Raw genomic sequence first — 288358 nt, 5'->3', positions numbered from 1 at the left:
TATAACCACTGTCTTTTTTAAGTAAATTTTAATTTTAATTTAATTCTCAGTGAAAAATTTTATGATTTTTTTAAATGCTGATAATAATTACATTTTATAAAATAAAACGCGTTTAAAAATATTTTTTAATTTAAAATTCAATAAAAATTACATTACAGTTTGGAAAGTTTGGAACCACATTAAATAACATGATTTTTGATATTTACTCTTAATAAAAAAATTCTAATTTATAAATACTTCAGACCTTTCTTAACATATGCCTGCCGGTCGTAAACAAATACCCTTAATACTATTTTTTCTAAATTGCAAGTCATTTAAAATAAATCTTTAAAAAAATATATGTCATCCTTTTTTACTAATCTTAAAACACTTCAAATTTCAACAATTAAAGAGCACTGATATTTTCATACTAGAAAATATTATTAAAATATTTCGCATAACCAAACTAACCCACTAATCTCGTGTATTGATAACTACTATAAAAACCACCTTATATTTAAATACATGTTGCTTTAAAGACTAGAGATAACATATCAATGGTTCCAGATCTTTAGAAAATTTAATTAAATCGTCACCTAATATATTGGTGTTTTTCTCCTCTATATTTTTTATTTCGCTTAAATGCAAAAGATTTATTTTTTACCTAAATATAGCAATAACGTTATTTGAAGCCAAAATAACATTAATTTTATTCGGTAAAATATATGAAGTAAGTTTTTAATTACACAAATGTCCGTATGAGCTCGGAGACTAATGCTCCTTTTACAGTCTCAAAAAAAATCTAATCTCTTAACAACGGCGGTTCGCTCACTTTTTTACACTCTATATTAAATACGGGTAAAAATCTGGCTGAATTTTACGAGAAAAAAATCGACGTTTGAATAATTAACTCGTTTCCTGTTTTTTGTATATATGTATCTACTCAGTTCAGGCAGTAAGCGCTTTCGGCGTTTTAGATAATGAATAATCTGCTTTGGGTTATCGTTTCAAATTTCGTGTTTGTGCCGAATTAAGTCTGTAATCCAACGGTTAAATACTCACTTTTTAATGAAAGAGGTTTATATTAAAAAAATGTTAATGTAAATTAGGGATATATCTAAACTTATTTATTTAATTAATTACACCCTTAATTTCAAATTCAAAACTAACAACTTTTTGGTTTATATATGAGTTAAATATAAAGTCATACTGTAACATCATACTCAATTACTCGGGATGATAGAATAAATTAAATAAATTTGAAGTATAATATTTTATAAAGTTTATTTATTACATAAAGTTATTTTATTACCTATATTTGTTAAATGTGTACGTTTCGAAAATATTCCATGTGTACGTTTCTCAGAATTTGTATAATATTTCGTTACATTTTTAACCTAATTTATAATGACTAAAATTAAATTAAATTTCGATGGTATAATAAGAATTTAAAGCATTATCAGAATATTTTATTATAAAATTACGTTTTTAAAGATCCCTATTGTCTATAAATCATAATAAAGCAAAGCACATCCTAATCTAGACTGCCTTTTTTACCTTCAAAATAATGCACCAATACAATTAAAATAGTTGGTTAGCTATATTTGATTTTTATTTATATCTTTAGTGGACTTTGCCAAAATATTAAAAAAAAAACTTGAGATAACTACAAGTCATAGAAACAACCCAACTATGTGTATAAAGCAAAGACAGATCACGTTAAGAAACGCCTGAAAATAATGTAATAATAGTAATGTTTTATTATAGACACATACACAACTATAAAATATTTTTCGTCATTAAAATATACACAAATTTTATCTTTATTTTAACTCTACATCACGAACAAATGTTCAAGTCGTTCTCTCCGCAAACCCAAAGCTTTCACAAATTGTTGTGGCTTTCATACACTAGTACGTTGTATTCTCGGTACTATTATATTATACTTTCACTACTTCAATAGCATAAAGTCTGATTACAAATGTAACTATGCATTATACTAAAAATTTTGTGCACCATATTTTTAAAATAAGTATAACTTTGTTGTAATAATGTGAAAGACGGAGAAAGCTTACAAATGGCTACATTTAAAAAAAAATATGGTTTCTGTAATTTAGAAACATGGCAATTGCACTTTTATTTTTTAACATATCAGTAATTGTTTACGAATAGTTTTTTTTCTCTAATTATTTTTTGAGGAGAAATATTCTTTATAAATATACTATATGTATATTATTGTAATATTTATTATTCTACGTTTAAAATAAACATATACTTGAAAACTTATAATATAATGATAATAAATAGTATTTATCATAACATAAATATGTAAATATAGAATACTACTCTTATTTTAAATATATATTACATATGAACAGATGCGAAATATAATTTAGGAAACAATAACAATTGTTAAGAAGAAGTACTTCAACATTATTTTGTGAAAAATGGTGTATTAGAAAAATGATTGAATTTTAACAAAATAAGTTCATTCGAAAAAGCACAGATGTTAAGTTAAATCACAAATTAGGATATCAAGAATATTTATATATTAGGTAAAATCAAAAATTTGCGACATTAAAGTATATAAAAATACTTTTAAAAAATCGATACTAACTGCAAAAGAAGTGTTTAAAAATATAGAAAAGATTGTGAGATAGAAATAGTTTAAATTTTTTTTCCCATTATAATATATACTAACTTCTAGGATTTAAAAGCATTGGTTATCAAAATAGCGAAAGAGATATTAAGCAGATCTAATAGTTTTGCCTTCATCAAAGATAAAAACATTGTTCATTTGATTTTACTATAAATAAAATAAATAATTTTGTATTTGACACAAAATAAAATAATCTATGTATAAAATTTGATATATAAATAATGAGAGTAAATGTATATGTAAATATTTCAAATATTTTAAACTTATACGTTGTATAAGTAAGCAGTAAATACAACCAAATAAAAAAATGCTAATGTTTTTTTTATTAGATTTTTCATGCTTTTGAGGATAAATACCAAAATAAACTGCTTTATTATTTTTTGAAAAAATCTAAGCCAAACCGTGTACTGTGGTAATATGTTAGCTTATAATAAAATTAAAATAACATTTGCCACACAATACACAGCAGTGAAATCAACAGTAAATATTTTTAGCGCTACTTATATACACTTTGCGAAATGACTCTTTAATTTTTTTAACCTTTTTAAAATGCAATGATACTGTGGTGAACTAAAGCCAAACATGTTTTATTTAAAATAAACATGATACAAACATATTTTCTGGAAATATATAGCAACATTATTATCAAGACTTACTATGCAAATATCAAATTTGTCAATTTTGCCAACATTTATCCAAAATTAACATTACTAAAAAAATCTTGCATTAACACATAAATATGTTATCTCTATTTAGATCGCTATAAAATCGATTATGTTTAAGATTTATTATGTTCTAGTATTACTCCAATATTATAAGAGTGTTGTGTGCTACTTATTTCATAACACTGACTAATAAAATATTCAAGTTTAAAGTAAAGCGTTTATATATGCTCATCTGGTATGGAAATATAAAACGCGTTAACGCGCTTATGGCATATACATTGTTAAGACAATAATCGCTTTTTATATATAATACATAGCGTGCAAAAAACGCATCACTGAAAGATATATATTTGTATCCTTGGATGGATCACTCATGTATTTATATTTATATCCTAATTGTTTTTAAGTAGTTTTCTAACTAATTTACCGTAAACTTTCATAGTATCAATATTTATAAGAATTATAATGGCAAATTAATCATCAATTTACTGTGAGTAAAAAATCATCTTATTGTGTTTTCACCAATTAGACAAAATTTATTTATTTATTTTTACCCTTAACCCGATATTGTTTAATCGTTTTAAGGGTAAAAATAACTACTAGTAAGTGAACGAATTTTATCACGTAACAAAAAATAAATGCGTCTAGCATGCATGAAATTAACCAATCGACTCAAAAGATAAATAATTTTGAATTAAAAAAATAACACTCCCAGATGAGAGTAAAATAAATGTGTAAAATAAATATGTCAAATAGAGTACACTACAATCGTCGTCAAATAGGCAAAAGTTACAGCGAAAAATGACACCGGGAAACTGTGCGAAATCCAGAGATTAAAATGATCTAGGAGGGGTGCTTCTTATATTGCGGAATGGTAGGTATCCACTTTATCAATGCGATAGTGAAGGCGGTGGATTAAAAAACTGTTCTGAAATATTTTCATATATCTTTCATTCAACTACATGGATTTCTGCATTATGTCATCGAGTGAATATAATCAATAATATTTTTTTTGTCAAGTTGATCAATGGATGAGAAAATACATACATAAAAATCATACTTTATATGAGGAAAAATGTGGTAAAATTTAAAAAATAGCTCTGAATTAGCTTAATATTAAACCGAAAGAGTATTTTTGTGTCATAATGAAAAATAAATTTATTTTGCACAACTCAAAAAGCAAGATGAACCATGAATATGTTGAATCTGAAGGCTTAAAGGGGGGACAACAAAAAACAATAATTTACATAAATACTAATTAAATACAATTTTAAAGTAATTTTTTACCACATGATATATATAAAAAAAAATGTAATTATTGCCAAATTTTACTGTCTCTTTTTTTTATTTTATTATGTCTAATACTTTAATAAGCATTGAAAGATTTTTTAAAAATATTACATATCTTGAGTTGTAATGAAATATTATTTTATTGAAGGTGTTTTTTGTACGTATCAGTAACTAGTAGTGTTTCAAATATTTTTTTATGTTTAGTTTGAGTTATATTTAATAACAAGTCTCTTTCTTTAAATATAGAAAATAATATATACTGATTAATGTATAAATTACACTATGAATACTGTATCATCTAGTGTTGTCTGGTATATTTAAACTAAAGGTCGAATCATAAAATAGTCTTCAAATGTAATTACTAATACTAATATCGAAATAAAGACGCTATTCTTAAGGCATCTAGAGGTCAATTTTGACCCACATTTGATACTAGAATTTTGTACATATTTTCGTAGAAACGACCCGAATTGATTGCGTTTGTTCGTCGTTTATCATTAATACATTAAATATTGACAGTGGGGGGTCGGACGAGGCGCAGCGTTAACGAGCAAACGCGGGAATAAGTGCGTTCAGAAGCGGCGAAGGTCAATCCGAAAGTTGGTAAAGTAATTTGACAAGTTTTATTGTTTGGCTTGGTGGGTGCGTTCGCGGCAAATGAGCGAAACTCGGCTACTAAGTAGATTACCATCAGTAGTCGATAGAAAGTCGGTGGCTTTAGTGGATATTTTACATCACATCCGAGCCGTTCAAATTAGCACGATGCACAGTGTGGCATAACACAACTTTAAACTCTTAGTTATGATAGTATACATATATACTTCATAAATTAGGAAAGATGGATTAACGAAATACAAGTCAAACTTTAGAATAAGTCGACTAAAGATTCTGCACAGAAAAAAATCTATCTGGTATTTAAATATCATTTGACATTAACTTTACTAATTGTTAATTAAAATTGTGAGAACATGTATTTTAAAGGACAGATACAAAAAGACCTATCGAGAAGAGGGGGAGAGAGGGGCCCAACTCTAGAAAAAATAGATTGCAAGAATATATTCATAAAACTAGTAAAAACCGACCTCAAATAATCACCCACAATCCTCGTTAGTTGAACAAATGACGATGAAAGAGCAATAACAAAAAGATTGACATTCGATCCGAATATTAAAAATAACACTAACCTTATGTCCGTAATAAGAAAAAAATGATCTTATTTGAAAATGGCGTTTCACGTGGTCATCACCTCGATCATCATGACAATACCTCCAACGAGTGAGGAGACTGAGCAGGCTTTTTCAGCAGCAGGCTGCCGGGAATCAAACTTAGATTCAGACTATCCAGACGAAGAGACACTCGATAACTAACAGCATAATATTCAAAATAATATTTGAATTGCTTATTGTATTTTTTCAATAATACCTGCACTTGTTTAGTGTTTTATTTTAATTATACTTCCTTTTGTTTTTTTAAATACAATTATAATAAACAGATATAAATAAAATACAATTATTTATTTTATCTTTATGAATCATAGAGATAAATTTAATTCAATAAATAATAGACATAGTCATTTTTTATCAATTTTGTTAATTTTATTTATATATTTAATTTACTTTAAAAAATCATATCATGGGATCACAAACTTGTAATTCCAAAATGTTGCTCCGACAAGTGACAATTTGATATAGCAGTTCTAGTACACGTCCTATGTAAAGTCTGGTGGTGATTTCTGCTTCTGGTGTTGCTCATGTCATGTTTGTTGAACTGCCGATTAATGTATTATATTTAACTCTCTCAAACAATTGTATAATAAGAACGTTAAAATTTGTTTAATTTGCCCTATTAAAACATGGATTTGGCTCTACTGTGCGACGGTCCGCTTTGATGCTGCCATACGGGAAATTAACACTAGACTAGAACGAGGAGCTGCGTTTACTGGCACGTGACTGCTAACGAAAGCCGATATCGCCGAAGACGGATTCGAGAAAATTGTTTAATTAATTTTGCACACGGTAAAAATTATTCCCGACACACACACGTGGCCCTAAATTCGGTTAGGCTAAATTACCGCAGACTTTGGGCCCGAGCCCCTTTGGCCCCGAATTCGTGCCGAGAACTTGTAATTTTTACGAGTGTTCCCGGCGATAACTTATTAATTAGACACGTTTTCGGGATTAGAATACTCTTGTGTTTCAAGGCCGGTAGATGCAGACGCGTGCGTGCCGCCCCCAGCGCGCGTCGTGCGAATAAACAAAATTTGCCATATAGTAGTCACACATGTACGCGCCGATATAATTTAGTTAGTAATTAATATACGTCTAATTAGAAATATATAGTTATCGGGGGCGTATGTTCCACAAGCACTGTAGTTATAAGACTGTGAACTTTCTTAAATGCATAAAGATCCCTTACATACTTTCCGAATAGTAAGCCATCAAACTTATGAACTATTATTACGTCACGGATCACAGCGAGCAAGTATTAAATTTGAGACGGAGATTTTGGAACTAAGTTGCCAACTTAGACTTAGAACTTAGTTGGCCACATAAAGTTGGTCGCTCCGACTTTGTACAAAAATAAATCATCCGATGAATACTACTTGCTTGTCCTTAACATAACCTAAGCTAGCTTTTTAACCAGCTGCTTCTTTTCAAATAGAGAGCTTTAAATTCGTCTGATTAAGTTATTAATTTACTAATAAAAAACTTTGTGTTTAGCAGCAATTTTATATTATTTTATTAATATAGCAATATTTTCCTAATAAAACAAGTTTATACAGGTGTCAGTATCGGGCGGCGGTGTCAATGGCAGAAGAGTCAAAGTGAGTTAAATTAAAATGGTTGTAGCAGACAAATTTTATTTGATATAGAACAGTGAACATCACAATTTATACTTTTTATCCAAAACACACGCACGCTGAAATAACACAATCATACCATAGGAGGTAAACATCAGTTTCTGTGATATTATATATTTATTTTTTATTTATTTTGTGCAAATTGGGCTGAAATATTTATTTCTATAGCTGAATGTGACACAGACAAAAACTTTTAAATAAGCATTGCCGCTTCAACAAGAACAAGCAAGACAATGTACATTATTACGCGCGTGTATCGCTTTTCCCTCGCATACATCTGTATACGTAAACAATGTATTCATAAAAAGAATGCTGATGCAATTTTCTTAATATATTATCTTATTTAACGACGCGTTAAAACTCATTTCGTTCATTTGACATTGAAAGTCAATTAATCGATATATTAAAAGCAAGTGATTATTTGCCCTTCAAATTATACTTAGGATAGACGAACTAGTTATTAATGATGATATTGATTGATTCTGTACAAAATAAGTTAATTGTGTATGCATCTGCATCAGACACGAATATGAGTTCCCGCATAGATTTTTGATGTTCGTGTTTTTTGTTGTTCCTAGCTTTTTTGACTGTTTGATTATTGTTGTAATTGGTAGTTGGCGCATTAGGATAGCTTGTGGGCGATTATGAGAGATGGTTTTTGGGTATAGGTCCTTTAAGTGTTGTAAGTAAGGTCACCTTCGACCTCGGACTAACGCCTCGCTTCTTGTACGAGCAATTATCTCCAAGACAAGCACTGACGCCTTCCAGAAGGAGATATTCATGAGGGTCACTTTGTATAGTTCGCTGTACAAATGTCCTTCACAAATCATTAACCAATACAACCGAAAACATTGAAGCTACTACCCACGACCAGAACGCTTCAATTGTTTGTTTAATACTTTTTTTAGATTTTCATAAAAAAATAGTATTTTTAATTCCAATTTTTTTATTTTTTAAATGTAATTAATTGTATTTTAAAATATGTAAATTTTCTGTAAATATATTTTGTATATATGTAAATTTAAATATTTTATATGTATGTAATTTGTATCACTATATATTTTTTTTTTTTATTAAATTTTGAAATATTTTTAATTGCATTTTTCAAATAATATAATATATCTTACGTGTAACATTGTTATCGACCTCTGCTACATTTGCCAAAGTATGCTGATGCGCTGCAGTTTCCCGATAATAACCGTTATTGCAGCTCAGGTAGAAACAAAAACAACACACAATCGTATTTTCGTGCGACTTATATGATGTTCTTCTTGTGACTCGGCTCTAGCACTAAAATTCAACTCTAGATAGAGTTGAATTTTAATTAATTATTAGTTAATTTGACTGTCCTTCAAAATGCATGTAAACGTGTCAAAGTGAGTCAATATCTTTTTCTTAGTTAGCAAGTATCAATCATTTTAGATCAGTGTTTCTCAAACATTTTTGGTCACACCGCACCAAAGCATCTCCAAAATCTTAATGTTTCTCCTGTGAAAAAAAAAACATGCAAAATAAAAATAAAAGAAGGAAAAGACAGTTGAAATACTGATGAAGAAATCGTTAAGAAATTGTTAAATTATAATAATTTATATAAAGTTCAAAATTACCCGAAAATAAGAGAACTGAAGTGCATAAATTAATATTAAATAATTTTAATCGGAGCTTTTCATTAAGTTCTAGATTTCTGCATTTCTGTTTTTTATTTATTTTATAGGTGAACCCTCACTTCAACGCTTTAAACATGTGCCCTATCATACTTTTATAGTTAAAATATTCTAAAATAAACTGATGGCTGCTTCAAATAAGAAATGCACATAGCTAAAACTATTTTTATTTGACTTTCGTGAGTAAATATTATATGTATAAAAATAAAAATGTAGTTCTTAATAACGTAATATTTAATAATTGTTTTATTACAAGCAACCTGAATTTTTAAGCTCTTAAGTACTTAATTTAAGTTATTACTTTAATATAAACATGTTAATTTTAATTATTTATTCGCGCTATTTAGTAATGTAGTTAAGATGTTTACTTATAAAGGAAAATAAAAAAAAGCAAAAACCTGTTTGCGAGTACTTAAATTTTATATTTATAATATTAATTAAGATGTGATTATATATTTATTTTTATACTATTTCGGCGATTCATCAGGTAAAAACAAAAAAAAATGATGAGCTCCTCCGAGATGGTTTATTACGTGTATGTTATTACGGATCCACGACAAAAGCTCCACGGACTTTTGGTCCAACCACTAAACGTCCTCAAAGCTTCAGCTGACAAAAGCTCCACGCAACAAATGGTCCACACGCCATTTAGTTCTACGACATAACGTCCACAAACAAAATATTCAAAATGTTTTTTTACTGTATTGATAAAACGAAGGGTGAGGGAAATTTGCATATTACTAAACATAAATAAGCCAATCAAATCAAATCCGATTGCCTAATACAAAGTTTATCAAATGTCGAACACTTTAAATTTAAAAAGTACGTTACAATTATACACAAAAATATTCATCTATTTATTAAAAAATCATTTTTATTATTTTGTTTGTGGACGTTTTTTCTTTGGGCCAAATGGCGTGTGGGCTAGTTATTGTGTGAAGTGTCGGTCGCGTGGAGTTTTTGTCGTGGACGTTTAATCGTTGGACCAAAAAGTCTGTGGTGCTTTTGTCGTGACACGTGTACAACTTGTGATTCATGTGCCTGATGTGTGCAGCAGAGAATTTCTATTCGAGGTACTAATTTAAACAATTTTAATCTTAATTTTTTACGATTTGTGATATCCAGACGATTTTTTTTTAATATCCGCATTCAATAAATATGACGATGGTAATTTTCTTACCAAACTTATCATACATAAATTGTTTATGTGATAAATTGCTAGAGAATAATTGCGGTGAACTTAGGGCAACCCCCAAAATTTTAGCTGACTTACTTTCAAAAAAAAAAATTCAGGACTGTAATCCTCCACTTTTTTTATTCCAATTTTCGGTTAATAAATAGATCGTAGATACCTTCCCGTCTGCAATAAAAGAAGCATCCCCAGATTATTTCCCTAGAGATATTTTTCGCTGTATCTTTCATCACCTTAACTATGAACGTAGTGCACCCCGTCTTACCTGTATAAATCTATTTTACTCTCATCAATCGAATTTAGTGCAGTTTTGTCTCAAATGGTCCATTTCTTACACGTTTAGCGCAGTTCTTTGTAAACCGTTTTACAACGATTTTTGCCATATTTGCGACTGCATGCGTATCAAATTAATTTTTTTATTAAACAGTTTGCAAATACTTCCTAATAAAATCAACAACATTCGTAGTATCACTCGATCTTTGCCAAGGCTAAATATGTTTACCTTTAACCCGAATGATTGCACATATTGTCATATTTTTTTTTAAATGCTTCTGAACTGATATTTGCTTACAACCTACAATTTTATTTTCTTGCATCTGAACTAATTAACAAATATACAACAATATCGCATTTTTTAGTTTAACTTAAAAATTGCCGATTTAGTATTGTAATTTTTACTATAATTTTTTCTGATAATCTGCGATAAGATTTGAATGTATTTTTTGTGGAATAGGCAAATTATAAACTATTTTAGTATTTTTAGTACAATATTTATTACGATATAGTATAATATAAAATATACATAACCAACGAATATTTATTAGAAAGATTTTAAATACATTTCTTCCGGAAAAATAAAATAATTTCCGTGTGACTATTTGTCAAACTCATTCGATTTTTATGTTTTATTATTTAAGAAAATTTTTTTTAATCTGCGTAGATTAAAAACATAAATTCAATTATTCACAGTATCTTTTTAAATTTTGGATTTTTCGTTACAAATTTATTTGCAAAAATATTTGTTTAAAGACCTGGCTTTTAAAGAAATATGACATTGCAAAGTATTAATTTAACAGTTCTGCAGATATATTTGCATCTGATTAAATATCCACACCATACTTGAAAGGATTGATAATAAATTCAATCAGATTCTGGGTTAAAATAATAGCAAGTATTGAAATGATAGTAAGATTTTCTTCGTAAATATAAACTAATGTTTGGATTCTGTCAAAACGTTTATTCTTGAGATTTTAGATCAAGTAAAGCTTAGCCTTTAAATGCAAAAATTCTATTAATTATTTTATTAATATATATTTTTTTAATACTTAATATTAGCTCATTATAAGAGAATTTTCAATATCAAATATGTACTACCTAGCTCGATTTTAATTAATCATCATAATATTCATCCGTGAGATTAGAAAAATCTATATAATCTCTAATTCCGATCTCACAGACACGATAAAATTTTTAATCCGTATGGGATTTGAACCCATGGATCCATAAAGCGCTTTTGCCTTATTGACGCCTAATAATAGGGACATATTTAGAATCCATCACCGAATTGGTGTATATTGAGAATAGTCTATCTGTGCAGCCAAATTATTCATTAGCGTAGAGTAATCACTACAAACTGTAGCTAGTAAATTTAAATAAATAAAAAGTAATGCCACATATTTAAAGCCTATTTCTGAAAACCATACAATAAACAAAAAACAACAACCCAAATTACAAAGTTAAGTCTCAAACACACGAAATTAAAAAGTTTTTAAACTACTGGAACGATATTGGAGAGAAATAACAGACGTTCATTTAAAAAAAATGTTTTTATTATAAAAACATATCTAAGCTTATACAACAAACTATTACATAACAAGAGTATTTGTTTTACAACAGTTTTCAAACTTTAAAAGAGAAGGAACTAATCGTATTTTTTAAAACTTTGAAGTGGTACATATGTTTGTATAGCAACAAATTACTACATTTTAAAATTATTTAACTTACATCAATAATTCACTACGTTTGAAATCGTTAGCGCTGAAATGGTTCAGCTTAATTAAGATGTATTTCCCAACTGTCAAGTCTAGTACGTGTGCAAACAGTCTACGTCTATACAGAAAGCTAAGCTCCCTGTCACAACGTAACAGGTTAGTTTGGAATTTGTTGCTTAAAATTTGTATAATTCGCTTATCAAAGCGAAACTTTCTACTGTAGTGGCTATCAACCCTCTCGGATAATACAATATGTGTACATATTACACACGCCTAGGTGTACGGAATTTGTACAAAAGAGACAGGTAAATGTCATAATCAAAATATGATTCATACGTATTGTCTCACGTACCCTTATAAATTTTATTAAATTAAAACAACATATTACGTACATATTAGTTCGTGAAGGTCATAACGAACGTAGTATTACATTTTCAATATAATATCAAACTGCTCCATTAAAATTATTTTCAAGCGTTATCAGATTTTTAATAAATACAAACAATCGATTATTCACAAAAGACCGTCTTAAAAACAGTTTTACGCATAATTATACAAAACACTGAAGGGTGTGTTAATGCTTTATTTACAAAAAAATAACAGCTATTACACAAAACGCTTTAATGAAATACATAATTAGCATTGAAACGCGGGGAGTTTATAAACACTATAACAACTATTAAAAGAACGAGCCAATATAATAGCTTTATTTTTTTATAAACTTTCAATTGAAAAATCGATTGAAATTATTATTGCTATATTTTTTTATATGCTATTAGATTTAACCACACAATATGTTTATTAAAAAACAATGAACTAACAAACTTAATTTGTTTGTTTATTCGTTAATCTAAGCTAAAAAATACTACTCGATTCTTTTTTCCATCCATTTTCTATATTTAATATGGAATTTGATATAAATATTATACTGGAAAAAATACCAAATGCATATACATATATATTAATGTGAGTGAACATATTATTCATATCAATATTTAAAAACAATTATATATCCCCCATAATAAATATTATAATTAATATAAAAGCGTAATTTTGAAACGTGATAGCTTCCCAAAGGAATTAAACCGAGGACGATAAAAGTCACAATGCATGACATTGTAACCTTGATACGTATTGTGTTTGAATTCGCATTGTAGAATTTGTATTTTAGTTGTGTGTATATAGATTCAATAATTGTTATATATATTATATATACATATATAAAAAAAATAGTTTATTTCATGTTAATTTTTTACCAGTGCCAATTTTCTGATTCGAAATCAACATGGATTCTTTAAAAAATTATAGTCATCAGTAAGAATATGTATATAAATTTTATCAAATTTAGTTTTAAGTGTATTAATTTAAAACCCTACTCGTATTATTAGTAGAATTCAATAAACTCATATACTTAAGGACGGAATAGCGTAATTTGTAACGTCTCAGACTAATAACTCTCAGGTTGTGGGTTCAAACCCAGGCAGCGTCACTCACAAAATGCGCTATAAATAAAAAAAAATCAGCCCGAGCTACAGTGATATCTATTGTTTATAAATTATATTACACATAATAATTTTAATTAATAATATAGATGTCACCGATTCTCAGACTCTCAGTCTGGTGGTTAATACTCACTTGTAGATGTTATATATATCTGATTGACTTACTCAGTTGGTATAGATATACCCAGTTGCAACGCATTGGGCTTACGCCTGTCATATTAGGTTAAGTTTTACAGATTCACACCGTTGTAACGCATTTGGCTTACACTTGTCAAGTTACAACGGAAGGTTTAATAATAATTTAAAAAATATCTATCAGTGCGATATTGAACATTGATTAAGCATCTCTTTGTACTACTATTAAAGTTGCAGAATTATTTAAATAATTATTTTCAAAACATAGTTGCGGACCCAACATCACAACATCAGGGATATTTAGCAACTAACAAAAATAGTATGGCAAACACCCGCCCATGTATAAACATTTATTGAAATTAACGCATTGTGTGTCAAAAAAGGACTTATCGCATATACGCGTTAAAAGCGCAATAAACAAAAATGATATTAGTCTGTACGACTCGCAAACAAATGCAACGATTGTGTTCTCATAGATTTTTCTAATATCATGAATGAATATTGTAATGGATAATTAAAATAAAATCAAGCTCGATCATGTATTGATTGCTTATTATTATTAAAATATATGTCGCTGATTTACAGACTACGTTTAATTTGATGTCTCACCTTTTCGTTGTTTTAACGGAAGATTTACATTAAATAAAAATATTAAAATATATTAGTACTTATGTAACATGTTTTTCATCGAACATTAATATAATGTTAATTGATTTTAGATATTATTTATTTATATTAAATCTACAGTATATTTGCCAACTTGTAATCTTATTTTTTTAATTCAACTCTAGACTATATAGATATTTTTGTATTCAAAACAAAAAATCTTAAGTTAAAGTTGTTTTTCTCAATGGTTGCTATCTATTTACCTAGTATTTCAGTTGTCTTATTAAAATGTTCGATTACTGCAGCTATGATTGTATAATATTTGGTTTCGGTCTGTTGGAATGGTTTATATTTGACCAATTTCATTAAACTTCTGCTCGTGATGAAATTGCATCTAAATTCCTTTTGCCCCTGTCGAACTCACTGAATTTAATGTTTGACTAATAAATAATTTCACAGCTATGCGGTTGCAGATCGCAGTATTCCTAAGTGTAAAAGCAAAGTCAAAAGGATACGCGCACACAAAGGACTCGCGATATTTACGCGCCATAGCAAATTGAATATATGTATACATATACAGCATGCGCGTATTTGTCGCCGGAGTACCTTTTATATACATAATTGATTAATGTAGTCGAGCTGTAGATCAAAAGGGATGATAAAATGGAAGAGTTGGGCGCCGTGTAAAATACGGGGCGAAAAGTGTGTTAAGAATTTTCGCCAGTAAACAAAAACGTAATCACTCAGGGTCCCGGGCGAGGGTCTAGGGGACCTCCTTTATGGTTTCATCCTCGTTTGTAGCGTTTTGGTAAACAAATTTCGACGTATCACAAATTTAATGAAAATGTATTACGGCCGGGGTGATGCGGAAGAGGTTGAATAATTCACCGCGTGTCCGGCGCGGTTAAAGAGCAACAAATTAATTATTTGCATTTTTTCGACATATATACGCACATGTGTGTAAAAATATTGTTCATCCATATTTATTTACAAAATTCACATCAAGAAAATATATGTTAGCTAATTAAACACCTCTAGATTTAAGTAAGGTGACGGGAGTATCGAATGAAGAATTTGATATCTTGTCTAAAACGTCGCACTTCGAGGTGAATGCGTTATATGGTTTAAATTTGCCTTAATTTTCTCTACAAATAGCCAATTAGATTCAGTTCTTATGATTGATTGTTAAAAAAAAATTATCGAGCTTAAATATCGTAAATTGTGGGGGCTTCAACCACCTGTACTATTTATTTAGAGGCGACTGTTTTAACAAACGAAAATAGATCCAACCGTCTTGAAAGTCGGGTCACATACAGTATATTCATAACTTGCTAATTACCACAAAACAAATTATTGATGATCCCAAAGCATTGTGAAATTGCATTAACACTTTTTGGTGGTTCACAAAATATTTCTGTCGGTTTATCGCCGTTCTGTTTTCGAGGAATCTCTTTCGTCTTCCATTCAGTCGCTTCCTATGTTTTGTACTTATCAAAGAAACTAAACGCTCAAATATTATATGCAGTTTTGATAACTTGAAGATGAGGCGTTCCTTTGGGCTTGATTTGGTTCCCGATTTAATTTTGAAGAGTTGCAAAGTTAGTCTTGCTGCTACCTAGATATAAGAGTAACAATTGTTGCAAAAATATACTTATTAATCGAAAGTGTATGATATTTATTAATTATTGAAAATAATTGTCAGCGTTTTTATAGACTAATCAATGGGGTACGATTACAGGTATTTAAAAATATCAATAGCAACTCGTTTAAAGCTTAAAACATATAAAAAAACTAGCTTAACTAATTAAAAATAAATAACGCATAATAAAATAAATCAAATAAATAAATATAATATTGAGGCATTATTAACTTAATTATATACATAATATTAAGGAGTTATTTACTTAAGTATAATTTATATTTATATGTATCACAAAATACCATAAATTCTTATTATTTTCTAACTAGCGAGTACGGTCCCTTTCCATGGCAGTTTATGTTACAAGCTTACAGAATAATATGTGTATGTATAAAAGAGATATTAACTAATATCGTAAACGAAGAAAATTCACTGAAAAATAAATATTATTTTCATTAGCCTTCGACTATATTACATGTATTAATCCATAATTACCATAATTATGAACTTCTCTTACCACTTAAAATTTGCCAATATTTAGAGAATACCGACGTTTTTTTGATGACGTCGAAAGGTTTACATTGTCGTATTTTAGTGAAAAGTGCTTATTTGTGTGTATCATGTGTCAAAACAATTGTTGTTTTAAAAATCACTGACTTATTTTAGTTAAATTTAATTAGAATTTATATAAATATAGTGGTTTACAAATATTTACGATTACTATTTATTTAACTTTTAATTTTAAAAGTATAAATATTTTATAATTAATATTTCAATATGAATATAATATTATATAACAAAAATAAGGTAATCTACATTTAATATTTATTATAAATTTGTTGTCGAGTTCAAATAAACTCCGTGTTTTTTCACTGTTTTTCTTTATACGGGAAGCAATAAAAAGTTTGTAAAATGGACGTTTATTTACAAAATATATATTTATTTTACAATATATTCCACTTTAATTCAAGACACATATCAAAACTTTTGATTAAAAAAAAATAGCTTAATAAAAATAATCTTTGTGACATAATGAATATTTTGCTGTTAGGTTAGTGGGCAAATATTGGTACCTCAGCTACAATTGCTTTCTGGCTTTTGTAAAGTGATGCATTATCTGTGAAACCAAAACACATTTCTAATTTTAGATAACTTGTTTTATTCCGCAATATTTTTTAGCCGATAAGTGTGATTTAATATCTTAAAAGAAAAATGCTATGATTTTTTCTGCTGATTTTAAAAAATTGTGCCTTTTCTTGGTGCAAATTTTTTTACATATTGTAACGAATATATTATGATTTATCGATAATAATTAACATTAAAATACTGTCCTAATATGTTTGACACAGTGTTACATCTGTAACATTAGTATAACAGCACTGTGAGCAGTAGATTTAACATTCAGCTTAATTCTACCAATCTAAAATATACATATATAATAAATTTTCAATATGATAATTTCTGATAAGTTGCTAATTTTTTATTTTGCCATCTTTTTGTATCAAGTTTTGTGTGGTGATGATATCAGTAGGTTATCTAGAGCGACGATAATTTACGATTGAAAAGTCAATGTTACATGTGATTTTAGTATATCATTTTAATAATCATAGTAGCATTAGATTAGAGAAATTTTTTTGAAGAGCTAATATTATTGCTTCCCGAAATGAGTGTGTGTGTTGACTTCTGGATTGGGGTGTTTTTCATTTTTTATATGGAGTCAGGCTTCTTTTTTTTACGCTTATGCATTATGCTGTTTTCAGATTTATATATCACAATACATACAATGTGGTGCAGGTCATTAGAAATATCTGTATGGGATTTGACGAGGGTACTGTTTGTCAGAACACAGTATTAGCTGGTTCTTATATTGTTTATATTGAAAATTGAATACCTACATAGAAAAATATTTAAAAACACTGTTGCTAATCCAAAACCAAGTGTTCAAACATTTGCAGCAGAATTCCTGCAATTATTTCACGACCTGGATGTACGAACCATTGGTACCGTACAAACTAATCGAAAACGTTAAAAACTCCATTGTTCGTTATTTTTCAGGAACAATTAAAAAGCAATATTTTATATAATCATTGTCAATGAATATAAATAGATTCTTTACGTTAACCAGAAGAGATCATGATAACGGTTAGACGGAAAATTAGTTTCAAAACAAAAAAACTATGATCATAGTTTGGTGGTATTCTTAGAGAATTATTTATCGCTGGTTTTTTTAATCGAGCAAGACTATCACAGAAGAATCATATTGTAGAAAAGTTTTAATTATGCTAAGAAAAAAACATAAATATTCGATGTTGGCAAACTTAGCAAACTTAGAACGATGTTCCTCTTAATCATGCAAAATCTTTCTGCTTATTATCTTATTATGATTTATTAACCATATTTACCTAATCGTTCCTTAGCAGATTATCACCTTTTTTAAATATTTAGACAAATTTCAATAATCAGGGTGATATTATAAAATAGACGACTTAGCAACCTCTAAAAATTAAGATTATATTTATAAGCAAGGTATCCATTAATTGTTAAATCGTTGGTTTTTTTGACCATTTCTGTAAATGCAGCTTAATTAGATCGTGTTTTTAAATTTTACTTTCTAAGGATCTCGTTGTATTTTTATTAGCACACTAACTCTGATTTTCCTGTAATGGTATTACTTAAAACACTATGTAGCAATAGCGCTACTATTTTGCCCACTGGGCAAAAGCGGCAGTTGTAAATTTCGTTAATGGGTTTTTTTCAGACTTTTATGGCACGCGGCCGCACTCCTTTTTAGATTTGCCGATCCGACCGCGATTATTCAAATTTTACATCTAAAAATAATTCAGTTATACACCATAAAACGATGTACATTTCCATCGCGGCCCATAAAATTGAAAGCGCTGGCAATAAATTCGCGACGAAAAGCTAGCGATGAAGACATGAGACAATATTTCGAAAATTGCCAGACCTTAATAATGACAAGTTTTAATGAAATACCGGTTCGAAACGTCGAATTAACTTTTAGTGAAGAACAATACCAATCAGCTGTTGTTGTTTATTGCTAACTGACTTTCGAACTATTAGCATACACTGGCGTTTCCCAAAGTTTTCTACAAAGCCTGGCGTTTTTTGTATTGTTTTTTTTTTCACGATATTTATAAACAGTGTCGTATATAAATGGTTTAGTGTCTAAGGATTTATTTAAAACTGTAATATAATTTAGACCACGCATATACTGCAATAATCATATAATACATAACACATGAATACTAAATGTTACATTATTCTCCATTACACTCTCACAAACATAACTAAAAAGTACATTCATAAATTTTAAAAGAGCCCCTTTTCAGACGCAATGCTCTCGTGAATGCAGTGTTCATTTACTAATTGAAGTGTCCTTTAACTGTAAAGTTTCAAAAAGTCTAAAATTTACTTCGCTCGCAAACGAAGTTTGTGTACAAAACTACAAAACACTTTATTTTCTATACACAGTATTTTATAATTAAATATAAATTTATAAAGTGCATCACTTTTACACATATGAACGTATGTTTTATAAGTATAAAATTTAAGCGCTATTCTTTGCCAGTATTCCCAAAACGGTGTTTCGCAGTCATTCCCCAAAGTGCAAATGAAGGTTTCAAATGAAAATTACATGACTTTCAACGCTCTAAAAAAATTAGTAAAATATTAATGAATTTAATATTTTTTTCGCATTTAATAATTACATTATTTATTTTACAACTTTTAATATGCAAATAATAATTTTATTAATTAGAGCAATGCAGTATAAATACAATTACAAATGTTATAAACACACCTCATTTCAATTAGTTTAATAAAACCTGCAGAAATACTTTTACATTATATTTTAAAGTCAATAATACAATTATTAAATTCCCATAATACGAGTAGTTTATCGTATCACGAGCTAACTGTAAAGATTAGTAACCTATTATGTCACAAAATGATAATATCATTCATATCACTCCTGTTTATATTTAGACAAATTTTTATAAATTAAAATCATTACTATATTTTTTATATTTATCAAACAATCGGAGTAATGATAAGTATATTGAACGTATATCCGTATCGTGTGCTTTAGAGTTAATAGTAGAGGCGTAAACCCAAACTTTCCATATCTTTATCATACATGAATAATGATGAAACGGATAGCTCTCAAACTGACTGTGTTAACGCAAATAAGTTTAGCTGTAATGCCATTTAACTCAACAATGCACGTTTCTAGAGTATTAACAACAAAGTGACTCTAATCACAACCCATCAAAATATAGCAAATTACGCATTTTGAATTGAGTTTGCCATTTTTTGTATTAGGCTATTTTTAATTGCTAGTACATTTTATATTCGCTTTGTGTTTTTCATGACAATAAAGAAGTCACTAAAAATAGTAACAAAATATAATTTAAAAAAACTTGATGAATGCTTCATATTCATACAAATGTGCTGATATATGAAAATATTTTAATAGGCAACATCAATTACCAACTTTTTATTGATGCAATAAAATAATAAACAAACTGTAGTTAGCAAAGCTGGGACTTCTATACTATAGATAATATTGAAATTAAGAAGCGATGTCTTAAAATATCAATTAAATACGTATCATGAAAATTTTATTCCATTTAAAGTACAGATTTTTTTGTAATTTAATAATAATTATTAGTATCAAATCTTGCGTTCATATTCTCAAATATGTCTCCAAAAATCTGGTTAAATTCTTGAATTTAGAATTTCATATTTAAGCCGGGCTTAATGTGAAATGGGAAGCAGCTGCTTTTCAATCTTGGTTAATATTTGAGAAGTATTATGGTATTTTAGACAATTTCAGTATTATGTATATCATGTCGAAAGTTTGATATAAAATATCCTGATAAAAGTGTATTCCAAATAGAAGTGACCGGAGTGAGAGAGGTGTTTATTTTGTAAAGACAAATATTAATTGTTTGTTGTGCAACATTCGAGATGAGTTGTTTTTGTGTGCATTCGTGGGGTGCAAGGCATTTCTGAAGTGGATCGCTTCGGATTCCAGACGTTGAGCGGTGGATAAGGCGAGTGAAACGGCAGTTTCTGCGATCTTTACTGGTACAAAGTTAAATCAGCCTCCTCGCGGTTGCAGTCCAAATTGAATGTCAGTGCCTTAAGACTCCAATATGGATATTCAACTTTATGTTAGACGAAGTGTCGAAAAGGAAGTCATCAGACGAAATGTTCGAATGGAAGTGATTTATACTTCTAGTCCTTCCGTGTAATCTGCCTCTTTTTGGCGGAACGAATAATCAGAGAAAAGTGGCGAATTTATACGAAAAAATATGTCGTTGGACGATAAGACAGATTGGAAATAGTTACACGCGTTATCTACTCTCAAGGCGATTAGTCTTAATTATTTGTGATTTATGCCGTTTAATATTTGCCGTATTTAATCCGTTAAATAGTCTCCCAACTGTGTTTCTTTTTAAACGCAGAAACCCATTTTTTCTTCAACGATAAAAATGATTTTATCACGAGTCGAACTGACTCTTTTTGTCATGATATCCATTAATCCTTCTAATTATATATAGAGGAGTGGTTCTGTTGATGAACTCGACAAAAACGTTTTGAATATGCTTAAGCTATTTTTAAATGTATAAAAAATAGAAATGTTCTTGTTCATATGCGTAAACATATTTTTATATTATAATCCACTATATTTTAATAAGAACTTGATTTTGTATCGACTATTTGACAATTTTGCAAAATTAATACTGGGTGATCTTTTATATTTCGCATAGACACTGACTGACCTTTGTTTAAATGAATTTTCAAGTATATCTAATCCTTTCAAATTAGCATTAGTCACGTGCGCTGGTATACCACTGACGAGAATAATAAACTTGTTTAAAAAATCGCAAAATTTATTATAATAGTAATTTTTTTTATTGCGCTTTTAGCAAGTACTTTTGACAAGTTTGTCTTATATTTAAGATATGGTCATAACAGTAATATAACATGCTAATTAAATAAAACAATTATTTCTTATAAATAAATTAGTTTAACTAAATACAATTATTAAGATCTAGCTAAACTATTTTTATGACAATATAAATATTTAAAAATAAAATTTTAATTTTAAATAATTTTATCAGTTTAAAATTAAAATTATAAAAGTAAAAAAAAAATTGGAGGTGCTGTGATATGATGATTTTTGTCAATGAAGTAATGCCAAAAAATAAATTAATTACCTGATTTATTATTTATATTTTATACTCGTTGTAAACATATTTTTACGTTGCAAAATTAAGCGCCAAACCCTTAACCGGTGACCGCGTCTAATTAAAACAGTGACGTTGGTGTCGCACACACATTTTACGGTGTTTATAATTGCCGAACAAGTTTACCGGCAGACGTTTTACGGCCGCAAGTTTAGACCAGTTACAACAGGTGCTCGCTTACAACGACGACAACAGGCGCTTTTGAGGCTATCGTTTTTGTTTGTCGCGTCAAAAAATAATAATAATATCCACAAGCCTCAGTCAAAGACTGACCACTCCCGTTTGTAAGCGATAAGGCACTGACCTAACCTTAACTGCTACTCTAAACTAACTGAAATCGATAATGAAACTTTAGATCAATTGTTTTTGTCTAAGAGTAAATGATAACGTATATTCTGAAATAGTTCTTTACTGATAAATATCAAAAATATTTAGTCGTAACGAGTGCTCTTGTGATCCCACTATTGTCTAGTTTATCCTTATTGTCAGAGTAATTAACGCGAGTCTTAAGAATAAGATCCCCCACAAATGAGAGCCTTTGTGTGGTCAGTCATAATGTTCATCATGACGCAATAGAGAAACCTGTCAAGTTTGACTGTCAGATTTATATTAAAAAAAAAATTTTTAGTGTGTTGATATTCTTTAAAGGCTTAACAAACTAAGGAAAAAGCTGCGGGTCAGGCCTGAGATATGCTGTTAAGCCCTTACTTCGAAAACGACTAACTGTTCCGGTGGCTTGAATCCGCTATCTTCTCAAAAACTAGAGCTTCTTAGATTTGGTTAACTTACGACCATTTTATTTTTTCTGAAAAAACATTTCTTATATGTATCTTAAAATAGACGCTCACATCCTGAGAGGGATCCACCATAGGAGCAACAGAGAAGGAGCAGTCTCCACAATACTGTCGTTGCCACACCAACTAGAACTTTAAGAATCTTTCACGGACAACATCCCTGCGCCAGCTCCTCCACCACTGTCTGTCGCAATATGTAATATAATCTAATAAAATTCTCATTAGTTTCCACCTGCGAAGTCACACCCTTTAGTGTTATCAAACCTTATAATACAAAAAAAAAATTTTTAACAACTTTATCAAACCATGGGTTTTAAATTTATATTTGTAACAAAAAATATAAAATTTTTAAGAATAATATATTTTAGTATTTTTTTTACTGCTTTAATCCAGTTTTTTTGTTACGTAGTAAGATCAAATTGGGTGCAAATTCATTTTCAGCATAACTTTGAAAGTTTGTTAATAATGCAGAAAATGATAGATGATATTAAAATAATATCTTCACAATTTTATTTTTTTAAAGATCGATCGTTCTTTACAACAAATACTAAATTACTGGTATTTAAAATAAGCTCTGGTACATACCTTGATTTGAACCGATTTATTATTGAGTTTATTTATGACTACGTTATGGTATTCGTTCTATTATATTATATACATTAAATAATTGTATTTTAATGCCGCATTATTAAATGACAAATATGGACCACAAGGCACTAATGTTAATTTATTTTTAAGTATGATTATTTTTTTCAATATGGAATATGATTTTTGAGCTTCTCAATCGATATATCACATATCGATTCGGTACTTTGCCCAGCCGAACGAAACGGTTTCGTCTCGCTTTGAGCGTGACCTCTCTCCCGACCCACCCTCCAACCCACCTTCACTTTACAGAGCCTCTTCACTTACTCCACTCACCCACTATGACCCTCATCCCTTCGGGCCCTCCCTGTTTGCGCCCGAGCCTCCTTCACTTCCTACCACCTTCGTTGAAGTGACGCCAAACCATCAAACGTTGCAAAATCGGATGGGAAACGCCATAAAAGTTTTCACTAGATGGAAATAAATATTTACCCAATGTCTGCAATATACTGTATAGTAACATTATCAATTAGACAATTGTTGTTATTAATCACTTATGTAATATTTTTAAATTATTTTATTGGATTTATGTTGTAAGCTAAATATAAAAAGACAATTTTACGTGGGAGTTGGGTACTTTTGGTTCTTTGGATCTAATATAAATTCTTAAGATTTTATCATGCATGTAAATAGATACTTATATTCAAAGCTATAATCAAGGAGTACAAAAATATACACACAATCTGGTGTACTTCATTTAAAACACCATATAAAATAATATTTTTGTAATAAAAATATATTGTGAAACATTATTACTACAGAAAATTAGTATGCCAAAGCTCGAAAATTTAATGAAATGGATTAATTCATGAACAGTCATTCATGAAGTCCTAAATTAAAAAATACTTCGAGCAGATTATACCAGAGAAATATCTACGGAATATAATAAATGTCTATGATAAGCAATGGACTAAGTTGAGTTCAACCGATTATGATGTTGATAAGCATCTTTTGAGTATCGTTTATAATATCTTTAAATATATGAAAAAACATATTTTCTAAATTATATCAGTAGCGATAATGCATTCAGAGCACGCGGGGCTTATTTGAACCACAGTTTGCCACCCCTGAACGCGAATCCACTGCATATAGCCACTCGTACGAGGGACGTTTACGTTGGCCACTTCAAACTGGAGCGGCCTTTGGGTCTGCATCCATTCTGTGCCAATACTGTCTGCTAGCCATAATTTATGTTTCCTTATTATATTTACGTATGGCATATTTCTTTCCGGTCCGATATAAATATGCATATCACATTTACACACAAGAGCTAGAATATTATTTACGGCTAGTCTAGACAACGGGTCAACACACCGAAATCGATTGACGGACCAAACTGAGTGCCTAGGTGCAACTGGTGGCGATGGATACCGTACTATTTCGTATAGTACAATTGCTCATTCGCTCCAATGGTCGCACATGTGCACTGTTTAATATAAGTGAGATTTTAAATTCTATATGTAGCCAAATAAACTAATAATATCGTGCAATACAAAATATTCTTCTTATCTGATAATCATCGAATATATAAAAATTCACACGCCAAAATCAGTCGAGAATAAAAAATAATAAATGTTTAAAACAAATCATATCGTCTGAATAATCAAATATTGCTTAAAACAATTCAAGTAGGGCGAGAGTCAATAAAAAATAATGAGCTGTTCTATTATACGTAAAAAAACTAATTCTCATTGACGAACGTTTGTAGAAGTATAATATCACAAATAGAGCTAGACATTTATAAATGACTGTCTTGAGAGTTACTAAGCAAAGTCAGTTCAAGATGGGTTTTAATAAGTCTTACTTTGTTATATGGAAACAATTGTTTTAACGCGTAAACTAACATAATCGAATTAATTGTTACTGTTGATAAAACTTTGGCTTACTATTGGGATGCTGTTTCAAATAAATAGTCAAAGAAATAAAAGCTTAAGTATTCATTGACATGAGTCATCCCTTATCTCGCTGCGAGTATTATTATGAATATTTTGATTCACGGTTATTTACCGTATTCGCTTACATTTTATCGTACGGCCTTTTTACTGTGTGGTAATTTTACCGTTTGGGGAATATTTAATGTAATTAATGAAATCATAACCAGTTGTATGCAATACACGAAATTGCATAAGATTCCGTCAATATTCGCTTTACTTTATATAAAAACATATATTTAAAAATTTTAAGAAAATTAAAAAATCTGGAGCCAAATTTGGCTCCAGAATATGTACTGACAGATTTTAAAATTGGGGCGTTTCAAACAGCCTTTCCGGTAGTAAACCAGAAGGGCTGCTATTTTTATTCCGCCTAATGCGTGTATAAAAATATTCAAGCTAATGGTCACAAATAAAATGTTCCCTAATGTTTTTATAATTATTTTTTCTCTGCTGTTTTCTATTTTTAAACAAAATAAATTAATGAAAGAAAAGTTGTTTATTTTTTTTTTTTTTATTATTATTGATATTTCATAATTGTTTTGTTAAAATGTTTTTAAACCCTTTGACCGCGAATGACATTCATAGAAGTCATCAAGAAAATCGACAGTATGCATTGGGCACCTAAAGGTGTCATGAACCTTTGAGCTTTGTAATATTTTAGTTGGAAAATATTTAAATAACTTATGGAATATTAGCAAATTTCAAAATGGTACGCAAAAATATCAGCTGGGGTGATATGGTTAATGTTTTCTCTAATTATTTTTTCCCTGTTGTTTCTTTATTTCTTAAATAAGAGAAATATTAAATTTGTAGTAACCTATTTTTATTTCTGGTAATATTTACGTTTTAATATATTATTATTATTTTTTATATTAGAATTGTTTGGAATTTGGCTGATGACTGCTGCACTTTATCCTGTACATCCTTCTGCCAATAGCTGATGACTCAGTGTATTTTACCAAATAAACAGTAAGTCATTTATACTATACTATTAGTCGCACCTGTCGCAACTAAAACTCGCATTATCACAAACGTCGTGATTTTTTACAAAACGTTATACTATTATCTCTGGTCAATAACTTTTAAGCAATATGTTTTGTAATATAATCTAATAACTAGATTTCAATTATTTTGCAATAAATAAAAAATAAACGTCAGTTATAAAATTATTTAAATGTAGAAAAACAACCAAGTATTGCGCAAATTAATGTAAAAGTCTATGGTATAATGTTCTGGGTTCAAAAGTTACTGCTTATTGCAGTACATTTATTTAATTCAATATTTACCAATAATAATATATCTTTCATTTAGTTTAGTTCCCTAATAACACGCATTCAATTGAATTACTACAACACAAACTAACCCCCAATATTATATTAATAGCTATATTAATCTGCTAAGGATCTAAAACTAAGCAATAGAACGCGGTTGGTTATGAAGGCATTGAAAACATATTATAATGTGGTTATTCTCAAACTCATTTCAGTTAATTGCTTTTTTTAATTCACCTTGCATTAGTCATCTTTAATATCAGTTGCTCTAAAATATCATATAATATGAAGCTGTAGAAATTTTTTGTTGATTTTTAAAAATTAGTGTAATAAAAATAAGTATTAATAGAATTTTTTTAGCTCACTGACTTTTGACAATGAATGATTTTTATTTTTCTCTTAGTTAATAAAAATGAGGTAGAACGAATTACCGGTTAGAAGATAGCCAGTAGAATCGTGCATTACTTGTGCTATTCATTTTTGATATATTTTTGGTTTAGTTTTGTTAGTAATCAGGCGCGTATGGTGAGATATATTCCCTTTCGCTCGCTCGCGTGTTAAGTGACGAAAGTAGGCGCGTGGATCGCACGTAATGCACGCTGTTATCTCTCACTCACTCTCATCACTTAACATGCGAGCGAGCGAAAGGGAATGTATCTCACCGTACGAATCTGTTAGAAATATGCTACATCATGCTTACATGCTACATCTTAAATATACATTATATATGTATATACATATAATTTTATTAGTTAATTAGTAAAATTTATTACAATATTTTTACACGCTTAATTGTACGTTTTTGCGTTTATTTACACTTATTAGTTCCTTAACTAATTTATTAGGGTGTACTTTTAGTCTTTTTATATAGTTTACGCAGAGATTTTTTATCACAGTTTAAACACTTTCGCAGTTGTAGTCACTGCCAATGTACTTGTTTGCAATAAACCAAGGAAAAAATAGTATACGAAGCACTTTGCTTTGGAACCATTATTACTTTGTATTTCAGTATTTTATTTTCTAATAATATATTTTATTAAGTCCCAGTTGCTAAGTTTTCCAAGTCATTTTTCCTAGATATTTTGCAATTTTTGTAGCACACTTGAAATAATCGGGTTCAAGTCCGTGATGAAGTCTCCAAGCTCAGATATGATTTTAGTATTAAAAATAAATTATGAGAATGTAGTCACTTGATTTTACAGAGTAGCCTTGTATGTCACATTTTGCCAAATTTTTGTGTCTGTGTTGATGAATTTTGCAAGTATATGTACTTGTTTTATTGTGGGGTGTTGATACCTATAAATCCGAATTAGTGTTTATGAATGATTTTTCTATTATTTTTAATATTAACCTTTCTAATATTCATGACATTATCGGTAGAAAGCTTATTAGTCTGTACAGTGTGACATTCTCTGGCTCTTATCCAGGTTTTAGTAGTAGAATTATTTAAGCCACCTTCCATTGCGCCATTAGGAATGGAAGGTGGGCCTGATTGTTGCATTATATAAAATGATATTCAATAGATAGATAGATTTTTATTGGCAGTTCATTCATAATTATTTTATTTATTAAGTCACATCCCGGTGTCATTTTATTGCTCAGTTTAATAATAATAATAATAATATATTGAATCTCTTTAAGAATCAAGTTCCTTATCTTTAAGTCCAATTGAAGAGGTGAAGAGTCTTTTATTTTTTTCCATATCAGTTAAGTCGTTGTACTGAGAAAAATGTTTGAAGGTTTCTTCTTGATCCTTAATGAATGCTTTACCTTGATGCTTATTTTCTCTAGTCCATTTTCCGTTAACTAGCGTAATCTGTGTTATGAATTTTTGAGGCCTTTTACTCAATGTGTAACTTTTTATAAAAAATAGTTAGTAACTTCTGTTGGCGTTAAACTTTTTAAATATTCCTGGATTATTGCATTTTTCTGTTTTTATTGGCTTTTATTGCGTAATCTTGAATATTGCCATTTTTCTAAAATTCCTTTTCTCATTTATTTTTGCACAAACTTTTTTAAGCTTATGCAATCGAATCTCTTAAAATTAAGTTTCAAATGTGTAACAATGTTACTATTTAACTGTATTACAAAAAAAAATGAAATAAACATAATCTAACTTTGTAGTATTAAAGCCCAGCTGGGATAAGTTGTTAAATTTGTATTTACGTGACTGTAAAACGATAAATAGTTTATTTAGAGTAGCTTTTACACGTATTGAATGCTGCAAAGCAATTCGGAACGTTTGAACGCCTCTGGTACGTTCGCTTTGAAATTTCGCCGCGAATCGGGACAACAACGTCGAAATGATTTTCCGTAGTACAAACAGCATATGAATTTTAATACGTTTATTTTTCCATCCTGTCGCGTGCAGTGCCTAGTAGTACACTGTGTGTAGAGGATATACAGCGTGATACATTTATCAGTACACTGCATAAAAAATCAATAGTAAAAAAATGACTCTTAATCATTAAAGCTCTAATTATTTATTTTTCAGCATTTTCTATGTCATTGTTTGCTGTTTTTTTAAACATTTTTAATTAGTAGCATATCTGGCGTTGCTTTATATATCGTTTTTCTATTAACTTTATTTTCTAGTTTCAAATATTAAAAAAAATAATTACGGATCAGATTTGCACTCGTTTATATATTTCGACAAAACTGAATACGTGCATTTCAATATTGATTTTTAAGCGTTATTTTTATAATGGATCAACCCGTATATACTATAAAAAAATCCTTTGCGATTTAACATCCATGCGCGATCGGCGTGTAACTTTAACGCTAAATATTTACTTATGCCAGATTGAAAGAGCTGCGAAGTATCGAAAACGTATGGAAGACGTGGAAGGCTCGAATATCTCGAATAAACGAAGTGCATTAATCTTTCACAGATATAGAACCGAATCGGAAATGACACATTGAATAAGTTATGGGAATTAAAAGCGTCACTAACGATAATGTGATGTCTATTTCCAAAAGCATGGATCGATAAGTAACTTGTATATAGAGTTAGAGGAAACCTGAGGAAATAGAAAATGTGACAATAACAGCCCGAAAATCCATTTTTAGTGTACACAAATTAAATAAACTAAGCATCTCTACCTTGTATTTCGCTCTTCGGTCGCTCGCCAAGTTTTGTTGAGATTGATCGTATTGAATTTATAAAAATATGACCATACAGATAGAAACCTAAATATTTTACTTTAGCCATAATATTATATTTTTTATTAAAAATCATCTGTTGAAGTTTCTAAGCTAAATAAACACAAAAATCAATCTGTAAATTAGTGACATATATTTTATTAATTATAAACTATTATTACAACTTTCAATCAATAAATGTCACTATGCACAATCTTACTCGATTTTATTTTACTTATTCATTACAGTATTCCTCCTCAAACTTAAAAAAATCTGTGATGATCGATCCTAAATTATATAATTATCACTAACTCCGTTCCTTCAGATACGATAGAAATTTAGAAACACTAGGGTTCATATGATATTCTAATTCAAGTCTTTTATGTATTGATCACCCACTAAACTACTGTTTTATCGTTCTAGATAATTGCTTAGAATTTTCTTTTCTTTACAACGGATTAAATAGAAATATTGAAGACGACAATAATGTTGTCATTCATGATAAATTCAAATCTCACGCGAATGATAATAAGTGGCTTTAAAGAAGCACAATAATATATTTAGAAATCATGTAAGACACCCAATATTGCATAATAACCACAAACTATTAAAAATCAATAATAATCGTCGATTATCAAATAGACACGCACTGGAAACAATTCATTAGACTTTGCATTTTTTGTATCTCCTGGTCACATCTGAAGCCACTTTCTTTGGCGTCAAGTATTTTTTTGCCACGGGTCAGGATAAGATTGAGATGTTAGCTGACGCTTTTTCTAAAAACGAAGTAAATAGATTAATAAGAAAAATAAAAGCATCCGCTGTAGATTTAATTCGCAAAGTCAGCTCACGGAAAATATATATGTTATTTAAAAACATAAAAAATAAAAAAGTCCTGGAATTGATAGATTAGATTACACGTTTATTAAACACCTTCCTGGAATTTGTATACATTACGTAACATACATATTTAACGCTTGCCTATATTTTGGGTATTTTCCAACCGCTTGGAAAACCGCAAAAATTCATCTAATAAAAAGTCCGTAAGAATCCAATAAATCCGATTAGTTATCGTCCCGTCAGTTTATTACCGTAATTTAGTAAAATATTTGAAAAAATAATCCTTGTGCGTTTCTTTAGGAAATAAAAATATTAATGAACAGTGAAAATCACTCGATAGCACATCATCTTAAACAAAGCACATATGCGCTAATTTTAATATGAAAAATCGTACGAAACTATATGGAAAAAGCTTTCGACACAGTATGGCGTAACGGTTTAATTCATAAACTATACAAAAACACAACCCTTGGCTATCTGCTACGCTTAAAATGCTCATACCTGAAAGTTAGAAGCTATGTTGAATCCGCGTAAAATTTCATCTGGAGTTCTTCAGGGAAGTTTTCTCGGGCCGTTCCTTTTTATCTTGTATACGAACGATATCCCAAAAATATGCGTTTATACGCTGACGACACAGCTATTTTAACTAATGCTTACGGTCTTAAACCAATCGTGAATCGATTACAAATGTCTTTTGAAAGGTGGAAAAATAAAATTAACCAAATATTTTGGAACTTTACTCTTGCCGCCATTGCGGTCCTTAGATAGCTATATAATAGAAAAAAGTGTGCTAACTATAAAAAATAAAATTTAAATCAATAAACAATTAATTAGTCTCATTTTAACATATGCCTGTTCGGTGTGAAGTAATAGTGATTTTTTTTTAATTTCAAGTCATTCAAAACAAAGCTATAAAATAAAATATAAAACACCTTTTTATACTAGAAATTGCATATCAACAAATAAACACTGTTATTTTTACACCAAAAAATATAAAAATATCTCGCGAAAACACACTAATCTCATATAAGCGTCAGACGTTTTTGCTTTATATAATTTTGGAACTATATATGTTAGTTTAGTTTTCTTGCACTTATCCATCTAAAAATATAAAATTTAGTATATGTTATGTTATAAAATTTGATAAGTAAAGATTCTAATTATAGAGAATGACTGACACATAACACCAAGAACCTCAATGCATTTGGTGTACCTGTTATCAATTTCCTTAATTCTGACGGCATAAGAGTCTCTTGCATTTTATTTCTTGACATTGACAACAAATATGTTCCTTTTCTTCCTTATCATGAAAGCCACTCTTCCCTGTTTAAAATGCATGACAGTATTTAGACACATTTTGTCTGATCATAACATAATACTTCGGCAGTTTCAGTAAAGTTTCTTTTTTTAATCAAAGGAAACAGATACAGCATTGCGGCGACTTCTTGATTTTGCGTCGAGTAAAATATTCTTAGTGTATAATTTATAACTGATAACTCAGAATAAATTAGTAGTTGCATATATGTTTTAGCAAAAGTTATTATAATCACGTTCACTTTTACTAACTCACAACAAAGTGCACAACGAGCCACACGTCTAAACAATAATTAATGTACCCCGCGGGAATTAAGCAGTAACTAGTTCATTAGATTTTGTGGGACGATGCCGAACTAAGTTAAATCAAACATAAATTTGCTTGTTTACAAATACACATAATACATGTATGATTATTTGATGTACGAACGTGGCGCAGTGTTTAGATAATATGATAATTCAACGTTCGCGGATACGATGTATGCGATAATTAAAAACGAATTATTAATTCGATTCGCGGTTTACCCGTGGAATTAATGCTGTGAGCGAACATGCCGAATTAAAATTATGTTTGAAAATGCGTTGCTGTAATTGGAAAATTATTATGCTTATGAGATGCGTAGATTAGTATTAAATTTAATATTTTTTCAAAATAAAAAAAAACATTGTTTTCCATATGTTTTTCATACATATAAAAAATATTTTTTAATTCAAAAGAAAATGTTGATTGTCACTGGCAGGATTTATATCAAAAGTTTTTTAAGTATAAGTTAGATTTTTATGAAACTTAATAAAAAGTTTCTTTGATATTGGTCTAATAGTTTTTTTTTATTAAAATGCGGTTTTGGTTTAACTTCACCATTGCTATATTCTATAAGTGCACTTTGATTTAGGTATTGCATTAAAGTTTTTACAAAGTACAATAAATCAAATTCATGCAAATATGAATATAAATTATTAGAATAAAACATAAAAATTTAAATAAAATTTTTTGTATATAACTAATTCGTTATTTTATAATAACTGTTTTCATATTTGAATACAAATAAAATTTATGACTTCGATTATTTATCTTAGCTTAGTATAAAAATTATGTTTGATAGATAAATATAATTTAAGCAAATACTTGTTAGTAAAAAAATGTATAAATGTATGCTTTAGAGCTAAAAATAGGCGTAAACCCAACTTGCCATCTCTTTCTCAATACTATAAATAATGATTAAATGACTCAAGTATAGCATGATTTTATTTTAATTATTTATTACAATATTTTTTCGTGAGATTAGGAAAAGCTAAGAAAACATAATCCGTATAGATCGATCGAAATTACAATTATATAATAATCAGTCTAGGGGCCCAACCTACTACACCGTTAACTCTGAAATCATTCTATTATTATAAAAAAAAATAACCAACTCGTTAAAGTAAAATCCTAAAAGTAGCAGAGTATTCATAGTAGTAATGATTTTATGGGCCACCTACCTGCTAGCACATACTTCCCGTGAATCGCTCGTAAGCACCAGAAAACTATTTTTTTGTGCGACAATGTGTCTATCCTGCATAACAACCGCCATTGTCATCTACCCCTTGTGTTAACGAACTTCAAAAATTTCACCTTGCACTTTCACTTGTCAAGGCGTTATCAAATTTCATTGAGCGAATCATTAAGTGATGCAATATAGCCTACCAATCTGAAAAAAAAACACCTAAGAAAGAATGTTTTTCTCTATCCTTGTAAATAGTTTATAGTTAATTGTTCAGTATTGTAATTTATACAAAACCAATATATTTTTAAATGGAATTTATTATTGTTTTTTTATCACTTTGATATTTTAAACACTAAATATATTAATACTTGCTGTTTGATTATATTTGTCGATTTATGATATTTCTCGAAGCAATATTTCATATTAAAATATGATTTTAAAATATGTTTTTAAACATCTTTTTTGTTTTTCTTGGCAGAACTGTAAATCAGACAGCTGTCAATAATCACGCGTGTTCAAAATGTCAAATGTAGGGTCGTCTTTAAACTTATTCCAAGGGGGACAAAGATTTCGATTTCATTAAGATCCATAGTATTTTTCATTAAATGACAGTTCAAATTCAGTCCCTGCTTAGAATCTACGTTAAAAGCAATAAAATCATATTGTCGCAGAGGTTAATCAGCATAGACATTAAGACTTTTATAATAATATTACGAATTACAATGAATGAGAATCGAATCACTAAACCGAATTTTACCTAATAGGAGAGCGCAAAAAGCAATTATCATATTTCAGAAGTCAAAAATCCACGTCAAACGCAATAAAATCGTGCCGTAAAACCTTACGAAAGTTCTCCGAGAATCTAATGAAATAAAATACTCGAAATTTTATCATCAAATCATTTAAAATCTCTTCAGAAAATATATTGCGCATAACATAGATGCCTATGGACTTCTAAAGGTTAAAATATATAAATAGGCAGTGCGTATCTATGTTGAATTGAGAAAATTTGATGTATTGTTGAATTTCTTGTTCTAAATCCATATTGGTATTTCTCTACAATTTTTTCTCCATAGGATTGCATGCAGATCGTTCTTGGTGTTTTTTCTATAGTGGCAAAAAAATGCAAAACTGTATATAGGAAAAATATATGCGAGTACAAATTTAGTGCATGGTTAAGAAAAAGAGATGTATAAAAGGCAAAAAATAATACATTATGTTCACTAAGGTCAGATATTTATATAGTATGAGGATCTACTTACTATATTTTATTATTTCCTTAAAGTGATTCGACTTTGAATTATTTGTTTATTATACTAAATATTATTAACTAAATTTATAACCTGACATTGCGATAAGTGCTTACATTATTGTTTTTTCTTTAACAAAACGTCGCACACAATAATGCAATACCGTTACATATCCAGCATAAATTTTCTTCAACCAAAGCTTCATCATCCTATAGCGTTTACAGCAACGCAAGCTTTTTTCCACACCTCCACACACATACACATTTCATAATATCGCCCTTTCGTTTAATGGCGTCGGCAATTTCACAATATAATGAAAACACATTACGACGCAAAGTGGCGACGAAAATAAAATAAAAAAATGAAGAAAACCTCTTGTAAAATTGTGTATGCGTTTTTTTTTTCTTTCACCCCCCGTCGACAATTATTCTAAAATATAGTGTAGTAACGCCAATGTGGCCAAGACAGCGTGTAACTAGAGCCACCTAGGCGACCACCTTTAGGTATGGGGACGAGGGTCGGGTGTCGGCCAAAGGTGGTACTCCTTTCACTCATGCGCTCAGCACACGACCCGGTGAAGGTGACCACGACCCATATTCGACGATAAAAATTTTCCAACGACTCCGAATCAATTTATTTCTACCAATGCTACCGGCCGCAAAAAAATAAAACCGACATGGTGTATGCAATACAGATTTAGTATATGCCCAATCTGATTCAATATTTTTAAAATATCGTTACAGATTTATATTATATTAAATATTAGTTAGTCTTAAGTTATATAGCATGTGAAACAATCAAAGCCTTTCAATTTAAGAAATCTGTTCCTATAAAAAGTAAATTAGTAGAGTAGCTGTTACAAATTATTACGAATCATGTGTTACAAATTATTACTAAAAGATTAAAAATATATAAAATTAAATTGAGACTTAATAGTATTATTTTTGAAATAAGACAACATGTGCTTATAAATACAAACGTGATTTGATTTTCAAGGGACAATTTCTTAGTAATTTGTAAAAATAGTTTATAATTATTAAAATAGATTCAGTTACTGATTTACAGACCTTGCTTTCTGCCTGGTAACGCATAGAGCTTTCACTGGTCATTTATCAAAGGAAGATTTATGATAAATAAATAATTAAATTATTTTACTTTAAAAATTCAGAAACATAAATCTACTTTCTCGTAGACTTGACAATACATTATTTACTAGTTTTATGCTATTATTTTCTACTGATTAAAAAATTTTTTTTTTTATTTTTTCGGAATTCTAGGAATCATATAAGGTCTGTAAAATCCGGCGATTTAATATATTTTATGTAATGTCATTACAAATTTAATTTTATATTTTTTTTTTTTGTAAATAAGTAAACGAAAAATATATTATTTTTTTAAATTTATTTATCTAAAACGCAATTTCTTTTTTTATTTTACAACATATATGTTGTTAAATAAAATAATACATTATATGTTTATAATATGTTTCTCCGAGATAATAAATACTGTATATTTTCTATAATTTTTTTCATCCTAGTTTTTATCAGTTTTTTATCTAATAAAAATACTCGTAGCACCAATCCCATACTTATTATTTTTATGGTATTTTTAAATCATAAAAAATGATTATGCAGTGTGAATCAAACATATTACATTTAGTTATAAAATAGTTAGGGATTAACACTAAATATCAATTATTATTAATTTATTTCGAATAATGCTGGCATTTCTTAAATATGAAGCAGATATTTTATTATTAATAATCAATATTTCAATAAGACATTGGAATAGCAATCTAGGTCTACAAATCTGTGAATCAGTGATATATGGTATAAATTTTATTTAAATTTGTTTTAACAATGATTTAAAATAACAGTACAAGAAATCAAACTAATTATTTTTTACACATTGTTTTTCTTAAAAATAATTCATGCAAATTCAAAAACAAAACTTAAAAAAAAATTTTTTTAGGAACTCTTTGTTATTTCAATTTTATTGAGTAACAATTTATCACATATCAGAACTATCGTCAATATATGAAATTGCTTGGCTTGATTTATGAACTGGTTACAAATTACTTTCATCACTATAAGGGTATGTGTATTAAATCTAGATATTGTAGTCAATGTTTCTTTACAAACAGAATTAGCATTAACTTCACCATTGTTGATTTTGTCTTTTTTGCCATGTAATCCGTGTTGTTAAATCATCATCGCAATGTAAACTTTGCAATAATGATATAACAATTCTTAAGCTCATATTATCCGTGATACACAAACGCATTTTTTTTGTATTTGTGTTACATATAGGAGGGAAGAGAAGATACTAAACATATGTCCTTTTTATTTATTATAAAAAATTGGTCGTAACTTTAACCATAATTTTAATATGACACGGATCATTTTTAATCCCTTAGAATATTCTAGTTTGTGCTAGTGACTGGCGTGTGTGCTGTTGTGCTTTAGTCCGCAACACATTTTTAACAAATATTTGGAGCCGTATAAAAATAGATGGTGTATTATACTTATGTATGTATATGGTTAGAAAAAATAAAAATAGAGAAAATAATATGTAATTTATAAAAAATATTTATTTTAATTAATTACACCTATTTCTCATTTTACATATCTACTGATTATATATCTTATGTGCAAAATCTGAATTTTAGAAATAATTTTTAATAATGGTATTACAACAATTTATGTGTTTAACATAACAGTAAAAAAAATATATTTCTAATTGCTATATTTCGAATGAATTATATGTTCTAATATGATCGCTAGATAACCGTGCGTTTGCAGTGTGACGGTGACGGCACGATTTTATTGCTTTTGACGAGGATTTTTCACTTCTGAGAAGGGACAATTGTTTTTTGCGCTCTCCAATTGGTCAAAATTCGATTTTGATATGTTACTTTTGATGTGCATTCTAAACCGGAACGTCATCTGGGGAAGCAGGTGTGGGCATTTGCCCTCCCCCCCCCCCCCAGAAAAATATAATTTATTGAAATACTATAAATCTTAATGAAATCGAAATATTACAGAAACGGGCAATGGCAAGCAAATTTCTGTCCCCCCCCCCCTGGATAAAGTTGAAATGGCAAAAAAGCCCCGTGCATTACTTTAAAGTATATTATAAAAAAACTTGTATAGTTTTAAATAAGATAACACTAAAAGTAATATTTTTTGTTCTTGTGACTTTTTATTAATAAATCAGTTAAAAAAATATTTTTTGCAATATTTTATTGCCATAAATACATTATCACAGTTATATTTTCTCCCAATTGTATAATATTCTAGTCTTATTTTTACCATAAAACTTTTGTTACTCAGTTTTTTGCTTTCAATATGTTTTTTTATTATTTATAAACATTATATATTAATTATAATTTATATGCTCTTTAACAACGAGATAAATATAATATTTAAAAAGTTAATTAAATATAATATTTACAACGCTATAACTTGTGATAAGGTGTCGAGAATGCTCGGCTTGGTTATGCGGAGCGCGTGTCTCTTTAACAATTTACTCGCTTTAATTACGATACGCAATTAATTCGCGTTACGTACGATACGCTAATTCGCAACGTACTTGAATATGCCTTCATTGTTTGAAATTCAAGTACTACTTGCTGTTGGAATGGATTAAAAAAATCAGATATATTCACAAGAGGGAGTATCGGTGTTATCCGAATTTGTATCGTTATGCTAATTTATTATAAGTGTTACAGTTCATTGCATTTTTGACATCGCATCTATTCAATAAAGCACTCTATGAAATTGCACCACTTAACGAGTCGCGATTGCGTCCCTTATGCTTCTTCATCGCGGCCAGGAAGTTGGCTCTTGAGAACGCTTCTCTTACACGAGCTATCCAGCTTATTTTCGGAGATAGCTGTAGTGGTATGATACTTATTTATTTTAAATAAGACAACAAGTTTTTTTAATGTTTAGTGCTATAATTTAAAATTTTGTGTGAATTTTAATAATCTATTAAAGAGTGTGTATGTATATATATGTTTAAATAGATGTATGGTATATATTAAAAATGTTTTTTATAATGACCATCATTACCATCGGGAAAGCTTGTTAAATGATGATGGTCAGATGTGCAATTAAAAATATATGACCCTGCCAAAGAAAATATTATTATATTTTTTTGTGATACTAGTTATTTTTTAGTCTTTTAGTATCCATATAATAAATTTTAGTATACTATTATATTTGTAGTAAAATCTGGTTTAAAAAATTATAAATAATTCTGGCCAATATCTTTTTACTTTTCAACATATATCCTATAAATCCTTTAATTTGTTTAATACTTGTCAAGAAGTCTAATTAAAAGTCGTGCTAGATTGTAACGTATATTGTATGAAATGATCTAATGCAATAATCAAATGTAGTGCAACTTCCTATTTACATATACATACCAGGCATGCGGACCGCAAGCCCTTATCTCTCACTCACTCTCGTCACTTAACACGCGAGCGATCGAGAGGGAAAGTATCTCACCGCCCGCGCCTGATACATACATATATATAATATATATATTACTTATAATATTTTAATATTATATCTTAATTGAAAATTAAAAATCGGGATTTTCGCTTTGGACAATTTGTAAAAGTTCAATATCCCAATCTTGTCGTTGTAATAAAAAAGGCATTTAAACCAGCAAATTGAATTATAAAACCAAACATTTATATGCGACGAGTCAAAATTGCGACACTAACTCGATTTTCTCGACTGTGCCGCCACTAAACGGAATCGATGTTGATTATTTATATATAACGTTTAATATAGGTGAATGTATACAATACATGGATCTCATCAATATTCGCGGATCGTAGGCGCGAAAGTTTTCACTATAAATTTCAATACCAAACAACACGAAAGCCATTTGCATTTTCATTTGGCAAAATAAAATTTTGAATTATCGCAAATAAACATACACATTATTAAATTGCCTTTGCGTGGTTTTGACCGCAAAAGGAAAGCTGTCGCTTCGACTAATAGCCTATTTTACCTCGGTCAACCCGAAATTGTACAATTTAATTCGAATAATCCAATTAGGCTGTTTAAACTTGTAGTGTTCCACAAATCAAGCAATATAATTTCTATTATAAGAATTCATCTTATTAAGTTGAAATTAAAATAATATATTAATGCAGATAAATTACAGCGTTTATATTGTTCTGATAACACAGACTTTTTGTTTGACATAATTTTTGGCTATCGAATTGGAATTTTATATATGTATGTATAAATACGTAATAAATTGGAACTAGAACAAATTATATTCTACAGTCTATTGTGTAGAATCTACACATTAGATTCATATTCATTTCACTTGATGTTTTATTATATTCCCAGCATTGAATCCGAATCAACACAAAGTAAACCAAATTGACAATATTGTTATGTATATGTAGTAATATAAATCATAAATTTTAAAGAAAAAAACTCGGTAGAACACAGTTGCTATTACAAATGTCAATGTTTATATGTTCGTTCAAAAATACATAGATATTTGTTGATCACTCGAATGACTCAAATGTATTTAAATTTAGTATTTTCTTACTAATACAAAACACTGTTAATTAATTTAAAAATATTATCAGATTAGAACTGTTTGGTCACCCCATCAAGCCACTCGTCTCACATCTCTGTTCTCGTCGTGTTCCATCTCGTACTCTCGTCCAGATCTTCCCCCAGGTGCATCTTGAAGGTGTGTGTATTCGAAAAAGTATCACCTGATCCCGGCTCCGCCAACTTTTATTAACATTTCTTTATGGGACATTAAATCTGCGATTTCGAGAAAATATGAGCGTTATGGGACAGTTGTAACTCATGCTCTTCACGACGAATTTGAGGCGCACCGATCGAATGATGTTAAAACGTAAAAAACTTTACTGGCACTTTACCTTCACCAGTACCTGAGCTTTTCCCTTTTTCTTTTGTGTATAGTGCGTCGAGAAATAAATGTCTGACATAATTTTAAAACCGTTTTTAATATACTAAAAAATAGCACAAATATATACATAAGTCATTTGAAAAGTTCACGACGTTTTTCTTTTCGAAATTACTTTTCTTTCTCAACATAATCTCCCTAAAATTCAGTACTTACTACACAGCTTAATCCCACTAAGCTATTATATAAAAAAAAACTCGCTGTTGTCGCTCATTTTAAAATGCCTATGCCAAAAGTTAAAAGCAAATGGACAACAAAGTTTAGTTTTCACATTGCGGTTTTTTTCTTAAAATATGTATACCATAAATCCATGGCGTGTAGTCTCTAAATATTTATAATTTTAAATATTTGAATATAGAATAGAAATCGACAAATTGAATAATAAAAAAATCCTTTTTAATAATAAATCTGCGGCTCAGTCCTAAAAGGCCCAATGTTAAAAATTCACAAAAGTGTGTTGATGCTACTCTCTTTGAGTTTTCACGTTTTAGGACACAATAATACACAGAATTTTGGTTAATTTATTCATATTTACGGATAATGTGACTATATCAATAACAAATGTGTCTCTCCAAAACAATTCTGAAAGATGCAACAGCAGATTTCGCACTAATTTTAAAAATTAAATACTACATAAATAATAGTTTTTATTCCTGCGTCACGCAGGCGTAAAAATGGTTTGGAAACGCTGCTTTAGATCACTTTTAAATCATAAAACAGTATCACGATATTTGAATCTTAATCACTATTAAGCCAAACAGTATTTAAAAATAGTTAGATTTTAAAAAGCTTCCAATTTCTTCTTCTTTTTGTTTTGGGTTCTTACCTTAGCTACCACATGTACACACTCTAAATATAACTTTAATAAATTATTCAACAATCATACAGAAAATCTGTATCGGTTATATATCAACAAATCCGGTGTAAATGCCAACAAGGAACCACTACATATATTTTCTGGAAAAGTACTTCGATATTCGAGCCACCTGCTCGTGTGCATGAGGTAAAGGATTATAAAGATAAAATATAAGAACAGTCATACGCTTTTAAACTACTTAACAACCTGACTATCTGATAGTGTTATATTTTTATTCTGATACTAGTTATCTACTTGATCTATTATAAATTTACTGCCTAAACTATCAGCTATTTTTTTATTGGTACACTGTACATATTTTTTATTAAAATCTACGCTAGACATTTGATTTAAAGCCTCGCTTTATAACTCCACTACATACATTTTTAATCTTTGCCCTTATAAAGTATGATCAAAACTTATATGTAAATATTTTTTATAGCGCAGTATCGCGAAAGCCACGATTTGTCAGAACGATTAAGTTAACGTTGCATGATCTTGTTCTAATGTCGTAGCCCATAAACATCACCGTATAACGTCAGGCAGAACGTGCTATTTTCTCGTTTGCTTTTATGTACATGCGGGGTTTTCTATGATTAAATATTTATTTATTCCAGTGCGAAAATATTGTCTAATAAATGTCACAGGGCCGTAAGCAATCAGAACGATTAAAGCACTTAAGCTAATCGAGCGATTAACCTCTAGCAATTGTGTCGCGTTTGATTCGTCATCTGTTTACGTAATTGGATAAAATTATATGATTATGTCAGAAACGATGTGTTTATTTCCTAATAATTAAAGTCGACAATAACAACTGTTACGACTTTTGATATGTTTTAATTATCGTAATATTGTAGAGTGGCGCAAACATATGAGCTATGTGGGAGTAAATACTAACTTAAACCCTTAATTTTTGTCAAAAAAATATTTAATTGATAAGCAATAAAAAAGACATTAAAATAAAATAAATGTATTGTTAATAAAACATACTATAAATTAAAATATGTATTTGCTTGATATATTTATTGTTATATAATATTAAAATAAATTATAAAAAATCTTGTATACAAATAAGTTTAAAACTTATGATTTTATTCATAATTCAAAATATTATATATATTTTTTAATAATATTTTCTTTAATTATATTTATGTATATATAAACATTTTAACAAGCTCATTAAAATTTACTTTGCTATCGGATATTTCAATGTTCGTAAAATGTCATTGTAATATCCCTTATCATTATCGAGGCTTAAAACTTTGATGTGAAGCTACATTATTAAAATATACATGTCGATAATAAATGTTTATATAAGTTTTGGCATAATATAACAAATATTTTTAATAAGAAAATGAAAAAACCTATCAAACTCATCCCTCGATTCACGCGGTAAATACTAAATTTTGCATTAATCGAAGTATAGAATAAAATTTGTAATAAAACGATCGAATATTAAACAATATTATTGTGTACTTTTTATCGTTTCTTTAAATTATAAAGTAAACGAGAAAAATCTGCAGCGACACACGTGCACTACACAAATAAACTCAGGACATTCTGCAAGGGCAAGTGGGAGAGGTTGCAGATGTAGGTCAAGTGCAAGAATTGGGATTAAACCATTAATTGCGTATAATTATTTTTGCAATCTCGGGATTCATCGCGATTTATGCTTACTTGTATTCTATATTTCGGTCGTGATTTTCCGGCCATGATCACAAATTGTTTGCGACTGCCGCTCTTGTCCTTGACCTTGTCATATATACTCTTTCCGGTGGGGCATTATTAATTATATTAATTAATTGTCCATTTGTCTTGGATGAGTGTCTTTGTTAATGTTTTTGTCTAATGGTGTGGCAATTAGGCCGGTGACATTTTTTTGTGATTTTATTTTTCGTAATGACTAAAACCGGAAGCCAAGATTTTGATAATATGCTACTATCATCTCTTTTGTTCATAGCGATTTATTTGTGGATTTCTATTTCGAGTGCTTCTCGTTTTGTACGAACAAAAGGGTTTTTTATATTAGCTATGGTTTTTGTGTTGCTAAAATCAATTTTATGGTCTTCTGTGAAACTGTGTTCGGCTAAAGTAGAATTGCTCTTGAATTTTTTTATATCATTTTTATGTTCGTTTTCTTTGTGTGCGATGCGTCTGTTAGATTGTCAAATGTAGATTTTTTCGCAATCTGCACATAAGATTTTATATACCCCTTGGGATTCATTTTTTAGATGATCTTTCCCGTTTGGAAGCATTGAACCAATTTTGTTTTTGGACTAAAAAATAGTTCTGATATTGTGCTTCGTTAGGGTTCTTCCGATCTTTTCTGTTACCCCTTGGATGTATGGAAGACGTGCATGTCCTATGTAATTTTTTTCAATTTTCTTTGTTTTCTTCTTTGTTTCTTTCAAGTTTTCTTTTATAAAACCATTTGATTGTAGTGCTATTTTCACGGTTTTGAGTTCATCGTCGATATGTTCTAAATGATATGAGCTAAAATATTAGCCGACAAAGAACAGATTTCAAATATATATATATATATATATATATATATATATATATATATATATATATATATATATATATATATATATATATATATATATATATATATATATATATATATATATTATTTTTGTTTTTTATGTATAGCTTCTCTTACATATGTGAAAAAACGGCGTTTTAGCAGCTGCCTAAAAGTAACAAAAAATAATATAACACCAACAATATCGAAAGCAATTTATTGTGAATGACATAAATATTTCTTACTGGATTTATGCAACCCATTACAAATTTTAGTTATTTAAAAAATAAAAACAGATTTTCTAGTTTTACGCCAAACTATCCAGGGCCAAGAAGTAGAGAAATATAGTAAGACCGTTGACCTTCTTCATTTTCTACGATCGTATATAAGCCAGAGCGCTGTCGTAGAAAAGTCACTTCCATTCGTAATTTTTAATGGAAGTTCTTACGCTGCTTCCAACTTTTAACCTGTACTTCAATACAGCCGAACTTTTACCGAATCGACACAGATGCTACCAGCAAAGCCTAGAGAAAAACAGGCGCTTCTACTTAAATTGTCAAATATGATCCAACCAAACAGTCATTCATCTAACGATGCAACACCACGGCAAGAATCAACCCATACTTAATGCATATAAGATAAAAAAAACTGAGCACTGTTTTAGGAAACAGATGTAATAAAAACATGGGAAGAGTACAAACTGTTTAGTCCAAACAAGCATTAATAGAAGTGTATATGTCTAGATCAGAAACAAATACACCATATCACAAAAGAACAAATACAAGAACCTTAATAATCTTAAGGCATCCGGAACATACACAATAAAGTAATAAATTAAAACATGCGGACAAAGAATACGAGAGCACAAACATATATTTAGTATGAAAAGTATGGAATCAAGAGTATAAAAATAAAATGTGAAAACTAAAGCTGAATTTACCTAATACAGCATACAAAGTTTTTCAAATATCATTCGTACTATTATTAACCATACGTTGAAGAAGTAATAAAAAAATATAAAACGTTGAAAATTAGAGGTTCAGCTAATAAAGCGAACTTTTTTATGTGGGTTCGATTTGTATAACGTATTCATTGTGTGATTTTTTATTGCCCGCTGAACGTGCGAATTGTACGCATTGTATTTCTAGCAGACGGAGTGCAACTATACGAGAACAACACATATTGTAGCCTATCTGAAAAGTAAAAAAATAACAACACGAGTGTTCAGCTGCTATATAACAGTGAAAAAAAAGCAAAGCTTTTCAAATAGTAATAACAATAAATAAGACAAGCGCCCCCGACGCGAGCAAAAGTTTTTCCAGCTTTTTCTTTTTACGCTCCTCCACCTCGGGCTCGCTCCAATAGTTTGCGCGAAGTTGTCTCGAGGATGTGGAGGAATTTTCTTCAAAGCCATCTACATAGCCAAGGAAGTTAGTGTTTGCGGAATACTTAATGGCGTCGGGTGTCTGTGTCGAGAAGTGGGTCACCGGTATGTTTGTTTGCCGCCGTTACACGATTCCGCACACGTGCTTTTCCGCATAATACTACCGCGGGATTTTTGGACAGCATCGACATGTCGTAGAAAGGATCAGTTTTATAAACACATCAAGGATCACCGCAAGGACGACACGTGCCGGCTACCAACGACACTGAGCTATCAATCTAAGAGAAGCTTTAAAGATACGGTTTATCACTGTACGAAATCTTTCCGACTATATGTAACACTAGCTGTAACAATTCCAACATTTTGAATCAACCTCCGTTAGTTTTAGAGTGCGGTCATATTTTAAATTATTAATTATTTAAATATTTACTGAATATTAAACAACCTGGCAACATTGATTGTGATACTGTTAGTTCATATTATGCAGCTGTGAACTTTCTCAATAGTTAGTAATGAATTTTTTATTCCTTTAAATCAATATGAATAATGTATAATTTTAGCTATGTTTAAATAATTTGTTCTAGTAATATTGTTAACAATTCAGCACATATCAACACAATTATATGAGTATTTTCGGCAGCAATAACAATTAAAATCAGAACTTATTTACAGTTTGAAACATTTAATGCTTTATTGTTTTATTAACTAAAATAAATAGTCTCAAATAAAAAATAATATGAATCTGTATCCATTATCTAAACTGTATTTATTGATTTAATATAGATTTACTAATATATTTTAATAGTATATTATCACATTATTTAGTATTTGATATTCGCATAATTTAAAAAATCTAATGTCAACCACATGTGCCATGCCAAACGGTTTTAGGGTAAAAATATAAGGGGTGACATGTCGATGCACATTTTGATGAGTCATTAAAATCTATGAAAATTGAGTTTTGAAAACTTTTTAAATATAATAAAACAAATGTTTTCTAAATTTTATAATTATGATTCTTTTTTCAACATGGTAAATTATTATAAATAATTTATGAAGTCCATTTTTTCTGGTACAAATAAAATATATATTTATCTGAACTTTTAAATGTGTGCTTTTTTATTTAATCTTCCATTGAACTAGTTTAGTCAATCAAACATTAAGCCTATTAAGTCTGGGAATCAGTGACATCTATATAATTAATTATTAATGACAATATGTTGTATAATTTATAATTAATTGATGTCCAATTTTTAATAATAGCTCATTTTAATAAATAAAAATTCGAATGCTGCCGTAGCTCGAACCCGTAACCTCTGAATTATCAGTCTGGGAGCTTACGGAGTACGCTAATCTGAACTTAAAGTTAACAATATATGTGTATGTTTTCACTGGTATAAATATATGTTCACTACCTGTTTTAGTGAAATCATATATATATAAGCTCACATTGACCTTAACTATATTGCAAGTCTTATGAGCGTATGTATGGTGGGTCGATCAACTCATAACACTAAACGTGTTTTGGAAAAAAAAACTTTTTTTTTAATTTTTAATTTTTTTAAACGGTATCATAAGTATATTCGAAAGCTCTATTTCGTATCAAAAATTCAAGTCCATATCTTAAGAAGGAACCAAATACAAGCGTTAACTGTATGCCAAGTCGCATAAAAGCTCGTACGGGGGCCCGGTCAATTTACCGTAAGACTCGTTTTCTTTTAAAAAAAATAATTAAAAAATGTTTTTAATGCGAATTAAGCTTTTAAACACTTTTTGCATACGACATTTTTCAGTAGGATTTCATTTTGCAAAGTTATGACACTTTTAATTTTTACATTGGCCGCCATTTTGTAAAAAAAAATATATATTTTTTTCATACAGAACGTATAAGGGTTTCTCCGTAGTTCTATATGATACTAAAAATTTAATTTTTAATCTTTAAAACCAAGCAGTTAAGAGCGTTAACTTATCTGAATAACTTGTCTCAAAATAACTCGTATGGGGGTCCGATCGAACTGATACATCGCTTGTTTTTAAGTAAAAAACTATTTGATTTATATTTTATTTGGATGTAGTTTAGGCTTTTAAACGTTTCATGTATAGCAATCTTTTCGTTAAAATTTATACCTACTGAGTTACGAGTGTTTAAATTTTTATACTTGTCGCCATTTTTCAAAAAATTGACACATTGGATTTTGCTAACAAACATATACAGGGGGTCAAGAATTCTATACTGTAACAAAAATTCAACTTTAAATATGTATAAATAAGCTCACATTTTAATCATATGCTGCTCAAAAATGTCTATAAAACTCAAGAAAGTTCAAAATCTTTTTATTGTGTCAAGTTGGGTTGGGTTAATTCGTTAAAGTTATGAATGGGTTTGAACAACAAATAGACGTGTCACAATTATTATAGTAAATGTGTATTTTTCAGTGAAGTTACCTATGTTTATTAATTTAAATATAATTTCACTATCTAGGTCAATTAAAATATATCAAACACCTGATTTATAATTTCACACTTTATACGCAAAATTACAATATTAATATACACATATTACGAATAAATCTGTTAGAGACTGTCTTAAATAAATATTTAATTTTATATTAGCAATTTTAGCTCATGTGCAATTAATAATCCAGACACAAACTATCATTTCAATAAGCTGAAATCACATTTTTATCTCTTGCTCCATTTTATTTAATAACATCAAAATTTATTTAACGATTAAAACACCTCAGATTTTAACAGCACACAATTAAAATGTAAGCGTTTCTTTATAAAAAATATATTATATTAAATTTTACTCGGCATTTTCAGAGATTAGCCCGGATTTCGGTTTTATGGATTCCGCTTCCAATCTTGGATAATCGAACGTCTAGCGAGCTTTATGCGGGTAGAGTATAAAATCAATTACATTGAATCTGCGATATAATGTGTTATGATATTGGAAAATACATAATAATGTAAAGAAAATCCTTAGAGTGATTTATATTTACGATATAATGATTTTAGTTAAATTGATACTATCTTAACAATATCGAATATTTTCACGTGGGGTAAATTCGTTCGGAATTTATCTGGGGCCGTCCATCAAATCACGGTTGAAGCTATACGATGTTATCTGATGACCTTCCATAGGCTACTTCATAATGGCGCATCGGAGAGATAACCCTCGCAGATGAGTATTTCCAATCATCAATATTGATTTTGTACAAAGGCCACCCGATGCCTTCGGGTCATCGTACTAGATATCACTACGACGAATCGGCAAACTGGTCAATTTTCGTCAAACGATAACGGCAAAGGTATACATACTCAAATGTAATATACACACAATAGACTAGTTAGTCGAATGAGATATATAAAAATAGAACGTGCGCTCTTCGTCGATAGAAGTCGCCTAGTTGAATTTATCGGAAACGAATTGAGATGAACGAGTCTGCATTGAGTTCAAATTGAATGTATATATTATTTGTATCTTTATTATGACTGATAAACCGTGAAAAACTGCGCAAACTGAATTGAGTTATTTAATATGAAAATACGCTTTTAATAGTATTTTTTTATTAGGACTTATTTTTATTTTTTCAGCAAATATATTCGAAAACTAATTATACGCGTCTATTTATATGATAGCGATTTTTAGGTTTACGTAATGATAGAGTTGCAACAAACATATTTTTAAACTCTTTAAAATATAAAAAAACAACATGAAACCAATAACAATAGAAAAGCCTACATATGGCCTTCGGACCGCAGAAAAATGATTTATCTAATTTAATTGATTAAAAACCAAATAACGCAATAAAGTACTACTAATAAAAACAGGAAAAATGAAGCAATCCATGAAGAACAAAAAGGCATAAAAAATTCCTACCACCGATCAGGCTAGATAAAACAAGGAAAAGCTAAAACATTTGCTGAACATCTAGAAGAAACCTTCAAGCCCTCAGTTCAATGACTTAACTGATATGGAAAAATAAATTAAGGACTACTTTTACTCACCTCTTTAACTAGACTTGCAAATTATGAATTTCACTCTTAGAGATTTTTAATCTATTATTAATAATAAGCTGAGCACTATAATGACACCTGGGTATGATTATGAAAAAAAAAACAATCAATAAAAGCCATAAGATTTATGGTCATTTAAAAGAATGTAACAATCAGGCTCAACTACTTCCCAACCTAATGTAAGGTGGCTCAAATAATTATACTACTAAAACCTATAAAAAATCCAGAGGATGTCCCATCAGATAAGCCAATAAGTTTGCTGTTGTGAGGTCTTATTCTTAAGACTCGTGTTAATTTACTGTGACCAAAATGATCAACCATCAACAAGGAATCAAGACAATAGCGTAAAGGATAGGATCACACACAAAAGCCTTCGTTACGACCTGAACTAAAAACATAACACGCAAGGATTCTCCGGTGCATTGACTGAATATTTCTTTGTTATGAAACGGGCACAGAAAACAATGTAGCACCGTAAGGCCACAAAAAATCCCGTTCCACATACGCAATTCACCTCGGAGATATCCATCAAGCAAATGTCACTTTTTAAAGGCTTACATTTATTAAGACGCAAATGCATCGATTGGCTGAATGATCGCTGCATAGTTGCGATTGGTTAAGCAAGCTTTGTAGCCCTGCATACTTAAGCCTGGGCTCCGATGAGGAGAGAGCAGTCACAAGCAGTCACTCGCAGACTCCGGCAGATACTCGAAGAGACTAGCCAGCTCCCGATGCTCTCGAACAACATTCGATCATGGACGCACACATCCTGCCGCCAGCTTCTCCACCACCGCTCGGAGAAAAAATCTCACCATTGATCGTCCGTCGCAACATATGTAAATATAATCTAATAAAACTCTAACTAGATTCCACCTGCATCTGACTGGCTACAAAGTCACACCCCTTAAGGTTACCAAACCTTAAACTATCAATAATGTCAAAAATATTAATAAAAGGCTATTAATAAAAATAATGCAGCCTAAAATTGTGAATAAAAAAATCAATTTCAAATACCAATTTAGGTTTAGGAATCAATATTACACAGTGGAAAAAATTCATAGGCTTACGAAATCTAGTAACACGGACATGGATTAAAAATACTGCAGTCGCCCGATGGCGTATTGTTTGCGCGACCGTTATGCAGCAAAATAAATATTTTTTTCTGTATTTTGAGGGTAATTACAATTTATTGTTAACTTGTTCCTGTATGTCCAAGGGAACATTTTTTCATCTGGATATTACGAGGTCTATTGTGGTGGTCCGTTCTGTTACAGTGTTTGTTTATATTATATTATGTTGATTTACTGCGCGAGTATCAAAACGTCTAAAATAAATATTAACCCTGTAATTATATAATTATATTTTATTAAAATATATATTTAGAAAGAGCTAATGATGACACAAAAGTGTTATTATTAGCTTTTCTATCACATTTTAATATCTCAATGAAATATAATATACAAAAAAAATCTTTTATAACTTTAATATCATTATAATAGTATTACAACTATAGTATAATTATTTAAAAATATTGTAAGCAGAATATAAAGTATGAGTATAGTCAAACTTGTGATACGGCTTAATGTTACCGAAGTAGTGAAAGCATAATATAATAGCACTGAAAACACACAACGTACAAGTGTATGAAAGCCACAACAAATTGTAGAAGTTTGGAGCTCGAGAGAATGACAACAACCAAATATTTGGCGTTGTTCAAATAAATATATAATAGATTGTAATATCTTATATTATATGCAAAAATACATATCCTAAATTTAATTTAAAGTCGACACCAAAAAACCTATATTTAATCACGTGATTAAGCATACCTAAATGTACTTTTATCGTTACTTTATAATTTTATATCTTTGTTTTGTTGAAATATGAAAAGACCAATTAATATAATTTTATTCTTAAATATATACATCAAACGATTTAATTCAATTTGTTCATTAAATATTTTATTGACATACAATTTTAATAACACACTTCAAAACTCAATGTTTTCGAAAATCATTTATAGCTCGCAAAGTGCACTTTAGTCTACACTTTTTTTTATTAAACTCGTGTTCAATCTTCGATGATGAATTGTTTCATACAAACATTTGAGATATATCTACTAGTTTCCAATTATATTTTAAACCGCGTGTCTGCAATATCGTTTATGTAACGTAGCGCAAGACTGTTATGCAATGGGTAAATATGTAATATATAAATTTGATTTAAATTTTTTTTTAAATTAGTTATCATAGTTAGCTTGTGGCGACCGTTACCACGTCCAATGAGAAAACGATGATTATTGGACCCAGATTTAAACTCTTTTGTAACGATTTTTTTTAAACAAAAAAAGTGGGGATTACTGAAATAAACGGTACTCCGCTACAACCCCTTGAAGATGACTCAATATTGTTGATTTATTAAAAAGATATACATACATACTGTACTGCATATTTTAACTTTACTTAATTTATATAATCCATCACTCTGGACAATATAGTATTATTGAAATTATTACGAATTTATAATACATACCGTTTAGATCTAGCGACGTTTAATATGGCAAATTTGCTGTATGTCAACGCGTGTTTGTCATAATTAGCGGTGTGGTAGTTTCGACGACCCTGTCCATATACACACAGGGTCGTATTGGAGTGCGGCCAATTGGCAAGTAGGACAGGTCTATATACCGACCGACCAAGAGATTTTATCGCGATTCCAGCTGTAATTATGGCAGATCCGAGTTTCAGCTATCTGAAAGCAATGATTACATGGACGGAGTTAACAATTAACTCGCCGTGGGCGGAAGCGGGAATGTAAGCAAACTACCGGCGGTCTTTTTCGGACGATCGTTACATATACACACACATATAATATATACAGTCAAAGTAATAAATATGTCTGTTCAGATGCTATCTACTGTTTGTCTATATCGCCTTGAGACTAAGAAATTATGTTCTGAAAACGAGGGAGGGCGTTTTATGTGCGTACGAGAAACTCTATACGGTTTATGTGTATTGATATATTATTATTTATATACCCATATATTTGTACGTGGTGTATGCAATATAATATATTATTACGATATGTATGATTTTCGTGAATTATAAATCACATGAAATATTGGATGAAAATACATATATGTACTATTTTTCATATAATTATGATTGTATCAAATTATTATTGTTACTCCATGTTTTTAAATATTTTTATTATAAATTTAGTATTATATCTAACAGTTATCTATATACCTTAAATACTTAAATATTTTTTATGCCGTCAAATTGTAGATTTATTGGATGCTTCACCCGTGACATAAGCTTCACTGGTAGCGAGTTTAGGGTGTATTTATAATTCGGTAGTGATATGCTAAATATGTAGTGGGACGTTATGAGTAATTAATAATATATTAAATGTAAGTAGCTTTAAATGTAAGTCGGAGAAATGTGCGATCAATAATTCTCTCATGATGATTTGGATGACATCATTAGTAAGATATAAAACGCTATTTTACCTTTAAAAATATGCTCCATTAACAGAAATAGACTTTTGCCAACGATTTAACAATGAACTAATCTGTTGTTTATAAAAATCTTATTGTCAATGTTAATATCGCCAGTATATTTTTTTTGAACTAACGCCTTACAATTTTCTGACTAACAGTACCCTCGCCAAATCCCACATATATATTTACTGTGGCCTGCACCTGGTTCCCTCATACATATTTTTTTAATGACCATAATAGCCTATAAAATCTTTATATAGCTTTACTTATTATGGGTGTACTCCGTCCAAATATTTACGTCTTATCAACGTGCTAGCAGTGGCGTATATAGGATATGTGCCGCCCAGGGCGATCCTTAAAACTGCCGTCCCCCTCCCATACATTTTTTGCAGGCTCATAAAAGCAACATTTCTTAAAATAATAAATTAGTTATTATTAAGCTCTTGTTATTCGTGGATTTATATATGTTTTAGTGCATTCAGGGTTAAGAACCATCGCGAACATGCCGCCCCCAAGCAAGTGCCGCACGGGGCGGACTGCCCTCTCCGCCCCCCCCCCCCATAGCTACGCCACTACTTAAAAAGCGTTAATAAAAAAATATAAAGATTAGTAATTTAGATCTCAAAAGTACAACTTCTGATTAAACTTATTAAAATTAAGATATGATTGACACATCTTCGATGTAATTAGATAGTAAAACGCAAAATACGCTTTTTTCCACTTATTTTTTTATTTTTACTTTAGATTTTTGGACCACCTTATAGAAAACCGAAGGTAATAGTGACTTTTTACAAGAAATAATTTTCTTAAATTTTAATATGAAATTTTTGGTTCTTTATTATACTATCAATTTATTTTATGTTTTAATTATATTTATAAATCTCGTTTACCAGATGGCTTTTATAAATTGTAATTAATTCTACATAATAAAAAGCAAATTTTAACAACTGCCGGATTATATTTAATACGAGGAAAGAAGAAAACTTCACACAAGAAACTTTTTTAATAAATTATATAATCTTCCTTCATATTTTTTTATATTTAATATTTGCGTAGTTTAATAATTAGTATATTAAATCAACAATTTTGATATTATATAGTAATATATTTTTCTAGCTAATACAATAATATTTGTTTTTCTATAAATCGTTTCCGAATGGAGAGTTTGACAAATGATCTGCGTCAAAATCCCTACTCCTAAAAGCGCTCTCTTCGTCGAAATCGGTAGCAGAACTAAAACAATCAACCAAAGTATTTTCATTTCCAAATTCGACCGTAGGTAGTACATGATCGCCCCTTTCGAAGCTGACGCCCAAATCGTGCGATTCAAAATTATTCCTCATGTGATCCTCGCCATCGAACACGTTATCCCTCAAACTGATATCGTTCACAAAACCGGACGAAAATCTGTTTATCTCGCTGTCGAAATCTGATGTGTTCAAATGGTTGTCGTCGTCAAAGTCACACTTGGGCAAATGGTCCTCGTCGAAATCGGAAGACGGTTGAAATACGTTGTTCATGTTCAACTCGCAAATTTTATTCTGAGTCGACTGACCGTTGAGCATCGCTGTTGATCCGTCTGAATAAAACATGCTTTCAGTTTTCAAAGGGTAATTCTGCTCCCACCCGGGACTGGATGACTGGACCCTGACCGCTTCGTTCGGTATTGCCACGACGTCTAGCTGAAATCCTTCCCCGTCCAGATTTCGCCTGATGCTTCCCAGAGTGTACTGGAACGGTGTGGAGAAGTTGGACAGATCCAGGGAAGATCCGGGCTTAGACGAAGGTGAACAAACTTCGGACGTCGGAGAAGGAGACCTTGATGCGCAATTTCCCGGAGACACTTCCGAGCAGCTCGTCAACGGAATATCTCGTAAATTCACTAGCTGCGCCGAAGAAGCTGAAAATAAATGCATCGAAAATCGTGTATTATTCCTTACAATAGTTAGAATACGAAAATAAGAGAGAATTGTTTGTCAAGTCGCGACAAAGCAGCAAAAAGAGCTTTTGACCAATGGTTATATTAAAGCGGCGGAACTTCATAAATCTTCTCAATTTGCACTTTGGTATAAAGTCGCTGTCTCTAGATAGGATCTCATATATTAAAACAACTTTGCGCTGTATAGTGTTTTGTATAAAAAAACTTAATGTTGTGCTTACTAAAATGTTTAATTCAATTTTAAAATTTAATAAAAACGCTAAAAAAAATTAATAAGCATTTAAAAATATTTATAGTAAATTCGTATTTCTTAGAACTGTTAGAAATTTATAAAATATTAACGTTTTTATATTAAGAAACTGTATGGACGTGGATGTTTACATATAAATTAGGAGATGTATATACATATATTAATATGCAATAAATCTAGCTACAATAGTTTTATTGATTTTTTTGACAGTTTTCTCTAAAAAATATATAAACGTTGTGTTATAAAACTTCTCACTGATTACAATGTAAATACATATGTATGTATCGATCGTGTCAATATTTGTATAACAACCTGAAAACTTTTTTCACATGGTTATATTTTTCTTTATTATAAAATGAGTACGAACATGAACTCATTAAATTTGTGCTAGAACCTTTGAATCGTAAAAAGCTCAAGTACATTGTCTAAAGTTAAATCTGATTTTATAAAATACTAACATTAGCTTAACCTTATTGAGAAAAAAACGTTTGATTTAAAATAAACAATACATCGTCTGTGAAAAAAAATTAGAAAGATCTGAGATCGAATCCTATATGGACTCTAGTGTTTTTCAATTTCTATAGTGTCTGGATGATTGGAATTAGTGATCATATATATATATATATATATATATATATATATATATATATATATATATATATATATATATATATATATATATATATATATATCATTGATTTACAGACTTGTATTTCAGTGAGGTTACTCACTACTTAGTGGTTGTTAATAGTTTACTTCATTGGGCTAAGACCTGGCATTTTGCAACGAAAGATTTACAATAAATAAATATTATTTAAGGATGAACTTACTTAAACTCCAATCAAAGTACTTCATTGACAACAAATACACCTTTAAATTCACGATTCTATCTTGCAAAATGTATAATTCACAATATCATTGCCATAAACAAAAAACGTTAAATTTCAGCAGCAGTAAAAACGATCATTAAAAAAACTTCGTACTTGGTAGAATTAAAAATTAAAACACCCATTATTCGATTCTTAAACACCATTTTTTATTTAATATAATGAATGAGTTTATCGGTGATACTAGGGATCTTCTCGAATACTTTTACTAACTTCTTTCTGCTTTTAATTCAAACTATTTTGATCATTTATGTTGCCATAGACTGAATCAAGCTAACAGATAATTTCAGCAGCAGCTTCTTTTTTCACAATGGATTTTTGCAGACAAATTTAATTACATACTACAAACATAAGCTGCGGCTCATTCTTTGTAAACTATGTTACGTCACGCGGACTTTATCTAAAACGGCAGTATTTATATTTGTATATTTAATTTCTGAATATATCTCGTGTAAAAGTTATTTAATTATATCAACTATGTTGTTTAATTGTTATTATATTGTGCGTGAAATATAATTTGATTGTGTAATATGATAATTGTGAAATATTAATATAAAACAAACATTTATAATTATAATCTAATTCAGACCAATTAGTATTCTTAAGAAGATTGAAACATAGGCATGTTCATTTAATGCAAATTTTAGTTCATATTTTCTTACACATAATATTTTCATTAATTGTCCAATTTAAATTACAATTATTCTTAAGTCTCTCAAAATTTATATCATAATCATATGCGATTTAACAGAAAATTAATTTAAGAGATATGCAACATAAAAAATGTATTTTGCTCCATAAAACACATTGTTTGTGCATTACAATAATAAAAATAGGCATTAAATAAATATATTTATGTATAATAAAAAATATTAGATTGAGCAACGAATTTGTGCATTCAAATAAATAGACTGTACATTAGTGTTAAGTACCGAAGCTAAACAGGATTGGGCGTAGTCAGTACTTGGATGGGTGACCGTTTGATGATACATCGTTGGCCATAATGGAACTGCTTACTAATTTATTTAATCCTCCTTTTAAATATATTCGTTACATATAGTTATTCATGTGGTGTTCACTGTTCCGACCAACGCTCGCTAGTTAAATAAATTGCTTGTTATAGTTATCTAATGGCTTGTTACATTATGACCAACAACACCATTATTTATTTGTATGCTCAAATCATTCGTATTACAAATAAAATGTTGCTCAATGTAATATTTTTTATTGAACATATATTAATGCTCATTTTACAAACAATATATCGCTCACTTAAATTGTCCTCTTTATTAACGCGACCATATCGATTTTATAGTCCCTGATGTAGTTTAATCGCTATCAATTATATATAACAACGTTCGACATATTCCCAACGAATAATTTGATCGATTTACCTTGCAAGCTACCATACTGACAATGCCTATCATTCAATTAAACTATATTAGTAATTTATTCCAAACCATCGGAACTCAATGAAATATGACTAATATTTATGAAATAATCACCTGGTATTGTAATCAAATCGGACATATGTCCTGGCAACGATAAGGATAATGAATGCGTTTGTTGTCCACTGCTAACGAACTGGTCGCCCCCGGCCGCAGCCCTCTGTTGTTTCCTCCATTTTGCACGTCTGTTTTGAAACCACACCTGTAATTATTATTTGACGGTTAATAAAAATGGATTGTGTTTTATAAAAATAATAAAACGTATTGTAATGAAACCAAATAACCATGAAACGAATAGTGCTCGTTCGAGCGAAAAAATCAAGAGATGTTTCCGTTTCGATTTATTTCTCTTTCCCCTTTAAAAATCGGTTCAAAATATTATTTTTTTCATTATACACATTTATACGTTTCTTCAATCGTGCCTATATAAATTAAAGAAAATTTACGGTCGAAGTACGCCCAAAGAAAATGCGTAACCCACTTTTAACATAATTAATTTAATAAAAAAATACCGAACAGGAAATTAATTAATAGGATGTTATAGTTGAAAGCACCTGAACTCTCGCTTCGGTCAATTCTATCCTAAGGGCTAATTCCTCTCTGAAAAATACGTCCGGATAATGAGTCTTGTCAAAAGCGGCCTCTAACTCCTCCAGTTGTATGTTTGAAAACGTAGTTCTGAAAATTGATTTAATAAAATTATTATTTTAATACTAATGAAATATGTATAATACATACGAGTATATAGTATATATAATACATACCTATATCTCCTTTGCTTTCTTTTAGGCAAATCTCCTGAATTTTTGCTGCCTTGAAATTTAATATATTTTTTTAATATTTATAGACAGGCTTTCATATTAATATTGCTAATGGATAAACTAATAAAATGATTTTAAATTAAGCACTCATATAATATTAGGCAAAACAAGAATCATAAAAAATCTTCAATTTGCAGTTATAGAATTTTATGCACACATTTAACTAGGCTTGCCATTCGTCTTTATTTTCTCGGACGTGTCCTTTTTTTAGGGCGTCCGGGGAGTTACGGAAGAGGGAGGGGTAATTGATGTATGTCCTGTGTCCTGGATTTATGCTTTACTTTTTTAAGATAAAATATTTTGTAATTGTATTTTAATTTTAAAGCTTAAGCTGCATAAAATTATTTTTAAATACTTTCATGGATTATGTATTTTTAATTGCATTATAATATTATTATATTTGTGGCAACCTTAAAATTTTAGTATTTAAAAAATACCTGATTTTGGTGAATCATCATAATTTTCTTGATAAATGTTATTAGAATCCAAAATAGAATCGAAGTCGCCCAAAATCTCTGGCTGTTCGTCTTCTTGGTGAATTGATTCATCACCATCCATTCTTGAATCCATACCTCCATAGCATCGCTTAAAATTAAAAATATATTTATTTAGTTGGTATTATAATAAACCTAAGATATCGAATCTTTTATGTCATATAAATATATATTTACTTGGTCGGAGAACAAAGTTTGTTTTTTACAAAATTTATTGAACCTTTTTTAATGTGATGTACACCGAGTGTACATATATTATTATTTTGTAAATATGTCGAATTTTTAGTTTCGTATTTTAACAAAATTTAATGCTTGAGAATAAAATACATATTCATTACTTTTACAAAAAATTAGATTTATTACAATCAAATTAACAAATATATTAATGTTATTAAAATATTTTTTAATATCTAGGCCCCTTACTCTAAGCCTATTTTAAGCAACTTCAACCCCTCTTTACTGTACCTTAATGGTACTTGTCATTTATGTGTGAAAATATTTTTCATAGCTTTCTAAACGAAAAGTTTTCGCAATAATAACGTAATATAATAAATATTTAACTGATATATACACAAAATAATACAACTGATAACTCTTTTATCATTTAATATATTTATTTATATATTATACACAATACAATAAACATGATAACTCTCTTCGCTGTCTTACAAATTTACTTGGCATTTATGTGCAACAATACTAATACATGAAAATATTTTTAACAACTTATTTTTTAACTAGGTTTTTGCAAAAATAAGGTGAACTAGTTAATATTTAACTTTAATCAAATTTTTGTTTGTTAAAATAATTTATTGTTATTATTCTTTCAAAACGACTCTATGCATCAAGGCCTAAGAAATATTTGCTGAATCAAAGTTTTGGATCACCTAAAACACTAGATGATCAAAAAATGACAAATGGATCACACGCACTGGATGAAAAGCAAAAAATATTTTTTTGAGCTTTTTCACACAATCAAATTGATCTATTTCTCAATCGTATTGTTAGACTTGACAACAAATTAATCCTTTTCAACAGAACGCGCTTTACAGCTTAACTAAAAGCAAAACCTAAATTATACTATAATGCGCAATCGTGAAGAATAAGGGATGCAATCGCGACTCTCTAAGACAGTCTAGAACCTGCAATAGAAAATCGTCGAACATTGACGGATTTTTAAAACCACTTTTCAGCAACCTCAGAATATGCTTAATTTAATACACGCTGCATCGAAAATATCATCAAGTCACTAGGAAATAAAATATTCCTCTGAATCTTCTTTTACAATAATGAGTACTTTGCTTTGCTGGTATTCCAGAAAATAGAGACATATTTGAGAACTCTGTTAACGAACGTATCATACAGAACCCGAATTGCCAATAAATTATTAAAGTGACACGCGCTCCGCATTACAAAGTCGAGTATCTTTCGCGCTTTTTGCAAACTTTGCCGATGTTCATATCAAATCTCTATCACTACTCGACCAGCAATCACAAATCTGCCTTAACTGTAAGGATATTCCACTGTGAAATGAGTGCTGAAATCGACAACTTCTATAGCTTTTTGTAAAAACAAAAAATCGTTATTTGTCCGAATACTCTAAAACAATTTCTGTTCATCAGCATATAAAAAATATTCTATTCTCAATTTCAGAGCGTATATCTGTGATATGGAGAAGAAAGAGTAGATAACCCAAATTGGATCCTTGCAGTACCCTTACCATATGTCACATGCTGTAAATTAAGTATGTACATATATATATATTTGAAAAACTGAATTTACTTAACGTTCGAAGAAGTAGCGCATGACAAATTTGTTGAATTACTTTTGAAAGTCTGTATATACTACATCAACCTGAATTTTAGAATCGTGGAATTCTGCCACCGCCTTCTAAAGGCACAACAGGTTAATGGCCATGAAACGACGCGGTCGAAAACCGCGTTTTTGGTTCACAAGCGCCTGCCGGCAGTGATTGTAAATATATTTGTAAATAATTATATTAAACAACTTAACAGGTGCCGAAGGAACGGCGACCGATATACGACTTATTACCCTTTTTATGGATCGGGGTAACTGTCATACATCTCCATTAGTGACAAATTGAAAATATATATAAAATTAAGAATGAAATCAATATGAATTAAATTAAAGTAAAAGTACCCAATGAAAAAATATTAAGCGAAACATACAATTATCTAAAATCATTTTTGCAGCAAATTAAGTGTAAATAAAGCTTGCAGATGTGGCCAATTTAACTTAAGCTAATACATAGATACATAAATAAATTAACGCATTACATTCTCCATCTATTCAATAATACGCGTGTTTTTTCCCGTCTCTTTCTCGATACAAATTGAATTAAGATGAAGGAAACGAAGAGGGACAATAAAACTGTTAATTCAATTTGGAGCAACGACCCGCCTGTAATTGGACAATTCAATTAAGGCCCATAATGCCATTTATTTATTATACACATTAGGTGTGCACAACATGCTGAGAAAATCATCAGTCCACATGGGCACGCCGTTCAAGCTAGACCGGGGGTAATTCGATAACGATATCCCGCAGGAAAACAAATCCTGTCCTGGGGGTGGGACTACTGATTTGCCGCCACTTTTGCCCCTTTTCGTTTGACTTTTCCTCCCTCACGACCGTGGAACTTGTTTGGGAATAGCCGAAAACCACCGCAGTCTTGTGAGATTTATCGATAATGGTGAAACTGTTTAAGCGGAATGTTTCAGATTGTTATCTCACTCTCTCTATCTACGAAAGTTATACGTATGGAGAAATTTATACACGCACATTTAAACCTGCATACTTTTATCTCAATACTAACTAAAGCTAATTATTTTTATAATCAAATTGAGATGGTGAACTATTTTGTGTAATATTATTGTAATAATCCTTTTAAAAAGTTTGTTTTTTATTGTAATATATATAAAATACAATATGCTTATTTTAACCATATCAGTATTTTATAATATAATGTATTGTTTTTTTAAGACAATATCTACAATTTTTAATTATAAAAATAGATTTTTATATACAAAATTATCAGTTATATATAATATCTAATATATTGCTTTCATTACAATTTAGCTGATTTTTTTTTGTAGTTATTATCTAATATTTTTTATTACTTGTGACACATAGTTGTATTCATTAATTAACAATTTTAATCACGCCGTAAAAAATTATAAAAACGACTATAACAAAAAATACTTATTTTAGCAGAAAACAAATTATGTCAACATATATAAAAATACAAAGCGATATTTAGTAAAAGATTTATGCAAAAATTTATAATTTTACTTACAAAAATAATTGTGTGCATATGATGTGAATAAAATATATTTGATATTATAAACAATCATTTAAAATAGTGCAGTTTAACAAATATATACGTGTAATACTACATATTAATCGTGTTATATTATATTATTGAAAATAAATTGTGGTACAGTGTAATAGTAATCAAAAATAAAAATTTGAGCCTTTTGGGAACACATAAGTCAAAGTTATGTTTTGCTGTAGTTACAAAATTTTATTGATTAAATAAATGGTAATCTATAGAGCGATTTAAACATCACATTATTAAGGTTTCTCAAGAATTAAATAAAACATAGCTACTTTGCCCTGTGTTATTGCTCTCTTCTGTAACATAAATAACTATGAACTAAAATACTATTTAATACTCAAAATCAAATTATAATTTAGCGTTGAAAATATTTTTGTGATACGTATTATTATAATAGTTATATAAAATGGAACAATACCTGCTGCACACACACGGTATGCTTTTCGAATGACTTCTAATCGTTTGGCTTAGAAGCCTTAAAAGCATGGAATTCATTGACGCGCAATGTTCTAAATCTACATGAATCGCATGTTTTATTATTTATTTTTCTGTGGATATTTATTTTTAAAAATTAATGTAAAATAGTTTTTTAAAATATTACAATAATTTTAAAATAAATATGCTAACTCGAAACTAAACATACTGTGCAACATATTATATCATATATCTAAATGAATTTATTTTATTTTAATTATTTATAAATTATGGAGATATTAAATTTAATTTAAAATCATTCTGCTACATTCAGTTTCTCAGCACAGATGAAAGGAATCACTGAATCACCTTAAACTTAGCAGGATTAACAATTGGCATGACCATGATAACAATGTTACTGCGCCAAATGCTTTGTATCTTTATCATACAATATATGTATTATCTAACTAGCGATTCATATATTTTTTTGACATTAAACATTACCTAAAATTGTAACAATAGACTTAAATGTATCTGATCTCACATTACAGATTTTTTCAATCTAATGAGAAAGATTTATGTCAGATTTAGTAAATGGGCAATTTAATATATTTATATTATTACCAATGTATTAAAAACAAATGACACTAAATTTTAATTTATAAGCTATAAAAGTTTAAATTTTTTTAACAAAATTTTGAATACGTTTGTTTTATTGTATATATTTATTGTAAATCTTTCGTAGTAACAGTGTATTACAGCGGGGTGGACACAATCAAAATCTATTTATTAAGACATAAGACTGAAAGCAAAATCTGTAAATCAATTACATCTAATTTATTAATTATGTATAATCAAAAGATAATTTTGCATGATATAGCTCGATCTTTATCTTTTATGTTTAGATTCCGATCTTTCAGACACTAAGGAAATTAAAAAATCCTAGGATCCATATGAGATTTGAACTCAGGTTTTTCGGGTATTAATTCACCGACTTAATCATTATCTGTAACTAATAAACATACTATAAATAAGAACGAAAAAAATAAAGTAAATTATGTAATTCACTAAGTGCAGCAGATATGTAATCTGTGATTGTTTCGATTACTTTGAGAGATTCAAAAGGTAAGTTAAAGAAAGGAATACAATAGTTTCAATCCAATTTGGTAATTGCGTTGCTTTAAAATCGTTTAAAAATTGCAAATAATTATTATTTAATAAAATAAGCAATAAATATATTTTTTAGTTTTTTTATTTTCAATTTATTGTACTAAGATAATGTAATAAAATATTTTATATATTGGCAATATCACTTAAGCGGTATTTTTAAAATATTTATTATAATCCAATATAATGAAAAATTATATAAGTACCAACAATTGGTAAAATTAATATAGATTTCCACCTTTCCTGACGTATGTCACACGGAAAAAAGTATTAATGATACTTTGGTCAAATAGTCACATGACACATCATTAATATTGTGCCTTTCTATGGTCTAACGCGTGTACCGGGTGTTTCGAAATATTTTCCCGGATGAAAATTTTCAAAACTTTTCTATTATTTCGTACGCATGTTTTAATAAAAAATGTACAAAAACCCTAACTTTTCACAAACTACGTTATTTATTCAGAGTTGACCACAGCGTTATTATTAATGAAATTTCCAAACTGTCTGTAATTTTTTTGCCAACTGTTTAAAAGTAATTTATATTTTCACGAAACAACGCTAACCTTTTATCATTAATGGAATACTTTGATCTCGATATTAATAATTCAACCACATAAAATCCAAGCGATCGAAATCAAATTATAATTTTTATTTAATAACTTTTCCATAATTAAGTACAATATAAAAAAATAAGTTTTAAGTAGGTACTGTGTATTTATTTTTAATTAAAAATAATGTTTTTTTTAATAAAACATATTTTTTATTTATTAAAAGAACTTTTACATTTAAAAGTTATGCGTTACTGCAAATGCAAACGTGTGCCACAAAAAGTTTGCTTGACCGAGCAATTATTCGGTTTTAGTTTTGACCAAAAAGTTTTAGTGGAAATATACGGTTGAAACCGAAAATAACCGAAATTTCATTGTGTGCGATATTTTATACTTGACAGTAGATCTACTACGGAAAATCAATACAAAAAAATCCAGCAACTACCATTACTTTATATTAACATCATTTGCCTTTTATCACTGTGTATGACCTAACTCGATCGTCAAAGTCAGAAATGCTATTTATTTTCTAGAGGAATTCACATCCCAATTTGAGACAATGCCATCACGTAGTGCTGCACGCATTGCTGACTTCACCGCTATAGACTGCGTGGCATAAATCCTTTAGCTTTTGATACAGAACTCTCTATCAGAAAATATTTTTTTACGAGATGAAATAAAATAAATATTTTAAGAAGATATAGTTATTAAGTTTTTATTTTTGATATACTTACTGCTTTCTGTGGTGGTCCAACTGCAATTACACAAGTATCTTAATATTTATTAAATTTCTGATATTCGAACAATACATTTTATTTTGCTTTGACAGTATTTGAAGAAAACAATCGTGAAAACTTTATTTTAGTTTACAATTGTATATTGAAATAATACACACAATCAAAACACAATAATGTGACAGTGATTACGAAACATTTAGTAATTTTCCTCTCACGCCAAAGTACGCTGGCTGTCAAAATGTAATAAAATGTATGCGGCGTTTTATTGAGATTATTAATTGTGTTAGAGAATTCCTTTTTGCCATTTACTAACCAATGCTAACACATATAATTTAATTTAAGAAGTATATCAAATAAAAAATCACAATTGCGATGATAATTATATTCGAATTACATTCTAAAATTAATTTTTTATATTATATAACTGCATTAAATTAAAGTGACATTTTTTTATTTTGATTAACTATCTATTTATACTAAAGATATATTATACTATGCCAAGGCTATATCCGTTTATCGCTACTAAACAATATATCGTACTCGAACGTTAAGCATTGTTTCGCTTAACAAATGTGGTAACCGTAAAGACGCCATAATGAGTTCGTTTATAAAGAGTCACCCGGGAGGAAAACTCATATGGCAATAGAGGATACCTACATTAGAAAGGCAGAGTCTTTCAATACATCTTAATATGGCTAAAATCACATTTATCCTATCAATCCAAGCTTTTGTAAGAAAATGTATAAAAGGTTTATGAGAAACATACTTTGACAGTTTTCGAGAGGTACCAACAACTCTGTCACTGCAATGACTATGCTACTTTTACGACTATTCTTCCGCATCAAGAACTACTCTCTCTATATTGGAATTTTGCCTTACCTGGACTCTTCCGCATTTGAGACTATTGCTTGATATTCACACCTGAATTAAATAATGAATTGTGCAATAAAATATATATTAACAGGCTGATCAAGTCATGCCACTAAAAACTACATAAAAAATAGGAAAAACTATTATTTTGCCGAAAAATTTGCAAAGCTTATACAGATATTTTGAACAGGAACATCTCGTGAGTATAGGTAAGTAAGCGGTTACCTAGAAAATGAAAAGCCGGTAGAGCGGAAAATATTTTTCAAAATAGTAAAATATTTTCCATGTAGGAATTTGGTTGAGGATATCTTCCTATGTTTATAAAAAATGTGGTAAAGTACATTTTCAATGACAGTAATATCAAAGTCATGAAATAATTAAAGTTTCTGCAAAAAAAATATCTCAAAAAGCAGCAATCCAGTGGTGTAGCTGGATTTTGTGCCGCCTAGGGCGATTCTTCTCTCGTACAATTATTTAATATAAAATCTAACCTTCCTAAAACTATGTAATTTAATGCATGACAGGCGGGCCCTTTTGCTCTCCTCTCCCCCCCTCATATATTGACTCTTCTATTGACCTTCGCATATTGACTCCCCGTGCTATACAATAGATATGGAGCGTGCTAAATGGGAACGTGTACTCGGAGATTATATAATTTTGCAATTCTTACGTACGAATTCATATGTATGACAGGCGTGAGTGGTAAGATAATTTTCCTCTCGCTCGCTCGCGTGCTAAGTGAGAATAGTGAGAGAGATAAGAGTGTGCAGCCGCACGCTCTAAACAGGGGAGCAAAACTCAACAACTCTTATATTTACGTATAAATACTTATATTACCTTGAAATAAAATGGATATTAAGCAATTAATTATATTTATTTTACTTTTAAACAAAAATTTTGTTAAAAGGCTATTTCAGATTTTTTTGATGAGAAGAAATGGCTACAAGAGCGCAAAAAATGTATTTTTGGAATTTTTTATTCAAAGAGGAAATATTAAAAATATTTTTTTGTAAAAAAATTTGCAACAAATTAGCAATTTTATTTTTAAATATGAGTGTACTTATTATTTTTATGTTAAATATAATAATAATATCGATATTATATCGCATTGTATTAGGACCTTTTGTTGGATATTTTTTACACTGGCAACACTGTCGAGTTTTGACAAGTACGGTGTCAGTGAGGTATGGCCGGTGTCGTAATAAATTCGCTCTGTTTCACACATGAAAACGCTCAATGTTATTCGTATAGTTCATTTCTACAAGAATAAGCGCAGTAACAATTTCCACGACCATAACCTGGTTATAACATAGTTTGTGAGTATTGTTATTTTTTTAATTATTAATTGAATCCACCCAATACAATAAATTATGTACAATAATCAATAATTTATGACCTTAACTTTTAGATTTTTTGCATATAATATGTGCACGACGCATATTATTTTATGTTTATTTCACTTGTCAAGTTGCAAGGACTAATTAAGCATATAATATGCTTAATTACTTTTTTATTGTGATTAAACTGAGTCTTACAAATGTATAACCAATTGATATTTTTAATACAAAAACCAATATCTTGAATATAAATTAAGATTAAATATGTTACCTGATTATTTCGATAACTTTTCAGTGTATTATTATTTTGGATAATAATAAGATAATTTACAATTAATCAAAGAACATAACCTCCTCAAAAACATCTATTTTTAAATATAATACATAGATTTTTCCTTTTAAGTCAGTCCAAAATAACGTCATTTAATGTGTCATCATCACACGCTCTTAAATTTTTGTCCCGTGATTGGTCGGTTGCACTGAGAAACGGTAACGGTATGTGGAAGTACACCGGGTGGTATTGGTTTGTTGTCCAGATTAATATCTTATCGCCCATTCCACTATTGTGCTATTTACAATAATTCTTACGTTGCTCTATATGTATTTTTAATCTTATGTATTTATAAAACAAATTCTATTTTATTTGTTCTAATTCAGCCCTGTTCTTAACGACCATGTAAACCCTGCATATATTTGTTCTTGTTCACTGACTTGAGTAAAAATAGAGTAGTTTTATAATACACTCCTTAAATATGTGGGGGGTGGTTTAATTTGAAGCCTTGTTTTGAAATTGTTTATGTATCCCTCCCACATTAGTGACACTCACAAGATTAACTGCTATGCGTTGTGTGGCACACCCTTCAGCTAGTGAGTCAAGTAAAAAAACCTACAAGTATAAATCTCAAAACACCGCACTATTGTCCTATAAAGTAGCAGCAGTGCTACTAATTAAATTTATCGGCGTAACATCTACTAGGTAAATACAGCTATCTGGGTAGACCGCTCAGATAGCTGTAAGGTAAATTTGAATTGAATAATATTTTTTGTTAATGATATGCCCCATTTGAAAATTGTTGATATTTAAATGTGTATAAAAGCTTATGGCATATTATCTACATGTACTTTAAAAAAAATGCATACATCGATAACCGCTGTTTTCATCTTATTTCAAATTCGTTTTCTTTCAAAAAGCTATTAAATTCAGAGCAGTTCGCACTTTAATATCTATTGATAACATTATCAATTAAAAAATTAAAACATGTATGATTATTTTTCTTATTTAAAATAAATAAATAAATTCGCAATAAGTATTTTCTCATATTTATCAATGACATTCTGAATAAATAAAATTTAACATTAAAATATGTAACATGATATATTATTTTATGTACATATATTTTTATTGTTTTAATTATTGTCAATAACAATAACCGTAATCACTTGAAAGTCAATTTAAATTATTTTCTGATTCAACGTGTCAAACTTTCGTGTACTTATTAAAATCTAATATAATTGAATCTAATTTAATTACTTTCAACCTTTAACCTTAAAATGTGTATTACGAATAATCATACATATGGATTGCGATTCCTCTTTGTTTGTGTATATAAAAAAATAATATTATAATTATATCACATAAATTTTAATAACCTCATTTATGTAAATAATCTGCCATTATACATAGGTGTATTAAATTTATATACTAACCGGTTTTGTGGTTAGTAATATTATACGGATATAAATAAACCTGACGTAACATGCAACTATCCTTATCTAATATATACATATAAGTTTTAAATTTTCCTGTAACACAACTGGTATTCCGCTTAAAGATTAAAATGATTACAGAATTGCTATCAACCATGGCTAAATCAGGAACAAAAGAATCTTCAGATTATACTACTGGAGTAGGATATGAAATCAAAAAATACCATTACTACAGAAAGCATCTGTTTCGAATACTCGGCGATACACAAAAAGCTCTCAGAGACGTAACACACTTAAATTTATTTCCTCTCGGTATATTGAAATGAAATATAATTATATATAATAATTGTAATAATAAATCACTATTGATTAGAATCTTCCATTGCTGAAGCCGTACGAATGTCGCGAGAAAATGTACTCCGTCCTCCTGCTATAGTTGTCCTTGGCAACGCTAGAGCCAGGCTTATTAATTTTCTTCTCGGCGAAGAGTTGCTACCGCCGCATTCAAATTCGTCATCGTCGAATGGATGGAGATGGGTATTGAAATTTATCATCATTTCAATACTTGAAATGTTGTTTATGATTATATTATAATTGAATCTTAGCTGAGGCTGCAACACGGAGTAAAACGACACGTTAGATTGAGCTTTGGCACCGACTTCGAAATAATAGAACCAAATTTATCTGCAAACTTCAACTGGGATCAAATAACCTCTCAAGTACATAAATTAATAATGTTTCAAGAAAGAAAATGTCTGGCATAATTCAAATTCTCTCCGCCATTTATCATTACTTGAGGATCTTCTCGGATAAAAATTATGCCAGTTGCCTTTTTTCTTGATGCTTGTATATAAAACATTTATTGAAACGTAATTTTTAACATCAAATGTTTCATTTGCAGAATTTAAAAAGAACCGACAATCTCGACCTATCGACGATCATAGATATTGAACTTTGCCATCCGTTCTTAGAAAATGGTGTTCAAGTTTTAGTTCCCCCCGATCTCGGTAATCTCGCCTTGAATGGAAAATCTTCATATACGTTTACACAAGAGTCATGTTTAAAAAACTATGAAACTTTCTTCTCCAAGCGTGGATCATTTTTGAAGCAAGTTTCGCCCATCGTTTTATACGCTCTGGATGATATTGAGTATATAGAAAATATAACTGACAAATCGCTGAAAGAACACCGTCCTAAAAATAAATTAGAAAGGAGCAACTCAGATAATGCGTGTAGCATGTTTCGTAAACCGAACAAGAATCCTAATGTAGAAAGAATAGGCAAAGGTGGTTCGAGTAAATTTTACGTAGATGTCGATGTTAGAAGGAGCTGTGCAAATGAATTTTGCGAATCTAACAACTTAAACGAATCCACCAGAAGTGATCCTGATAAGAGTGGTAATAGTCTCGAATACAATCTACAGAATCCCGCTGGATTGAGTGAAGAAGTATAAATTTTATATTATAATTAATATTTCATTCGATTACTAATTCATTATTTATTAACAGAACTTACTGGATTTACGGCAAATATATGATTTACATCCAAACGTACAAGTTCTCTTCATCCTTTTCTCCGATGTTTTAAAAGAAGAAAAAGATGAATCATATTTGCTTGATCATAATGAAAATTGTTCTTTTATGGATGAAAGCAGTCCTGAATTGCTGCTTCTGAGCAAACAAAAAAGATATTTGAGAACACTCGTTCAACAGCTTCAGTTAATATGTACGTTTTGACTATTAAATTCATCCGAAAATATTACTATGATAATGATATGTTTTACAGCCAACCCTTTGACGAAAACTTCATTCACCAGTCATTGGTTAATCGTGAACGATACTGAAATAAAAAAACAGAAATCGTACAAGAATCTTAATAAACTTGTACTAGACAAAGATACGACATTCAGAAATAAGTTGAATACTGATATTGTACAACATCCCGTAGAATTTATATTGAGTTTAAAAAAGTTTTTTAAAGACAGTCTGAAAAAATATATGTTATACGACTGTAATAAATTGAGTGAGGTAATTAATATATTTTTTAATCAAGATTCTGATGTGTTATTATATGATTATGCTTCGTTAAAGATTCACCATGCTTTGCTGCAACAATTCATTTTATCAACATTCGACATGGCTAGGGAGATGCAAATAATTCCAAGAAAAATTCAATACGTAGCTGAAACTGAAAAGCACCTCTATAATGTAAGTATCATAAACAAGCATGTTTTGAATAAAATTAAAATATAATTAATCATATGCTTTTAGACTCTTAATGATACGTTTACGGATGGAGAAAAACGAGAAGAATTACTGCAAATATTGCAAAAAGTACTGCATGAAATGAAGAATAACATCGATAATATAAACTTCTTTTCAAATGGTAATTTGCATTAAATCTACCGCTAATTATAAACCTAATATTTTTGCGTCTCATAGTGATACATATTTACAGATTCTCCGTGCAACGGTAGCAGCGAATGCATCAACATGAATCGTTCTACTTCAATATTTTATTCAGAAATTCGAACCGGAAGCGTGGCGTTTCAAGATCAAATACCGTGCACATATTTCGAAAACAACTCTTTCAATCTCAGCGAAGCGACGCCCGAAGAATTAAATCTAATCGATCAAAACATAGCCGATAATATCAACTTGAGCGAGTATTGCATCGTCAATGTGCCTCAAAACGAATTGGAATCAGCGATGAGCATTGAAATGGACGCTACCGAAGCGACCAATGAAATTTTGCACTCGCTTCAGACTGATCAGTCGACTACCATTGGCTTTGATCAAACTGGTTCCATGTCAGATAACAGCGTTATTAACTTCAACCGATTTCATATAGACACGCCTATCTGTAATCAATCGAGGAGCACTCAAACGTCGTTTAAGCATGTATCACTAGAAGTCCAGAGGATCGTGCTCGGAATACTGAGTAGGAATATCAGTATTCAACTGGTGAAGTTTGTAGATTGTTTACGTGATAGCTATTTCGGAACATTGCAGAGGTTAACTTTTTTTATTTTAATCTGTATTAGTAATATATGAAAATGATTAACAACAACCCTAAACAGTGCTAATGGATAATAGAGTGGAGCAAAAACTAATCTTACTACGACATTTTGCCGATTAACTCAATGTTCCTAACTTATTCTTCATGAAAATAAATTGTTGTTGATTGAATCTCAAGAATAAACTATTTTTTATATACATTTCACTGAAAGTTTGAAACGTTAGCTGTGTTTTATTTCTATTTTAGATGTTTAGAATCACTTGAAGAAGGTCATCGGCATCGAACAGCATCTGAAGCAATCCGACAGATTTTGCTTGTGATCCGAACAGTAGATCTACAACAATATGCCTCATTTTCATTCCTCAATGCGTTCGTTGATCAATTAAAAAGATTTTTTCAAAGGTACATATTTTATAATAATCAAATCGTCAATGTATACTATAATGAAGCTCATATTTTTAGGCTCTCTTTATCTACGGTGGGCAACAAATCCTGTTGCGCCCAAAGTGCTCGTTGGAGAAGACAAATCGCTATAGACACCATAGATTCTTTAAATCCCATAAAGCTCACAAAATTAATATCATCACAGTTGAAAGATAGGATACGACAATCACATGAACAGTTTCAATCAGCTCTCAATTCGCTGAGTGATCATCATGCGATTAGACTCCAACAAACGGATGATCTCAAAAGAACCATTCGAAAATATCACGCTCCTCGATTTGCTCGGCTATGTCTCGAGAGTACGTCATTAGTCGATTTGACCATTCATGGAGTGCCGAGATTGGGAAAGGAAATAGGTCGTGGTCAATACGGCGTAGTGTTTTCGGTCAAAGAGGCGTGGGGAGGATTCGAGCCCTGTGCCGTTAAAAGTGTGGTTCCTCCCGATGAGAGACATTTCAACGAGTTGGCGATGGAATTTTTTCATACTAGGTATTGCACCAGTTGTTCAAATACAATGATTCATAAACTAATCGCATTACTTTTTTTATAGAAATTTACCAGTGCATGACAGAATTGTACAATTGCGAGGATCGGTTATCGATTATTCGTATGAAAGCGGCAGTCCAGCTGTGTATCTAATATCGGAACGCCTACGTTGGGACCTTCATTGTGCCTTACTATTCTCTAAAATGTCATTTGTTCAAAGAATGCAAATAGCGGTCGATATTGTCGAAGGTAAGTAACATATAAAAAATTCCGTGTTGTAAAGGCCGCAAGGTAGATTTCTGTATTTAAAAGTGTGTAAAAATATTTTTTTATTTTAATTATCTATTATTATTGACCTCTACTTTTTCCTCTAAGATTTTTTAAACGGAATTATGAGTTAGTTTGAATTTTTATATACCATTTTTATTTAATGTATTTTATATTTTATTTTAATATCTATTTTTGAAAAAGGTTACCTTTTACTTTATTTTTCTAATAATGAAGATTTTTATTTTTTAATAGCAGCTGTTTTTAATTAAGATAAGGTTGACTAACAATTTTAGCCGAGATATTTACAAGAACTATTTTTGGAACAATTTTTTTGATTTTACAAAAAATTTAAAAAATCAATTACTTAGAAAATGATTTTTAATTTAACGCTAGATTTACGAAACCCATCAAATTGCCGGGTTTCTTATTTGTATTATAATTTAATTTATATCAGACAGTATTGTTTCTGGGTTTTTTTCACTACTTTTTATATTTGAACAATGCAAATATATTAGCACTATTTTTATTTTTGAAAATCTATATACCTATTTTTAACGACACGCATCAAATTGACGGATTTATACCCGTAAATCTAGTGTTAAATACAAAATTTAATTTACGGCCATGAAACTTTTGCCCGATCTTCGTGTGTCTGTCTCGGTGTTGCTAAACCCAATTCAACCTATTTTTATTCTGTAAAAAAAATTAAATAACAGTAACACGCAATAGAACTCACTTTCTTCGGGCAAAAGAATTCTACTGTTCCATTATTATGGCTACGGCTGTTTATATACATAAATAATCTTCAAACTATCAAAAAGTTATATATATATAGTATTTATATAAAAGTACTTGATATGGGTTTCAATAAAATTAATCAAAAGCATGTGTGTATATGATTCATTACTTCAATTAGTAACGCTACTGGTTGTACTCTCATTTCCTTTATATGATATTTTAGGGAGCGTAACCCTAGGGGTGGTTGACCTCGCGGCCAATGAGACTCCTCGGTGAATCCTATTAGACTGTTTATTATTTTATATTTACAAGTTTGTTAATGGACGAATACGGCGTGACGTTTCTCGTGATGTCGGAGTTCGTGCAGTTGATGATGCTCAGGATGGCTCAAGCTGCATGCGACAGGTGTCAGGAGTGTCAGGTGGGGGCGCGTAGCTGGTTCCTCAGGAAGGCTGCTGGTCGTCGTTTGCCGCTGATTCCGCACTCTGGCGTCTGGTCTCTGTCTCTCGCTTGACTGCCTCGGGCTCTCTGCCAAGGTCTTGTGTCCACTGCGGATCAACTGCCGTCTCCTCGTCGGAGTCCGGGCTTATATTCTTTTGGGGGATGCACCATTGCTGGCCAATCACGCTTGTGCGTCGATCTCCTAGCCAATCGCTGGAGTCGCTTCGTAGAATTATAGAAATCGGATGTTGCATATTTGGAAGCGAGTTTTTGCTTGCTCCGACTTTCGAATTCTACGGAAAGGGTTTGCTGTTGTGATGATTAATTGCATCCGCACCCGTTTAGTCACAAAAGGGATACTCTTAACGACCCGTGTTGTGTGGTCAAAAGAAATCCCTCTTGTGCCATGATGTTTGTCTCATTATTAACAGTGAACATTCTTGGTTACGGGTATTAACAATGAGACAATTGCCCTTTTTTTTGTCCGTTACTATTCATGGTGGTCGACAGTCGCCACAATATTTTGCTTTTATCTGAATAGTCCAGTACTGACATCTATAATACATAGATTAACCATCAAACAATGACAATTCAAATATAAATCATTACATAAATAATGATAATAGTGCAATTTTACTCAAGATTGATTCTAGCCGTCACAAATAGATATCTAAGTTTTTTTTAATTATTAGGTATACGGTATTTACACTCTCAAGGCTTAGTACATAGAGACATTAAGATGAAAAACGTACTGCTGGATGAAGAAAACCGAGCCAAATTAACCGATCTCGGCTTTTGTATACCGGAAGCGATGATATCAGGTTCAGTCGTCGGCACTCCAGTTCACATGGCTCCTGAGTTATTTTCAGGCATTTATGACAATTCTGTTGATGTATACGCCTTCGGAATATTATTCTGGTTAGTACATCAATAACAATAATAATATTAATAACCATAAAATAAAATTATTATGGTTTTCAGGTATATTTGCTCTGGTCATGTTAGTCTACCTTCTGCTTTCGAAAGCTTTCTAAACAAAGAACAGCTTTGGATTTACGTCAAAAAAGGTATGTGTTATTATGATTTAATCTTGTGAGATCGTTTCGTATAAAACATCACTATAATTTAGGTCTTCGGCCCGAACGATTACCGGAGTTCTCCGACACTTGTTGGACACTTATGAAAAATTGCTGGTCTGCCGATTCTAATGAAAGACCTCCACTCGGCGACGTTCAACCGATTCTCGAAGCATTAAGAGACAATCCGCAATTTAACGCTGATCTTTGACAATCCAATGAGCTTGCTGAAATTGAGTCTTTTTATTCTATGTATTGATTTATTGTATTCTCAATCTCGATCGGTGGATAAAAATGTGCCAATATAATAAATATCATCATGATCTTATGCATGCAACTGTAAAACCAAATTTATGTCAAATGAAACGGTTAAAATGTATTGTTTCAAAAAAATCTTGCATTTTTTAATATTTCAAAAAATAAACGTTAAATATTATTATTTAATTTGTAATGCAAATCTCAAATATCTAATATATTATTTTTTTATTTTTCACATTGTAAGTTACTTTTGAATTAACGTCATTAATTTCATTATTTTTAGATGTAATTACATATACATAAAAAATTGTGATTGGCTATTAAATGTAAATATAAAAAGAATATTTTTATAGTATTTTTAAAATATTGTATATTATTAAACATAGGTGATATTTTGTAAAGAATCAAATTATGTTTTAATTAATTATTTTAATCAGTAATACTTTGTGTATTAAATTTGCAATTTTAGTTATTGAATAAAATTGAAATAAAAGTGTTCTACAAAAAAATACTTGAAATAATAGATTATGACACAGAATTAATATTTTTTAAATTGATAATTAGGTTTTGTGTTTTATATCATAATTATGAATTTTTAAGTAGAAATTATAATTCAGTTTAAAAATTATGCTTATAGTAACTTTTTACAAAATTTTTAATTATTGTGATCATTGAAATAGAGAAACCAATACAGTAATTATTTTTTCTCTATATTTGTTTTTATCGCAAAAAATAGGTGTAGAAGACATATGTATGTGAATATGATACAACTGTAATTTTACATAATAATTAATAGTGTTATTATTACTATACATATTTGAATTCAAAAATAAATGTCTTCCGACTTCTTCTAATATGATTTAACAATGTATTCTGTATATTTATCTAATATACAAATAATAATTAAAAATGATTGTGGCATCCCTAGTCAAACGATATTTTACAATGAATTTTCCAAATTAATTTCAATGAAATACATACAAGAATGTAATGCAATAAATTATGGCGTGTGTAATGATTAGTGCCTGATATTTAATAAATTTGTAAATAATTCCAAAATATACACGTATATTATTTATTATTAATAGCAAGAATGTGAATATAGTTTTGGGTGTATTTCAATAAAATAAAACACTAAATATTATTTAAAATACTTTTTTTATTTTTTAATATTTGTATAAATTTTTAATCTTCTTATATACACATTATCAATACAATGCTTTTAATAATTGGTCGTTCTATTTTTGTGCATTTTTTCCAATTCCAGTGATAAAACGTGATATAAAGTGATATTTTTATTTTCAATTGATCATCTCGACTTTTGTAATATTGAACATTGTAATCGTATATAAAATAATAAAATTACTATTTATTTACAACTCTGTTTTCTTCTTTGTCACAAAAAACTTAGGAACGGCTTTCCAAATATCGTCGGCGAACATTTTCGGTTCTTCGAAAGCAGCAAAATGACCGCCAGTTGGAAAATCAGAAATTTGGACAATGTTCGGATACTTGTCTTGCAACTGCCATTCGGTTTGAAACATAACCTCATATTCGAATCTTGCTACTGCAGTTGGGACTTTGATTGGAATACTGAAAAAATCATTGTATACTTGTAAAGTGTTTGCTGTTTGACAATAAAAATAAAAAGTATAAGGTTGTTTCACTTCAAGTGGCCAAAATTTACTCGGAAGCATACTGTAATTGGAACAAAACTTTCGTAGTAAATAACTATGTATTTTATTTATTTTTACGACTTTACAACCTGTAAAAGTGAAGATTTTTATAAAGAGATTCATTAAATGTTAAAGTGGTTAGCAAAATAACATTTATATAAATTTAATATATTTTAAGTAGTATAGTTTCTTTATATGAAACAACATATCTGTAAAATTATTCAACTTTTTAGTTAAACAGGTAGACAATCTTCAAAGAATATTGCTAATATTATTACTCAAAGGTATAAAATACCAATACTAGCCAGAATGACCAAAGTTGTAATTAAATTAATTAAAAATACTTACTAATCCAGCTCCAAACTCATCTCAGCCTTACTGAAGAACTCTGAATAAATCCTCATCGATGTTGTTATTGAACCACTAGCCCAATATATCATAATGTTATCCAACAAGTTAGTGAAATTGAACTTATTATCAAGCCCGCCGTTGGGTTGCGTTATATAGTTAGGATTCGTCCATCCTGCAAACTTCTCAAGGATGTAAGCTGCTAGACCGATCGGAGACGTTTTCAAACCCACGCCGACAGTATCTGGCTTTGTAGCCTGTATATGCATGTAACCTCCTTCGACAATCATAAAATCGAAAGTGTTATACAGTGGATATATCTTATGTTCATGTCTTTTCTCAACGACAAACGGCGGATAAATTGCTCCCAAAAACAATTTCAAGAAGCTCATACTAGACATGCTGCCGGCTGCGGTTGTATGGTATCCTAGAACACGCTCCGGATACATTGTAGCCATATGGCTAGTTATAATCGAGCCCCAGTCTCCACCGTGAATTAAATATTTATCGTAGCCTAGCCTCTCCATTAAATTTCTCATTATGACTGCAATTTGTGCTGGACCCAAACCGGTTTTTGATGCGCCCTAAAATGATTTATTGATTATTAAAGTTATAAACATAAAGAGTTGTACATATATACCATTACAAATATAAATATGAATATTTCTGTTATTTTTCAATTCAGAATCTTAAAAAAAATAGTTTTTATTAGAGATTTGCAAATCTCTTGCTTTCTTTAAGCAAACTTACAGTAAAACTTGAATCAAATTAGTACATATTCAGGATTTATATTACTTATAAGTTGAATATTGTAAATAAACAAACTAAAATTCTAAAATTTAATTTAATTATGCAAAATCATAGAATTCTAGAAATCCTAAAATAAATAGCCCATAGATTTTCTAAAGAAAACATCAAAGAGAGTAATATTCTGTTAACTTAACCAACTTAAATACACCATTCGCTTTCTTTAGTTCTCACGCGTGTAACTTACTCATCCCTCTTTTTTATTATATCAGTCGCAGGCACATAGATTACATGTTATAATACATATGGGTATTTGGACATAAGCATTATTACAGATTTCATGTTCTGCGTACAAATTACACAGTATAATTATTTGACTGGCAGTTCTTTTTTACATGTTTTAATGTCTTATTTAAAAAATATATGTATCGCTAATTTCACAGTACTATAAAAAAATACTAGAAAGATAATAACAGGATTGGGCAAAATATCTTACGTATTTAGAAGGGGCCCTGTGTGTGCTGTGATGGTGGCAGGGATGTGGGATGGGTTTTATTTGCTAGGTGAAACCTTGCTTTTTTCAGTGGCTATCATGAATTGGACCGATGAAGATTGGAGCTTTGCTGTTTAGGCGTATTATGAGAGCAACCGTTCTGTGATAACGATGCAGAGTGTTCCGTATACACTTCACGCTCAGTCGAAATGTATCTGTACTAGATGTAGATAGGAAAACTTTTTTTATGGTTTTCTAATCTTCGGGCAACTAGAACCACACTGAAAAGTAAATCACCAGGCATATTTAGGACCGTTAGAATGCCAGAGAATGTGAAAGCAGTAAGAGAAAAGCAAAACTACCAAAAACTCAGTTGGCTGAAAACATCAACCAAAATGAGATTGACCTCAGGATTTAACAGAGCCGTATGTAATATGCCTGCTACCGAGACCATTAATAATTTTTACGATCGGTACATGCATTTCAAATCAAATAAATCAGAAATCGGTTATTCAAGTACGGACCTCCGAGGATATTTACAACTGACCAATCGACAGATGGGTGCAATCACTTATAGACCGACCCAAATAGCCAGCCGACATATGGCTCTCCTCCTACCTGAACTGTCAAACTTTGCATAACCATAATTTGAATTTTCCCAACATATCTGACCTGGCAGGATTTTCACTACATATCTACTCGGCAGGAGAAAGGCGTAATTGTATACTTTTGAAAAGGATAATTTATTATCGCACTCTATAACTATATTTTATTTTATTTTGCAATCAAACGAAAAATGTCATTAAAAATACCATATCTTAATAGGAAAAACAATATTTTTGTGGCAAAAAATACAAAAGTATAGTTGTGTTCCAGTAAAAAATAATAAATTAGAAAATAACATGTTTTTATAGTACTTTTTCCCTCACTAATTTCAAAATAAAATAAATTACCTGTGAGAATCCAAATCCAGGTAAACTGGGTATTATCAGTTCAAATACATAATCATGTCCTGTTCTCGGCTTTGTGAAGAGTGGAATAACATCATAAAACTCTCTAACGCTCCCTGGCCATCCATGCAACAGTAACAAAGGAAAAACTTTCTTACTAGCATCGACTTTAGGCTTTACGTGTAAATAATGAATGTCCAAGCCTTGAATGTTCGTCTTAAACTGTGGGTATTGATTCAAATACGCCTCTCTTTCGGCAAAGTTGTAAGAGCTCCTCCAAAACGATATGACGTCCTTCAAATATTTATTGTTGAATCCATATTGGAATCCTACACCCTCAAGAGGCTCCGTGTAAAAGTCATCACTTTTCAATTTGCTTATTAGATTGGTAAGCATCTGTAAAACATTTGCTAATTATTTTATTTTTTTAATTTGCGCAACATATGTATGTATATTCTTACCTCCGGTTTAAATTCAACTTTGAAACTTGTGATAGATTTGTCCAATGTTTTCGGTACTTCGCCGGGACCCCAATACCGATCGAGCGGCAAGTCTGGTAAGGGCGCCACGTAATACAGATTCTTATATACATTGTATCCTATCCATGCAGAAAGAGCCAGAATGACTAATGAACCAAATTTACAGCATGTCCCCATCTGTAATTTTAATGTGGAATGCTTTAAAAAAGAAAATAAGAACGGAGCCAAAATTTTCAATCTATAAATATGATATGAACATGAATAATACATTCATGCATGTATATCTATATGTAATGTTTATAATGAATATAAGTCAATTAATTATTTATAAATGCAGAATCATATGTCATATACTATAACTGATTATTTGTGAATTGAGTGCAAATGTAATATTTTTACCCAATTTTTCCTATTGGTAATGCCTTTATATAATATTTTAAGAACGGAGGGTACAAAATACATTTACAATTTTTACTTAAATTAGTGGATTTGCTAATTGCAAAATAGTATTTGTCAGCACGCCTAACAAACATTAAATCCATCAGCAGGGACGCTATCATTACCAATATTACTATGGACTTCTAATATAAGAGCGTTGATCAAAGTATATTTAAACCGAATTTTGTTTGTGAATCAAAATTCGGCTTAGATATGCTTCATTCGATACTCACATATTGTAAACAGTAATATTGTTAAGAAAAGTTTTAATATGAATACTAAATAACCAAGCGTTTCCACTGCGACTGTGACAGCACATTTGAATTTGGCCAGAAAAATGCATGTCATTTAATGAAATAATATGAACCTTAATGAAATGGTAATATTAAAAAACGACCACTTAATGACCAACTTTTGCCCCCCCCCCTCCCCTGAAAAAAACTAAAATGCCGTCCCTGATTCTAAACCAGAAATTCTTAGGTTATACCTCAAAGAAAACAGTCTCGAATCCAACCCGAAAATATTTTTTTAAATATGGTATTTCGTTTAAATTATATCAGAATACATTTTTACTCTATTTGCGTTAACACAGTCAGTTTGAGAGCTATCCATTTCATAATTATTCATAATTGAGAAAGAAATGACAAGTTTGGGTTCGAGTTTTGGGTTTGGACAAAAGTTCGCTAGTCAGTGGTCGTTTTTTTAATATTTCGATTTCATTAAGATTCATAGTATTTAATTGACATGAATTTCTTGGCCAAATTCAAGAGGGGGCAAATGCCCCCTCCAATGGCGTCCCTTGCTCGTACCCTAAAAACAAAACAGCCAATCCCAAATATCGTCATGAGCAGGTAACGAGCACGAGCACTCTCGTTGAATTACAAACATTCCAGAACATAACAATAATTATCAGAATTTCGAATGAAATCCAACTATTCCACTATAGCAACAGCATCTAATAATATATGTATATACACAATATACTTAATATTTATACTTGACATCACAAGTAACAATGAGAAAATTAGAAATTATACATTATAACAATGCCCTGCATAAATAAATGTTAACAATAATTGACGATTGTAATAATAATGGATAATGATAATTGCTTTACTCTATTTTATCATGAATAATGCTATATATTTTTTATTGAACAAAAGTTACATGGTTACAGGTTCATTAAATTGTTAGGGTTAATGGACATTCTTTTAAAATTGGTATATAATACATAAACATAATTTTTTAAATCCATTTTATTTTAGTAATATCATTAATTAACTAAAAAAAAAGTATTTCTTTCTTGTTCTAAATTATAATATATGAAAATATTTTAATATTAAACTGCTATTTTCTTTAAAATCCCATTTTTTTTATAAATTGCTTTTTTCTAAAATCATAGAAGTTTATTTAGGTGTGTATAGATAAAAAAATCTTAATTTTGGCGTCGTTAAAAACTGGCAATTTTTGACACATTTATTTGTTAATACCTATAACTTTTTTTAACTAGTAGCACAGGGAAAAAATACAAATGTTTTCTAGAGACCGGTTCTGTATATTGAAAGACAATGTAGATAATTAGAACAATTATATATAAGATTAAAGTTCAATAATATTATTTTTAATTTAAATTTAGAATTTTAACATAAAAATGTTTAATACTGTGTTACATAATCTTGTATCAAATGTTTTGAGTACGTGCATGATAAAATTACACCAAATTGAAACTTTGACCTTGACCTTGTACTATGGATCGAACAAGACCTCTGCGTTTGAACGATCAAGACGAACTGGAATGCCAAGACATTCGACTTGGTTTTATGTTACCACTTTATGACAATATTTAATCGTTGTTATGGCGAATTGATAACATTTTTGTTATGTACATATTAAAAGTGATAGTCGAACCACCTTTATAAAATGCTTCAACAAATAAATTTAAAAGATTTTTATAATATTAATTTGTGTAAGAAAATCTTTTTTTTATTAAATAATTGCTAACATGGGTGATAATTACAACGTTTGGTCTCCTTTTATAATAATGTTATTAACTTTGAAAACATTTAGCCCTGCAGCATAAAATTCAGCATGCCATTCTTACTGGTTAATATTTAATAGGTAGCAAATATTTAGAATATATTCATACATAAATTACTATTTTCTTGAATAAATTTAAATTCAATAAAATGGATAGAAGACCAATGCCGCCGCCGAAGAAAACCCAGATCGAATGACATTACGCATGGATATTGCCAGTCGCTGGATCCGTGCATGCCACATGTGTAGCATCTGATCTGATATACTCAATTCACCCGTGGGAGAAATAAATGAACTGCATTATTGGGGGGAGCGATTTTATTTAGCCACAAAACTACGCGGCATTCTAATAAAAGTGACGTGACGGCGGTGAGGGCAACATTCTTTGACGAACCACGTATTATATACTCTGATTTATAATATATGTATTCCTAACATTATATAATTTGATATGATTGAGACGGAATTGCTTTGCTGCGACATAATTTGTTAATCGCCAGAATCAGGTTATAGGAGCGTTTGCTTATAGTGAAGCAATCAGAGCAATAAGGGATTGATTTTTATATTATTCGTTTGAACGAAGCGACTAATCGATAATGTACTCAATACCGAAACAATACTGTACTGTTAACTTGTTGTTGTCCATTGGGACTCGTCATAGGGACATGCGTCACAGATTGAGTAATGCTTGTTACCTTATGGAAGGTGTCACAGGTTGAATGTGTGTAAATATAGGAAGAAAATAAAGAAACAGCATTTGATCTTGAATTCGGAGAGAGAGAGTGACAGTCAGAGTCAATACAAAAGTCTACTCATTTAACAAATCGTTCGTCCAGCCGATTCCTCCTCTCGGTCCTTTACTATTGATTCGACACTCTCGGTCATTTTTGAGTTTATTTTTCTTCGCTTCTCACCTACCATGCCAATGGTGGGTTACCTTGGAATTTGTGTCACTATTTATCTTAGCGACCACGAAAAACAATGGATTCTACACCAATATCGTTTTTCATGTCACTTCCTTCCCACCCCACCCCTATGGGCCTAGGCAACCTTTTGAGACGGAAGAGCCAAAAGTTACAATTTACAAAATTTTCCAGTTTTTAAAGAGCCACTAACATTTTTATTTTAATATTATGGTATTTGATTAGGATTATGTATATAAATTTGATTTCTGATTTAAAATAATAGCTTTAAATATGAAATAATATTTATTCGTATAACACCATTCATATGCACCAATAACTAAACAAACAGAACAGTGTTGCCACATTTCAAAAATGTCAGCTGTCCGTATCTCTCTACTTCACCTATTCTCACTGTTCTCTGTTGAGTGTGTTTATCCTGTTTAAAGTTTTTTTTGCAGAGTTTTGAAAATAAAATAATTATTAATATTTGCGCATGAAACTGGATAGCCGCATCTTGACGTCAAAAGAGCCGCATGCGGCTCGCAAGCCGCAGGTTGCCGACCCCTGGCCTAGGGTGTTTAACCACAGAGTATATTTTTCTATACAGTAAGTCATATGTGTACTAAATTTGGTTGAAATTGCTCTAGGCGTTCTATAGTTATGCCAGAAAATATATATTATACATCCATTTTTTTTAAATAATCTTTGCAATAAGTTATCTTTCATTTATAGTTGGGAATTAAATATACAAATGAAACATTTCCAGCACAAGGCATATATTTTAAATTCTTTATTTAAAAACATTATCCATACAATACAATCAAAAATATTTTCCGTTGTTAATTATTCTAAAATTTGAACATTTTCGGTTGCACACTAGCATGCTTAACTACAATATATTTTAGTTTATTATCAATTAAAAATTTTAACTTCGAAATAATTGACTAAATTATAATGACGAATAAACTTCATTACAATTATACAAATTTACAGAACAAACTATATTGCAATACCTGATTTATACGCTATTAATATTTCTCTGACTATATCTATATATTTTTTTTATATAAATTTACAATAAATATTTTACATCAAATTAAAATTATTTTTTCAAACCATCAAAAGTTATAAACGCACACATAAATATTTGTCAAAACACTATACAGTACGATACCACTAAAATATTTTTTATCGATCGATTGATAATCATTCTTAAAGATAAAAATCTCGAAAACGAAAATACATTTAAAAAATTTTGCACTTATATTGTAAATAAATTTCAATTATTAAAAAATAATATTTGCACAAAATAAAACTTGGGTAACAATTCACAAAATGACATGTGACATTAAATGCTAGAAAAAAAATATTGCAAAATTCTTATCTGACTCAAACATATGAAATAATGTAAAGATTTAAATAAATTCACACGAAGACGATGGAATAAAAGTAATTACATACATCTAAAATATAATTGTCCTAATCAGGATGTGCAAGTCCCGTCAGCCGGCCGCATCGGTATCTATTGTGTTTGTATACGTTTTATTGTTAATCTTGGCTCATTTTTCAAACGACTTGCGACTTATTGGATCTAGACGAAATGAACGACCAATCAAAAAATAGTAATTAAATCCAGTTTTAATACAAATGCCATAAATGTAATCATATCTCTCATTGTTTGTACCAAAGTAATCATACATTTGTATTACTTTTAAGAATTGCTTTTAATTGGAGTGTTTACCTATAAATGCTAAATTCACTGCAGGAAAAATGTCACCTCGACATTTTTGTTTGAAGAGGACAAATAAGGACTAAAATTTTGAGGAGGACGTCTGGACACCTTACTTTGAGTAGTACTGTATAAGATATATCTACGATTTGACAGTAGTGTTTATAAATTCTCCGCGCGCGGTAAGTCCCGGTTGGTAAAAACTTTATTTTATCGATACAAACTGTAAAATGTTCACATTGAACTTTTAAAAATTAAAATACTTTACAAAAAATGCATATATGTTAAAAATAAAAAAATATGAAATATATCATATAACATATCTAAAAATATATATGGCCCGTTTGACCACACAGCGAAAATTTTTAAAGGTAATATTATATTTTAGTATAGTATGCTTCGCAACGAATTAAATGTCTTCAAAAAATTCAAAATGATAATATTTTCTAGTAAAAAGAGAGAAATAGCCTCAAAACTATATCACATCTTGTCCTTGTTCGCAAGTTTTGTTTGCAGAGATATTTATTTTTAAGATAAGATTTTTTTATTACACAAAAACAAAAGATTTTTAAAATAAGTAAATATTAACAATAACCACTTTTTAAATATCCCCATTTAACATATAAAACGCAATTCTTAAATGATATTTTTTTAATATTTATAGTCACTTTTGGCGTTCTTTACAAAGTATTGGGATAGGCGGACTGGTTATAAAAACTTAGATCTGAATTCAAACATTTATTTTACCTGTTTTGATTCGGCGCACCAATTGGTTCATTGTGATGGTGACCGACTAGGGAAAACCCACCAAAACCTCAGTTTTCACTAGCGAAATTTGCGAACATTTATGGCTTATGCGAAGCTGACTTCAACGCACATTATGATATTGTTTCGAATATCAACATTTTTACCTTAGGCTTTGTTCGGTTATTTTTTATTAGACAAGTACTATTTTTATGAAAATTGTGTATCAAATATTTAACTAACGAATGCGCCTGATACAACAGTCAATGTGCAGAAACTGACTATATTAAAGTAAATATTAAAGGAGTCAGTCAAGAAATCAGCATCATATTTTTGACAAAAATGTGCAACGTGGGTTTTAGCTAACGTGCATACCTATATTTGATATTTAATAATAGTTCTGAAACGAAAATACTACATAGTTTCTCATAAAATGCCAGTATTTTGACTAATGTTAAAACGCAGAAATGCGAAAATGGTCATTTGCGTTATAAAACAGCATGCTTCTTTGGTCTGGTGACAAATAATGCAATCAACTCACTTTTAATGGAAAATGCTTGAAAAACATTTATCAGATACCGGTACATGAGAGAATATAAATATTATCTATTTTTATTTTCCACAGAATTATTACATAGTACGCGGGGATATGATTCCCTAGAATGGCATCGGTAAGTGTAATTGTGAAAGCGCTTCTTCAAATTGCTCCGTAGGGTATATACACAATCTGGAGATTCTGTAAGAACTTCCTTTTTGTAAATTAGCTAATTACCAATTATTGAATTTGCATGTATTGTTTGAAGTACAGCATGAAAGATCAGGAGTAAAGGTACTTTAGATGTTCCCACCCGCTTTTTACGATTGAGCATAGGCCCTTACCCACTGGCCTATTAGCGACTCAAAGCTGCAACAGCTGTAGGCTTCGCATAGTTAGCTGTGCGCCAACAAATTCCTCCATCTCCGTTCTTGACCAAAGGTGTCAAGATCGACGACTGTGGCTAAATTCCCAGTCACAATTAGAGTTGATGGTTTCCCAGCATCACTATCTATGTTGGAGATGGAGCAAGACCAATAATGTTGGACAACTCAACAACAATCAATATAATTATATACAATTGTTTTTATTTTCTCATTTTTAATTCACCATATATTTATAGTAACTACAAAATAGATTAAATATCTAATATCAACAATAAAATACTAAAAATATATTTTTTTAAATCAGAACAAATCAAAAATAAAATTTAAAACCCAAAATGTTGATGGTCAGGTATTTACACATACTCACTAGCTGCGGTACATTACGATAGTGAGGGACCGACAGCTAGTTTCATATAATTTTAAATCACAATAAAAATTCCATTCAAATAATTTATTATAAAACGCAGTTTTATAATTATAACTCATAGAAATTACCAAAAGTATATATTGAGTTCAAAAAATAAAACAAGTCATTTTCATGTAAAAAAGACATAATCCATTTCTTGTCAGATTTTAAAAAATTTTCACAACGATTTTTAAATAAAATTAACTTTAGGTACATTTGGACAAGAGGATATACTCTTTATTTTAAGTGCACTTCAAAAATATTTATTTAATGAAACACACCCTTAAATATATAATTATGTACTTATTTGCCAAAATTAAATATTTCATTTTAGGCGATTTAATTTGATTCATAAATATAAAATTTACTCTCCTGATTGTGAAAGTAAGTATCATATCGAGTTTTGGCGAATAAGCACTCAATTATTACTATTATATTATATAAAAATTGAAATAAATATAAAATGACAAAATATATAATAGGACAAATTGTTAATTAAATCATAAATAAAATTATTAAACACCACATAACATATATTTGTGAAATACAAAAAAATCACAATTCTCTATTATCAATAATAATTGCAACACGGCAATTTCACAAGAAATTGAGTGAGCGAGGTTTAAGTGTTGTTTTTCTCATGTAGTGATACGCCTGTGCCGTTAAATCTAACTGATCTTTCGTCCTTCCGCAGAGGACTTGCTGCCACTTATCATCTAACTGTAATGATAAATACATACATTATATATAACAATAAACTAATAGATGATTGTGAGAAAAACATGGAACAAAAAAAGACTTGCCTCTTCGCTTTTTTCATGTTCGGGCATATCACCAAATTTTATGGATCTTACAGCGGATGAACGGATTACGGGAGAATCGTAAGCATTATACTGTGAATACAACACAAAGCTCAACAACACAATAAGCAAAATATAAACCAATGCAAAGCAATAACATTTTATATATTTATATAACCTGTTATTGAAACATTGTTAACACGATTTGGTTATGGTTAAAAAAATGGAATAATAAATAAAAACTTCATGAAAAATATTTATTTGTGAAAACGAAATCGGAACAATGTGGACATGGAGAACATGGAGCAATACATTATTGACAGAAACATTGGTTATAGCATCATAACTATGAAATAAAGTTATATGACTGACTTTATATAAATCAAACAGAAATAAACAAAATAAATAATAATATCGAAAAAAACATCAAGACTAAAATAAATAAATAATAAAACACTACAAAACAACATAATGAAATAATAGAAATTCTGAATAGTTTAAAATAATAATAATAATAAAACATATCACACAACATTTACTGTTATACAAAACAATAATTGCCAACACCGGAATCTGTCAATATTGATGGGTGACAAGTGAGAGGAATGGATAGCGGGAAAAAGATTTAAAAATACGAGCCGCAGTCAAACTACGATGACCGTGAATTTCAATACAGTTAAACTGTATCGCACATTCGCAAAATAAAAAATTAAATTAAATCATTGTTATATTTATGTTATGAAGAAATATTGTTTGGTATCGAAATTAGTATTGATTAGTCATGCCATTTATTATAAGAGTAAAATAAAGGTATGTTAAGAGAGTTTAGTAGTTTAAAAATAAATATAAAAAAGATGACTGGAAAAATATTTGTACTCTAGATTTGGTTGAAACAATGCGCATAATATTAACAATGAAAAATAAAAACAAATAAAAAAATGACTTAGTTCTTTGGTTTTCTTTATATGTAAGTACTTAATAAAAAAAATGAGGCACCTTGGGTTTAATCATAGTTAATAAATAGGGGGGTTAGAGAAGAATCGACTTTAGCGAGGACAAAATTAGATTTTGCCACTTTGATTTAACTGTTAAAAATAGATACACGTTTGAATAATAAATCCCGACATCCACGATTGATTAGATTTAATTTAATGATTAAATAAAAATGATTAATGATATATTTACACACGAAACCGATGCGAGTTGCCATTATATACACGAGTGATGTGAAAAATGTCTAGAATAACTAAAATTAAAACTAATCTATCATTTACAAAATACACGCGCGTTAAGTACAGATACAACCTGATTGTATAAATATTTTATAGAATAAGAACAACCGATATAAACGTAATAAATAATCTTTCATCATATATATTTTATTAACACGTAGAATATTTTAAATTATAACAAAACACTATATTCAAGTATAGTAATTATCTGTGCATATATTATTATTTATATTTAAACGTGAAATACTAAAACACAAAAATATATACAACTACAAAATGGCAGAAAATTCTGACCAAAATTCGTCCGGATCGTTTTTGTCAACGGGCGATTCACGTTTGACGCTGCTATGGACCCACGTGTTAATATTCTCATTTTTATGCATACTCTGAGCCTGAGAAAACTTTTGCGACAAGACACTGTCGATCGTAGTGATGGACGGTTTTTGATTTGTCACTTTGTGGATGTGATTCGCAAAAGCGTCTACCAAAGTAGCTCTGGGAACTAACATATTGTTCACTTTATTAGTGATGTTTCTCAAGCAGTTGGGGTTTACTGTAGGAGGTTTAGCTTCATAGTTTCCATAAATAGCTTTAAAACGATCGGCATTCAACCTAGAAAAGCTTTGTCCCGTCTGTGAGTTACCGTCGTCTAAAATAGAAAACGTTTCGCTCGGTTCTATTTTGATTAGACTTCTACAAAATATTGGGCCTTCAGAGCTACCGTACCTATGCGGATTAGTATCTATATGTTCCTCTTTAATATTGCTAATCGAGTTAGAGTGGTATGCGTCATCTAATTTATGGGTTAGATTCGGATACAAGCCGAAATCATAATGGAGAAAGTTATCAGGGTGGGATAAAGACTCAAAGGAAGGTTCCTCGTGTTGTACCTTGAAAGAATTGTTGGCTGACGAAATAGTTCTTTTCTCAGCTTTAACAAGGCCCGAATCCGGCGTATCGTCCAAGCTTAATATACTGTGTAAACTTGTCGACTCGTCTCCGATGTGCTTCGAGATAGACGCCGGTGAAAACATTCCAGTAGAATCCAAAAGAGTTTTGCTCTACATATGAAAATAAAATTATTATAGAAAATATTCTAAAAAATTTAACTGATATCCACAAAACAAACAACTAACCGGTGTTTCAATTGCAAATAAACTCGTAACTTTTTGATCATTGTGCGAAAATGACGCCAAAGTGTCTGAAGAATGAGGAGTGCTTGTCCACACATGCGCCAGAGCTTTTCTGGCACGCTTATGAGAGATGCTCGGGATAGCGTTTTCTTTTCCGTCTCCTGTCGACGTTTGATTCGTAGAGTTTCGAGCGGCTTCAGATGATATCCGCTTGAGAGAAGCAATTCCAGAGTCGTATTGCATCTACAATTTCAAATAACATGTTATAAATAACTAATAATAACTGAACCACTTTGTAGAAAAATTATCATTTAGTACTTTTTTGATTAAAAATTATTTAATCGTCCTTCTATAAATAATTTCTTATAAATAAATCAAAGTACCTGATCGTTTTGAGCAGTCGAATTTCCATCTAGTAACGTTATCTCGCTCTCGGTAACATATGTAGTATCATTCATCTGCGAACTACAAGTGCTCTCCTCGCGTTTTATCATTTCAGTTATATCCGCAACTAGATTACCCGGAGAGGAAAACGCCAAGTTTATTTGTCCAGATTTTTTCTCCATTTCGGCCATGGCGTTCTTGAAAGGCGTCGGAGTTCTGAAACGTTAAAAAAAACATTCAAATAAACACTAATCTTTCGATAAATATTACCACCATAATATGAAAAGTAAACTACCTCGGAGAATAATGTAGCATTTTTCTCGGAACAGGTGTGATGTGACTGGAACTGTTGGTGGACCCAACGCTCAAGTTCGGTGTCGGCGTATGCAACGGACTCACTCCACATTCCCTCATTGATTTCGGTGAATTTTTCTTCTCGGGAGTCATTGTCAATGGAACGTCGTACAGAGATAATCCGAAATTGTTTGGGCTGTTGAAAAATTGCGACGGACTAAACGGTAACTGTTTTATCGGCGTGATCAGTTTGGGCATTGTGACCGGTTCTTCCGGTAACGATATTTCAGGCTGTGTGGTGCTGACGTTGGACTGTAACGATGCATTTTTACGCATTCTCGCCCTGCGTAAAATTGGAGGAGGTGACGAACTTCTGACTGAAGTGTTTATATTAGGCGATATACTGCCCGGAAATATATCCACATGATTGGTAAACGTGCTTTTAACTATAAAACAAAATAAATACGACAATCAAAAATATGTTAATATACACATATTTAATTTAAATAAAAAAAAACATACCAGGTGAACTTTTTCTACTATCGCAAGCAATTAATTTTTTAGCAATATTCAGCATCTGCGGTGACATGTTGCTCTCCAAGGCGTCGATTCCGACGATCTTAAACGGCGATTCGTTCAAGATGTCGTGATTAGATTTTGACCTAAGGGGAGTTTCCGTTACGTTTTCAGCCTCGTTTTTATTTGCACTGTTGACTTTGTTCTTAAAGATCTGCTTGAATTCTCCGTACTGCTTGTTTAATCGTTCTCGTTGCTCACTCTTCACCGTCGAAGATTCTTCGGCATTGGACGAATAGCTGTGGCAGCTATTGGACATTTCAAAAAACTCAGTGCTCCACTCCTATATTAAAATTAAAAACTTTGTTATTATGAATAATATTGAATAAAAAAACACATTTTGCAAATATGTACATACCTCATAAACAGCTTTGACGTCCGTGATAGGTACAATATGAGGCGTAGCTGATCTATTTTCAATGTTCGGTTGTGCTTGATTGTAATATAAAGATTTGTTTTCGTTCATCGTTTGTCGAGTGTAGCAGTTGTGATCGTTTGCGAAAGTATTAACTGAAGTAATCACAGGTGATAGTGTACCGTCATCCATAGCGACGTCGGGAACCATAACATCCATCGAGGGTGACTTTTTCATCCGAAGGTGTTTTTTACGCATAGAATATGTAGGTTCTTCTGTGTCGAACTTTCGGCGCATCGTTGAATTCCAATGGTTCTTTATGGCATTGTCGGTCCTACAATATCAAAACAAAAACGATTAATTAAGCTTTAGATTTTGAGGTTTAATATTCTAAGCACACATTTCGTGTTACTCACCTGCCAGGTAGTAATTTGGCGATTTTCGCCCATTGGTTTCCGAGATCTTGATGCGCTTTGTATATTAATCGGTCTTCGTTTTCAGTCCATGCGCCTTTATTGATTCCAGGGTTGAGGTGGTTGTGCCATCGCTCTCGACATTGCTTTCCTATCCTTCCCTGGAGATGCCGCGCAATCAACGTCCATTTTTTAGGACCGTATTTATTTACAAGCTCTACAACTTTCTCGTCTTCCTGAAATTTTAACGATAAAATAAGTAAGGTCCGTCCACACGCGGCGAGTGTTTTAGGAGAGTATTTTTCTCTAAGTTTTATTAAAATTTCTTCGTGCGCCTCCAATACACACGTCCAAAATAATCCGTTACACAACAAGGTCGCGCGCGTATTTAGTCAGATCTCGAGAGGCGCGAGAAAAAACACATCTCACCTTTGGCTTTCAACCGTATGTGTGTCTCTATGTGACGAGTTGAATGAAATCGCGCAGAGCGACCGTGAAAGAATCGACGGTATGCAAACACATGTCTACGGCCATTGCTAATTTATTATTCGCACGTTTCCATTGAACTTTTTTTCGCTCGTCCTGACCGGTCGGCGAATAACATGCATGCATACCACTAGCGCGCTCACACGCGGGTTCGAGCTATGGCAAAGAGGAGGAAAAAAACAATCTCAACATTGCGTCATCGCCGGCACCAGCTGATTGCTAATTTTGTTTACAACGCGGACGATAAAAAAATTCAAAAAGACTATCGTTAAAGTAGCGCACCGGTCAAATAATCGAAGAAATATACTCACTTCCTTGGTCCACGGCCCCTTGATCAAATCGGGGTTGACCACCTTGGCCCACCGCTGCTGGCATTGCACATCCGACCTGTCGGGAAAGCTCTGCGACACCGCGTACCACTTCTCCCCGTGGACCGCCACCAAGCGCTTCAGTAGGGTGTCCTATAATGCATGAATCAAAATAAATATCGCGGCGCATACTAATCGAGTCGTTCATCCCCTAAAAAATGTAAGTTTCTCATCCCCGTCACAATGGGCATCGTTTACTCGACGACGACGATGACGACGACGCGGCAAACTAGTTTCTCGATCGACCCCAAAGGTGGTGCGCGTATAATAAATTAGGGGAGAGTGCATTCACTGCAGCCCTCTAAAAGTTAAGGTCTCGGGAATCGAAAGCAGGTAGAATAATTTGACTCCACTCCGAGACGAAGCGAGATTCGATAGCCTCGATACGAACGACGAAAAAAATATCGTAATCAAAGTCACACACTGTGAAGTTCGAAGACCGAAAAAGCTTCATAGAACATAAACTCGCTTAGATACATACAGATAAGCTGTTGTTTAAAAATTATAACGGAGCGCGATAATAAATATAAGCGAATGGTAGGTACCTCTTGCTTGCTCCATCTCCCTTTGTTGATGTTCTTTCTGACGTTCAAGTTCTTGACAGAATCGTCGTTAGTTGTAGAGTCGTCCGACGATTCCTCGCTAGTTTCACTTTCGTTAGTCTTACTGCGAAAGACGAGAGAAATAAACACATTAGCGAGTAAAAATGATTAAAAAAATATTGATTTTTGACCAAAATCCACAACGCGATGGTTACAGCATCGCCGCGGAATGTAGAGGATACCGACGACTATTATTCATCTCGCGCGGAGCAGAATTCGCATCACAATGAACGCGGAACGATCAGATAAAAATCGAAAAAATAACCACCAAGGCGCAGACGACTATGATTATGACGACGATAACTACACAGCGACTATGAAAATGTGCGTATATTATGTAGATGTGGAACGGGACGCTGTACGCCCGCGGGTCATCCCAAATCTGATACGCAACTTACAAAAACGTGCCTAGAGATGAGAACAATACGTGACTGTTTGACGCCTTGCATCCCTCGTACGCGGTCAGAGATGACTGTGGCGTTTCCGATATAATGAAATTACAATAGGTATTTGTTAAACAAAAGTTTTCAACAAAGTGACCAGCAGAAGTTCTTAGACAAGACCCTACCTATAAAATCGGTGTTCGGATTCTTCCGGACAAAAAATATTAAAATAAAAATGTAAGGTTAAATTTTAAACTTCCGAGTTCAATGTAGCAATCGACTTGAATTAAATCCAATGAATCAATATTTTTACTTCGTGAAAAAACGGTTTATCCGTGTTTTAAAATAACCATTTTTATAGTATTTTGATTATTTTTATAACATTTTTAACTAGTTGACGTCTATAAAAACGGACAATATAAAATGTTAATTTCATAACAAGTAAATATTATAAAAGTAACGCAAAACTATGCAGTAATGGAAATAGGCCTTTTAGACGAGTCAATAGAAAAAAGTTGTTTGAAGAAGTTATGCGAGGGATTAATTTTATTTCATGTCACTACTATTATGTTTTATGAAGATCCTTTCGAACGGATTTATACAAAGATGCCGCTTTCGATAATTGAAAGAGGTTGTCATCCGCATATTCAATAATCATAATACATGTATGTAATAAAGATAAACTTTTGGCGCATATTAGAGAATGACTTTCAGTAAAAAAATATTTGTGTACACAGTCATTTTTATTTATTGATCACATCCGAAATTTGATATTATTTTTCAAAAAGTCCTAATCAATCTTTATTTAACATTTATTGTCCATTTTTATGGACTAGTTTAAACTTATATAAAAAATAGTAAAAATACCAGCAAAAGTTATTTTGGAAACCGAAGTAAAAATATCGATTCCTTAAATTTAATTCAATTTGATTGCTACATTGAACTCAGTGGTTAAAAATTTAACAATCCAAATGTTTACCTTTACTTTGTATTTTAATATAATATTAAAAATATTTTTTTGGTCCGGAATAATTTATACAGAAAGATCATACACGCAAAACACCGAACCTAAAAAATCACGTTATCTAAAAAAGTAAAACTTTAAAAATACTATTCATTATACAACACAAAAGTAAGTTTACTTATACTTAGTAATTTCATTAAAGCCAAAAGTATGTTTAAACATACTTTTGGCTTTTAATTGAATGTGTATTTTTTCATTTTGTCGTCTTTATACTTATTTTTAAAATGTATGTATATTATTGAAGAAATAATATTTTTTTTAAAAATGGTGTATGAAAATTATATTAATTTTAAAATTAAATTACTTTGAAAACATGATTTCTTAGTTTATTGACAATTTAGTAATTAATATTGAATATCTTCTTGAAGCTCAATAAGTAGAATTAAATTAATTCATAATTATAATAACGAAAAAGATATAGTAATATTTTAATATCAACCATTTGAGATATTAATTTAATATGTATTTTATTTTAAATTAATTTGCTTATAATTATCCTCCCCCACCCCCAATGACGTCCTTGGACACAAGATCTTTTATAGGAAATGCGGCGCTTTTTTAGGCAGACTGTACTGACATATAGATCAAACATTGTCATGGATATTTTTATTATCCTAGATACGAATATGTACGTAATAATTAACTCGTGATTGTGAATCACTGATGTACAGTATAACCAAAAACAACTACAGTCAAATTTGAATAGACAAGCTACATTTTGACCTTGAGCTATATTATTAAAATTATAAGGGGATGATGCGTTATCTGTATACCTGAACATCGGCCATTAACCCACTCTACGTATACCTGATTTTATGTACCTACATCTTGACTACGTTGCTTTTTAACATACAGAACGCCAAACAAAAAAATGCTTGGTATATATTTAAACTTAATCAATTTACCACAAACAAAACAAAACAAAAAGTTTTAAATCATGAACTTCCTTATTTTCGACTCGACTTCCGAATCACCACCGACGCGTTCCTGTCCCTTTTCCGGTCAAATGTTAAAAAACAATACACGCAAGTTAAAACATTCCGAGAATATTATCAAGACGAACGTTTACACGCGTTGTTGGAGGAGTGATGTTGAATTAAAACGTAACACACGTGTGTCTTCCCGCGCATTCTCAGATCGCTATATTGGCTATATGACGTCAGCTGATACGGCAACGAGGCACAGCTGACCGCCGAGAAACGTCAAAGAAGACACGCTCACCTTGCTGTTAGAGGACTATAAAAAAGTGACTCGGGGATGCGGAGCTTACTCTTCTCGTCCTCCATGCCCTCGCGCCTCTCCAGGTATTAGGGTAGAGGCGCCGCCTAGGACATCTTATCGGGACGAGAAAGACTCGACGGGTCCGTGGTCAGGAACGAACTGGCGGCAGACCCACCCTTTCTGCGGCGTTGGCATTCGGAGAATTATGCGCGCCAGGTAAAATGGCAAAAAGAGAAATTGTGAATAAAAAAGACTTGTGAAGAAAAAACGGACGCTTTTTATCGGTAATTAACTTGACAACACTAGGGAGAAAATATTGACAACTTTAAAAATAGCTGTGAGGAATTTTGCAAATGGACGCAGCACGTGAGACGCGCAGTCGCAGAGAATGAACCGATTCTCAGAAGTGGCACATTTGGCTGTGAAATGCACACATCAGGTAAGAAGACACACAATCCCACCAAACATCTTTAACATTAAAACTCTCCAGATTCTAGAAAAGTTAAATAGAATTTTTAGGGACACGGTCAATTGGGCGACGGCGATTGGGCGACGGTCAAATGGGCGATTCAAAATGGGCGACGGACAAATGGGCGATAGTCTTTTGGGCGACGGTCTTTTGGGCGACGGTCTTTTGGGCGATAGAATAATAATGCATTAGAAATAAATGTGATGCAAATCATGATCTTATATTTAATTAAATAATTAACATAATTTAATACATATTAAAAAATATATATATGTATATTATATATATATATACGTACATACGAAAATATAAGTAATATATTTTAGAATAGAATTAAAAGATGAAAACATTATTTGGTCTAAACAAAATATAATATACCCATATTTACTTATCATTTGTGCCTATGTAATCATAAAATATCACTTAAACAGTGATTTTTTTTATTCAAGAATTTTAGAGAGCTACCCGATATCATAAAACACTTAAAACACACGGCTTAAGTCGGTAATTTTATTATAAGTATACTACCTGATAAATGTTTATAGTGGGCCCTTACGCGAATTTTTTTTATGTTTTGAGCCTTGGAAACTACTCTGAGAACAAACCTTTGGAATTTCAAAAAATCGCATAATTTACAGTTATCTATTTTAAATTAGATAGGATAGTTATATATAAATATAATAACACAGAACTAACGCTGATAAGTGTTTATCGTGGAGTTTGCCCTTTACGCGATTTTTTTATGTTTTGAGACTTTTAAATTACTGTGAGAACAATCTTTTGGAATTTCCAAAAATCGCATATTTTACCGTTATCTATATTAAACTGAATAGGGTAGTTATATATAAATATAATAACCTAGAACTAGCGCTGATAAATGTTTATCGTGGGTTTTGCCCTTAACGCGAATTTTTTTTATGTTTTGCGCCTTGGAAATTAGTGTGAGAATAAACTTTGCGAATTCACAAAAATCGCATATTTTACAGTTATCTATTTAAAGCTAGATAGGGTACTTATATATAAATATAAAAACCCATAACTAGCGCTCAGTATTCTTTTGAATTTTGACTGAAAATGTTTGCAAAAAGTTTCGTTGCGTCTTTGAAAATTATTTTTGTCGTGGTTTTAAAACACTTTGTCACAGTGTCATTGTGTTTTTGGTAAAAAATTCAGTACAGCAAGAAAATAAGTATGTGTCTTTTTATTCACATGTGGGTTATATTTTATGTGCTATTTATAGATCTTTGGTTTTTATAGATCATTGTTGAGAACGACTAATTTGAGTTACCACAGTTTATGTTCTTCATAAATGGATAATTCAGGCATATTAAGTCAAAAAGACAAGGAAAAATATGTTTGGAATGGATATCTTTATAAAAAGAACAGACCAAAGAATTTTTATAAAAGTTTTGAGGTACAATAGAAAAAATATCATAGAATATTTACATGGTATTGCATATAATTATAAAATGAGTTAATAATTTGAAAATAAAATTGTTTTTAGCATTTAATATACTTTTTCGTTTTAATGTATATTTTATTAATATTTACAATAAAGCAAAGCGTGCTAGTTTTTTCTGTCGCCCATATGACCGTCGCCCAAATAACCATCGCCCAATTGACCGTCGCCCAATTGACCGGAATCGCCCATTTGTCCGTCGCCCAATTGTCGCGTACCGGAATTTTTAATGATTTTTATTCCGTAACGCAAATTTGTAGGACAGATTTGAAACATACGGTCCACTTTTTATTATAATATGCGTAGATATTTTCGATCCGTACATAAATATCTAGACTTTATATAATTTATCTTAAATTAAATGGTAAATTATGAATAAATGACATGTTGTATTGTTAAAAATACATAAATAAAAAAAATCATTTAATTTATACCTATTATTTTTGCATTAAAAATATTTGCTGACTTAAATTAATTACCTTCAAAATCCTATAAATACACAGTTTTATGAAAATTTAGCATCTGACAATGAAACAAAGCAGTGAAGGCGTATCGAGTAGTGACGAAAAATAACTTTTGATTATTGTAAAAACGAGTCATGTCCATGTGTTTGAGTGTAAATCAGTTTTTATTTTTATATATCGTATTTCTAAATGTAAAGAATAACAAATAAATTATTTTTTTTAATTAGGAAGAAAAATAGTTTTGTATTTTTTATGTCCATAAAACCAAATTTTACAGTAGTAAAATTTGGTTTTATGGACATATCTACTTTTCAAAATGAGATATTTTATTAACATTTGTCAGAATCAGTCAGAATTTTATTTAGAGCCTGGTCATAATTAATATGACCAGCGTTAATAAAATTCTGACCGAGATAAAAATTTTATTCTGACCCAAAGTTGATTTAAATTCAGACAATTTTTTGTTGCTTCTACGTATAAGTACAGTAACATTTTAAATACCCTACCCTATCAAGTCCTACAAAAAAGACTGATTAACCCGTTAACCACTTCATCCTCGGGACTATTTTTAAAAGTGATTAAAAATAATCACCTTATCTTATTGCGTTTTACTAGGTATGTAAGAAATAATAAATAAAAAAAGTTGAAAAGTATTTATGTATTCATAAATATTATTTATCAAACAGCAAATATCGACGTGTGTAAATGTGAATAGGTACCAAAAAAAACGTTAATGACAATACACATATGTGGATTTAATGTGAATTTTATACGAAAATATTTTACCATTTGGATATATAATACGCAATTCTGAATGGATAAGCTCTGAAAAAAATACAGTTCTGCTTTGTTCCCTAAATTATGAAATCATCAAGTAATAGAGCAAATATGTTCGAACAGTCTGATATTTTTTGCAGTCCATTGAAGCATAGGCATTCTAAATAGAAACGTGTAAAAAAATACTACGTCTGTGTGTCAGTTTTATTACTTCATTTATGAGGATCAAATGTCTCCAATTCAAACACAAATATGCAAGAAAGCGTAATCTGTGCGTACATTCAGGGGAAGTAGATAATACACAACGTACCTGTTTCGATGTATAACTTAATCCATCAACAATCCGACACAAACAAAATGACGCTCGACTCTTCCAGAGTTACGTCTCATTGCGTTGCATTTCCAACAATAAAGAAAGTAAAAAGCACTATTCGATTGCGTTGCAATCCATACAAGGATACGCGCCGTAATTCCAACTCTTATAATTAGTCCAATTAAAGCGAAGCGAAAGGAAGTACAACAAACGGGCGGAGAAAAAGCAAAAACAGCAATGAAATCGCAACAATTGATCCTCTCTGACGATATGTATGGAAGTAATAAATAATTAGCTTCCATCGCGATGCGCGTCCTGTCCTGTTCGTTCTAAGAACGACGACCCTCCTCCCTCCTTTCGAATAAAAAAGCTGAGGGGTCGCAACAGGATATACGCTCCGAGGAGCAAGTTAACAACAGGTCGAAGGATATACCCTCACAGACCGCACACGTCCTGCTTTTGTTTCGAAGCTACGCGTATTACCTTACCACTCTTCTTCCGACGTAGAAATCGTAGCTCTATCTGACCGTGAATAAAAAAATACTACCACACCGGGAAAGGATTATTACAATAAAAAATCAGATTACGTCATCGTATTGTGTAAAAATAAATCGTATGTCCGAAAATAAATAATAATGGTTTTGAACAGGAAGTCATATTTTATACTTTTAAAGACATCTATCAGGTGGAATTTAGCGATAAAATACAGATCCCTGAGATTTTTTCCCTCTCTAACCTGTTTTTTTCTGGGGGCACATTTTTTCTTTGCTACCATAATCCGCCAATGGAGTAATGGAATACATTGAAATACCTGTCGTAAATTGTAAGTAGAGAGTAAAATATTACTGACTCCATTTGCGATACACACCTGCGTATAAATAAATGTCGATCCAAATTGACACCGCAGGACAAATAAAGATACGAAATGTTTTAATTGCAGCAGACGGTCATGCATGAACAGCTTAAAGCAAAAAAATACACTCAAAAATAGCATGAGACCATAATAAATAAATTAGCTACTGTGAGATCATCGCGTCGAGCTTTTTTTTGGGCAAAGCTTAACGACAATGAAGTGAGAGACAGTGTAGCGTATAAAAATAATTGATTGAATATGTAGTATTATTTCCAAAGCATTTAAAACCTATTACGATCGAAAACTTTCAGGACACGTGTTACGAGCAATATAGGTACTTATGAACATCCGCTCTACACTCTATAAGAAATTTTCTAAAGGTCAACGTAGTACGACAGCTGAAGAAGGGAGTGTATATAAGCGTAAGAAGACAAAGAAGCTTAGTGAAATTCTAAGAACTTGCAACTAAATTGTTTCAAATAAATTAATTTTGTTCAACTGTAAACAAAATAAACATATAAAAATATTTGTGTGCTAATATGAGAAACGCAGTGTAACGAGTAACTAACACAGATTAGTGTGTAACGCATGAAGTTATTCGCAAGTTGCATAATATATTTTATTATTTTTTACGTTCATAGATCTACATTTTTGTAAAATAATTTAAATTTATATTAATGTAAATCAACAATATTTAGGATTAAATAAACATTTTTAAATTTAATTAAATATTATGAATAAATTATATTTGTATACTTTACTCTGTTTCTTTTAACATAGTCACTTTGACGTCTATCCATTTCGTCATTATTCATAAGTGAAAAAGAGATGACAACTTTGGGTGTACGCCGCCCCACTAATTTTCTCTAAAGTACAAGGTGCGGATATAAATTCGATATACTTATCATTACTCCTTTCTATATTTTAAACAAATTTAAAGAAATGTTACTATATGTTTTATGTTGAAATAGTGGAATCATTTACGTATGTATAGCGATAACAATTTGAAGACGCCCGTGCGCTGAGAGTGTCGGAATAACAATGAAGTAGTTGGAACGTATATTAACTCTTCTCGGCGCAAGCGGACCAATGAAAAGCCTCAAAGTGACTCTGTTAAATGAAACGAAGTATAGATATATCGTAAAAACTGACTTTTATACAAGACGACGCTCATATTTTAAAACACAAAGTAGCAAAAAAATGTTTTTTTAATTAATTTGAATTTAAATTTAAATCAGAACTGTTCTCTCAGATGCATAGTATCGTTTCGCTGCACTTGCAGGATTAAAATGGTATAAACCCACGAATTCTAAGTGTATATTTGAAAACAAACTAAGGGGAAAAAAATTATTTATCACCCTCCCGTTAAAAAAAAACTACCCCTCTAACCGCGCGTGATTAATTTCGCAAACCTCAACAATTCTCAAAACTATTTGATTAAAAATCCTGGTACACATCGAGCGAATTTATGGATATGTAAATAAATTATTCTTCTACAATACTGATCTATTTGCTCTGAACGTAAGAAGCTGCTGCTGAAATTCATCATTTATGGCAATGGCGCTATTAACTTGTAAAATTGTGTTGCAAATTTAAAACAAGAATAGGTGATGTTCATGGTGAAAAAGATGTCCCTTTACACTGATGAACCCGTTCAAAATAAGAAAAGAAAAATTGTTTAAAGGAACGTTTAACAATATCAATAAAAGTAATTATTGACTGATGGATTATCGAAATTCAAAAAAAAACAGAGTAAGCACGAGACTTGTTGATGTTAGAATTAACAAACTCATTACTAGGTTAACAAAATCAAGTTAATCGCAAAATAATATGCTTTAGAAATATTTTTACATTCCGAATATCATATATCCGGTTCGTGATTTTTTAATTTATAATATGATGGACATTACTGACTAGTTTTGAACATTCGCCCACCTTAAAACAATAAGAAATAAATCAAGCTTACATAAAAAAAATCTGAGAGTATCTTGTTTGATGTATCGTATTACCGATAATCGCGTTCGTGTGGCTTCATCAACCACCTCAAAAATTCGCATCGAATAACCGCAATTTCTCAACAATCAACACCGACGATCGCCTTTCGTTTCCAAATTATGTTATTATCGCATCGAGCTTTCAAAATGTCGAAGTGGGGGGAGGGAGCAAAAGTTGGAGAGCCATCGCGGCACCGCCTCCTCCCCCGAGGTTGCACCACGAGACCTGATAGCTCGCAAAGGTTACCCGGTTCGTGTTGGAAAAAAATATAATACATCTGGTGCGGGGACAGCTGCGTGTCCGAAGCGCCCCCTACAAAGTGCAAATATGTATACTATATAGATATATAAGTGTATTATGCGCCGGGGGGAAATGGCGTAAAGATGATCTCGGCGCAAGCGAATGTGCACCTTGGGGCTGCGCGCGATAGTGACGACCCCAGTCGCGCTTATTAATTGGAAATGTCGCGCGGAAATTATAACCCACTTGGGGCGCGCATGAAATGGCACTTTTTTGGTGGTTGGTAATGAGCGATTTTTATTACAGCCGGCGCGATGCGATTCGTTGTTTCGTAACGAAGCATTGTCATAAGCTCTCAGCTCAGAATTTGTATATATGATAGTCTATAAAAGCGATCGGCGAGGGTGCATCATCCTTTGTATGAGAGCATATTTATCTACCCCCATGAGGGACATAATGAATTTAGTTATAATCAGGGCTGTGGAGTCGTTTAAAATTTTATCGACTCTCGAATCCGATTTTAACAATTTCAATAAGAGCCTTTTTTCAGCATACAAATGATAGCAATTAGAATAAAGTCAACAATTTTTAATTATAAAAAAATAAAAGGATTTAAAAAAGATATTAAGCAAAAAAAAGGCTCTATCTACCTAATTAATCTATATTGACTTATTATATATATTATACAGACAAAATTGAGAGATGGGTTACAAAAAATCGCATAAATCGAACACATACAATTATATCCATATATATTCTCATATATAAATACAAAAAGTGGCGGTGTGGTAAAACTATTATTTATTATTACTTTACAATAACAATATGTTCTCGAAAATCTTACTTAACAATTATTTATAATATGTACATAACGGTATAATAATTTTAATATTTCCCTTCGTCGCTGCTCTAATCTAACCTAATCTTCCTTAGAATTGGTTAAAAATAAGTATTATCACAGTCATACTTAGCAGCAGATTATTTTAAATTTACCCTTATTAAATAATTTTTTAACAATTTTTGCGTTTTATTTTTTTCAAATCCTTGCAAATTTTTTGATAAAAACCCGCAAATAGTTTTTAAATCTCGCTGAAATTCAACAGTATTTTCTTAACCGTGTAAATCAAAGTACGGGTGTTTGTAAGTACAAAAAATAAATTTAATTAGCAGATAACAAATAATTTACTATGCGTATTCCATATAGTTTTATGCAACAATTGTCTGATTAACCTAATGCTTGCACTACACTCTCTGGAAGTTGTCCAAACCGAAGTTCAACTGAAGTCGGCCGAGGTCGCCGACTTCCGAGTAGCGGTCACACTGCCACAAATTTCATATGCCGTCCGGATGGCGGCCGTGAACGACGTCCGCACGGCGGCTGCTGTCACGTAGAGCTGGCATATTTGCGCGCGTTCGAAAAATGTGCCGAATAATGGCCATTTTAAAATTGTCATTTTATTAAAATTACGCTACTGATAATTATAAAAGTTTGTGTGGGCACTCACCAATACAATACAAGTGAAAATTTTTCGGTCGTAAATATTCAATTTACGCAAAATCTTTGTCGGCTTTTGCAAAATGCCATAAGGCATAAAAATGATAATTCAGAATACGAACACTACATTTGTGACTACCATAGAATTTGTCGCCATCGATTCTAAATAAGAATTCGTTATGGTGTGACATTTATATAAACCGATCTAGGAAAATACATAAGGATATTCGAAACGATTTTTTTATCAAAATCAAGTACCACTAATTATTTTTAATTATTTAATTTTATATGAAAAATATATAATAACGATATCTGTTAGAAAAATATACTATCGAAAATATAATTAATCCCTTTTGGAGCCCTAAAATATTCAAAGATATCAGTAAGAGTCTGTTGAAGTCCCCGATAAGCATGTGGTATTATAACTTGACCACGTGACCACGATGCAGCGCTCGTCATGCGTGTTGACCATAGGACGCATACGCGCATACTGAAATTGAACCGAGTTACTCGTTCTATCTCAGTTTGCGAAAAATCATATCATTATCTCTCTCAATCTCGTCACTTAACACGCGAGAGAGCGAAAGGGGAAGTATCTCACCGCTCGCGCTCGAAAGAGCAGCAGCTCCGACTTCGGTCCGTTTGCCGGCAATGTTCGGAAGCGCTCGAAGCTGGCCAAGTCGACTGAATTAGTCCCACTTTACCTCCCGTTCTCAGTAACATCGGACAATTTCCGAGAGATTTTAGAGCGGGCAGAACCAAACTCGACCGAAGTAACCCACTATATTCTCCGTTCTTGGCCAACCTTGGCCAACTTCCAGAGAGTGTAGTGCAGGCATTACAACTCTCACTTCATAATGGTGATCCAACTTCAGTTTCTAAACTAATTTAAAAAAAAAACACCAATTTAAGGATATCATCATATTTTTTTTAAATCGAACATTTGATGTATTTTATTAATTATTTATTTTAATTAAATTAAGACCATCGTAATAAATTATATTATTTCAATACACCAAGTATATATAATTGAAAAATTCTGTAAAAAAAATTGAACAATTTTAACGCATTGAGCTATGGATAAGTGATGCATTTCGTAAATGTGTTTTTGCTTAATCACATTTTCCTTGCGGATTAGATAACACAGAATACACGAAAGGAAAATATCAAAATATATCAGTGAAGATATGCACCCGTTCGTTCACAGTTAAATTTTAAATAAAAGCAGCAAAATCTGATGTTCAAAGCAGCGCGGAATCGAGCTACAAATTGGCAGCATAGTTAAACGAAGGTATTTAATAACCATAAAAAAGCACACACATACATATTCAAGTCGGAAGTAAACGCGCGTTCCAAGTATGAAATAGATTGTCGATAAACCGTGATCTTCACGAGAGGTGCCCAAACTGGTTATGGTTGCGAGAGGCGCCCAAGTCCGATACAAGATTCGTCCTTGTGCTAAAATAGCACAACGGAGTACACGTGGATTTTCCAAGACCGGGAAATCAAATAGAGCGGTAGTAGTCACGGTAAGAGGTCGTATGCGCAACTAATCGGCAAATCTCCATTGCGGGAGATCTGCGATCACTCAGGGTTGGTCCTCTGCGCCATATGACGTCCTCGAGGAATACAAAAGGTCAATAAAAGCGTCGCCGAGGGGGCACGTGCTGCCGGCGAACGGCTGCTCGGCGAAAGGTGCTTGATTCAGAAGCGGGGGAGAAGCGCCCGGTTCGAATCCGGGGGCTGCCGAGGGGATCGACCCGACAACAACAGATGGCGCACAAAAGGTGCATCGGACTTGTTCCGATCAATATGCCATTGATGACGAAGGCGAGGGATTAAAAAACCGCGACCATCGTCAACACGCTCTCGGTTCACCTTCCGAGTCTTCAGTACCGTAAGTGCATAACTGTTATGCTCGCCGAAATAACGAAAAACAAGATACATGAATAACATTTCTCTCATAGGCAATAGATCGGCGATATTGGTTAATGCAGACGATCAATACTTAAACCAAGGTTGGAATTATTGTGCAGGTTCACATTGTTGGAATGATTTGCGTTTAACGACTCGGCGATTAAATCGACCATCTAGACGTGATCCATCAATCTAGTTAATAATGGTTTTAAAGTACACGAGGTTACATGTGCGTACTACCATCAGACCCTAGCAACAAATCATTATTACAACCACCTGTCCTATCAATTGTCGACTCTTAAAGAAACGAGGCTTTTAAAACTAATTAGTTTGCTTTTAAAGTCATTGAATTAACATGAGTTAAATTAAAGGACACTGCTATGAAAATATATTTAATATATTTAAGCTTTACATTTGATTCAAAATCAAAAGTGGTCAATTCTGTCATTGAGTTATGTATATGTTGATCCAATTCGAGTTTCCTATGTTGGCAGCACTGTAAACCAGACAGCTGTCAATAATCACGCGTTTTCAAAGTGTAAAATGTTATTTTGCAATAACACATTTACGAAATGGATCGTTTAACCACCGCTTAACGGGTTAAAATTGTTCAATTATTCTACAGAAATAATAATTCTTTACGAACTGTGTATTTTACTGGAAGATTGTGGTAAATTTCATCGTCCTATTGGGCAAACTATTCGCAATGTAGTAAAAAACATTGAAGAGGATAAGGCGCAACATGCCACAGATCGGGTGCAACGTTGAATGTTTTGCGTGAATAGTTCCAAAATCGCATTATTTCACGTTTTAGTGACGTCAACTGGCCGCCAAGATCATACGATTAACGCCGTTGGATTTTTTTGTGGGGTTACGCTAAGATCGTGTCTACGCCGACAAACCGGAAATATTTGAGCACATAAAAACCAACATCCGCCAAATTATAGCCGAGATACCACCCGAAATGTTAAAAAAGTCATTAAAAATTACATCGAAAGGATTAACTGCTGCAAAAGGTCTACAGGCGGGAATTTAATTGATATTATGTATTATAATTAATGAAATAAATACAATGTTCGATTAATAACAAAAAATTCGGAAAATGAATTGACTCGCTTTGATTTGAGTTAGCTTTGCTTTGATTTGAGTTAGCTTTGCTTCAAAACAAGGTTTTCTGGTTTAATTAAACATTTCACACGATCACACATTTTGCTTTTGAGCGACCCATCTGCCAGATGTAAAACCCGCACTACACCCAATGATATAAAATCGCATAAATTAGTCTGAGGTTTTTCATATCATAAATGTATGTACATACTAGAAACAAGCATTCTAATTACGTCACCTCCATCCGGAATGATAAACCAAGTTATCAACACATAATTGAACCAAATGGCACATATTAATGTTAACTGATAATAACATTACAATAATATTTCACTTTTAGCCACAAAGGTAAACTAACAAGTAAAATCATTACCTTTTTCCATATACGTACTTATACAATATCGATAAAATGGATAGATTGCTTTGTCAAAATATTAAAATAAAAAATATTAAGAAAAAAAAACTATGTACATATTTTTTAACTTAATTATAATAATAAAGTAAAAGAGTGAAATTTTCTGAATACGAAAAATTGCTTGTGAACATTTCGTTATCGCTACTTGTGACGGATGTTGTATGCATTTATTAGTTAACTTTTTTGGTACAAAGATTTACATGTCAAGTCATGTAATGTATTCAAATTATTATAATTATTTTAGCGCATATATATTATATATTGAATGATCAGATTTATAGTATCACATACGACTAAATCGACTATAAAAAAATCATTTAATCTATGTGACTATAACAAAAAAACTACTACAACAAAAAATGCTTATTTTAACAAAAAAATAACTACAGGAGTAGAATGTATTAACACAATACTAAAAAATTAAGCTTTCTACCGGAAAATATAACGAGTTAAATATAGTATATCAATCATAAAAATGAAATAGTAAATTAAACGTTATTTTTAAGTACAAGCAATACCTTGAATTTAATTATAAATAGAGTAAAGTACGCATATAGTTTAAATGTATTTGATTTGCCATATATAATATATACCGTAAAACCAACTACGTATCAGTCGGTAGGCGTACTCTTTTTAGTGACCATCAACCAACCGCATCCCCATTTTATCACTGTCCCGTATCCTTACACAACATTTACGGCAACCCTATCAATATGTAATACTATTGCCTTCACCGCCATCCTTGACCCATATAGTGCGTTATGCGGTTGTGCCATTCGCGGCAATCCATCATGCGCTAATTTGAGAAGCAGTTTCAAGTGAAATTTAAGACAATCCGCCCGCAGGACTCCACCGCAGTGATCGCGTTTCGATCCGGAGCGGTAGACAATGGACATTTTACGATCGCGGCGCGTATGTGTGCGCACAAATGCACGTGACAATGTCGAGCAGAACTTCTCAAACGGTCTGACAGAAGTGACAAGTCTTACCGGTGGTGTACCGAGAGTTACGTAACTCTAAATAAGGGGAACGAGGGCATTGGCCGGCGCAGGTAATAAGCTGATGATGGAAACTGGAATCTGGAAGCAGCCAAAGATGGGCCGCGTCGCGATGTGGAGGAAATATTATGAAGCATGCGTTGACAATACCTGTTTTACATAGTGTTTGTCTTGAGTCAACGCACCTATGCGTGTGTGTATGGAGGACGAGTTTTTTTCGCGGCCACACACAAAAGGACAGCCGAGCGTGGAAGGGTTGAACGCGGCACTTCGGAAATAATTAAAGAACGCTTAAGTCGTGCAAGTCAAACAGAGAGTGGAATGTTTGTTCATAGTTTGCTACACCGGTAATCAACATGTTTATGGAAAAAACTGCCGATAAAACATGTAAATAAAGTTCTACTTGCCCTTAAGACAACAATGCGGGTATCTGAGGTTTATTGTTTAAAAGAAAAACTTATTACATGGACACATACAACGTAACGTGAAGCGTAACATCAGTTGGTACCAAACAAAATCATCTCGCACGAATGGCTAACGAAGCTCGTCGTAAGACACAACATTATGAATACGCATTCTAAAATTTATCAGCAACAAAAAACAGTGTGTATACGTTTTTTGTAGGCTCAACCGAGAGCTTCGAGGAGCTTTCAATCGCCGCTAAATTACGAGAGTGGCAGTGATGTAATCGCCTCCATTGTTTTCGCTTATGCGATACACCGCTAATGAAACACTTTTTAAGACCCCCTTCGTCGCCAATTGAACGATGACATGATGCACACTCGTCTTAATGACAGAAAATTGTCACTGTCTCCGGTCTACAATATAAAAAAATTACGGCATACGCCTGTCCATCATTTTTTCTTAAAATACTTTTTAAATGTCCTACGCTTTAAATAAAATAGATCCAATAGTCACGATATGTAGCTGATTCTGAAAAACTATGACGGGCAAATATTATTCGTTAAACACCAAGGCGTTGTCGTGCAGAATTGGCGCAGTGCCACTTTTTGCAATAAGAAATTATAGAATAGCAAACTGCACATACTTTTCTATGGAATTGAATTTGGCCAGAAAAATGCATGCCATTAAATGAAATATTATAAATTTGATTAAAAAAGAAATATTAAAAAAACGACCACTGACTGGTCAACATCCCCCCCCCCCTCCTGAAAAAAGCTGAAATGACGTCCGTTATTCCAAACCAAAATTCTCAGGTTATCCTTGACAATTAAAAAAAAAACAGTCTCGAATCTATCCCGACAAATGGCATTTGTGAAATTATATCTGAATATATTTTCACCAGTATATATATATTTTTACCAGTGAAAATAATTTATCTGACAGGTGCTAGTAAATTATATGCTATACATGCGATGTGTAAGTATTACAGTATATGTGTATTTTTCGGTGAATTTATAAAAAAGTAAAAATAAATAAGAAATATCACATTATGAAAGTTTAAATAAATACTTTGAATTTTTATGAATTCAATACTATTTATATATATTTTTCTATTAGCGAAAATATAATTTAACTAATAGACGCTAGTGAAATTATATGCTGCTGTAAAATGTTTATGAGTCAATTTGACAGTTGCGAAACGTACATTTGATGTTCAAACCCAAACCTAACACACAATAATTGACCAAGCCCAACTTAACATAATGAAAGTTCTACAACTAATTATAATTTTAGAACTTTCATAAGATTAAATCCAAAATATAAACCAAGCAAATTTAACTCTCGGGGGAAATTAAGTGGAAGAAGAAGTACAGACAGACGTCGCATCTCGCATATTGCTCTATAGTTAGTCTGCACTTCGATATTACACTATGTTTTAAAAATATGATGGCTATCCTTACCGATATTACTGCGAACTTCTGATATGAGAGTATTGGTTTAAGTATATTCAACCCGAATTTCGGTCAATAGGATGGCACAAAAACAATGATCACTTCTCAGAAGTCAAAAATAGACGTCAAAAGCAATATAATCGTGTCTGCACCAATGCAGTGGGAAAGCTTGATAACCGTGCGTTTCCACTGCGACGGCACTATTTTATTGCTTTTGACGTGAAAAATGTATGTCAACTTTTACCCACCCTCCCTGAGAAAAAGACGAAATGACGTCTCTGCGCTACACAGTTACCGTCTATTCTGACATTAGTCTGTATATTTAATCGGGTTATTTATATAAAACTACTCAAGATTTGTAATATTTGTCGTTTTTAATTTTTTTTATATTAACCCGTTGGTTACTGAAATCTGATATATTGGAATTGCAGTAGCCGACGTTATCATTGATAAAAGAATTGGATATTTGTGTTATAAACTGTAAGGTATTTAATATTTATTATTATTTTCCCGAACATGTTTTATAATTTTATAGATTCTAAAATCATGAAAAATTTAAATAGATAAGATCATTTTTTTCCTTAAAATGTTTCGATATAAATGACTTCTTTGAAACCATCTTGAATGCACAATTGTTTCTTTTAAAATGCTAAAATATATAATAAATTTAAAAATAGATAATTTGCAAAAAATTAAAATCAAAATGTGAAAATCAGTAAAAACATATGTTCAAAATAAGTGTCTAATAACTACTTAATGCTAGGGTTTTTGTAGAAAAAGAGTTTTATTTTGTGTTTATACACTTTTCAATATGAACAATCGGAAGTAATTTAATCACACGTTTAATAATAATTGCAGACAAAATTTGACTGTTTGATTTAGTTAGCATAAATGGTACGCGCGTGAGTCTTCGTTTAAGGGCATTAACTGGGAAATTATTTATTTATTTTATAAATTTATTTATCTAATATAGCTAATTATTTATACATTGAGCAAATTTAATCAAAACATACATAAAAATATAATATAAACATAAACAGAATATAAAAAACATTTATATTATAATTTATTTATTAATGCACGAAGGTGTTTCATTATTCCATTGAGGAAACCAGCTTTTTTATTTTTGTGGATAGTCCTAGGAATCTGGTACACCGTGAGATATTATTCTCTCTTTGGAATAAGCATAATTTATTTCAACTTTTTGCTTTCTCTTTTTTAAATAATTATCAAATCATTTTAAATCTCTAATTTCTTCAATATTATTATCCTCTCTATTGTTTCGAAAGCTCTCTTGAAATTTAAGAAAACTGCTCCAATGACTTTCTTCGTATCCTACACCACATACAATAATATAGTAATCACAAATTTTGATGGGGTTAGTTTTATTATGAATCATAAAAATTCAAAATCTGATAAACTAAGTTTATCTTCCTAATAATTGGAGTATATGTTACTCAAACCAAAGTCACAAGAGCGTCTCTTATTTCAACATATCAAAATGGTATTGTTTGCGAGGATTCAAGCATTTTCTGCAAGAAGATCCGTGAGCCGTCGCAATTACCGATCGAAGGAATAAAAAAAATGGCTATTCATGAGAACGCGGAATGCGCAAAGATGCAATTTGGTTGCACGTAAACACGGACCTCCGGCAGGTACCTTCGGATTCGTGGCATCGACACGGTCGAGGCTGGGCGGCCCTTATTGTTACGGTGGGAAACGGCGGGGTATCCTCGCGGACTACTAAGGGAGGGTTAAAGCATTCCCACGGTGCCGGGGCGTCGAGTGTGGGGTGTAGAAAACCCACCTTTGTGCCACTTCGAGCCACTGACAAAGGACGAATGACCGGGAGTGCACGGTGCATTGGATCGAAGATTATTTTATGGGTGCACATATTCATATCGATTGGATTTTTTCTCCTCGGAATATAATTACACACGCTACCAACCCATAATTTATGCACGCGAGAGAAAGTGAATACAAGTTTGCGGGTATGCGTGTTATTTTGCGCTCCCCTAATTCGAGATAGGTCGACTATCAGTCGAAATTGGAAGGGATTTTTTTATGAATAGGCGAGCGCATTAAAAGGATAGCATGATTTAACCTGCACCTAAATGCATACATCGAGAAACAAGTATGCGCGATTCAATGAAATATAATGGAGGATTTTGGGACGGGCTAGGCATGCGAATTTGTGCGGTGTACGATGGGCGCATAAATTAATCCCAATCTTGACAATTCGAGAATATGATTTATAGCGGTGGCAATAGTCAAGAAAGGATACAAATATGTGAGTCAATATGACAGGTGTTTATACATACATTATTTACCTGATGATACTAGCGACTGAATGATCAGAAGTGAAAAATCAACTGTACAGATGTAATGGCGTACATAACCGCTACCAAAATAAATAATGCTATAAAATGCACAAATCGTTCGTGCGAAACATACGCAGACATATTTATTTATATTCCATGCAGTTCTCAGAAGCGAAATATAAACTGAAATGCATTATATAACATAACTAAATAAATACGTAGATAATCAAATAACTTGAATTTAAGAATATATACAAAAAAAAAGAAAAAATAAATTAAGGAATTTAGACATATCACAAAAAGTGCTAATATTCCACGAACGCTTATTATCCAAATGCTGATTAAAATAATTAGTTACAGTGATTTTTTTGCTGCATAGACCGGATTCGCTAAGAGGCGACGGCGCTGACACGATTTTATTGCTTTTGGCGTGAATTTTTGCCTTTTAAGAATTGATAATTATTTTTGCGCCCTCCTATTGACCAAAATTCGGTTTGAATATACTTTGATATTATTATGGAAGTCCATAATAATATCGGTAAGGATATCTATCATATTTTTAAAACAGTGTAATATTGAAATGTAGACAAACTATGGAGCAATATGTGAGATGCGGTGTCTGCCTGTACAGTCCGTCCAAGATATGAACGCTCATCGTCACAGTATTGGTGAGAAAATATAATAGGGTGATAATGTGAAATTACAAGTGCAATTAATTTTTACTTTTTTAATTTAATTTGTTGAGGAAAGTGTAAAATATCACTTTCTTACTTATTTTGTTTATTTATATACATATTTAACACAAAAACGTGAGAGCAGTTTTGGTATCACTCTCCAGGTTGAATATCTGTTCAATATAATATTTTTTAAAATACGAATAGAATATTACAGGAATTGTTTTATTGATTACAAAATACCACAACATGACAATAATTTATAATAAAATATAACACATTATAATTTTTAATTCAATTTACAACGTATGGTCACCCTACCCTTAAAACAGCCCTGATTTAGTATTAGTAACGTTCTCCTATCGGTATAAACAAATTCGCGGAAAACTGTGTACACGCACCCTTATTTCCAACACAACGATGATGAGCGCTAACATCTTGGATGGACTATACTTATTCTTCTGCTTATTTTCCCCTGAGAGATGAGTTAACTTAGATTATATTTTGGACTTTACCAAACAAGTTCTAAAACTATATTTAGTTTTAGAACTTTCATTAGGTTAGGTTTGAATTTGAACAACAAATAGACTTTCGCAACTGTTGAATTGAGCTTCAGACATTTTAGAGCAGTATATTAGCGCCAATCAGTTAAATTATATTTCGCTAGTAGAAATATATATCTACCGGTGAAAATGTATTTGGACTAATTTTACAAAAAAATATACATTCACTGTAACATTTATATATATTATGTAAATAAACAATGATAAGTATGTAAATATATATATATATATATATATATATATATATATATATATATATATATATATATATATATATATATATATATATATAAAAAGTTGAAATCATATAATTATACTAGCACCTGCCAGATAACTTATGTTTTCACTGGTAAAAATATATATCTACTGGTGAAAATGTATTCCGATATGATTTTACTGAAATGACATATTTTAAAACATATTTTCGGGATAGATTTTAAACTTTTTTAGTAATAAGCACATGAAACTGAACGTATTATTTATTTATTTTGCTGGATAAATCTAGTTGTCAAATATGTCTGATAATACAATATATAAAAACATTAAATTTATATTATTCAGCTGGCGCTGTTGTTGATTTTTCGTTATTTCTTTGCTTCTTCTTTAGGTGTTCGATCTGAATTTTCAGATCGAATACCTAAATTTAGTGCACTAATTTACAACATTTTTTTCTTGTGTCTAATATTTTTAAACATTCAAAAAGCAATAGTCAACAATAATTTGCAAGCAAATTTTAACACAGATGGAGCCGCGTCAAAAAACTACAATCTGTCCCTTTGAATAATAATGTTTATTGTGAAAGTACTACCTAGAAAGTGGGCGCTATTGAAGGCAATGTTCCACTCTTTTTATTTATTGTATATGTATAAAAAAGGGCAAAAGGAACTTATACCCGAAATACATCAGTATGTAGATACATCTCAAACAACTATAGTTTAGTTCAGATTCATTATTTGAAGTCGGTTTTTATTTGATTTTTCCAGAGTTGAGCCTCTCAAGGAGAACTGGCTCCGGGAGTTTGTCCCCCCCCCCCCCTCGGCAAGCCTGGTGATCGGATTATTGCACATACGAAAATTCTAAAGATAGATGATTGTCAAATATATTTTACTTTTAATTCCGACTGCATTATATTCTTCTCTATTTTGAAGTAAAAATTTGTGTACTTGTAGGAATTATAAGTGTATCTTAGCAATGTAAATTACTAATATAATTGTAAAATATTTTAAATTAAAATCATATTGACATCTGTGATATAAACAGATATTTTTACATATACATATTGACGCACATATTCTTAAATATACATATATGCATGTGTGTATTGATCATCTATGGTCTGAATTTTTCCTGTGCGCCATTTTCGTTTGCGTAATAATCACCAAACCGCCCAAATGTCAGTATCTCACGGTCAAGTATAAATTATGCACGGTAATGTATATTGCCGCCCTTCTGCCTATATATATAAAAGATGGGTAGTGTTCATAGTACAAATACATAAATGCATAAATAAAATTGACCACATGGTTTACGACGATGTTTACAATATGCGCAGCAAAAGTAAAAACAAGGAATTTTAATGAAAAGCCCGTATGCGTGACCACCTGACGGTTTTCGCCTTCATTTAATCTTTTGAGTATTGTACGAAAAAAGTATTCCATTTTGCAACAACCAAAAAATATACAAACCCCATAATCTTATTCGGTCAATCGTCCGTCCCGGGTTCACACAGGAAAATTGAGACGGGACAGTGACTGTGAAAATTTGGAAGGACGGCGACGACAATGAGGATCGACATCGCAACAACAATGATCGATAAAAGGAGTCTGGGCCTTTGTTGGTCAGACGGAAGAAGGAGAAACGAACGACCTTTGAGACCATGTGTTAAACCAGATTGGCGGATCAGGAAGGATTCTCGCGCCGATTCTGAAGGGACCGGTTCGCCACTTTCACAATGGGCCGAGCTCGCAAATTGCCGAAAAAGTAATATGTAAAACTCGGGATTCGATCGCATTCCCACGAGGGGGAACATTGTTGCTAAAAAAACGAGCAGAAAGACCTAATTATTACCAAAAAAATACGACAGCCAGACACTATTGTAATCGAATCGCTCACAGAAATAGCTGGGGTTCGATTGAGACGCAAGAAAAAATCTGGATTTTACGGTAAAAAAAAACATAGAATCGAGCAAAGGTGTTTAACGTGTTTGGATCGAATCGAGTTAGCGCATCTTGTATCTCAACACTTCCTCTTTGCCGGAACCGAACAGCACCTTTCGGCCTCGCGAGTTCCTCCTAAAACTCCGTTTACTTAGCATAGATAAGGAATCCCCCTCGCACCGTCGACACAACAGCTGTTCGATTCAGGGAAACGGGTGTATGATGAATGCATGTATTTTCTTATTGACCCACGCGCTCTTGAAAAAGAAACGGGATACAATACGAACAAACGACCCGAAAGGTGAACGACTACTCGAATGAAAAAAGCCTACAAAATGTCACATAATTAAAAAACCGCGAATTGCATACAATACAATATGTTACATACTTTTAAATAAATTTAATAAAAGTCCATTAATATTCGACAGACGGACTGATTAATACTAATAGTACACATGTGTGGATCTACGAATGTACTTATATAAAAAATATGATAACATTCGCTTATCTCTTTATTCACATACATATTCATTCAATATGACCTACATGGAAGTTATACATACTTAAATATTGGTACACTAATATCGCACCCGTTGAAAATTCAACGGATAATATATGTATAATTAACCGAAAATATTATATTTTTATCATCTATGGAAGATATAATTATTCATAATTATTTCTATATAATACATATTATACACAAACTGCTTGAAAATATTGTTGTACGTTATAAAAGCACAGACTTGTTTTTAAATAGTACATCAACGGATAAGATTTTTAATAATTTTACAGCTTTTCTAAATTATTATATATAAGACTGAGACTGCGCGTGTGCACGGATTACTTTGATTATTTTATAAAACATTTGCATAGCATCTAAATGCACATTTAACCCTTTCTCGCACCTTCGCAGAACAATACCTCAAAACACAATGGAAGGTCTGCTTAATTTGAGAGGTCGTTGAATTGCGCAAATCTCAAATTCACGATTGCGTAAATAGGATTTATTTAATAATAATAAACAAAAAAATGAGTATTAAAGCATGACAGCCAATATGTATGATTATCTCTGATTGTGTAGTGGGTATAATAATAAGAAGGCGATTTTGCGGTTTAGTGCGTATGTTCTAATTACATGGTACATATGAGCATGTAAGAAAATTCCTCATAATTGGAGCAATTCTAGCTATATGGGCGCAAAAAATTATACACTTTTATTTATATTTAAGTATAAGGGCAATACACGCGTCTTGACGCGGAAGCGCGAGGGTCTTCCCGTTAAGGGCAGATGTTCACAACAGTCGCGTGCTACGACCCCACCTTGAGTCGAAGAAATAAGGAGCGACATTTACAACTATTCCTTACGTAGATTTATAATTCAGAGGGGGGGCTTAAGAAATCGAGGTGGTTTGCACACACGCCTTAACACCAAGTTCAATATTTTTTTTAAATGAGGGAACTGGATGATCGCCAACAATTTTTGATCCAAGTTCATCCCCTTGGTACGTATTGCAGCGAGGGTTAACACCACATCCACCAAGCTCGGAAAGCAGATGGCCGGCGAGAGTTCAAAGACACCAGAACCGACAGGCAAATCACCCCTATCGTGGAACAACAAAAGCGAATAAAAAAAATGTATAAGCGCGTATGATAAAAGTAACTAAGGGTTTGTGTGTTACACATATACAAAATTATGGATTTATGTCCATACAGATACACACATATGATAGGGATGAAAAAGATAATTTATAAACAAGTAAAAAATAAATAAATAAGTAATATAACATTAGAAAAGCTTGAATTATACTAGAATTAAATACTAAGAATTTAAATGACATTGAAATATTAAAAAAAAACTGAAATGACGTCCCTTATTTTAACAAGAAATTCTCTGGTTATCCCTCAGAATATAAAAAAACGAGTCTCAAATCTGTACCGAAAGTATTTTTTAAGATATGTCATTTCAGTGAAATCATATCGGAATTCATTTTCACATGTAGATATATATTTTTAGCAGTGAAAATATAATTTATCTGACAGGTGCTAGTAAAATTATATGATTTAAACTTTTCCATACGTAGTAATATATACATTAAGATACTTATCATTAATTATTTACATGCGATGTATAAATGTTACAGTGAATATGTACTTTCAGTAGTTATATTTTCACTAGTGAAGTCCCAATACATTTTCACCAGTAAATTTATATTTCTAATATTTATATTTCAGCTCAATAATATGTATAAAACTCAATTTAACACTTGCGAAACATCGATTTGCTGTTCAAACCGAAACCTAACCTAATGAAAGTTTTACAACTAATTCTAGTTTTAGCACTTTCATTAGGTCAAGTCCAAAATACAAACTATGCCTATTATCTCTCATGGGAGGTTTGATGTCTGCACTTGGATATTACATTATATTTTAAAGATATGATAGCTAACTTTACCAATATTACAGCGGACTTCTGATATGTTCAAAGTATATTTAAACCAAATTATGGTAAATATGAGGTCGCAAAAACAATTATCACTTCTCAGTAATAAAATCATGGCAAAGCCGTCGCAGTGGGAACGCTCGGTAACAAGCGTTCCCACTGCGACGGCGACGGCACGATTTTATTGCTTTTGACGTGGATTTTTGACTTTTGAGAAGGGATAATTGTTTTTAGCGCTCTCCTATTGGTCAAAATTCGGTTTAGATATGCTTCATTCGATTCTCACTTATTGTAAGTCGTAATATTGTTTTTAAAAAGACTAGATAAGAGCGTTTTCACTGCGACGGCACGATTTTAATGCTTTTGACGTGAATTCTAAACAGGGAACCCCTTGAATTTGGCCAGAAAAAATTAATGAAATACTTAATAATTAATGAAAAAGTTAATAAAATGAAAAAAATTAATGAAATACTAAATAATTAATGAAAAAGTTAATAAAATGGAAATATTAAAAAAAAAAACAACAAGTCAACTTTTGCCCCCATCTGAAAAAAGCTGAAATGATGTCACTGTAAATACATACAACAAAAGTAAAAAATCGACAAAATAGTGAATAGCGAATCTGTTGTATGAACAATTTAACTTTAGCTCTAGAACCAATGTGTAATGCACCTTTCACATGTGTATCTTCTTTTCACAATCGACAATCAATCGGGAAATTGTTATTATAAACTATTAAAATCATAATTTCCTGTAGTAAGCGAGTGATAAATAAATCATGAGTAAGATAATATCTATAAGCGATAAACGGAACAGACGTAGATATTTATTCAAATGGGCGAGCTGAGGACGACAAACGATGATGAACATTGGTTACTATATTATAAATGACGATTTGGCAATTTGACGAGGTCGCCACTTTTTGTCCTTGGAACAGCCTATATTGTGTAAAGTTATGTTCGGTGGGTGAAAAACTATCAAAGCAACACGGCGAGCGTGATTCGCATAAAGTTCGGTCAATCAAAAAAGTTTTACGAAAAACGTACATAATGTGAATTAACCACGTGGGGTGATTGACACTCGTTTCGATCGATAGGCACACTCGACATTCAGGCAAATAGTCAAATTAATATTTGGATGAGTCGATGAATGACATGGGAACTAGCTATCCACCAATAGGCGACTCAGAATAGTCCATGTGTGCCCGTTCGCAAATATTATGGCACGCCAAGCAATAGACTCCTTGTGAGATTTTTATCGTGCGGATGTGACATGTGGAAATTACTATTGACTTACATAATTTGTCAATTATAACTTTGGCCAATCGTAGCGATGGTTAAAACAATCAAACGTAAGTAATCCAAAGGTCAAACATCATCATCATGCTGAATAACGAGTGCTTTGAATAATCCGGGTCCACGTAGTAAAATCGAATGGCTTTTGAATATGGCGAACATCAAAAAAGAAACCGGCGGTATTTTTTACAACCACAACACACACAGATCATTAAAACACCTCGTTAGTTGAGTGTAATTGAATAAAAAAAATAGTATCTAACAAAAGCTGGCATGAGAGGCAAAGATGCTTCGAAGATTTTAGCACGCGTAATTTTTAAATAAACAAGAAGTTTTATGTTTATGTTCATGTATATTATTATTTAGAGGCAACGTTCCTGATTACATTTTCTTTATTCATAGCTTGTTCGTACCAGGAATTAATTAATCTACTAGTACATGTATGCAAATGTTGTCGATGAAAAATATTGTAAAACCAAGATAAATTATGGCAAGGCGAATTGAAACAATCAGAATAAGATTTTTTGACAAAGTATCTCATGAGCTACTTCTTCGAAAGTTAAACAAATTTGGTTTTATAATGAGTAAAGAAATTTCTTTACTCTATGAATCAGACAGATCCACGATTATTTGTTTTCAATAGTGGTCTAGTAGGTCCTATGGTAATATTTCTAAAGATCCTCGCCGTCACACCTTTTGCCAGTTTTTTTTCAACTCCTATAATTTTTCGGAGTACGTCAATATATTTTCATTCCGACCTTGCATTTTTTTTATTACATTCATTCAGATGCTCGAATATATCAGTTATGCAAGTTTTACTATCCAGTTATATGCTTCACTTATTATTACATACTTTTTGATCAGGAAGATCAGCTGCGATTTAATTAATTCAGTAAATTGATTTTAAACATTTTAAATACATAATTTCATTTGATATTTTAGAATTTGATGTTTTGTGCAGATTTTCATATTCATTAAACACCTAGAAATAAATTAACCGCGATCAAATTATTGAACTGATCTTTGCGTCTTGAAACAACAAATACAAAAACGTAACAAAAAGTTGCGACGCACACTTGTTTTTAAGATAAGCGTTAAACCACAATAAAGGGTGAGTCTTTCCAATATTTTGTTTCGTTCAACGAAAGATTTCTGCGAATTTTGGTCATAGTGGATACGGTCGATATAAATTTTATTTACAAATGTTTTTCGAATGCGAAAAAGCATTTTTTTGTTGAGAAGCGTCTCATTGGCTAGCATTTCAAAATAAAATAAAGCCGCATAAATGACCATGGATTGAGAGAGAAAACGACTACCTGTGTGTGTGTTGCTCAAGTATACAAAGATTTTTGAACGAATATTCGATCAATTATTCGAATATTTATATAGTTTAAAACAGGCAGATAATTCCGAATATTCGATTTAGAACTCTAGTACAATCCCACGAATTGAGAGATTGATTTATTCTTCTACACAATACAGCTCTATTTGGAATATGGATATCTATTTACATTACTATGCCATATGTTTATGAATCTATACCATATGTTTATAATTTAAATAATTATTTAGATACATATCTACATAATATTATTTACAAAGAAAGTTGCGTTAACAATTTCTTTAGTATAGATTCTGTTAAAATAAAATCGCGAGTTTTTAGAGAGAGAAACAAACTTTAAGAACAGTATAGATATGCATCCAGCAAGCTTGTTAGGGGCTAGATCGCAAGGGTCAGAAGGCACACCTGCCGATTTTTGCATCATCCCCAAAATTTCTTCCCCACGGGAAAAAATACAAAAACTTGCATAATTGACAGATAAAAGAACTACCCCAAAGAGGCTAAAAAATTTTTTTTTCCAGATTTTTTACGAATAAACCCTTTTAAGCGCAAGTGTAGCAGATATAGAGCAACACTAGAAAAACTCGTGGGAATCGTCCCCAAAATATATATAAATATTACGTAAAAAGACGAATCTAACAAGTACGCTACACTTCTACCCCTATCGCCGCCAATTAAGTAGCAGTGGCGATGTTACTATTCGATAAGTCGTAATGACACCACCTGTCCTATAGTTTATTTCCTATGGCAAAAGGAGTCCTTTCCCACACATTCGTTAAGCGAGCACGCCTGACCATTAGCAATTTGATGGTACAGCCGGAAATGTCCCGAGGAATGACGAGTTTCGGCGTGAGACACCGTGAATACCAAAACGCCTAATTTATAGCACTCACGCGAGGGCTAGCCGGAGTCCTCATGGCTACCATATTATTAGTAGACTATGACAAGAACTCGATCTCGATGCTACAAAAAGTAACACCGAGCGACCAGAGAGCGAGAGCAAACCTTATGAAAATCAGGGTGTGGCCGGAACGAGCATAAACATGTTTTTTTAAAATTCCAAAAAAAATCTAACAGATGAAACTGAACGCAGCTTTAAAACATGGCATGTGGCGCCCAAAATCATCGCATCAATGAGCGAAAAGCTTCGAAAAAATAGCAAAAACTATATACACTTTTTTCACTATCCACGTTCGATCAATTTCGCTAACGCCGAAAACAGATCGGAATGTTCAAAGAGGCTGTGGGATATAAAAAAATCGAATTTATTTAAAGCCTCTTTGGCCGGGAGGTTATTTTTTAAAGCACGACGTTACACGTCTAGCCAATTAATAATTTATAATATCGATCGATTTCTTTGCGGTGTGTTGTATTTTTTCTCTTCTCCTCCGTCTTATTGTTTCGCTTGTATCGGAGCACATCATCCGTGTAATCGTTCGGACAATAAAATCATCTCACGCCGTCAATAAGCGTCTCGTTAAATCGCGCATCGACACAATAAGCTAAAGTTGAATCTCTACATCTGTCAGTTTATCCCCATATAATACCACTATGAATGTGAATGATGATCAATAAAGAAACACATGCGACAAATATAACATGAAAGTTGATCTCGAGTGCTTAGCCGTCATGATCTAAAATCCTGCCTGGGTATGCCACAGGATGTTCAAATTTGTACATCAAATGGAAATATTTATTCAAAACCCATATTCCACAGAACTGTTATTTAAATAAACATTGACCTATGAAATATAAACAGTAACAATTTGTTTTTACAGACTAACTTTAAATTATTTTAATAAATTATTACATTGTTTATATTTTTTCAATCAGAGCGTTTATATAGTGAGATAACAACTCTAAGATAAGCAGGAAATATACATGTTTACAAAAATACTATAATTTAATAAACAGATATGTTAGCAGAATAAGACATTTAAAAGTCGGCAACTTTGATCTTAATTTTGATTTTTAATTAAGAAATAAAGGCATAGTTAAAATATGTCAATTGCAGTATATGAAGGAACATTTTTTTAACTCAAATCAAGGTCAAAAAAAGTCGCCATTGAGTTGCCCTAGTTTATGAAAATATTGATCCGATGGTCAGTACAGTGACGAATGCTAAGCTGGCCAGACTTTGGATAGACGGATTGTATACAATAAAGACTGTTTATGGAACCTTGAAATAAGATGCAGCTTTGAAACTGGACGTGAATAAAATTAGCGAGCAGTAACACTAATCAATCATGATTAAAGTAGACGACATTCACATTAAAAACAAAATACATTAATACTTCGGAGTATTTGGGCAAGATGATCTGCTGGTACATTTTATTAGTAGTAGTATATGTATTTACTTTTATGTTGCCTTAGACTTAGAGGGTCAACAATTTGATCCGGTATTAATAAAATGACGATGTGATTAAAACACAGATTGGTTTTTGATTAGGTTTACAGCCACTAAGGCATGTTTGTTTGAAGGAGCGTTAGCGCATTCACATTGATTCACAAAAAAATCTATAACACGTTTTATTATTTATAGTCTGAAATAAAGATACACTTAAAATACGCTAATCCAATGCACTACAGCGGGGTAACAACTACCGCAACGTGCAAGTATTGCAACAAATCTAGGGAAATTATTCATTGTAAATTATTAAATTATTAGTGGTATGGCAGAAGGTATCTCTCAAGAAAAAATCGATTCAGCTGCTATAAATACATATATATATATATATATATATATATATATATATATCAATGGTTTACTACGTTTCGCAATAGATCACATATGTATTTTGCGTGTTAAAGCACTACAAATTGTACATTACTTCGAAAGCTTTTAAAACACGCCATTAAGTCTTAATTGACTTGTTTAAAAAAACCATCTCATAAAACTACCGGCCGCTCACATCATTACAGCATCCTTCACAATCGGTAGTGTACAAAGACACATCGCAAATGACCCGAGCATCAATCAGACCAGGATTGAATAAAATAAACGCATTAAGAGAACGATCAAATTGCAACCGCGCAATTTAACTCTGATAAAGCCCAACCTTGCTCATGATATAAAAAAGGCATTCGCCTGATCTGACGCGAGAGTGAAATCACTTTTACTCTCTTCGGTATTCGATTTCGGTTTCCATACGCTTGCTCATCTTACGCTGCTATCACCTGTCATCGGATGATCGGCAACTTTCATTGGATCAATTGCACTAAATTTATTGCAATATGACTTATACGTTATATCAAACAACTCACCAAAGAGAGGGCAAACCGCCCCCCGGAGCGCCCAGCATCCCCTGTCGCCTCTTCTGGCAGCAGCTTCACCTGCTCCCCCAATATCATCTAACCGTGTGCGGCACGAAGAATTTCATTCTGCTCCACCCCAATCAATCACGAATGTAACATTGTTTATATTTTGATGCGTATGCAATAGTCCCGGAGAAGTAGTCCGTGATGTTGTGCGATGCGAGAGAGCACTCAGGAATGCATTCGATGCAATTCGACCGGTCGGTTCGCTTGTGGCGAACGTGCACCACTTGTATTATTATGTTTTAAGGAATAAGCTTATAATTTTCACACACTAAGACGGTCTGTCTATCAACCGATTTATTCGATAGAATATTATTATTAGTGTAGTGTTAAAACAGTCGGACTGCGTCGTGATTGTTAGTTTGGGCGAAGCTTTTCCGACGGTCGGAAAAGCTCTGACGCGTGTGACGCGGGACGCGAGACGTACGCCCACGGCCGAGTGCCACAAACGACTGGAGGTAGCGCCGCGTGGGGCCCATACACACGGTCCGTACGCACGCATACAGGCGCAAACGCACGTGTTACTCGCGTCAGTGCCGCCCCGTGACCGATTGGATAATTATTGCTATCGTAGTAATATGTACACCTTTTCACGCGGCAGAAAAAAAACCATTCGCACGATGTGAATGACATTTTTAATTAGATCCTCAAGTTCATTAGGTAGAACACAGTTAAAATACACAGCCAAAACCCGACAAGTTGAAAAAATTGTGACACTTACGAAATTCAGAATCCGAGGAAAAACATATGGAAATGCTATTAACCCCTTACAACATTGATTTTTTAACTGCGAAAAAAATATATGTTTTAAAATATGTTGAAAAACAATAAAAAATATATTTGAATAATTTAAAATTTTACTGTCAAAAATATATTATGCCATATATGGCACTGTAACTATATTTATCAAGCCATATATGGCACTCTATTCATTAAGAACAAAAAATACGAATTAAATAAAATTAATTGAAAAACTAAAACATAAAAACTAGAACTTTCTAATAAACATCTGTGCAGTGCCCATTAGTACTTTTTCCACACATCGTGAATCATCGTCAGTAATAAATAAATATTTTTTTAAAAGGAGATGAACTTTCAAGATTTATTATTTCTGTTGGCAGTGTTTGTCATCCCAATAATGCTATCCATTTTATATTATTCTCTTCTTTCCTTTGTCCTTTTATACTTATAATGTTTTCTTTGTAATTATAGTGTATATTATTCTAATTCTAACTGTGAGGTACAGTTAGAATTAGAATATGTATAGTGCATTGCGTGCTATACATATATATGGCCATACATATTTATAGCACGCAATGCACGGAGTGCCATATTTGGCCTTACAAAGAAACCTCATTTATGATATAATAACCATTGTAAAATTAATAAGTATATTTTCAAATTTACTCACCAATATTCAATGTTTCTCGATATTTTTTTTAAAACGTATGTTGTACACATTTAATGAAAAAAATATTTTCAAACACATAGCAATGTGACATTACCAACTGACGCACTTCACAACCAACGATTAACGCAGTTTCTGGTTTTGATGCCTAATGGCAAAGTGGTCGCAATTATACTACTAAAAATGCAGCAAGACAAATATAATCAGAAGAAAGAGATTTTTTAAATTAACTTAACTGTATGCAGTAAGGGGTTAATATAAATAACAGGTAACCAATGCGTCACCGTGGCCAAAAAACAATATATTTATTATTATTGCAGTACACACAAAATATTAAAATTAAATGATAAGAACCAGACCTTGCAGCTGACACTAAACAAATCAATGTGCAATGCCAGCGTATTAAGGAGCCGGATTGCGTCAGCCATAGGCGAGTCGGGTAGTGCTGACGCCCGGGCTCTAACGGGCATTAGAAGAGGACGCGATCGTATTTCTCAAAACGTTCAAAACCCATAACTGGTATTACTTAAGAATAGTTTAACAACACCCTTCAGTAGTTTTTAGAAATGCTTAGCGACATACAAATTTCTGCGAGAACTCAGCAAATCGAAAAAAAAGGCGCTAGGATACAAGAACCAATATCATCTTATAAAGGTACCACAGCAACCTTTTCCAAACTTTTTTGAAGAATAGTGAGTATTTAGTATTTCAAAATATAAGACCCGAATCGTTATAGTGAAATGCGTTACTCCGTACGAAAGCCAAGAAAGCGTCGTTTACGTGTAGAGAGAACCTTCACTTTAGTGGAAGTTTCTTTATGCAAAACGTTTCCACCGAAATCCAAAGAACAATGGGTGAACCGATTATTGGTTCCCTAAAGTTTCTACAAATATTTATATTCGTAAATACCTGCATCCACGAAGGATATAAATATATAATATTATATTTAAATAGGGTGGGAGCAAATTTATAAAAATATTGCTCTTCTAGTATGAAATTACATATAATTCCAGATAATTGGGAACGTTTTCTTATTTACGAACCGTTAAGGAAAATATAATTTGAAACTAATAACACATACTTCAGTCAAAAACTACACGTGTAAATAATTAATTTATATCTATACGTAAGTAAATAAATAATTAATAAATAAATACAGAGAAAACGTTTTAAGATATCGTAAAAAAACTGTAAAGATATATAATATACTAAATAAAAATTAAATTAAATCAAAGTACAATCAAGAGTATTTGGCTGTGCAGCGTAACTATTCTTGATGTTTTACTAAAATAATTAATTTAATTTAATAACATTTTTAAGGTTTAAGTAGTATACAAATATTTTTATCAATTAAATGTACAATATAGGCGGGCGATTTCGGAATAAAAAATAAGAAAAAAAAACTTGGTATGTATTTTTATAATAGGAAAAAAGTATCACGAAATGCACCTATAATAAACTTCGCAAACTATTTGGACAGCGGCCTTTTGAAAAATAAGGTTTACATATAATAATTATAATTTTGTTATGATATCTATACTTATTTTTCAAACTGTAAGATAAGTCTAGTACACAAGATGTCAAATTCATTTGCTTTAAACAGCACCGAAAGCAATTGAGGAAAATTTACATCGCAACGTCATGCAGTCTCGTCTAAACCGACCTTGATTTTTTTTGTAATTCCTCCGTAGCGCTCTCCTCACATATTAAATATTTGTAAAGGCAACCGGAATTAAAACGAACCATCACCTATCGATACTTTTTTGTACATTATCAAGTGCTTTTGCGATTTTAACTTCTCGTGAGAACCTGCCTGTTCAACCGTTGCATTTTTTCCACAAAGCAAAACTAATTTTATAGACAATATAGTGCAGTTGAACTATGTGGTCAGATAATATCATGATTCACAATAATTCGGCAAAGGAAATAACGCGGTAAAAATATAATATTTTTCGGTACGCCACTGGTTCTAACCCCTGTCTATACAAAATACACTTCCCTTTCGAACGGTAAGCGACCGCTAGAGTGTATTCGCTCTGAATGAAAATGTCGGTGTCTTCTTATATTACATACAATTTTTATTTATGCACATCCGACAAAATCATTGTACGACATATAAAATAGAAAGTAGTCTAGCATATAAAGCATAATCAGATCAACCCTTTTATATAAGAATAAACGAAAACAACTCACGCGACTTTGTCTTTCAGCAAGTTCCTGAAAGTAATCCTCCTCAATTCTTGGGTTTCTTTCATCTTCTCCAGTTGTTTTTCAAGAAACGCCCGCGTCTCAACATCTCTGGGTCTGAAAAAATATATAAATTTAACAAAGTGCATTTTTAGTATAATACATATTTTGCGACCGGACATGGCATACTGCAAGCTGATCGAGCACTATCATCAAGAATTGCAAGGTGTGTCCATTAACGAGTACAAGTCTATCATTATTTTTAATCGTGTAGAATGCTTTTAGAGTTATGCATGGTTCATAAGAAAAAGAGTGTGAAATCCAATGAATTATTGACTAGCAAATTCCAATATATTAAAATAATGGAATTTTCAAATTTATAATTTAAAAAACATACAAAATTGTGAAGGTATTTTCACAAACACTAAACTCTGTCCGAATGATAATTTATTCAAAGCAATTACACCTTGATGGGGTGTAAAAGTTTAGCCTGCGGGCGATTAATTACCATATCTAAAGAGGCAGCGTGTTGTTTAAAATACCTTCAATTATCTATACGCATACTGTTTCTTCTTTTTTATAATCTAGATATGATCATGCACATGTACATAGTCATTATATTATAAATTCAAATGCTAAAAGATGGCGTCTCCGAGGTCTATAACCTGAAGAAAAGTAAAATTATATAAAAATGAAACAATTAACAGTTAATTAAATTCACCGTTAAATTTATATTTTAAATATAATATTCTATCGTTTTACAATGTATTTTCCATTTGTACATATTAAAAAGTAATTCATTGTGAAATAGAAAAAAGCATTCTACGATACGACTGGACTAGTCGAACTAGTGCTTTGGATTTTGAACGATGGAAGACCAAAGTGTTTTTTTTTCTGAATGCTGATATCTTAAGAACTAAAAATATTAAATTAGACTAGGGTCTGTAATTTTTAGATACAAAATATACAAATATGAGGGTCACAACGATTCGTAAGCACACCGCGTGTTTTAAAATTGAGTAATAAAAAGGGGTTATTCCAAGAAAAGTATGTATATAATAAGTGGAATAGGTATTTTGTTCTAAAACTCTCATTTTATCAATTATTTCTGATAATCAATAACCTGTCGTGCTCTGAGCATCTAACTTGGTCGCAAACATTGAATATCATTGCACTTTTAAACGTATGTTGATTTATGGACTGCAATAATACCGGTATTATCGGTACTGACATTTTTATAATAATTTTAATTAATTGGTAATAAAAACAGACCAAATATATAATTCAAGTAACGCTCGCATGTTTTACAATGATTATATATTAGCAAAACACAAACATTCGAATACCCTAATTATATAGTATCCCTTTCAATGTTTATCCTTTTTTGTATCCAGCATGGGTTATAACGTTTTGTAGAAATTTGCGACCTGTAGATTTTTTTATTATAAATTGTTTTTTTTTTGTAATTCCAATTAAATATTATTGATTAGATAATCGCTAAACTTCAGAAATGCGAAACAAAAAGGGTTTATCATCAACTAATGAAAACTCAATGTGATTAATAGAAATACTCTCCTTTGTTTTTCTTTCATTATTTTTTTATACATAACATAGGAATTTACTATATAAGAATAGTACCTATATTTGATAAACCACGCCTAGTCCACATCGTGATTCAATGCAAATACTATATTATTGTTCATTAATTTAGGCTTATAATTAAATGCACTTTTTTTAATCGTTTTTACTAATAACAAATATGCTGCACGAAAAATAAACTATTCAACATTCTTCAAATATATTGAAATTAAAACAAATTATGTAACTTTGAATAGATAATTTCCACTAATCTTAATATTGCACAAAAAATAATACTTTGAACTAAAAATTATTAATTTATACTACAAATTAATACTTTGCACCGAATGATGCCATTGATGTTTTACTACTGGTATATAATGGGTTGATGCAAACGTTATGACCGTTTTTTATGATCCTAGGTAAAAAAAAATTTTCTTCAGAAATGATGAATAGTATCTTCTTTTAAATGATTCCATTGTATAAAGGATACTTTCCCTCTACTTTCTATTCAGTTTTGGCCTGGCCAGAGTACAGGAAGAGCCCTTGTATTTTTTCAAAATGTCGGTCGATAAAGTGCATTTACGTCATTGTTTACTTTATGAATTCCGTAAAGACAATACCGCGAGTGTGGCAACTAAAAACATTTGCAAAGTGTATGGAGCATATGTCATCAAAGTTTGACAGGTACGAAGATGGTTTACAAAATTCCGATCTGAGGATTTTTCACTAATTGATAAACCACGTACCGGGCAGCCATTAAGTCTGATGACGCCAAGTTAAAAGTCATAATTGACACCAATCCACGTCTAACCACCAGGGAAATCGCGTCTATGATGGGAGTCAACAAAACAACCGTTTTAAGACATTTGAACCGTATGGGGATGGTTTCGCGGTACGACATTTGGATACCTCATCAATTGTCGGCTGCCAATTTATTGGATCGTGTTTCAACGTGTGTTGCTTTGAGTGCGAGACAAAAACATGAACCTTTTTTGCATCGTTTGGTAACGGGAGATGAGAAATGGATCGTGTACAACAACGTGACAAGAAAAAGACATTGGGCTATACCTGGACAAGCCCCATTATCAACTTCGAAGGACAAAATCCATAAAAAAAAAGTTATGCTTTGTTTTTGGTGGGATTGTAAGGGTATTGTGTATAACGCAATCAGACAATTACAGCAGAACGATATTGTCAGTAATTATCCAAATTGAACATCGCTCTTCAAAAGGATAGACCAGAATTGGTAAACAGAAAAGGGGTAGTATTTCACCACGACAACGCGCGACCACATGTGGCTATGATGACCCAACACAAACTAAATGAGTTGAATTGGGATGTTATCAAGCATTCACCGTATTCTCCTGATCTTGCTCCTTCCGATTTTCATTTATTCTGATCACTGAAAAAATTTTTAAATGATAAAAAAATTGATACAATAGAGCAGGTAAAAACATCCTTTACTACATTTTTCGCATCAGAATCCACGGAATTTTACACTAATAGTATTTATAAGTACATAGAAAGATGGGACAAGGTTATAAGAACTGATGAAAATTATATAATTGATTAAATAAATATTACAAATCTAAAAAAAAAATGTTTAATTGTATATGTAAAAAACGGTCATAACTTTTGCATCAACCCAATATAAGTAATTAAGTGAAATGTTGAGAGCCTCTGATCGTTTTTAAAAAACTAAAACATTAGATATGTACCAGTTAAATATGTAGATACTATGTCAAAAATATCTGTTTCAAGGTGCAGGATATGAAATTAAAGTTTGAGCGTACAACGTGCATACTATCAATTTTTACTGCAAAGTAATAAAATTAACGTTCGTGTGTACAAATTGGATATTATCAAATGTTTTGTGCAATTATATATAACCCATTAATTTATATATTACAAGGTATTTTTATTGCTTGTGTTAGACCTAACTAGCTAGTCCAATATATTTTTTTGAAAAGTAAATTATCAGCAAGTAATAAAATCGTGAAGGGTGATTCAAATCGAGTTTCATATGTTGGCAACACTGTAAATCAGACATCTGTCAATAATCATTCGTATTCAAAGTGTGAAATATAGCGACGCCGTACGAACTTTTTGCATAGTATTTCATTAAATCGCAAAAATCTATTGAACAACTTACGGACTACTCTTGATTAAAATAAAAATTCAGCGTAATTAATTCTCGCGACGTTAAAGAAGTATAATAGGCTACAAAATAATAAATATATGACTATACTATATTGATTCATCAACATCAACTTCACGATTCGGAATTTAATGCTCTCAAAATATATTTGTCTAAATATTGAGTTGAATTAAAAACAGCAATTTTATTTATTGTAAAAACAAAACGTTTTAGATTGAAAACCATAGATAACAGTTTACACGTCATGGTTTTGAGCGGCTGGTACAGGCTGTCAAAAAATTGTTTCCAAAATTCATCGGTGGATCAACAAATTTTACGATAAATTTTAGTAATTTACCAATTTCAGGTAAAATTGTTCAAAATTACTAAATCTTTTTACAGTAACATATTGATAGAAGAATCTGTAAGTAACTAATGAATTAAAATACTGGTAATTTTATTATCAAGTCATTTAAAATGGCTTCAAAATATAGAAAATATATCGGACGTGACATAGATGCCTTTGGACTTCTAAAGGATAAAGGCTTTGATGAGATAACAATCGCACATGCTTGAGCACGCACACCGAGTACTTAAATTCATCGCCGTAAACATTTTGGGTGTGCAATATATTGCATCTAATTATGTTAGGTTTGCTGTTAAATTATATTTGAAATACATGGTTTACTGTCGGTTAATTTTCCATTGGGTACGATACTTACATTAAAATATATATTTAAAATTTTAATGTTAAAGAAATATATAAAATTAAAAAATAATCGGGAGATTTAAAAAAATATTGTTTAATTAAAAGTTTAACATTGCATCTACTTCTAGTAAAATTTATACATCGATTATTATTATTGTAATTGATGTATAAATTTTACTAAAATTTAAATTATTGTAATATGGTATTATACTGTTTGTATAATACCATGCTATGTAAATAATTATTTTATAAATTAACGATATATTGAGACATCTATGAATCACGCAAAGTACTAACAAAATAGATATCTAAAATATAATAAAAAAACACGAATAAAAAGCAATATTTACGTAATAAATAAATCAAATATTTTAATTTAAAATAAACTTAATTAATACTATCAATAATATATTGTTATTAATTTTACGAATTGAGAGATAAATAAATTAAATTATTTATAACAAGCAATTTATAAGGTTAAAGTCGTAGATACGATTTAACCTTTGCACGCTATGAGTATATCACAGCTTGCATATCTCAGGTGTGATGTACGATAAAAAATGTACAACCTGGCAACACTCGAAATATAATATTTAGTTATCGCTTATCGAAAACATTTACGTAGTTTATTGGGTGAGCCACTAAGCAAATTATGATTACGAAAAAGAGGGACAATTTGATTAATCATGTTATTTGGCTCAGGGCTGGAGATACATCGGTTGCAAAGCACCCGGGCACCGAGTAATCAAGATGCTCTAAATAAAAATATATATATTTTATTGAAAATATGATGTTAACAATTACTTATATTTTGTCGATACATAACTGAAACAATTAGTGAACAAATATAACATATAATATATGTATAAACGCGGTATATAACATAACTTAAGTTATCTTATGAGTTATTAAATGATACTTTAACGAAATAAACTGCAATTATATATATATAGTGTTTAGGATGTGTCTCACACAAGTACAGGTATCTTGGCACGTTTAAATAAACTACGTGTTATTATATTATTTTAAAATCAACTATATATTTATTTAAAGTAATCCACGTAAATGTGATGACCAGATTTTGAAAATATCAAAGGACACAAATTAAAAAATCTGAATTTTTTCTTCAATTAGAGATGCTGTGGAAGCAAAAGAATAAGGTCATATCGGAAATTTTTGTTCATTTAAGGATGCTGCGGAAGTTATAAAAGTCACCTCGGACATCTTTGTTCGAGAAGGACAAAAGGGGACAATTTTTTTGAGGAGGACATCTTGTCATGTTATCGTAAAGGATATGTGCAATACGACTTATAGCGTTACTAAACCGTTTAAAATTCTAATAACTTTTACAATTATTTTATCTCAGAATTTTAAATGCAATTCTTGGAAATTAATTATGGAGAAATCTACGATTGAGCAAGTTTTTATTTAGGTGTCTACTTTACATTAAAAATGTGAGCCCATCAAACAATTATTATCATCATAATCTACAAAGGGTTCCAAAGGTCCCGCAAAATTTTCGATGGAGTTTTGGTGGAACGCGAGGCCGGCTGTCTATGTATACGAATTTTACAAAGATACAAGAAACCGACCTTACAATTTTGATTTCAAGAAAATAATATCGATAAATTGAAGAACACGAAATAAATAAACATTACAAAAAAGATTTTATATCAACTTTACAAAAAATAAATATTGAAAGCTTCTTAATTGATACAAAAAAATTTACAAAAGCCGAATATTATATAAAAATTAAGTAAAATAAATTAACGAAATTTAATAATAGAAAACATAATAATATAAAAAATAGTAATATAAATCAAAGCAATAAAACGTTGAGAATCGGTCATTTTTTTCTATAATTTACTATAAATACAAAATAAAATAAATAACAACAGAAATAATTATTGAAAATACGTAAAATTAACTTTCTCCCATGTGAATGCTAACAAATGTATGAATTAACTCACTACTCATATGGTAGAACATCAAGATTTGCACAAATATGTGAAACCAAAACAAGAATTAATTTTGTAAGCTCCTTTTTCAAAAGAGCGTACTTTTTATGGTTAATTAGGTTCCAAAAGTTTTCAACGGTACTGTAATATTTTATTTGTGTCATTTTGAAATTTCAAAATCTTTCATTAAATCTAATTTCAAATTTTTCAAAAAACTTATAAGTAATAAATAATGTTGGAGGAAAACTATTTATCAATCATGTTTTCTATCCTTGTAAAAGAGATTTTTTCGCTAAATTATTTATACAAAACTATATCTGAGCTTTAAATGGTTTATAGAGCTTATAATTTCAACTAAATTTTTATTTTAACCAAAGAGTTCAAGATTTAAAAAAATTCACATACATCAGTTAAAACAGCAATCCATCAGGCAATGAGAGTTATCTAATTGTTCAAATGTTTGATCTTTTGAAATGAGAATTTTTTAATCGAAAAGATAAAAAAAGTCGACTGAAAGCTTTACCCTTACTTTTTCGTCGTATATATTATATATAGGATAAAGTTAGCCTGGGAAGATTCGCTTTTTTCTACAAGGGCCTTAAACGTTCTGTATGATAAAGGATTTGTACGAATATTATTTTTAAAACGACATTCATAACAAGTTCAAAGGACAATATTTTTGCACATGTTTCTTGATGAATAATGCAATGATAACACAAAATTCGTGAAGGATTCGTCTTTATTGCAATGGGAAATATCCATTAATTGCTGGCGCATCATCAGTAATTATTACGGTTACCTTGTGTGAAGGCATATTAATTTCTGTTGCGCAATTTTTAAGGACTCCGAATCCGACTTAATATTATGGACCGACTTCGACTTAAACGATTTTAATAAGATTATTTTTTTCCAGCATATAATATATAGCAATAAAATAATAACGATTTTCAAATTATAAAAAAAATAAGGATTTTAAAAAATCATTAATCAGGAAAAGGCCATGTCTACCTAATTTACGTTTATTGACTTATTATAGTGATATGCTAAATATTTATATTAAATAAAACGATACATTAAAATAAATAAAAATTACAAATTTAATGATTATACTTGCAAGGGAAAAGGCTTGTTTCGTTGGTTTTATTTTGCCAGGATTAAATCTAATCATAAATTTTTAATAATACTAAATCTAAATTTAATCTTTTCCATCCGTAATTTAAACTGAATTAGATAATAAAAAAATAATTGCTTGTAATAAGTCAGCGTTTATGGAAGCTCTAAAATCAGATTTGATTATTTAAAGCGCGAAAAATAAACGCTCTTCAGCGCTCTCAACGTGTTACAGAAAGTCGGAGTCGGTTGATTTTTTACGACTCCGATTCCTCCCAAAATTCCACTCCGACTGGTAGTAACTTTAATAGTTATAACTTCACCCTAAAATTATTGTATAGCATTTTTATCATTATTGCCAATTGTGCTGTATATCTGACGACTCGCCTAATGGTAATGAGAACCATTCACATTTTCACATCATTCTTCAACTGACTTTATAAATCAGTTGAAATCGCTTGGATTCTTATGGTTGTTTCATTAGATAACTGAAAATCTGATTGCCGAAATAATTTCTCGCTTAATAGAAAATCCTTCAAACAGCGAATCGTGAGACATGCTTTCTTAATTAATTCAATGAAATGAAATAATTTATAGGAAGCGATAGTGGAATTTTTATTTACAAAGTTTTAGTTGATTAATTTATTTTTTTGTCAATGATAAAATACTGTTGGCTTTAACATGTCATTTCGTTTAATTTCTGAAAAGTAGGATCTGCGCTATTTTCCTGTGATCTAATAAAGGCAATATTTATAATAATTGGAAAATGCTGTAGTTTGTGACAGCGACGAGGATTCAAGCTTTTTGGAAAAGTCGTAAGTTGTAAAAACTTTTTGATTATGTTTTTATCAATGACAAGAACAGAAAGAAAACAAATTACGAATTCAATTTCATTCAATCTTTAGCGAAGGTATGGTGATGGGTTGGAAATGAAACGCAAATTAGCCGCTGCAGAATATTTATTCACGGTTAAAGATTACATAGTCGGCTTCACTAAACATGCAAGCTCACATTATGTTTCTTTTGGTTTTAAATAATATTAATTGACCTTAATGTATACGATTATAATGTATTATCATAAATAAAATAATACTTTACTTTATTTGTTTATAAGGTGAAAATTATTTATTATATATTTGTATTTTGCATATACATGCAATGCAAAAAAGTCGATAAATAAGTGTGATTACTCAACATTGTTAAATGGGTTATTTAAGAAAATGATTTCACACAGAGTTGGAGTTGCATATTCTTGGCATTTTAGGCGGAGTAGGAATCGAAAAATGAATCGACTCCGATTTTTATTTCTTTAACTTGATTTTATTAAAATTGTTCAAGTTCAAATCGAATTAGGAGCATAAGAAAATTTAAGAGTCGGAGTTGATAAATTTTGAAACAAGCCGCAGCCCTGATTCAAGTCAATATTTTTCAGTGATAAATACATGAAAGGGCTGGGTTCGAATTTTGTATGAAGCCTAGTGTTTCTTATAGTTTAACGTGTCTAGAAGGTCGGAATTGGTTATTATACAATCGAGCATTATATATTAAGTTTTCTTAATCTCATAACAAAGCATTCAAATCATCTCGTCTAGACATATATTGATTGTAGCTGTAATAATAGTTTATAATTAATAAAATAGATATCATTGATTTACAGACTTTGATAAGTTAATATTTAACAATGGCCCTAGTAAATTATTATCTACTACATATTTATAAAAAAAAACTACCTTTAAGAAAATCGAGTAATTTTTTACATATTATACATATTTTTTTTATTATCTATGTATTCTAAAGCATTTCAATGCAAACAACAGTTACAGTTTTTTGTCTCGGGAGTTTAATACCCCTCCCCCCTCGAATTTATGATGCTTCAAGCGAAACACCTCGATAATAGTTTAATTTTTCGAAAGATTGTCAAGGGTTTTTATATGATGTGGACATTTTATTTTTGTAATATAATTCACCGAATTCTCGCAAAATGTTTATACATGTAAACACTGTCCGATTTCGCACTGTTTTCACTCAACTTTAGCGAGAGCAGAGGAGCCTTAATTTAATAATGTTATTATATTTTTTATGTTGGCAACTCCTATTTTGCTCGCATGCAAATAAAGTGTTCGATGGTCTCAAATCAACCTTTTATGGTCAATATTATTCGAAAACTGGTCGAAAATTGTCCCGTTATGACTAGGTGTACGCAGGAAAGGTGATTATAACCCGAGCAGAGGATAATGCGCGTCTATTCTAAAAATAAGATAAGCAATGCCTGCTGTGGAACACTGCGACGCAAATAGCCATCGAATAAACAAATTTGAGAATTGAACTAATTTAAATCTAATCGGGCGACGCCCGACACGTCGAAAACCATTGCGAGCGCACCACAGTCGAAAAGCGACAGTTTCGTTACATAATCGATCGATCCGTTATAAACAACAACGGACGTTGGTTCGGTTCGTAATGACAGTTTGCGTTTGAATGTGGCAACTCACCGGTCGGCGGCCGCCATCTGAAAGCCGCGTCGCCTCGCAGACGAGAACGTCAGGCCTCGCGGGGCGAGCGCCCGGGAGCCCCTCGGGTCTCGGGGGGGGCGCAGCTCAGGCCCTGCGCCCGCTGCCGTTGCCCGGTGGCCGTTGGGCCTTCGCGAACGCTGCCGTCTCGCTCACACTTTTACTCGCGTTCGCGAGCGCCGCCTTTTCGACGATTATTATTCATTTCCATTAAATAATGACGAATTTACGCACAGATGGAGGAGACGCTTGCTTCAGGGCACCCGAAGAAACGCTAGCATTTTTAAAAAATATTTCTAAAATTAATTAATATAAAAATATCTGTTCTAATTAGAAAATATTTTGTGTAATAAGGGGCGGGGGATATATGATATATATATATATATATATATATATATATATATATATATATATATATATATATATATGGTATGGTCCCAGAAATTTTTAACGCCCTAAGTCCCTAGCGGAGTTAATTCGCCACTACCATCAAATTATATTTTCATAGTCGAATATTTTTATTTATGTCGCGGTCGTTTGTTTTTTAACGATTCTTTTATCAGTGCTGTAATTTGCGGGTACTCATTAAAATTCACCAATTCATCAGGTAAACATAGGGCTAGCTCTAGTTTCGATCCAATTAGACTTTCAGTGTATTTCTTAGTGAGACATAGCAAAATTCTTTAAAAGAAAAATCTTTTATATATTTTAACATAAGGTAATAATTAAAGTCGAAATATAGCAAGTTTTGTAATATAAGTGCCTAAAACGTGTAAATACATCGGATATAATTATTCAATAAATTAATTAACATGAAAATTTAGCATATAAAGGCTGTTTTGCCTATTTATTTTCTACACTTGGAAATTAAAATGTACACCGCATTTTTTATTATTAAAGTGTTATTTTATTTAATTAAAATTTAGTGGAGAAATTAGGAACATTTTCTATCCAAAAAAACAACAACTATATAAAATAACCACTATTTAAAAATATTTTTGTGTCTTCGTAAAAAAATCGTTTAATACCCCTGCGGCTAATGCCCCATGAGAAGATAAATGGCGTAAGGCCAAGAAACTGACGTGAAAAATAGATACTATATTAACATCTCTGCCGATATACAAATGTTTTAACTTGAAAAACAACAGCAACAACTTCACATGTTTTCGTGCAAGACGACATTGCTTTTGCAAAATTCCAAGAAACAGAAATAAATTGGGAATATAATAGGCACCTTACTGCATCCAGGTGGGGTGCGCTTAGACGGTTGTCACGAGTTTTTTTGTCAAGAAAATCGCTTGACGCGTTTTATTTTCAGAATACAATTAAAAACGAAATTCCCGTGCAGGCTACTCAAAGCAAGTGGCCCAATGTGGTTGCCTCCCCTGCTTTGCTTAAACTCCAAGCCTGAATTTAAACCCAAGTCATTCAGATAACAACTTATATCACTCTTCTATCGTGCCGATCAATTTAACAACTAATAAATAATAGTGTTGCTTTTAAATTCATATAATTTATATTCACCTTATGCTTCCATTAGACGCTTTAGACAAAATTATTTTTCAAAATATAGAACAGATAACGTTTATTTAGATGTTAAAGCAATGAATATGTCATATAGAATACCAGACTGGTGAGCATTCATTAAGACAAGCAAAAACACATATTTGTGAAATCAAATTATAAATATTATCGCGTAAATGGCAGATAAATTTTACTGCTTTTTCAAACATAAACCCATTATACGTAGGAAAAAGAATAACTTTCGAAGAAGAAGAGTTGCCAACGATCTTGCTCTTTTATTATCTTTTATTGCAACTTGTATGAGATTTTAATAAACAAACATAATTCTAGATAAAATACATGTAAGTGGTTTATAGCCTGTTTTTTTTAATACAATATAATGAAGATTAGCAAAAAATGTTTATGGTTGCATCTTAAAGAGAATAATACATTTGGAAAAATACATTTGGCTAAAGATCTAGAAACATTAAACAGCGTTTTTTGCTCTTAAAACTATACGTGCTTTGGTATTTTAAGTTTACATATAAAATTTAAATTCTTTATATCATAGTCTGTGATGCTTTGGATTAGTGAGTTGGTGAGGTTACGCAAAATATTTTTATAGTATGTATTTTCTAGTGTACATGTAACATGGCAGTGTTTTTTGATAGTGGATATCTGTTGGCTATTATAAAGGTGATAATTTATATTTATTTAATTCCTCTCCGGTGCAGCTTTTGAAATATTTTTTTGCATTTATATTATTAGGCAAAAATAATATGGTTGTACAATAATGAAAATACGACAACTATGTTGTGTCGTAGAATATCAATTTAAAAAATTAAGCTATATCCTCCAAATATTTTATTCAATATTAAAATAGTATTTAAAGACTAAATCAATAATAAGAAGTACCACTTTTTTATTTGTTACTATTTCTAAATAACAATTCTTTATATATAGTTACACATCAGTTTCATGTTTTTATTATATTGTCAATTAATACAGCTAAATATTTAAATCTACTATTTCAAAATTACAATCCAATAATAAGTTTTTTTTTTATTTATTTATATGTGTAATATAAACAATATTGGTTCAAATTTATAATTAGTGGTTATTATTTTTACCATTTATTTATGAGATTTATATTTTTATCTAGAAGGAAATTGCTTACAAATGGTTTGTTCTAGAAATAATTAAATTATTCGGGCAAATTCCTAATTTTCTTAGAATAATTTTCTTAAAATAATAAAATAAGGGCCAGCTTGGACTTCGGGATTTTTCCGGGCGCCCGCAAGTAAAGGGGCCCTGCATACTGCCGTAAGGTTTAAATGCCATAAATTTTATGTATTCTATGAAGTAAAAATTATAATTAGAAGTACAAAAGAAATTATGTTTTATGATATTAAATTAATTAATATTTACTGAAAGCATGTTTATGCATTATTTATACTTTTTTTTCAGGGGCCCCCGCATATAATAGTTTCTCGAAGACTCCCAAAACCTCCAGCTAGCAATGCATGTAGTCATAGCAGAGTGCATGTAATATAGATAACAAATCATGCGTTCAAAATATACGTAAAGTTCCTAATAAAAATCTTCAAAAGTCAGTTAAATAACAATAACACTGCTACACTTATTAATGCTAAGGTTTAATTAGAGACGTAATTATTTCAGAAATATATATTTGCAAAATTTTATGTTAAAACACAAAAGCGAACATACTAAATTGTATAATGAATTTTTAATTAATAACCTCCAATAATATTGTATTTAATGTATATGGCCTTAAAAAGTTATGTTATGACACTAACTAATAAAATCTATCAAGTTTGACATATTTACAAACGTAGTTGGCGCGACTCTCGTTGACATTTATTTTCCTTCCAAAAGTGGCATAATACTTGAATAACCACAATATGAAGTTTCGAGCACTAATGATAGACCCAGTGTCGATGAGAGAATTTACAAGTATTTTTAATAACACCATTTATTATTTTACGTTAACATCATACTTATGTAAAATATAAATTATAGATACGGCCATTACATTGTCTAAGTTAAGTAAAGAATGCGTGATGAGACTCAAAACCGATAAATTATATTTCATTGTGTCTGATGAGCGTTGTGGACCCCGACCTCCGATTATATGGTGCGAACTAGATACGACTTCATTTTTCTCAGAATACTTATTGGAAGGCGTAACTTTAGATTCTAATAATATTTATTTCGCATTCAATACTGGTATATATCTTAAAATATTTAATTAAGTAATTTTACTTTATTTAATTGAATGTTTTTACTAGGCAATTTAGCAAGATCATTGACATCTTTGAAACAAAACGCTACATCTGCTAAATTTAAATTAACGGATAAGCTATGTCCTTGCCTTACGATAGAAATTGAATTGGTAATAATATCTCATAGAATATTCTTTATTATTATTTTATTTTCTCAATAAATATTTTTTTAGCCACTGGTAAATTCGTTGCATTCCAGACAGATGATGCACGATGTCCCTATTACTTTAATATCTAGATCAGCTTGGAAGGATTTCAGTGAACCGGCTACTCATGAATATAATGTAGTAATCTTGATCATATTTTTATAATAATATTTCTGTATTAATTATTGATTATATTATTTTAGATATCTTTTCAAATGCCGTCTCTTAAGCAAGTAAAAGCTGCAGTAGATCGGATGAAAAATTTGTCACCAGACTTAATACTCAAGGCTAATAATACAGGAGAGATGATTTTGCAGATAAAAACAGATTTAGTAACAGTTTCATCAAGATTTGAAAATTTGAACATCGAAAGTTCAAATGGTTTGTAATTATTTTATATTAGTACCCAAAATAAGTTGAACTTTTTTATACAATTTTACAAATATACACAATAAGGATATTATTGAATTTATATAAAAAATATGTATAAACTTAATGCCAACAATTCTTTCTTGTTGATGTTTTTTTAAAACTACTCCTCTGCATGAAGTATATAAAGAACTTTCATTTTTTCAGTATTTATTCACTCTGGGCCTAGGTAGCGAATAGAAATATTTATTTACTCAAATGTTTGAAAGTGATTTATTTGATAGCCAAATAAAAAACACAATATGTTTATCTCTTAATTTATTGAATGAACTAGAATAAACATATATTAAATTTGTATATGGTATTATAGCGTTCAAAATAAGTTTTCCAGTGCTTATACACTTGTAGAAAAAGATCAATTGACTTTCTTCTCGTCTCGTCACAAAAATGTGAAAACCACTGAGGGCAGTATAGGTCTGAGAGATCTGGCAGTATAGGTCTGAGTATCATGTTGCATCAATACCACGCTATTTAAATATTTTGCAGGTCAAAGATGGTTCTTGAGGATTGTAACTATAATTAGTGTTTCAAAATTACCCTTTGTTCGTTCCAAAAGTCAGCGTAACTTTTCCCACAGATCTTTGCTTGCACTTTTGAATTCTAACTGGTTGTAGTGAACCTAAATTTCTTCTCCAATAATAATTCTACCTAAAAAGCTATCAACCTATGTTTCAAAGTATCGCAATAGAGCTGGGAAAAAATTCACTGTGAAGAACTCTGATGTCACTACTTTGAGTGTAATAACTGGTAGAAAAGGGCACTACTGACCTTTCTAGTCCACTTGCAGGAGTGACAGACGAGTATCATCAACAGTATATGTGACACTGCTACCAATTTTGAAGAAAATGTGGACAGGGTTGGAGGTTTAAATTATGAACGCACTATTTAGCTTTTCATTTGATTCACCCTTTTATTATAATACAATTTAATTTTCTTAAAAATTGTGAGAATTCTAGCCCTTTTACAGTATTTAAAAAAGTACAATCATTATACATTTAAAAATAGATTTTTTGGTTATATTTGTATCCAGCTTTGCCTGTGTATTGTTCTTGGTTAAATCATATCCTTTATAACCTATTTTGAATGTTCCACTCGTGTCATTGCTACGTTGAACGACAAATTCTGAGAATTATAGTACAGATTTTCTCATATAGATAAATTTATATGAGAAAATCTTTATATTATATGTATAAATTGATAATATTTACGAAACATTTTTTATTTGTTTTAGATAATAAAGATACCGAAGAAGACAGTAGAGATGAAAAGAATTACATAGTATGCAGAATAGACATAAAAATGTTCTCACACATTCTTTCAGCGAATCAAACCATCTACACCAAAATGTTATGTTCCATGATTCATAAAAAGTTGTTGAATTTATTTTTCGAAAAAGAAGATCTGATGACCTTCCAATGTTTCTTACCAGCTATTATACATTAATTAATAAAATAAATAAAACAATTGTCGTAATAATTATTACAATATATTTTAATGATTCATACACTTGTATTGGAACAAAAATAATGTAATAAAAAATTACAAGTTTAATTTTAACGCAGTATAAGATAATAATAAATTCAATTATAAGTACGATGGAATGATCTTTTATTTTGTCTCTTCAGAGTGTTATGCATGGATGACAATTGACCTAGCTTATTCGATATCTGAGCTGTTTGCGTATCGATCCATTGCATTGAGGACATGTGAGCGTTAAGAATGCGTCCAATCTGCACAATCTACAATAAATGATAATAAGACATTAGATTTTTTAAATTTTTTATTAACAATAAGCAAAAGAGTAAATTTTACCGGATCGTTATTATCTTCCCTTCGGTTAGATTCATTCAAGTGTTCTATTATTTCTTTCAGATCTTCAGACATTTGTTTCAATTGAGTATCAATACCGTCAGCTAATCGATAACTGAAAACAATAAAAATAATTAATACAGAAATATAACATACGTAGAAAAAATTATATATATAAATTATTACGTGTGTTCTCTTTCAGGATCCGATATAACAACATTAGCCAATTCTTTTTCGAGCGGAACGAGCAGTTCTTCCAGCTCTCTTTGTTGTCCTAATATAAAGTCTAATTCATGGTCTAAGCTTTGTTGTTCATTTCTCACACTTTGAAGTGATTCATTCAAAGTCACAATCTAAAAATAAACTTGTGTTATTAATTAAAATTCACATGCCTAATATGATCGGTGTTAAAATAGAATCAAACCTTTTCGCCATTGACTATCAAAAGTTTATCCCAAGCGTTCACTTGAGTGGCCTGATTAATGAACAACTTCTCTTGTTCTTCTAATTCTAAAGACCATTTATTAATTGCGTCTTCTAACTGTCCAAAGTTCATCGACGTGACCGGGGCAGGTTGAATTGGCGCTGCTGTACTAGTCCTATTTCAAAAGTATATAAATAAAATACAAAAATATCTACATTGAATAAAAATTATAGATATATTTACGCAGTAGGTGCTGTCAAACTGCTAAGAGACGTGGCCGTAGAGGAAGTCGCCGGAACTGGAAGTTGAAAAGTAGGAACGGGTGCCGCACTACTGGGTACCGCTACGGCAGTTGTAGCCGGAAGCGATAAAGATGGAGCTACAGATGATACAGAAGATACGGGAGCAACCCCCAGTGTGATTCCTGAAAAATTATCAATTAATTGAAAAAAATGAGAAATAATAAATAACTTATTAATGGTTTAATTATTTTAACACAAAATGTATGTGGAATACCCTGGGACACTAAATTTTTTTAAAATAAATTAGAAAGTGTTATTATTATTTAAAAAATACATCATGGATTCTGTTGTCCTGGTGAAGAGCAACAATTGCAACTCTTTTTTCTGCCTCATTGTAGTAAGATTTTTATTTTTAACATTAAAGTTAGGTAAGATGATGCACGTCTGTCACTCCAGCAAGTGTACAAGTGGACTAGAAAGGTAAGTAGCAGACTTCTCGACAACCATAGAGGTGAACGAAATTTCATTACTTCTGGAGTGAGTCTTGATCATGATATTCTGCAGTATTTTAATAATGACATATTTCAAAAGCAGAAAGTAATAGCTCCCTTAGAAAAAGTGTGATTGTAGATGAAACCAGAGTTCATTACCAAGCCGGAAACCTAGAGCACTAGATGCCCAGTTACTGTTATCAGTACGACACGCGTAGATTTCTTTAACCTATTGCGGCGGAGTGACGAATCTGACTCGTCCTATGTAACCAATGCAAATCTAAAAATGACGCGCCTCATTCGTCATGTTTACATTCATTTGTAGAAACAAAGTAAACATATCTATCGAAAATAATAAAAAAGTAAACTTATCAACACTTTGTTTTGGTTTGAATCTAATGAAAAAAAATACTGTCTGAGTGGGTTAACAATCATCTTGAATCTGCAATCGAATCGACACTCTCATAATACAAATAACCTTCAGTTATAATACACAATTCAATATTTTTGTCAGTAGATATAAATAATGTTTAATATGTTAGATTTAAATTTATCCATATTATTACCACCGCCTAAGGGTTTCGGTTTTTCTGCGGTTGTCGTAGCTGCGATGACTGGAGCTGGTTGGGATGCCGGTACTTGAAATCCAGTGAAACTAGCAGGAGCAGATGTGGCAGTGTTAACAGCAGCGGAAACTGTAGGAGCCGCCGCCGTGCTCGCCGGAGCGAACGAGAAACCGGACGATTGAGCAGTCGACGGCTGCGAAGGACTGCCGAACGATGGCAGAGTAGCAAGTTTCGGAGCAGCAGTCACCGCAGCCGATACGGGGGCTATTGTTGCCGCCTGCAATGATTATTTCTATTTATTTGTAAATAACTTAAACAAATAAAAATAATGAAAGCCTACATACCGACGGAGATGCAAAGCTAGTGTTAGGAGATGCAAAACTGAAGCCGGATTGAGTTGCCGCCGTCGACGGTTGCGGTAACGCTCCAGTAGTGAAGCTGAGAACTGGCGCCACCGATGCGGCCGCAGTCGCAGGTCTAGTTAAGAGATTGGGAGTCGGCGAACCGAAGCCTATAGTCGACGAAGACGGATTAGCGACGCCGGCAGGGTTAGCGGACGTCGCCGGACTTGAAGTGCTAAATCCAAACATCGCAGTTGTAGGCGCTGGCGCAGTGGCGACTGTTCCAGGGCTGAAGTTGAACGATACACCACTTGTGGCAGGATTTGCAGGATTCGCTGGTGCGGCGGTTCCGAAGCCGATCGTCGGTTTCTGTGTGGTCGGACTCTGGCCGAAATTATATCCGGAAAAGTTAGGTGAAGCGCTGGTAGCTGCGGGTGCAGCGGTCTGTCCGAATGCAAATGAAGGCGTCGGTGAAGTTATGGAAGATTGTTGGGCAGGTTTCGGGGCTCCGAAACCGAATCCAGCGCTCAATGGAGCCGCACTGGTAGCAGGCGCTGCAGTTTGGCCGAAAGTCGGTGCCGTTTGCCCGAACGAAGGTGTAGCCGTCTGCCCGAATGCGGGCGCTGCGGTCTGTCCGAAAGTCGGTGCAGTCGTTTGTCCGAACGCCGGAGTAGTCGTCTGCCCGAACGCAGGTGGATTAGTTTGCCCGAAAGCCGGAGCGGCCGTTTGTCCGAACGTAGGAGCAGCGGTTTGACCGAACGCGGGAGCGGCTGCAGTCTGTCCAAATAAGCCGGGACTGGTAGCTTGTCCGAACGTGTTGGTAGCGGCCTGCTGTCCGAACTGTCCTACCGTAGGAGCGGCGGAAGTAGTCGATGCCGTCGAACTACCGAACGTCGGCCAAGCGGTGGTGGCCGGTTTTGCACCGAAATTGACCAAACCGCCGCCGGATTGAGTTTGGGGACTTGCGCCGAATAAGACGGCGGTTTGACCGGTCTGTCCAAAGTTAAAGCCGGTGGAAGGCTGAGCCGCTGGAGGCGACTGGGCGCCGAAGATCGACGATTGTCCAGGTTGCGTTCCGGGGCCGAATGAGAAATTCGCAGTCGACGGTGACGCACCGAACATCGAAGGAGCGCTCGTGGTTGCCGTCGGAGCGGCGCCAAAAACGCCACCTGGTTTCGCTGAAATACAATTTCAATAATGTATAAACAATAATTTGAGGTTATGTTTTTAAAATGTTATAGAGCTCACCCATTCCTGCAGCAGCTCCGAATGAAGACTTGTTGGCAGCATTAGCGCTGAAATTGTAGCTCATCTTTCCTTATCTATAGAACCTATGCGTAATTAACGGACCGACGCAGCAAAACAATGTCGGCGGCTGCCAGTGCATATATCGACAGTGTTGCCACAGTGTAAATGTCTTACTCCGAAATAATTACGATATTTCACCAAAATTAAAAAAAAAATACTTTTGCTATTATTTATCTAAAACGCAATAAGTTGTTTTAAAAATACATATATATTGAACACACGATTCGTGTGTCATTTTAGAAAAAAAATCTATGTAATTCCTATATGATATATTATTTTAAAGTCCGGACCGACCATTTATAGTTAATTAATGTATATATTTTTTTAATTTCACAATTAAAAAGTAGTGACTATAGAAAGCATTAACATGTACTAATAAAAAACTGAAAAAATGAAAATATATAAAAAAACGTTATGAATTATTTATTTAATGGAAAATTAATATAAACCAAAATAAAACTGAAGCAAAATTTTTTCAACCCGCAGACAACCCCTGCCACCTCTTAAAAGTAAACAATGAAAAATTATTAAATGAAGGACGAGCGTCAAACACCTTGGCATACATCTAAATTTAAAGTTTAAATTTATTAAGCATATCGCGGAAGTCATGTCCTTGCTTGCTGCCATTGCGACAGGAACGTTATTTTAGCCTAGCAATCCGGGCATTTTATTACTTTATGCATTTTGACACTCAGATCTGTGCCAAACAAAACACGATATACGCGTATTTTATTATCAGAACAAAAGTTACACTTACGTCTTCATCCAATATTACGGGTACTACTGGCGAAGACAATAGAGAAAGATTTTCGGGGCAAAAGTTTTCTTGAATAATTATGCCGTTGACTCTCGCGGTTTATTCAAATAAACGTTCTCCTGTCCTTCAATTACACTTTTATTTTTACTAAATCTACCGATAAGAGGCTTATGAGATTATTAATTACATAAGATGTTTCATATTAAGTGATTCTTGCAAGATATATTGATTTTCGGATGTTAATTGATAAACTATATAAGTGATGATAATAATATAAATTATTGAACACTGAAACATGGTGAGAGGTTAATACAGCAGATAATAGGCTTATAATAATACAGAAGCAACGGAGATAACGTAAATAAGAATACAATATAATAAAGAAGATACTTAAATGTTAGTGGTTACAATATAAGGACAAAAAATAAGGGATTGAGTACTAACATAAATATATTTGTTTAACAATCTGAAACCATGTCTAAAGCAATATATGCTTTGACCTATATTCTTACCTAAAATTGCAGGTGCTCCGTCGGTTGTTACATTTACAAGTTTGTTCAATATTGTGAAGTGCATTCTTGATATCGACACCACGAATTGATTGTTTGAGTGTTACTTAATCGAGGATTTCTTCTTTCATGATTATTTCTGTAGAAACATAGCTGCGGATTATTTTGTATATCTGTAGTTTACAAATCATTTTTCAACTTCAATATATTATATATATTTACATACATAAATACATACACATGAATACATTTATTTTTTGGACCGTTTAGTGATCATTAAATGGATATTAATGTGTAAATTATATTAAATTTGCGATAAATAATGCGGTTAAAATGTTTAATGTATTTATTCAGAAAAATTTACATTGAAAAACTACATTAGCTAAACAGTAATAAATAATAAACACTAAACTGACTAAATGAATTGACACACATGCTTTTTCGATATAATATATTTCACTAACACAATAAATACTTCTACACATTCACGTTCTATTATTTATTTCAAATACGAATAGGAAAAATTGAGAAATTCAATATTCGTTAAAAAAATAGCAAGTTCGTACAAATTTCGTTAGCTTATTGAATAGTATCTTAGTAAAATTTATTTCATGGAGAGCCGAAATTTAGCTCTATATTTTTAAACTTTTCAGAGAATTTTTATAAATGCATATTTACAATGTAATCTGTGCATTGTCAATTTCTAGATATATTAAATAACATGCAATGGAATTATTGAAATTTTCAATATAAATTTACAAATATTACACAATGACTGCCTTTTGCGATTACGTTAGGTATATAGTATATTTTTTGTAAAAATCTAAGCTAAGTGTATACAACATAAATATCTTATTATTATGTATGTACAATACATTAAATAAAATAATGATATCACAAGTAAATAACGAAATAAAATTTGATGTAAGTAATGCATTTTTAAATAAAACATTTTATTTGATTGATTTAGTTATTGATGATAATTTAAAAAATCTTATAAATTAAATAAATTTAATCAGTCAAAATTTTGCATTAAATAGAAAACATAAGTACATTGTTAAAATAGCAGGTAAATGAGGTAGAATATAATAAGTAATAATAAATATTTAATCGATTATAATATTATTTACAATATGTAATTCTATTATAAATGCTTCGTGTATTTAAATATTTAAATCACATTTCTATACGAATAAATATACATTCTAAAAAATTAAGTAACACATTTATAATTGATGCTAACGTTAGATTTTAATTATAATAGGAAATAATTACAAATGTACAAACATAATCAATTCAACGCTGTACTAATACTAATATAATAATACTTATATACATTTACGACTAATATTAAAAATCTTGACTGCTTTTTATTACTAATATTATCAAATATTCACAACATATATATGTACATTTTTCAGAGGAAGAGATATGTACACCGTGCGCCATATATTAGTTTATATAATTATTTTTCAATCAGGGCGGTTCTCAAAATGTGGGCCGCGGTTCGGACGTTAATACAAGAGTGATTCCGAGGAATTTCGCCAAATTGATTATAATTCGCAATAGGTCTCGGAATTATCGTATTGCAAATTGGCACACACACGTTCGGTAGTAATATTATAGAAACAGTGTCCGTCGTTAATTGCAGATGTGCTCGTCTTTTTTATATCTACACCGTTCGCACACGACATTACAACACCATACGAATTTACAGCGACATTTCTCGTCTGCTTCGCGAACCCTCGTCTGATATCCTCGGTCGCAGCACAACAGTTGGCAACTATCAGATCCGAGACTGGATCGGTTGCAGATGCGGCCATGTGTGCCAAGAATGTCCAAACTGGGGAAAATATACAATAGAAATGTTTAGAATACGTAGCAGAGATCGATTATAATTAGGCGTAGTCGAAGACTTTTATTAGCTGTAATGATCAGAGTAGTGTTTATCATATTAAAAATGTTATAAAAACTAGCATAAGTGATATTTTTTATGCGTTTTCAATAACTTTATTTTGCTTCTCTTTTCACTATTGTAAGATTAAAATGTTTATTTTAAAGTTTAATTTTCACTGTATATTAACTGAATGCATATTGCTTTTTACCAGAGGCGTAAGATTTAGATTTTAAAGTTTTATTGGTTCTCGAAAATGCACCAGGGCAGCTGCACGTAGAACATCCAAATGTGCAGATAGTGTTTCAATGCAGCGAGCATTATTCAGCCATTATTTATAATTAAAAAAAAAAACATTAGGAGAACATATCAATGTATTGTGGATGACATTTGAAAAACATTTTCTATTTTGAACTATTTAAATCATTCATCTGCCATTTCTGAAATAAGATTTAAATTCTTGCTGGAAAATCAGAATGGACTGGATGTGTAACAGTTAGTGTATTTTTTCGAGAATTTCTTGAGAAATTTATAAATCATGTTTCATTATATAAAATTTAATTTCTACATATAACGAACGATAAACGGCATTAGAAAAATTGTGAAGATTTTTAAATATTTTCACGTACGAAATGCTATTTTAAAAAAATATATATTTTAAGTTTTTGAAAAAAATATTGAAACTCATTTTAGACGTGAAAACTAGAGGAAACACAATAGAGGCAATGTTAGACCGCTCTTTACGAATAAGCAACAAGTTATAAACGCTCTAAGTGACCTACATTTCAGTGATATGTGGAACGAAGAGTATTTAATTATTGCTAAAGAGGAACTGAAAATTTTACAGTCAGAGTATTTTAGTAGAGAAGAGGGTACACAATTGGCAGTCAAAAAGGTCTTAATTTTTTTGTTAAAATATCAGTTCTGAGCTAAGCTCAAACTTTCAACAGACAAAGAGAAACTAAATGATGGAAAAAATCAGACATTAATTTCATTAATTAAACATGTGCAAAATACGGAATCTTTCACGAATCAGAAAAAGGACGACTTCTTTCGTAATTCTTCAATAGCAAAAATATGTAAAATGGGGAAATAAATTATTCGCATATTATTTAATGGCTCGATGAATTCTAAGGACCCTCGCGACTTCATTGAATCATTAGAATTCATTGAAAAAAATTATAGCTTATTATAATAATTAGAGAAAGAAATTTCTTTCAGCCTTATAGAGAGTAGTGTAAGAAAACCAACATCTTACGGATTAATGGAGAAAGAATTCGAAATATTTTACTTGACGAGCAAGATAACAAATAATTAACAGCGTTTATTTGAAGCCTTTTTGTCGATTAAACCAGCATCAACACAAAAATATGAATTTTTCCACGGCCGAAAATCTTAATAAACAACAAAAAAACCACCAGGATGTCCGATATTAATTCATACATATAATAATAATAATTTATAAATGTTTTACTATTCTTACAGTTGTTTTATATTAAAATTATATACTATTATAATATTATTAATATGCTTAAATCGAAAAATAACAAAAAAACGATAACAGTAAATATACATATGTACCATAAACATACATATAAAAATATCTGTAATACTTTTCGAGAATTCTCGAGAAATTTGAGAAGTGTAAGAAAAATATAATGAAGTGATAATTAGCTTTTAAATTCCATCACGAGCTTAAGAATTGTATGTCTGGATATCAGAAACCGCATAAAAAATACTCATCGAATTAAGAAAATCATCACAAATTTAAATCATTGAATACTTTCTTATGGGAAAAATTCAACAACGATAATAAAGATAACGCTAATTCTAATTATGAAGAAGCATTGTCGTTAACTGTATAATCTGATGTGCATATTATCTCTTTTACAGATGAAAAAGATTTTGCACTAAATGGCAAATCTTGTCGATAATTCTGATGAAAATATGTAATAAAAAATGCTACTTTTAACAAAAATTATTTAGGTTTTTTAGACCTTATTATTTTCCTGAAATTTTGAATCAACTATTTTTATGCGATTCTGTTTTTTAACTCACTGTCTTAGAGTTACGCGGTTTTGGAAAATTATGGAACGCATCTAATTTTATAACGTAATTTTTTTATCCGGTATCCTGTGGATATCCGGTATGTAAATTAAACTTATTGTTTGGTTAAAGTTTGGATTAAGTTAAGACTAAAGTTTTTATGTCAAATTGGTTTTAACATTCACATATATGCGCTATATATGGAGATACTGTTAGTTTGTATTCGAAGAGCTTTTTACGCTGTAAAAGATATATGTTAGCATAATAATAAATCACTAAAATACATCATATTTTTAAGTAACTCTATTATTACGAACTAAACATAAGAAAAGGTGACTCATGATCGCAAGTACCAGATAATATAGTAAACGTCTCATAAAAATAGAAATATGATTTAAGGTACTGATGTACATTTATAATTCATTATTATTATATTGTTAATTAAAAACGCTATCTGCATATTTGTTTATAATGTCTTTAAATTTGATAGTATAATATGACAATTAAGATCAACGGTTACTAAGCAACTATTTTTCATCGAACCTAATATGCATCTGACAGGTGAGAAAAATATTTTAAGAGTTTTCATAGACGAGGAATAGGCATTGCATGATTGGATGTATCTAGCATTGAACTCTGGTGATGTCGTTTGTCTCCCTGTGGTGTATCAGAACCGAAGCAAAAATAAATAGGCCCATAAAATCAAAAATGTTTCCGTTGCTAAGGACATAAGGTTGATAATCACTAATATAAATAATTGTAAATACTTTTCATTCGCCTCGCAATAGTTGGGAGAATCCTCCAGGAACACCAAATCCGTCTTATTCGGTTTCTTCATGTCTGGATGCACTGGTCGCAGCTTCTTTATCTTCCTCCCCCTCTTTCTGTCCACCACCTATAATAAGCAAGTGAAGTTTAATTTTTAAAAATATATATTATTTTGACAAATACGTACCTTTACTCTGGAAGCACCCTCGTAGTGTTTTATGATTGCATCCCCCACAACGCGAAAATCTGGCAATTTGCGCCAACAGACACGGATCGAGCACGACCCAGACATACCATGGCATTTGCATACCCTTTGCATTCTAGATCTGATCGCCTGATACAAGCACAATTAACGTTTACATCCATTTTAATATAAATTTTAATAATGAAAATAATCAATACCCTTCTTCCAGCTTCGTTGTTGTGCAGATTAACAAGTCCGACGGAAGATTCTCGGCTTTCTTTAGAATCTACAAAATCTCTGCTGAACGATTCGCCGTAATGTATGTCCTAATTAGAAAAAAATACATATATAATATATATCTTATAAAAAATATTTTATTGACAGACTTAAATAAGAGGGTTATATTTTATATAGGGTTATTAGAGGAATACTTCCTATTACTTCCAGTAAGCTTCATAAACATTTAAAATAATAAATATATGGCAGTAAAAATGTATACTGTGTACAGTGGCTTTCTACACAAAAAAATAACCTCAAAACGCGAATTGACAAAAGAGCGCAGGACAATAGCGCTAAAAAAATAAAAGTAAAAATGTTTTTGAAAAAAAAAGAAAAGTAAAGTTTTTGAAAAAAAAAATTTCAGCGTTTAATAAAATTTTGAACGAAAATTTCGCATTTAATATCTGTATCTATTGTATTAAGCATAAAAGAATGCACTGTTAATTTAATTTAAAGAAAATATAAAAAATTATTTGATCAAGAAATTTTAGATTTTTTTCTTTATAAATTGTGATACTTTTTATATATTTTTTAAGGTTTAAGTCGCATTCTAAATATTTATGTACAATCTACTTCTATGTGAAACTTTGCTGCAGTTGTCGGCAAATGTCGATTTTGTATTGCCTTAATTATTATTTCATTTATATTTATATAAGATACCTAGTTTGCCAGTGAGAATAGTGAAAATTTCAAATACTCTTTGATTGCCGCGCTTTTTGTAAGATCTAAATATTTTTGTGCAAATAACCAATTGCCCAATAAAAATGTATCAATGATGGAGTTAGACCTGGATTTGAAATTTTTGTCACAGTAGCAAAAGCCAATTTATCGGATCTCGGCAAGCAAAGTGTTAAATTTTATTTACACGGCAGTTCACTGGCGTTAATTTATATGGCTTCAACATATTTAAATAATTTCTTAGTAGTTATAAAGCATTTTTGTAACTTTTTTAATTTTATTATACTTGTGAGATAAAAATTATTATTTATGTTATACGTATAGCAAAGTTTTTTATTTAATATTTCTTCTATTTAATCTGAAAAAATAGTTTCAATTAAAAAAAATCGTACTAGCTTGTAATTTTCAAGGGTTGATAATAAATTATGAACGGTTTTAGTTTGTTTTCTTAAATTATATCTTGAATTCATATTTTTTATTATATTGTAGCTAATATAAAATTGTAAATATAAAAATGGTTATAAACCAGTACCATCTACTTAGTATGTGTGTTAAAGTATTTATATTATTGAAATAAACCATATTTAAAAAAAGTTTTGACACATTAGTATCTGTCCTACGTACATATACATGTAATATTACCATATCATTATAAATCATACATAAACTCCATCAAAAAGAGCGAATTAATTTTTAACTTCTTTGAAAGCATGTCTTATAACTTTGGTGGTATTATCGATGTAAGTAATCAGGCGCGTTTTAAAGAGGCATAAAAATTAAATATCAATAAAAGTACCGTTGGAAAAAAGTGACACAGTAGAATCTAAGCCTAAAGTCACACAAGAAACCATAAAACCCAGATTTTTAGAAAATATTGTGAAGATACAAGCTAGTAAAAATAGACGCGATTTTTACTCGATTAGTAACACTGGTATCATATTATAGTATATCAGGTCTCTGTTACAACAACGTTATGTTTGCAGTGTATGTTCAAAATGACCATTTAAATACATATAATTTTGGAAAAGTAGATGTATTTAAAACAAACGAAAGAACTTGATACTGAAATATATCATATTTAGCGTAACGAAGAATTAAAATGCGGTATAATAATAGTATCATGAATTTAATATTTAAAAACGATAGCAATTTAAAAACACTAAAGTCCATATGTGATTCGAACCCAGGTCTTACAGGTTAATAGTCAGCGACTCGTGCCGCACAATATAATATACGTGAATAGACATTTTTAAACTTAACAATCTAGAGTCAATATGAAGTTTTAAAATAACAAAATAAATTATTTACCTCAGAACATCCACCCCACTGCCAATTTCTCGGCGTTTTCTTCCTGACTCGATTGTCACAAGAGCAATCGTTTAATTCGCCACGTGAACAAGAACGAGTGATAGCCCAGGCCACCGAAGCTGAAGATACCGCATATATAAAAGCAGATTCTCTACTGCCTAAAACAAATTCACGATTACTTAAATTCGCTATTTAGATACTTCAACAACTCTTAAGTAAAATACTTACTGACTGACATAACGCCACCGAAGATGTTAGTAGAATTTTCAACAGTGCTGCAGTTCCATCTTCTATGCTTAAACTGATGTTGGCATTCATCTATGCCTATACGGGCACCTTGAGATAAGCTCTAAAAGTATATTATAAATTAATAAAACGTTATATATACAATGTAAATAATGCAACTTACCGCCATAATCTTTTCAGACAATCCACACAGCTGCTTCTGCTTCTCTCCCAAAAAATCGAGTTTCTGACAATTCTCTTTGTAAGTAGATGGAGATGGACTCAATATAATCCCGCTCCCTAAAGATTGCGGCACTCCTAGGTTCCTGAAATTTTTATGAAACAATAATTTTATTTCATTCTACGTTGATAGTGGTGGAGGTTTTTTTTTAGAAATTTGCCTACGGGCGGCAGGTGCTATTCAAAATCCATGCATTTAGATTGCTACACAGAATTGTATTTTGAATACAGACGAATACCATAAATGCGGTACGTGATCATAGACACAAGGAGTCCCATACCCAGGTCTTTGACCAATACCGAAGAAAGGCATGTGCATGGAAAACGTTTTCGACACAGGATTGTTCACCTCAACCCCCAGATACAAAAAATAGATATGAGGGTGGTATCAATAATTCTGGTCTCCCTCTCTCGACAGTTATTATGTGCGCTTTGATTTAAATTTCGTTCAGCGTTTCAAATCCAATATTGGAAGGCATATATTTGACTGTTTTTTGCACATTATCTACCTTATTGCGGCTAGACTACTAAATTCAAAAGGAATCCACGCGAAAAGTATACGTAACGATTATATAATGTCTTGAACGACTTGTAATAAATTTAGATAGAATCTCTGTATATTTATGAGATTTGGAATGAATCTAAATATAAAAATAATAGGCTCTAAAAAACCAATGAACAAATATTCGCCATTTTAATAAAACAAATATAAATTTGGATTTGGACAGCTTTTCATTGAAATATTGCATTTTAAATAATTTTTAGTATTACAACTGTTTGAAAACACTAAATTATGATTGATTAAAAAAATCAGATGATGCAAATTAGCACAATCAACAGCAAAGCTTATCGACAATTTATTAAAATTATTAACAGGTAAAAATTCACTAAAATTGAACCTCAAGTAATATTTAATACATTTCGTTAATTACTGTGAAATTATATATAACTAAAATACAGGATTATATGTTATGAGATTCAATCAAAACCTCTAAAAATAAAAATAAAATTATATTCGTTAAAAATTCAACGGGAAAATAACATTACTTACAAAATAGATATAAAAGTAAAAAAAATACAAGACTTTGTCGATAATCACATAAAAGTTGATTAAACGAAAATAATACTTGTATGCAAAGTAATATTTATTTATTGTAAACATTAACCTAATGTAATGGGGTAAACACAATCAACAACTACTAAGTAAGTAGTGAGACAGCAGACAGAAATCATATATGGGTGTACTACAAAAATAAAGATTTCCATGTTACTTGAAAGCAGAGCGGAAAATAAAATAATGTTTATTGTAAGGAATCAACTTAAGTAATGTTATCGGCATAGAAAATGGATGTAAAAAATTATTATGCAGTATTTACGTATTTACGTATTAGCATATTTACGTATTCTACAATATTTACATAACATGAAATATATAAGAATGCGAGATATGTATTTTTTGAAACTAAAAATTATTGATATATCCTAAAATAAGTATTAAAATAAGATTATATAAATAAAGTTTTAGAAAAAAAATATGTTTTTACGCAATTAAAATTTTTTTACTTACTCCGAAAAACTGATCAAAATAATGAGAAATATAAGAATATATTTCATTGTGCTCTGGCCACTGATATAAAAAAAAACTGGAGACATCAAGAAACGGTCTATCAAAGAAGATGATTTTCTAGACTTTTTGTTCCAAAAGAAAAATGATTTGGCGTCCGTATTTTCAAAAATATTTTTTCGGCAAAGAAAAAATAAATGCTACAAAATGGTTTTCATACACAGTCATCTTATTGATTTTTATTAGTACTCGTAAACAACACAATAAAGTCAGCGTATAAAGTATTTTTAGAAGAACTTGAATGTAAGGAAGATTGTTTAAAAGCTTCTTATTGCTTAAAATACATAACATACATAAATGGATAATTAGTTATATATGTCGGGAGCTCAAGTCAAAATTTGCACAGCTTGTTTATAATATATATAATATATAAAAAAATATATCAAGACGATAATGTATTCAATATCTTCAGAAAAAATGTTGGATTTTTTCGTAAAATTCACAAGCATGTAACAATATAAAATCATTAAGCAATATTTAACAATATTTCATAGCATAAACTAAGCAATAAGAATGAATGGAGATTATTTTTTATAATCAATATATAAATAAAATAATAATATCAATATCGGGACTGTTTTTATCTCGATAATACCGGTATTGAATTACAACAATCAACATCTACAACTAGTAAAAAATATAATAAAAACAGTCTGTAAATTCTTTCAAGTAGCAATAAACTGTGGGACTTGTACCCAAAAATTAACTTTTAAATTGCATTGCATATGATAATATTTAATTAGAGAAATTTTAATGTAACATATTTTAAAGAAAATATTTATTTAGAATGTATAGAAAATTACGTTTAACCAGAATCTCATACAACACACGGGATGCAATATCTTTCTTTATAAGTACTCCTTCATACGTCAAGAGATAAAAACAACCAGGGGAAAAAACGCTTCAGGGCAAAAGGTGAAATTGTTTTTGCTGCACTTGGCGCTGCACAATGGGCATAGTTTGTTTTTTCAGTCGCATATCATCATTTTGAGATGCCCGGTGGTTTAAAGAGCAGCCTCTCGTCAGCTAATGATCTAATTAGGCCCCTCTCCTCCAGGGCTGCGGCCCTCCCGCGCTCCATTCACGGCCCTCCCTATCCAAACAAGCCCTCGACGAAAGGGGGGCATTTGAAAAGGAACAAAGCTGGAAAAAGGCGAATTACCCCACTGAGCCGGGTGAGTGAGCCTTTGTCTTCGAGGGCTTTGTTTAAGGACAAAAACGCCGAGGCCCAATGGCGGGATGGCTGGTTAGATTAACCCTCCGCCATTGGCTGCTCCGCGTTTCCTACTCGATTTGTCGACGACCATTCAAAACCACCGTTGTCGTTACGGCAAACATGGAAACTCGGGAGAGAGATGGGAAAACTATACTAGACCAGCGCTGGGCAAACTATGGCCCGCGGGTCGGATCGACAAAGAAAAGTAGGATCTTTGTAGCTGAAAGGTCTTTGTATCTGTAGGTAAGTTTTTTTTTAATATGGGTTGACTATAAATGAATATTAAATATAAGTTTAAAGAAGCATTTTCTAAGCCGTGAAATATATATGCAACAATTATGCTTCAAGGACAAGTAGTGAAAATAATTGGTTAGTGGCAAATAATGCAAAGAATATCTTTGGAGTTGTATTTCTGAATTCAAAGATATATTTTGAAAACAGTACATTTCTCACTGAAAATTTTATGCAATTTTAACAACTTATATGCAAGTAAATATTGAAAAACATATACATGATTTTAAGAAAATACTTTTATTGCAAAGATTGCTTGTATGTAAAAAAGAAAATTAAGTAATTAAAAAATAGATCGCTTGGATTATTTTTTATAGAAAATAAATATAAATTTTCTGTTAAGAAATTAAAAGGATAAAATAAGACTAATAGTAATAAAAACGTATGATAAATATAGCAAAAAATATAATATATAAAGTAAAATAAAAAAAACATAAATTATTATACATACAAATAGTTATTACTATTTATTTAACTGGAGACCTGTAGCTACTATTTTTTTTACTTCTAAATATTTATACTTTTATATAAGACTGGACTTGATCACCGATTCTCGAGATAAGCGTGTCTCGGCTAATATTTTTATAGTATTTTTCGGTATGATTATAGTAATGGTATTTAATTGTCGGTAATAGAATTCTACTACGAAGTTTTTTAAGTTTAATATAAAAGATCTATCCAAATATTTATAAAAAATACATCTTGCTTTATTTGATACGTCATATTGATGTACCAGATAAAGCTAGATGTATTTTTTTTAAATGTATACCAACTCCTTAGATTTATATCAATTTTAATATGAAACATATACATAATGTCAAAGTTAACAATAGTGATGTTACAATTAATGCATATACAATTTATTTAACGAGTTGTAATAATCTAAAATGATACAAAAAGTACAATTATCAAAAGAAAAGATTATGTTTTTTATGATATAATTATCTTGCAATAATTATAGCAAGTGGTCATCTTTGTTTTAAAAAAATGTACGTGTGATTGAATGATAATATTGTAGTTAAAAAAGAATTAAATTTTATCTATCACAATTTTATATTTAAATTTAATATCAAAAATATATTTATATATAGAAGGTTAAAAAATAGATTAAATGTATTTTTACGATTTTATTATTAATAAATAAAATTCTTCATTTTACAACTTCTTTTTACAAATTTAAAATAGAATTATTATTCGATGAGTTGAACCGATGACGGATGAGAGAAAGATCCATGGGTCGTAAAGCACTTCTTGCAAAACGTCTTTAGATCAAAGCGAAAGTATATTCGTATGTTCGATTAAGATGTACTAAAATTTATATATTGCAATTACACAGAAACATTAAAACAATATTAAATCCTAGAATAATTAAATGATCATCTTCTCGATTAAATACTATTTCAAACTTCTACTGATCTAATTTCCTAGCCATACACAAATAAACAAATTACATAAATAAAAAATCTTGATCTAAGAAGTGGACGTCTTGTTTTCATCAATCGCCAGAGCACTCAATTTTATATAGCTGCATTTTTATGCATATGGAAAGTATTATGTGGTTGTATACCTATGTATAAGCTATTATTTCTAACGTCAATGCACATGTTTTCCATTTATGAACTAAGAATACGGGTTTCCTTCCATTATGCATTGTTTTTTTTATTGTATTTGTATATATATATAACTGGGATGTGCATATATATTTATTATACATATATACTTTAAAATACTCATATTAAATAATTAATTAAATTAGTTTGTCTCTTAGACAGCTGACTATTATTTTTTTGCAACCTGCTATAACATAAAAAAATGATTTATTTTATTCAAATAAAAATATCGAATTATATTTTAATTACACATATAAAAAAAATAACAGCAGATGGGAACATCATCCATTTAAAGGTAAAAAAAGGGATTCACAATACTTGCATGATTGGCACGTGAATGCAGCTCATAATTCATAAGTTCTTAGACAAAATCCGACCTCTCATTCATTCATTGTTGTTAGATTTTTATTTGTGTTGTTCACCGTAAATTATGTTCGTATTTTTTTAAAAATAAATCTTATGGGGATTTGTATGAAAAATTGTGTTAGATTGTCGATTTCGGTGTGCAGTCGTTAGTTTGACGTGGCACGCAGATGGCGTTTCTAGTTGCAGTAATGCATGTCGAACGAATTGCGTAATTTATAACTTGGATGCGTCTTGGAGAGGGGTGTTCTGTGGGGTAATAAACTCTCAGCACCCTGCAGCACCACCACCTAGACTCGACATAGGGTGGAGTCTTGAAAATTATATTTTTTCTTTCATCTTATAGTTGCAGTTCCTTTGTTATTGTGGATGCAACATATTAATAATTTAATACATTAAGACTAATATACATATATATTATATGTACATAAGAAATAAATAGATTATAGCTTAAGTAGCATCGTTAATTTTTATGTTGCGCTAATTCCTTTTAAATTATAAGATTACATCGGCGTCGATTTTAATTGGGACCGCTATAGATATTAACTACGCTGAAAGCTCGAAACTTTTCAGTTCGACTAAATAATTTTAATAATAGGATGTAACACTTAAATATGGTACTTGATATCGGAAAAAGTAAAGATACTAAAAATTTTGCAATTTACTTTAATTATTTTTTTACAATCGTTATCGTTGACATAAATATAGGGCTTTTTTAATCAAAAAAGATACCGGAACGCACTTCTTGTCAAGTATTTTACTAGAGAAAATTATAATCAAATATCATTTAAATTAAATTGAAAGCAGCTTTTCCTATGTCACAAAGCGCACAAAAAATTAAACAAAATTTATATGAGAAATTTATTGATATGAGTGTACAAGTAAAATTGTATTCAAACTAAATTTCGGTCAATATGAGGGCGCAAAAACTTCTCAGAAGTCAAAAATTCACGTCAAAAGCAATAAAATCGTGAACGCTCGGTAACGAGCGTTCCCACTGCATATATAATATATATGCTTGATAATTACACTGTAACGTTGCTGCAGTAGAGCTAGGTACATTTTGTCACGTACCCTGATATATAATATGTTTGCTAGCCTTGTATTTATTTTATTTATTGAATATCTTGTTATAAATTATTATAAGAAGCACTCAGATTTTTGTAAAATTACTTGCACTTGAAATAATACATATTTTTAACGGTTCTAAAGATTAAAGAAATAATGATCAGAAATCATTTAATTCTTATTAATTGTAGCTTTTGATTTAGAAACGGATTATTTATAAGATTATTTTATTCTTCGTTGATTTTCTCTGTCGATTTTTTAAGCTATAGTAGTATTTTTTAATAAATAACCTTATAAACTCACCTCGACTGCACCACGCGATAATAGGGTGCATATAAAAACACTACACTTTGAAGGAGTGTTGTATTTCCACCCCAGGTAGTAAATTTTATTGGTATTTTCGGGGTAATTGGGTGGGGTATTATTTATGGTGGGATATGTAAGTAATAACGCAGTGTTGCTAATGCAAGACGGAGGACATTTTATGAATGAAAGTTATCCTATTTTATTTTATGGACCCATTCACAACCACCCCCCGTTTGATGTCTGTCAATCTTGCGAGGGAAGGTTTTATATAAAACTTTGATTCGGTTCAATAAATCTATACAATAAAGGATGAACCAGGTGGGTCTATTTTGAGTAATTTTATGTAATTATTATTGCATTGAAAAATCATATACACAAATTTAATAAATTAAAACTCATGTATTTTTATAAATTTTTATTGTAATTTTTTTACACTAATCCATGATATGTATAAATTACTTGCGAGCTTGATGTTTTTTATATTACAGAATATTTAAATGCTATTTATAGTACCCATGGATTATTTAATAAAAACCTGATTAAAACTTTAACGCATTTCTGTTGTTACATCTATGAATGGAGAAGAGATGGATTTACAAACTGTTTTTTTCAGTACCTAATGTTAACCCTCTAGTTGCCAAAATCCGATGTATTGTATTTTTCCGCTTAAGCATACATTTTTGTATCCAGCGGCATCATTGAAATAATCGGATACATTTTTAATGGGCTTCAGGAGAAAATAACATTTTTTAGTTTCATATAAAAACAGATTAAAATGGAAGTAAGATGATCTATTTAAAATAAAATAAAAATCATTAATTTATTATAAATGAATGACAAGGCTCATTCAATTGCACTTTAAGAACATTTTGGATATATACACCACAATCGGTTTCAAAAGACTGATAAACTAAAATATTTTTTAACTATTAAAAAATTTAATCTTTAGATGTTCTTTGCGTAATGTTCCATATTCGATTAAATTCCTGTCACGTGGCAGTTTCCCGGCAAGATAACTCGGATAAGTATTTAGATTAGGTTTAAAGTAACACAAGTGCATTTCGAACATGGAATTGAGTGCCTCAATGGCAATTTTGTCCGCCGAAGCCGTGTCGTTACCGTCGACAAAGATTACTGTTAACTGCTGCTCATAAACGATTTTTATTGAAGAAGTAGGATAAGCCCTTTTACGACTGGCTCTATGTAACGCCCGTTTTTTACGATTGAATCCTGAAAAATAATGGGGGGTTTGCCATTACGTTGACGTTGTCGGTGACTTGATGGCTTCATGGTCGGACAAAACGACCGTTGCAAAATGGCAATTTTAACTACCGCCCGCTAAAACGATCAATAAAATGAATTGAATTTTTAATTCAAGCACTCGGCGATGAACGGGTTGAAAATCTGTTAATCATAATAAAAGCAATAGGGTGGTTAAATTATGTAAGTGTATTGAATTTAAAGTTAATGAAGACAGAAATAAACATTACCACTTACCCATATGATATTTAAATTTTTAGAGAATTACATAATAGAAAAAGTGAAAAAAAAACACGATTGAGTTCTTAGAAGTACAATAATTAATTGTAATAACAAGTACTATTATGGTCTGTAAAAATGTTGGAATAGATTGCCATTGAAACAATTAAAATTAATTATTCCACACTATAATTTCCAATAATTGTCCTACAATTAATACTCACTGTTGAGACACTAAAAAAACATGATTATTTAACAGAGCGAGTTGATGTAAATTTATGGATTCAAACCTTTTTTATTACAAAAATATAATATCGATTTAGTGCCACAAATAATTTTAATTTTCAATTCAATAAATTATGTAAGTACATATTGGCTTCAAAATCCAGTAATCCAAAAGTCTATAAAATTAATTTTTCAATGTCAGTTATAGCACTTTATTTAAAACGCAATTCAGAAAATAAGTTACCAATTGTAAATATTTTGATAAAACATGAGAGGCATTCGCTTAATGCGTTAATACAATACAATACGCACTTTCAAGTGAAACACCTGACTGAAATTAGTCTGTAAATTATTGACATTTATTTTATTAATTATAAACTAATATTACGGTTTACAATCATCACGATATTCATCCGTAAGATTAGGAAACTCTAAGAAAACCTAATCCAATATAATTTTATAATAATTAATAATTTCAATTTCCGAGATACTATAAAAATCATATCGGATACGATCATTGTTCTTTAAAGTATTAACCACTGACTTATACCACTATATATCACTGGTGTATCCTATAGGATGACATTTATAGTACTATAGAGAGCTGCATTGAATTGTTATAAAACTTTTCTTTAGACAAGTCTGTATTTGAAGCGCAATTTTAAATTGCGTTAAAAAATGAATTATAAACCTTTTCTATTTGAAATAGTGATATTGTAGTTAACCAATACTAAGTGACATATCTGACATTGGTTCTAGATATAATTATGTAAAATAACTATAAGAAAAACATACTTTAAAATACTTTTCAGAAAAAACATATTTTAGATATTAATCACTAGTATATTGGTATAATCATCAATATAATATAAAGTGGTATATCGAACGGAATAGCGTAGTCCGTAACATATCAGACTAGTAACACTGAGGTTGCGGGTTCGAGCCCCGGCAGCGGCACTAAAATTTGTATTTATAAAAATGCGCTATTATTAAAAAAACTGGCCCCAGCGCAGTGACATCTATTGATTAAAATTGTATAGAACATAATAATTTTTAATTAACTATATAAATGTCACCGATTTCCAGACTTTCAGTCTGCTGGTTAATATTTATTTTGTAGATATTCATTATATCTGATTGACTTACTCAGTTGGTACAGATTTGCCCGTTGTAACGCATTGGGCTTACGCCTGTCAGGTTACAACGGAAGATTTAATAAAAATATATAAATAAATAAATATTATATTTGACATAATAATCACTAAGTATAAGTTTATTACCAGAATCACATTTATTTTTGCTTGAAGCTGTTTTACAATGACAGAAATTTACTAAAAATACAATTGTATCTTTCATGGACAAATTTATGTCGCAGTGTCACAAATGGAACATACAGATCAGTATACTTGTATGTGTACTGGTCATATTAGAACATCGTTTATTGCTAAATTTGGAAGGATATTATTTTTATATAAAGCATATTTTTAAATTAATTTAAAACGCCTTTTAGTGATGCCCAATGCAAGATTCAAAGAACAATAAAAACCGAGGGAAAAACGAGATTCATTTGAGGCATTAAAGAGAAGATTAAATAAGAAAAGTTTTTAAAGCATCTTCATATTGTATTAGGACAAAGATCTAGTTTAAAGAGTGAAATAATGAACATACATGTATTTATAGAGTTGTCAAACTGTTATTAATAAATATTATTTATTGCATAAGACTACTGAAATGTAAATTGAATTCGAGCAGACCGCTCGAAAGACCGCGACTACGCTAGGGGGATAGAGTGAGACGATGTTCCTACTGGATTGAAAGAAAGTGAAACATTGTTCAGATTCATATAATCCAGATATAAATTTGGACGATAGAGTAAATAAGTATATATGATAAAATAAAATAAAAGAAAAATAATAATATTGTACATATAATATGTTTCTACAACTAACTTAAGCACATACCTAAAATTTAACAAACAAAATTTCTTGAATGTCAAGCTCTCATATTATTTTTTACTACAGCAGTAATATCATCGTACACCTATAATTATCTAATTGCTTCTAATAAAACATAATGATTCACAAACATGTGCCAAAATTTGACGAAGCACTAAAGTGACTCACGGTTTATTCTGTATATACATTATACATAGTAAGTAAAAAATATCAAAATATCATAAAATTAGTTAATTAATTTTAATTACACGCACAGATTTATGATCGTAGCTATAAAGTTATAAAAGTTTATTATTATATATGTACGTTATATAAAATTTATATAACACAAACGGGAACTAAGTATAAAATCACGCGTTCTTAGATATATCTAAAAGAAAATCTCATATTTACATCTAAAAGAGAGGACCGGTCAAAATATTTTGCGTTACGGGAAGCAAAATTTTCTTTTGATCGCAAAAGCATCCACTTTGATCTCTATTTAATAAAGATATATATCGCCTCAGTTAGCGTTTAAACGCCGACCCCAAATCGTGTGCTTATAAAGCATTAATTTTCTTATTAATCAAGACCTCAGAAACGCACATCCTTACACATCCTTTGGGTGCTATAAAATTGTATGTGAGTCACCGACTCGTCCAGGGGTTGGAATTACTTATCGGGTAATACCTAGCTTGAGGTCAAATTACCTTAATATTTGAACGAAACATTAAATGCTAATTAACGGATGGGTCTTTTTATTTATATTTGGATTTATTTAGAGATTATTGGATTAGGACAATGGTATGTCTAAATCAATATTCGCGATAATTCCTTACCCTTGGTTAAAAGCAGCCCCATAGTCATACGAAGCCATACGAAGCCAATTTTAACCCCCAGCGCAGTGGTGTCGACATCGTGTTTACATTGTTAGTGATTTTCCTGACAAAATGGTTGTAATGCAATATCCACGGCGATGGGGGACTGGTGTGGGATGTTAACAACCATGAATACGCGATTAGGTATTCGGGTCGGTTAATCAATCCATACCCGAGAAATTGATACTGCCTGCGAAATTTGCATGTATTATGCGCGATTTCAGCAAATTACCGACATATAATGGCTTTATTCAGAACGTGGATATGAAAAAAGTTTTATGAGACATTATAAGTCACCTTGTCGTGTTGAATAATTTTCGAGTGGCTTTTTTATTCTAAGCTATAACGAGCATGTGAATTATTTAGTACTTAGTGTCACAATTAGAGGAAAAGTAATATAACTGGCAGTAAACCTGGTTTAATAACAGTGAGTAATTTATATTTACACGAGACATTATAATGTACAAAAATAAAATAATGTAATTTAAAAATTTGGTTATTATTAAAATATAATAATAAGCATGGTAAAGTGGTTTTCCTATAAGGGATTATGTCATAAAATATATTAAACTGTCATAAGAAATTAAGCACTTAATGTGATATTAACTGAGGCTTGAAAGAGTTTTACAAGTTGTGTATTGACAGATTAATTTACTACTCAGTCATCAAATCAGGCTTTTTATAAATGTAATAAAGTTAATACAAAATAAGAATCCATAAGTAAATAAGTATCAATTTAAATAAAAACCTAGATAAATAAATCTTATTTGCAAATAGTGTGTTCTCAATATATTTTTAATAATCTAAGATATGAACTAATGTACGTAAAATAGATACATAATATACAGATATATGTATTTTAAGTATACAATAATAAAAGTTTTGAATAAAATAATTTATCGAAAAGTAATTATACTTTTTTCAGGATTTTTATGTTGTTTGGAAACATATAAAATAGTTTCATAGTACGATAGTAGGTTGTTTTAAAGAATATATTTTAAGTATGAGAACAGTCACCGAAAGTTTCGCGACATTTAAGTATAGTTTTTAGGCATTAAATATATTTATAATGGAAAAAGATATTCGGAGTAAAAACATTGTGCGTGCTGTGGTGTAAGCCGGTGCATTTTCGTAATAATGTAGGGCTCGACGGTTTGTAATCATTCAAAAATTAACTTGTCGATGAAAACATATTTAACATTTGGACTATTTATTTAAATTTAATTTTTTTATATAAATTTTTATATAAAATTTTGGTTCAACTCGAGAGAAATAGGCCAATAAGGGTGACAGAAGTAGATTTATTACTATAATCCAAAAACTTGTAGCTCTTCCGCATACAAATAACTGTAAAAAGGGTGGAAAAATACTACATAAAATTAATATTTTTTTTAGCGAAAATGTTAATTTCAAAATAATTATGTAATATGCCCTTATTTTTTTACATGATTTAAAAAATTTGAATAATACTTTAGTATTAAATTGAAATTGAAAAGTATATATGAAAGAATTAGAAAACAATCGACGATCATAAGCAATTATTTGAGTAAGAATAAAAAATAATAATAAACAATTTTTCTCTTTTTGAGATTGTCATTAATTCACAATTACTGAATAATTATTCACTGAATTCTTATTTTTTAAATTATATCTAATATTTATTATTTGATAACTAAGATACTAAGAACTCGTTATAGGCATGCAATAGGGATGATTGAAACTAGGTATTGTGATTTTTAATGCCTTTTCAAAAATTAGGAATAAATATTGGAATAATCATAATTATAAAAAAAAATATATTTTTTACATATGTATTTTATTTTATTATTATTTCCATTTTTATAATAAAATATTTAATACTCAAACTATTAGTTAAAAAAAAAAACAATTTTTTCACTACTGTAAAATTTTCGCACGTACGCGTTTGATAGACATTACATTAACGACCGTTCCCGCGTTACTGCGTAAGTTTGGGCAGTATACTCACTTTGGCTAGGAATCAATTTAGTGCTAACTATGCGAGTAAGAAAAGGCGCGATACGAAAGCCCTTACATCCCAAAAAGCTAAGTAGCGCGCTGTTGAATTAATCTGGTAAAAAATATATAAAGCCATACGTTAATTTAAAAAATAATATATATATTAGTAATACGTATATTATATATAAATACGTTAAATGGAGAATTAGTTTATATAAAAACATCCTAAAACACAGTTAGGAGTGTACTAAATTATAATTAACTCGCGGTCGAGTATTATTGTAACTGATTTACGCGGATATAATATTATTAGTTCGTTATTGATTTATATTAATATTATTTTTTTATTATTTACGATTTATTTTTTTATTATTTAAATGTACCACAACAAATTTTCTACTTCTAAGGTTGACGATAGATTTTTTCGAAGAAACGTAATATAAAAATCAACTTTAAGCGCAGAGAAAAAAGTATGTATACTTTTTATTTAAAATTTATTTTTAATACGCGATTAATAATTTGGTTTTTAATGTTAAAAAACACGTTAATCAAATGCGACCTTATCTCCTATTTGCCCCGCGGTTAAGAATGTACTAAATATATATGATCGCTTTGTAATATTGTTGAAAATTTAATACGATAACATAATTTTAAGCAGCACGTAATAAAATATTTTCGTTTGATAGTAATCCGATTGTCGATAGACAATTTTCACGTTGACTCTGCGTCTTTTTGCGAAGATTACGAATCCATATTTGTATAGGTCTCAGCTAATCATCATACAATACATATTTTGAATTATCAATCAGCTAATATATATCATAAAAAAATGATTAAGAGCGGAAGGCTTGTTCAGTGTAAAAAATTTAAGATATCTGCAGATAGTCACCAACACCACTTGATAAATGAGAAGAATATACTTTACTACTAATAAATTATTATTATTTTGTTGTATTAAATTGTTATGTGTACATATAAAGCAACCTGATCCCAAAGCTCTCTATTAAGCGACCCCTCGCATTCAAAATTGATACAAAATCACCTGACAGTGTCCCATAATGACGGATGAAATTATACGATGGGCTCGCATGCGGCGCCGAAATTAACTCAACGGCAACACTTTAAGTGTGACGCATTCGTTCAAGGGCCGGGTTTGGCCCTTACTTATTCCACCTGTGGGCGGCTTCTGGCTTTCAGAGGTTGATGACGCACGCCAATTACTCAGACGCGTCATGCGAACTTACGCGAAAGCTCTAGCCGAGTCTGAGGACCACACCGACCAAATAATTGGAGCTTTTCCGAAATTGCCAAGTTTCGTGTGTTGAATTATTCCACCACTTACTTTTACCGAATAAGTGTTCGCAGAATCTGACTCGTGTGTTTAATGCGATCGGACATGAACGCAGAGCAAATTGTGTATTCGCGTTTCGCACCCCTGATGATGCAAGTTGAAAACTTGCAAATTGTTATGGCGGTTTGCTAGAAAGCTTGAGGAAGTTCCACCACATGGTTGATGACTTGAATGCTGATATGCATTTGAAAAAAATAAGCAACTAGGCGCTGTGGCTTTACGTTAATTTCTACTCTTGCTTTATTGATAGTGTTGTGGTATATGTGGTTTGAAAAATCATATTAAGATTTTATTATTGCTTCTTCAGCTCTTCCTAGTACTAGAGACTCTTACTATTTTAATAAAAATATGTAAGTTATTGCTGTTGATTACTTAATTTCCTGTATACATATACAATACAAACATTATATTTTAAACCCAGAATATTGTGCAACATAAATTTAGTCACAATTAAAATAATATATATTTTATAAATTATGTTTTTACAAATTAATTCATATTTTTTTATTCTAGTCTACATATAATAATAGCCTATACAAGTTTAAGATTAGAGGTACTTTTAAATTTATTTATGTATAATATTATGAATAAATAATATTTTCTAAAGGTAATTAATCTGCGGCTCATTTTTACCACTGTTGTTCACTATTCATTAATATTTCAACGAATATGAAATTATTGTAGCTGTATAAAGTAAAATACTATTTATTATCGTTAGGTGTTATACAGCCATGCAATCTCTGAATTTATAAAAATATTTTAACTCGTAGATCAGTAGGCTTGTTAACTATTTATTGCAGGATATAGGGTAAATAGAATGATTTTATATTTATTAACCCTTTGCACTCGTATTTTTTTTTTGGTTGGGGTAGCGCCAGCTCGTATTTAATTTCGAGACTTTTTTTATGTTCAATTTATGGAAGTAAAAATGAAATAAAACATGTTTTGATTAATCTTTTTACAAATTAAAATTAATACAGCGAAAGATTGATAGTTTGTCAGTATTTTAGTTAAAAAAAAATTAATTAAATATTTAAAATATATTATAATTTAAATACTTTAATCGGAAAATAACTTTTTTTATTGTACTTTTTTAAATAATTTGTAAAACGTTAACCATGAAATTTAGAAAAGAATAATTTATTGAAATGTGTTCACGAAGAATTGTACTTACTATTCACAAAAAAAAAATGACATAGTATTAGGTATACATAGTATAGGAAGGTAAATGTAATGATGTTTTTAGATGATTTTTCGTCCATCGCAATCAAATGCGCGGTAAAACAAATAAATGAATTATTTAAAAAAACAGCTGAGTGCTGTAGCGGCAGGGGTTTATAACCATTAAGAAATTTGTAAATAGCTAGATGTCATATGAATTCTGAATAATTAAAATATTGGACTGTTTGTATTTTTTTTGCACCTATCGTTTATTATCTTGCGCAATGCGCTTATTATCTTGCGCATCGCGCTCGTTCTATAGCGTTTAGCGCTCATAACATCGATCAACAATTTGCGTTCATACAAAAAAATAATGGTTACAATAAAATTTAATCAAGATTAAAATTACAAAGAGCACAAGTTTTTTACTTGTTGTTTTTTTTTCTTAGTAAAACCTTAGTTTTTAGTTTTTTTAATTGTTGTTTTTTCTTGGTAAATAGTTAATATATTCCCATTAACAAGTTTTAGACTTTATAGAAAATCAGATTACAATAAACGTATTATAAAAAATAAAAAAATATACTGTTAGTTAATTAAAACATATATCAACATATAATAACGTTTAAAAACACATTTAATACGAAAAATTGTTATGCACCTTACAATAAATAAAACACAAACAATATGCACATCAGCACATATGTTTTAAGCAAAAGGATACATTTTGACGATATAACCAATGATTTTTAAAAGCAAAATTTAACACTTCTGACGCTAAGTTGCCGATAATGAGATTCCAAATAAATTAAAGCGAAGGTCCATATATAAAGGAGAATCTAGATTAGGAAATATGGTTCTAGGACACTAACCGCCTGGAAATATACCCCTTGGACAATAACCCCCCTGGACATTGACCCCCCGTGCTAATAACCCCCTGACAATTAACCCACCATGCAAATAATCCCCCTGACAATTAACCCCCGCCACGTATAAAGATAATACAGATATTACTTAACACGTCTCGTGACGCTCTATTATACTTAATAAAACATATACTGACGCCATTACCAAAGTTTAGCTGTATTATACATACATATGTATCTAGCCTAATAATATTTTTTATTTTTTTAATACTCTTTATAACAATTTTGCTCGCACCGGTCACCGGTACAAAATATACAATACGTATATTTTCTTCGTAAATGTGTTAGTTTTATTGATATTTTAAAAATTCTGTATTTTGCTGAATGAAATAAATTAGTATTGATACTGATTATTCGTATTAAACATTATTTTATTAAAATAATGACCATTTATTATAAATAATAACAACTTATATAAAATACTTATCTCTATACGTGGCGGGGGTTAATCGTCAGGGGGGTTATTTACACGGGGGGTTAATTTTCAGGGGGCTATTTGTCAGGGGGTTATTTGCACAGGGGATTATTTGTACAGGGGGTTAATGTCCAGGGGAGTTTTGATGGGAGATATATCTATCCAGGGGGTATTTGTCCTGCGTTTACATGCACTTAGGATAGGAATATTTAAAATACGAAAAAGAAGGCCAAATTAAATTAGATATTTTTTAATATATTCACTGTCTATGGCAGAGGTCAGAAAATTACGGCCAAATCCAGCCCTCTGCTTATTTTAATCCGGGCTGCAAGTAATTGTTAGATTTGACATATAAAAAATCAAAGTATGTGCTATAATAGAACGGCCGACCGTCGAGTTAAGGAGCTAGCTAGGTATCACATTATAAGGTGCTCCTATTGCTTTGTATTTCACCGTGACGTTATGCACTTTAAATTTGAAAGCATCTTCGGTGCCCACGTAACGCCTTTTGCAATACATTTGAATATTTGAGAGAAATGATAAAGCTCATTTTAATTTTGCTTCCTGGCCCGCTGAGCTTAAAATATTTACAATCTGGTCCTTCACAAAAAAGGTTTGCCGACCCCTGGTCTATGGTGTTACACGAGCAAAATAACCTTGTCTATATTCTTCAGTCATATGTTTTACAGAGAGACATTCAAAACGCGTCATGGCGATTTTACAACTTTATATTTAGATTGTCTTGTATAACCGGAATGTCGTAGTCCTTAAGGCGTTGAACTGATATCCTAGAGACTATCGGTTCAGGTCCCGCAGCAAACTAAACATTTTAATATTAAGAATGCGCTATTATTAAAATTAAGCCCTAACTGCTAAGCGACATCTATTGATTGTAAGCTGTAATTATAGTTAATAATATATAATAGATATCACTAATTTACAAACTGTGTTTTAAATCTTATCCAATTAAACGTGTAAGTGTTGATTATGTTGTGCATAAACGACTTTTACCAATAGTTTTTCAATGACGCATATTTGAGTCATCCGCCTTTAGAGTGTTAAATATGGATAAATTTATATAAGTGTAATACAATCCTAAAACTCACTGAAAAAAATATGTTTTACAAGACTTTTAACCCTTTCACCGCGGATGACTTCTATAGGTGTCATCAAGAAAATCGCCAGTACTCATTAGACATTTAAAGGTGGCGTAAGCATTTGAGCCTAATAAAATGGCTTTTTAGTATAATTTAAGGCTGTAAATCAATTATTTGAACCATAATATTTTTAAAAATATGGCATGAATAGGTGCCCCCACATATTAACAAATTTCGAAATGGCGCTCAAAAATATCAGCTGTGGTGATAATATAAATGCAATTGGGACCAGGCCCCACCCAATTTTTTCGTACATAAAAACAAATAGGTGGGGCTGGTAAAGTTTTATTATATTTTGTGAAAATGATCAAATTTTATATTTAGACAAATATTCTACAAGTTTTTCGTATGTATTGTATTTGCCCATTTGAGGCAGAAATGATAAATATTACATTGTTTTTTTTTTGTGGGGATCTGTTTTGGATTGGCAGGCGTTTTTACACCTAGAGCGAACCAGCGTAGTTTGGCCTCGTGGCTTTATTTTTGAATTTTTAAGTTTTCAATTTATTAAAACAGTTCTAAAAATATAAATAAATTGATCATAAAAAATTTTTACATTAAAAGATTATCCTAAAACTTGAAACTTTAAATACTTGTACCAGATTTAAAATTGGTAAAAATAATCTTAGCATAAACGCATACTATTACTGTCACATTAATAATATCACGGTTAATATCGAATTCATCGTCACGTCCTTAAAAATTCAATATTATATCGTCATTCGTAATTATATGGATAATTTTTAAAAGAAAATCAATATATGTATTTATGAATAATTAAAACACAGATTACTAATTCTGTTTTACATAATTTAGCTATTTACTAGCTCGAAAATATATTAAATGTGTCGAGACTAATATTATCGTTTGAGTTGAGTACCCAGGTCGATAGTTGTCAATCGCTCATGTTATTAGTGCGAGCGAGTAAGCGAGCTCTGCTAGCATAACGGCATCTCGCTCTTTTTTCCGTCTTAAAAAAAATATTTTTATTTCATAACAGACACACAATATAAAGTAATAATTATGCACAATTAGAGCATATGATCCCGTTTCATCCCATATCATAAAAATATAGATGCCCTTAGAAGGAAAAAATCAGTTGTAAGGCAATAATTGACAACCTAAACCTGTCAAGTCTAGCGCGATGCCGTCCTAACAGCGCGCGCTTTGACCATGTTCCGATGAAAAATTTTACAATAAACTTACACTTGTAAATTTAAGATTATTGAGTTATTTGCATAAGTTAAAAATTCAATATTACTGAAATGTGTTTAACAGAAGTCTTTTTACTATTAATAAATTTAAATTTTCAAAATTTGCTTGAACACAAAGCCAATAAATGCATTCAAAGTTTTGTCGACATATTGTCGACGTTCGAGTACAACGCTTGAAATACGATGTCGACACATAGTCGACTTACGAGCGCAAAGGGTTAAAATCTAAATTATATATGATTTTTTATTTATAATTTTTTTTATTACAATTTCTAAAAATATTTTTATTGGACAATTGGACAGTATGAAAAAAAATATCACAAAAATAGTATATAATAATAATAATAATATATTTTCATGTTGTTTTTTGGATATTGACGTATACTGCTAAATATAATATTTCGATCGTCGTACATTTAGTACTAAAAGTCGTTCAATTTATTCGTTTCTTAAAAATGGGTAGTTGTAAAAATATTTGTCAATGACAGTCAATATATTCGATGATCTTTCAAAAAAAGTCATCAAAATATTTAAAAAAATAAAAATTGTATCTGTTATCATATCTGTTAGTACGGAAGGTTCGTCCTAGAAGGGTAGGTGAAGGCATTTGCAAGACATTGGAGACAATATAAAAAGTTTTATTGAACATATGATACATATACATATATTAATAAAAAATAAAAACTGATGTTATTTAATTATAAGCATTTAATATATGTTAGAAAAGCGTTTGATAATGTATAATTATTTACATTAACCTTCGCTAAAGTTTATATTGCACCCTAGTCCACGATAAATCGCAGGTCTCATCATCTCACCTATCAATTATGAATGCCAACATCAAACTCAGATTGCTTTAGTAGTATAGTATCTTCGGCGAGATACCACTAAAGGCAGTGAGCACAAAATAGTTTTATAGATACTATCAAAGTTGCCCGAGCAAAACATTGGCAGTTAAACCATCCAGCCGGTCGGTATATATTATCTTAACCATATCATAATAATAAGTCAGAACGGATTTCCGGGAAGTTTTCCTTTATACCGCCGGCCGCTTCTCAATAGCGGGCCCCCTTTTCACTTTAAAAAGTTTACGACTTTCCAGCCAAAACGAAACGGGCTTCTTTGATGTGCTCGTTGCAGCCGATGCAAGAAGGGTGGCCGAACATACACTAAAAATCGTAAAAGCTCCGAATGTATTCGAAACAATCATAATTACGTTACAATATAAGTTGCAAACCAATATCACTTATTGTAAATATTTTTCCATTAATATTAATTAAAAAACTAAGACTGCGAATATACAATATATAACACAAGAATTTACATCAAATGTAAATTGTACAATCACGCTGGCAATAGTGTGATCAGTCGGCAAGTGATTTAAATTCATTTAATATTTATGATCTATAGAATGCATTAAATTAGCAAATATAGACAAGCTTATATATAATTTTTTTATATGTATAGTACAAATATTTGTTTTCAACTTGTCTAATGTAATATTCGCAGAAACATAATAATCTTCGTAGTTAGTTTGCAGCTTAGTTGTAATTATTTAACATATAATACATAATTGATGAGAAACATGCTTTCCAATTTAACTTTGAATCTGGTAACGAAGTATCTTTCCTTAAGCATAATGAACCAATGATCCTATGTATGTATATAAAAGTCACATTGTGTATGCTCGCTAACTATCTACTTCCACATAGTTTCAGATGAAAACAGGAATTTCGCATATGGTCAACCAAATTGATTGAGAAAAAATTAGATGCCATGTATGTATTCATTGTCATATTTCACGGTAATAGTCACATATTATATTTTTGTTATCGATGAATACTTCTACAATATATATTAATCTTAATTATAAAAGTTATTTAATTATATTGAGTTCCCAAAGGCAATTAAATTTGTACCACAAACAACAACACATGTTGAATTTTACCAATCGGGTTAAGGTCATCCAATGCATAATTTATGAGGTTCTCAAACTAAATAGCATACAAGGAATTAAAAATAAATTTAAAGCGATGCACTGTTGGTAACACCTGCATTGTATAAACATTTGAAGGCGGGACGTTTCATCTCAACACTGTTTAAATGCAACCAACTGTTGCTGTTATTAAAAAACATTAGACCAAAGTTCAGAAAAAAGTACACGGCTCTTTTTATCAAAGAACTTAGGTACATCTTTCGACAACTCTTACATTTGTTTAAAAGCGCATTTATTAAACAAACACTGAACTTTCGTAATTTATTATTCCAGGAATGATATTCTTAAAAAGTTTTTCGCAAAATAATTGAACTGTTTAATAGCATTTATTACGTCGTTTCTAGACATTCTAATTTTTTGATGTTTTTTTATTACTCGGGAAATTTTGATAAATAAAAAAATATAGATGTAATATATAGTATGTGATTATAATAATACAGTATATTATTGTATATGTGAAATAACTTTAAAGTTTTTTTTTTGCAATTTTTTGGTTGTAAGTAAATAATATTTTTCCTAGTAATTAAAATTGAATAAAACATTATTAAAATATATTTTATTAAAATATACTAGTAAGTTCTTTAAAAGCAAATACCATCCAAAGTGAAATTGGCAATCCCTGTTAGGAAATTTTCAGTGAAAAGCCATAACACATTTTTGCAATCTGTCGATTCTCACACAAAGCGGTTTTTTATTTCAATATTAACATATTTATTAGATTAACAAAGCAAAAATAAGGTCAATTAGAGTAGTTGAGAAAATTATAAACATTTTTTTAACCCTCTATTAAAATCGTCTAGAACATTGTTTCTTAACCTTTTTACATCCACGGACCACAAAAATGTTTTGCGGACCATCAACATTGGAATAAAATAATAAATATTTATATAATTGATTTTTTATTCAAAACAATTAATTTTGCATCACAGTATGCTGATATAACCATATTTAAGTAAATTAAAACAGTCAGTAACAAGAAATATAATTTAAAAATACAGCATAAAATTCGATTGTTAATCGAAATAATAAAAATGAATTATTATATGAGTATTCAGTATTATTTATAGATCTTCCAGAATTCCTATAGGGCTATTTAGAACGATTTCTAAATAGCCCTATGCAAATACAAGCGAATACAGAACAGATGTGAAATTAATTTTATTACTTGCGGCCCACCCAAAAATCTTCGCGGACCACCAGTGGTCCGCGGACCACCAGTTAAGAAACTATGGTCTAGAAAACATTCACAGTTTTTATATTATATTTAATTGCTAATAAAACATTACACTACTATTAAAAATTCATAGTTTATATTATATTTAATTACTATTTAAACCTCTGGAACGGACCCACACTTTTTTATGCAGCGTTTTTAAAACTTGTAGAGTATTCGTACAAATTTAAATTTTAACAAAAAAATTTAAATTTCTCGATTTGTGATTTTGCTCGAAAAATAATCCTAGAAAAGAAACACTAGTTGTTTCATATCAAGTAGCTGTTTTTACTCAGTCGGAAATAGACTGATTGGAACAAGACGTTAATAGTAAATATCTATATTTTGTATTGATTTCAAGGTTTTGTGTTCAGAATTTTTATTTTTTGTTATTTTTTTGGGTTCCTATGTTTTCAGAATATTTAAGTATCATTTTTTGTAGTAGTTAAATTTAAAACACAATGCATCGCAGGCCACGAAAAATAAAACCGGGATTTGACGATGGTACTATTAGTCAGAGAATTGTATGACGTTGGTTCGAAAAATTTTGTATTGGCAATATTATATTATTTTATGAAAAACCTCCATCTGTTGGTTATTAAAAACACTACACAAACAACGGTTCAGACACTCGTAGTAGACATACAGATTTATCCTTAAACCGTTTCACCACAACTATTAAAGGTGAAAATTTTGGCGAGGGTTCTATTAATCTGATAATTTTCTTACTGGCAATATTAACTATAAAAATGGGCTTCGCGAAAGAGTTCCAGCTTAATGAAAAAAATTAAGAAACACTGTATCCAGATATAAATATTCTGACTTTGCAACTATTTTATGAGATTTAGATGCCATAGGATATGTGAAAAATAATAGACAAATGGGCAACGTTTCAAAGTCTCAAAAAAATAGAAAAGTATTAAACATTAGTTCGCAAAAAAAGCATTCTTCAACAGAATTATTACCTGCGATGATCAATGAATTATACCTAGAAGATATCAGGAGAATTGGAAAAAACTCCAAAACATTGACTGTCACTGTGACTGTGTTGGTTTTCGATGAAAATTATTCATTATTATGCGGTACTATTCTAGTTTCATATAATGTAGTTTTTTATAACTAGGTACTCAGCTGAAGATTTAATATACATACGAGTATTTTAAAGATTCCATGTTAATCGAAGGGACTGTACAATATATAAATTCTACTCAAAATTTAATTTTTTCAGACCAGCAAACTATAAACTCTAAGACTCGCGTGTGTGTGAAAGCATCGTATAAGTCTTTCAATAAAAGTCGAGATCAGTGCACAGGAAGGGCACCGCCGGTCACAATGCCCTGTTAAAAAAGCACACCAGATCCCGAGATGACTCGGTCCTGTCCATCCGTTTAATTTGCTATTTACGGCCAGGCCGTAACTTTCGAGAGGTGCACTTCGAAAGTCACGCTGCGCAGCATCGCGTTCTCGATTTGTCACGAATCATAAAAACGCCATTACTTGTATTGCCCAGGACCACTCGGAGTGTTTCTTCCTTGGATACCATCGTTTAACTCATTCGAGAAGAGGTCACTTTGAACCCAATGAGGATATGGTAATCTATTCTTCGAATTGTAGGCAATTGTATTTTCACGACGGTTCTTGGAACAATTTTGCAGTATTTAATATAAAAATCGTATAGAGTAACTGCTTAAATTTTTTTTAATCACACACATGAAAGCTCAATCAAAAACAAATTTACGCAGTATACCCTTTCAAAGTGAATTATGGTAATTGTGTCGGTTAAAAAGAGTTTAAAAAAAGCTTTGAATCCAAGTTTTGTATTATTTTAATGTAGCATCAAAGAAAATATAAAATAGGTTGCGTAATTTTGTTATAAATAAATCTATCAAATTTACATATAGAATTGCATTGCATTCTCAATAATTGTCTAACGTCGAACAACATTGGGTTTACATTTACACAATGACATCGTTATTTACAGAAGAGTAATATTTACAATTGCATATTTACTTTTGTTCTTAGCAATTAACACATTCGCACTAAACGACTGTGTGTTCAAGCAATCTCATCTATTTCGCCTCCAAACACCAACTGTAAATTTACTACGACAGCTCTAATTGAAAGTTACTCTTTGAGCTTTTTTACAATACAATTTACATCAACTCTTACACAAAGCTTTCGTGCGTATCCTGTTAGAATCTCGCGTGTTTATATAATATTTTTTGAGCAAATCCCTCTCTGGTCCCTTTCCGATCGCCCTTTAACGACGACCTAACAATGTTTACCTAGAGACTTTTACGTGTATGTCTCGGTAAACAGCTTAAATCTTAAAGTGTTTACCTTCTCTTAGCACATTCCTTCTTTTGGCTCCCACGCGGAGCATCCATAGCCAAACAGGGAAGGGGACAAAGATTAAGGCAATACACATTTTTATCTCAACAACGTGACTTTATATTAAACATAAAAGCGACAATCGTTATTTATATTATTATGTACTATAAAATATACAGATTTTTTGCTCACCGTGTACAGTACGTGTGCACGCATAATTGAACTGTTATCTTACCTAATAATTAGGTACGTGATGATAAGATGTTATCCTAGTTATTGATGGTTGAAACCTGTCTTTCACATTGCAAAATTGAAATTGTATATAATATATAATTATTTACATTCACATACAACTTATTTACTAAGATCGTTTTCATTACTTTGACTGACATGCTAATTACTCTAGAATCATATTTAAAAATTAATTTAAACTGTGGTTTTTAATGCTAATGTTTAAAATATAATACTACATAAAAATAATAAATATATACCTCATTTTAAAATATTTCGTCGCTTTAATAAGAGTAAGATTATTTGTGTTAGACATTTTTAAAGAAACTGGTATTATTTTAATAACAAGAATAGTTCAAGAATCGCAATTAAAAAACAAATATTTGACTAACATAGGATGTAAAAGGACACAGAATTTAATTATATTAGTGTTATGAAATCATATATTAATAGAGATTGAGTTTGGGTTGAAAGCGGGTTTAAATTGATGTATTGTAATAACTACCACTTAACAAGTTTTAAATTATGTTAAATATCGATTCCGTTTTTGGGCCTCCTTATATTTTAAATTATAAGCCATTAACTCTCAGTGGATGTTTAAAAACATAAAACATGTGCCCACCAATTTCCCTGCGGACGTATATATCCGGGCTTTATTAAAATTATTTTAACAAAATTCTATAGAGACGAAATAGTTCCCTTAATTATGACCTATAAAATCTTTTGTTTGACCTTTCGACCGATTTTATTGGAAACATGTGTCATATGGCTTTTAACCCTATGTGTCAACGGGCTTTGAATTTTTTTTATTTAAATTCACCCTTCAATGACAAAAATAGAAACAACAAAAATTTTTCCGTCAGCAAATAATATATGCTTTAAATTGATAAAACATTTTTAAGTTTTAGATAATCTTAATATTTTATCTATAAAATACAGACATTGTATGAAATATTCTATTGAAATTTACAAAATAAAAAGCCAGGAAAACTCAAATCTTATTAGAAACCAAACTGAATATTTTTACAAATATATGTTAAAAAAAATCATAACAATTTTCTAATTTAAATAATCGCCAATATATGTACAGTAAGTGTCCAAATAACAATTTGAAGAGTATCAATAAATAAACAAGTCGAACGTGTAGGGTCGGATGCGTTCAAAGGGTTTTGGCTGACCGCCGACACAAAGGACTATTATACTGCTTTTTGTCGGGAATAAGTCGCCACTGGCCCAAACCACCTACCATTCATTGCGCCAGGTGCCTACCAGTGGTTCTAAACGTGAGACAGGTTTGTCATCGAGTATGCAATATTTATAAATTAATCATATTTCCTAGAAGTAAACTTTTACGATCTTCTCGCCATCAATTATTTTACACATATTATTATTAAGCGTGAAGCTTTGATTACGTATCTAACGATCTACATCTCAAAGATTGACAAGCTTAGTTAGGCGATGACAGGTAAAGTTTTTTATGGATCGGTTAGCAAAGGTGGGCTCAGGTAATCAAGAGCTTTATAGTATATGTATAACCAAAAGTGTCAGGATATGATCTTAATTTATATTCAGGATAATATAAAATAATAATAATGCAAATTTGTATACCAATAAAAAATATGATTTATGCTTGTATAGATATGAAAAATCGACAAAGAGCACGCGGGTTGTGAAGATAAAAACTGAAAGCTCACAGAAGCGTGAAGGGGACGGATTAGGGAATTTCCAATTATTGTAAGCTGATTGTGCTTAAAAGGAAAAAATTAACACCGTCCGTACTACAAGAGTATTATGTGTGCATAATACATCCATAGACGTGTGTGTTATATATCTAATTTGCAAAAATTTAATTTGACGTCCAAAATTCCATAGTGAAACTTCGGACCTTTTTCGGGTAAATTACCTGAATTTAACAATGATCGACTTTGCTTTTTGTGTAATTTTATAATATACATATTATTATGGTTATGTGCGTATATATAATATAAGCGGGAGTTTCGTAACAATCCCCTATTATATCATCAGATTACAAGCTTCCCCCTGTCAAACAATTTGGTGTACATGGCAGGAAATATTTAATAACTTTTGAAAATATTTTAAGAATGCCCTAGTGTATGAGGGCGGCGTCTTTGTTGGCGTCTGATGGGACAGTGATTCAAAACCATAAATAATATTCGTACGGGACAATATGTGCAGAATGTGAACATGCTTAGAAATATGTTTGCAAAAATATACGTTAATTGAACCCCGAATATTCCGAGTTTCAGAGTGTATATATTTTTTTTATAAATTAAATTCTCATGAAAATATATAAATTTTAATTAGAGCTTTGATCTTGATTTAAGAAAATATTACTATGAATTATTAAGATATATGATTTGGGTATTTGGAGGGTCAGAATAAAGAATAAATGTCTTTATAGTTGCAATTGACGTATTCTGATAAAAAGGGGAGAAATAAATGACGTGGAAAAAATATTACATTATTCTATGATTTATTTATATAATATACGATTACAATACATAAGTTTTGACTTTTGCAGCTTTTCCAGCAAATAGTAGAGCTCTTAAATTGTTTTTTAAAAATGCGAAGAAAATGCATTTGTAATTTGTATGGTAAACATTTTACTTAATTTGAAGATAATTTGTCAATGGTTGAAAAACCAAGAATCGTTTGGTATTTGGAAGCTAATAATGATAAGTTAAAAGGTTACAATTAATTCTGATTTACGTTGAAAAATAAAAATGAGATAATTTAATTAGAATGGACTCACTTAAGGCATAGTTTTACCATAATCTCACTAATTTAGATCGTTCTATTTTTTCAATTAAAATATATGGATTAATTCTTTTATATCTAAAATTTTACCTAAACTAATTTACGATTTTTTGCATTATTTTTTTGTATATAATTATTTATCAAAGAAGATTGTTTTCTAAGAAAAATTTTACTAAGGAAATCAATTAGAAGGCTCAAGCAAAAAATAATAACATCAATAATTTGTATTATTATCTAACCAATAAATGTTGTGGTTTCCTGTCGGACGCTTCTCAAAGTTCATTCTCGATTAAAGATTAAAAATTAAAATGTATCATTCCAGCACTTCCTCTAGATTATTAATTAAATTCCAAAATGCTATTTGATCGTTTCTGGCGAATCTGGGTGAATTTTAAACCAAGTGCACAATTAAGATATTTCAGGCATTTTCAATCAGACATTCTTATGAGGTCGCGCGAAACGAAACAATCTCACCAAAGAGCAAAGCCATTTATGTTTCAATTTATTTGTTTGTTTGTTGTTGGTACCAATTTGTACTCACAGGATGATTCGAAAATCATTGTATTACCTTATAACATAAATACGTTAGTTTAAAACAGTAAGTTTGTAACATACATACATAGTATATCACAATAACGTCTAGGTTTATGATTGTGATATTTCTTATAAGGAGATCTATACAAAAACAACCCACACATAATGAGAAAATTAAATGTTAACGGAAAAGCAATAGCAGATTTTTTAATAATGGGTAGTTGAACGTGATGATAAAGCAACGCTTTATGTTCATAAAGAGAAAGGATGCTTTGTTTCATTATGTTCTATAATAACAATAGTGTTTATAAGTAATAATAAACGTCTCACGTTTAATTATAATAAAATATTTATTAACAACACTCATAACAATTGTTAAAAAATAAATAGTGAGTGGCAACTTTTTCACTCCTATTTAAATTTATTCCTCGTTTTAAGCAACTTTATAATTAAACAACGAAGAAGACTCACATAATTAAATCAAAGAGAATAATGTTTTCAATAAGGGACATTTTTCTTAAAATATTTCTGTGGAACAGCACTTGTTGAATCATTGATATTGAATATGCATGAGAATTTCTCTATTTTCACTATAGTAATATTCACGAAAATCCCGAATTTTACAGCAAATCATGCAATAATATACTACACTACAACAAAATAATATTGTATATATGCTTTGTTCGTTCTGTTTTACGCAAACAATATTTTTTACCATGTATGTTTATTTTTCATATTATAGATTATACTTCTTGTGATTACGACTAGCAAACAATATTGCAGGGGTGCATATGATGTAAAGTGTTAAATTCTGATTTTAGAGGGTCACAAAATAACATGAAAGACACAAAATATCAAGAAAGATAAAAACCGAAGGATCACAAAATAAAAAGAAAGATAAAAAACAAATATAATATAATTTATATAACAATTAAAGATTTAATTTGTCTGTTTTTAATGTATATTAAAAGACTTTTTTGCTGGCATAAGTAGTATGTGCATATATCAATTTTTAATGGTAAACGTGGGCACATTATATTGAATTTTAAAAAAATAACGAAATTTATTGAATCAAAAAAATAATGACGTCGGGTAGGAAAGCTCATCAGCTCGTCCTTAATTATATATATACATATATATATAAATTACAACCAAACCGAAATATTTTAATTGGAGTCGAAGCGAAAAGGAAGTTCAAGTTACAAGTGATTATTATTTTTCGTACACTTTATACCGAAATGTTCATGCATACATATATAAAAAAAATGTGTAATATATTTTTTTCATAATAATATATACATAATGGAGAGTTGTCGAGTGGCTTGCCGATATGTAATTATGTAGCGGGTTAATAAGATGTGTAACGTAAAATGATGTGTAATGACATGTAATAATACTCGGAAGGCAAACGAATGCTAAATTTTTAGAAGCATTTACTTCTAAGAATTGAAAGTAAAATATCAATAATTAAGTGCGGTAAACTTTAACATAAATTTAACGACTTAACTTTCGATTTAATATTACTGATAATTTAATGTTTAAATCTGTCTTTCCATTTTTCTGTCTAACTAAAAAACTCTCAAATGAAATACTTATATTTTTACATAACGATTTGCTGCAATTATTTATACGTATACTATATGCACAATCTCGATTTTTATGATTCGCGAGATTTAGAAAGAAAAGATAAATCTAATCTGTGATGATCTATTGGAATTACATAATTCCGATTTCTTAGATACAACAGAAATTTAAAAATAGGGTTTATATAGGATTAAACCCCGACATTTTAAACATCAGAAAAATTAGCATTTATCAGATTAATCTTTTAAAATCAAATGTTTCTAACATTATCTTTTTAAAAAGTATATTAATTTAAAAAAAAAACATGTTCTAAAAAAAGTTATAATCTAAGAACAACTAATTGAATCATTGTGATCAAGTGATTTGCTACTATTTGACGTGGCTTGATTAAAAATACGATTAAAGATAGTAATTAATATGATTATGTTAAAAATTTATGTAAATATCACACAAAAAGCCTAACATAAAAAAAGTTCTAAAATTAATTATAATTTAGGCATATTCACTAGGTCAAGTCCAAAATACAAACTATCTCTCATGGGTTTTTATGTTTTTCACTGTCTTTTAAACGATCTTTGAATTATTATTTTAAAGATTTTTTTATATGTACTATGTATTTTAAGCTTTATAATTTTTAAAATAAAAATGTATAATACAGAATCTTGATAATATTTCTGTATACAAAATTGTATCTCAGATTCTATATAATCAATGTTTCATATTTACTCTTGACGTTCAATCACACTCATTCAAGTTGAAGCAAACTAAAATCAATTTGATCGGATTTAGCGTGTGAATTATGTGCTTATTTTTCTTATTCAAGATAAGACTAATATATGAGATGGTGTCAGATTTTTGGGCGGACAAGCGGTCATGATCTCCGCCCACGGACACGTTGGGCGGGTCCAGATGCAATCTTCAAGATCTCGAGAGCCCGGAGGCTGGATGGGCGAACAGTTAACCTAGGTTATGATTGGACAAAAATCTCACAAAACTGGCGTAACGATACCCAGGCATAATTTACACGTACATAAATTCTTAATAACCGTAAAAGAGTCAACTGATATGTAATTCCCGCGGTACTAAAAAAATAATATTCGTGCCTTGGGGATTAACGCGACATAAAATTGTCTGATATCGTTTTAGTACTTGAACGCATCTAAACTATAATATTATGTGAGACTTTTAAGAAGCTTTTAGAAGCTGCGTGTGATATATACGATGTCAATAAATTTTATAGAATGCTTTTTATATTTGAAAAGCTACGTTTACTGATTACGTTTATTTGTGTAATTAAAATTAAATTAATGGCTTCAAAGGCGCTATCGAATGCTACTATTGGTAAAAATTCTTAAAATATTACCTAGGGTGCTATTGTTAGAATGGAATTGATATTTTAAATTGGTATACTTAATTAAGGTCAATTTATATTCAGCTCGCATCACATATTTAGAATTGCTCAAATCGGCGTCGTAATATTTTACATAACTCAATTGAGTGTTTTATTGCATATATTAATAATATATTTGTATGGAACTAAAACTAATTTACACTATATTCAATATTATTAGTAATATTAAATTAATGAACAACAATAGTTAAATATGAGATTATTGAGACATGAGACATCATAAATCTTTGCAGTAAAGTTACATATTAGTTAGTAGTAATACATTTTTTATTTTAAACATTATTCTTTAAAACACATATGTAATAATAGCAATTGCAAATTTGGTAATTAAAAAATTACAACGATTCGATAATTGATGTTAGATTTTTAATAACATTATCAGTTGATGATATTTGTGCTACTGTGTGTATATGTTATACTCATGTACATTGTATATATTTTAATTAGGTATTTATAATTTTACTACCATTCATCTCCTCTAAAACCAGATAATAAAACGGTAATCAACCGATACAAAGTTGCCCTTAACGCAGCTTTCCATAAAAGTAAATTTTTCTTTTCATTTGATATTAAAAACCCAAGGAATAAATTCTATATCGTCATTCCCATCTTTGAATATCGACGATCAGAAAAAAAGAGTATTATAAATTGTTTATGGACTTTGCGCCAAGATCTTGTGTACAGATTAATAACAGGGGTGATAAAAAATCTAATTGCAGGTGTTGGTTGGAGGCGTGGAAAGGTTAACTTTTCAAGCTCGTTAAGATTTCGAGCGTGATCTGAAATTCATAATTATGGACTTTCCTCACTTACACTTTTGAACATCACTCGGCTAGATTTAATGGCGCTACGTGTTATGGCCGTCGTTTCGTTTTAATTATAAACTGATGTTGAAACTATGCTTTATTGTGATTTGCATGATATAATATTCATAGAACATTAATGAAATCATGAAAAAGATCTCACATTATCTGAAAGTATTTACCAAAAATGGCAACACAATCAGGCTTGTCGGGTCTCTAGAAAAAATCGTAGCAATAATATATGTATAAAAATCTGAACTAAACTACAGTTGTTTGAGATGTATGTACTGATGAATTTCAGGTATAAGTTCCTTCAACTCTTTTTAAATATACAATAAATAAAAGGAGTGGAATATTGCCTTCAAAAGCACCAACTTTCACAATAAACTTTATTATTCAAAGGGGCAAATTATAGTTTTTGACGCGGCTTCATTTATGTTAAAATTCGTTTGCAAATTATTGCTTTTTCAACGAATGTAAATCAGTAGTAGTAAATTTAGATATTTGATCTGAATTTTTAGATCGAATCGAAATCGATGATCGAAGGATCATCGTTGCATCTATGTATGCGCATGTTCAGATAATTACAGTCCTATTACATTATTAATGATGATAGCGTTTTGTCGCCGTGAATATTCATTGCTCTTTAAAGTCGAATTAGGGAGTTGACTCGCACGTCATGGAGTGTGGTGAAGGTGTTGAAGTCGTCGATATAGGTACGAATGTCACCCCTCTGTGTCCCTGCATGTCGGTGCAATCTAGTTGGAGTGCAATTGTGTCTGATATTAATAATGTGTAGGTTCGCGCGTGGCAGAGCATCAAAAATACTGCATTAAATCTTGAGGGGAGAGCTCCGTTTTAACGTGTTGCCTTTTGGGGATGTTACACTGTGCTTAGTGGCGTTCTGTGGTCGCAACTCGAATGATTAAAAATTATGGGGTAAAAAAATATTTTTAAAGTCAAATATATATTTTTTAATTTCTGGAGCAGAGATGAGAAATAAAGATAATTAAATAGCAGATTTTAAATGCTGAACTTTAATACAATTTATATTAAGCAAATCGAAGAAATTAGATTTTTTACATATATTAATAGAATGAACATAAATTTTATTAACATTACACAGAGAGGGCAAAATTAACATAACAAGCTGTATATATAATACATATTTAAAAATCTTCGTCTATGCAGATGACATAGATATTGTAGCAATGGCAAAACAAGCGCTAATAGAACCCTTTAACACTCTTGAGTCATCAGCTAAGATAAAAGGTTTAAGAATTAACGTGCAAAAAACATAATACATGCCAAATTACTGAGTATTCTTTCGAGTACGTTAACAGTTTTATACACCTAACCTAGAAAATATATTAACAGTAAAAAATGACATCAGTTAAGAGAGCAAAAAATTAATGTGTCAGCAAATAAATATCATTTCCTTCTAATAAATCAGATCAAATTATGGTCACTATCTATTATGAAAATCTATTTTTGTAATAATCTATTTTATTGTCAAATATTGCACTAATTCGTTCTTTTTAAAATCAAATTTAACGATTTTATTAAAAATAAAAAGTTGTAGTTTCACACTCTTCGAAAATTATTTCTCAATAATTTCTCGAGAAAAATGATAAACCGAGAAATCACATTTACATAGAGCCTTTTTTGTCTATAACCGTTGTTTTGTATACCGCTGCCTAATAATGAATGTGTCTGTGCCAGATGTTTGAAAATATGGATGCTTTCTTGGAAGCATTTAATAGAAGTCGGAAATAATTTTTTTAGGATTTTTTCAACTACTCTAATTGGCTTTAATGATCTAAAAACTACTTTATTAATATGATAAGAAAAAACTGCTCCAAGTGAGATTTGCCAGATTGCAAAAATGTATGGGGGCTTTTCACATTGTTACGAATGCACCATAGAATCATTAATATCCATAGAGCTAACTCAAAAATAAATTTCATTTAGTCTCAAAGACTAAATGAAATTTAGTCTTACTAACCTAACCTAGAAAGTATATTAACAGTAAAAAATGACATCAGTTAAGAGAGCAAAAAATGAATGTGTCAGCAAATAAATATCATTTCCTTCTAATAAATCAGATCAAATTATGGTCACTATCTATTATGAAAATCTATTTTTGTAATAATCTATTTTATTATCAAATATTGCACTAATTAATTCTTTTTAAAATCAAATTTAACGATTTTATTAAAAATAAAAAGTTGTAGTTTCACACTCTTCGAAAAGTATTTCTCAATAATTTCTCGAGAAAAATGATAAACCGAGAAATCACATTTACATAGAGCCTTTTTTTGTCTATAACCGTTGTTTTGTATACCGCTGCCTAATAATGAATGTGTCTGTGCCAGATGTTTGGAAATATGGATGCTTTCTTGGAAGCATTTAATAGAAGTCGGAAATAATTTTTTTAGGATTTTTTCAACTACTCTAATTGGCTTTAATAATCTTAAAACTACTTTATTAATATGATAAGAAAAAACTGCTCCAAGTGAGATTTGCCAGATTGCAAAAATGTATGGGGGCTTTTCACATTGTTACGAATTTACCATAGAATCATTAATATCCATAGAGCTAACTCAAAAATAAATTTCTTTTAGTCTCAAATAGAGAAATGTAATAAAACCAACATCTTACGGATTAATGAAGATGAATGCAAAAAATTCGACAGGAAAGATAACAAATTAATTACAGTGAAAAAAAATTGAGTCTGCTGGTGGAACCCAAACCATAAATTTATTTTTAGTCCTATTCTAAAATTTTCAATAATAATAATAAAAATAAATGATGCTAAAAATAAGTATTGAATTATCGAACAAATAATAAAATAGCTAAATTAATTTATTTTTGCTTTGAAAAAAAAATCGAAATCGTTATCAATGTCTAATAACAATTTATTTTTATTCCGTAGTTATTCAGTGAAAAGATATTCAGATAATAATTTAGTTTCTACTTAATTTTTTATTATAACTAAGTCGCCAATATGAGTGTATTTATATTTAATACTTTTATAAGCCCTATATAATAAGGTAAGATACTAATAATACGTAAGACGATTAAGCTACGAATTAATGATACCGAGAATTTTCCTACAAGTAAATCGATATTAAAAGAGCTAAACATATATTTACGCGCTACCAAATAAACGCTAACTTTCGGTTAAAAACGCTAATTAATTACAGCGGCCGTCGCGTGTACTACATTTCCAGCCAGCTCATTTAATGCGCTATTTGTTCACCGTTGCATTGTTCGCCTCCGTCAGATGGATTTGACATTGCATTCGTGTAACAAACCAACCCACGCGGATTTGGCCCGTGCTCGTATTCTCGCCGCATTATTTACATTTGCGAGCCGCCCATTTAGACGCTAAATAGCTGAGAGTGACTGCGATGCTGCCGTTTGCTGATAAGGATTTCGAGCGCCCTTGTCTATATAATGTTGCCAGTACGAAAGTTCAACCGTTCGGACGCGATATCGAAAGCTAAACGTTGTATATTAAACTCTAAAGCAATCATATTATATGTTAAACAATATAAATATTATGTGTCAAAGTGTATGAAAAACAAAGGTTTTGAACTCAAGTGAAAAACATAAGGTTTGTCATTGATTATTACTAAAAAAAATCGGACCTCAATTTCAATTTTTGACGGTAGCAAATTAAATTTAGATTAAAAAAATTGCGGTACAAAGAAATATTTCGTAATAAAAATAAACATATACATATGGATCTCATCTTTTAAAAACCATTTTATACAACTACAAAATGAAAAGTAGGAGAAAATATCACTACTATATGTGTCATTATAAATGCGATTTGTAATTCTTCGCTAATCAGCAATAAAATCTAAGACAAATCACAATTTTCTTCGAAGCCGTAAAGTTTGGGATAACAATAATGTGTACACATTTCAGCAATTAATTTAATAGCCGGTTATCTTATTCACGCACGTGTTAACTGAGCGGCTTCTCGGTATTCGAAACCGCAACAAAAAGTTGAGAACACAAAAACACTCTTAAGATTTAATTGCTGTTAAAGACCAAAAAAAAAGTTTTATGCAAAAATCAAACGAGCTTCCCACGTCTGCTTTTTCGGTTTGCGGCCCATATGCAAAATACAAAATTTCACATTAAAATGCACACACATTTTAATTATACAAGGTGCGGTTGAACTGTGATTTTTTAAAAGATATAATATAATTCATACTAATTACACGATTTTATGAAGAACATCTAAGAATCACATAATTAAAACAACCGTGTTAATTTTTAGTTTGCTTAGTTTTAAAATCGTTTAGTTAATTGCTGGAAAAAACTAAAACAATTCGTTCTTGCGTATGGTTTGAAAAGCCATAAGTTGTCACTGATATATATTTTCATTGTCAACTATCAATTAAATTTTTTAACAATCTTTAGAAATGATTTTAATTAATTTTTTTTGATACGCTTTACAAAATATTAGGCTGTCTAAAATAGTAAGCGCGAGATTTATATGACTTTGAATCAATAACTAGTTTCTAGTTTATTGGAGTTTATGGTAAAGGTTTTTTTATTTTACTTTACGAATACCGCTTTTGTGTGATTTAATTTTGTAATATACTATCTTAGATTTAATAATCAATCGCTTAACTAAGATTTAAAATCGCCATGCTAGCAGAATAAGAAAGACACATTTATCTAATTCTCTTTTGTGGTATCATGTAGTTTTGAATTGGACCCGGTGGTTTCTTTTTTAATGCAAAAATAATTTCATCGATAAGATAAGTCACAATGACGACCAATATTAAATGTTTCTTGAATTTGAATAACAGAATCAACTTCTTACAGTTGAAGAACCTCTCACAAATATATTCTGTCCTCACTTGGCCGTTCAAATGCAACACCTTGTAATTAACTGTGTATACACATAAAAAAATATTTAAAATCTAGATATTTTAAACTACAAATAAGAACGAATTAACTGAGCGTCCCACACCCATATCGCCCGCTAGATGTGGTTGTTAGCGACAGAGAGAGAAAGACACCTGTAGCATTATTTCATTCAATAATAAATATGAATTTAATTCATTAAAATATATTTATATAAATTGAATTGATATTCTTACTATCCATATTTAATAAAGCTTTGAGTGTATACTTTGTACAAACAAGGTTTGAACCTGCATATATACAAAAAGTTCGTCGGGAAGCTTATGACGTTTAACAAGCATGGCAAAAAAGCTCTGCGAAGAGATAAATATTTATTAAATTTTGTCTGGCCATTGCGCAAATTCTTTAAAGCCCGCCAATTCCGTATAAATAACCTGTAGAATCCAATCAGGCAGAGTGCACGACTGAGGAGGCAGCAAAAACAACACACGGTCGAGTCTCACCATAAAAGTTCGACTCTTACGCTTTTTGCCTCATTGATTGTGAGCATAAAGGAAAGTTTTTGTTTTCGTAGAGAATCGCTGCACAGGTCATTTGCCGTCATGAATTATGAGATATAAATGTCCGACGCTCATTTTCGCTGGGCAAAACAAATATGTATATTTATTAAGATGCTGCACACGAAGTCTGTAGAGTAGACGAAAAGCTTGAAGGTATTCGACAACGTATTTTTTCATGACAAATGAAAAAAAATCATGACAAATCTTAGAAAGTGCTTACCGAATATTCGAATATCGAATAGTTTATAAATATTTTGATTGAAATATCTAATCAGGACGATAAAATTTTTTAAAATAAAAAGGATTTTTGCGTGCAGATTTAATATAAAACTTGCAACAAATAGTGATTTAACGACATACATATATCACATGTCATAGGCATCGAATGATTCGCGTTTGGTCAGTCGAGCCTTTAATATTTCACAATGAATTAAAAATTAACGATACAATTTTCACATGTTATCATGTCCATTACACATTTTGTACAGTTAAATTAATACTGGCAGGCGTTGAAACGTAACACGCGATTCTGTGCGCAAAACAGGTCCCAATATGACCATTAACACTATCAAAACGACATTATTTATTTATTTTTTGGACAAAAAGTAACCCTCGACGAGTGCATTCGCATGTGGGATTCGAACCGTAAACTGTTTGCATAATGTATCGGTGTGTTGTAACTCGCCATAAAACCTCGGTTACAACTCGGCGAATCTGCCACTGACATCTTCATAACAGAGTATCGCTACTATAAAATTCATCTAAAATATATTTTTTAACGAAGTGAACCGTATAATCAGATATTATATCTAGATCTTACATCACTATGCCATAGTAATATTTTATCGATTATTAATTAATTATTGATTCAAAATACTATTAATTTTCACTACAAAATATTCTGTAAATATCACTTATATTTTTGGTACAGAAATAAAATTAATTTATTTATAATAAAATTATGTACTGATTTTAGCTGTATCATTAGTTTTTTTATATAATAATCACATTGAAAAAATAACTACATTTTTATGATTTATTGTAGTATATATGATACAAATAATAGTATATATAAACATATTATTATTATAAAAAAAATTAATAATAATATTTATACTATTTATTATATTTACTATCAAACTAAGTCTTAGGCCAGTTTCACACGTGCCGGATAGATTTGCCCGGCACCGGGCTGGCGTCGTGTAGTGGGGGTGGTGTTGTATGGGCAGCGTCGGGCCGGCGCCGGATGGATTCATCCGGCATGTCTGAAATGGTCAGTACCAGCCCATACAATACCACCCCCACTACACGGCGCCGGCCCGGTGCCGGGTGAATCCATCCGGCACATGTGAAACCGGCCTGAGGCTCTAGATTACAACAATAGATTTTTAAAGTAGAAAATGTAAAATATTTTATATAGAAATCGCTACAAAAAAATATTATTCAAAGAAATGTTATGTATGATTGTAGTCTAGAAAATAATCTTACAGTACTTAATATCGAATGCAAAATTAAGCTTTAAGAGTTTAAAATATACTACCCAGCATAATTTAATATAAACAATCATAACCAAACAAGTTAATGCCTAAAAAAAGTACAATATATGTAGATGAGAAAATTAAAAATTACTCAAATTTTCACCATATTTTACATAAAAACACTGTAAGGTTTGCTGGCATACGAATTCCTTTAATCGCGTCTACATGTATACATGATAAAAAAAATTAAGCTGTTGTTTGGATAGATATGTCTTATCTTTATTTATTTATGATCTGTTTCACATTTTTATTTATTGTGAATTTTTATTTGTATACGTATTGATTATATGCGTATATTATATTTATAATAATTTAAAAAGTGTTTGTATTTATAATTGAATATCGGGGCTTTCTTCCACTAACGTTGAAAAGTCACCCCATCCCTCTTAACCCTGCGTCCCTAATTCGTTAATGGGCGAAGGGTGCCATGAATGCGACTACGAGATTTATCTAGGGATTTGTATATTTGTAAAGCAATGTACGCATGTTCGTGGTTCAATTTCGCTATATTTATTCGTCAGAATTTTAAATTTTTGCGTGAGAATTGGATTCTGGGACCATTGTGCCCTGGGTTTTCTGCAAATGACATTCCGCGAATGGAAGCTGTGAAGTGTTGGGCACCTGTGGAGTGACCAAGTGCGTGGGCGAGTGAACCTATGGCAGGGGTTAGCAAACTTTGTTTGCTTAATAGATGTATACATGTATATAATTTACTTGAGTAAAGTAATCCGGCAAATTTTAAGACAAAGAGAGCCGAGATTATTTTCCATAAGATAATAAAAATTAAAAATTAATTATTTTTACTAAAATTATATATAAACGTACAAACAGCAAAAATAAAGAACGATTAAAATTTTTCTTTTTTATAGATATTTTGTAAATATTATTTAAAAACTATTGACACATATAAATCTTACATAATGCTATTAAAAATGAATGTATTGATAATTATAACTAGTTTTAACAATCATAAGATAATGTACACGAACGTTATAAACATAAAGTACATTATATACTCACATTTTGGACATAAACATTGGTCATAAATTATGAACTGACAGTTTGACAGATTCATTACGTACACACTATATTTCAATCTTAGTTTCTATTAAAACAATACACGCCTATGATATGAAAAATTAAAAATGTATTGATTATTTAATTAAATTAAAAAAATTATAAATAAAATAAAAACGTGAAAGACTAGATATAATACATATGCATATTGCAGAAATAATTACACTCAATCGCAGATAAAAATCTGATCATACGACCGGATTTTCTCCGAGACACAACGTACTCGTATTAAGTTATTAAGACCTCTTAGTTTGTACTCGTTCACAGCAAACAACTAAATTATTAATTTTTAATCAATTAATTCCATTAGTCGACTTTTATCTTCGACCGGACACGCAAACGAAAAGCTTTGAATGCACATTCTGTGTTTACGATCGGCTTAATTATGCAAATTGGAGGAAAGGTTGAGTTAAAAAAAAAGTTGGCACACTTGATGCAAAAATTTATCGATTTGAGGATGTCGTTTATTTTGAGGGGAATTTTTTTTAATGTTGGTTTTTGCATCGCTCACTGCAGGAAGTTCAAAGAAATCGACAAACGGTACAATATATTTTAGTGTAATCAGTTTTTGGTGTAACTCTGGTGCATGTAGAGGAATTTCATGAAATCGACGATTGAGAGTTGGAATTATGTAAATTTGTTCCTGTGTGGCCACCTTTATTTGATTTGATGCAGATAAAGAAATGCCGAAAATGTCAATAAAATAATATAAAACTGGCGTCATGATATCATATGATCCAACGATGAATGATAAATTTATGATATAAAATTTATCATATGATTTAAATAAATATTACAAATTAAGAAGTAAATTAGAACATCTCTATATTTTATTAAATTAAGTGATGTAATAAAATGTATAATACAATAAGTATGTTAATAGGAATATTGTACGAAAATAAGGGTTAATCTAATGTTTTAAAACATATTTGTCTAAATTTTACCGATGTTTATATTTTAGTTTTGTAAATGTCTTATTTGTATATTATTTATATAAAACTAACGTTAATAAACTAATTTTGATAAAATCAAAATAAAAATTATCGTAATATAATTAGTATCAAAAGCAAAATCGAAAGTAGTGACCGATCACGTGATTTATTGATATTCTCTGTTTTTACTTGTAAAAAATTTAAAATGTAAAATTTTGCTTACATTTTTGCTAATAGTATGGGTGTAATAATTATCACAAACAGTACAGCTAAAAGTCTAAAATTTCTTTAGCATATTTTCTAATAATTTAAATTAAGACTATCGTGATCTAACAAGGTAATACAATGCGTTCGGCCTTTTATATTAGCAATTAATAAAAGAATAGAATAATGTCAATACAGATAATACCGGTATTACCGAGTTAAAAATACCGGTATTATTACAATATCTAAAAAAGGCGCTAGGATACAAGAACGGATTATAGCCAGATATCCCCATACAACTTTTCCGGTTGAGAGGAAGTATTTGATTACTCAGGGACTTTAAATTATAGATCTCGATTTGAGAATACTGCAAACTAAAGAGTTATTTAGCACACGATTAACTAACAGATCATCGAAGTTAAACGCATTCCTCATAACAAAGCCGAGTATCTTAGAAGATTTTTCGCAAACGTCATTTATGTGTAAAATAAACCTCCACTAGCTTAAAAAAATAATTCCGACATGTTTAGCGGAAGATTGTATAAATATTAAGATGGTAAATAATGGTTTGCCGTTTGGTGTTATTTTCCGACACCAAAAGGCAGACGATTGCCAGAATCTAAGATAAAGAAAAATTCAGCAACAGATAAAATGCATCTAAACAATTTTAAATCATCCGCATACGAAATAAAGCTGGAGCTTGTAACTACCGTATTTATTTCATTAATGAACAATGAAAAGAGTATCCAGGTTGAATCATTGAGGAACTATCTACAATCGTTCAAAAAGTTCAAAAATATCCGAGTTAGATTATCTGAGCAACCAATAACTCATGACAAACTTTTTTATCGAAGACTTTTTTTAAAATCAGATTTATATTACAATAGATATATATTTATATTACAATAGATCTGCAGGAGCAATCTAGATTTTTAAAATATATCATTAAGAAATTCAACCGTAAGATCAGAAAAATTTAGGAAAACATAAGAATTTTGTGCTGATAAATTGCAATTATATTTATATAATAATCACAATTACTGATCAACCAGATACGGTAGTATTTAGCTCTAGCATCCATATATGACACGAACTATGGTTCTCAATTATTCATAGCTTTCAACTATTCGAATATTAAATAAAAATAGATGAAGTATTAGAATATTCGAATATATTCGTATTTCTTTTTTCGTTGTTTTTTTCGATTTTAATTTATTTAACCAATTAGTGCAAAAATTAATACTGGTTATTACTACTTATTTTAATTATTCACTAATTACTTTCATAACCTTTAAACGTTTAGAATTAAAAAATATATACATAACACAATGCTGTGAGGGCGTCGAAAAGGAAATGTTTAATTTTTTATCTAACATGTTTTTGTCAGAAGGACGTCATTTCAGTTTTTTCAGGGTGAAGCAAAACTTAGCCAGTTTGTAAATTTATATATTAAATTACAACCCTTTCTCATGGTTAAAATTATCCATGTTTTTTTTATTACTTAGATTCTATATCTTCAGTGTTTTTTAATAATAAAAAAAATCAGTAATATGTTTAATTGAACGTTTTTTACAGATAATTCTATGATTTAAGGAAAATTATTGTATAAATTACTGAACACTGAAATTACAAGGAAATATAACATAAAATAATGAGACGCGAGACTCAAACACAATTTTTTTGAGAAGTGTCTCATCATCTCGTATTTTAACATTTGACACTCATATTTATGGCAAAATCATATATCTACGAAGTCATATTGAGTCTCGACAAAACTAGTCACTAGTCACTCGAGTATAATAAGTGTTGCTCAAGTATAAAAATTGATTCATTCTAATATTTTTTCAAATTTCATTCGATATAGTACAAACAAATAATTTACGAATATTCGACATAGTTGAAAATTGGGCAAAAAATACGAATATTCTATTGAGAACCATAATATGAACTCAGGTCCTTCAGGTATTTTATATTAATCTTACGGATTACAAATTGCATAATATCGTTTGCCTTCTATATCTTAGCATTGAATTTAGTATGTATGTTATATTACTTATTATTATTTTAATTTTAATAATATCCATAACATAAATATGCAAACATTAGGGCTGATATATCGTTGAGAAATTGGATCGCTCTTGTTATGGGATATACAACATATACATGAGTGTTTGTCCTTGCATTGTTTGCTTGAAATACTGTGCGAGAGCACATCGTACGGGGATGTTCCAAAACAAATAACAAAGGGACAATGAATTTTTATATTAAAGATTTCTAAATGAAAACTCAGTGGGTTATATTAGCTCTTTAGATTAAAATATTATTCATAGGAGTAATCTAGGTATTCTTTCTCATCATAATGGATATTTGCTGTATTGTAATAATATAATAATGAATCATATTTCAATGCAATGCGGATGAGTTAACAGGTGAGCTTTTTCGCTCAATGTATTAATAAATATCTTATTTTTTGTGTTGTACATTTTTACTTAGTGTGTCGTGTTGATCGCATTCGATTACATACGGTAAATTTAAAAATAAAGTAGATGACTAATGTTAGAAATAACTGACCTATCATTTCTATGAAAAGCGCTTATTAAAAAATCGATTTTACTCTACACTATCAACATACCTCAATATTCATGTATGCACACCTAGTGGCGTTCGTTTGGTCTCGTGAATAAAAGTTGGAAATGGATACTAGCCGCTCTCGCGGTAATGAAAGACAAACATTAGGCAAAACGTTGAAATCAGCTGGTAAACTCAGCTTGAGAAGGCATAAACGAGCAATTTCTGTATATATATACAAGACCAGATGACCAGCGGTGGCTATGTAAAGGAAAACTGCAAAGGGACTTCTTGTTGACACTGTATTTGACGAAAGAACCACACATATCAGTAAATACAGTGTAATAAATATAATACACGTACAAATATAAAACGAAAGTTCAACTGGTGTGATTATGCTCATTGTTGGAAATAACGCGTTTTGTACGAATGCAATGTTTAGTCTAGAGGATAAACTTCCTTTTTATTTGCATGGTTGAATCGCTACAAAACGTTTTGCACGTTATCTGCATGTGCACAATGCAACAATATATGTATATTTATATATTTTAACAGTAACTCTCAGCTTCCTTGCATTGTGAAATTTGATCGCTATGTTTATATATTCCTTTCGATGCAATTCAATTTACAAGTAAACATTAGCTCATATCGATAAAATATATACATATATATATTTTATAAATACACAAGCAATAAAAATGTTCAGAATAAGACCACCCCAACGATCTGATGAAGATTGAGATACAAATCTTCACTGCCAATGAGTTTTTTTTACTTCTGGGCCTTTATTTTTAAAAGTGTAGGTGAAATTAAAATTACATTCACTTGCATAATCTTAACGGGAAATTTGGGCGTTAATATAATTTTTATCGCCAACCATCAAATTCCTTCGCCGTCTAAATATTTTATAATACAGGCTTTATCAACGGATTGATCGTTAATAAAAAATGAAATTTATAAAGAATGATCAGCTGATTGCAAAAAAATATTTTTATAAGAACATGTGTTTATAATTTAGTAAAATGTTAATATATTTCATTTGCGTTTTTGCTTCGTCTTATTTTTATATGACAGTAAAACATACTATTTTTTAAATGTACATATCTATTACTAACATCACATAAGATATTTTTAATTGTAAGTTATACTGTGCTTTTATTTTGAGGCATATTGACTCTTCTCATGAATATGTAAATTAAAATAAAAATAAAACAAACTGTATGAAATATTATTGAAGGTAAATAAAAAAGAAAGTAGCAAGTATATAATTGCTACTTTATTTGAATTTCAGAATATTCGCACAAATTTAGACACAATTTCTGGATCTCCTTTTACAGTTTAGGCGAAGGTGTTTTAACCAGAAATACTTTCGTCTGTAAATTGGGAGTGACGTTGAGCAAGAATCGAGATCGCCAATATTTGAAATAGGGTGTCGAGAATGCTCGGCTTCGTTATGCGGAGCGCGTGTCACTACAATAATTTAATAGCGAAACATTAATACATATCGTCCTTGAATATGGAATCGAAGTTCATAAAAAAATTAGAATTTCACGAGAATACAATTTATTGCATTCTCGTGATAGTGTCTACTCAATGAAACACTTTTAAAAATTGCTAAGGGACGGTGTTGGCAACCCATTAATGCTCGTGACTTTCGACTGCAAGTTTTAGAATGCCATAGAGAAGTGCGATCGCGTCCCTTATTCTTGACCGTTACGGCCAGTTAGCGTTTGAGAACGCTCCTCTTACACGATCTATCCAGCGTCACAGCGAGCTTGCCAATCACAAAAACGTTTTTAATGATAGCAATGGGAAACTGGAAAAAATGATGTGGGATGGTGCTCATCTGTTTTAGGTGTGGACCATAACTGTTTTTTTTTGCAAATCTTTAATTATATAATTATTATTTGTATAATGGCCATCATGACGCATTTAGGAAACCTGTCTAATAATAAAAAATCAGCGCATTATTTTATTTATACGTATTACATACATATGTAAATACATTTATAATATTTATTACTAGCGTTATTTGAATTATCTGAAATAAACCAATATCTTGTTAGATCAGATAGCGATTCTTCAAAAATAATACACAAATAGTGACATAAAAGCATCAAAGGGAATTTATTTGAATTAAATTACGGTTTAATTACATACACAATATTTTAGATGAAAGTGATATGTTTTTACGCAATAAAATTACACCAAAATTTCTACAGAAACCTAAATTATAAAAAAAATATCAAAAGGCAAATATCCACGTTCTTTTAATGCAAATATATGTTTCTTTTAATGCAAATATATGTTATTTTATGATCAAGAATATTTCATGGTACTGGAATTCAACATGACTGGTCAATAATATAATATGCTATGGATTAATGTGTCACATAAAATTCGAGATGTGTTTGTTATTATTGTTGAGGTGCCTTTCATTTCACAACACAGACGTATACATTTTTAGAAATATATTCACAATGAATTTAAATCTTGTAGAAAGCTTGTAGCATGTATAATGTAATGACCCATTTTCTTCAGTTGGTGGTGGAACATTTCCGAAGATTTTTTCCTTTTAAGTTCATCGGAAAGAAAATAAAAATTTTGAAAATTTATAAAAAAATTGTGTTGTAAATATTATAATATATGGATCTGATGCAGTAGTTCACTGATGCGCAAACCACAGATAAAAAAAAAAGCTTTTTGGTGTCGCAAAATTCATAGAAATTTGTTTGACAAAAAATAAGGCTTTTATTCAAAAACAGTCGAGTACCAGTAAAATAGCGAAATAAAATTACAGCGCACAGGAGATAATCCCAATGGAGTGCCAAGCGACGCGACGTAGATCGCGTGCTACCTTAGTCGGCCGGACAATCAACAAATATTATGATAACGTGTAACATGTCCAGAGAATTACTTACGGCCTTGAACCTCTAACAAGCCAGAAGCAAAAGTCCTACAAATAATTTCATTTTAACTACCTTGAAGATCAGAAAAACGTCTATCCATGGGTCGCTACAAATTTTTAAACAAAATATGTTTTTTTTGCACCAAAGTTATAGGTTTAGTAGTTACAAAAGAGCCTTGATAGGTCAACGAAAACCCTGAAATTGACTAATTTGTTGATTGAGATTGAATGGCTCACTTATATATTACATATTCATTTAGAGCTATTAAAATCACCTTCTTCTAAATCCGTGTTGTTGATCAACAAGAAAGTGGTTTTAGTGATTGGAAATATATCTATATATATATTGATTTTGAACAATTTTATTTAGATACTTCTTAACTGCTTCTCTGTGAGTGTGAGATATAAAGATTCTAAATAATTACAATAATAAATCAACGGAGTGACGTCATGTTGTATCAGATATAACATGTTTCCATGACTATAAAATCATCACTTGTTGTTGGCAACATTGTTACATCAGAGTATGCACATCTTTACAAGCAACATCCAACAGGAATTTAGACAATACAAATTAAGCCAAAGGCAACCAACCCCGTCCTACGCTCGCAAGAACCGGTGCCACTTGAGCATTTTTCCATTTCTTCAGCTCATTAATTGGACGCACGCCGTTCAGAAAATTTCTGATAGTAGCCCCCGCAACCGAAGAGGACCATAAAGCGCAATGTTAACTGGTCGATCGTTAGCATTTGCAATAATCGACGTCCCGTCACGCGCGAACTCTTTTATTTTTCCGATTCTTAGATCTCGCCAGATTGCAAACTTGCGCTTTCGGTCAAGTTATAAAACGCATAAATTGGCCAAGGTATCGCAGTCACTCCGAGAACTTGACAACGCCGGGTCGTAACTGTGGATCATGCCAGGAATGGCCGCAGAATTATAGTAATAATTGCGTAAATTCAATATTCAGATCGATAAATTCACAGAAGATGCTTTTATGATTACTGTAACGCACCGACGCGAGGATGGATTTAATAAATTCCACGATTCTCAAAATAAATCAAGTGGGATTATTTTTTTTAATACACATCAACGAAGAGATTACTAGATAAGCGCTAACGTTAAATTTAACGTGTAAATCATTCGAACGCGATTGGGAAATGGTTAAATCGTATTACTTCACTAAAAGTGTAATTTATTATACGGTGTCGTAAAATAGTATTATTAAATGAATAAGACAAAATTTTATTGCTAAATTATCTGAAAACAAATAAACGTTTAAATAAATACATAATTTATTGGTTTGGTTCTGTACTTTAATATTGCGTTATCTATAATATAACCAAGGTTGGGCAAACTTTTGATGACACGGTCGCGTAACTTACTAATGATATCCCTTACTCCACATCGCCGGGAAAACTGTGTAGTTTACTTTATGTAAATAATATAATAAAAGAATAATGTGAAATTACTTTTAAAAACATCTATACTAAATATAATACATATATATTTATATAAACATAAAACCCGTGTTTGTTTTTTATACCCTTGAAAATTTGGGGAATCTACGACTTTTCTACTTCTCAATCGTCTGGCTAATGCGATAAATCGGGAGCGGCAAAATACTATTTGTAATTGCGTAATAAATACATATATTTGACTATCTGCACACGATGATTCAATAATCAACAAAAATGGCAATGATTTAATTTTATGAAATGTGGGCAAGGCACCTGTCGTGAAATATGCAACGCATTCCATTGAATTATGCACTGACCCTTCGTAATTAAGTAGCTCTCCAATAATTCTGTCTACCTCTGATGCTTTGTGATTTTTTAAGCTTTTCATAAACGTACACGTTTGAATACATTATTTTTTATTAAGGAACGCACTAAATATTTTCTGAACATTATATGTAACGAATTTTTAAAAGTTGTTTTTTGGTTCTGAATTATTATATGGCAAAATTGTTGTAGTGTTATTATAGTTATTGCTATTTTTTATTAGCATTGCATGAAACAATATTTGCTCGTTAAATATAAGATATCAGCAATGCGTCCGTGGGTGTTCATAAAAGTTTCTTCCTCGAAGGAGGGCTCCCTTCAGATTTACAACCCATCTCCTAGCGAAGCTTTGACATTAAAAAGCGAAGCGGACGGCTAAAGTTCGACTTCGCGCAGCATCGAGTCGTCGGAATGTAATCAAAATTAATGTTTATACTGTTCGCCGATAATTAAGCGGAGGATTATTTCTTAATTACACCAGCGGCGGGGGTAATAAGACGAGCTTTTAACGTTCCCGCCAGCGCCGAGATGAGCTTTCGGCGATAAAGGCCGCCAGATTGAGTCATTAACGGGGTGTTGAACACACGCAAATCTGAAAATTTTTGAGGTCGGCCATTCGCGGCCGGCCAATGTGTGGTCTCTCACAGACCGACGTTTTCAATTTTCAATTAAGCCGAGCGTCGTAACTTTAACGGCTTTTGCGAGAGAAGAGAGCGGTTGGATGACAAAGAGGTGGTGGTTTTTTCAGACTTGGGTCTTATTTTTATTAGTGAAAGTTTCAAATGACATAAGATTGTTTGAACGGGAACAATGGGTAAGCATTTACGTGTATACATAAGCCGGAATTTTTGTAACCGCAAAAAATTTAGTGGTTGCCTATAATTTCATACCGAACTCCATATGAACAAAAGGTATTTGTTAATGCTATAGAAAAGCCTTTTTTATCATTTATTTTAATGTCAATCCAACTTAAATCTATTTACAGAACTACAATGTGTTGAAAAAAAATGTAGAACATTTTTTTTATAATTTTTAAATAATATAAAAAAATCATTGGACGACTCCAACATTTCACATATTTTGCAAAATTAATGTAGGAAATAAATGTGCGTTAAAATGTTTAAAGCTCATTAGTAGACGATGATTTTTATTAAAAAAATAGAGATCTAGGGCAAGGTTCCTCACGCTCTGAGTCGCTCTGACGCACACATCAGACGGCGTTTCAATCGTGCGTTAGTATTTGTTTGCCTGTCGTCGGAAGAGTTGCGTCAAAGCGCAGAATATTTATACGTTTCGTAATTATTTTTTGACTTGACAAATATATTTAATATATTTACTTCATTAAATAATTTTAATATAAACTAGCATTAGTTTAAATAATATTTATAGCAATGGCCGAAATATATATTGATTCCTATGAAACAAATCACGAATTTGAAGGTGTAAAATTTTTCACGGATAACGAAGACGTGATTGAAAGGTTCGAATCGGAATCAAACAAAGATTATTGCAATTACGAAATAAGTACTTTTCACATTTACATTTAAAATTATTATTTATTATAAAAGCAGTAATACCAAGTTTTCATTATTTATAGTTCATATCAAATATGTCAGATTTATCGGAGTGTAATTAAAACACGGAACATATATATGATGTTAGTATGATATCAACATTTTGTTATTATAAAAAAATATAACAAATATATACCATTTTTATATATCAAAGTCGAGGCATGTTTGGAGCTCATGCTCTCTATGGAGCTCATGACTTGAGAATAAATTATGAAATTTAAATTGACTCATTATATTTCGACTTTTTTTAAATAAATTTTAAAATAGGAAAAGATAAGGTTAATTTTAAACCACCCTAAGTCTCATGCGCACATTCAGTAGCATAACATCATCCATGGCTGGTTTTGTGGTCAACAGTATTACAATAGTAATTTTTACCGTGTGTGAGCTATGCAATATGAATAGTTAACCATCGAACATAATTAACTTTCGACCGTTGAAGCTTCTCTCAGTAAACGATATATATAAACATTTTAGTAAGGTTTTAAAATTTTACTTGTTACTTTTACTATTTTACCACAATTCCCTACCGCACTAAAGGTTTAATGGCCACTGAATGTGTTACGAATGCAAGAGTAAATTATTCATTACCTGAGATAGATTGCCAATGGACGTTGTAATTGAACGTTAAATATACAATTCATAAAGGAAAATCGAAACAGAAGACCCAGATTAATTTAATGTTATGTAGAGAGCTTAAAGCTTAAATAATAATATAATGTACTACTAAAAGTGTGCGCGACGTAAAATCAATAGAAAGTAATATTAATTGATAGTAATAAAAATAATTTATTTACACGTTCTATAATTTAACATAAATTAGATTCATTTTTTATTCTAAATATATATAGCATATACTTTTATTCTATTTAGTAGTACTTTTTTCTAAAGCCGAAGCGCGCTTCAGTACTTTTTTAAATTCATTTAATGTCAGCTTACTATAGGTATGATCTCATTTAAAATTAATATGTACTTCCTATAGCACTAAAAAAAAAGAACGTCCTGCGCAAAGCAACGTAAAAATACGAAAAGATCTATTAATTGGTCTGTAGGTCTTTTACGTAAAATATTAACGGAATACTTTATGGCCCTTTATTTACCCGACATACAATTATTTATTTATTATTAAAATAATAATATTAAAACTTTTCGGAAAATATCACTAAGAGCAAAATTAGCGCACTTGCAATATTTAATTAGCGCACTGGCGGTGTCGACAATCCGTTAATGCTTAGCGAATTTCGGTTGTCGCGATTGATTCGCAATTGCGACCAGGACCAGTAGTGTAGTAGGGCCAGAACGCACCGGAACGTTGTTCCGGTACTTTTATCCACGAATGTTTCGCATTCTGGTACAATTTGTTAATAGGATCAAAAAAACTCTTGTAAAAGAATAACCAGATCTTCTAATAACGATTTATTAGAATATCTGTTTCTTCGTTCAAGAAGAGCAAATAAATTTAAACAGATCTTCATAAAAATGGACCTACCCGTCGATTTCAATAAATTTATTTAATTGCAATGCGTTTGAAGTTTTATGGAAATTTTATGAAATGAGTCAGTAGAATATAGTTTTACAGACAATTTGTTTTTTCTAAAGAAATATAAAAATTAAATAAATGACGAAATTGTAGAAGAACTAATGCTGCTGAAGCGCATTTACAAATCCAAATACTAAACACGAAACCGGCAGAATCATTTAAAACAATTATCGACATGGGATTCGATTGTGCTTGGAATTTTTTAACTTTGATAGCTGAAAAAATAATATTAAAAACTTTCTTCGATCGACAATGAGTTAAAGACGACTAAATGGATTGGCAACGCTCAATATTAATTACCAGATAGCGCAGATTTTTGACTATTCTAAAATGGAAAAGCGCGCAAAGCTTTTGTGAAGTAATTAAATGTTATAATCTAATACACATTTAATACTATTGACTTCATTGTCTTGCCTATGTTTTTTTATTTTTAAAGGGCCTCCAAAACATTAGTTTTTCTGGGTCTCACATTTTCTTTGAAATGCCATGCCTGGGTATACATCTGTATTCCAAGCTTAAATTTACTATTATATCACGGAACTTAGGTCTAAATGGATTGCTGTTATTGCGACCCTAAAACTCATATTTTACAGAAAAAACCTACAACAATAAAAAATAAAAAAAGACTGTTAATTAGATTGATAATAACATATACTTTCCATGTATGAAGTAACACGTAATTATTTTTTCTAAGCTCCAAGATATTTAAAATAATGCGATAAAATAATATGTAACAAACTTTTTTATTCTTCATAGAGAGAACATTACCATAATCATACCGAATAATACTGTAAAAATATTATACAAGAACATATTAGCCCTTAACCATAACAATACCAAATTTAAGTATAAACATAAAATGCAGCTAAACATGAAAGGCATGATTTGTATTTTTATTTTACTTTGAATTAAATTATCTATTTTTTATTGCCATTAGTTTTATTTTATCTTTTTGATTTTCTCTTGTAAACTATAAAATGCTTATAACTCAGCAACTTGTACTTAATTTATTGTTTATATATAAAAAATGTTATTAGATATGAATTATATAAAGACATCAAATAAAAAAAGCAATAAAATATTTCAATACTTAGTTAAATCTTAATGTTACTGGGAAAAAATATGATCTTTATATTTCTATTTCATAGTATTTTTGAAAATATATAAACATTTATTAGAATTTTAATGATACAGGCAAGTTAATAATTTATTATATATTTAATGATACAGGCAAGTTAATAATTGATGGCTATTGTTTGGTTTGCATGAGGAAATTAAAAAGTTAAAATAATAGTAATAGCAAAATATGATAAATTAAGGTAAAACACAGAAACCCTCTACCAAACCCTAAATAATTATTTTAAACTTTTAAGCTTAAAACTATATATAATGCATTTTATGTTTATATACTAAAATTTATGGTTTTGCATAAAATAAACAATACAATAATGAACTAAAGCTGTTAAAAAAGTATACTACAAAAGGTTAGACATAAAGTAAAATATTACAAAAAAAAACAATGAAAAGTAATCAAATTTAGTGAGTATTAAAAAAAACAAATTTAAAATATACATTCGAGAACTATAATTTTCTTAAATAATAAATACAACATTTTTTAATTATAAATAATTCATGAGATCTCCCCTATTTTTTCAAAATAAATTATCTGTGAAACATTTAAAACAGATTTTATTTTATTATATTATCTTTGCTATTGCTTTACGAGATATTTAAAAAATGGTTTCAATGCCCATTTCTATAGTGCATCAGTGTTTTAAAAACTTGTTTTGTTGATAAACTTGTAAAATTTAAAAAATAGTTTTTTAATTTAAAAACCCGTTAAAAAGATTATTTATGATAATAGGATTGCACTACACGAATTAAAGCCTTTAGCTCAACCCAAAAAAATTGTGAAGCTTTTTAAAGTTGCAGAACATGTATAATATATAATATATTAAAAAAAAATTGCTATATTCCAAAAAATATTTTAATAAATAAATTCATATTACTTAGTATGTATTCAAATTCTTGTATGAAAACAGATTCTGATAATGAATATTACGTGGAAATTATTATTGTTAGCAATGCTTTCAGAAAAACCATAAAAAAAATTAAATGCTTCTTGAAGAACTTGAATTAATAGTATAAAATCATTTTTTTAATATTTATGCTACCCCTAAAGGAACAAAAAAATAGTAAATAGTTTTAATTTTTCGATTTTTCAAAAACAGTAGCATGTGTTATATTTCAAGCAATTTTGTATCTAAAATAAAATTAAGATTTATTAAACGTTCAATGCTATTTACAAGTTTTTAAGATAATACTTAATTAAATGAAAAAAAGTAATTTGTATTTAGTAAAGGTTTCAGTTTCTTTTATTTCAAAGTAAATAATATATAAAACTTTAAAATAGGAATAGATTGTTCTACTGCTTTTTCTTAATTTCGACAATCTTTTCTTGGTTTCTATAGATATTTAAATTCTCATTCTAAAAATATTGAATACATTGGAATGTAATATATTTTACTATTAAAAAATACATTATAATAGAAAGCGAAAATTAATGAAATATGGGGGAAAAAATAAAACTCAGCAGATAACGTGATAAATTAATATATAAACTTGTATTTACCTTTTTTCAAATTATTTAAGATTGGATTAACTTTATTTTAATTTTAATAGTCAATATTTATTTATACATCATTTTAAATGCGAAGATAGTTTTAAATTTATTAAATAACTTTAAAGTAGCAGGATAACAATATCAATCACATAATAATATGCAGAGATAAACCTTATTCGAAAGTTAACATTTTCGATTATAAATTAAATTATATAAAAAATCATTGTCAATAAATATTAAAGCACAATATATAATATAATTTAGTTTAAAACAATACTTTTAAATTAAATTATCGAGTATTTAAGAAAATGTTTTAGTTTTACATCATTTGCTTTATATATTAATAGTATCAATTATTTATAACTCGATACTGTAATTTATAGCACTTTAATATTTTTTCGACACACTATTAAGCATAGTTAAAATTCTCTTAATAACTGTAGTTATGATTTAATAGACTAATTATATTATTGATCAAATTTAAATTGGTTGCCTGTTTTATAATATGGTATTATTTGATGTATTTATTGTAAGCAAATTTTAATTTATTATAGTAAGTTGATTTAATAGCGTTTCATTTATTTTGTAGCGATTTTTCATTCTAAAATAATTATAAAGTTAATCCTAATATATTGAACTAAAATAATTTGAATAAAGTTATATACATGATTAGCATAAAAATCTATTAAATTGTCTGCTTTAATAAATATTTTTCCTATATTTCATTGATTAGCGCTTTCTATTAAAATATATAAAATAAATATTTAAACTGGTTCCTGATGTGTACACAAACAAGAAATTAAAGCAAAAATCCTTATAAAATTTGCATTGAATGATATCGAAATATTCCCTATGTGTTATATGCTAATTCACTTCGAGCTCATTTCGGTTAAGAAACCCCTTCTTTACAAACGGGTAATCAATTGAAGCCTTACAAACCGAAAACTTAATGCAATCAATGTCGGTATATTGTGTTGGGTTTTAATTGAAATTTTACCATCATCGTCCGCCACAAAATAATACATTCAATTATCAGCGGGATTAAAACGTGATTTAAGGTTTCCATACAAATCTCCAGAGGTTAATTGAACAATGTATAATTCGAAAACTCAATTCCGAAGGCTTCGAACGATAGCCAAAAATTGAATTCGCCCATTACGACGCCGACCGGATGAATTAACAGTCAAATGGTTCGTAAATTAATCTTTGATTTGTGTCGTACGGCGTGTACAATATTTTTAGGTCCGAATGATGTATGGTCTTGTTTAGTTTATCTGCGGGTCATGTAACGTCAATTCTTTTTTGTCTTAAACAAGAGCGTTTCGCTAAAAACGTAACTTATTACCCAAATGGAATTGGTTGCGTTATTTATGATTTGTTGTTCGAATCCTTCGCTGCCGAAATACACGCACGATAAAAAAAATAATACATTATGGTAGTATTTTTTTGTTTATTAAAATCGTCGTTTATTCGGACGCAAAGACATGATAATATATCAAAGTTATAACTTTATTGAGAAAATGCGTAACACCCAAAGGACGCTTCCATAAAGGAATATGTTAAGCATATGCACTATTAGACTAATTTGAAAGCTAGACTTATTGTCATGTTTACACTTTTAACGTGGCCATATGCCTGACTATTAGTTTCGATTAATGAGGATGTTAATATATCGTTCTATGACCTTTGAAAATGACTCGACTTTGAGATTTCAAAAAAAAAAATATAATTTTTGCCATGCATAACTTTTTCCGAAAATGAAAATTGTTCAACGATAATTCATAAACACATGTATGTGCTCAATTGCTCAGCCTCATTTTTTTCAGTAATTTCATTGCCACTAATTTATTCATAGACTCTGAGGCATATTTCATAAATAATTTTAATCTAAAATTTTTTAAATACTTTAATTTTGCATTTTAGCATCAATGTCCTTACGCATTTTTTTTGCGGTTAAAAAACATAATCAATTAATCTTTTGCTCTATAAAATCCAAAATTAGTAGCTAATTAGACATTGAACGCTATTGCTTCCTCTAAGTTTACTACTTTCAAAAAGCCAAAAGCTGAAAAAATATTTTTGTGGTACTCTGAAATATGTTTTCCAAGAATTGTAGGGCCTTTTTTTTAATTTCAACGACTTAATTTTTCTACTTATTATTCTCTAATTTTTTTCAATTAAAATGATTTTAAATAAATAAATATATATGTATATATATATATATATATATATATATATATATATATATATATATATATATATATATATATATATATACCATTATTTAAAAAAAATAAACTTAATGGATCAATACGTAATAAATAAAAAAAACAGTTTTTGCTACTTGCTAATTACACAATACTAGTTGTGCTTTGTTTTTTCTAGAGATACTAATTCTATCTAATTGATTTTATTTTATTAGCAAAAAAAATAATTATATATCTAGCTAATACAATGGATCGATTAAATTTTGATATTTAAATTATAATATAAAATAAATTGCGTTATTTATAAAAGTCTGGTTTTGAATATACAGTAACTTCAATAGTCAATTTTAACAGCAATTACTTATTTATTATGTAATGTAATTTTCTCATATGTAATTGAGAAAAATGGTGTGGAAAGAAGCAACTAACTAAATTTAATGAATAATAAAATAAAATACTATAGTAATTATTAGTTTAATAATTTATTATAAACCTAGTTCTACTAGATAAAAAATGCCATTCTCCTAATCAATTAATATTTTTCATATTAATAAAATATATATGTAAGAATATTATTTATTAAATAGATGAGAGTTTAATACAAATATTTGAATACCCGTTTTTTTTTAACTATTCGTTATTCGAATATTTGTCATATTTGTAGTGCAAATTGTTTTTTATAAGAACACTAAAAACCGGCTCAATCCAAAAACACAGTTGTTCCTATTATTTAAAAAACCCATAAACAAAATATTTGAAAATATTAATACAGAAAACAATATAAATATTAAGTGCATCAGCTAAGGATAGTTTCAATTGTTATTATAACAAGTAATAGTAGTATTGAATGGAATTCGCGTCTTAAGTTAAAACGGTAAATTATAAATTAAGTCTTAGGTGATGATTGTGCATATCTGATACATTACATTATAATATCACATAATTTATAATATTAATGAAGTAAAATAATTTAAGGTCAACTCACCACCAACTTCCAAAGACGATTTCGATGAAGAAAAGAACAATCACCAAAGTGGACGATATTCGCGCCAACAGCGCCATTTTCCTCGCGAACTTTCTTCAACTTTCCGATCACGGTATTTTATTAAACGTATGAAATAAATTATAAAACAAATGGCGAATGATTATGATTTAAAATAAAACAATTGAATCACAAAAAATATATATAAAAATCACACAAACACACGAAACAAAATAATAAATAAAAACAACACAATATTTAACAGGATGATGATTCACACAAAAAGCGAATAAAAATTAATTAATAACAATGCTTTATGATTTTTAGATTTGACACAAGTTTTCACGCGTCGCGGTGTTACGATCGAAGAAAAGTTTCCGGTGATCGGAGGCAACCGTACCATTGGAGGTCGGCCGAAGACTGGTGGTAGACGGTGGTCGCCGCCGCTGAGGGTCCATCGCCGCTGGCTCTCAACCTGTGGCGCGCTGCATCCCGCCTACCACCCCCTCGAACAGAGAACATACACTGTAAACGCTACTATCATAATATAATAGCTAAATCATAGGTGGTTTACTCTTAGTAATGATTAGTATCACAAATAGTACACAAATTTGAGGATAATAATTCGAAATAATAGAGTAGTGATCTGAAAATTGCGGTACACATACCCCAGAAGTATGGCAGTCACTTCTAAAATGTATATTTATTATTAATAGAAAAATCAGAAAATTAACTACAACATAACAAGTAAAAAGTTGTTCGGAGGTAAGTCTTTATGATGAATAAAGATGGCCCTGGAACGCAATAAATTAGTATGTTACTAAACTAAATCTTTAAGTTGAAAACGTCCAAATTTATTTAGTAGTAAATACGTACTTACGTAAAACCAATTTTTGGAAACTGTTAAAAGTAAATCACTGTTTAGAAATACATTTTAATTTATTATAATATCGATATTTAGACTTAAGCATAAAACTTAAATTGCAAAAAATGGATAATATATACTTTAATTATCAAGGTTTGTCTATATGTTATTTGTCTAACCTAAATCGCCAAATGAACAATAGGGTTATGATTTATTTTACAAAACGTGTTGCTAAAAAAATATTAGTTCAAGCAATTTCAAGAACAATATATAAAAATTTAAGAGTATGGATTATTTTATTATTTTTTACTAAACGTAATTTAAATGAACTAAATTCTGCAGCCTAAAACAGCTGTTTTAGGCTGCTGAGCTTTGAAATGAAACGCTGATGGCTGGGAAGACATTTAACCATACATATGTATACCATCGAGTTATAGAATTCCACCGATACCTAATAGCGGCATTAATTCTCTTCTTTCTTTTCTCACGATTAGTTTTATGTCGCAATATCACGAGCGGAGTGTCCTGAACATCTATATAATTTGTCATGTTAAGATAATTATCGTATTTCATATTGACAAACCATGCTTCTTTTTAATATAATAGCTATGTTCATTTAAAGCTGTGAAAAGTCATCTTTCATATTCCAATTTAAATTGTAAACATTTAAAGAGACCACTCCATAGTGTTGCATATAAACAGCAGTGTAAATAACTAATGAACGAAGATAGAGCCGGGCTGATGTTGAATTGAAAACTTTCCCTCGCACTTTTGTCCCGACGACTTTTGCGACTCAATGCCAGTTTCATTATGTCTGCGAATACTGACAACGTACACTTACAATATTAAATATATAATTTATCATCGCATTATGAAATTGTGAGCAGAATAATAAAAGTTTTCGGTGCCTGTTTTTGATTCAACTGTACTGAAATCTCTAGTCATTAAAGTGTCGCATAACTTTAGCGGTTATGGTAGTCTCGGCTATTGTATGCCGAAGCTCTTGTCCGTCCAAAGGAACCTGCTGCGCAAGTGATCCTTAAAATTGCTTACCATCTCAAGTGCACTCGTACCTTCCGCCGATGATTATGTCCGTTTGGATAACTATCAGGGTCCACTGTGCCGCTAAATGACCCGCGATCGCGAATAAAACGGCCTCGGTCAGCTACCAAAGAACATTATTATTCACAATACGAAGGTTGGATGATATTCAATTATATACTTTTGTCTATTTGGATCATTAGATTACAAAGTGTTATATAAAGGTTGCTGATTTTGCTTTTCATAAGCAGAATGTTTTTATTATAAATGAAAATATATTATATCAGTAATGCACATCTTAATAATTTCATATCTTTTGAATTAAAATTGTTACATTTGTACTTGGAATTATTAGTTCCCTAAAATATATAAATATTAATACAAAAATATAAACAAGGTTTACCTTGCTCATTGAGTTCGTGGCGTACAACTTTGTATGTTCCAAGGGTTCTAGGATTCCTTTCCTGAATTTCAAAATAGAAAGCAACAGAAAATCACACATATAATTTATTTCCTTAGAAAACTCTTATGCCTAGATCAGAGTCTTTAACCTGTGTTTCGAGGAACTCATAGGTTCCGTAAAATTAGTTGAGAAAGTTCTATACCTTGCAATAAAAAGGGAAATATATAATTACACTATAAATTTAATAGTTTGCATTATAATACCAGCACGATAGACGAGTGGTATAAGTCTCTATCTATTGATCTAAAAGACCTGGGTTCGAATCCCATACGAACCTTAGTGTTTTTAAATTTCTATCGTATCTGGGAGATCGGAATTAGTGATTATTATATTATAAGATCGATCATCACAGCTTAGGTTTACCTAGATTTAAAAAGTTCAAAAGGATCATTGTCTCAAACCCTAAAATTCCGTTAATGAGTGTGACCAAAAGCGATCATTCATTAATGAGACAAATAATGGCGTAAAAAGGTTTGGAGACCACACGTATCACGTTCACAGTAAATATTCTCCGTCGTTAAGAGAATCCCTATGTTACGAAACGGTCACGTATATCATAAATCACCTTCAAAAAATGCAAAAGACTTTGGATGAGCGGACGTCGCTTTCTAAAGGCGTAGACGTTTCGCCATTCTACGAAACGACTGCAGCGACTGGCTGGAAGATCGCTGCATATATGCGATTGGCCAGCAAGCTTATCCCTTAAAGGATATAAGCCTGGACTTCGATGAGGAGAGGGCAGACAGTCCGAGACGTTCAGAGGCAGACAGTCCAAGACAGCCACAGAGGCAGACGGTCAGGGGCAGACAGTGAGGAGACACCAGCAGCCACTCCGAGACATCAGCAGCCACTCAGAGTCACCAGCAGCTACCCAAAGAGACCAGCAGACGCGCCCTCCCGACAGACCCGAAGACACAACTGGAACTCCCGATCTACCAGCCTCAGGAAAAACTACCTCCTGACACTCGTCGCACGCAGCCACAAGAAGCTTGAGGATCATCCTCGGGCATCATCACCTGCGTCAGTCAGAAACGTTAGAAACGTCTCGCTGATAATCTTCCGTCGCTCATGTAAATATATTAATAAAAAGTCTAACTAGATTCACACCAGAATCTCATTGGCCGCGAGGTCAATCACCCCTAGGGCCAAACACCCTAAAGTATTTTAGTGTCCTGGAAATGATGTTCAAACCAAAGGAGAGGTGAAAGTTCGTGTAGCGAAGTAGTAGTCCGAGCGTCGATGTGTAGTGGAGTCGAATTTTTCTTGGTTTATACCGTGTTATATACACAGTTGTGCGCGTAGACCATATATCCACCCATCACGTCGAAGGGGGTTGTAAGAATGCAAGCGTGCGTCTCGACGGCTGCTAGGTCCGTGGGCACAGTTCGCAGAACTTCAGACACGCGTGTGCTGTATCTCTTGACTGATGAATCGCTACAAAAATATGCATTATTTAAATAAACAGTCATTTGCCTCCAATTTAACAATATATAAATCATTTATTTAAAAATATTTTTAGAGGTTCTGGAATCGTCAAAAGCTTTTGTTGTATCACTCATGCTTATTTAATTTTGTATTTTAAATAAACGAGTCGAAATGTTTAAAGATGTGATAATATGTAGGGTAAAAGTTAGTAGAATATGGAAGATGAGAAAATTTCCAATTTGTGTTTAATTTTGCAACAGTAATACACCTATATAAAATTCAGATAGTATAAGAACCGAAGCACAGAGATGATAGACAGCGAAGAATTTACGCAGATTCTTTTATAATTAGGCACATTTCCACCTATCTAGGTATGTTAACAAGCAAAAAAAGAGCCTTACAGTTCTATGACTAACAGTACCCTCGTAGAATCGCTAATTAATGTTTCTCGTGAGCTGTGCTGCATTGTGTTTCAGTTTGAGCTCGTACGAAAAAAGGATACGTAACCCTTTTGTCGACACCATAGTTCAAAAAATTCAAACACAAGCTGATTTTTTATATGATTTTATTTCTATTGAATTTTCTCATCTTAGTAAAGAGTTTTGGGCTATATTTTATAATCTTTAAAGTAGAAAAAATCGTCACAAAAAATGCTTGTTATATAATATAAACACCAATAATCGCAAACTGTATATAAATTATAATTAAAGCGTTCATTAACAATGTTGATAAAATAAAACTTATCAGCGATTTAAACATGCATACATGGTGGAAAATTTGCTGAATTTTCATATAAACGAACAACTGATGGGATGCAAATTTTATGTAAAACTATAACATCGCCCAAGGGTTCCAACATGACTGGGTTGAGTTTATTTAATAATAAAAAATACTTCAACGAAACGAAATTTTACAAAAATACATTTTTGATATAATATAATACATACGCACGCATTATAAAAATGTATATTTATACACGAAAACAGTATTAGTATTATAAATACGAGAAATAAAATACGGAATTAGATATGAAAAAAGGGATACAAAACAGACAATTTTATCTCGAAGACGAAGAATACATACATACATCGTTTCGGAATGAGACATCGCCGTTTCTTAACTGATATGAAAGACATCATATTACGACCGGATTCTCTTGTTATTACTCCTACTTCTCCTATCTGACATGTGTTTTTATCGGATGATCTTTCGTACGTACAATGTTAATAATATGTACAACAAGTACGCATTGTTATTCCTCTTAATTCAACTAATCCTTGTGTTTCGTGGATGATTGATTATTCATATTTATAATATTATAATAAATTCGTACTTGAATATTTTTTTGTCTAGGGAGACAATAAAGTGACAGATGAATATCTCTGTTTTGCTACGAAATGGAAGTGTCTCGCTTCCGAGACGGAAGAGCGTTATTGCTAATAAACCTATGAATAAAATAATCATATGACAGGATGTAGTGATTTTATCATATCCTAGCTGCGGATGCAAGGATAAACAAATGGATACATAATACACGCGACTTAAAATAAATATAGACGTCAGATATAGGGTAAATTTTGTTTAGTTATATTTTAAACCAACACAATGGTTCTAAGGTTAAATTTGAAAATGTACACACATAATTTGATTTACAAGAATACTCTTATAATTTCGGGGAACACTCAAAATTCAATGCTAAAATTAGCTATCGTGTATTTATTATTTTTTATCCAAAAAAATTACTTTTAGTGAAGATAAAATAAGTGTTGATCCATGATCTAAAACGTTTTTTAAGTATCTTAAAATAGATCCCACTCTTCCCAACTCCACTATTTTTAATTAAGTCAATTATTATACTGTTCCATATAAAGTCGCTATTTTTTAGTGAGATATAAAACGCTATTTTTAACTACTAACGTATTAATCATATTATGCTAAATTTATATAAATTTTACAATGGAAGTATCCATTGTTAAATTATGTAGGGTTTCGGTTGCGTTGGTAGGTCAGTCCTGCAAGTCCAACAATTCAATTTTAGTGGTACATTAGTCATGTCTGAATTTTTATTTTACAGTAGTTAGCATGATTTATTACAATCGCGTAATTGAATCGATCTCGCATTTCTAGATCGAATATCTGACACTCCAATTGAACTTTATATATGACGGATATAAAACAACAATTGATTTCGATTGTGTTTTATACTAACAAATATAAGTCATGTAACGTAATCGAATGCCGAATGAAAATATTGTTCTTTTGCTTATGCATCAACTCTTTTAACTAACGTTATTATATTGTATAGTAATTTCAACTTTATTTAATAAATCTTTTAACGTTGTATAGATATGAAAATAAGATTATAAGGTTTTACACTAAAAGTAATCCTAAATCCCTCCTAAAAGTAATTGTAATGATTTTTTTTAATATTCATAAAACTATTGTAAAATTAAAAATTATCTCGTTAATTGTATGACTCTTGTAAGCTCACACAGTGCTTCTAACATTTTTTTCAACTGATGTGGTGAAATTAATTTTCTATAAGTCTCGGATAAACGTCAATTTTTTTAGAAGAACTAGGTAGGTCTAAGCTGTATGGAATTTGTTTTTTTTAATAAAATTGCTCGAACTGAAAGCATTGTAAGAATAAGCGCGTTATCGTGGTGTAACACCCAGTCAGTGCAATGTCTCTTTGGAATCGCTAGATTTTCACAATTTTAACAAGAATATTTTTTCTAGCATATAATTGATAATAATAAAAAGAAAGTAAACGATTTTTAAATTACAAAAAACAATAAAAGGATTTTAAAAAATCATTTAGAAAAAAATGCCACGTCTACTTTATTTACCTTTATTGACGAATATCTGTATACAGGCGGCCCTCGACTTTCGCACATAATTGGTTCCTGAAAATGTGTGCGAATGTTGAATGTACGAAAGTCGAGGGAAGTAAAAAAAATTGAAATTGTGTGTATTTTAAAATATTTATTTATCAAGTAAATATAATATGTTTAAGAGGCGTTTAAGAGACACGTTTAAGTGGGGTTTGCGGGTGTTTCCTTTGAAAAGTCATCAAGTTAACTGTTTTCCACTATTCTTTTTCTTTTCTTCATATAGTATTTTATAACATGCTATATTTTTATTGATCGCCCAACGCACTTGAGATATGCACTCTCCATTGGGATCACAATCTTCCATAATATTTAAAAATTTGTCAAAGTGCGTGAAGGCTTCATTCATATTTTTCATTGTTAAAGAGTTTTCCAAAATAAACCTGTCTCATCTACATTAAATATTTGGCTAGAGGAATATTCTCCATCTTCAATCATTTTGGATAATTAGGAAATAAATTCTTTTGCAGCATCTTTATCCGCATCAGCCGATTTTCCAGTAAATTTAATATTATGAAAAGAATACCTCATTTTAAAATTGTAAAATCAACCGTTACTTGGTTGAAAAACCGTGTTAAAATCTTTTTTTAATCTATCCTTCCAATCTTTGTGCAAACTAAGAGCTTTTGCTTGAATAATTGAAAAACTCAGAGGGACATCTTTTTGATGTTGGTCATCGATCCACGATGACAAAGATTTTCCATTTCATCCATTTTTTTTTTGCTGTGTTTTTTTGGAAACATATCTTTAAAAATTGCGGAAATATATCTTTATTTTCCACAATTTTGAACGTATTTCTTAATTCTATTTTTATTTTGCAAAATTTAACATATCGTAGACCTGTTTGTATCATACGAACCTCTAATTAAAGCAAAAGATTCACCGCTATCAGAACGTCTAATAATTTCCATCTTTGTCTTGAATCGTGTGAAGTTTATGAGTCCTTGATTTCTTTTTGTTCGTAGCAACACAAGTTTTTCCGTTTCTCACTCGTGTTTAAAAAAAATGTTTTTTTTAAATGTGCGAAATAGCGAATTGTGCGAAATTAGTTCAAACCGTACCACGAATTATTATAAACAGTCGCAAAAATACATTTTAGAGTGCTTGTTACATCAAAAATATTGAAATGTTTAAGGGAATCTTAACAAACATATTTTTTGGAAATAAATTGATGATATTTCTGAAATCAGCGTGTAATTTTTACATATTTATCGAGTAAGAATTTCTTTGTGGCAAACATTTTCTGCAGTGTATTTGCCAGTTTTCGAGTTAATATGCAGATTTCAGTAAATTTTGGATACGGGCCTCTGTGCGCCCTGTGTTTTCAAATAAAATTAATAAAAACACGCACGCCTACTAAATTTCATCGAGTTCAAATAGTACGCTATTAAAAAATGTATAAATTCAGCCCCATCGAACGCGTCGCAGATCGGCACGCAGCGATTAAAAAGCGACATCATTGCCCGCCGACGATTTAGATGTCTATCTGTTAAATCCTCATCCCCCGCGGTCGGTGGGGTCAGCCCCAATTACACGCGGAAACACGTTAAGCGGTGCGTGACTCTGTTTGTTTTCGGCAAATAATTATCCGCGATCGCAGACGAAAGGTATCCAGCGGTAACCGGAGAGAGGTATAAGAGAGAATGGGGCGGTTGTGGTAGAGGGTGGTTGCTGAGTCGGCCGCGGCGGTTCCCCGCAGGCCGCGCTGTTTACATTGCACCAATTAGCCACCGGCCCGGGGGCCTCGCCCTTTGTTGCCTTCGCTCTCTCTACATATCCATCCCCCCACAACGCACACACAAAGGTGGTTACTTCTGATTAATGCGAAACGAGAAGCGGCCAGATATCGAACGCTGCGTTATGGCCGTTATGGTAAATCGATCGCGTTGGTGTGGAGCGCGATCCGTCTGCGGGCCAGACGCTACGGGGATAGAGTTACCGATGCGGCATACTACTACGTATCAACCAGGAGTCGGAGCCTGACTCCAGGGGCGTCATTTCAACTTTATCCAGGGGGGGGGGAGGATAAAGTTGGCCAGTCAGTGGTATTTTTTTAAATATTTCCATTGCAATAAGATTCATAATATTTCATTAAATGACATGCATTTTTCTGGCCAAATTCAATGGAGAGAAAATGTATAATTATAAAAAATAAATAATATATATATATATTATATGTATGTAATTTTTATCACTATATAACAAAAATAGTTTATTCATTTTTGAAATGTTTAATTGCATTTTTTAAATAATATCATACGTATAAAATAGTTATCGACCTCTGCTAAACTCTAAAGTATGCCGATGAGCTGCAGATTCTCGATAATAACCGTTATTTCAGCGCAGGTAGAAACAAAAACAACACACAATCGTATTTTCGTGCGACGTATATGACTTTATTTTTGTGACTCGGCTCTAGCACGCGCGAATGTATGTGTGTAAAAATTGGAAGATGTGAAGTTCACTGCTCTATAGAGTGATTTAGATTATCTATGGAGATGTGCTTTCGTCAACCGTCTGCCCTTTAATATCGGAAAGTGCCATACTGTGTCATGTTATCGATCCTGTTCGCCATCAGATTATCCTTACAATCTCGGCGGGATCTCGGAATCACTTTTAGAGCAGGTGGAGGTTCTCTCTACACGTAAACAATATGCTCGGCTTTGTTATGAAGAACGCATTTCACTTAAACGATCCATTCACGTTCTCTATGACACTTTAGTTGGCATTCTTGAATCGGGGTCTATAATTAGAAGTTCCCGAATAAGCAAATATTTATTACCCGCTCTTGTATCCGGTTTGTATCATTTAATTTAAATATTTTATGATTTTTTTTTACTATGTATTATTTTTAACTTACATGTAGTGTATTGAAATTATACTATGTATAGTTTTTGACCATCGTGACGCATTGGTGTAACCTGTTAGGTCACGATGGTATGAATTTAATTTAAATAAATAAATAAATCAACGACACTTGGAAGATTCAACAAGGCATTAGCAGTCAAGAAAGTCATGCAAACAAATAAATTTGAGCGCACTACTATTATATAAACTAATTCTAAAATTACAAAAAAACATCAGTATATTAAACAGTTTTATTCCATTAAAATTAATATTACTATTCGAAATATATATATTATAAAAGTGTGAAATCTATATATAAAATGGAGGGGGGGCATTTAGATAGTTACTCTAGCTAGCTAGATAGCATTAAGCACCATTATTATTCTCCAAATTCTAGGATAAACCGTTCTTCCAGACCAGGGAGTGTAATTTACGTAAACACTGGTTATGTGATAAATTATTTAGAAGTAATAGTTATTAGTATCAAAATATAATATATTTGTATAAAAACCATAGTAGTTTATTATTATTGTTTTTTATGTATTATATTACAATATATTATATTATACCTACTTGGATTTCCTCTTATTTCTAATGCCTATTATATCGATGAAGCCTCTTTCCGCAAGCAATGCAAAACATGAATTAAAAAACACACAAACAAGTCAGCTTTGTAAAGTACCACAATCGAGCGAAATCCGGGAATTGCCTGGAAGTCTGAAAACGGCTGAAACTGCAATACTTTTGTTCGGCGCAAACAACAGGTATTATTATTTCAGCGGATGTTTGTATGATGCTTAATGATATTCCTAGAAAATATTTCATCAGTAACGGTTTTCATCGTTTTCGATCTTTGTTAAAATCTACTCGGAAACGCGAAGATGAAAACGCAACGTTCAAACAAAGATGAAATATGAAGACAGCGGCGGCGCGGTTTGAAGACGGATTTATATTTTTTTTATTATTATTTTAACAGTTATGTATGTTTCACTTGTTGCAATGTTTGGACTTTGTACGAACGTGTTTAGCCAGTGTAAATATACGTAGTCTTTCAAATCGTGCGATGCTCCTATCTACGATATATAGACAGAATTTTTTCATAGAATTAATATATTTTTTTTATTTACGTATATGTCGTGTTTTGATATTATTACGTCTTGAAGCATAATTAGGCACGTCCAATCCATGATTTTTTTTATTATATACCTATGATAAATGTATAGAAAATGAACACCAAGAAGAGTAGTATTTTAAAAGCATACAAATTTTACGTTTTAGGTAAAAAATAAGGTCATTTTTGTGGGGTATAACGGTTTTTGAGGACACCTGCCTTAGTTTTAATCATATCGTTATAAAAGTTTCTTAAAAAATAGAACACGTAAATATCTCTGTTGAGTTTGTTAGTTAGCCTGATTTAAAAATGGCGGCCATATGACTTCATTGAAATGACGTATTTAAAAAATATTTCCGGGTTAAAGATTTTTTAGATTTTCTTTGAAGGATAACGTGAGAATTTCTGGTTTAATCATTTTAGCTTTTTCCAGGGGGGGGGGGGCAAAAGTTTTGAGTAGTTAAACGTTTTAAATTGAGTGTACAAGTAGTAAGCAAATTAAAGTATTTTAAAGACAAGTTAGAAACGTGGACAAGGAATGTTAAAAATTCGCAGTTTGATTACTTCCCAGGCGTAGACTTTTCCATACAAATTAAAAATTTTGTCTAAATTACAGAAGACAATCGAAAACCTTTCTGTATCATTTTCTACGTGTTTTCCATCATTTGATTACTAAATGAAAAAGTGAGTCATCAATCTTTCGCAATATACGACAGTATAAACATGCCACTAACATAACAGAAGAAGAAAATTTAATAGACTTGAAAAACGATTATGTGCAGAAATCCTCATTTCCTGTGCTAGGATTGTCAGAATTTTGTGTTTCGCTTTGTGCCAATATTATATTATTTATCATAACAAATGTTCAATCGTCTTAATGAGAGCAATTTGAAGAGCCAAGACCAAAAATAGCACGTCAAGTTTCATCGAATGTCAAGGTTCTCCTTAATATTTTCTTCGACTATAATGAAATATTCCACTAAAAAGTCTACAACTAGGTTATAAAAGGAGTGCTGCATTGCTATGTGTGATCGCTATTTTTATTCGAATGTGAGGCTTTTGCAGAAACGACACATACCAGAAAATAATACTAAACAATCTAAAACTTTATATATTGAAAATAAAAACTGTTGAGAAACATCAAACTTCAGCTATGACTCAATTCTATCACTCGATCTAATTTTTTCACTACTTTAATATGTACGACTTTTAGTATAGACTCGAAAAGTTTTATGGAAGGCACACCTACTCAAATATTGTTTATTTACCTCTATAAAAGGTCGGCCTCTTTGAAAGGTTTATTGTGCTGGACGTGTTTGCCCTGAGATGTTTACACTTCAAATGTCTCTCAGTCCGTGTTCACCGCAAGCTATTTCCGATGTATATGCAGATTTTTGTGCAACGTTAAAATTAACAAATAAAACTAAAAAAATACACATCCATGTTTATTCTCATCAATATATACAAACATTTACCAAATACTTAAAACAGTTCTTCGAAACCAACTTATAACATAAATAAATATTGTCACTAATTATATATTAATTATATTTAATAATGAAGAAATTATTGTAACACATCACAAATCATCTAATACACCAAATAAATATTCACATTTTTATATACGGTATTATTTTTATAACAGATTCTACAAATTTTACAAACTGTAAATAATGAGATAACACTTATAGAGCCTTTCCAAATCGAACGTAGTCTTTTTTTGCTGAACTTAACTCGACAGAATTTAATTTGAGCAATTGTCGAGTATTATGACACTGTCTGATGAATCTTCATCCATGAGAAACATTTCTTGGTTGCGAGATTTTGAAGTTATTTGCAAAAATGAGTTGTCTTGCAACCCATTTGGCGGAGATCAGCTACTGCAATGGTACAGACCGGCAAGAGCTTCTTGTAAATATTTCAAGCAAGCTAAGTGAGATGTATAGCCCCCAGCTTTTTCTGTAATTGTTTCGGTCCTGAAAAAATTGAAACATTAAAACAAACATATTATAATCCAGGAATAATTAGTAAACATACTGCATATGACTCATATATCCTTCTGTTTCTAAATCGTTCTTTAACGGAGGATAAGGTCCTTGAGGAGGCGGAATCACTGGAGGATTATAGACAAAGAGAGGTCCTTCTGTTATCTGTGGCAGTGGCGGCAGAACACTACTGCCTCTTGTGAATTTAACACCAGTAGAAAATTGTGTTGCCTGTCAATAAAAAAATATTAATATTGTGTAATATTAATTTTATTTAATATTATTATTGCGTTAAATATACTTTAACAGTCGGCAGCGTTGGTTTAATTTCTTCTTTAGCGATCTGAATTGTTTGTTGCGAAAAGTTATTTATAATATTTTTAGCATTTTCTTGTGAAAACATCAACTCGTCAATCAGAGCTTCTTTATCTCTTAATTTTCTCCGCTTTGCTTCTTTTTCTAATCGTATGATTTCAGCACGTCTTTGTTCCTCTTCTTGTTTCTCCATATCTAAAATTTCTTCCAACTCTATCTCCTCTCGACCCGCTCTAGTCTTGTTCTTTAAAATCACTTCCTTATTATCTTTCTTGTATTGTTCAATCCTTTTATTCGTACCGATGATATCTATATTATTAGTCAAATTAAACACAATTGTTTCAATTTCTTCCAAATAATCATTATACTCCTTCAAACCAAAAAAATCCTCCTCTTTTTTGTTATAGTCTTTCAAAACTCGCTTTCTAATGTCTACTTCTTTTTCAACCTTCGAGTCTTCGAACAACTGAACCCTAAAATTATTTCTACGGAGCGGTACATTGCATTCCGGACAAGATCCCGATCCTAAAACAAATATAACGTTTTAATATGATAAACTATACTTCTAAAGAATAATAGTAGAACTTCAAACCTTTTAAAAACAACAAATCTACACAACTTTCGCATAAAGCGTGACCGCAAACGTTCACCATCAACTTCAGTGATGGGTTACGATATTTCGTCGTTTTACAACGCGGACACGCCTGATCATCCATTCTTTTCAATTAACAGTAAACCTTGTCAGTAAGATTATGCGCAATTGAATATACTCGTTGCACTACTTGAAATGTAGGTTATGCACCAGAAGCCATAAAGCTAATATGACATCTATAAGTTAGTTTTAATTTTTGGCCTAAAAAAAACATTATGTTGCCATATCCATAAATCACCTAGAAATAATGATTGCAAAATTTTAAACGGGACGGTAAAAATAGTAACTTTAGGAATTTATGGATAAAAATTTAAATTTTTTTATAAAGAGGCTGAATGATAGTTAACATATTTTTAAAACATAGTGTAATATCCAAGTGCAGACAAGCTATGGAGAAATATGCGAGATGCAATGTCTATCTATACTTCTTCTTCTGATTATTTACCTGAGATATAAGTTGGCTTAGTTTGTATTTGACTTGACTAATTAAAGTTTAAGAACTTTCATTAGGTCAAGTTGAGTTTGATTGATTTGTATAGGCTTGAATAGTAAATGTATGTTTCGCAACTAATAAATTGAGTTTCATAGACATTTTAGCGGAGCATAGATTTTCACTACCTCCTATAATCCATCTCCAACATAAGATAGTGATGCCGGAAGACCATCAGTAGCTCCGGATCGGAAAACTAATCGCGGTCGTCCACCGGGACGACCCAGACTGAGATTGGCAGTGAACCATCGTCGTACGATGGTAAGCAAATGTGTTCAGTGCTAGGGTCGTTAATTAGCCAAACATGGCTTGCACATAACCTGAGGAAGTGGGTGGGAACACCCAGGTAATGTTGTACAGCCTATAACCTTAATTGTATTTTCGCTATATATAAGCAATCTGCTCGTGAAAATGTATTTAGACTTCACTAGTGAAAATATAACTTTACAGAAAAATATTTATACATTCACTGTAACATTAATATATCGCATGTAAATAAATAATGATAAGTACGTAAATGTATATATGACTACGTATGGAAAAGCTTAAATCATATAATTTTACTAGCACCTGCCTGATAAATTATATTTTTACTGGTAAAATATGTATCTACCGGTGAAAATATATTTCTATATGGTTTCACTGTAATGACATTAAAAAAAATTGACTATTTTTTTAGATTTTCTTTGAAGGATTATCCGTAAAATTCTGGTTTAGAATCAGGGACGTCTTTTCAGCTTTTCCCAGGAGAGAGGGGAGGAGTGTGCTTGTCAGTGGTTTCATTAAGATTAATATTATTTCATTAAATGACATATTTTTTCTAGCCAAATTCAAGGGGGGGGGGGTGTCCCCACCTGCCCCTTTCTCCAAATGCCGTCCCTGAAGATGACATGTACACTTGGAGTACATTACAGTAAAGGAAAGGTTATCAACATTTTTAAATTTTTGCAGCAATAATTACGGAATATTTTTGAGGATATAAACGCTTAAATATTCTTAAAGATAAATGAATTTGTTTTAAATGTCTGGTCGTTTTTCCAATATTAGTGGAAGTATTTTAAGAGTTTAATACTCTTTAAATAGGTTTGGCCCACCAGAAGTGAGATAAGTCTAGAGCACGCAGTCATTCTACCATTGAGACCACTCATCTTATATCAATATCTGCAGTGGTCCACACATGTATCACGTGTCACCATAAGTTATTTAGGCAGCACCCAGTACGCGCAGTTACTGGTAGTTTAATAAACAGTTCTGGACACTTGATAACGATACCCATTAAGTTATTTGACTGGTGGTAGCTTATCATGTCGCACATATTAAAGGGATTATTGGACGATCTTTAAACTGAGCTAGATTAAGAATTGAATTAATCATTTTAAACACACCTCAGGCATAACAATGCTTCGAATATTTATTTAAAATTATTTTTATCTATTTTATATTATTTAAATAATCTTTAAATGTACGACATTATTTAGCAATCAAGATTATATAATTTGTTATTGTTGCACATTACAACGTATGCTTAAAGAAAATGTCGTTTTGGCCAACTATAAATAAGAAAAAAATAAACCAAGTGTCAAAATATAAAGTCGCCTCATACCTAACCTAATAAAAATGGTTGTGATGCGACTGATTTCGCGATTGGCGACCGCGAGTCGCTTCGGAGGGCCCCATCAACGCCTTTTTAGCTCTCCGCCTCCGTCGAAGCCCAAAACCGGTTTAATGGATTTTCCGTTAATTTACTGGCCGTCGATCATAAACAGCGCAAAAAACTGGGTTTTTACAACCTTTATCATCAAACCGCACCTGGATCCTACATTTGAAATAAGTGAATTCGTCGAAGCATCAAAACAAGCAGTCGAAGTAAGTTTTCATTTACAAATAGTAAATAATTGACATTATACCGTTACGTGTCTTTTATTTACTAGGTAATATCGAGCGCTATGAGCGAAAGTGATTTCGCAACGTTACAAGATCTCGTATCTCCAGACATATACGGTCAACTTGAACATTCTATTTCTGAGATGTCTCTGGGCGGTAGAGAAAGTTTAGCCATACAAAAAGAAGATATTTTTGCAGCTTTTCCTTATCAAGTGAGTTACTCTAACAGGGTGTGTCTGTAGGGTGTTACATTGTGTAATTCACGCTTTATTAACATGTCAGGTGGGTATAATGTTCGAAGAAGATGACCGAAGATGGGTAGAAATAACTATGTGCTATCATTCGCTTAGAGGAATTAAAGAATTGCAGAAATCTGATAAAATAATTGGATTCGGGTGAAACGATATTATTTTTTGCCGTTAATTCTAGGTGCTATTTGTTAATTTTTGAAATATTTACAGATTCGATCCGGATATTAGAGAAAAAATTAACATCTGCAACTATAGGTTCATCAGAGAATATACTAAAGGAGTGACCGATTCCAGTTGGCTCGTGAACATTGTTAATCATTTTAAAGAAATAGATCTAAGAAAACAATGATTGAACATTAAAATTTTGTCGACATATTGAATTTGATATAGTTTGTTATAGTAAAGTGATTTTATAATAAATAATAATTGTGTATGTATATAAAGAGTTTTAATAAAATAAAATCAATTACAATTAAATCTATCTACTTGAGAATTATATCAATCTCTTCCGATTGTAACTTTGAAATCAAATTGAACAACTTTTCTTCGGATTCTTTATCCCCAGTAGCTTTTTGATGCAAATAAAAATATTTTGCTACATTATCTAACTTTTGCGGTTTTTGTAATATAGCTTGTTCGCACTGTAGTTTAGCAAAATCTATAAAACAGAAACAGTAACATGAGTACATAAATTAAAATAATGTAATTAGTTTATATAATTTATACCTTTATGAACCATATCTAGTATTTTAACAAAATCTTCATTTTTCTTAAGATGAAGACTCAAAAAACTAACATATAAGCTTACGCCATTTAATTTTTTACTTGCATCCATTTTATACGTGGTTTTATTGCCTATATCGATACTATTGATAGACTTACAACTATCGTGTTGTATTCTAGATGTAGAATAATCGGCACAACATTCTTCATAAGCAGGCATATATGGAGAAGTAGCATAACCGATAATCAAATTGCAAATATCTCCACATTCCTCTACCGGACAAATATTTGAATAAATCTCTTTATTTATTAATCTGAAAAAATGTAAAATTAATTAGATTAAAATTAAAATAAATTAGATTAATGAACTTTAACCTATCTGGTTGAGTTCTACACATATCCAGAAGTAAAATGAATAACTCTGGTTTGTTATGGAATCCATTTTTTATTACTAAATTTTCCGATATTCCATTTTCAGTTGTGTATTGCTCCAATGGACTTTCAATCCCTAGCATGTATTTAGTACCACACAATTCAAAACCATGTCCAGCAAAATAGAATAAAACTAAAACACGGTTTTAATAAATATAATAAAATAAAATGATTATTATATGGATGAATTATGACTAAAAAATACCGTAAGATTTTGCTGGTATAACTCGACATACTTCTTCAATAGCTTTCTTAAATTTAATTGTATTTAAATTTTTCAAAATTATCACATAAAAACCCATTGCCTTCAAAATATCCCCTAAAACTTCACAGTCGGACAGAGGCGTAATCAGATCCGACCAATGCTCATAGTTTATGTTTGCCACTAAAATTGCAATTTTCATTTTTACGCCAGTTTTGTGTTGAATTTCTTGCGTTCGAGAGTTCTCATCTAGAGAACCCAGGGTTGAGTTATTATAATTTTCTAAAATCTCATTAAACTGTTTCAAAGTGTATCCTCGTCGATCCAAGGCGTTGATCAAGTCTTTTGAAGTTCTTATATTCCTGCAAGTTATAAATTAAGTATGTATTATAAAAACTAAAAGGAAAAATCACCTGCAAAAATATTTATATGAAAATATTAGTTTATTATGAATATTAAACCTTAAATTCATGTTTTTGACAACCCATCGTGACCAATCATTTTTTTTTATCAAATCTTGGTACAAAGAAAACGGTAAATCTTGCAATAGTGACATTACAATGAAGATTTGTCATGAGGAAAAATTGACGGAAAACTATCTACGTCAGTGTTGCTATAATTCAAAATTCAACTGTCAAACTAATAATGATATTTTTATTTAAAAATAATACCTAATAATTTATTAAAATTTAATAATACTTAGTGAATAAAAATATAAAGGTAATAATACTATTTTATTATCCATTATGATTTGTTATAAGCTTTGACTTAAAATTTCGCTACTTGTTAAGAATGTTGGCGTCATGCTTAGAAACCAATGGTTATAAGCTCTTGTATTTTAGACTTGATCTAATGAAATTTCTAAAACTAATTATAGTTTTAGAATATCATTAGTTTAGGTTTGAGTTTGAAAAGTAAATGCGCATTTTGCAACTGGCAAATTGTGTTTCATAGACATTTTAGAGCAACTTGTAATTACACTCGCGCGTATTAGTTAAATTATATGTTCGCTAGTAGAAATAGGGTGTTATTTAACAAGGAATTATTTTAAGAGATATTTGCATTCAAATAAATACTTTGCTCCATAAAACGAATCCCATAAGGGTAAGGCAAATCTTTGGAAAAGTATTCGTTGCAGAGAATTTTTCATATGCTGTTCGTTGTTCTAAGTAATGCTCGCTCGCAACTAATTTGTCCAACAGTAATGTGCAAACAATTCTCATTTAAATTGTCCTTGTAGAAATATGTATCTACCGGTGAAAATGTATTTGGACTAGTGGAAAATAAATTTATTGAAAAATGGCATTCACTGTAACATTTCTCAATAAAGGTTTACACACAAACCCACGTGTTTTGGATTCAGAACTAAGAACTAACCGGCACGCGTATCCCTACACGCAACAATTACTAAACGTGGAAAAGTTGAAATCATATTATCTATCGGCGAATATGTATTTCGATAGATTTCACTGAAACTACATATTTAAAAAAATATTTTTGGGATAGATTCGAGAGTGTTTTAGATTTATTTGAGGGATAATCCGAATAACCTGCCCCCCCCCCCCCCCAATGACGTCTCTCATCACGCCTCTGTAATACTATTAAAAATACATGTCTTGTTTAGTTTATAATCAATAGATACATGTAAGTTGAAAAGCAAAGAATATCACTTATTTAAAATATTTAATATAGTTTTATGTTAAATATTTATTTAATTTAACTTCAACGGGGTAACATCGAACAAACATAACCTCACGTGATAGTGTTGGCAGCCCTGCTCTCTGTCTGAGGTAAGTGGAGGGACGATGGCGGTTCCTAAACGTTTCCAAGGTCCCAGATCTTGCGCCGGGACGCCTTACGTTCGATTACAACGTATTTTTGGACTCGGCATAGCCGTTTACACGATAGCCTTCGGCGCTTATATGTCGTTAGTACCAACAAATGCTATTTCAAATAATATACGTAACTGTTATAAACCAAACTGTATTTATTGTATTGATTTATACTGATTGTTACTGATTGTGCCGAAAACCCTATATAATCAGACTAATTATAGTACTATTTTCTTATTTGGTGAAAATGCAACGTTTTCAACTTAATGTTCAAAGTTTCCAAAAGCCATCCTGATTGCTAAGGGAATTCAGTGACTGATGATGAATGATCAATGAAGATTTAATGTTAAATTTAATTATGCTCATAATAGCTATAAGATGTCCGTCTTCCATATTTCAGTGTGCCTAGTTATAAACAGGCAATGCTTATCGTTTATTTGTGGATCTTATTTTTGCCAGAACTTTTGCGCAATAAAGCCCTACTTAACCGTTCATGACTAGGTAATTATATTATATTTGAAGCTTCATACATAACGGGCGTGATGCAAAAAGTCGCAATTGAATTTCAAAAAGCATTTTCAGTGGGAGATACTAATTTAGTCATACCTTATATTATATCATTCTGTTTATTTTATGATGGGTATATTTAACTGCTCTTTAAAAATCAACTATTTTTAATCACATATTAAGAAACTGGCCAGTTAAGAGGTTAATAATGAAACACTCATTAAGAGGGGCCATAGTCTTAATCGCTTCATTCAAAAACGTATAGAATACCCCATAATTTTCAGTATTGTCAGAATATCGCTGAATCGAGAAAATTATCTTTTACAGTGATATATAATATTGAATTCTAAAATTTGTTTTTTTCACAGGTATGGGTCTCGACTTGAGAAATTTCGAGGATTTTTGGATAGACAAGTCTACGTTGAATCTGAGGAAGAAATTGAGCGTCGTATGCTTTTCGACTTGGTTACATGGCGCACCTCTGAAAAGATAGAAAAAGATATGGAGTACAACGATGATTTTAGTCTACCCTACAAATAAATCTTGGCTAATGGAAAAGTTCCTATTTGCAAAACTTAAAAATATAGGAGGTTTTACAAACAGGTTAATATTTTATTATTTACTTAGAAAGTTGTTCAGTTGAAAATTAGTTATAAAAGTATGTTTATATATATATATAAGTATATATTATTTTCATTTATAATGTACATATTGAATTATAATAAAGAATCACTTTGAGAGAGATGTCTATGAATTTCCTTTTATGTAATATTAATGTTATTTTTTTTATAATTTTATAGTAAATCTGATCAGTCGATTCGAGACTCCAGAAAAGATAATTTTGAAGTAACGAGTAAATATTTCAAACCTAAAGAAGAATGTGTGATGGAGAGCGATTTGGACGATAGTATAGAGTTTGTAAAGAAGAGACCTAATAAAACAGTGGTAAAAAAAGCAGCACCTAAGAGAAAAACAAAGAAAAAGGCAAATAATGTTAAATCGCACGATTTAAGAACATATGCTAGTGACTTCGATAAAGTCTGCAAAGCAAACTCCGTGGATGTTAATTCCGAAGAGCTGCAATTAGCGATTGCCCTATCAAAGTCAATATCTGACTACAGTAACAAGCATTCGGACAATGAAGTGATTCCGAGTCATTCGAATGATACCAGATTGTCAAAGATAAGGAAGACTCTAGAAGAGTTCGGTTTTAAGATAAAATCCGCATCTGTAAGTAAGACAGAATTGTCGAAAAAACTAAATAATAGAAAAAGAGGGAATTATCATTTGATTAAACTTACCAACAAAGAAAAACATCAATTAATCAACGATAATGTTTCTCAAATTTTGAACGAAAACTTCGTAAATCAAAAACATTCTTCAAATGACAGAAGATACGATATTCATAGCGAGATTCTAAAAGAAAGCTTGTGCGTTACAAATTGCTGCTTCAATAAGAATCGATTACCGTATAAGGATTCTGTTGACGAGATTAATAATTATTATGTACGAGATTTAATAGTTCCGTCTTCTTCAAAAGTCGGTTGCTTATTAAAAGATTGGAGAGTTATTCCCGGAAGAGAAAAGAGTCCCGAAAGGCACGTAGAACCGATCAATATTCAAGAACACTGTTTATATAAACGAAACTTTGATTTACTATTGACAGGAAAATATTCAGAGATTAACAAAGAAATTATTCCTAGAATTGTTGATTCTCCGTATAAATCAAACGAGTTGATAATGGATGCTCATAAAAACAATATTAATACGATGCCCCGTAATCGAAGCGATTCACCGGATATTTTTGGGGATACTTTTGAATCTAACACGGACGTTAACCAAGACAGCATTATAATCGATAAGATTGATCTATCAAATTGTGATGAAGAATTAGATATATTAAAAGATAAGATGAATCAATTGAATGAAAATAGTCTAAAACATCGTTCTATGTCGTATAGTTATAAGAATGATTCATTGTCTGAAGATAATAATGGAATTATTCATTATGAATCTTATTATGAGTCTTCTTTTGTGGAAGTTGATAAGGAATCGGATGGTGATAAGTTGTCTTCAAAAAATGGTGAAAATGATGTAAACGGCTCTTCCGATTTATGTTTGAATGATGACAATATAAAGAAACTATCACTGCAAAATATAGATAACAAAGAAAATAAATCGAGTGTTTCTCATTCCAGTGAAAGATGTAATATGAGCGATACTTCTCTTATTGTTTCTGAAAAATCTTATCACGTATCTTCTTTTAAAGAAATTGATAAAGACACTGATGGAATTTTAAATGATGGTAACGTAGACCAACGTTCACTAAAAACATTAGATAACGAGGATGATAAATTGAGTTTGTGCTCAAGTAGAAGCTACAATATGAACACTTCTGATGAAAGGGAAAATATGAATACTTTTTTACCGGAAAATAAGGAGGATAATTTAAGCCAGATATTTGTAATATCAGATGATGAACGTGATTTTTCGGTAAAATCACTTTATCAAAATCCTGAATTACAGGCAAAATATCAATATTTTATCAGTAGCGATGAAGAAATGGAAGAAACAATGTTTAAAACAAGTCCTATATTAAATGAAGATTTAGTTCATTCTAAAATGCATAGAAGTTCAATTTTATATTCAAATGAAGGTAATACTTCATCAGATAAAAGTAGCAATTCAAAATTCACAGAAAATAATGAATCTAACGTTTTTATAAATAAATCAATAGAAAATTTGAAGGAAGTTATTACATCAAAGAGTTTGTGTTCTGGTAAGAGTTACAAAGACGTGAAAGAGCTCCCTGTTTTATGTTCTAAAGATACAACTATCAATAATTCGTTAGAGAAGAACACTTCACAAGACAACGTTGACTCTAGTCAAGTATTTGTGATATTAGACGATGAACTTGATTATTCGCTAAAAAGGATTAATAAAATTAAATCAAAATCTCGAAATTTTGTTAGTAGTGATGAAGAATTGGAAGATAAAAGGGAAATGCTTAGATCACAGTCAAAAAATAAAGATTCTCAATTGCTTTTCAGTCAAGATGATCAAAAAACAGTTCATTCAAAAATGTATCGAAGTTCAATTTTAGATATAGATAAAACTCATTCTTCTCCCAGTGTTTCGATGAATAAAAGTGAAGAAATCAATAAGACTAATATAAACGAAAATGACAGATTAAATGAGTTGTATTCTAGTAGAAGTTTTGAAGAAATGAAAGGCAATTCAATCAATAATTCTTTACAAGAAAGTACAGAGTCTAGTCAAGTATTTGTGATATCTGATGATGAACTCGATTACTCAGTGAATAAGTTGCATCAAAATAGTAAATCACAATTAATTTTTCGAGACGATCAAAAAGAATCAGAACTAGCTTTGAATAATGCTCCTCAATCAAATTGTAGTGATGATAATCAAAATATTAAACCAACGGTCCATTCTAAAATGTATAGAAGTTCAATTCTAGATACAATATATTCATTCGATTCTACAAACATTCAGTCAAATAATTATGTTGATTGCCAATCTATTCGTCAGAATGAAGAGCTTATAAAACTTAATGATAAATCTATTGATGATCAGAAACATAACGAAGATATAACGGTTTCATCTAAATCACCGATTCATAATTTATACCGAACAATGATGAACGATAAATGTAATGCAGAAACTCCAGAAAACTCCAAATATATACTGAAGACTGAGAATGTCACTCCGCTTATAGATTTTAATTCTTTGGGAAGTCCAGATATTGCTGAAGAACTTTCCAAGTACGGTTTGAAACCGATTAAAAGGAAACGAGGTATTTATAGAATCTTTTAATATGTTTATTACAGTTTCAAATTTAATTTATGCTATAAATTACAGCTGTACAAATACTTGAGCATATCTATGAACAGACGCATCCAACAGTAAACATTAAAGATTTTCAAAAAGAAAGGAAGAAACGTAAACTAGAAGAAGTCCGATCAGATCAAATTGTTACCGAAGCTGCAGTAGACGATTGGTCTAATGATTCTATGAACAACGATGAGAATGTAACGTTAAAAAAAATTACTCAACACTCTGAAGATTTAAACAATGTAAATATGTACGAAAAAGACTGCGACTTTAAACATATTAAATATATCGATTATAATATTGATGATGTGATACTTCCGTTGAGGAAGAATATTAAAGTAAATTGTTGAATATATTATTATATTTATGATTGAGATAATTATCATATTTGTTTATTTTAGATTCACAGTTGTAGTGTGCCTTTACATATAGCGTTTCATAATTATTTGGTAGTCAGAAGTAAACTGAGAAATGCTGTTTTGAAATATGAGCCCATTGATATTGAAATGGTTCATCGTGGATTGAAAGAGAACGGATTCAATTATAATCCTAAGGTAGCTTTATGTAATATTTATGTGTGTGTGTGTATTTATGAAAATATAAGATATTTCTTTATTTGTTTACAGGATTTGATGCGATTTTTGGATAGAAAATGTATTACAATCAAGATAAATGCAAAAGAACAAGGAAAAAGATGTCCAAGAACTAAAAAATAGTGTTTAATTAATTGTATATTTTTATTATTATATGTAAATATCTAATTTTAATGTTTTTTAAAGATATATACATTACATATCATGTAATTGTTTGCATTTATTTTTATAGATTGATTTTGTATATTTTTAAAACAATCTGATTTTTGCATTCATTTTGAATTTTTATTGTGTATATATAAACTATTATTATTATTTTAAAAAATGTAAATAAAAACTACAAAAGATATATTGCATTTTTTATTGTTGGTAAAAATACGTGTAAATAAACAATCGGTGCACATTAATAAATATAAAATGAAGCCCATTTAATTTGATTCATAAGTTTAATATTGTATAAAAAAAAAAATATAAAAATAATAAATTTTGTTATGTAAGAAATAAAAAATATTTAATCAGAGCAATGTTATGGTGAATATTCAATACATTATTGCAGACTTGATGACATTCTGAAAAATAAAATAAATACATTTAATTAATTGTGTGAGTTTTAAAGTACATCATAAAAAGTAAGATAAATTTAATTTTAAACATTATACCGGATTTGAAAGTATTCCAGTTTTTTTATCATACAATATTGGTAATTAAATGTTTATATTACGTCATATGTAAATAACAAGGCTACATGTTAACGGATAATTTTACAATAATACAAAATTTTATGTTGGAGATAATGATCAGAATCTTAAAAAGTAAACAGTAATGTTATTTTAGGTATTTTTATCTTTGATTTTTGCCATTTTAAATCTACAGCTGAAACATTCGGTCATATCAGATCTTTTATTCGATGATAGATAAAAACATATGAACAATTTATTACATTAAAACAGCTAAGGATATTTTTTTAAAGACACACATGACATAACCTCAAATATTTTTATCATATTTTTAAAATAAATATTTAATATCAATAAATTAATATTTTACATTCTTTCACAGATTTATGTTACGAACCAATATTTTTCTTTTAAAGTTATTTTCGATAAAAAAGTGTGAACCTACAGAGACGAATATCAGTATATTTTTATGGCAAAAAGGATATTTATTTATTTAAATTAAATTAAGACTATCGTTACCTAACAGCTTACCCGAATGTGTCAAGATGATCAAAAATAATACTTGGTATGATAAAAAAAACCCCATAGAATTTTAATCGATTGTCTCTCGAAAATGTTCCGACGAAGAGAATAGTTGAAATGTAAACAGCACCCTTCGGTAGTTTGAAGAAATGCTTAGCGACATACAACTTTCTGAAAGAACTCAACATATAGAGCTCAACAAACGCTCATAAAAGAAGCGAACTAGGATTCAAAAATATAAATATTCTCATACAAAGAAATCTAAAGAACTGAACTTTTTCGATTAAGAGGGAGTATTTGGTTACTCAAGGATTTCAAATTATAGATGGCGACTCAAGAATTCTGTAAACTAGTTTCATATAGGACATAAATAACTAATGGATCATTAGATGTTTACGAGCAATGTCAATGTGTTTTTGAAAAAGCACACAAAACTTAGTGCAGTGGATATTAAAACTAATTTGCAATAGAACTGTCAGTTAACAAATTTCAGCCTTGAAGTTTTCACTTATTAAATTTAACTAAAAATTATTAAATAGAAATTCAAATCGAGTTTACTTTTGAAGACTCCTTCATTAGATGTGAACCTATGTTTTATGTTTGAAAATGCCATTAAATTTACTATACTTGTCTTACTTATATAAAAAAAATATAACTCGATCAGTGGCATCATGGAAATATAGTCATAGCCAATTAAATGACTGTTGTTTTTATTTGTCAGAGTTTAATATAACTTTTGTTGGATTTAAAGTACAACTTAAAACTTGTATTATTATAAAAGACACACAAGCTTATTTGTTTTAGATTTCTACATATATAGTAAATAAACTATAAAAAATGGACAAGTCTGATATTCTAGATGTACCTGAAGATCGTTAGTAGTCTCAGTCCAATCCTCCGATGCGATAATCTTCACAGCTTCCACAATAATTGATTTGATCTTATCTACGTTCTTCTTGAACATTTCGACCACGTCACTAGCGTTCACATTTTCTCCTGCATCTCTCCAACAATCATAATCGGTAACCACTGATAGATTTGCATAGCATATACCAGCTTCTTTAGCCAATACAACCTAAAATAATAATTTTAAGCATATAGCTTCATTAGCATTTAATAAATTTCTTGTTCAATACTAACCTCAGGCATCACCGTCATATTGATTATATCAGATCCCCAGGACCTATAAACGTTACTTTCAGCTTTAGTCGAAAAACGGGGACCTTGAATCGTAACGCAAGTACCACCATCAATACATTTAAAGCCAAGATTATGGATAGCTTTTATTAGCACTTTTCTAGTGCGTGGACAGAATACGGGCTCCATTGGGATGTGACAGATTCCTTTCGCATCCGGGTTGGTTCCGTCGTACAAAGTTTGCTTGCGACCACAGGTTCTATAACAATTTATTCAGTTACCAATTTTAAATAAATATATTTATTAGATAAAAGCGGGTGAAAGAGCCCGACACTGATCGATTTAAAAAAAAAATTTTTCTCTATCTGTTACGAGATTGATTAGTTTTGTTCGTACATCTTCGTACAAATAGTAAAATTTTTCTCGGTTTTTACTGATATTAATTTATTAATATATATAAATATTATTTAATTAAAAATAATTATTGGTTAGTAATAATTATATTAATTATTCGTTTATTATTTAGTATTCGTTAAACTTAATGAAACTGTGCGAATTACTGATCAGTGAGGGCCACAAAATGAAAATGCTTAGTTTATTATTTTGAATTTACTTTTTGATCAGGGACGTCATTTCAGCTTTTCCAAATCATCAGAGTTAAGAGTAGCTGCGATTGAATTAATTCAGAAAAAAATGAGAGAACATATTGTATATCTATACAATAGCTGATAATGTTTGGAACAAATTTGATATATAATATAAGATCGGATCCGTATTGGCTTTTGTTTTGTATAATATAATTTAACACCGATTGAACTATTGAACTGATTAACTATAATCTTTGCGTCTTAAACAATAAATACAAAAACGTAAAAGGAAGTTAACAAAAATTTGCAACGCGCACCTGTTTTTGAGATAAGCTTTTAACGTTAATAAAGGGTAAGCTTTTCCAACATTTTGTTTTGTTTAACGAACGAATTCTTAGAATTTCAGTCATAGTAGATATGCCGAAAAACATTCTATTCGCATGTTTTTCGAAGGTGAAAAAGCATTTTTTTTGTTGAGAAGTAGTGTCTCATTGTCCCGCATTTCGAAACAAAATATAGGCTCATCAAGACCATATATTTTAGAGCAGCATTAGTTTCTCGGGTATATTTAGAGAAAATACGATTAAATGTGTTGCTCAAGTAAACAAATTGTTTTATTTTAAGATATTTTTTAGATTTCATTGGAGATAGTATATAAATTAGATTTTGTAATAATAAATATGGAGAGGCATCCAATGTTATGTTTTCTTTACATGCCAATATCATAATAAAAAAATTACTTATTGATTATGTATAAACAGATTGTAAATAAATAATAAAAAAAATTATGTAAATAATTGTGTCAATAGAAATGTAAGTAATTATGTAAGTAATTGTGTAAATAATTATTGAATAATCATATAAATTGTATTTAGCCTTTTATTTTATGTAAATTTAATTGTTTTAAAAAATGTAGCAAATTTTCCTTTCTTTTATTTAAATTAACAATTTAATTTAAAACTTCTATATCATCAAGTAATCCTTAATTCTATTACTTCTTAATATTTATTGTAAAAAATGATTGATTATTTAATAGTGTTGTATGTTTTAATTTTAATTAATTAATTTATTTTAAATAAGCTATTTTTTTATTTGAAATAAAAGAAAATAGTATGACTATTTAGTTTTAAAAATCAGTAATTCGGTAAGAAAAGGAATCCCGATAAACATGTTGGTCTGGGGGCATAATTCAGTATAAGGGGGTCATAATAATACCTATCGATTACGTTATCCAAGATAACGAAACATCCCGGAGGGATTTCTTCCTTAAGTGAGCCGCACGCTGAAGTCACCAAGATGTGAGTGCAGCCGACGGATTTGAGCGCCCAAATGTTGGCTTGGTAGTTGATGGTGTGAGGCATGATGTTGTGTTTCCGACCGTGTCTCGCCAGAAGAGCACACGGGATCTGGCTGATAGTGCCTTCGACGATTGCATCGGACGGCGGTCCATATGGAGTGTCAACATAAATCTCTTTTTTATCTTCAAATATTTTCGGATCGTCTAATCCTGTTCCTCCGATTATCCCAATCTAATGGAAAATAAAAATATCTCTCATTCATCAACATATGAAAATAAAAAATTCGATCTGTAAGAAATTTAGTATTCTAATCATAAACATTGACAATTCTACAAAATCAAAAGAAATTTAAATTGCGTATAAATGGTGATTGAGAGATCAGAATTAGTAATTATTATATCATTTTATTTCCGTTCGACAATCACAGATTAGGTTTTCCTATTATTAATCATTATAATAAAATCAAAAAATAGATATCACTGATTTACAGACTTTGATTTCAGTCTGATGTCTCACAATTTACTTAGTAGCTGTTGATTGTATTTAACCCGTTATAGCTTATTGGGTTAATGTCCGTCATATTGCAACGGAAGATTTACAATAAATAAATAATATACAACCCCTCAGGTGGGTTGGATGTACGTCCTGCATGAACAATTCAAAGCATGCAAAGCAGTTCATTTTTAGAAATCTGAGTATAAGTGCAAATCTTGCGGTTGAATTCTGAGATATGTGGACGTTACGGTACTGCAAAGGCGAAGGACAATCACAGACAAATAAGGTAGTGCAAGATGATGGTGGTACTTTCACATTGTCAAATAATAAAGGATAATAGTTTTAAGTCTTTGTACTTTAAAATGTGTCATACTCACACGAAAATTGTGTTAACTATGTCAAATGTCGTTGACACTTTATTTCTATGTAAGATAAAGAGATTTAAATATGTGATTAAAAATAATAATGAATAATAAAACACACTATTAAGGTTTTATATAATTTTATTTTTATACTAACAATTAACTATACGATTTAACAAAAAAGTGTGTTTTTTTAAATAACTATAAGCCTTGTTGAAAATTAATAGTTCTTTCTTCAATTTCTTTTTGGAGTTCTTCCGAAAGTTTTTTGAATTCCTGACCTAAAGTAATATTCTTCTCTGTACCTTGTCCCGTAGTATACATATGACTAAGGTTGTGACAAGAGTAGATATCATTTAGCTTGCATCCCATCTGTGCGTACCTAAACGCTTGTTTCATATCTGATTTTAAGTAATAATCGTTTGGATTATACATTTCATTCTTTTTGGGTAGCTCAAAATCTTTTCGCACACCCGTTATGTACATACTGGAGAGATAATTGCAAGCATTGGAAACTTCTTTGTCGCAAGATATTTTGAGGCATTCGATTCCTTTCACAAAGTCAGGTGACACGTTAGACACATTGGAAGTCAGCAAATAGCCTTGACTGAAACACGATTTGCCATCGCCGAGTTTGCATCCCTTTTCAAAATATTTTAGAGCGGTGTTTATATTCGACACATTCTTTTCCATACCCCGTCCCACGCTAGCGTAGCCGCCGAATTTCCGACAGGAGTGAGCGTGATTGTTCTCGTCGCAATTCGTCTTGTAAACATCGGCCGCGCCCTTCATGTCTTTGGTGATTGCTTCAAAATAATCACCTAAGAGATGGCAAACTTCCGGTTTTTTCTCTCGATGACATCCGAACTGATATTCTATTAGCAGATTCTTCAAAAAATCTCTAACATCTTCTTCACTTTTAAAATTAAAGCCGGCCATCGTAATAGTTCAGCAAATTTACGATAACCTGCAATTTGTGACGCAATCCACAGCCGTGTGATCGATGTCAAAAATATTGCGCAATCTTACTGATACCTTAACATCAAAAAAGACGTCCAACTTAAATGGTAATATGTTTTTTTAATATATTATTACAAAAATCAGTAAAAAGTAATATATCCGAAAAATAAATACATTTAATATAAAAAATAACAAATCAAAAATTTTTTTTTAAAGTATTATTTTTAATTTAAAAAAATATCAGTCGTATCAGAAACTTACTTTTTTAAAATTAATGTTGTTATCTTTTATTTTTATTTATTTATATGAGTAAAAATACACAGGGCAACTGACAAATATATTTTTTCTCCCTGGCAACACGTTGGGGCCAATACTTGACATTGTTCGATAGATTGCGCAAACCAGCGAGGGAGTATCTTATAATAATCCGAACGATATGGTATAAAAAGCGAGAAAAACCTTGCATTTTAGTTTTTTATTAACTATATAAGTCAAACAACGTATATACCTTGATTTTCAGTGCCATATTGGTATAACAACAGAGATAGAGCTTCTCACGTGACAGACGAGAGGCCCCGTAAACGCCGGAACAACGAATGAGCTCAATAAATGTGACAATTTATTTTATAGGCGAGTGCTGTTTGATTTGAGTGTGCGATAAGCCACAATTACGAACTGTTTACATTTTAGGTTATGTAAATACTTGATAAATTTGTCTTACGTTTTAATAAATTAATAATTATATTCTACAAAAATATTAAAATTTAAAAACATAAATATTTATTTATATAAATGTAATAAAATACGCCTTGATAAAGTAATAAATTCACATTTCACATTATGGGGGGTCTCCGGACAGTTGCGCAGTTAATGCCTAGGCTCACTTAACGACACGTTCAAACGAAGAAAGCAACAACTCATTCAGGCAAAAGGTACAAAACAATACTTCTATCTGGCGATACAAAAACTACCATTGTAACTTACCTCGAATAACGACGCTCGGAATGTATTCATCTTACAGATTTCAATTATTAAAGCTGTGAACATATTTCGTTGGTCGATTATATAAGCGATACAAATGATCAATCGATCACTATACTTTTGCGATTCTCGGATATGTCACGAATCAACCATATAAAATGTCTAACACTCTGTCACATCAGACATCCAGGAATCAGACACGCGGCTATAAATGGAGAAGAGCACACAGCAGTCGGCCATATGATTCAAGATAAACATCACAGACGAATAAATGCATCAAGACGGCCAGAGACGTCATTTCAGCTTTTTTCCGGAGTGAGAGGGGGGCAAGAATTTGCCAGTTAATGTTCATTTTTATAATATTTCGATTTCAGTAAGATTCATGGTATTTCATTAAATGACATGAATTTTTTTGATTTAATTCAAGGGGACCAAATTCCACGACCTGCCTTTCCTCATAAATGACGTTCCTGTTTAGAATCCATGTCAAAAACAATAAAATCGTACCGTCGCACTTGCAGTGAAAACGCTCAGTTATCAAGCGTATAATATTACGACATACAATAAGAAGCATATCTATACCGAATTTTGCTCAATAGAAAGGCGCAAAAAACTATCTTTTCTTCTTCGAAGGAAAGAATCCACGTTAAAAGCAACAAAATCGTGCCGTCGCAGTCGCAGTGGTATATACATTCACCAATACTCTCATCAGAAGTTCGTAGTAATATTGGTCAGATGCAACGCCTGTCTGTAGTTCTTCTTCCGCTTATTTCCCTTACTAAATTAGAGCAAGTTAGGTCAAGTTGAGTTTGGTAAATTCGTGTAGGTTAGGTTTGACGTTGAACAGCAAATGGACGTTTTATAACTGTCAAATTCAGTTTCATAGACATTTTAAAGCAGCATATAATTGCACTAGCGCCTTACACTAGCGTTAGTACCTACTCTTCTGTATATGAATAATATTGATATAAAAAAATTGGTTTGTGTATACACTGATGGATGTACTTCTATGATCGGATCTGAAAAATGATTTATTTTGCTAATGAAGAAAAAATACAATTTAACAAATCTCTTTTCATTTCACTGCACATTACACAAAGAAATTTTGCCAGCACGTATTTCCATCAGTGAAATAGATGCTTTAACGAAAATCGTTATAAATATGAATTATATTCAAACATAGGAACAAAATCAACAAAGAATCTTTTGGAAGAAATGGACAATACTTATAACTAGGGCTTCGAACCAGAACTGACCCAAAAAATCGGAAAACCTGTTATTTTTGGCGGAACGAAATCCGGAACTAAACCGAAAAAATAACGGTTTATTTCGGTTCGGTCCATATTCAAGCACCCAGTAACATTTGAAAAATATTTAAAACAAAAAATATATTTTTTAAAGAAAGCAATTTCAATCTCAAACAAACAAGCACAATCATCTAGTATCATATGAAAAGGTAGACGATTTAGAGGATATTTTAAGAAGTAAGGAACTGCCAATAGACACATAGATTTCCTATTTTTACAGATCTGGACATCATATTGAATAAATTTAACTATGTACAAAGATAAGGAGGAAAATTGAAATATATATCCTTATTTATACAAAATTGTAATGGTGATTTTAGGAGCTCCAGAAACACCAGCTAGTGTTGAAAGGGCTTTCCAGAGAAAGCCCTTTCAACACTAATTAACAACAAAAATAAACTTTAAGCCAGAGCTTAAAGTTTATTTTGCAAGACAATCCAAATAGCTTAAATGAAAATACATTCGTTGATATATTAATAATTAAAGGAAACTTTCATATTTTTAAATTATAAATAAATATACATGAAAATGCTATTTATTTCAACCGTTTTTGGTTAAATATGTTTCGTTGAATAAATTATGTTTTTTTTCATATATTTACTAGCAGTTCTAATTATTATACCTTTAATTAATTCTTATTTATTATTATTTATATTATATTATTGTATTCAGTAATATAGTTTGCTTATAAATAGTAGAAAATAATAAAATAAAATTATTTAAATTGTGGTAGAAAAATTAATTTTTAATACAAATAAAAACATTTAAAAATAATCACTCAGAGCGAAACTAAAAAACTGAAACCCTAAAAACTGATGTTTATTTCGAAACGAAACCGAACCAATGTATATTTTTTTAATCGAACCGGTACGAAAACAATTACGGTTCGATGCACTGTTTATAACGATGTTCTTTTACACACCTCAGTGTGCTAGCAAAGCAGAGGAAATTATCTGGAACGTTTTTTCTATTATGCCAAGAAATTATTTTGTTGTTACGAGAAAATATTGAAATTTACAGAGAACTGAAAAATAATGCATGGTGGAATGGTCTTTTACCTTTTTGTGTAACATCACAGAAAAACTTGCCGGTCTCAATCGTACTGTACTGGATGAAAATAATATCATTTTGCATATAGCGAATTAATTATTTGCTTTTGAAGATAAAATAAACATATATTGTGAAGATATGCAAACCTAAACATAATTTTCTAACCCTAATAAAAGCTAAACAAGATGGTATTAATATTTCTCTGAAAAACTATATTATAATTTCAAATTATTTACCTGACTTATCCAAGAAATTTAGCACCAAATTTTAGGATTTTAGAAAAATCAAGAAATATTTGTTGCTTATAGAAAATCCGTAAGTTATTTCAATAAATTAAAGTGTTAAACAACCTTGAATAATACAATAAAAAAATATTACAAGGCTCAAAGGTTCATGACACCTTTAGGTGCCCAATGTAAACTGGTGATTTTCTTGATGACGGCTATAGGTGTCATGCGCGGTCAAAGGGTTAAATAGTTTAGTTGGGTCGCACAAAACTGTAACACATGTATTTAAGAATACTAAAATCAATTTATTAATTGAAAGCAATTATCTAAACATTTATTGATTCTATGTTGGCTTTATTTATTTTGTTTTGTTAATTTTTTGTTGTAACAAATCAAGCGTTTACCCAGTGCGGCAAAACGGGTTAACACAATATACATGTAGAGTACGCTCGGGATAAGGATGCCGGTTTGTTATTGTGTGCGTGTACATATATATGAGAAGGAGAAGCGGTGTAGCGTGTACTTCGTTGTCTCGCTTTCTCTTTTAAGGACAGTTGCTGATTCGTCAACGCTGGTATTCGTCATTAAAGTGCAGTGTGGCACAGAAGTTCGATCTTCTCTAGTGATTTATTTTAAATAATTTTGTGTTATATATCAGATATGCCCACTGTCCCATGGGTAGGTCACTAAACTCGTGCCACTGTTTTTTATTTATAAATTAAATTTTAAGAGAACAAAATTTCTTGGGAATATCTGGGTTAATTGATATCAAGGCTTCAAATATACATTGTAAGTTATTCGTTCTTTTACCCGTGGATTAAAATATTTTAATTATTTTTCCATTTATCCGTACGTTGTTGGTCTTTTTACACTTTTCTCTGTAAGGCTTAAAAAAGTTATTATTCTTATCGTAGCGGCAATGATAATTTTTTAATTTATTCAATGGATCCTAATGATTTAATAGCTAAAGACTTCATTATTTTTTTGACTAGTGAAAGATTTTGAATTTTGCAAGTATTTAATTGATGACATCAATGTCTGGTTTCTTCGATTATATAATATATTTTTAATTGTCCGTTGAAATTGCCAACTTAGTATGTTAAATAAACTTATATTTTCTTTTAAAATAAAAAAATAAAATATTCTGAGCGAAATTGTTTTGGGCCACACGGTTCAGGCACACAATAACAAACCGGAATCCTTATCCCGAGCGTACTCTACAAGTAAGTTTTGTGACGTAGCAGAAGACTAAAAATCGATGACGTGTATTTTAAAATTCATAAACTATTTTACAATTGACAAATTTGTGATAAGAGCTTGTGTTGTTGTACGTTAAATCTTGACTATTATAAAATTTCCTTTCTTGGCTTTCGAGGCTACAAACTTGTGAATCACTTAATCGCAATCAACACCTTTTGCTGAATTACTTTTATAATGTAAATAAATTGCAAATAGTTATAAGTTTGCAGTCTGATAAACTTTTAAACATCGTTAAAAATAATTATAAGCTTAGTATTAGTCAGCAAGATATACAATTTACAAGAATAGTGGGAAGTTTGGAAGATTTTTTAAATAATTTAATTGACAAGTAAATAATTAGCGGTACAACGATGCAAGTTGTGTGTTTTATTAACGACGAAAAAATAAAAAGTATAGATTTTTGTTTGCAGAATCGAACGGAAGTGCGTCAAATCGACTTCCGGACGCATCCGGCTCCGCATCGTATTGTTTTTCCCCATGCAATTTTCGGGTGCGGCAACCCCGAAGCGGCGTGCGGATGTGTGCGCGGCTGCGCGTTCGAGTGTGCGTGAGTGTGCGCGTGTGTGAGCTCGCGGCGGCGGTAGCGGAGCGCGGCGGCCGTCAGCGTCCACTCTCGGAGTCTGCGCCCGCCACATCCGCGCCGCCGAAGCCTGCGCTTCGCCCTCGCGGAGACTCGATCGCCCCGTCGTTCTATCGCTCCGTTAGTACTTTGTTTATGTCTTCTCGCTCGCCCCTCCGCCCCCTCGCGCTGTCAACCCCTTTCGCCGACGCCAATTTTTCGGTCGCATCCCTTGCTTCCGCCGTTTTCCCCTCCGTCGTCATGACCGTTTCTTCTCCAAGATGCTGAAAAGGTGCCGAATTTGACGCACGATATTCGATCGAATCTGGGTCGCGAGATGGACCGCACGCCGATTTCGCAACCCCTGTTTTCGTTTTTCGCCTCCGCCATCTTTGATGTGATTTTTAAAAACGTCAACAAAATGTAAGATGGGCGAAAATTATTTGAATTTTGGCCATCGACGATTTGTCAATTTTTATTCGATGCACTTTTTGGGACGCGACTAATTATATTGCAAGGTCGCGACTTCTTATGGCCAAATATTATATATGAGTTTATTGACTTTTGTGTTGATTCTAACGTAAAACTTATAATTTGATTTGTATTGAATTGATAACTGAATTTCCAATGGAATGACTTCAAAACGCATTTTGCAAGAAAATCTACATTCCTACCAAATAAGTATTACAATTTATTAAAGACATAAGTAAATTTGCAGGAATTGGAGCATCTTTAATATTTTTATAATTGTTAATACATACACTCGATTCAGAAATCACGATTAGTAGACTACTATCTCTTTCGTCAATATTCATAAGTAAAATGGACACACTCCTGTAATTTATCTCATGAGTCGAGATACATTTTATAAATATTAAGATTATTAGTATACTTAATAATAGTAGGGTGAAAGTTACTAAAAATCTAAATTTCAGCCTCAGGGTGAAAGTATACATAAATACTTTTATCTTGATCATTATGAAAGCGTACATATGAGTAAAATGTTATTATTAGAGCCATATACAATAAATATAAACTATACAGTCACTAGCAGTTAACTATTTACCTGTTATTAAAAACTGTTATTAAAAATCATACACTGATTATATTCACCGATTTATGCTACACAACAATCAATATTTCAAGCCATTGACACTAACGAAGTTTCAAGCTCCAATTTTTTTTCTTTTTATTAACCCTTTAAGCGGTATCGCCGTACATGTATGGTAAAAAAATAAAAAAACTATTTATATAATAAAATTTTAAATTTGGTTCAATGAAAATGATTTCTATACAAAATAACACCAATAAATTAGAGTATGAAATCAATGAGCATAACAAAAAGTATTTTAAATTAATTTTATAAAAAAATAATACGTAAAAAAAAGAATGTAAAATAAATTAACGAAATTTAGTAATAGAAAAATGTTAAAATAAATATTTAAAACATAAACATAAAACGTAGAGAATTGCTGATTTTTAAAATTTACTATAATGTAATAAATAATTATGGTAAAATACGTGAATTAACTCACTATCAAGTGTATACTAACACATTAACAAATGTGTATAAATTAACTCACTACTCGGAGGGTTAACATGTATTAAATTTTATCATGAACAATGATATATCGTTGTTAAGCACCCAAAGGGTTAAATATGTTTTTATTATTATTATATAATGAATAGAACTAGGTCAAAGGCCGGGTGTAATATTTTCATTAATCGTAGTCTTCAATTAACGTCTATAATGTGCTATTTAATTATTTCGAAATGTCTTATCATTGTTTTGTAGTAAGAGATGTAAGATGTTCATACGTGGCGAGTGTTGGTAAAACAATGAATAGTTGAAAAGTGTGACATTCATTTGGCGTTAGCAAATGATAAAATGCTGTATTCAACTTTTAATGGTAGATGATGTCACACTTTTGATTTCAATTGAGGCTTATGAAGCCGAACATTATTATTTTAAGGGAAGTATTTCTAAACTGTTTTCAATCACTTAAGATTAAAAGGCAATTTTTAATTATAAAATCTCTGCAGATTCTTTCATGTCAACTTTTTCGTAAAACTTTCTCTAAATATTAAACAAATAACGCAGTTTTGAAGTTCACAACTCAAAATTAAAAATCTGATTTCTGCTTTGTTAAAAATACTACTACTTTGTCATTCAGTTTTATTAATCACCTTCTCAGATTATCCCTTAAAGAAAATCTTAAAAAAAACCAGTCAAGTCTATCCTAAAAATATTTTTTAAAACATGTCATTTCAGTGAAGTCACAACGGAATACATTTTCACCAGTAAATATGTATATATTTTTACCAGTGAAAATATAATATTACAGGTGCTAGTGAATTTATATGATTTTAACTTTTCTATACATAGTAATGTATACATTTATACCCTTATCATTATTTATTTACACGCGATTTATGAATATTACAATGAATGTGTATTTTTCGGTGAAGTTATATTTTCACTAGTGAAGTCCAAATATTTTTTATCAGTAGATATATATTTCAACTAGCGAAAATTTAATTTAACTAATAGGAGCAAGTGCAATTATATGCCGCTCTAAAATGTATGAAACTCAATTTGACAGTTGCAAAACGTCCACTTGTTGTTCAAACCCAAACCTAACGTACACGAATTAACCAAACCTAACTTGTTTTAACTTGAACTAACTAATTATAGTTTTAGAACCTTCATTAGGTCAAGTCCAAAATATTTCTCTCAGATGTAAATAAGCGGAAGAAGCATTACAGACAGATGTCGCATCTCGCATATTGCTCTATAGTTTGTCTTCAATATTATACTATGTTTTAAAAATGTGATAGCTATCCTTACCGATATTTACTACTGACTTCTGATATGGGTGTATTGGTCAAATTATATTCAAACCAAATTTTGGTCAATAGGAGGGCGCAAAAAACAATTATCACTTCTCAGAAGTCAAAATTTCACTTCAAAAGCAATAAAATCGTGTCGGTGCCGTTGCTATGGGATCGTTTGTTACCGAGTGTTCCCACTGTGACGGCGCCGACACGATTTTATTGCTTTTGACGTGAATTTTTGACCTCTGAGAAGTGATAGTTTTTTGAGCTCTCCTATTGATTAAAATTCGGTTTAGATATGCTTCATTTGATTCTCACTTATTGTTAGTCGTAATATTGTTATAAAAGTCTTAATTTTAACGACGATGGCACAATTTTATTGTTTTTAACGTGGATTTTAAACATGGATGTCATTTGCGGCATTTCTTCCCCCTTGAATTTAGCCAGAAAAATGCATGTCATTTAATGAAGTACTATGAACCTTAATAAAATCGAAATATTAATAAAACGACCACTGACTAGCCAACTTTTATTCTAAAGAAACAACATGCTAGATTAAAATACAGCATCGACGAAGAGGAATATTAAAAATGTGATCCCGTTTTAAGTTATGTACATATAAAGAATTGTTAAGTAATATTTTCGACTCATATTGTTGTTGAATTTATAAATAATATTTTTACCACACTGCCATTTTTTGTATTAGTATATGAAAATGTACATATGTATGTATATAATTGTGATTTCGATTTACGTGATTTTTTTGTAAACAATCTCCCAGTTTTGTATGGAGTTCTAAGTCTCGATTTTTATATTTTGTAATCTATCTTCCATTTTTGTGTGTTTGCCTCGATTTACTACAACTAAACTCGAGAGTTCCTTTGACTCTCCGACTTTTAAAATTTGCATGAATTGGAGCTTTGCATGCTTCAACTCGTCCATGCAGGATAGATGTCAGGCCCACCCAAGAAATTGTATTGTAATTTTATCTATGTATCTCTTCCGTTGCAACATGACAGGTAGCAGACATTAGCCCGGTGTATTATAACGGGGTAAATACAATTAAGTAATTTGTGAGACACCGTATTAAAATCAGTGACATATTTTATTAACTATAAACTATTATTATAGCTTTCAATCAATAGATATGTAAATCCTAGATTGATTTAATTTAAAAAAAAATATTTAAAATCTAGAAAATCCTAATCTGTGATGGTTTATATGATTGGATATTATAATTATATAATATAATCACTTATTCCGATATCCCAGACTATGAGATTCAAACTCTGGACTTACATGCATTAGACACCAACGTATACCACTGGTCTATTGTAAGCTAATATATGCACTGTGCACAATTTTTTTGTCATATGTTGACAAATTGCGTTTTGAAAAGTCACCTCAAATATAAAATCAAAAATGGAGTAACTAGACGATTTTACCTAAAATATTATATGATTAAGAAAGTATTATTAATTACATATTGTAATTCAGTGTCTTTAGGTTGTGCTGAATCGTCTTAGGCTAATGTAATTATTGTAGGTTTACAATATTCAGATAGATTAATTGGTTTTAGAGTTTAACAATTTAAGTTTATGTGTAAAATGGTAATACTGTATTAGGGCCAAGGAAAAAATTAAATCAACGTAAACAACTATTTTGGTAATGATTATAGTTACTCGAAAAAATAAAGTGCTGCATCTATACAACACGAGTGGCGAAATGGACTTGCACAAGATTAAGAATAAATTTAATATTATTTAGTAAACGTTTTGAATATTAAAGGCTCTTTCTCTTTTGTAGGCACATGTGTAAGACACTATTATTTTGTTAATTTTTTTATGTAATTAAATATCCTTTATGTTTATTGTATATCAACCTATTCCTACTTACACATATAAAAAACTTGAAATAATATATAAATACATGTGCTTATTATACTTTTATAGAAAACACTATGAATGATGGGAGGACGTTCACCTCTACCCAAACATTCTATGGTGAGAAGATTGGATGTTTATAAACAAACGTTTACTGAATTATAAATTCAGTTCAGATAATAGCTACTTATTGGCTTCTCTTTCGAAGTTCTTCTAAAATGTTATCATATAAATTTATACATGAAGCCTTTTGTATCTATTCTTTTACATTGCATTTTTGTATGTTGCTCTTTATTGATTTATATATAATTTTGAATGATTCCCGAACAAAAAAAAATTTACGTGCAGTAATACCTTATCATTGTTTGGCTTGGTTGTCATGATCAAATTTAATCTATTCAACATTTTACAGTTTCGTCACTATACAAAAGGTCACAAACATTATTAATTGACCACTGTGTGAGATAAGGCAATGTTGCATTGAAATGAATTAACAAAACATATTTGTTTTGTTTGTTGAAGAGTTAATTTGTTTCTGTGTATTTATATGTTGACTCATTTGCTTAAATTGCTATTTTAATCTCATAATCTATGTCTACATTAATATTGTTGATCTTTGTTTTTTTTTACATAAATACTTTTATTGAATATTGAATCTTATATTTAATTATTACAAAATCTTATATTAACATTTTTCAGTTAGATATCTATAAAGTGAAATAAAATAAGGACTACAAATTTTTCCAAAAGTTATAATAACAAGTTAACTGGTTTAAACCAGTTTTGATATGAGTCAAAGATTGCAATATTGTAATCTATTAAAATATTTTTTAAATTGCAGATTTCAATATGGATGTCGATGAATCAGTAGTCGATCTTAGCATAAGACCACTACCACCAGAGTTAAGTGAGTTGAAAGCTCTGACAGCCAGCGGTTTAACTATAACGCCGGCTCATCCACCACTTCAGGTATAATATCTATTTAATTTGTTTTTTTCTTTATGATCCTAATTTTTTTATCATAAAAAAAGGGTGGAAGAAGGGTTTTACGCCCCAGGACAGATCAGAGGAGCTATGTGGAATGTCCGGATATTGTTCTTTTGCCGGCGAAGCCTCCATTGCCAAAACCCGGTGAGCTATTTGTTAATTGCTTAATATAAATAATATATTTAAGGCGTGTCCTTGTCGGATGTGTCATTCGAGATTATGTTACGATTATGTGGTATATGATTAATTTGAATACATTATCAACAAAAGACTGCATGCTCTCTTTTTCTTGATTTGCACAAATTTAAAAATTTGATAGTGTTTATTTTTATGATTTTATCTTTCAAGGTTTGCCGAAAAGAAGTTTCGATCCAACGCCTGATGTCAATAAATTTAATCTCATATGGAAAGGTATTGTGCCTCGACATTGAAATTAACTTTATTTATCATCTTGCATTAATCATTTGGATCTTCTATTATCGATCATGTTGACGATTTGTATTATTTTATAGTAAACTCAATCGTTTTTTGATTGATATAGCCTATTCTTTCATTTTTATAACTTTGGCAATATGATTAAAGCTTATGCATAATAATTATTGACATTTTTATTCTGTATTATCTTACAAATATTGAAAATTACTTTTTATATACATATATCATACATAATTATATTTATTACTCACATTTTTCTCTATCTTTTAAAAATAATCTATATTATTTACTAAAATCTGATGATGATAATGAGCATCCTATTATTACTGTTTAGTTATTTACACTTCTTTCGTCTAGAATTGCAATTTGATTTATGGCAAATTATTACAAAGGTTCGTTACGTTTAAGCAGGCACATAAATTTAATGTTACTATTTTAAAAATGGTCATTTATTTTGTTTCACCTATTCAGTCGTTTCCGTTTTCTATAGTTGAACATATGTGACTAATAATTTTCTTTATCGATTTATTTCGTAAACAGTGAATACTATTTTAAAAAAAAAATTGCTCGGCTAATGGTATTTAAATATGTTGATAATTGTATTTAACCAAATATAATATAACTTTAATTTATGAACTTATGGATGCACTTTTCTTCACTTCTGTTTTAAATATGTAATTCTTTATTTATATACTTGGTCTCTATGGATCTCTTTTTTATAAACAAATCTTAATTTCATTTACTATGCAAATTAGATACTTCTCCGTGTGTGATTGTAAATTACAAATTATTCATTATTCTTTTTTATAACAATTAGGCGATCAAATGACTTTTGGACGTGAATCGGATAAGAAAAAAAATGATGTTCCGTCAGCTCAATCCGATAAGATGGACACTGATGAATTTTCATCTGACAATGAGACTGAAAATGCACCTGTTGTATTGCCTCTTAAGGTACTTGTATGAAAGTATGATTTGGAAATAATTTATATATTATTAACGAAATTTGATCGCAGGAGTTATCGTCGGCCGAAATCTGGGAAAAAGAGAGAAGACTAAGAAAGCTGCGTGAAGATTTGCGTGCCGAGGAAACAAAGCTAGTTTTATTGAAAAAGTTGCATCAGTCTCAACGACAGGCTCCGGTCGGCCACCAATCATCGCAATCTAACGATGTAATGCAATTAAATGATTTTTTAAAAGTTTATGTGAATTGATGTTGCATTGTTTTTATATATAGGATGTCTTGCCATTGAACACTAAAGGACTACCTCCTAATGTTACGGTGACAGCTGCTACTGTCGGACCGGCACCGCCTCCAGCTCATTGCCATCGTCCACCAGCTACTCCCGCTCATAAGGTTAATACTATTTTTAATTACATATTACGTTTTTAATGATATTAATATTTTTTTTTATATTTCATAGCTGCACAACAATAGTTCAAGTGATCGAACTGGAATACAAAGGGTATTAGGTGGTCTTCCGACTGTGGGTTCTTCGCGAACAGCTAGTTTGCCCGGTGGTGCGACTTTAACTCCCGGTGGTTATAACCATAAGCACTCGGTAAATTTAATTTACACATCTGTAATTATTATCGCATTAGTGATTCGTTCTACAATTTTAATATAAACGTTTTAGAATTCCACCGGAGCCTCCAGCGGCCGTAATAGTGATTTACCATCGCCGACAGTCTCCATCACTCCATCGGTGACGATCACCCCAACTACAGTTCCACCGACGCATGTCAATAAGGTGTGTATTGTCAACGCTTATAGCTCTAAACATTTGTGCACACATGTCTTTTTAATGTGCACAAATTTACTATTAAGACGACTTGATAATGTTTTGCAAGCAGCTATCCGATGGGATTTCGACAGCGGCTGCTGTTAGTATTTCCTCTGCTCATTGTTCCGAACAGGTAAGGAGAAACTGCGAAATCTTCAATTTCAATGAATCATTTTGTTTAGACTTCATAGAAGTGGTGTGTTGGCGGTGCCTACCCTTATTTCCTCGAATAAGAGTTTATTTTATATTTTGCCCTGCTTTCTTAGTAGTGATCGCTATAGTTACATTTGTGTATAAATATTTTTTAATTGTTTTAGTCGAGCTCTAGAAGAGACGATGACAGTCAGACACCGGCTCAGCGACAGGCGGCGGCCAAGTTAGCTCTCCGTAAACAGTTGGAGAAGACGTTACTTCAAGTGAGTTGCGTTAGTATTTTATTCCTCTCAGTATGTTGATAATTAAAATAAATAATTATTGTAGATTCCACCGCCGAAACCACCACCTCCCGAGATGAACTTCATCCCGAATCCGAGTAACACTGATTTCGTTTATCTCGTCGGCTTAGAACACGTGGTTGACTTTTTGACAATAAAGGACAAGTAATATAGAGATTCAGTTGTAATGTATGATATTGATTTAGGCAAAATTTATCTTATATTTGCTTTAGGGGAACTGCTGTTGGTGCACCCTTCAACTGCGCTCAATGCGGTACAGACTTCACTCCTGTTTGGAAGTGGGAGAAGCCTCCATCCCGCAAAGGACAGTCGTCTAACGCGACTTTCCACAATATAACCGGCAAGTGAAATTTTTAAATCTGATTATTTATTACAAGCTTTTATATAAATTTTATACAGATTTTTTATCAGCACGATAATAAGGAAATCTGACATTTTTTTTTAAAACATACATTTCAATAATATAAATAATTTTACAAACATACTAATTATATATAATACACATGTTAGTTATTTATTATCATTTTCATCTATACAATTTGTTATTAACTACAATTTAATGAAAAATAAGAATATAAAATAAAACATTTATGGTTATAATTTAAGCAAAAAAAATTAAAAATACAGAAAACAAAAAAAAACATTATATTTGAGAACCAGAATTATTGATATGTTGTCTTTAACCTCTAAAGCAATATGTGTTTTGGCGTTTTGTTTTTATTGTAGTCACCGATACATGAGATTAGTGAGTTAGTCTATTTGTGAGATATTTTTATTAGTTTCTGGTATGAAATGTTCTTTAACCCTTGAAGATTTTTCAGCAATTCCAGGCCATTTTCAGTGAATTTGTCAATAATTATGTTTGAATTAATTCAAGGGGGGAAAAAAACAGGTTTTGATATATATTTTATATAAAAAGGGTTTAAATTTTGATGACTTTTTCTGGAGTTTAATGTGTATATTGAACATTTCTTTTAAAAATTTAGTGTGATCATTTTTTAAAACAATCCATCGAAAGAAAGCTAATGTTTTTTCATAAATTTGCAATGATACGTCGTTTCTTATCTTCTTTCGCGACTTTTGCAATTTTGGTCCTCAAATTCTAACTGTTTAAATATATTATATATTCTAAATTATATACCTGGAATATTAAAAAAAAAATATTTTACCATAAAAGTTTATTAACCCTAAGAAATGTCATTCCTTAGGGTATTTCTAATTGTTCTAAAGTTTTATCTAAAATATACATAAAATAGTCATCATCTTCACTATGTTTAAATTCATTTTTCATAGTTTGAGACATCCTTCTGGACTATAAATTAAAAAAAAACTACTAGTTATGATATATAATTAACTAGTAAAGGATAAAACCACTGAAACGTAATAATTATATATAGTCCAAATAAGAATGTATTACTGCTGAAATACATAAGATGTTCACGGTGATACGTCACGATACAGACTATTGTATCAAGCACCCGCTGCTTCTATTGAGCAATCCTAGGCAGACCATTTTTTATTAGTTACAGATGTTGAATAATGAATGGGTATTTGGTTGTACAATGAGAAATTGGTCTCTTTTTAAACCGTTACCTGATGTTTTCAATAAAACGAATTATCAAAATAAATTTAAATTATTTAAAAAAGGCTTGAAAAAATATGTTGAGCCGCCTAGACATAGAAGTTGCTAGTAAAAAAAACGATGTCGAGTCTATTTCAACCTAGGAGTTCAAATGGTTAATCGTTGGTATTTGAAGGCTAATATGCATTTTTTTAAGACGTATAAAAAGGTGTAATATATATTATTTTTATAGCTTTGTTTTGAATGACTTTTTATTTAGAAAAAATAGAATTACTGGTGTTACTCCACACCGGACAGGCATATGTTAAAATGAGTAATTGTTTATGGAATAAAATTTTATTTTTTAATGGCCGCAACGGTGGCAAGCTATTTAGAGCAAAGTTCCAAAATATGTTTATTAAATTTAAGCTTGTCCAGGTGTAAGCCCATATACTTAACGTTTGTTTTTCATTTTACGTTATTGCCCTCTTCATTTAGAAGAGGTGGGAGTTTGTCTACGTTTTGTGAAAATATTTGTTTCTGTTTTAATTCAGTTGATTTTAATTTTCCACTTTTAAAGAAATCTATCTTAGGCATGTGCCTATGTGTTTTAAAATATTTTCTGAGAATTAGTAAAATTTGTTACATTGAAATTTATATTGTACCAATAATATTTATGTAAATTCATACATATAAATGTAGTGGATCCTCAAAGGATCCGGTAGAGGTTCGAAAGTGGAATGAAAGAACGATATGGCGTAGCATTGTTTATTCGCAGCGGCGTCGCGGTAGGACGGGCTAGCGCCAGTCCTCACCGTACGACTGCCGGCGAAAGAAGAGCGTTTTGCAGCAAACAGGCTGCTTTATGGGCACGCTTTCGGCCTTGACAATGTTTATGTTGGCCATAACCCAGTATACAATATACTAACTTAATCCTACAGCTTATATACTAACTTAATCCTACATAAATGAGAAATAAGTTGAGGATATCGAACATTGTAGATTTCTTGGTTTATAAGCTGTGTAATCAACAATTTATCGTTTCTTTTTACTAAAGAATATTGACAGTTTCACACTGAGAGAGAAACAAAATCTGTTGTCTTTATATGGTCATATTAGATTCTTAGAATGCTGATTCTTTTTTATACTTGATGCTCTGTAGTTACAATGATTAAAGATTCGAGATTATTTATCATAATAATCAATATATTTTATATTTCATTGATAATTATTTGTTTGTTATTATTTCAGGTAAAGAAGGACGAGTTGTATGCGAGCAATGTGTGACATCCAACGTTAAGAAAGCTTTAAAAGCTGAGCACACCAATCGCTTAAAGACGGCCTTTGTAAAAGCTCTACAACAAGAGCAGGAGATTGAACAGCGTCTTGCTCAAGTAATAATAGATTTTTTTGACTAATGTATTTACTATCACTTCTTCACTATTTTCATTTAACACTATTTTCTCTAGGTATCTTCTCCTTCTCCAACGCCAGTAGTAGAACCCACTCCGCAAGTAACGATTAAACAAGCAACTCCTGTGAGTATTTCTATGTCGATATTTAAATAGTTTTGAAAGAACGATACCTTGGAAAGATTATTATCGATTTGTATTTAAAAAAATAATAATAGTTGAAACGATATAATTACAACTGAATATAGCGGTGTTGCTCAAATATTGGACGTTGTTAATTTGTCGCATGCAGCCTTTGGACATTGGAGTCCCACCGAACGTCAATTATCTACAGGTTAGACGAGCGTTGTAACATCTCATGAGGACGTTTCATAAGACAAAAAGCTCGAGTGCCTGCCTCATACCAAAAAAAAATCAAAATCAAATTCATACATTTTTACAACTCCATGCATGTTCAAGAGCACCCATTTAAATGTCGCTAATCTTTTTATTTGCATTACATCTATATTGATGTAACAAACTTTGAATCAGTTCACTTTATTGTCGTTTTTTCGTCAGTCTGTGAGAGGAACTCCAGTCAGTTTATCTAACAACGTGCCGACTGCCGAGTCGTTGGTGGTGTCCCGTCACAACCAGAGATCGACCAATACGAAGGCCGCCCACCAGCCCCCGCCAAGGTAAATATATAAACTATCTTAAGATCGTTTTTAAACTTTCCTTTTGAAAACATCAAATTGTATTTTATAGACATAGTTCACGTCATGAAAATCATGATCATCGAAGCTCGCAACACGATTCTAGGTTAGTTTTAATGTATTAAAGTATTGTTGTCGTGTGAGTTTTTGATTATTAATTTTGTATAAAGTTCGCACAGGTCGCATTCGAACAGCAGCATCCACATGACTCCGTCGCCGTCTGACAGGGATTCTGCTGTTTCTTTATCTTCCCGCAACGAATCGTCACAGCAGCTATCTAATCTGACGCGTGAGAGAGGTATTGTTTAGTTTTATTTATTTTTTTACATAATTTTGTTATTTTAATATTAACGATTTTATTGTCGATAGGTCACAGTTCCAGCTCTAGTAAGTCTAGAGATTCATTGTCGTCGAGTCAGCATCAACAGCAGCAGCAATTGATGGCTCAGTTGGCTGCAGGAGGTTTTGATCACCACACTACTATGCAAGCTTTACAACATCAACTCTTTAGAGGTATGAAATATTTTTTTATTCAATTACTTGTTACAGATCGTCGATTCGATAAATCTCGTAAAACAGTTATAATAATTTCCTTACACTATCAACTTTTTTAATATTGAAATTATCTGTTTTCAGGGTTGTCTGGTGCTGGAGGCCTAAATCCTGCTACATTGATGCAATTTTCTCCACTTCTCTATCCATATCAATTAGCGATGGCTCAAGCGCAAGCGTTAGGTGAGGCTAATTTATAATTTAATAAATTAGCAGATATTGTTATGATACTTATAATTTAAAACTTCACATGTTTTTAGCTGGAACTAAAGGCGGTGGTGGTGTTTCTATGGCAGAACTGCAGCGTGCGACCGAAATTCAACGGCAGTATTTGTTAGATCTGTTGCCGCAGGGTTCTTTGCAACCCCATAATCGCCCACCTTGGAACAACAGTTAATCTGTTTGTCATTCATAAGTTAAATACAAAATAATTATTTTACAAAAATTGGGTGCTTTCCGGTCACACAAGCGTGTCTCGTTTCCATGTTTATGTAAATATTTTTTTTTAAATTTAATATAAAGATGTTTTATATTTTTTTAATTTTTTTTTTACGATATAGTAAATTTATTTGGCACCCAAAATTATTATTATTTTATATGAATTTCATTGAAAATTTCTTACTCGTCAAACGATTTTTATCTTGTGGATTGACGTAACACAAATATACGTAAATTTAATGGTGAAATTAATGTATGTACGGTAAACGGTAATTCAGAACATGGTATAATGTTCTTACATAATCATAAAAATATATCTTTGGATGACATTTAAATTAATTATATGCATTGTAATTCGTGATTTGTTTTTTAAATTTTGTTCTGAATTAATATTTTAATGTTTCAAGGTATCGATGAAACCTCTCAATTTCTGCTTTTATTTTATACATTACACTCAATATAATCGTAGATCTCATGTTGTAACTCATCTTTTATTAAATCAATCACATGACGAAATAAAATATATATGTATATAAATATATACACAATTTATTATGTAAGATTTACTATTCGTATTCTAGCATTCATATGCATATAGATAAATAATAGCACGTTTGCATTGTGAGAGATTGAACCATCGGGCCCATTGGAAATAATGTTCAAAATTTAAAAGAAATATTTTTTTTACAATCTCAGCAGTTAATTTCATTTGATATAAGAACGGAGGTTGTGAAATAGTATAAGAGGTCCTCTTTTCGTTATAGTCATAATGCAATGTTTCAATAGCCCGGGACCATATAAATTATAACACTAAACTTTTTTTTGTATAACCACATGTATACAATGCGTATTTTATATTATGCTGTGATACAATAGCATTAAGATGTGGCGAAATATCGGTTCCATTACTTTATGATAATTTACAGTAATATCGAGATGGAAAAGAGAGACTCATGCCAATTATTAAATTGTAGCGAATTTTAATTAGCATTTAAAGATACTGAAAAATAAATAATTTCCATCCATTTAATTTCTACGGGAAGAAAAATACAAGTCGTATATGATATACGTTTATCGTTTAATAATTTTAGGTATTAGTGAAATTTTATTCGCATATGATAATTGATTTAGACTCGATAGATTCGTTTTATTTATAATATGCCTAATTTTTAGTTTAGTTATGCGAGATTACGTTGTAAAAATAAACTTGTATATATTATTTTTCTTTTTTTATTGTTGAAACTGTTGAGACGTTAAACCACCTAGTTCGCAATATTCTCCGAGTAACTTTATCAAATAATCAATAAGTATTATATGTGTAATATAGTCAAGTTTATATGAGAAGATTTTTTTTATTTTTTAAATAAAGGTAGTATTTGTCTTAGATAATGCTTAAAATTATTTATAATTAAATGGGTGGGTAAATTTACGATTATTTGAAGTTTGTATCGATTTTTACGATTTGACAATGAATGTTTGCACTGAGTGTAATTTTTAATCGAAATAAAAGTGTTTTTAAAGTAATTTTTTTATTATTTATATTGTAACCAGAATAACATTAACACAAACATGAATATCACAGATTTTTTATACATAATTTATATAATTTATGTTCACTATATTTACATCATTTCTAAAAAATATAAAATAAGTATGATAGATATAATTTTTAACTTTTCTAAAATGTAATATATTATATCATATAACTCTTCCATCACCTTTTTATATAAATTCAACAGTTTTACTTTACATTTTTCGTATTTTGTCTCTTCGCACTCTTTGCATTGTTTTAAATGCTGAAGAACATCTTTATTAAAATCTCTTCCAAAGATAGCAAACGTTAATATGTTTGCTTCGCTAAAAGATGTTGAAAATTCTACTTGAACATGTTTAGAATCACTACTCGATTCCTTGATCTTAAATTTATACTTTTCATCGCTTATTGGTAAATAATTTTCTTGTAAAGAGATAGGCAGTTGTATAGTGTTATTTCTGTTGAATTTCCCTTCGATGATTATGCTTTCAAATATGACAGATTTGCTTGAATTTAAAGTATCATTAAATCTGAAATGAAATTTTTTCATAAGATTATTTATTTCATTTTTTTCTTATATTTATAAAACATACTTTGTTCCACATGTATTTATATTTTCGCCAGTGCAAGCTACTATTCCACAAGTTTGAACGCCTACTGGTATATGATTAAACAAATTACGTGTTCCATCAAATGCCACAGCTATATACGTATAATGAATTGAACCTCCGTCTAAAATAATGTCAAATCGTTAAATTGTTCATATACAATGCATTGATGTTAAATATTAACCTTCTATATTTGAAGTTTTAGATGTAATATCACAGCAAAATTCGTTATAGCAAATGTTTATATGGTTCACGTCTCGAGACATGTCAATCGTCTTCCATTTGTAACCTTCAAGATTCTCATTCAACATTTTAATTTTTTTACTATTGACGCTCTTCTCTGATGCGTAAGATTGTGTTATCTTATCTAAATATAATTAAAATATAAGAACTGATATTCGATATGTTTATTTTTTAATTTACTTACTTTGATTTTTGTCATCTATTGTCATAGTTAGGATATACGTTGCCAAGTCTCCGCTTACTAGCATTGTTTTTGCTCCGGAACGACCTCTGTATATTCCACTGCCGCTTGATCCATGCCTTGGTCTATTTGTTCCGGCTGCCAGAATATTGATATCGTGCACATAAGCCATTGAATTTTGCAGTTGAACGGCTAAGGTTTGATATTTATATTTATTAACATATATACTGTAATCAATAATTTAATGGATATTTATACCAGTCAAAAATGGCATTTTGGAATGCCATCTCATGGGCAAGACAAAGTGTCTAATATTTTCGCTTAAATATTCAGATAAAGGTTGAGAAAATATAACATCAAATCCAATCATATGTCCAAATGTTATGTTAAAATCTGTTGTAAAGGTGCTTAGTTCTATTTTCGAAGAATTTAGAGATTTTTCATCTAATAAATGTATTTTACGATATCTGCAATTGTGTAAATGATTAATATTGTTAATAGAACTTTAATTATTATGAAAACACTCACTTAGATATAATCCTTCCCTTTCTATCGAAAACTACATTTGTGTTATATAAATTGTGTAAATCCGATGAGCATGCAATGTCAGTGCATTTCTCTTTTTCAGATAAATTAATCACTAAGTACATTTTAGATGACTTGGCAAGACACGAGAATTGCTTTAGAATCTGAAAATTATTTTACAAATGAATATTGGTTGAAGTGATTATATTTTTTGATTACAATAATAATACCTTATGATAGCTATCATCGTTGCATGGTGTAATCGAGTATTTGGCATCAGGAACGTGAACAGCGTGTTTCAGGTTGATCTCTCTATCTATGGAATGTCCATTGTTAAGGGTAGATTCAGGAAACACCATTATGTCGACATTCTATTTTAAAGAACAATAATGATTGATTTGCAATACATATTACATATATGAATGATGCATTACTTGCTTAGATGCCGATTGTATTAATTCAAAGTAATTTTCAATATTCTTTTCAATTCGGTCTGTTATTTTTGATGTTGAAGGTTCAACTGCAAATTCTACAACAGATGCTTTGTAGGAATACTGAAATAATAATAATAATATACACTTACATTGAGAGTTTGAGATTGTATATAAACATGAATTTGTACAAAATTAGTGATTTTTTAATCGGTGTAACTTGTATTAACTCTCGCTAGGAAAAACTTGTTAATCAATATACCAAATTAAACTCTCTTTGTATTTTAAAATTAATAGTATGCAATTAAATGACATACATTTTTCTGGCCAAATTCAAGGAGGAACAAATGCCCCAAAATGACATTCCTGTTTGGAGTCCACATCAAAAGGAATAAAATCGTGCCATCGTCGTTACTATTAAGACCTTTTATAACAATATTACGACATTTGAGAATCGAATGTAGCATATATATATATATATACTGAATTTTGGTTAATAGGAGGGCGCAAAAACAATTATCACTTCTCAGAAGTCAAGAATTCACGTCAAAAGCAATAACGCTCGGTAACGAACGTTCCCATTAGCGTCTATCAGTTAAATTAAATTTTCGCTAGTTGAAATATATATCTACTGGTGAAAATGTATTTGGAATTCACTAGTGAAAATTGAACTTCACTTAAAAATACTCATTCACTGTAAAAATTAAAAAATATCTTTATGATAAATTCGAGACTGTTTTTTTTACATTTTCTTTGAGGAATAATCCAATAAGTTTTGGTATAGAATCTGGGACTTCATTTCAGTTTTTCCATGGAAGTGTGGGGGGGGGGGGGGTGTATATTTGTACGAATATTTTAAAATGTTTTACATCTGTAAAAAAGGGTGGGTCCGTGCCAGATGCTTTAAAATATGCATGTTTTCTTGGAAGCTTTTAATTGTGGTCAGTATTTAGATGACAGACAAATATTCGTAGTACTCTAATCAGCCTTATCTTTGCTTTTGTAATTTAAGAACTACATTAATAATCAGATAAGAAGAAATCGCTTCGCGTGAGAATCGGGAGATTGCAAAAATATATGGAGAGTATTCATAGTTTTTTTACCAACCGAAATTTTCATACAAAAAGAAAAAAAAAGAATGGCCTATTCAATTTTGGTTAGTATGTACACATTTTAATTTTATTAATAATGTTCTGATATGTTTTAATAAATGATTTTACTATTCTTTAACTTATTTTATATTTAACATATAAAAGAACTTAAAGAATAGTCGATGACATCACTGAAGCGTATGTAAATAGAATAATACATATATATATACACACACACACACACACACACACAAATATAATGTTATGCACAATTACGTTTTTATTTTTAATTATATAGTAACCTTCAAAAAGTTGGAGTACTGTTTGAACTTTACATTACTTAAAATTAATGGTAAATATATTTTGTATTGTAATTTAATTATTAATGTAAATACAAATGAATGCCAAAGATGATTACATTATAATTGTAAAACATGGCAGTGGCGTATAGCTATTTTTTACAATATTATTTATTAATTTAACTTTTTCACCTGAAGCGAAATATTTACGCTAATGTATAGAAACCACAACACTTTTAGTTTAAACATGACTATTCTGTCAAACGATACGACAGCGACTGAAACATGCAACGAGGAATGAACAAAACTGTTTGTGAAATGTATGCAAAGCGTTTGATATTGCGAATTTTAATTATTGCGCTTACTTATCCCTGATATTATAATTAAAGTAGTTGACGTATCAATAACGTGTTACAAAATGCAATTCCCGGTGGAGAATAAAAATCGCGATAACTAATTTACATTAAATATTGACTCTTAAATGTAATGTTTCAATATAAAACAATGCAATTTAGTAATCTTATAAAAAATGTTCTGACAATATTCTTATAGATTAACATTAATCTATTAATAGGTCTAATGGGGGGCAAGCGAAATTATTGCTCTTACCTATCGTTTGAGATAACCTATACCACTGATTACATAAATTGCGACAGTCGTAAAATTTCGGCCGCTTACTTATATTTTTATAAATAACGATAATCGTTATTTATTCGCTATTTCAAATTTGTTAGAATAATAAGATTAGAATTGCTTTGGGCCAAATAAATTATATTTGTATTAAAGTATCAATTTTTTATGCTCTCAATATTTCTTTTTTTGTGATGTACACCGAGTGTACATGTCACAATATTATGTAAATAAATATAAATATGTCAAAAAAATGTTTATATTTTAGGTATTTTTTGCGATACACTTACATAATAAATTTTATAATTACGGTATAAGTTTGCTCTGAAGTGACGAAATTAATTCATAATACAGTCAAACGTATGTTGCTAGTTGGATATTTCGCTTTGCACGAGTGATTTTCGCGTACAGAAGCTTTCAATTTTATTTTTATAAATAAACATACGTACAGAATTTTGGCGATGTCTAATACATTTCCTCGTTTTCAGCACTTGTATTACAATAAATGTTAAGTTTCGACTTTGACTATTATTATAATTATTATTTCATAATAAATTTAATTTTACATGTATATTAAGTGTACATCACCGTAGCTCGCGGAAGTTTTTACACCGTGAGAAGGTTAAACTTTAAACTTAAAAGGCAAATTCATAGTTTGGTTTTCGGGTATTTTCTCATAAATTAAATTGGTACTTGGTTTGGTTCCGGGTATTTTTTTACATTACGTTACAATAAGACTGATTTTTTTTAAAGTGATGTTTCAAAAATATCAATACATCTAGTGTTTCATATTTCATAGAACTTCGAATTTTTATGGAAAATTGTTAGCAATGGTAAATTTGCGCTCACTTGCCGTTGAAGTAGATTTAATAGATAGTAAGCGATTAAAACTATTTTTTAGAATTGCACTTTGTTTACCAGTAGATTTCAGAAATTTAAAATGTTTTGGTAAATCCCATGAATTCATTTCTTTTGCATTGGTGGCGTTCGTAACCGAAATAATTTGTATTTTTTCATTTTTTGAATTAAAGATTCGGTGTCCAAAGTTTTTTTACCCATAACTTTTTCTGAATTATTATTCATTAATTCAATATCGTTATCTTGTGGATATAGTCCCTTCATAATACTAATTGCATACGCTATAACAATATATTTATAATTATATAGCTGGATAGAATTTTTGGAAGTAGAATGTAATATAAGTTGTGTCAAAAAAAGATTTAATTTTAGTTATAATATATACATTTTAAAGCGCAAGAATAAATTTTGTCATGAAACCAAAGTAAGATAGTAAAAATAACAAGGAATGATTTTAGAATCATTCTTGAACAAAATACTATTTTAATAAACGAATTAGCTTATCGTAAAAACACGTGAAACGTCTCACCCGTCCCAATATAATGTATTTCTACTGAGTCAAAAACGCGAAGCTTTATGAAGTGCCGACCATTGTCAACTCTCGCGGTTTATAAACTTGAAAGCATCATAAAATTTTGAATGAAAATTTTATAATCTTCTATTTATGAATCACTTAATTGTACATACAGAATTTTCTCTTTTCATATTTTACAAAAATAAAGAATTTTTTTTGTTACTCCTAAAACGATGATATATATTCTTTACCTAAAAAAATAATTTATAAGCAAATCCTAAGCTACAAGCAAAAGCTAGCAGAATTGTACGCCGTTTTTGAACTTTTGACCAATTATTAAATTAATCCAGTCAACATTTTTTTGTTTTTTTATTAACTGGCAATTGTTCGAGAGTGTCGAAACGAAATGTGTTTGATTTTCGAAATAGACTTATTTTATTGTCATAAAACTTACATATAGTATAGCCTAGTTCAGAGACCGTTATGGCTTAATTACATTTGTCAATGTTTTGATCAGCTTGTGAGATTGATACATTCATACATAATCAGCTCTAGATTTTTATAGATATTATATAGTCAAAAGTAGAGATATATCAAATAAAAATATATTTATTAGTATTATCAGACGCTTCAATGTCAAAACTCAGTCGAGTGATTTTTTTGTTAGCATGTTATCTTGTATAAGGCTTATCCAATAAACAAACGCTCGTTTGCGGTTGACGTGAATCGAAACACGTGACAGAACGCATCACTTTTTAGGTAATATAATATGTATATACATTTGCCATTTTAAGTATCTATGTGTAATTTTTGCAGCCTTTGTCGGATGAAATTTATACATTTGTCATAGTAAACGATCATCAAAACGATTTAAATTTTCCTTGCGTGTTTAATGTAGTTAGGTAGCGTGCAATATTGGTTTCATGTCCTACTGTGCAAAAAAATGCATTACAGAAGTGATCAAATAAACAAGACGATAATGTCATAATGTCAATAATGGTTAACGATAGGAATATTTAAATGTTATTATCTATTATCCATCAGGTTAAAATATGGTGTTGCTAGGTACGTTTGAAATAAAATGAGCACTATTATGAATGCATATATGTATTATTTATTAATATATTGTGATATAAAATATAAAATTGTGTAATTTATAGTATCAAAGTCAATTTGTCAGTATCTTATGTTCGTCGATTGGCGATCGTTTGCAGATTGGTAATGGGTCGATTGTTAGCTCTAACAACCGTGCGATTTCTATGGGTTATAGTAATTGGCTGGACGACCATGTTCGGAGTTAAAAATTGCGACAAATTGGTAACGCCCTCTCTCCCGATTCTGTCGAAAGGATAACCCATGCTCTGCCTGTCTGGATAGCGCCTGTTCATGATTCCACAAAAACTGTCCGCTTCGCTGCACGATCCACCAGGTTCTTGAGCCACTCTATCGTTCGCGTAATTCGAGATCATCACGAATAAATCCATGGGCACACCTTGCTCGGTCCCTTTCGGTATCAGCATATGTTGAGGCCATCCGCAACCGCAGAAGTTGAATTGGAGCTCTCCCGCAGCTCCGGTAGCTGGTCTTCCGGCATTCAAGTTACGGAAAGTTCTCTCGTAAGGAATCGTGACTGAAGATTCGGTCGACGAGCGAACTATAGTGTTTACGCCTTGGCGCAGACCGACTCGGAATTTGTCCAGCTCCATCATCAATATGCGTTGTTCTTCGAATGAAAGTTGAGCACCCATTTCGTCCGTCTTAGGCGCCATAAATATGCGAACAGTGCCGAAAACTTGGCTTTGTGTCGAGTTTTCTGCTATGATTCTAAACGAGAACGGCTCGTGTTGAAGGTGAGAGAATCGTACGAATACCGAACCAGTGCCTCCAAAGTCCATTCCTCTCGAGAGATCCAGGTCGCTTTGTTCCCAAAAAGTTTCCAATTGATTCGGCGTGATTCCTTGTCTGTCGATTTGGGCGCTCACCACTCTAACTCCAGGAAAACCAAGTCTTGTCGTGGTATAACGCGGTAATCTTGATTTGTGCAATTCAAACAGTTGGTCCATATAGGCATGCCAACGATAGAAGATAGGATCTCTCATGGCAGTGGCCGAGTCTCCCATGACGCCGAAACTCTCCAAGAATCTATTATCGGGATCGTGTGCGTAAGCAATAGCCATGTGTCCCATATTGTGAATGTCTCCATACAGATTTCCATTCGGAGTCAATATAGAAGCTTCGATTATGTTACCAAGAATATCGATTCCTCTTTCTTCAGTTAATGGTATTTGCATATTATTAGTGTCCACGACAAACCCTTGTTCGCATGCCCTCTGGAACTCGTTCCTCCAAGTGATAAAATCTTGTAAGTTGATCATCATACCATCATTGGGACGATTCACGTTGCTCACTCTCGTATTGACGAACCTAGGCGGCCAAGATCGACTAGCAATAGGCGACTCGAGCTTAGGGAAGTAACCTTCTGGAATCGGCTCATTGGTAGCAGTGAACGGAGTCACTCTCGGAAGATTATTACAAAAGCGCTCAGCGTTATATCTAGCGATGAATTGATGATGCATGTGATAGAATAGTTCGCCTCTCCTGTCCTTTTCGACGATACTGCGATTGTTGGTAGCAGTGAAAGGATACACAAGATGCCAATGCCAATGGTGGAGATTGATTCCGAGATCCTCCCGGAAATATGCGACTCGATGCTCAGGATCCAAATCAGTACCGGTGAAGTCTCTAGGGATGACGATGGGCGTACGAGATCCGTCAGGGACGATACCCAATTCTTGGCGAGCTTTCGAGAAGATAGAACCGTCGAAGAATTTTCCTGGGAAAGATTCGAATACGTTGGGAAGCGGAACGTCTCTGGTGTCGTTTCTGTGCAGGATGGCCACAGATAGCGCATAGTTGAAAAGAAGAGGGTTGATTTGTTCTCGGCAATATACCGCAGCCGACTGGAGATCGTCGAGATCCCGCATATCCATGAAGACGTCGATGAGTCTTCCGGCCATTTGTCGATGGCGAGGTATGAACAAGCTGAACTGTTGATTTCTTCCGAGCTGCTGAGCCACGCTGATATCAGGCAGGGTGATATTCTTGATGCTGATTCTGTTCTCGTTCGGTTCGCCGAAGCGAGAAGTCAGTTCAGAGATGAGATCTTTGTAGCGAGTTGGAAGGAAATCGGAAGGTATGTCGAAGACTGTCCTTCTATTGCCTTTCGGTATGAACGCTGGTTCAGTAGGGCGGTCGAACAGAGACAAAATGTTTTGCTTAATGCGGTCGATTTGGGCGTTAGCGTTCATTGTAGCCATTTTGAAGTCCTTGTTCACTCCCGACTAGTACGAGTCCCGACTGAATGCGTTGACAACTAATGTGTTGCTTTCTTTTTATAGTAGCAGAATTGTATAGTGCATAAAAAAGTTTTAACTATCTTATTGTTTTGTGTGGTTTACAACTATGTATGTACGGACTTTGAAGAAAAAAAAGTTCACACAAAACGAAAGCGGAAATGAGAATAAAAAATGTTTGGTGATTTTGTAAGGGAGCAAAATATTTTCCATAGCCAATACATTGTAAATAATTCAATGCTAACCTCAAATAAAAAACAAGATAAAATATTTAATATATTAGTTGGTTTGCTGATAAATACACTATGATTATATCTATTCAAATATCTTAATATATATTTCAGGAGATTTAACAATGAAACTTTTATTGACGGTGTTAATATTGTCTATATGGCTTTTTTATAAAACTATGATATTATTTATGGAACCGTCCATGCCAAAAATAGCAATGGATCAGTATTGGGGATCAGGAGATCCTCCATCTAAAATTAATAGTAAAATAAAACCTTTCAAGATTCTATTTGATGATGATGTAAGTAAACATTTGTGATGTTTAACATTCAATTTTAAAATAATAGCTTTATAGATGATTTTAGATCTGCAATACAGACTGCAAAATTCAAGATACTCAGATTCTTATGATAATATTGATTATAAATATGGCTTTAACGCAAAAGCTCTAACGCCGATCTTAAAATATTGGTCATCTGAATACAACTTCACTAAAAGACAAAAGTTCATGAATCAATTTGATCAATTTATAACAAACATTCAAGGATTAGACATTCATTATCTACACATAAAACCTAAATTTACAAATAAGCGTATTATACCAATAATTATGTTACACGGATGGCCTGGATCGGTTTGTGAGTTTCATAAAATAATTCCACTACTAACAGAACGAAGAGATGATTATGACTTTGTGTTTGAATTGATCATTCCTAGTTTGCCAGGATTTGGATTTTCTCAAGTATGATTATTTTTTAATACCTATCTAAATGCTTATATAATATAATATTTTATATTAATTTATAGGCTGCACGTAAACCAGGACTAGGAACTGTGCAAATGGCAGTGATAATGTCCAATCTGATGGATAGATTGGGCTTTGAAAAATATTATATACACGGTGGAGATTGGGGATCTATCATCGGTAGTCATATGACTAAAATTACTCCTGAACGTATACTCGGTTATCATACGACTATGGCATTTGTAAATACACCTTTGAGTAATCTTAAGTTATTGATCGGAAGTATATGGCCATATTTGTTTGCTGGTGATTTTCAACATAAATTATATCCAATAAGCGTGAAGCTTGAGGAGCTAATAGAACTTACTGGGTATTTACATATACAAGCTACTAAGCCAAATACACTTGGTAAGTTTTATTATATTTATAAAACAATAAATTAGCATCGAAGTCTTAATTTAAATTCATTTTAAAGGAGTGAGCTTGGATAATTCTCCAGCTGGTTTAGCAGCATGGGTATTAGAAAAGTTTATCGGTATGGCGGATAATAAGCTATCAGAAGAATTGAAATACACATATGAAGAACTAATCGATAATCTAATGTTGTACTGGAGCAGCAAATCGGCTAGTAGTTCTTTGAGAATTTATGCTGAATCGATCAATATAGATCAATTGAGTTTAGGTTTAGATAGGTAAAACTTATTTATTAGTTTATTTTATAGTTGTATATTATAATAAAAATATTTTAATGTTATAGTATTTCAACATCAGTGCCTACAGCTATTGCAAGACTACCAAAAGAATTATTATTCTACACCAAGTGTCAATTGTCTGAAATATACAAAAATATTGTTCAAATAAGTGATTTTCCACGTGGAGGTCATTTTAGTTCGATGGAAGAGCCGGAGCTATTAGCCGATGATATATTTTTAGGGATAAGAAAATGTTGATATTATTATTATATAATTATTAAATTATGTATTATTAATACACGTGTATATTGAAAACCAAGAATGCTTTTTTCAATCAATTGTACAAATACAAAACCACAGAATATGTATATGCAAAAACAATATTATGATAAATTGTATAATACATACAATGTATAATATACATTGTTAATTTAAACAGTAATTTACTTTAGTCTAATTTTAATTAGAAACACTGAGATCTACCTGAAATGAGCATTTTATATACCTGTGTATTAATATACTGAAATAAATATTTTATTAATGGTTTTAAACTTGTCTAAATTTATTTATTAAATATTTTAATGACTTTTTATATGGAAAAAATATTAAAATTCATTTTTTATGTTGATAGAAGATCTATATATTATACCATATCATCTGTTTTTATTTATATACAGAATATAATATATTTTAATAACGGAGCATGATTGAATTGGATTTTTGTAGTATATAAATGTTTAGAATAAAAATAATAATTTTCATGTGGTTAATATGTATATATCTATGAATATATAATTACTTTTTAGTAAGTATTATGAAAACATTTTAAAATGATATATACATATTAAAAACTTTAATTCATTTAAATTATATTTTTTCAATGGATATATTTGTTATACATATATTAATGCAAACTTACAGTTGCATACTCGACAGTTTAGTGTCAATAAATATAATTGACTCAATCTTTCAATTGTGGCAAAACATATTTGCTAACTTAAGTAACAGTTTTTACCATTTCATTAGAGCTTAGACTTAATAAATTGTAATAATGTGCAATTCATATTATATAGCTCCATTTAAAAAAAAACTGTATAGTAAATTACAATTAATTACAAGTTTATAACTTTACCATGATTTTTTAATCAAACATTAGAACGAGAAAAACGTTCAAAAATATTTTATATATAAAAAAATGTGTATAAAAAAATTCTGTCGGACAAAGGTCGAATGTAAATAGTGTTATATGAAAACCTGTTTTTTTATTTTTTTTTTGTACTGTCAAAATTCAACTCTTCTATTTTATCTGAGATTTTTAGCATAGCTATGAGTTTTTGCCTGCTACAATATTTATTTTTATATTAAGCTTAATGCCGATATAGTTGAAACTATGGCAGTTAGTGAGTCCTCAATTTTCAATAATCTTACAAATAAAAAAATATATTTCAAAAAATTAATTGTTTTCAATTACTATTAAAGAATAATTTTTGACTTTCTTACTTATTACTGTAAGATATTTTAATTGAGTTACTATTTCTAAATGTTTTAAGTAACAAACAATTAGTCAATTTACAGTTTTGTAAGGTTTCCTATATAAATTCCCAGTAGAAAGTGACTATCGAACAAAGGTGTTTTACAAAATAAAAACAGGTGAAAAATCGAAGACCCACTAAACTTATAATGTCCACACAGACTTTTAAAAGTCACTAGCATTAATTACAAAACGGGGAGGGGCAAATGTCCTTCTCTGTTTCGAATCCACATAACAATCAAGAAAATCGTACCGACGCAGTGGAAACGCTCGGTTCATAATAAAACTGTATATAACAATATTATAACTCAATAAGTAAGAAATAAATAAAGCATATCTTAACTAAATTTTGACCAATAGGAGAGCGCAAAAATAATTATCACTTCTCAGAAGTCAAATATCCACGTCAAAAGCAATAAACCATCGCAGTGAAAACGCTCGGTGACGAGCGTGTCTAAAAAAATATTCGAAATTTAACTTTTTAGAATATTTTTATAACAGCGGCTTACATCCAAATAAAATACGTACTAGAATTTACTCTTAGGGGTTTTCATTTATTTCTATAACATTAGTTTAATTTCTATTATATTTCAAAAATATGTATAGTGAAATTATATTTTATTGTGCAAAATGTCAGTATTGATTTGAACATGCGCGTACATTATTTAACAGCGATATGAACGGTACAGTGTTCCATTCAGTTGCATCACATACGACAGGTGTCACAAACACGTGTTGCATTTGGGTCATATAGATTGATGGCGGCATACAATATAATAAAAAAACATAATACGATTTTAATAGCCGTACCCGACTAAAAGGTGTATTTGGCTGCGCAACGAGAATTTTTTTACGATTTTTCTTCTTTAAATATATAGGCTAATGTTTTAGTGCAGCGAAAAAAATTGTGATATTTTTTAATAAAAAAATAAAAATATATTGTGGCCGCGCAGCTGGAAATTTTACGATTTTTCCATAACTTTTAATTAAACAGCGTTCTTTGGATTATTCCGCGTTTTGATCATTTGATAATGATATTTAGCCAATATCATTATCAATTGCATTTGTAAACAATATGCAATGGATAATGATGTTGGTTTTCGCCAAATCAAGCCTGACGAAAGTGTATACTGTAAAGTGTAAACAGTGTAAAAAGTATTATAAAAAGAGAGCAGGCATTAAAATATCTACGCGGCCTGTGTACAACAGCAGTATATACACATATGTGTGTACAATATCCAACGAAGTTTTCTTTGCGGTTAATCACAACTCTATTTTTTTATTTGGGACAATGCGTGGGAAAATATTAAAAAATGCTTTATTTCATGGTATTAATATTCTAAATTATGGGATTTGAGTGCGCAAAATATGAGTGTGAAACCATAATACAAAGATAAACCAAGCAGCTGTAGGTAATCCGAGTCACTTCGAGCACTGACATTTAGTTTTGAATCAAAATGACTACAAAAAATGCGTTTCGTGGTAATTTTCTATTAATATTATAAATAATCTGACTGATTAACGTTACGAGTCCCGATAATATTTCTTTATCTTGATAAGCCGTGTAAAATAGTGGCGAAGTATTATACATTAATTTTTTTCATATATGTATATAATATATACCTACAATATAAGTGAATTTATTAATAAAAAAACACAAGTGCTATGTTCAAAATGTTTTAAGAGTTATGCTGTAAAACATATATTATAAAAACATGATTTTGATTGAGAAACGCTAATTAAAGAGCAGTGGAGATTTCTGATTTGGCAGTGCATCGAAAAGTTTTTGATATTTTTCTCATTAACTATTTTTTTATTATTATAAATTATTGGGTTAATGTGACTTTTTAAATTATCTAATTAAGATAGTTGAACATTTTATAATTAACTTTTTACTGAGATTTATCAGCGGGCCGCGAGATTGATATGCCTGTGATACAGGTACATACTATATGTATATCAGTTGCGGCTAGACAGCTTTGCCGTCTGGACATCTGTTCAATTTTTCTTCTTCGATATTGATCCATTCACGAAGTAAATAGTATATGTATTATATGTTAGATGTATCATGTCACTTTTTCTTATCGATTGGTTTTATTTTTAGATATTTTATTTATAAAAATAATATATAGTTTATACTATATGTATATATACTTTACTTATTTTAGAAAGCTTAGATAACATTAACAAAAAATGATTAATTATCGTCAAACCGATTTTAAGAAATTTTATGATTTTGAGATTTTACAAGCTATTGAATTGAGGTTATGAGAGAGGCTTTGACATAACAACTTGAATGGAACTCGTTCCAAAACTTGTTTTATTTTTATTTACTGTGGCACTCAAATTATTTTTGTAAATTTATCTAATGAAAGGAAAAATATAATGGCCTTTGTTAGTTCAATTCTATTTTTATCTCTCCTCTATGTATAATCTATATACAATAAAGGTTGAACTTTGATTTCGGTAAAATTAGATATCATGGTCATATGACATTATAATGAAATGTTAAGAAAAATATTTACTAAAAAAATTAATTTTAAATAACTTGAGGATATATTTAAGGAAAAAATATCAAAATTATCATATCTTTGAAGCGTGGCATTTAATATATTAATTTTGTATTTATAAATGATCGTTGAAAGTTAAATATATGCTGAGCAAAATATTATTTTCATTTATGATATTTCGGATATGTTGTTAAAATGTGATATAATTAATTTATTGGAATTAATTTAATTAATTACAATTTTGTTCAAGAGATGTCTCTAAATTTAATAATCAACATGCATATTTAATTTGCACTCATACATTAATAAAAAGCTTATCTATATCATTTAACCTATAATATATGTCTACTTATCTATGATGTAATAAGTGTTATCAATTTTTTACATCAATCCATCAGAGTTGGCTACAGAAATCTGTGTACATAAAAAAATTGTTTTTATAAAAAAATATTTAAAGTAAATAAAAACATATATTATATTCAAATTTCCTGTTTATTAAACATTTTTTCTAAAATATTACCTTGAATTAAAATAATTTATATTTTTTCGTATTATTATGACAAGCATTTTTCTCTAAAAAAAGTAGTGAATAATTTAAAATCTTATTTTATAGAAAAATTAAAATTTTTTATTTCTCTATATTTATAAAAAAATATTAGATAAATGATATCATTAATTATTTTTTATAACATACTACATAATAAATATATAGAAAATTGTTAGTTTTGGAATAAATTTTTTGAGTTTAACGCAGAAATACTTTATCAATATGTATTAAGTGATATACGTACGTATAAAATGTAATGAAAATCTTGAAATAGTATTTAAAATATTTTTACGAAGTAAGTTGAATGAAATCTTTAAATACTTTTCATATTTAAATTTATTGTATATACGAGGGTTCAGTAAGTACCCGTGTTAGGAACGAAGACGCCATTTATTTCAAAAACAAATTATTTCTTTTTCAACATAGTCCCTTTTTAGGGTTATACAATTTTCCCTCGTCCCTGCTATTTTTTTAACCTCTCCAAAAAATAGAAATTGTTGAGCAATACAAAATATGCCTCTATCTCGACGTTGAGCTCCTCATTTGAGCTAATTTTTTCATGTTTGGGAATAATAAGAAATCTCAGGGAGTCTGGTCGGGTGAATAGAGTCTGATAGCGACAACTCTGGATGAAAATGCTGGTGCGTTGTCGTGACGAAACAGAACTTTCTTCTTCGCAAAATCGTCTTCTTCAATTTCTTGTCAAAGCGGTCCAATAACTCACTGTAATATTGTCCAGTGATCGTTTCTCCTTTATCTAAAAAGTCCATGAGTATTACGCCGTTCTAAATAATTTTGGAACACGGCTTCCGTGTCGACTGTGCGGCTATAATGTTTGTATGGACATGGGAGCCGTGTTAAATACACTCAACGCGTTAAAGAAAATTATAGTCGGTTGCTTTTTTTACGACTCCAACTCTCCCTAAAATATCACGACTACGTAACTCCAACTTCGACTCACAGCTCTGTACAGAACTCACGCTGTTTAGAACTTACTAGTCCACTTGTATACTTTTTGGATTGACAAACACGCATCACCATTCTGAACTTTCATTGGTCGATAAATTTTAATGGGTTTTAATCATTCACTACTCAAAAAACGAATGTTATAATGCTGACCCATTTTGATGCATGTTATAAGCGCCGCAGAAATTTTGACTTTTGCTTTCCAGATTCATACTGCCACCTGACGACCACTCTTCAAACTATATATATAACTACTGTTGATGATTTTTTTATTTATGTATTGTAAATACTCCATTGCAACTAATGCGTTACAACGAGATAAACACAATCAACAATTACTAAGTAGTGAGAGACCAGACTGAAGTAAAAGTCTGTAAATAAGTGACATCTACTTTATTAACTATAAATTATTATACAATCAATATATGTCATGATGTACGACCTAACTTGATTTTAGTTTAAGAATTCATCACAATATTCATCCGTAAGATTAGGAAAATATAAAAAAACCTAATATTTGATGATCGATTGTAATAATAATAATATAATAGTCATTGATTCCGATGTTTTAGACACGATAGAGGTTAAAAAAAGTCCATATGGGATTCGAACCCGGATCTTTCGGGTATTATTCACAGAGTTATACCACTGGCCGTATTGTGCTGGTACTTTAATTCATCTGGAAGATTTTCTATATGACAATATAGCTGTCTTGAATTCTTATGGCCTCTTTTTTGGATACATCTGTATTTAAATTAAAATGATTTTTTATAATAAGTAGAAAAGTTTCTAATTTAAAATACTAATATTGTAGTTAAATCATAGAAAATGTCATGTCTGATATATATTAGAATTTAAATGTAACAAATTGTAGGCAAATAATATTACTTTTATACTAAATGAAGTATTAGAATAACACATTTTAATGTGCTTTTCAGAACTATTTTAGCTGTAACATCTATTTATTATATAATTTTATTTTAAATATTTAAATGTAAGTCTTTCTTAATAGTATTATTTTTCTCCAAAGTCGCTAACTCGTTTTGTTATAATTTCAGATGAAAAAAGCACTCAAAATAAGTTCTTGCATTGTTGTGCTTATATCATTATGTATCGCATATTTATCGAGACAATTACTATGCGAAAAAGATATGCCAGATTTACCCAGAGATGAATATTGGGGACCTGGAAAGCCATCACTGATATCGGATGACACCATCAGACCTTTTCGGATTGAATTCACTGATGAGGTAAATACACATTTCTTCTTCTTCTTTAGCCTCCATTCTAAAAAACAACATTTCATGCATCCAAAGGGACTCGCAAAACAAGATCGAAGGTTTCTGGAAGAATAACCGTTATGTGTATATAGCAAATGTTATTTGTGATATCTCCACTGATACATACTCCTTTTGTTTGAATCTTAGATGTCTTGTAAAACTCTGCATACAGATTAATTAGTATCAGAACTCATGTTTGTTATAATGTTGTAAATATTCATTCATATTAAATTTATTAATACATATTATTAATAATGCTATTGGTTCTTTCCAGATGGTTTCGGATTTGAGAACGCGACTAGATAACACTCGTTTTGTCGACTCTTACGAAGACATTGGTTTCGAGTATGGATTCAACAATAAAGCTTTGAGGCCAATCGTAAATTTTTGGGCTAGAAATTATGACTTTGGAGCACGAGAGGCATTTTTGAACAAATTTCCACAGTACAAGACCAATATTCAGGGACTGGATATTCACTTCATACGTGTTAAACCTGAAAATACAAAGAAGAGAGTCCTTCCGTTATTGTTATTGCACGGATGGCCAGGATCCGTTAGGGAATTCTATAAACTTATACCAATGTTAATGTCGGTGGATGATGAATATGATTTTACGTTTGAGCTGATCATACCGAGTCTACCAGGTTTTGGATTCTCTCAAGTAATGCTATTTATATTGTATTTTTATATTATTATGAATGATTATTAATTGATGTGTATTTTAAAATTATTAGGCACCTTCGCGACCTGGATTGAGTGCCAGCAAAATTGGCTTTATTATGTCTAAGTTGATGAAGCGATTAGGTCATGACAAATATTATATTCAAGGTGGCGATTGGGGATCGATAATTTGCAGTTCCATGGCTACGTTTTTGCAAGATGAAGTTTTGGGTTACCATTCTAATTTTCCAATGCTTAACACTCCATTGATTACTATTAAAATGTTGATCGGAAGCATTTGGCCTACAATGTTTATGGATGAAAAATATGTTAATAGAGTCTATCCTTTAAAAAAACGTTACTTAGGTATACTACAAGAATCTGGATATTTGCACATACAAGCTACGAAGCCAGATTCAGTCGGTATGTAACTATTTTATTTATATGTAAACTAACTTTTGTACCTAACTTGTTGCCCTTGTTCGTATATCGTACTTTTAAACGACATTAATAGTATTTTTTGTTAAATTATTTTACTCTGCCAGCACATATAGTGCCTGTGATTTTGCGATTTAAAATTTACATCATCATCATTATCATTATAGTGCTACAACCCAAGGTAGGTCATGTCTTTTTTCATAATTGTCTTTCACCTTACTCTATCCTGAGTTGTACAGTGCCAGTCGCTGACACCAAATGTTTAGAGATCATTTAATAATTCCAGTCACAATCTGCCTACACTCCTATAACCCTCAGGCTTATAAAAAGTTAGTCGCTTTGTAAGTTTCGTATTGATACGTATTTAACATACTTGACGAAGTAAGACTCCTGATACAACTCGTATAGCCGCTGAGAGACGCTGGTAATGTGTCCACGTCTTACATCCGTATACCAGGACTGGTCTTATCAGAGTTTTATATAGACATGTATAAGTTCTTTTGGTCTTTAAATATACCAGTCAGGGTCGTTTACAATTAGGGTTTAGAAAGACTTTACGGGTCCGGATTCGAGTCCAAAACTGGGCTCAATTCCAAATTCCTTTTTAATGTATGCAAACTTATCTTCTGAATTTGGCATGATATTGTCTGCTTTTTTAATATTTTATTGAGTTCTTTTTCTATTGTCTGTTCGGTCTGGGAATCTTCTTCTACGTTATCTAAATCATTTTCAAATGAATGTTATTATGCAGCCGTACTAGTTTTATCATTTTATTCATCAAATAATATTTTTAATAAATCTTTTGCAAATATGTTATTTTGGCAATTGAGCAAAATTAATGTGTTACAACTGGCAGCACATTTAAATCGAAAAAATATTTTATTCAACTTAATTGTTATTATTTGTCCATTTTTTACGTTACTGTTTTGAAGTATACATTCTTCATAATCTGTCAAAATACAGTCAGTAAAAATCTGTATATAGCAGCTTAGTTGAGACATTTAGGTGATGTTTGTTTTTCGTGGAGCTACGTAGTTCTCTGGCAGCACTGCCGAAGCAGGAACAGATACTTAGTTAGGTGACGCGAGGAGGGAACAACTGCCCAAAAATATTCACTCTTTTAAACATATATAAATGTAACTGTAAATAAATCTTCTGTAGCGGCTAACCTGCGACCACCATTTGCAAAATAAGTTTTCTTAATCTCTTTTTTCCTTTATTTCACAAAAGTTGCAATTTTTATCTCATAAGATAGTTTCTTAGTCATTAGAAAATACTGCTATTTGTTACTTTTTTACCCTTTTTATATCAAGATTCAATGGTACAATTGAATATCGTTTATTTATTTCAGGAGTCGGATTAGATGATTCACCGGCAGGTCTAGTGGCATGGTTGCTAGAAAAGTTTTCCGGTGGTACTAACCCAGAATACATTAAATTAGCAGATGGCGGTTTGACAAAAAAGTTCACTTTTGAAGAGTTGATTGATAACATTATGTTTTATTGGGTTAGTAAATCTGCTACAACAGCGGCGAGGATATATGCTGAAAATTTCAACAAGGCGAACCTAGCTTTAAATATAGATGCGTATGTATTCTTCAACGTTTATTGCTCGTCAGTGTTAAATGTAGGTTAAAATTATGATTTTTATGTTTCAGAGTTGTTACTAATGTACCGACAGCTTTTGCTAGGTTTCCGCACGAAATTATATTCCTAACCGAATGGCAGCTGAAAGAAAAATTTGTTAATTTGGTTCACATAAGCGATCCTGCGGAGGGCGGTCATTTTGCAGCTTTAGAAGTTCCCAAGGTGTTAGCTAAGGATATTAAAGTAGCTTTTCAGAAGTTTCTTGAATTTAATTCGACCAAGTAAATGATTTTAGCTTTATATGTTTTAAAAAATGAATTGTTGCTCATTGTAAGTATATAATATATTTTTGTTTTTATTAATTTATGATTAAACCAATATTACTTAATTTATGTTAAAATGAAAATTTTAAATAAAATATTGTGTGTTAGATTAGTTTAACATTGCATTTAAAAATCCTTCATATATATGAATGATGTCTATCTAGTGAAGTAAGAAAATTTATTCTTGGTGAATACATTTCAGAAAAAAATTATATTAACGTAAGGATATTCTATATATTAAGATAATCGGACCATTCTAGTCTTTGGTTTTAATATACATCAATCCTTTAAAAGGGTCTTTAATAGAAATTGGATGAATAGTTATTGGTTAGATTTCTGGTTCGGTAGCAAATTCCGATATATGTATATATATTAATTTACACTTACACATAAAGTCAAGTTCCTAACAAAGACATTCCCTAATAAAGAATGTTTGCCATTTATTAAAGTAATTACACTCCCAGACAAGAGATGTCTATAAATACTATTCATAATATGTACTAAATTCATTCCAACAATTCCTATAAAATATAAGAAATCTTTGTTATTATCGTGGAATTTGATGGAAAATGGTGTTGAAAAGATTTCACATAATTTTTTTAACAGCTATGATCATTAAATTGACTACTCAGGTGGAACAATTCGATAGCGTTTATTTCATAATTTGACCGAGTACAGAACATTTGTTTTCAGTAGTAGATAATAACATAATCATTTCATATTTATGTTTATATCACTGTGTAACTTTTATAATGTCTGTTTATAAAAATAAAATAAAAATATATTTCAAATTCAAATTTGTTTTCATTGTATTTGTAAAAACCTTATTAATTAGAAAAATAATGTATCTATTTTTAAAGTATTAGTTAATCTGACGGAACAAATTTCTTTATTCATTTAGTTTAATTTATTTTAAAGTCATAGATTTAAAAAAAATCTATTCTTATTTTATAAGTGGTTGAAAATTTATTATATATAATCTTACTCCAGCTTACAGCATGAATAAAGGAGCACAACATATATTTTTTTATATAGTTTTTCGCATAAATTAATTAAATAATTATAACACAAATACCAAGTGTACACCAGTGTACAAGCATATAAAAAATCGTCTTGAGAAATTAAATTTTGTGCCATAATAAACATTAATTTATACATATTAAATGTCGCCCTATTTTAGAATAAGCATTGTGTGATAAAATATATATTCACTTACATAATATGTCTTTGTAAACTTTTCGTCGTTGAAATTACATTGATTGGTTCACGACTATGTTAATTGAATAAGGTTTTAAGGAATTGCGCTTAAAAGCTCTATGGCGCGCATAAAGATGCTTATGGCGGTCTAAAAAATAACTGTAGAATGACATCTATGGAGTTCATACAAAACTATTTTAATACGAATATTATTAATACTAAAGATTACATAAAACTATTATTTTAATGTAAAATAATGTATACAATGTTTAATTATTTAATTGCTATCTTGTAGCAGTCCTAACCTTTGATGGCTATTATATCATTTTTATGTAAAAAATATTATTAACCCCTTTACTCAAGGGGTTAATAATATTTTTCTTGACGCTGTGTTGTTCAACAATAGCTTTAGAAAACATCAAACCGGCAATGATTTGTCTCTCATTATAAATTTTGCACAATAGCCACACAAACTACAATCACCATCAATAGTGGGCAAAAAATCATTAAGCCTTTGACTATATAAACTTTAAAACTTGTTTAGAAAGCACTTATGGCCTCGCGTGGCATTGTCTGAATTATTCTTTGTAAGAAGTGGATGGCCACCCAAACATAGGGACACATTTATCTAGCTTTCCCTAAAGGGAGTGACTTGGAGATGTGGTTAGATCCTAATGCGAATGCTTCACTATTCGACTCATTTCTTATTCGTTCAAGTTTCATAGAAGGACCATACAATATGTGACACTCGGTTACATCAGCAATTACTGGTGACCAACGAGGGCCACAGTTTCTATCTACTTACAGGCACGAATCATCAGCAATCACTCGACGACCACAGCGAAGACTCTTGAACTGGTGACCACTCAATGGACTCTTCTCAAATTCGATCTGAAAATTCAAATTAAATACATGAATTTACTGCTACTAATTTACATTCGTTGAATATTTTCTCGTATGTCTAATATTTTTTAAACGTTCAATATTTATTGTGAAAGTAGTACCTAGAAAGTGGGTGCTTTTGAAGGCAATGCTCCATTCCTTTTATTTATTGTATACCTGAAATAAATCAGTACCCATTTCTCAGACAACTGTTGTTTAGTTCAGATTCATTTTTTTGGGGTGGGTTTTTACTTTTTTAATACATATATTCTTGCTATGATTTTTTCTAGAGTCGGGCCCCTCAAGGGGAACGAGCCCGGAAATTTGTTCCCTCTCCCCTTCCCTCTCTGCAAGCCTGCTTGCTGCTGCCATGCAACCCCAGACCACAACGCTTCCGCCATTTTATTTGACTTTAGGTACTACGAAATCACCCAGATATTATTCTTCAACTTTAAAAAA

At 30.7% G+C, this 288358-nt stretch overlaps 16 protein-coding genes and 1 pseudogene across 30 annotated transcripts; 7 read left to right on the top strand and 10 right to left on the bottom strand.

Moving 5' to 3' along the window:
* The first annotated feature begins 67441 nt into the window (after positions 1-67441).
* LOC148238942 (dual serine/threonine and tyrosine protein kinase-like) lies at positions 67442-77545 on the top strand. Its single transcript, XM_088184037.1, has 16 exons — positions 67442-67641; positions 69511-69681; positions 69743-69906; positions 69975-70088; positions 70271-70816; positions 70878-71094; positions 71155-71396; positions 71460-71576; positions 71640-71754; positions 71827-72382; positions 72634-72789; positions 72850-73320; positions 73382-73566; positions 75459-75684; positions 75748-75833; positions 75896-77545. Exons 2-16 carry the CDS (start codon positions 69525-69527, stop codon positions 76051-76053), a joined length of 3510 nt encoding a protein of 1169 aa, XP_088040163.1. The 5' UTR covers positions 67442-67641; positions 69511-69524; the 3' UTR covers positions 76054-77545.
* Positions 77240-83023, bottom strand: LOC148238941 (juvenile hormone epoxide hydrolase 1-like). 2 transcript variants are annotated; one of them, XM_088184244.1, is made up of 5 exons: positions 82966-83023; positions 80776-80970; positions 80318-80710; positions 78125-78708; positions 77240-77693 (listed from the first exon to the last, which is right to left on the bottom strand). In XM_088184244.1, exons 2-5 carry the CDS (start codon positions 80968-80970, stop codon positions 77474-77476), a joined length of 1392 nt encoding a protein of 463 aa, XP_088040370.1. In that variant the 5' UTR covers positions 82966-83023; the 3' UTR covers positions 77240-77473. The 2 variants fall into 2 exon arrangements, with proteins under 2 accessions (XP_088040370.1, XP_088040285.1); XM_088184159.1 differs by having other exon boundaries at positions 82972-83023.
* Positions 83024-88488: 5465 nt separating this feature from the next.
* Myb (proto-oncogene like protein Myb) lies at positions 88489-139468 on the bottom strand. 5 transcript variants are annotated; one of them, XM_088183765.1, is made up of 13 exons: positions 139297-139468; positions 129316-129426; positions 94560-94680; positions 93958-94107; positions 93164-93396; positions 92751-93081; positions 92339-92675; positions 91818-92262; positions 91522-91738; positions 91142-91381; positions 90896-91066; positions 88777-88866; positions 88489-88693 (listed from the first exon to the last, which is right to left on the bottom strand). In XM_088183765.1, the coding sequence occupies exons 1-13, from the start codon at positions 139311-139313 to the stop codon at positions 88571-88573; spliced, it is 2586 nt and encodes an 861-aa protein (XP_088039891.1). In that variant the 5' UTR covers positions 139314-139468; the 3' UTR covers positions 88489-88570. The 5 variants fall into 5 exon arrangements, with proteins under 5 accessions (XP_088039891.1, XP_088039941.1, XP_088040024.1 ...); XM_088183815.1 differs by lacking the exon at positions 88777-88866; XM_088183898.1 differs by lacking the exons at positions 129316-129426; positions 139297-139468 and adding an exon at positions 125661-126168.
* A 3152-nt stretch (positions 139469-142620) lies between these two features.
* Positions 142621-145291, top strand: Hus1-like (Hus1-like checkpoint clamp component). The gene is made up of 6 exons (XM_088185103.1): positions 142621-142791; positions 142858-143064; positions 143127-143230; positions 143294-143404; positions 143470-143647; positions 144927-145291. Exons 1-6 carry the CDS (start codon positions 142740-142742, stop codon positions 145136-145138), a joined length of 864 nt encoding a protein of 287 aa, XP_088041229.1. The 5' UTR covers positions 142621-142739; the 3' UTR covers positions 145139-145291.
* On the bottom strand, positions 145168-148963 carry LOC148238938 (uncharacterized). Of its 2 annotated transcripts, none has more exons than XM_088185079.1 (8): positions 148817-148963; positions 147572-148746; positions 147228-147504; positions 146172-146352; positions 145929-146103; positions 145691-145857; positions 145508-145619; positions 145168-145434 (listed from the first exon to the last, which is right to left on the bottom strand). In XM_088185079.1, exons 1-8 carry the CDS (start codon positions 148878-148880, stop codon positions 145276-145278), a joined length of 2310 nt encoding a protein of 769 aa, XP_088041205.1. In that variant the 5' UTR covers positions 148881-148963; the 3' UTR covers positions 145168-145275. The 2 variants fall into 2 exon arrangements, with proteins under 2 accessions (XP_088041205.1, XP_088041214.1); XM_088185088.1 differs by having other exon boundaries at positions 147231-147504.
* A 1507-nt stretch (positions 148964-150470) lies between these two features.
* Positions 150471-215646, bottom strand: LOC148238937 (protein Wnt-4-like). The gene is made up of 8 exons (XM_088183125.1): positions 215228-215646; positions 157709-157850; positions 157528-157648; positions 157300-157457; positions 155253-155360; positions 155038-155184; positions 154850-154977; positions 150471-151985 (listed from the first exon to the last, which is right to left on the bottom strand). The coding sequence occupies exons 1-8, from the start codon at positions 215302-215304 to the stop codon at positions 151784-151786; spliced, it is 1083 nt and encodes a 360-aa protein (XP_088039251.1). The 5' UTR covers positions 215305-215646; the 3' UTR covers positions 150471-151783.
* Positions 215647-227582: 11936 nt separating this feature from the next.
* On the bottom strand, positions 227583-229022 carry Mat1 (CDK-activating kinase assembly factor). The gene is made up of 4 exons (XM_088185440.1): positions 228760-229022; positions 228154-228692; positions 227905-228083; positions 227583-227843 (listed from the first exon to the last, which is right to left on the bottom strand). The coding sequence occupies exons 1-4, from the start codon at positions 228881-228883 to the stop codon at positions 227741-227743; spliced, it is 945 nt and encodes a 314-aa protein (XP_088041566.1). The 5' UTR covers positions 228884-229022; the 3' UTR covers positions 227583-227740.
* Positions 229023-230820: 1798 nt separating this feature from the next.
* Positions 230821-231881, top strand: LOC148238935 (m-AAA protease-interacting protein 1, mitochondrial). Its single transcript, XM_088187241.1, has 4 exons — positions 230821-231175; positions 231241-231405; positions 231476-231588; positions 231655-231881. The coding sequence occupies exons 1-4, from the start codon at positions 230927-230929 to the stop codon at positions 231791-231793; spliced, it is 666 nt and encodes a 221-aa protein (XP_088043367.1). The 5' UTR covers positions 230821-230926; the 3' UTR covers positions 231794-231881.
* Positions 231878-233437, bottom strand: LOC148238934 (uncharacterized). Its single transcript, XM_088187228.1, has 5 exons — positions 233263-233437; positions 232805-233163; positions 232543-232732; positions 232171-232481; positions 231878-232102 (listed from the first exon to the last, which is right to left on the bottom strand). Exons 1-5 carry the CDS (start codon positions 233355-233357, stop codon positions 231927-231929), a joined length of 1131 nt encoding a protein of 376 aa, XP_088043354.1. The 5' UTR covers positions 233358-233437; the 3' UTR covers positions 231878-231926.
* A 1102-nt stretch (positions 233438-234539) lies between these two features.
* mus312 (mutagen-sensitive 312) lies at positions 234540-239932 on the top strand. Of its 2 annotated transcripts, none has more exons than XM_088187026.1 (6): positions 234540-234591; positions 235509-235743; positions 235941-238954; positions 239020-239330; positions 239394-239546; positions 239619-239932. In XM_088187026.1, the coding sequence occupies exons 2-6, from the start codon at positions 235655-235657 to the stop codon at positions 239706-239708; spliced, it is 3657 nt and encodes a 1218-aa protein (XP_088043152.1). In that variant the 5' UTR covers positions 234540-234591; positions 235509-235654; the 3' UTR covers positions 239709-239932. The 2 variants fall into 2 exon arrangements, with proteins under 2 accessions (XP_088043152.1, XP_088043142.1); XM_088187016.1 differs by having other exon boundaries at positions 234585-234728.
* On the bottom strand, positions 239933-246286 carry Mtap (Methylthioadenosine phosphorylase). The gene is made up of 5 exons (XM_088187040.1): positions 246132-246286; positions 243724-244037; positions 241925-242180; positions 241650-241859; positions 239933-240154 (listed from the first exon to the last, which is right to left on the bottom strand). Exons 1-5 carry the CDS (start codon positions 246147-246149, stop codon positions 240125-240127), a joined length of 828 nt encoding a protein of 275 aa, XP_088043166.1. The 5' UTR covers positions 246150-246286; the 3' UTR covers positions 239933-240124.
* On the bottom strand, positions 244787-245661 carry Coa7 (Cytochrome c oxidase assembly factor 7). Its single transcript, XM_088187050.1, has one exon. It carries the CDS (start codon positions 245600-245602, stop codon positions 244865-244867), a length of 738 nt encoding a protein of 245 aa, XP_088043176.1. The 5' UTR covers positions 245603-245661; the 3' UTR covers positions 244787-244864.
* Positions 246287-250987: 4701 nt separating the features above from the next.
* Positions 250988-265568, top strand: simj (transcriptional repressor p66-beta simjang). 4 transcript variants are annotated; one of them, XM_088196639.1, is made up of 21 exons: positions 250988-251148; positions 255795-255845; positions 256567-256694; positions 256757-256856; positions 257061-257123; positions 257965-258101; positions 258164-258319; positions 258385-258504; positions 258572-258709; positions 258785-258898; positions 259249-259347; positions 259412-259530; positions 259599-259726; positions 262199-262341; positions 262417-262485; positions 262918-263036; positions 263107-263160; positions 263225-263352; positions 263424-263567; positions 263691-263789; positions 263867-265568. In XM_088196639.1, the coding sequence occupies exons 2-21, from the start codon at positions 255803-255805 to the stop codon at positions 264001-264003; spliced, it is 2238 nt and encodes a 745-aa protein (XP_088052765.1). In that variant the 5' UTR covers positions 250988-251148; positions 255795-255802; the 3' UTR covers positions 264004-265568. The 4 variants fall into 4 exon arrangements, with proteins under 4 accessions (XP_088052765.1, XP_088052776.1, XP_088052783.1 ...); XM_088196650.1 differs by lacking the exon at positions 255795-255845; XM_088196657.1 differs by lacking the exon at positions 257061-257123.
* Positions 265458-269297, bottom strand: LOC148238929 (vanin-like protein 1). 3 transcript variants are annotated; one of them, XM_088196691.1, is made up of 9 exons: positions 269149-269297; positions 267570-267689; positions 267366-267506; positions 267139-267299; positions 266869-267077; positions 266614-266802; positions 266371-266553; positions 266172-266310; positions 265458-266108 (listed from the first exon to the last, which is right to left on the bottom strand). In XM_088196691.1, the coding sequence occupies exons 1-9, from the start codon at positions 269203-269205 to the stop codon at positions 265667-265669; spliced, it is 1641 nt and encodes a 546-aa protein (XP_088052817.1). In that variant the 5' UTR covers positions 269206-269297; the 3' UTR covers positions 265458-265666. The 3 variants fall into 3 exon arrangements, with proteins under 3 accessions (XP_088052817.1, XP_088052827.1, XP_088052835.1); XM_088196701.1 differs by having other exon boundaries at positions 266010-266310; XM_088196709.1 differs by lacking the exon at positions 265458-266108 and having other exon boundaries at positions 266236-266553.
* Positions 266680-276369, top strand: LOC148238927 (juvenile hormone epoxide hydrolase 2-like). Of its 3 annotated transcripts, none has more exons than XM_088196743.1 (6): positions 266680-266807; positions 274656-274843; positions 274898-275284; positions 275350-275695; positions 275763-275979; positions 276045-276369. In XM_088196743.1, exons 2-6 carry the CDS (start codon positions 274667-274669, stop codon positions 276235-276237), a joined length of 1320 nt encoding a protein of 439 aa, XP_088052869.1. In that variant the 5' UTR covers positions 266680-266807; positions 274656-274666; the 3' UTR covers positions 276238-276369. The 3 variants fall into 3 exon arrangements, with proteins under 3 accessions (XP_088052869.1, XP_088052854.1, XP_088052863.1); XM_088196728.1 differs by lacking the exon at positions 266680-266807 and adding an exon at positions 271587-271717; XM_088196737.1 differs by lacking the exon at positions 266680-266807 and having other exon boundaries at positions 274535-274843.
* Positions 271999-274419, bottom strand: LOC148238928 (phenoloxidase 2 pseudogene; annotated as a pseudogene).
* Positions 276370-279451: 3082 nt separating the features above from the next.
* LOC148238926 (juvenile hormone epoxide hydrolase 2-like) lies at positions 279452-286617 on the top strand. The gene is made up of 6 exons (XM_088196718.1): positions 279452-279544; positions 282592-282783; positions 283088-283474; positions 283548-283896; positions 285263-285497; positions 285569-286617. Exons 2-6 carry the CDS (start codon positions 282592-282594, stop codon positions 285780-285782), a joined length of 1377 nt encoding a protein of 458 aa, XP_088052844.1. The 5' UTR covers positions 279452-279544; the 3' UTR covers positions 285783-286617.
* The last annotated feature ends 1741 nt before the right edge of the window (positions 286618-288358 follow it).

This window comes from Plectrocnemia conspersa, unplaced genomic scaffold, assembly GCF_051122295.1.
Source record: "Plectrocnemia conspersa isolate PC_06_02 unplaced genomic scaffold, ASM5112229v1 ptg000001l, whole genome shotgun sequence".
Classification (NCBI taxonomy): domain Eukaryota; kingdom Metazoa; phylum Arthropoda; class Insecta; order Trichoptera; family Polycentropodidae; genus Plectrocnemia; species Plectrocnemia conspersa.
Note: the sequence above shows the minus strand (reverse complement) of the source record. Positions and strands in the feature narration are given on the sequence as shown.

Bases quoted from the DNA above. Each gene is read 5' to 3' on its own strand.
- LOC148238935 (XM_088187241.1), top strand. From the start codon at position 230,927: ATGGTTGTGATGCGACTGATTTCGCGATTGGCGACCGCGAGTCGCTTC. The intron at 231,176-231,240 runs GTAAGTTTTCAT...TTTATTTACTAG, and splicing joins CATCAAAACAAGCAGTCGAA to GTAATATCGAGCGCTATGAG. The intron at 231,406-231,475 runs GTGAGTTACTCT...TTAACATGTCAG, and splicing joins TTGCAGCTTTTCCTTATCAA to GTGGGTATAATGTTCGAAGA.
- LOC148238937 (XM_088183125.1), bottom strand. From the start codon at position 215,304: ATGGCGCTGTTGGCGCGAATATCGTCCACTTTGGTGATTGTTCTTTTC. The intron at 157,649-157,708 runs GTAAGTTGCATT...ATATACTTTTAG, and splicing joins TGTCTGAAAAGATTATGGCG to AGCTTATCTCAAGGTGCCCG. The intron at 155,185-155,252 runs GTATTGATTATT...TGCTTGTATCAG, and splicing joins ACAACGAAGCTGGAAGAAGG to GCGATCAGATCTAGAATGCA.
- mus312 (XM_088187026.1), top strand. From the start codon at position 235,655: ATGATTTTAGTCTACCCTACAAATAAATCTTGGCTAATGGAAAAGTTC. The intron at 235,744-235,940 runs GTTAATATTTTA...ATAATTTTATAG, and splicing joins ATAGGAGGTTTTACAAACAG to TAAATCTGATCAGTCGATTC. The intron at 239,547-239,618 runs GTAGCTTTATGT...ATTTGTTTACAG, and splicing joins GATTCAATTATAATCCTAAG to GATTTGATGCGATTTTTGGA.
- Mtap (XM_088187040.1), bottom strand. The intron at 242,181-243,723 runs GTATTATTATGA...AAATTGTTATAG, and splicing joins TTGGATAACGTAATCGATAG to AACCTGTGGTCGCAAGCAAA. The intron at 240,155-241,649 runs GTACATCTAGAA...TTTATTTTTCAG, and splicing joins AGACTACTAACGATCTTCAG to AATGTCATCAAGTCTGCAAT.
- LOC148238942 (XM_088184037.1), top strand. From the start codon at position 69,525: ATGGCTAAATCAGGAACAAAAGAATCTTCAGATTATACTACTGGAGTA. The intron at 72,383-72,633 runs GTTAACTTTTTT...TTTCTATTTTAG, and splicing joins TATTTCGGAACATTGCAGAG to ATGTTTAGAATCACTTGAAG. The intron at 73,567-75,458 runs GTAAGTAACATA...TTTAATTATTAG, and splicing joins AGCGGTCGATATTGTCGAAG to GTATACGGTATTTACACTCT.
- LOC148238926 (XM_088196718.1), top strand. From the start codon at position 282,592: ATGAAAAAAGCACTCAAAATAAGTTCTTGCATTGTTGTGCTTATATCA. The intron at 282,784-283,087 runs GTAAATACACAT...GGTTCTTTCCAG, and splicing joins GGATTGAATTCACTGATGAG to ATGGTTTCGGATTTGAGAAC. The intron at 283,475-283,547 runs GTAATGCTATTT...TAAAATTATTAG, and splicing joins CAGGTTTTGGATTCTCTCAA to GCACCTTCGCGACCTGGATT.
- Hus1-like (XM_088185103.1), top strand. From the start codon at position 142,740: ATGAAGTTTCGAGCACTAATGATAGACCCAGTGTCGATGAGAGAATTT. The intron at 143,065-143,126 runs GTATATATCTTA...TGTTTTTACTAG, and splicing joins TTATTTCGCATTCAATACTG to GCAATTTAGCAAGATCATTG. The intron at 143,231-143,293 runs GTAATAATATCT...ATATTTTTTTAG, and splicing joins TTACGATAGAAATTGAATTG to CCACTGGTAAATTCGTTGCA.
- LOC148238941 (XM_088184244.1), bottom strand. From the start codon at position 80,970: ATGGGGACATGCTGTAAATTTGGTTCATTAGTCATTCTGGCTCTTTCT. The intron at 80,711-80,775 runs GTAAGAATATAC...AATGTTTTACAG, and splicing joins AAGTTGAATTTAAACCGGAG to ATGCTTACCAATCTAATAAG. The intron at 78,709-80,317 runs GTAATTTATTTT...AAATCATTTTAG, and splicing joins CTGGATTTGGATTCTCACAG to GGCGCATCAAAAACCGGTTT.
- Myb (XM_088183614.1), bottom strand. The intron at 94,681-129,315 runs GTGAGTTGTTTT...CGTCTTTCGCAG, and splicing joins TTGCTGAAAGACAAAGTCGC to TAAGACTAACGAAAGTGAAA. The intron at 91,067-91,141 runs GTTAGTTGTTTG...TTTCATATGTAG, and splicing joins TATTTGCAATTGAAACACCG to AGCAAAACTCTTTTGGATTC.
- Coa7 (XM_088187050.1), bottom strand. From the start codon at position 245,602: ATGGCCGGCTTTAATTTTAAAAGTGAAGAAGATGTTAGAGATTTTTTG.
- Mat1 (XM_088185440.1), bottom strand. From the start codon at position 228,883: ATGGATGATCAGGCGTGTCCGCGTTGTAAAACGACGAAATATCGTAAC. The intron at 228,693-228,759 runs GTTTGAAGTTCT...TATTTGTTTTAG, and splicing joins AGATTTGTTGTTTTTAAAAG to GATCGGGATCTTGTCCGGAA. The intron at 228,084-228,153 runs GTATATTTAACG...TTTTATTGACAG, and splicing joins CAACGCTGCCGACTGTTAAA to GCAACACAATTTTCTACTGG.
- LOC148238934 (XM_088187228.1), bottom strand. From the start codon at position 233,357: ATGTCACTATTGCAAGATTTACCGTTTTCTTTGTACCAAGATTTGATA. The intron at 232,733-232,804 runs GTATTTTTTAGT...ACCGTGTTTTAG, and splicing joins TATACCAGCAAAATCTTACG to TTTTATTCTATTTTGCTGGA. The intron at 232,103-232,170 runs GTATAAATTATA...TCTGTTTTATAG, and splicing joins ACTAGATATGGTTCATAAAG to ATTTTGCTAAACTACAGTGC.
- LOC148238929 (XM_088196691.1), bottom strand. From the start codon at position 269,205: ATGTTTAAACTAAAAGTGTTGTGGTTTCTATACATTAGCGTAAATATT. The intron at 267,300-267,365 runs GTATTATTATTG...AATAATTTTCAG, and splicing joins ACGATGATAGCTATCATAAG to ATTCTAAAGCAATTCTCGTG. The intron at 267,078-267,138 runs GTGAGTGTTTTC...ACACAATTGCAG, and splicing joins AAGGGAAGGATTATATCTAA to ATATCGTAAAATACATTTAT.
- simj (XM_088196639.1), top strand. From the start codon at position 255,803: ATGAATGATGGGAGGACGTTCACCTCTACCCAAACATTCTATG. The intron at 258,899-259,248 runs GTGTGTATTGTC...TAATTGTTTTAG, and splicing joins CACCGACGCATGTCAATAAG to TCGAGCTCTAGAAGAGACGA. The intron at 262,342-262,416 runs GTAATAATAGAT...TATTTTCTCTAG, and splicing joins TTGAACAGCGTCTTGCTCAA to GTATCTTCTCCTTCTCCAAC.
- LOC148238938 (XM_088185079.1), bottom strand. From the start codon at position 148,880: ATGAGCTACAATTTCAGCGCTAATGCTGCCAACAAGTCTTCATTCGGA. The intron at 148,747-148,816 runs GTGAGCTCTATA...ATTGTATTTCAG, and splicing joins CGGAGCTGCTGCAGGAATGG to CGAAACCAGGTGGCGTTTTT. The intron at 145,620-145,690 runs GTAATAATTTAT...TATTGTTTTCAG, and splicing joins GATCCTGAAAGAGAACACAC to TTATCGATTAGCTGACGGTA.
- LOC148238927 (XM_088196743.1), top strand. From the start codon at position 274,667: ATGAAACTTTTATTGACGGTGTTAATATTGTCTATATGGCTTTTTTAT. The intron at 275,696-275,762 runs GTAAGTTTTATT...TTCATTTTAAAG, and splicing joins TACTAAGCCAAATACACTTG to GAGTGAGCTTGGATAATTCT. The intron at 275,980-276,044 runs GTAAAACTTATT...TTAATGTTATAG, and splicing joins TTGAGTTTAGGTTTAGATAG to TATTTCAACATCAGTGCCTA.